Source organism: Pantherophis guttatus, chromosome 2, assembly GCF_059756535.1.
Source record: "Pantherophis guttatus breed Tessera chromosome 2, ASM5975653v1, whole genome shotgun sequence".
NCBI classification, from domain to species: domain Eukaryota; kingdom Metazoa; phylum Chordata; class Lepidosauria; order Squamata; family Colubridae; genus Pantherophis; species Pantherophis guttatus.
In genome coordinates this window covers 144,920,772-145,209,129 of record NC_142064.1, presented here as the reverse complement: position 1 = coordinate 145,209,129, position 288,358 = coordinate 144,920,772, and the positions used below count along the sequence as shown (strand labels likewise).

The following is a 288,358-nucleotide window of genomic DNA, read 5'->3' as shown; positions in this document are numbered from 1 at the left end:
GGAAATACATAGGTCTTGGATTTCCATAAAGTTTTACGAACACAAGCAAGCCTCCTTCCCTGATATTGGAGCAGCCTGTATTATGATTTTGAGAGGATAATATGTTTAATGATCTAACGTAATAACACAGAAAGGTCAATTCATAAATATGCAATAATAAGTGAGAGTGTTAACAGCCCGAGGAAGCTTAGAGGACTGAGCCCAAACAGAAATATTAATTTCCTTATTGAAAGAGATTCAAGTGAGCTTTCTCTTTATCTTAAGACATGTTCCTCTTTTTTTTTCCCTTGGATATCTAGTTGTCTTTTTATTTTCAAATAAAAAAATACAATCTGCACAGGTAGCAGTTCTTCACTGATTTGTGTTGGTTCTACAGAGTAGGGTCAGACTAAGAAACCAATGATGTGTAGGTCAGGATTACTTTTATTGTGTCAGAATCTTGCAAGTCTTCCCCTCCCTCAGTTTATCTTCATGTGAGTTGAGGAGGGGCTTGTCAGAGACATCTCCTGAAATTCTTTTCTTGGTGGGCTCCAGCCCTCCTTACCTGGCCTGGCCTTGCCAGCAACTCTTCCTCCTGATTTCATTCCCTCTGCCTTCTACATCTTGTTAGTATTTAGAGAGGACTTGTCTAGGGCTATAGCTTAGAAAGATATGGAAACAAAAAAGATAGCTTAGAAGAAGCCAATGGCCAACCATTTCTAGACTGTGCCATGGAAATTATAGGGATTTGGCCATGAAGTCAAAAGGATCATTCAAGGGAGCAGTTTACCTCTTACTGAAGCAAAAGCTACAGTAAGTGGAAGGAACCAGCAGTGACTTCTACAAAAGAAAACACGCAGCACCCTCGTTGTAGAAAGAACCACTTACGGATAAAAGGGCTTTATTTCTTACTCAGCTTGCATGTTTGTATGTGTGTGCGTGTGTGCGTTTCTTTGCAAAATGTCTTTTCTTCTTTCTCGCCCATAACATTCATGAGGAAGAACTCAATTCTATTTGTTTAGAAAGAGGACAAGCTACCATAGGAAAAACACAATGAAGATATACAGAATTGTGTATTGTATGCAGAAATGGTGAACAGAAAAAGATGTTTTTTCTTTCTTTCACAATATTAGAACTTAGCGGAGGGAGATTGGTTCATTTCTATGAAGTGCAGAAACATTCAAGATTGACAAAAAGGAATTACTTCTGTATACAACACCTTGTTAATCTATTAAAGCACTTGGTATGAGATGGGGTCATGGCTACCAATTTAGGTGTTTTTAAAATGGGATCAGACAGATTCATAGAGGATCCAGTTTTACATTTACCTTACCTGTAGACCACCCTAATCACCAAAGTTAAGACTTTGGCTAATGAAATACAAAGCAAAAATTATAGAGAAAAAAATAACAATGTCAAATTAATTTTAAAAAATACCATTTGCACGCATACATAGTATCTAGGACAAACACACATAATCCTAGCAAAATGTCAATGGAAATGTACTGACAAAATAGCTTGCAAAATGCAAAAAGAGATGGAATCAGTGTAAGAGCTTGGGCATCTCCATGAAAAAGGCCAGCTATTTAGCTCATACAGGAAAAAATCACTTTGGCCAAAGAGGTGCCAGATGTATACTGCTGCTGCACAGTAGACAGCTTTATAGGCAATGCTTTGAATTAAGCCTGAAAGCCTACAGATCACTAGACTGTCAACTTTAAAACTGGTGTTATTCTGCAGTGGTGGGATTGTCTTGCCTGCAGCATGAGGCACCACATTGTGTACCAGTTGCAGCTTCCCAAGGCAGCCCCCCACCTTGCAGCCCCTGCTGTACATTACTATAGTCCAGCTGCCTGGTGAAACAAATGCGAATTCCCATTTGTAGGCATCATGACCTGGATATGCTTGGAGGCTGGTGCATCAGCTGAACATGAGCAAAGGCTCTCCGACAGCTTCCACCTGCAGTTTGAGCAGAAGCCACCAGTACAGGTTGACTTGAAAACCCTATCCAGAGCAGCAACTACAGGGACTGATTACTGGGTTATCCAGATGTTTTATTGACTGAGTTTTCCATATCTAATCCTTAAAAGCCTCAAGACACCAATTCAGGCTTTCCAGCTCAGCCTAAGTGGCATAAGGTGTATTTAAATATCAAACACTTCTTCACTCCAAGCCAACAGGTGACCTCTACCAACAGCTTCATATAGAGATTAAACAACCGGGGAGAGCCTTGAGCCCTGTATTATTTATACCAGAGTAGACCAATTAAGGATTCAACTCCCTCTGTCCCCAGCTACTGACTGAACCCACACACTCAGATTGGAGAAAATCTTTGTGTACTGTAGCCAGGGGTGGATGGGTGTGTGTGTGTGGGGGGGGGGGGTATTGTTTTTATTTTTTATTTTTATTTTTTTGTATTTTGTGCTTTTACTGTTTGTAAGCCGCCTAGAGTCACTGTGAGCAAGTAGGCAGCTATATAAATTGGATGGATGGATGGATGGATGGATGGATGGATGGATGGATGGATGGATGGATTTCACATAATTTTACCACTGGTTTGCTGTGCACCGAAAACGCAAGCTTACGGCAGATCAGGGAAATTGATGGAAGAGCCATGTCTCCGCGGAAGGTGCGGAGGTCGGGGGCTGTCCGGAGCTCAGTGGGCAACCCATTCCAGAGGGTCGGTGCGGCCACAGAGAACGCCCTCATCCTGGGGACCGCCAGCCGACACTGTCTAGCTGAGGGGACCCGGAGGAGGGCAGCTCTATGTGAGCGCACTGGGTGGTGGGAGGCCGGTAGGAGGTGATCCTGCAAATACCCTGGGCCCGTACCATGAAGGGCTTTATAGGTGAGTACCAGCACCTGGATAGATAGATAGATAGATAGATAGATAGATAGATAGATAGATAGATAGAAATAAATTGTATAAACAAACAAACAAACAAACAAATAAAATACACCAGATTCACCTCCCTTCTAAATTGTTTAGAAGGATATAGTTGTTGGTGATAACAATCATCACTGGGAAGTCTAGTAGAACTAAAAGGGGCATATTCATCCCATTTAAGTTGTGACAAAAGTCATCCATCCATCAGAGTGATCAATGTCATTTTCATGCCGTGATGGGGGCTGAATCCTAACAGAGGAAGTCTAGAAAACAGGATCTGTTTCCTTGTAGCTAATCTCCTGCAGCGGATTCCTTACCCCTTTTTTAGATACGCCCCCCCCTTTAAAAAAATGAAAATCAGTTAAAAGTTATCTGAAATGATTAGATCAAAGGTAACTTTCTTCAGCAGAGCTATTTCCTCCAGAGCAGATGGCTTTACCCCCTCCTAGGAAGCAATGACTGAGTCTCAGATCAAAGACTGATATTCAATCCCAGGAAGCAAAGAGAAGGATCTATCTAGCTCTAGGGTCTCAAAGACAAAGTTCTTACAACAGAAAATCTGTTAGCTCCACTAGGTAAACCAGACCAGGAAATCAACTCCACAAAAAGACTAATATCACTTTTACTGAGATCGAGTGTAGTAGCATAACTCTGCGGGTCTCACTGTGCTACATCTCCTCCTCCTTTTTATACTACGGTGACTCAAGATGGCATCTATATGAATTACTTCCAGATATTATCTTGTTTCTTAGGGCTTAAAAACGTTTAAGCCCCCTTTGCCTGGATCATGGTTTTCATCATCTTTCCATCAAGCGTATCTTCTTATTATCTACTGAACCCTACCCACTTCCTTGAATTGTACAAGCTTAAGGAAATCCCAAATAGTAGCACAAGATGCCACAACAGCATTTTGCCTAACTGGCATCCAGACCTGTATAGGTTTGACTTTATCTTCTACCCACCCACCCCAAATTCATCTAATGGCATTGCATGCAAATTGTTCCACTCATCTTTCCAGAAAAGACAGGAGTCTTCAGATGCAATCAACCATATCAACGCAAAGAACGGATGCCCTCATTGTCCTTACCATCACCGTGCCAACTCAAATATGAACTCCTACCAGTTTTGGTCACCTCCATTCTGTTTTTTCCATAAATGTTGTTTTGGATGTTATTTTGGTTCCTTCATTTCTCACAGTTCTTCTCCATACCTTATGTCAGATTGTTCAGGAAGATCCAATTTCAATCTCTGGGGAGAGACTTTATGAAAGATCTTCTAGATGTCGAAGACCACTGCCATTCAGAGGGAGCAGAGAGAAAAGGCTGATCTAATCCAGCCCTTGCCCTGGTCACCAATAAACATCAAGGGTAAGGAGACATGTGGAAGGATTTGGGAGAATAATTGTAGAATTAATTAGAGTCAAGTGGGAAGCATTTAATTTATCAAATTTCTATGCTGCCCAACTCCCAAGGGACTCTGGGAGGCTTACAGCACTGTTCTTTTACCTAGTCAGACTCCAAAATACTGAAGATTGAAAAGATGATACCATGAGTAGGATGAGACAAATTCAGGTTACTTCTGGATCCATGCTGAGCTATGTTTGCTCAGACATTCACCCTTGCAGCAATTGACTCATGAATACTCATGATAGTAAGCTCCAACGAGGAAGCACTTCCATTAGTGAATCCTAAAGGGGATAATTCCCCATTTCCCTCTGCAGCTTCTGTTATATCTCGCCAAATTCTGCTCTAGGAATTCTCTTGATCTTCTAAGCCTACATTTTGTTCTTTTTTTTTTTTTTTTTTGGTCAAAGGTCTCTCTAGCACTCCAGTCTGGCTTGTTGAGTCTTTTTTCGCAAAGTAAGCTTTACCTTCACTTCTTGACTACAAACTTTGACCATAGGTTACCCAGCACCCTTTTTGGCTCTTTGGCCTCCCAAGGAAATAAGATGTGGGTTCTCTTCACATTCAGAATGCTAACGTTCTTCACCAGCTTTTTTTAAGACATCTCCATAGTTAAGTGTCCTCCTTTGTAGATACAGAACTGCCAAGAATCCATTCTGTCTCTGGGCTGAAAAGACCTCCGAACTGTGGGATACTTTTCTCTACCTTTCGATCCTTCCGTTCTTCATTATTTATACAGCTCTGAAACAAACATTCTTTTCTTACTTTTGAAAACTTATCTGTTGGTGGTTTGGGACTTTTGGAGGGAGGTTTGCCGTAAACCATGCTTCTGACAAACCAAACACCATTCTCTCCCCTGGATCGGTCTTCCCGCATGCCCAGATGATGAGCATTTTCAGATTAAGAACTGTCCAAAAGGAATCGGAAAGTAGTTAGTAGTTCTAACACAGCTCAGTGCTGCCATAGCTTGTCCACCTATTCTCAAGGGACAAAGTCACTACATGAAGAACATGAGCACAAATGAAAAGGCTGCTCTTTGATTTTCAGTATCAACTATCCCTCCTAAAGGGTCTTATATTCAGGTAGTCCTCGACTTACAATCATTCAGTGATCGTCTGAAGTTATAACGGGACTGAAAAAAGTGAGTGATGACTGTTTTTCACACTTATAACTGTTGCAACTTCCCCATGGTTACTTGATCAAAATTCAGACGCTTGGCAACTGACTCGTATTTATGACTGTTGCAGTGTCCCAAGGGTCATGTGATCACCTTTTATGACCTTCTGACAAGCAAAGTCAAGGGGGAGGCCAGATTTGCTTAACAACCTTGTTACCAATTTAACAATTTCAGTGATTCACTTAACAAATGTGGCAAGAAAAGTCGTAAAATGGGGCAAAATTCATTTAACAAATATCTCACTTAGCAATAGAAATGTTGGGCACAATTGTGGTCGTAAGTCGAGGACTACCTGTACATGAATATACAGCCACAAAAACCCTAGCTTCATGGGAGTTAATTCAAGCAAAGATGCTGTTCTTACAATATTGTATGATCTCTTAAATTCTCCATACTGTGGTTTTGCCAAGGGAGTATTATACACTAACGTATTCCAACTACTCACTTTTACCAGGGATTTTCTGATATCTCAGATTGTATCAGCAAGGAAAGGTGATCTCACTGGCCCGTCCCAGTTGATCAGGCAGAAATAGATGCTGCCTGTCCACTGCAGTCAGTCTGTGTTTTGGGGATATATGTTCTGTGTATCCAGATTTTGCTAGTTAAGTATTATAAATGGAAATACTTGCTTTTTTTAGCTGTTCTATAGCTCTTCCCTTCAGGGGCTTTTGATGAGATTTTGATGCCCTCGCTGCAAACTAGCTACACTGAATCGTCTTTAAATTACAATTAACTTGTTGAGAGTTAATTGAATTGGGTCAGCTGAGCCCTTCCTGATATTCTAACCACCCTCACCACTCACCATTGACCCAGCTAACTAAGCATGTTATAAGAGCAGAAGCGAGCATGGCTCTTACATAAGCCCAATTCATATGACAACCTTATACGCCAGAAGATTTTGCCCTGCAGAGAACCAAGGATTAAGAAAGAGAATAGTGTTATATAGCCAAGGTAGAGAGCACCGGGAAATCTGTTCTACAGAGATGATTGGGAGATGGTCATTCAAAGGGCCTAGAACAGGGGTGAAATCCAGCAGGTTCTGACAGGTTCTGGAGAACCAGTAGCGGAAATTTTGAGCAGTTCAGAGAACTGGCAAATACCACCTCTGGCTGGTTCCAGAGTGGAGAGGGAATGGAGATTTTGCAGTATCCTTCCCTGCCACACCCACGAAGCCACGCTCACCAAGCCACACCACGCCCATCAAGCCACGCCCACAGAATCGGTAGTAAAAAAATTTGGATTTAACCACTGGCCTAGAATAGACAATACTTAGGAGCTATGGATCAGGGGTTTAAAATCCAAAATCCAAAAGGATTTTGTTCGTTTTCCACCTCTACTCCCTGAATCCGAGCCTTTGAACAAAACAGGCAACCCAGATTCTATGCTCTCATTTTCTAACATTTCCTTCTCCTCTCCAAGAGAGGGCATAACCTGGGTGGACATGCCATTGGGGCAGCGGCTTCTTTCTGCCTAATAGCAGGCACCAAGCATGAGCTTGATCCGTTCTGATTTGCAGTAAAGTTCAGGGCTCCCATATTTTGGAATCACTGCAAAAGGGAGACAGATGCAAGGAGACTCAATTGCACACTGTGACATCTTTGAGGTCGGGGAGAATGGGTAGACTTCATACCAATTCCCTGCCCTCTTGAAATGGACCTCACCACATGAACATTTAGCTGGATATGGTGTGGTTTGTTAAGATAGTTTTAAATCCTGGAATAATATACCGTACTTTAGAAAAGAATATTTGCAGCTCAGGGTCGAACTGTGGAGTCCTTGGTGCTCCCTGAGCTTGGCTGTTTTCTTGCAAACATTTCATTATCCTGTCAGGGAACATCATCCTGATGATGTTACCTAGTCGAGTAATGAAACTTCTGCAAGAAAACAACCAAGCTCAGGGAGCACCAAAGAGCCTCTTTAAAATGCTTTGGGAGGCAATTCCTTTAACAGTATTATGCATTTTGTCATGGATTTCCCCAGGCAGGAAGCCAACTTTGATAACGTTGAATCCCGCTGAGAAGAGCCTTGACTTCTAATTGGTGCATGAAAGACAGAGTTATTCTCCTTGAAGTATTTTTTTTTTCTCCAACATGTTCGTGCGAAAGACATGGCACCAAATCTTTTTGTTCAGTGCGGCAGAGGGAAAGTACAAGACAGCATTCTCAGGAGTACTGGCTGCCCATGCCCACATAGATACACGCCTAGGCTTTCTTACGACATGCCTGAAGCAAACAACAGTACTATGTCTTAGCTTGTTTTTGGTATATATTTGATGTTCTTCTGAGAAACGTGCATCACAGTTATGAAAAACAGAGACAGGCCACCACAGCAAGCTTTCAGGAAGGTGTTCCTTTTCATATTTTGAATTCTAGGATGCATTACCTCAGTGTTTCCCAAACTTTTGACATATGTGTACCCCTTCTATAATTTTCGTAACGCTGAGTACCCCTCATAAAAAACATATGGTACCCCTGGGGGTACGCGTACCACACTTTGGGAAACACTTAGATAACACTGCAATTCTCTGGCGTTTAAACAGCTCCGTGGCTCGTCAACTGTTAATGTTCCCGCAGTTTAAAAATGGCCGAACCTGAGCTGCGCGAAGGATGCGCAGAAGTTCCCGCCATAATGAGTTGCGATATGATGTACGATGGCCCCAGTTCCCGTGTAAAAACTGCGATACGCGCCTATTTCTTTCCTTGTTCTGTGGGCGCAGCTAAGCATGGTGCAGTGGATATTCCCACGTGATCCCCACCAAACTCCGGTGCAACGCGTACCCCCACCAAACTCTTCCCCTACCCCTGGGGGTACGCGTACCACACTTTGGAAAACACTGCATTACCTAATTGGACTTGTTTTACTTCCTCAGCAAAATGTGTGACATTTATTTGTAATAACGCTTTGTTTTGCTTATGGAATAGATGGAAATACTGCTAGAGAAATGTCAATATTCAGTTTGTGTTAATTTTGCTCGTTTCGGAGGGAATTCTAAATGTTCTTATATTTTGAGCTATGCCATCATACATCATATACATCACCTATCAGGCAGAAATGAAAGAAAGATATTTTGGTAGCTCCGATAACTCAGGGAAGATTCTGGGAGGAAAGACGAGAAGACTAAATAAACAGCAAGGCAAGTAGCATCTACCTTTAAATATTATGTCCCAGGATGCATAGGTTCAAAGAATATTATTTTAGCAGCAAGCGTCTCTGTTGTCTTCTCCCATCAGTGCAATTAATATCATTCTTGCTTGCTCCTTTCAGATTTCCTGAGAAATTCCCAGCAACGTCAGCAGAATCACCTCTGCTCTTTACATTTGAGGTTCTTTTTAAAGAGGTACAACTTTCAAATTGTTGAAAGTTAGATCAGAGGAGACACAGCCTATGCATTCAATTTCCTCTTTGTAGGAATATTTTCCAATCCTTTTTTGTTCTGATTGAGAAAGAGGGCTATGAAGCAATAATCAGTAATGTTGAATCTGGTTTGCTAAGAGAACACCAGTCCTCAAATCCATTCTTTTTTTCTTTCTTTCTTTCTTTCTTTCTCTTTCTTTCTTTCTTTCTTTCTCTTTCTTTTCTTTCTTTCTTTTCTTTTTTTCTTTCTCTCTTTTTTCTCTTTCCTTTCTTTCCTTTCTTGCTTTTACTTTCTTTCTTTCTTTCCTTTTCTCTTTCTTTTTCTCTCTCTTTCTTTCTCTTCCTTCCTTTTTCTCCCTCCCTCCCTCCCTCCCTCCCTCCCTCCCTGACTCCTTAATGACCCATGACCCTGAGTGGCTTACAAATAAAGAACAGCCTATAGAGATATGAATAATAAGTGACTCTGGCTGCCTGGAACAACAATACTCCCACCCATTCAGCCCACATAACAAAACACGGCCCCTCGACTACCCTATCATAAGGCCTACGACAACAATCACATTTTTAATATTTTCCTAAGTATCACATAAATGGAAGCTGCATGAATCTTTGGGGAAATGTGATTTCAGAGGGCAGGTGGCAAAACAGAGAAAGCTCATAAAACAGCACTGTTTAATCAATAGGACCCAGAGTGTACCCACTCAGCTCACCAGATGGGACAAAAATAACTGGAGAGAGGCAGTCTCACAGATAGCCAGGCCCTATGTCATGAAGAGGTTATTTAAAGGTGATAACTAGCCCTTAAATTGCTGATAACCTTTGCAGCTTGCAGAACAGTGGGGTCCCATAAGCACATGACACTGTCTGCACCGTTGGATCCTGGAACAACAATAGCTTCCAGATGGCCTTCAAGGCCAGCATCATGTAGCAAGCTTTACAGTAATCCAATAGAGTAAGGCATGAGTGGCCATCTGAACCACAGTCTGAAGCCCATTCTGAGCTCATCTACTTCATGATGCAAACATTTTATGCATCCCTTGCAATGGATGACTCGGTCCTGTGCCAGTTCAGAGGGATGCCTAACTTTGAGAGCCCTTGCTGAGGAAAACCAATGAGGGCACCTCCCATTAGCACAGAACAATTCCCATTGACATAATGTGGGTTTGGAGGCCATGCTGGTTCCTCTCTCGCCATTGGCCTCTTTAGTCATTATTTGCCTTTCTGAGGCCAGGATTTATCTCACTACCTTGGCATTTCCGGCTGCGTCATGGACATAAGAGATTTGTCAACATGGACAGTCATCAGTTTTCATGAGGATAGTTCATGAAGCTCTCATAAAAACCTGCTATTGCCTCATCAGCTATGTGGCAGAGAGGGAAGGCGTCACATAATGGAACACAACTTTTCCAACCAGATGTCCTCCAGGTGTATTAGGATTACAACATGGCTGGGGATCCTAAGAATTGTCAGGCCCACCAACATATCTATTAGGGTAAACTTATGTAGCGTTTGTGAAGACCAGCACCATTTCCCAATCTGTGTACATATGGCAACTTCAAACATCTACTCTGATCACATTCAAATCAACAAAGTCTAAGCTAATTACTGCATGAGGACACCTGCAGTGAAGGGATATTCTAAGGGGATTTGTTGGGATTTACGGTAGTTCTGGATCTGAGGTATTTATTTGTGCGTGAAGGTGCAATACTGACAGATACTTATTACATATGAGAAAATTTGGATATCATAGGGGTTGCCCTCATTAGCGTCCTTCAGGGAATCCTGACTCCTGGTGACCACAAAGTGAAATCCAAATAGTTTTCTCAAGGGCACTTTCCAGAAGTGGCTTGCCAGGACCTTCTTAAGGCTGAGAGAGAGTGATCAGCTACCCAGCTGGCATTCATGCCTAAGGCATAAATCTGCTCCTCCTGGTTTGTTAGCCTGGTGTTTTTAACTCTTAGACTACACCGGCTGTTTCTTCAAGGCTTGGGTTATGTTGAATTCTGAAAGGGAATTTGGAGGAACACCCCCTACCCCGAAATCAAGGATCCTCCAGTAGATAACATAAATACCACCAAAGCATCTTCTCTCCCACATATCCATTTGAGAACTGTTTGCAGCATTAAATAAACGTAAACAGCCCTCACGTAATGGAGAAATTAGCCACTGTGTCTTGCTGTTTATGAGTGGCTGGAAGTCACACACACACACAGAGGAGCCTCCAAGGCGAATCCTATAACCAAAGGAACAATTGATCTGGAATTCTTTTGCCTGCACAAAGGAATGACAAGCAGAACAATGAGCTAGCCAGGGTCAAGTATTTCAGAAGGGCTTGGAGACAAGAATGATTAACCGGATGGCCACAGAGGTCAGCAGAAGTAATGGATGTTCATGAGAGAACATGGGCAGCCAAACCAGGAGAGCAAGAAACCACGTTCATTTCTCTTTCTGTGTTTTTTCTCTGGCAAGCAATGGGAAATAATTAAGAGTGATGTGAGAAGGGCTCTGACTTGGGAGTACTTGAATACACAGCCCCGCCATCTCTGCTGAATCCTAATTTGTTTTTTACTTTTTCAAGACTAGGGAACATCTAGCGTCAGCAAATGCTAACCAAGAAGTTGGCTGCAGATGGGAATTCCCTCAATTTTATTTATTCTGGAATGCCACAAATTCAGGCAACCCTCCCCCAACCCCCCAAAGCAAAACTAATCTATTGTATTTGCATAAAAGTGGCAACAGAACAAGAGCTCAGGGTAAAGGATGTTTCCCTAATAAAAACAGTCTGGGCAAATGTTTGTCATGATGGCTTACAGCACAGGAGAGCATCTCAAAAACTGAAGGACTACGCTCGACTCACCAAGCTGCAGAGCAGCAAAAACAGCAAAGAAAAAGAACTATTTCTTTGTCTCAGCTTCAGCTTCCACCTGAACTGTTGCCAATAGTTTTCATAAGAGCTTTTTCATTTTCTCATTTTTTTTTCTCCCTTCCCTTCCCTTCATCCTTGAAATAGATTTGAAAGCCTAAGAGAGATGGCTTCACTATTGATGATTGTTCCTTTTCACTCCAGCACATTGGTCTAATCCAGTTTTATTCACCAAGCAATCCACCAGCCTTTATGGTTCAGGGAGGTCAGATTGCTTTGTGCAGGCCTAACTGGGATAGTAGCACCATCTGGCCTCTCTTTGCCAAGCAGTGAGCAAGCCAGCACCTTCTGCTCCACTCCAAGATTGTTGTCCTCAAGGACTTCATCGTAGAGAAAAGTTCATGTTGTAGACAGCGGCTGGGGAAAAGCAATTCCTTCATACCAAAGTTTCATTTGCTAATCTTTGCAAATCCAACTGCTGTTCAAAACAGAGGGGTAAACCTATTCTGTAAAGAATAGCAGATTCTTTCCTGAAAGCAGATTCTCCAGAAAAAAAAATATTTCTCCTAATATTGAAAACGATTTCGAACGTTTGTTCTTATGTAGACAATTCTTACCCTCCTAGTTCATTTGGCACATTAGAATTGCTTCTGTTCCAAAACGTGCTATTTGATTAGCTCCATCTGATCTTGGTTTTGAGTTGTGATCCACCTGCAGGTTGGACATTAGGAAAAGAGGAAAAAGTATGACAAAAAGGATAGTCTGCAATAGGTTTAAGATGGCCTGCTGACTTGCTTGGTTGGAGGCAGCCCACTGCAAAAAGAGAAAACAAATAATAGACTATACCAAATTACTCTGGGATGAAGGAACAAATTATGGTCTCTTAATAAAACAATAAAGACCTGTATTATTGGGGTCCCTAGAAACTGAGATGAACTAAGTCCACATGAGGCAAATAATGGAATTGTAGAAAGATACTAATAAAGCAGGAACATCGGTCTGAGATGATGCTAGCCAGCTATTTATGTATATATTGATCAAACCTGAAGCACGTTTGGACTATTCATTTATTGAATCTGTAGCAAGTTTCAGTTATTGATTGAATATGCAGATAGTCCTTAATGATTTATTTAGCAACCATTTGAAGTTACAACTGCACTGAACACTGATCGGTTACTTTAAGTATCTTGCACTTAATGACTGTTGCAGCATCCCGTGTCACAAAATCAAAACTCGGGCGCTTGACACTAGCACATATTTATAATAGTTGCAGCATCCTGGAGTCATGTGATCACAATTTACCACCTTCCCAGCCAGTTTCTGGCAAGCAGTCCATGGGGCAAGCCAGATTTGCTTAATGCCCACCCTATGCACTTACCTGCATCAATTCACTTAGTAACCCTGACAAAAAAAGGTCATAAAATTTGGCATGTATTTTCGGAGCCCTCCAGTCTTGTGGAAGGACCTTTTTATTGCTTTCTGTGATGGGAAATATGCAATTTGGTTTGGGGTGGGTGGTGTTTCAAATCTTTACAATTTCTTTTTTTACTTTCTGGATCAAGTGAGCTGTCTGTCAAAAAAAGAAAAAAGATTCCTGAAAGGTAATCTGGAATTCAGCATTCCTAATAGTAAAGGGCCTTGAATCGGACAGTCCTCCTTTAGCCTCACTCATTCGTTCCAGGAAATTGACAGAAATTGCAGCTGTTTTGGGACAGAGCAATTCTCAATGCTCCAAGTATGTCCATTGGCCCCAAAGTTTTGGGGATCCTTGCTCTAACTTAAGTGAGCTGGCAAAATCCTCGATCTTCTGTTTCATCTTCAGAATGATCCATACTGAAAAAACTGGTTATTTCCACTTTTTCTTCCTTTTATTATTTGTGTCACATCATGGTGAAAAGCAAAAAAAAAAAAAAAAGAAAGAAAAAAAAGAAAGAAAAAAAACCACAAAACTGTTTGATTTTAGGCTATTTTAGTAGACCCTGCCTAGTATTGCATGAGACGCAGATCTTGACTGACTTTCTTTCCTTTTGTTCCTAATGAACCCGTGGAATGATTAGTTTGTCAGTCGCCTTTTCTCCTTGTGAAGGGCAACTTGTTATTAAGAACTGTCTTCCTTTGCTCACTCACTGTTTCTATTACATTTCAAAACCTATTTCCCATTATCAACCCCCTCTCCTCCTCCATAACCTCATTAATTGCAAAAGCAGCTGCAAAAATGGAGGGGGAAAAACTGATGCAGCACAACCAAAAAGAAAAAAGAAACAGCAACCAACGATCTAATGCAGCATGAGATTAATACTTTAATACTGTTCTGCCCACGGATTGGTAGGATGTGAATGAGGATGTCACAACGGATTGCTTTAGTCAAAGACCCTCCCTCCCTTCTGCAGCAATTTAAATGTAGCAGAATAAGCTGTCGATCCGAACATTAGGACCTTGGTGCCTGTTGCAGGTTTTCTGTTCCATTAGAACTGAACATTTGTTAAGAGCTAAGAAAATGCCAGCATGTAACAATCAGGGAAGAAAAAAAAAAAAAGCAGAATTGGTAGAGTCCCAATTTAGGACACACTGTAATGGAGATTTCAGCCATTACATGATTGGATATATTCAAAAACAATCTGTAAATAGATTCACATAAATATTTAAATAGTCAGTCATGCACTTGCACTGAATTGTGCATACAGGTAACTTGACACTCTTGCAAAAATCATATAAAAAAAAATAATCAGCAGTGCATCCATTCTCTGTGTGCTCTGAATAGACCTAACAGAAAAAAAGCAAGACGGAAGAAGGCAGGAATGGCTCATGAGTGACATTTAAGTTCAAGCTGTGATGCAATCGGGCCAGTGTATTCCAAGGAGATGAACTTTGGACCAGGATGGGGAACAAATTAGAGGTTCAATGCTGCTTTGTGCAATCAAAGACTGTTCAGAAACAAGCAAATCACCATCTTCTACAATGTCCACCTTTATGCCCTTGATACAAGAGTGGCTCTTAAATTAGCAACATGAAAGGAGAAACAAGTAGGCAGAAACTGAAAGCAACAATGAGGCTTTTGAAACCAGGCTGCCCTCAGCTGGCAGCTGGTTGCTACTACATTTCTTTTCTTTTCTTAAAAACTGCTGGCAACCTTCCTTTTCAAGCTGGCTGTCGTGGGCGCCTGTCAGTGGCGATCAAAGAAGTGTCGTTTTTCTAGTCAGCTATGGGCTTGAATATTCTCAACTTTGACTAGAAGCCAGGGGATGTGTATCCTCTCCTCTTGCCTGCCAAAGAAGGATTGGTTATATGTGACAGAACACATAAAAACATTTTCTCCATCTGCTTCTCTCACAGTAACCATAAATATTTAGCTAATTGCAGAGTTGGGGTAAGAGAGTGCTGGTTGGCTGGGATTTCTGCCCCAGTATTCCCAGCTAGCACAGCCAGAAATGTATGTAAGAGTCCTAGTCCAAAGCATCTGGAGACATTCAATTGATTACCCATTTCTTTATTTTTAAAACAGAACAACTCTGGGTGGCTCACAACAAATTTGAAACTAGAAAACCATAAAAATCCATAAAACAAAAACAAAACAACCAGGGCTTCAGTTGTCCTTCTAGGATGTCTCAACAAGTATCCACAGGCTATCACTCTATGCAGTGTCTGGGCAAAGAGCCAGAATCTTGATATTCTGGGGAAGAGATGATGGAGAAGATGTGTCAATTATGCAGCAACTCCTCAGAATATAGTTATTTATATAGACATAAAGCTATGACATAGCTGTTTCTAATCCTAGCTGTGTAACATCAATCCCAAGCAGAATGTCTCATAATTCCTGTCCACAAATGTAACAAACAGTTGTTCCCTCAATGAAAGGGAGTATGGCAGCTCTCTGAATTTGGCAGACAAAATAAGAGAAAGAGAAAATTCTTCTTAACGATTAAAGGCCATGCTTATAGAGAAAGAGAGATGATGTTCTAGAACAGTTGAGGTCCACCTAATACATCAAAAGCACATCTCTTGGGCCTATAAGGTGTGCAACCAGTGCAAGTTAGGTCACTTTTTCCCATCATCATAACTAAATTTACTCAATTGCTATTAAGAGAAGCTTTATGAAGGCAACAGCACAACAATCTAACCCAATTCGACAAACTGAAGCAGAAATAAGGGCTCAAAATGCTAACTGGAGTCTAGCCCACAATACAGTAGCCAATAGGATTTGGGCACCTGGGGAAGATATATCCCTGTCTACTTTCTCAGCAAGTACAGTAACAGGACATGAATCATGGGGCACTTTCCCCAACTTTATCCAGATAACTTTTTGTTGGAATGTGTGAACAAACAACTTGTATTTAGAGCTACGGGTAATTACCCAATGGGATATAGCAATCTAGTTGGGATAGAAGACAAGATATTAAAATCTTAAGTCCCTTAAGATTACAGTAAATGATACATATAACAACAGGATATCTGTAAACATTAAATGTGGTTCTTTAGGAAAAGTGAGTTTGTCCCTCATGGTGGGAGTCAAACTCTTTGAAATTGATGGGACTGGAGATACAACAAGTTGATGGGACAAGACATGAGATATTATTTAAGATCTGTCTTTTTGTGTAGTTCAAATTCTGGTCCATCCATTTTCCATTTTGGTCCTTTAATTTTCCAGATTTTGAATGTCAAATCAATCAAGGAAGATTCTGCAGAGCTCCAGCAGATCTGACCTTTGAATATCAATGTTATCTCATAGGAGAAAATAGAAGTATCTTTATTACATTTCAACCAATGTCTTCATACTTTCCTTCTTAAGTACTGATCAGCTACTACATACCCATCTGCCAGTGCCAGATTTAGCAATCCGTCGTTTGGAAAAAGCTATTTTCATATATTACCATGGCAATATCTACATCCTTTCTTATTTCTTGCTGAGAGTGAAATCAGGTAGCATACGGGATAGTAGAAATGTGTTAAGCAGAGAGGCAGGATGATAGCTGGTTTTTTAAAAGAAGAAATAGAAAATGAGATTGGAAAAGGGCTCACATCTCTCTATAGACCAGTGTCCTTCTCCCAGGTTTCCAAAAAAGATATTTAGCAAGGTTTCCTAAACCAAGCCTCCACTTTTGAATTGTCTCATTATTTGGGGCAATGTCCAATATTCTTCTCTTGTCTGTTTCATGGACAAACATACATATTACAGAATATTTCCATGGAAACAGTGATGTAATGCAGGAGGCAGATAGCCTCTAAGTATAGGAAGAAAGGGGACCAAGAGAGATGGTTCTAATGCCCGTTTTCCATTAACGAAACAGCTTCTGATTTTCTGAAGCTTAAATATTGAAGGGTGGGAGACGTTACGGAGCCAAGTGAAATGGAGGAAGGAAAAGAGAAAGACAACATTAAATTATGCAAGTAGAAGCCTAGTTGCACAATACTGGATTTTGCCCTTTGTAACATAGCAACTGAGGCGAATATAGAAGCATTCTGTGAAAAAAAAAATCAGTAAAATCCTCAAAGAACATAATACATGTAGCAGGTTTACTAGGGAATTGAATGACCCTCGCCCCAAATTTTATTTGAGCTTGAGATGTTCAGTTGATCAATAAATAAATGCCACCCAATACTAAACACCGTCTTCAGTATCTCACATTAAAAAACACAGGTGGAAAAATGAAGATCAGACTGCTACCACAAAGACAACAATGATACCTGCTATCATCCGTGAAGTAGACAATAGTTGGCTAGATGTTGGAAGAAAACACTTGTTAACACAGAAACACACAGAGTAAGAAACAGAACTTTATAGATTTAACTTGTTTTATGCCCTTTTCCCCCTGTATCTTTGTATTCTTGCCTACGGGACATAGTCAGTAGTTTTCCTTACTCTTCTTCATTTCAGCAGGTCCTTCTTTGTATCTATGTCATGGAAGGCTACCGTAGGACCCAGAATGCTGATGACCTGATTCAATAGGGTTCTTCTTATGTTCTAAATGTCATACAATGCTAATCGCTCACTCTGCTCTTATAACTCTATTTCCCAATTGACACAGTGGGACCAAAATGTCATCTTTAGTTTGTGTAGTTTCTTCAGTAGGAATTCTGTAAGTAAACTTTGTTGTTTATCCTACCTTGTCAAAGTACCTCTCCTCCTCCTCCTCCCTTTTGGGAATTTAAAAAAAAAACTTCCCCTTTTAAGCTGATATCCATTGAAGTATGGAAAGTGGCTAGCTAAGGCCTTTCACCGCCCTGAGTCCTTTGGGAGAAGGGTGGTATAGAAATTTAATAAAATAAAAAATAAATAAATAAAATAAAGGCTCTCCTATTGACATTAATAACTGAGCAGAAATCTAAATCAAGAGGCAAAACAGTTATAGGCTGGGAATCAAGGACAAATACAGATCAATACTACAAGAACAAGCATTGGAAACACAGCACGGTACAGTTATTTATTGAAATACCAGAAAAGGCCATTGATGGGGAAAATAGGTTGGACAGGAGGAACTTCCATTTAGTAAACCTTCTTGGTAGATTTAAAAATGCCACCTACAGGTCACTCCAGCCAAATACAAGATGCAGTACAAACCATGCAATTCATTTATGACCAAGAAGGATAAAGTACAGGGTGTTTCTACTTCAGTTCCACCCCCGCACAGAGCTTGTCAGATAATGACTTTCCAAACTTGAGGGAATGAAACACAGACTTCTGGTGAATTATAAACAATTATAATACATTGCCCATGGGACTGGAAAAGGCTATAAAACGTCAAGTGGAAGATGAGAGATGCGCAGAATGGCACATGGTATCAGATGATGATGCGTTTCATTGATGATACTTCATTTTCATTTAACCAAGGGAATACCGTCTTTCTCTCTCTTTCCTTGAACTGAGGCACAATTAGCTGCACAAGGAATAATCAGCTCAAGCCCAATCAAATCTGCCACAGAAGAACACTCCTGTAACATATGAGCAGTGGCTACAGGAAAAGTTGAGTTATTAAAGGGATTTTTTTTTAAAAAAAAAAAAACTCAGTCCTAAAATCTGGTATATCCAGCAAGAACTTTTGATACCAGTGAAATAAATAAACACATTTCTGAATTCTGATTCTGAAATTATACTGCCGAAAACAAATCCTACTTGCAATTGTTTCACTCTATTTGAAACATTTACGAATGGAATTTCTAATAACCTCTGGGGACATTAGGCCTCCCTGCCTGAATATATATATATATGTATATATATACAAATTATTTTACAATAATTCCCTTTTGGCTTTTACAAGTGTACCCAAGAGTAGCCACTGTAATGCAAATCCTCTTTTCCACACCCTATGCAATACTGCAAGTTTAGAACTATTATTTAAAATAATCTTATCCATGAATTACAAATAATAAAGTACTTTGCATATATAAATATTTCTAGCAGATTTTAGAATGTACATAAAAGATTCCCCCCTCACTTTGAATAAGCCCCTCCCCCCAAAAAAACCATGCTTTCCTCCAGATCACCGCTGTTTTAATAATGCTCTGTACATGGCGAAGCCCAAAACAGCAAAGACTGTAGCACCAAAACTTGCTCGAAGCCAAAAGGTAGAGCTCTTCAGGTCTGCCTGTGTCACGTGCCTGAAATACAAAGAATATTTTTTTAAAAAAAAATTAAAAAATATTGAGATATATACAAGCATCAAAATGTGTAAGCTCGCTTTCAGAGAATTACTATGTACTCTTTTAAGGCATTTGCGAACTAAATGTTTTTGATGCAATGTAGGGAAGTGAATGTTCTGCTCTGTCTATTCAGAAAAGAAGGGTTATATTTCAATTCAGCTAACAGGTCAATTTGACCGATCTATAATTCCATTAACTTTTCACAGCAAGGTAAAGTAAATAGATCACATTTAGGCTTATCCTGCAATATTAAGCCAATTGCTTTTATGCTGTTCTGAAGACTTGGGAATTGGGCAGTGCATAGCTTGTTAACTTGTAGTTGTAAAAAGACTAACAATCTAATCAAGGAATGACTGTTCTAGAACAGGGGTCCCCAACCCCTGGTCTGTGGACCAGTACCGGTCCATGGCATGCCAGCAACCGGGCCACGCAAACAAGCGAAGCCCCATCCATGGGATGCAGGCAGCATGCAAAACCGCACCCTCTCTGGTCTGCGGAAATACCTTTCTCCACAGAACCAGTTTCTGATGCCCAAAAAGTTGGGGACCGCTGTTCTAGAATCATCTAAATATAGATGACTTAAAAAGGAAATGCTAATATACGCTGTCTTGCTTACTAGTCAGCATTTTCAGCAAAGTTGTCCCTTCAGATTAACTACCCAAGTGATTGTATGTACTAACTTCTTTGCTGTGGTGTTTCTAACCAAAGGCAGAGTGCTTAACCACAGAAAATAATCTTGAACACTAGCACACAATAAAACTGTTAGGCACACCAAATAGTTAATGAAACACAGATATTAAACAGGTGAAACCAAAATGCAACAGAACAGTATGGAGGATGAAAGGAAACTATAAATTTAAGATCAAAGTAGCAAAAATTAACCAAAACCAATGATCCAAGCCTGCCAGCATGCCAGTTTGTGAGCATGCTCAGTTAGCTTTCATGAAAAACACAGCCGACCATAATGCAACAGATAAAAAGCTATCAGCAAGGAGTTTTTGCAATGACCTTAGTTCAAGGCACAGTGATTCTCAATTGAGTATTACAGAATTGATATAGGACTGCATTACAGAATAGAACACGAGAAAGAATTCCCTGCCCTAGGCACTTTTAAAACTAAATCAGAAATAATGGGAAACCTACAAAAGTATACACCATTACCTTCAGAAGAGCAGATTCCAAAGTATAATTTAAAGAACTACTGTAATATATTATTACCAAAGATCGTGAAAATATCTACCGTACACTTAAGAGGGCTGAAAATTACTGAATCAGCCATTCACAAAATGGCAGCACATATAGGAAGAACCAGAATTATTGTTTCTTGTCACTCCAGCACATTGGTCTAATCCAGTTTTATTCACCAAGCAGTCCCCCAGCCTTTATGGTTCAGGGAGGTCAGTCTGCTTTGTGCAGGCCTAACTGGGCTAGTAGCACCATCTGGCCTCTCTTTGCCAAGCAGTGAGCAAGCCAGAACCTTCTGCTCCACTCCAAGATTGTTTTCCTCAAGGACTTCTTCATCGTAGAGAAAAGTTCATGTTGTAGACAGCGGCTGGGGAAAAGCAATTCCTTTATACCAAAGTTTCATTTGCTAATCTTTGCAGATTATTTGCCTCTAGTTCTTAACCTATCATCTGAACTGGGTATTCAGGGGGCAACATGAATTCTTTTGGGCTTCAAACAAGACTGGGACAAAACCATAATGGGAGAAAATCTGGAACAAATGGCATAGTCCAGTTTATCAGACCAAAATGGGTGTTCCTTTTCAAACATCCAGGCAACACAGTTTGCATTTTGCATATTCAACGGCCTTGCTTGTTTATTGCTAGCAATCAGCAAAGCTGGCAGGTACAAAACTATCTGCAGTTAATTTCAAAGTTTGGTTCTTAAGGGATGTGATCTGAAACAGATCATCAGGCAATAGATGCTGATAGGTTAGTTCTTTTCAATCTCTCACAGCAAGGCATTTACTGGATTTCTTCTCTATAAAGAGTTACCTGTCTTCCAACAACTGTGGATCAAGGGACGACTCCATGAAGATGGAATCCTCTATTGAGCTGACGGCATGTACTTGGTGAACAATACTGCTCTCCTCGTCTGACAACAGCAAGGCACCCAACTCATCTATGTGGGCTCTCAACCTTTTTACACACATGCACACAGATGGCAAGTTCACAGCATGGCTCAGAACAGGAAGCTACATATCAACATGGCTTACAATCAGTTTCAATATCCGTTTTTAATCAGAAAGTCTTGGCCGTAAGGTTCAGGTTAATAAAGTAGCATGGAAATTAGTGACAAGTCCCAAGGAAATGTAAATCGCTCATCAAAGTTTCTCCTTTTTTTATCCCACGTGAGAGAAACCCCCTTCTTTCCAAAATTCTTCTTCTCCTACTTTGCTTTGTTTTTGAATTACACGTTTGTAGACATGCAATTTTGAAGAACAGGTCTATCGCAACACTGGATAGTGGCAAGTAGAATGTTATATTAGTAGCAAATTCTTGCACAACAGCTGATTAATGCAAAAGTTTATGGGAAAGGGGTATTCTGATTGGAGTGTTTGACCATTCCTGGATCCAAAACAAGGCAATTCCTCACAAAAACAATCTGGGGTCTGGCTAGGGGTTAACAAAGTTCTCGCCTCACATTACTAAAGAAGCAGAGGTATTTCTCTCCAATATCCCATGCTGGGAGTAGGAGGAGAATCCTAACTACTTTTTATAGTCAAATTCACAGACTAAAGTAAAAAATGACTATGTGTGCCCTATAAATTAATTATGTTCAGGGTTGCTATTAGCTGGGAAGTAATCATTTCAAGCTCAAAAAGATATTCGCATACTTGTGATTTAGAGACACCAAAAAGCTACCCCACTTCCAGATCCTATTGTTCTCATTTTTTTTCTCTTCCTGCAAGAGGTTGAAAGGTTGCCCTCCACTCATAACTGTAACTCCACTTTAACTGTAATTTACCAAACTGTCAGAACTCCAAAACTGTAGTTAAAATAAACAATGACCCATTTTGAACAAGCCCTTTAAAAAAAAAAAAAAAAGCAAGCCACAACTTAATATTTTTTTTGCTTGCAATTAAACTCTGTTTGTCAGCCTGGATGATCAATCAAAACAGAAACTGGCATTTCTAAGCTCTTCTTCTTTAACATGCAGAAGAAAGGGTACCCCAGGAGAAGACCAGTCCTTTCATATTTGCCTCAACCAGAGCTCAGCACGATGTCCAAATTCTGTGGATCTCTTCACACTTTGGATAGTCATCTTCACATATTTATATATGAAGTACAGAAAATAAATTAAAATTCACTATGGGCCAATAAATACCCTTTCATAAATAAAGTTCTTTATTTCAAAACCATTTTTCAAAATTAATGTGTGAAGAGATTGCTGGGAATGCAATTCATCTAGAGAGAACAATGGTGTGTGTGTGTGTGTGTGCGTGCTAAAGCATAAAACACACACCCACAATCAAGAAGAAAACCTTGTTTGAATTGGCTCCACAAGCAAAAATTGTATTTGCTGCCTCTCTTTCATCACATTAATTTTTAGCCATCTATTATTTCAACATTATAGTCACTGGGCTCAAAAGCAGAAAGTGTCAAGATATAAACCAATTCCATATTGGTTCAAAAAATTAACAGAGAAGAACTATTAAATTTGCTCCTAGAGAAAAAAAAAAGACCACGTAGGAGCAAGACAACTATTTGTTTGGTATAGTGTTGAATTCTTATTCCATTGTCACAAATTTGAAATTAGCAAAAGTTGAAACTGGACTCCTGAATCCCTGCCCTGGAGAATTCTAAATATTAAGAGATCTGCCATCAAATGTCAAAATCAGTGTCACCCTCCTCCCAGTATAATAAGCTGCAGTGGAATGATAGTCCTAGATTTTATTTTTCATTCACTTAAAATGAAAATATGTTGGCATCTTATCTGATAGTACCAACCATAAAGTAATGTGTTTTAATTACTGGCTAATCAGTGCTGAAACTGTATTTAGGCAATGATTTAAAAAAAAAATGTCTCTGCATTTGCAACCTTTACCTGTTGAATTAACAGGAACTTATACATACTGGTAGATCCTTTTTGGCCAAAACCCACCCCCTATGACGACTGGGTACATGTTGGCTTACATATGCTATTTGCAAATACAGGTAGAATAGTCTTATTGCCTCCGACTCATTTGCTTTTGGCTTCCCTTACAAACAGGAAGATACACCCAATCTGGAGCCCAGCAGAGTAAGTAGCACATAAAGGCTAATTCCATGATTAAGGGGACATCAAAGAAACATCAGGAACATGGTGGGAAAGATATGCTAAAATACACAACAATGACAAGGCACTTGTGGATCAAGAAGCCAAAGGACTGGAATGCCCCTGATGCTGGAGGAATTCTCTACAAAACTACACAGGACAAATGGGAAAAATCCAGTACGGATAAAGCTCTTTTCCAGCATAGTGTCTCTGTATGTGTATGTGTGTGTGTGTAATCCCAATATTATGTAATTAGCTTTTTCTCCCTCTCAATTATTTATAGTAAGCCTCTTTCAATTATTTATCAGATTCATTTCCATGAACTCAAATTAAATCCTCTCACCAAAACTTGTATTTTGTTTACAAAAAATGTATTTTGAATAAGACAATTTCAGATGCTCAGGATACTTTCCAATGGAGATTCCCTTTTTCAAACTGATCCAACAACATAACTCACTAAGGTCTGGGTTCCTAACCTTGCAGGATGATGTTAACCCAAAGACCTCTCAGACTCTTTTCCCATGACTGTATCTTAGGTTTTAAATATTATTTTATTTTTTTTTAAATTAAATGGAAGCAAGCATACTCCAACAAGCCTCCAATTTCAGCCGCCATTTTTATTTCCAAGAGAGAAACGCTGGGTTTCATACAGGCACCAAAATAATTCATAGAAGTTAAAAATTGTGGATGGCTGCACCCACCATTTATTTACTTTTTTTGGAAGAGGGTCAGACTGCCTAGAAAAAATTAATGGGTGCTGTGGACCTCATTATGCCCTCTAGGGCAGCTAGGAGACTTAATGTTGGTGCAATAGTATTGGGCTGTCATTAGCAAGACCCAGATTTAAATCTACCTTCACTCATGAAAATTCACCTTGCTACTTTGGGGGACTGCTCTATTTCAATGTGGAAAAATAGGAAAAGATTATATATGCCCCTTGACACACACACACACACCCAAAGCCAAGATAACAAATAATGACTTTGTGAGCATGCCCATGACATGTTCTCAAACTCTTGACTCCAGCTGGCTCAAATATTTGGGGACTTCACCATTAACGTATATGCATTAAATGTCTAATGGGAGATTCTCAGTCATCCAGGTCATGGTTGTCCCAAAGGTGCTTTTTCAAAAGGCAACTGGACTTCCTTGGTTTTTCCTGGAAGACATTTCGCTTCTCATGCAAGAACTGAAGAAGCTTTTTGGATGAGAAGCGAAACATCTTCAAGGAAAAACGAAGAAAGTCCAGTTGCCCTTTCAAAAAGCACCTTTGGGATATTCTCATTAAATTTTTGAAAACTCTATGAGAGGTACGACCTTTCTTCCTTTCTTTTTGTTTTTTAAGATGATGAGGCAGAGGCAGAAATAGTAAATCAGTCTTTACCATTCATGGCACATGCAAATAGAAAAAAGCAAACGCCAAGACAATGGTTTGAAAGCACACAATGAATTAGAAAATATACTTAGAAATGTAATAATTTTAAAAAGATGCACAGGAATGCAGCAAGAGGAGTGTAAGTGCCAGCCAGAGAAATGAAAACGAAGACCTAGAGGAAAAAACAAATTAAATCAAAATAATCCAGCATGGTCAAATGTTTTCTTTTCCTAAACTATATGCGGTATATATTGCTTTATATACAACCCCACTTCTTTTGAAGCCTGTAGAGGAAGAAATCCTGGGCAGTTCAAATCAACAATTTGTGTCTCTCAATGGAGTCACTTTCACAATAAATGAAATCCTAACTTTATAATGATAGATCTCCCTGCCTCAACTGGAAGAGCTGTGGAGCTAAAGACATTGTTAAAAGTTCTATTTTTTATCTTTAATTTTCTCACAATGACAGGAAATTTACTAATACTCTCTTATCATTTTCTGTTTCTAGTGAGTGTAACATTGGATTACATTTCTAGACTAAAGGTCAATAAATCCCTTTTTAAAATAAGGCTACAACTAGTAGAATGCATTTTCTTCATCTGAATACATTTTTGAAATATAAATGATTCTCACTCATTTAAGCTTTAATTCTATGGATTTCAAAATAAAAGCGGGCTCTCCTATTCTTATTGGGACTTCTGAGAAGAGATGTATATAACTAGATTGTGTTAGTGAAATTAACACAACCCTCCAGCCTCCATCACAGCTGTGCAAAAAATGCCTAATAAGAATCATGCTACCCACTGAAATGTGGGCAATCTGGAAGGTAATGTGTCAAAAGAAATTCAGGTTGTGGCTAGTTCAGTTCCTAAGCGATTGATAACATACTGTATTTTTGACTGTGTGACCTCCTCCATCCATCCATAATCCATTCAGTTGTGTGCAAAAGTAGGATATCGCATGTGGAAAAAATAGGGGCTACATCTTCCAAGCAGTATAAAGTTGTTCTAATGGATCAAGATTGAATATGCCCTACTGAGACGGCTAACAATTTTGTTTTTCTTAATTGCTGGTAGTTAACCTGGAAAAAAAGCATTCCTCTAAGCTTGATTAGGTAAATGTCTCAGGGAAGAGAAGAAATAATTTCTTTCTCCGTCTCCATACAAGAGAACTTACAAAGCTCTCTGCTAACAATCATCTTCAAACTAAATGAGATGCAGCATTCAGCAACATTTCTGATGAAATATTATTTTTAAAATCAAAATAATCTTAAAATTATTTTTAAAAATTCTGAGAACTCAGGGTTAAGGGGAAAGAAAGAAAGAGAGAGATCAATCATATGACAGGATAATGCCAATGGATGGGGAGAAAAATGGAATAGATCTCATCCTTCCTTTGATGGAATATTACAGATCATATGACCAAGTGCCATCATAACAGGTGAACATAAATGTCTTCCTTCTAAATCAGAAATTCATAAGTTAGCACGAACTTTCATTTGCTTTTAAAAGGACCAGGCAGCAAATATTTTAGAGATAGCAGAGGAAAGAAATGCTTCTGTGACCCAACAGAATAGGCTGATGGCTAACCATGATATTATTTCACCTATAGCTGCAGACTTCTGCAAGACATTTTGGATAAAGATAATTTCTACCACTACAAGGGAACCCAAAGCTAAGAATCAGGTGGCTTTTTCCAGTCAGCCCTCAAGTCTAAGCCTCAGGTCTATTGTGAATTAATCTTTAAAAACTTCAAACAATATAGACAGATCTAATATTTCTTCAGTGTGTACCAGTTTACTGGATTTCATATTTTTGGAAGGCAATGCTCCCCCAAAAAGGGCATCTGAAAGGCTGGTCAAGAGTAAGATCTCCCAGTGACTTCTTTTATTTGGTTGGTTGAGTGCCTTACACTATTACATCAGCCCTTTGTATCTATTCTATTTGGTTTAGAGACAATTGAAATAGATATTTGGATATTTCACTTAATCTGATTTGACACTGAGGAGATGAAAGTGATCTCTCTTCCCCCAAATATTGTTGGCCCTAAATTCAATTGAAAGACGAGGAGCTTAGGGCTAAACTGTCTGATTTATCTCAGAAGACTTTGTAAGAGTTTATTTAACATAAAAAAAAATCACTTAAACAATTTGGACAGGTACTATTGCAGCTTCTCAAAATTGGATCAGAAAAAGAAACTGTTTGAAGTGATTGAATGGTCAATTAAATGGAAAACACAGGGCAACTTTAAGTAAGTGAAAAGAAATGCGTATGGCAACACAACACTGATGGGCTTTAATATATTAGGAAGAAGAACTGAAGGTTATAAAGGATATTTCAAAGAAGTTGCTGACTTAATATGTTTCAGCTATGAAAAATGCGAAGTCCATGTGAGAGATCATTAAGAAAGGGAATGAAAATAAAACCATCAACACTGAGTCCTAAGATAAATCTAAGGCACGTTAACATCTGGTAAACTCTGAATGCTTCTGCTTGCCATATTTTAAAGAGGATATAAACGTGGGGGGGGGGGGAATGCAAAAGAAGGAAACCAAAATGATCAGCAAGCTACACTACTTTCTTTATGAAAAAAGAGTAAAATATTTGGAGTTCTTTCAGCTTATAAAAATGATAACCAAGTATGTGATCAAGGTGTATAAAATCATATATAGCATAAAGACAGATGACTGTACTTTTTCTCCTTCTTAGGACACCAAGATCAGAGGTCATCTGCAAAACTGACTGGAATATTTAGGAGAGACATAAAGAAGTATTCCTTCCCACAGCCCATAGTGATGAATGCTCACTAACTTGGATGGCTTTAAAAGAGAATGAATAGATTAATGGAGGATGGAGTTCCTGAGGGCTAACATCAGATTATGGGGAGCATGCCTACAAACACCAGCTGCAGGGGACCAATTATGGAAGATATTGTTACTCTATGATGCTTGCAAGCATTCCAGAAGTAGCTGGTTGGCTACTAAGAGATATAAATGTTTGAATAAGGTGAACTTTTGTCTGACCCAGATGCTGTAAAATAGATATTAAATTATTATTTTAGGTCACATTCAAAATAATGAGTGGGATATCATCTTCAAGGGCAGATAGTTTTTAAAACACTCTTCTTTTTAACCATAATTCTATTCCAGTGAAGATGGGTAGAAATGGATTTTTAGCAGTATGGTATAATTCCTTTCAGCCATTTTACCTATGATTATATATTTTCTTGCATTTTTCTTATTTCAGGGGTATATTAGGACTACAGATTCTTTTTTTTAAAAAAAGGGGGGGGGAGATTCAGAATAGTGGGAAAGGACCAAACAGCCTCTTCATACTTAATTAAAGCAGCTGCATCTTTCTCTAGGGCTATACAGCTGTGCTGAAAACTATTCCCAGCTGTGTGCATGCAGATGCTTTGCTGGGGGGGAAATGGAAGATAAATGTTTTCCTAATAGCCACCTCTCTCTCAGCATGAAGGCAGAAAGTTGAGAGGAGATTGATGGGCAGCAGCTTTTCTTCAAAGTTCAGTTTCTACTTATCTGGCTCTGGATCCATCTTTCCTGACTTTCTGTTCTTGTGGATCTTCTGAGCGCCTACCATAAAGAATGGTAGGATGGCCAAGATCTGAGGACTTCTTTCTATCATAATATAATGCTATGTCTACCCTTCTGTTAAGCACAGTATAGGGATCAATGTGATCTCCTTATCAGTCTCCCTAATTTATAGGGGAGACTAAATGATTGGCCCTTGCCCTTAAAACAAACAAATAGAATCTCTTAATATAATTCCCAAATTGCCAGCCACTGGTGGAATGAACAAACCGCACAGTGGAAGCTTACTTGAATGCTTTTCTATTCCACCACACATTGAAATAGTGGAGTGGGCATTCATGTATTCCACCTTTATATTTCAAAATGCATAATCAAAGGACATAAAATAATAATGCTGGCATAGAAGGAACTGCAGTATCACTGAAAAGGAATCTGATTTGAACTCTCATTCATTTCCTGGGCCAATTTGCCTCAAATGCGACCATGCATTTAATAGAGTCTGTTAGATCCATTTTTGTTTGTATGAAAACATTTAAATAATTTGCAATGTGGTATTAGTGAGATGCAGTACTGTTTGCGACAAGGAACATTTTTTACTAGATATTTCTTTATCTTTCCAATACAGTGGAATATCCTGAGCAGAGAATCATTTGTGCATTCTTATAATGAAAAAAATATAAGTAGCATTTTGTTAAAAAGGGTTGATTTAGTTGTTAAAATGCCACAGATCTTATCACACCATATCCATTTATAAGGACCAAATGTATATATTCTGAAAGCTGGAAGTAAATGTAACTAATATCCAGGATGTTTGTGCCATTGTGCGCATGTGTGTATCTTCCCCCCAAAAAATCAACTAATCTTTTTTATTGTCTAGTTAAAGGCAAAACCATGGTTTCAGAGATAAGTGTTGACTCACTGACAAGTTGATTTTAAGGAAGGAGAAATGAGGTTTGACTCCTTTCTCAGAGTCAGTAAGAAAACTATAAGTTGATGAAGACTCTCCTGCCAATTGCTTCTCAATGACTAGAAAGAGTTTTGCATTCACAAGCCAACTCAACTCAACTACTTAACTAATGCCAAGTAGTCAGACTGATGTGCTTCAAGATTTGCTACCTTGAAGAGAACAGAAAAAATATTATTTACAAAGGGAGTGTCTTCTTCCAGCCATCTCTGTCCATGCAGTAGTTTCTAGTAAGGAAGACCCCCTTGAAGTCCTTGAGGGCCAGGGACCCACTTTTTCTGTTTGTGCCCATCTGCTTTGGAAGATGTTCCAACCAAGCCCAAGCCAGCACCAACATTGTTGGTGGTCAGAGAAGTGGACCTGGTTATTTTGGAAAGCCTTTAGGGCTGGATGATATAGCAGTTCTTCCCTGTAGTAGGCAACTATTAGTGCTAGGATATTTTCCTTGCTGTGTTAATAGCTACTATTACTGAGGTTTGATTATTTTTTTTCTTTTCTTTTTTTTTTTTTATTCATTTTTTTGTGCTATCCATAAGTCACACAGCATCTGTAGCAAATAAATCAATAACTGGCAGGACATTTGGCTGCTTAATGGATATGGTATGGCAGGTCTGTCGGTTTATAAGGTTCAGCAATGGGTTTCATTCATGTAATTTCCAAGCACAGCTGGTACCTAGTAAATAAAATCAAAGACCTGTTAAGAACTGCGGTGAAGAGTTTGTTCTTTACAGATTGCAGCAAGTCTGAGTTGAGGAGGTTCTGACAGATGCAAAATGTACACCTGTTGCAGGTGCACATACAGCGTAACCGGGCATGGCTGCGAAAACACACAGAAGGACAGGAGTTGAGACCTTGGGCAGAAACCATGAGAAATCTGAGCCAAAACCAAGAGAAATAGGAACTGGGAACATTTGGGGGGGGGTGGGTCAGGAAGCGAGGCAAGGGTAGAGTCAAGCTGGGCAGATTTCCAGGAGGAGCGTACTGTATTTTAAGGGACACTGCTTATACACCGGTGTCCCCTTAAGGAAAAAAACCAATCCGTTTTCCACCCACATTGGGTTTAGAAACGGGAGCCTAACAGGATATGCCTAGCAGAAAGCAGCTCCTCCTTAATCCCCAGCAAAATTGGAATTCAGTTTCCTTCTTTAACGGAAAGTCGTTAAGCAACAGCTACCCTTACCTCTGGCATCCCAACTGACACACACATGCTTAAGAGAATCAAGGGAAGAAAGTCAAATACGCTATTGCTTAGATTTCTCCAAATATTTAAATATCCCAGGTTGCCAAACAGAAATTAAGAAGAGCAGAATTTCCTGAATTTAGATGTCTTTCCCCCCCCCCTCCAAAACTAGACTCTCCAAGGAATAGAAGAAGCAACTTTACCTTCACTGAACAACTGAAAGCCTCCCACCCAGCAGCACTGATCCTTGCACCTTCAAGATGCTTCCCTGCAGTCTAATTGGGTACAGAAAGATGGCGGTGTTTTTTTTTTTTTAAAAAAGGAGAATTTAGGTCAATAGCTATTTATGAGAGCTACAAATAGAAAGCCAATATTCAAAGGCAGCGTATTTCCAATTCCTGGCTACAAGAGCAAACTCTTGCCATGTGGATTTTTTTGGGGGGGGGGCGGGGGGAGGCCTGGAATAGAGGTTGCCATGCATAGACATTGCCTTTGCAGAAACAACTAGGAAGCCTATATTCCAGCAGAGCCATAGATACCGGGGATATATACACTGTGGAGCCTTAGGATGCACTTAATATCAGCTACGGCACCGTTCTGAACCTGCCATCTGAAGGACATCTAAATTGAATCCTGCAGGAAAGATTTGTCCTGTCAAATGCAGAGACTGCAGAGTGGCCTTGCTTGGCAACAGAGTGAGATGCTCAGTGAATAATAGCAACCTTTTCAGATCATACGTCTCAAGCTTGACAATTCTCTACAATGCGCGAAACACCGACTGTTCAAAATTTTACCAGCAGCCATGTATTTTTGAGAGAGCGAAATAAGCAAGAGACTATCGTCTAGCGGTTCTTCTCTGTGTGACTAGAAAGAAAGGAGAGGTACACATTTCAAAGGAAAATGAAAGCTTTCCATTTTAGCATTGATACATGTCAGTTTGCTTTAAGATAATGGCGGCTTCGGGAAAAAAGGATCTTCCCCTCCCCTGCTTTTTTAGTAAATTATGAGATACCTTTAAACACATAGACTGTAACGTAAATGTCCTTATTTTATACAGCTTTTCGTAACTAAGTGCACTGAAAGGTATCTGTAAAGTTGATTGCTAAAAATCTCTAATGAAGTAACACATAGTTTACCTATTCTACCTTGTTCTGAAGCTCAAGGCAGCAAGTCTTTTAATTAGAATATTTGTACCTTTCAACAATTTTAAAAGAATGCTAAATTCACATGCACTTTGGAGGAGTTAGGGCCTGAAGTTCAGAAAAGCAAACGGAATCATTCAAAGCGGAAGCAATCCTTGCTATAACTCCCTGAGATGAAAGAGAATGCTGATTAATTGTCTCCAGGGGAAATTAATCCATTTACAATTCAAATAAGATTTGTCCCCTGCTATTGATCATCATCCCTATTATAAAACGTAACCAGCTGATGGATAATTTTTTGGATTTTATTTTTGTTTTTTTGCTTAGAATAGCAAACCATAATGCCACATTTCCAAAACAACAGCAAACAATGTTATATATGGAAGCGCTTTGCCACTAGGATCTGCAAAATGTTCCATCATGCAATGTTCCAACATTTAAACAAGTTCTTCCACAAGTAATCCAGATGTGGTCTATTTCCATCATGGGCCTGTTCTTAGGTCAGAACACTCTGAGATGAAACATCTTGCACATTCCCCTACTTCGACATCTGAGGAGAGAGCGACTCCTCAAACTAAAGACCTAGTGGGCATACAGAACTAATTTCATGATCCTTTGGATCCTGCATCTTATGTAAAACAGGTTTACAAGGAAATGGGCACAGATCGAATAATAAAGCATGCTGAGAAATAAGCTGATGAGAACAAAATGATCCTAATTTATACTGTACATATACCTGAAAATTCATTTCTTATCCATTTAGGAAGATAAAACATTTTAGTGCTGATGCCTTTTTTTAAAAAAAAGACTAGACAAAACTGTATGTATATTTTGTTTCAGCATATGAGGAGCCAATCTTTGTGGGACAGACTCACAATTCTGCATTAATGGATGAGTAATGGTAACGAGCAATGCAATACATGCATATATGGAGAGAATCGAACCCCATGTTCTTTAAATTAAATCTAAGTCTTCAAAGATTCTCTGTCAAAAGATTATGTGCCAAATCTTGTGCATAAGAATTAAAAAAAAAATTAAACAGGTATTTATACTTCTCTGCCAATTTGGGGTCATTTCCCTTCATTTATATTTATTTATATCCATCACTAACATCTCCCTCTGTTGCTAAACACAATTTCACTGGGGCACAGAGTTCCCTCCTTATGGCAACCACAGCATGCAACACTGTCATGATCCATGCAGTATGAATAGAAGGGTGTTTTGGATACATACGGATACATGGCCATTGTTGTCAGTTTAACAAAGATATCTTTACTTGGTGCATCCACGGTGTTACAAGTAAAGGCTTGGGGTGGAGGCATTTTGTGTTTTTTGCAGAAGTCAGCTGGAGAAGTGCTGTATTCCTGCCGAACTTCATGTAGGTCTGACTTGGCAGCTATCACCAAGCAAGGTATCCTGCTGTCCATGAAGTGTTGCTAGGCATTTAAAATAAAAAGGAAATAAAAGTTAACTACCAGCTTGAATAAAATACATAGGTTTAAAATCTGCAGAGCTGTGATTAGTGAATTCAGCAGTCTGCCATAACCTTCAGAGGGCAGGGTGCAATCTAGATTTTTTAAAATGTACATGCCATCCTTCTTTCATAAAGTTCACATATACCCCGTATGGTTATCATGTTTTTTTCCTACTATAGATTGACAGCCATTTTGTAAAGTAAGTAACCCAGAGTGTGAAAAAGATTTGGCTTGGTGTTAAGTTAGCTCGATATGGAATTTAACACTCCCATGGTTTAATGATGAACATTTTAAGTACCAGGATCCAATCTGGGTCAATTATTGGGGCCAGAGGTTTTGTCTTCCAAGTTTTTGGACTCGTGATAGAACCTATCCTCTGGGAACTTCTCTCTAGCAGAGTAGGTTAGAAATGGAATCCTAATAGAACATGCATAGCAGAAAGTAGCTCCTCCTTAATCCATAGCAAAATTGAAATTAAGTTTCCTTCTTTAACTGAAAGTCATTAAGCAAAAGCTAATGCAGCTAACACACTCTGCTAGAGAGAAGTTCCCTGAGGATGGGCTCCAGCACAAATCCGAAAACTCGGAAGACAAAACCTCTGGTTTCGGTGACTGACCCAGATTGGATCCTGAAATATTATCCTGGGACATGCATATTCACCTTCATTCGTTTTAAGTACCATCCCATGTGGACTAAAACTTCTTGTGAGATGGGCAGCCAGGTACATTTGATTAATAAATAAAAATAATATTAATATTAAAATTCTGAGCAAATAGAAATAGCCATGTCCTAATAAAGTCAACCATCTTAAAGCCAAATGGAGTTAAGTAAGTTGCTGGTTTTCTCTGCAGTTATATCCATTTTTTTTCAGATGTTTAAAAGATCTACACAACTTTCACCATCAGAATTAATTTCTCAGAAAGATAAGTTGCCTTTCAAAGATCCTTGGATCTAATAAATAAATCCACTTGTCATGGATGCCTTAATGTAATTTAATGTGAATTCTCATACTGACTGGGGTGAATTCAATAGCCTATACAGCCCCCCCTGAAATCAATGATTCTATGACACAATTATTTTCTATGTGGATACAAACCTTGAATATTCTGGCACAATATTCAAATGATTTGGGATTGCTGATATCATATACTAGGCAGACTACATCACACATGATTTCAGCATCACATAAGAAATCAGATTCACAAACATTATGTAACTGAAAAGAGAAAGAAAGGCAATGTCAAACACTGTACAGTTACAAACACTGTAACAAATTTACTTTTTTGTACTCACTGCAGCCTGTTAAGTTTTTCCAATTTATTCTGTTGGACATAATAGGTGCTTTATTAAAAAATCTAAAGACCCAAACTGGTACTGAATTTTTTTTTCATTGGATTATATCTGTGTCTACCATAATGCAGAATATTGCACAGATACAGGCTTCTCAATGTTTTATTGCCAGTACATACACTGTTCAAGCAATGTACTGTTCATTTAATAGTCTCCAAAGACATACTATTAACTCAAACAAAAAGAGCAAGGATGTGCCAGTTCCAACCTCGAGTTACAGCAGGCAGAAATGATCTTGCAAGCACAAAAATGAGTTCAGATGGTATGTGTATAATAAGCCCCCAATCTAATATTTCAAATTATGTATCTTCTTTATTACAATACAGATCCATTTTTATGAATATTTACTACCCTGCTCTACATTTTTAATATTTACATATTGTATTTCAGTGATTTTTTTTAAAAAAATTAAAGCTTAGCCTTAGACTGTTATGAACTGCCCTAGGAAAATCTTGTCATGAACAGGATGTGTATTTTTACAGTAAATAATACTAGAAATCTGCTAAGCTCTTCATTAAACAAAGAAGACACCTTACTATGAGAGACAGCTGTTTGTAATAATCTCAGATTGTAACAAGGTTCACAATATTTAATTGTGCATCCCAAACATGCTTTTAAAGATTAACAACGGAAAACTGGGGAAGGGGGCCATGTATACCATTAAAATACAATGTCAATAGTCCTCATAAAAGGAAAAAAGTCAAATTTAAATGTTATTATAAGGGTAACTTACCAATAAATATTTCTCTTGCCCATACACATAAACGGTATTAATTGCATAGTAGGATTTGTGCTCTGGATGTATATGTTTCTGCCTCTGAAAGCACAAAGGAAGAAAAATGTAAGAAAACATACAATTTTCTAATAAAGTGTATTTCATACTCTATTTAGACTATTTCCCAGGCTATAATACTGAGTTAGGCAATGCTGTGCCTCTCAAATGTTTTGGATCAAAACAATCACAATCTCTTTCCTGATTGACCATGTTGGTTGTTCAAAGTATAGTATAAGGGTTGGCAAACTATGGCCTGCAGACTAAATCCAACCTGCCACCTGTTTTTACAGTATACAGCCCACAAGCTAAGAATGAATGGGTAGATGATTTCCAGGCCTGAACTTCTACTGAGATGGGGCATCAGTGGTCTTTTAGCAAGCTCCTTGCTTACAGATTGGGGCTGTCCACTATACTGCTTGACCTGCAAACTTGCCAACTGTGCTCACGGAGGCGCACTGTACTACATTAAAAAAGAACAAATACAAATGTGCTGGTATTTTGGCATATACCAATATAATATATTGTCAGCTAGGGCTCTCAACAGTGCCAAGAGCGAGCGCTGAAGCACTGTGGGAGCTCATAACTATTCTTGGAGGTCCATAGCACCAGAGTGACTGGAGGGATCCCTAGTCAGGAGAGCCAGCAGGTTGAAGTTGGAGGGGGAATGACTTTGGGGAGCTTGGGGCAGACTAAGTCATTCAGGTAAGTGGTGGGCATTTTGATGGGAGACAGAGAGCAAGCTGCTCCCGAAAAAGATGTCCCTGGTGTTTGGTACCGCTGTTGTGTTCTGACTCCTGTGTACTCAAACCCAGGCCCAGACAGACAGAGCAACAGACAGACAGAGGGCCGGGCTTTTGGCTGTTGTTATTTAATGCCATGTCAAGTAATAACAAAACTCCTCTAATTTGTGATCTCATCAGTGAGGAGCAGGTCGACCTGGCATGTATTACTGAGACCTGGCTAGGCCCAGGGAGGGTGGAGCGGTTTCCTTCTCTGAAATGTGCCTGGCCAGGTTTAGGGTATGGCACCAGCCAAGACCCTAGGGCAGGAGAGGGGCAATAACGGTTGTCTTCCGGAAATCCTATTGATCTTCAGGAGCGCTGCTTCACAAGTTGCTGGTTGTGAGGCCTGTTTCTGAAGATAGCCGGGCAGAATCAGGTGGTACAGACTGTGGTGGCACAAGCATACTGGGGCATCCCGGGAGGGGGTGCATGTAGCACCTCTGCTATGTAAGCTGCTTTGGGTATTGGTTTGCTTCCTGGTCTATTCAGAATGTTGGTTATCACCTTTAAAGCCTGTCATGGCATGAGACCGAGCCACCTGAGAAAACATCCTATCCCTATTTCATCAATCTGTCCTTCTCAATCAATCAGGGAGAGGTTGTTGTAGACCTCGTCAACTAAAGAATTTTGTGGTCTAGGAACAGGGTCTTTTCTGCTGTTGCCCTGTCCCATGAAACATCTTTCCCCCAGAGGTGAGATAGGCTCTCACTATATCCCAGCCTTCTGGAAAACCATCAATGCCTGGTTTTGCCAACTGGTATGGGGGTCTAAGTGTAGCATACAACCTTGGATGTGACTGATGGCTTGAGGGCACTCCCTCTACCTTTAAAAAAATTTTTAACCTCTGTTAACTCTTAACTTTTAAACTTTGTTTTTACCAGAGTATGTCACTTTTCAGGGTTTTCATTTGTAAACTGCCCAGAGCCACTTAGGTGAGATGAGCAGTGTAGAAATATGATAAGCAAATACTGCACTCTGGATCTGTATAGCAAAGCAGTATTGCCAGAATATTAAATGCTGATACATGATTAACTTAGCAATACATTTCCTTTGGGCCCCAAGGGACCCATAACTAATTGGTTGTGCAGCTGTCCTGCCTCAAAGTTACTGGATCACAAATAAAAATAAACAGTGGATGAAAAGAACCATTTTAAGAATATATTGTAAAAGCTGTAACCAAGTGCTGTCAACAGGCAATTCCATCCCAATTCTTAACACATCGTTTTAGAGAAAAACAGAAGAAGAGTCTTACCAGGAGATTTCTTCCAAGCAGGGCATGGAGAACTCCAGTTTTCCCACAACCGTTCAACCCAATTAGATTACATCTGAACACATTCCTCTGAGTCTGCCTTTTTTGAAGGTCAATCTTTTTGTCTCTGGTTACTTTAAAACAAAGATGGACACATAGTGAGACATGTTCCCTAAAATTATATTTTGTGTTTTTACCTTTGGCTTTTCACCGCCCTGAGTCTTTCGGGAGAAGGGCGGTATATAAATTTAAAAATAAATAAATAAATAAATAAATAAATAAATAAATAAATAAATATCCTAATTCTTTACTTTAAGAAAAGTATTTTCAATTACTTTACCCTGCAAGTATCCAAATTCTTCCCAGGATAAGTTGGGAAAAGTAAAAGCCAATACCTGTAATTGCTGAGGCCTGGGATTCCTGTTCAGTCAATATTGAATATCCTAAATAGCCCAGATATTCGAGGCAGCGCTGTACATCCAAGTATGTAGTTAGTCTATAAGAGAAAACAACTATGTTTCCCAAGTTCTCGGCATTTGTTGTAGCTTTAAGGCAGTGGTCCCCAACCTTTCCAGCTTGGCACACTGGGTGGGGTATGTGGTAGGGGAGGGGAGGGGATGGTTCCAGGGCAAGCAGCAGGCATGCACGTAAACAATTCCATTTGTACAAGCGGTAGGCGCACATGCCTGCCGCTTGCACAAATGGAGCTTTGTGCTGAGTGTACACGCCTGCAGAAATGCAGTTTCATGCATAAGCACCTCCCGCTTGTGCAAGTGGAACTGTACACACACGCACACTTGCCCACTGCTTCCATGGCACAGTTCCGCACGGGCTGCAACCTGGTAGTGGGCCAAAGCCTGGGAGTTGGGGACCCCTGCCTTAAGGGCACTTTACAGTACAAATCTATCAGTAAAATCCAGGACTATTTTATGTATGTACTCATGCATTGGAATTCACATCTTCCCTTTTTGGAAACCCTGAAAAAGATTTTTAAGCTATTGAAGGCAGCAGGAAGCAAAATTAGTAATATTTGTATCAATGCTTATATACTACTTCTCACATACCACATAAATAATTAGTATGCAGTTAAACAATATTGGATTACAGCTCAAGATTTGATAACGTTAAGGTATGTTTTACATTTATCAGTTTGCATGTCATGTATTAAAAAGGCAAGATAGTGGAATGGATAGTAGAAAGAAAGACCATGTAGTCTATTTCTAGTCATAGTAATAGTTCTCTTGGGCAACCTGCTTGTGTGAAACAAGTATGGCAATCTTTATTAAGCAGGTCTTAATGAAATTTCAGAGAGAGCAATTGGCTTTTAATTCAATGCAGAATTAACTTGTGAAACCTGCCTGGGTTACAATCATATGATTATTGCACTTCCTGATTAAATCATAGTATATGAGAAAGAGCATTTTGGCTTCATTTCTTTTTCAAACGTGTTTGTTCTTAAGAGCGCTGGGAGTTTTCAATAATATAATAATGTATTTGCAACTAGAAATAGCCATATCCAAAGAAACAACCACATAGTACCAATCACATAAACTGTCTTTGAAAGCAGTTCATTTTTCACTTTCTACCATTAAAAGAATAGCTGTTTCTAAACAAGTTGTGGGCAATCTCTAATTTATATGCTACACTTACGTCCACTGAGAAAGAAATCCCTGATATGTTATCCAACCCCTTTCATTTGTACAAACAGTGCTGTTGACATCTGGTCCCCATGGCATGTAAGGGAAGATTTTGAACAAATCCTTGAGTTCTTCAGGAGACAAAGCACAGTCTCGGTCCTGAAAACAGATTTATATTTATTTATAGCCAGTTAGCTTTGTTTAGTAAGTCAACTGACATAGCTTGTTTTTCTATGCTTCATTTAGTCATGCCTCAGATGGCTTTGATTAAGAACTTCTGGGAAAGAGAACGATAAACAGAGAGCAAATCCCACTCCCTTCTAGCACTGATGATGTTAGCTAGCTAGGTAATGAAACATCTGCAAGAAAATAACCAGGCTGAGAGAGAATCAAGGACCCCACAAAACCTGTATTTTTAATGTAACAGAGTCACTTGATTGGCAAATCCTAAAATACACTACGCAACAAAACAAGTTAAATGTTTAACATATTTTAATCATTTCCAGTGCCTTCAATAGCAAAGATAATGTTTGAAAAATGTATTCAGAAAGTAACTGGGGTGGGGACTAGATGGCAAGCCTCTCCTAGTATGGCCTCCATATTTTGGAATTCAAAGCACTGTTTCTCCAGGTGTTTCATAAAGCAGTTAAAACTATATTCCACCGGTGCTTTCAACTCTATTTCATTGTTTATGGGCATTCATTTTGAGAGTGTGTTGAATAGTTGTAATATTTTATTTTTTTAGTGCTTGTTTTGTTGTATATTGCCAGGAATGTTCAGTCTGAGGCTGGTTACAAAAAAACTATCCAATCACTCAATCAATCATGTGTTCATTTTAAAACAATCCCAAAATCAGATTAAAAGCTTACCAAATCATGCTTATCAAACATGCTTTGAAGGAACAAGTATGCATGATGGTTTAACTCTGTCGTGCAGTCAGAAGGTATTTTTAACCTGATTGGAGAGAAAGTAATATCTTTGAAAAAGAAGTATGCTTACCGAACATAAAAAGAAGAGAGTGAGTCTTGCAACTGGGGGCGCGTCATTCTGGAAGTGGTTAATGGACTAAGGTAAAAACCCCACCTCCCATTGTGCATCTTGCTTTCTTTCTCCCCTTTGTCAATTTTAAACTAATTTAATGTTACTATTTACTGCATTAATGTTTTAACATGTGGGGTTTTTTTAATGACTGTAGGCCACCTGGAGTCACCTCCAGGTAATAAGGGTAGGATATATTGAATAAATAAATACATGCATACAAACCGACAGACCGACCGGAGACTTATTAAGCCCACTATTCCCTATCTCCAATGGCTAATCAGATGACCCTACGAAGCCCGTAAGCAAGAGATGAGCACAGCTACTCTTTCTGCAGCTGTTCTCTAAGAGTTAATATTGAGAAGTCCGATATTCAAATTCTGAATGTAGTATAGGTAGTCCTGAACTTACAACCACAACTGGGAGCAGAATTTCTGCTGCTGCTAAGTAAGGCAGAGTTGCACCCGATTTTACAATCTTTTTTTGCCAAGGTTGTTAAGTGAATCACACAGAAATTCAGTAAATCACAGTTGTTACATGAATCCAGCTTCCCCCACTGACTTTGCTTGTTGAAAGCCAGCTGGGAAGGCCTTAATTGGCAGTCACATGACCCCAGGATACTGCAACTGTTGCAAATGTATGCCGTTTGTCAACACCCAAATTTTGATCACATGCCTGTGGGAATGTTATGATAATCGTAAGTGTGAGAATCTGTTGTAACTTTTTTCAGTGCCATTGTAATCTCGAAAAGTCAGTAAACGAATGGTGATAAATTAGGAACTACCCATATGTCCCACATAATAAGCTGCACTCATCATTGGAGGCTTATTCTATAATGCTGGGTGCTGGGTACATATACGGAAGGTAGCTAGAAAAATCCAAACAGTTTGAAATCCAGTTTGCTTCAATGACAAAAATTAAGCCCAAAGAGTCTCATGACTGAAAAGGCATCTAATGATCATACCTTGCAAGAATTTTGCTATCATAGTTTCTTTAAAATCCAGTGCTATGCAGGTGTTCAAATTTACTTCCAATTCTCCGGAACTACCATAATTGCCCAATAACCTTCTAATCATCACATACTGGTTTCAAAATGTTAGACGCCAACTAACTAAAGGTTTCCTCTTGATGAGCTAGATTGGAATAATTTCATGCTATGAGCAATATTCTTAAAAATAGATCCAGTTCAGCATTATATGTGTCACTATATTGGGTAGAAACAGTCCAAAACTACTTGGTTGGACACAATGGAAAACAACAGTTACTGTTGTATTACTTGGTCAAGTCCAGTAGTGGGTTGCTACCGGTTTGCCCCGGATCGGGCAAACCAGTAGTGGTGGCAGGAAGTTCCACCCACCCACCTGGATGTCTCTGCACATGCGCAGAAGCTTCTGTGCATGTGCAGAAGTGGTGCGCACGTGCACAAGCGCACATCCACGAGCGAACCGTAGCGATGGGATTTGAAACCCACTACTGGTCAAGTCAACAGACCTTCATGTTCTAGAAAGTACTTGATTTTCTGCAGTGAAACACAGATTTTACATTTTATAGGTCAGTAATACCAACACAATTTAAACCAAGTTTTAAAAATCAATTGATACATACAGGGGAAATAAATACTCTGGTGTGAGCTCTAGGTCATCATCATATCCAAAGCACCGCAATACTGTCCAAGTTGTTTCATGCCTCCCTCGCTGGATGAATAGTGTGTGGAGAAAAAGAAAGCCTGAAAAGACAGTTGTTTAATTGGCAATCTAGAACACAGGCCAGGGAGAGAGAATAGAATTGAAAACACAACAAAGATGCTCCAGGTACGCAAATGTGTATTTTAAATAAGAGCCTACCAAATGCTATGAAAGCATCATGCTTCCTTAAAACTGGCTGACCACTGTCAGGAGGGCTGAGCAGCCCTCTGGATAAAAGATGATTCAAAGCATGTGGGCCCAGCTATCATTTCTGAAAACATCTCCTTAAGAATCTGGATATGAACCCAAGAAAATGTGTTTTTAAGAGATACTAACAAGTATTACTGATGGCAGACATAAGCACACTCCACATCATTTTTTTCCTTGTGAAACTGGAATACTGCACATTCCAGATTATATTTTCAGTGCGAAAGTATCAGCAGCCCTCTCTCTCGTGGAAAAGGAATTACCACTACCCCTCCAGCCCGCTTCCAGATGCAGGCAAATCAACAGACCCAATTGTTTCGAGCTTAAGAAATATCCATTTAGAACTTACGTACTCCAATTTACACATAAAATGAGTTAATAAGTTGCCTAACCAATTCCATACCCAAACTATTGGTCTACACAGAAAGGCCAAAGTACAAGCATAGCACATTTAAATCCATGCAGTTCTGTCGGCTTCCAAATTCATAAATAGAGATCAAGTCGTGGCTTTTGCTAGTTTCCAGATTTATCAGATCCCCTTCCCATATTTCATATAATAATGAAAAAGAATGTAGTCCTCACCCTTCAATGTTAATCCATTGTCAACAACTCCATCACTTAGATTTTTCCTTACTACATTCTTTACATCTTCCAATGCTTGAGATGCCAGTGGTGTGTTAAAGCAAATTCTCTAAAGAGAGTAGAAATATTTGAAATCAATATTCATTGACAAAGGTTCAGTGTGCTGTAAACAGCTTCCATGTCTCATGTTAGACTCCCAGTTTCATACAAGTAGCAGAGTAAGCTACTAGCCCTGTGGTTAGATGTGCAGAAGAAGCATGTTGCAGCTTCTTAGCCAGCCATGTGGTCACGCATAAGCCAGTTGCATCTGTATCAGAAGATACATCACCACTTTTTTGCATGAGAGTTCTGAATACAGAATCCACAGCACTGTTGGTAATATAGAGTGTCTATATTCTGGCATCTTATTCTTTTATCTTTCTGCACAAAAAATGGAGATGGTGGAGTGACTCTTTAGAGCAGTGCTATTTTCCCCTGCTTTTCTTTAGGAAGAACTGAAAAAAGAAGTCCAGCCATAAATGTCCCCGCCCTTTGGTATATTCTCCCACTGGAGGTGAGGTCAGCCCCCATCCTCCTGGATTTCTGGAAGAGCCTTAAAAATTGGTTCAGCTGTTTCTGCAGCGCCTCCCTCCCACTTTACCACTACAGTTAAAGTCCTCTACAGTGAGCATAGTAACCCTTCATGGCCAAAACATTAAAATATCAGCAGTTATTTCAACTGAGGTATTTCTTTTGAGATTTAATGAACAGTTCAGGATGAAACACAACAGAAAATGAAGAAATACCTGAAAGAAGTTGAGTTCTGCATCATTCAGGGTGCCATCATTATCTTGATCAGAAATTCGGAAGATCCGAGTTAAGGCTTTTATACAGGCAGGTTTCATCTACGGATTTAGGTGAACCAAGGAATGGGGATTACTGCATTTTATTTCCCTGCCATATTTTGTTTCAATCTAAAAACTTTACAGTTTTCACAAGACACAATCAACCAATATTCTCACACATGCTACCTTCCCATCTCTTCCAAAACACCCATAGACGTTTTTGCTTACATGTTGTAGATCAGTCCTCCTAAATCTGATTATTTTTTCATAGTGTTGACAAATGATTCCCACAATTGCAGACAGATCTGCTGAGTGTGATGTGGTAAAAACAATATTATGTAATCTACCGACAAGTTTTAAAGGGAGAAAAAAAGTATAAAGCAAACCTGATCTGATTCTTAATCTTTACTCCTAGAAGTTTGTATACTGGTCATGGCTGGGACAATGAAACCTGTGATTGAAATAAATAGCTAAGATATCTTAGGGGCCAATCTGGCATTGTATTTGATAGATATATCCAAGCAAACACAGAGGATCTTATAATCCAATCTGGGGTCAAGCATGGTAATAATTTTGCTGAATGGATCACTTATGGGTTCAATCTGCTAATGTACTGGATTGGTTAACAAGGTCACAATACAGACGAACACAGAAAAGGTCGGGTTAATGGTATTCCATAGTACTGGGTGGCTGACAAAGTCCCAATCCAGATTCGCAAGAAGCTGTGTGAGTGGAAAGAAAGGGAAGTATGCATGTACAATAAAAATAAGTTTCAATAATAGTAACAGCTCAGTTTTCACAACCCAAAATTCTGTGCTTGTAATATTTAAAACCGTACAAGGCTTTGGATTTCAATTCTGAAATGAGTCCTCCCTACCCCATTGTCCCTGTAATATTTTACCTATCCTGAAATAAAAATTTAAAAGTCACATTTTGTAGGTTACATTCAGTTTAAGGTGGTTTTGATTGTTTTTTTGTTTGGAGGTTTTTCCAAACTGGCCTCATAATGTCACTCATAATTTAGCATGCAGGAATAAGAGACATGAATTTAGCCTCTTTTGCAAATCACATTTCTTAGCTAATTATGAGAGCTACACTTCATTCATTGAGTCTTTAAAACATGAGAATCAATATTAATGCATCCCTCAGGTCTGCAAGCTCAAAGTATCACAACACAAGAGGTAACCATTATGTGAGAGATCTATTAAGCATTAAGTTCCAAATTAGCCCATTGCTTTCATTTAAGATTATTCTTAATTCACAGTCGACATAAACAGAAAAGAATTCATTTAAGCTGTCAAATTATACAGGAACACTCTGTGGCCCAGAGTGTCAGGTTAATAAATATTGACATAGGTTTGACAGATGTACATTTTGTTTTGACATTTGCATAACTTTTATTTATTCAAAATGATCTTCCTAAAATACAAAAAAAGGAAAGAAAAAGAAAACATGAGTTAAAAAAAAATCCTGCCCAAAAAAATAAATAACAGGGAGAAAATAAAAGCACAATGGATTGAAAAAAATGCCTGAGCCCTAAATGCTTGTTAAATCAGATAATTCCTCCTCCTTAAATGGGAAGTGGACTTTTGGAGCCTAAATGCAATTGTCAGAATGCCTCACACTCGTTTTATTCTTAGACACAGTGCAAATTCTCTACACCCGAGCAAATGACTGATTTGTGAGGGAAGGAAACTCACATAGAAAACCAGTGAAGGTTTAAAAATTGATCTGAAATGGGCCAGGAAGCAAATGTAGAGGTAATTCAACCGATACAATATTGATGTTACAAATTCCAACGGTAGGCTTTAGTTAAAATTCCTCACTTCCATAGATTGCAAAAAAAAATGGAAGTTTCCAGTTTTCATAAAACAGCTGTACCTACAGTGTGTTATAATAGCCAACTTGGATTCTAGTAAACTATGCTGACATATATCCCAATGACATTTTATTAATTGTATTAATTGGCAGCACGGTGGCTCAGTGGTTAAGACACTGGGCTTATTGGCTAGAAATCCGGCAGCCAATGTTCGAGTCCTCAGTGCCATGTTCAAGTCCTCACCCCAGTTTCTGCCAACCTAGCAGTTCAAAAACATGCAAATGTGAGTAGATTGATAGATACCACATGGGTGGGAAGGTAAAGTACTTCATGATGTCATGCTGGCCACATGACCATGAAAATGTCTTTGGACAGCACTGGCTCAATGGCCTTGAAATGGAGATGAGCACTACCCCTATAGTTGGCAATGACTAGTGGAGTAAAATTCACAGGAACTTTTTACCCCCTCCCTTTTTTTTAAATCAACACCAGAGTATGAAAACTACTCTTAATCATCTTTGTTACAGCAGATCTGAATCCTGGAGCATTCTCAAATCATAATATAATTCCTTCTACATGCCTTTTGAAGTCAAACATTTAAATCCAAATGAAGCTCAGACATAAACACACTGAATCCTCCCAAATTAAACTTGAATGTTAGCCAACATTTAGTTCTTCATTATTCCCAAGTACTAATTTCAGTGAATAAAATTGGGCATTAGCCTCCAAAATATAAAGCCAATACAAAAAGGCATCTTTTCAGGTAGCATCTGAGCAGAACACAAGAGCACTAAATCTGCAAAAAAAAAACAAAAAAAACCCCAACCCACACCAAATAGGCATATGATCCTGATAAACTGCTATACGTCAAACACTGCAGCAACAATTTCAGTCAAAAACAAGACCAAAAATCTGGAAGAATGGAAGCTGCATCAATTAGATTCAGAATCACCTGGAATTGATCACTCAGAAATTATGATCTAAGACTGAGAATAATTGAAATGATTGTTACTGAAATGTGCAAGCATCATCAACTTCTTCTTTCTGACTACAGGTATCCTATCGTCCCAAAGATGATTTGAGAATCATCTTCTCAAATGTCCAGTGAGCAAGCAGTAGGCCTCACTCTTCCTAAACACTCTGCCAATGTAATATACTTAGGCTGCACAAGCTGAAAAGTATCTACATTGGCAGGAAAAAAGTGGAGTTGTAGGAATGTTCATTACAATACTGTATCTATAATCAGTGTAGAATCCAGGACACAATCAATTCTTCAACTTTTTATCCACAATTATTTGTAAAGTGATCATGTTGGAATATTGGATGTTTTCCACTTCTGTCTTCACAAGGAGCCTGTATGTCTTTGCCACCCAGAAAGGCAATGCATATTGCTACTGTGTGGTCACAATGCTAGCAAATCTCTTTCTTCAGTAGACCCTAAAACAACTTCTAACTCATGCTCAAGCTTGTCATAATTTGTTCTCTATTACAGTAAAAGCCATCAATCCTATCACTTCATTATTCCCATTTTGTAGAAAATCAGAAAGTTAGGTAAGCTTTTACAAGTTAGAGGGACAGAAATCTTTGTCAACGTGCTAAATTATAATTCAATAAACCACAATTAGCTAAGTATGTGCATTGTGCTAAACCAGCACCAAATTTATAATGGCTCGGTATGATGCACCAACTCAGCTACTGTGTCAATCTTTTGGATCTTTTCCTTATTTTAGGGAACAATCACTATTGCTAGATAAGACCAAAGAGAACTAGTCAAAAGCTATCAGGAAATCATGTATCTTACGTGATCTTTCATTTGTGAAGCGACAGGGATGCCCGCTTAACATTAAACTCTATAAAGTGAATTGATTCTTGTGCTTATGCTTGATTTTCAGAACAAACTTAACTGATCAAGAGATTGACTTGTTATGCAATCCTTAGGAACAGTAAAGAAGAGAGGCTCAACATCATAATGAAGGCTTGTAGAATATCAGTTTGTAATTTTCAATAACATTTTGGTCTACTTGGGAAAGGAGACTACCAGAGAGTAGAAGAAATTATTAAAAATAGGAAGATAGGTGACACATCAATTTGGAATGTTCTGACTTGGAGAAGAAGAATGGAAAGGTGAAGATATTTCTATCTTCTTAAAATGGTATATCTTATTCCAACCACTATACCTCTCTACCTTAAACAGCATTCACGTTTCCACCTTGGATTTTTTTTCTTCAAAAAAATCTGCAGATAATAAAGCAGAAAATCGCAAAACACTGAGAACCATATGCTGAAAGATCACTCCCAAATATACTGAGTGTCTCTTTTTTTAAGACTGGGAGTTATTGACAGAGATGGATTTTATAGCAGAAAAGTATCAATATACCTCTTTCTCCTCTGGACAATAGAGTGGCCCTGTGGGGTGTAAAACTGCTTTCTGTGCATAATAAAACAATTCAGATATGTTCTTCAAATTCTTTGCTGAGCACTAGAAAAAACAATTGAGAACAGTTTTGAAACCTTTACCACAAAATGGAAGAAAAAGGCTTAATATGTAGCTATTGATTTGAAAATCTATTCATCCAAGCATTTGCATATTCTGCTTATGGAATAGTGATTTTTTGTACAATATCAAATCACAATTTTTTATCTCATTTAGTGCTTAAAGTTTTAGTTCTGAAGCCTACTGTTATCTTGACCTCATTTTGCCATATGCAAAGTTGTATTTTTATTTTTAGCTGCTTCAATTTTATTTTTAGATGCAAATCCTTGAAATTAATTAAAATGGAAAATGATTTCAGAATACCTGGGCAGTAAAACCAGTTACATTACTATTTCTTTTAATTATATTTTAATCTAAATTCCAAACAAATACTCTTCCCCAAAGCAGTTTACGTTTTAAAAAAACCTCCTGATTTAAAATCTAGAAAGACATTAAAAAAAAGAGGAATGGTCAGTAAAAATGGTATTTGTATTCAGTTGTGAACAGATTTCTTTTTTTGCTCTTGCTAGTGATAAAAAAGTAAAACTCAGTTCAACTGATTTGTACAGAAAACAGAATGTACTTCTACACAATTCAATATTCCATGAAAAAACTACTAGCCAAAGCAGTTCTCATTCTGGGAAAAAGGAGCTCCCTGTATCTGCCCCTTTTTCTGATCAATACAGGTAGTCCTCGACTTACGGTCACAACTGAGCCCAAAATTTCTGTAGTTAAGCGAGACATTTGTTAAGTGAGTGTTGCCCTATTTTAAAACCTTTCTTAACACACTTGTTAAGTGAATCACTGCAGTTGATTAGTTGTGAAGTGAATCTGGCTTCCCCCATTGACTTTACTTGTCAGAAGGTTGCAAAAGGGGATCCCCTGACTTGGGACACTGTAACTAACATAAATATGAACCAGTTGCCAAGCATCTGAATTTTGATCATATGATCATCAGGATGCTGCAAAGGTCATAACTGTGAAAAATGGTCATAAGTCACTTTTTTCAGTTGTCATCGTAAATTTGCACTGTCACTAAATGAACTGTTGTAAGTCGAGGACTACCTGTAGCCAAAGCCAAGCTGTTCTCTTGGTATTTTCTAGGACAGGAGTGACACAACCTCCCAACAATCCCTTATTCCCCCAGCTGGTACAGCAGGTGCTTCCCTCTACTACTGCAATCCTAGATTTATTTAAAACTAGAATTCTGATTTCCATGAAATAACTATGAATAGCCACAAACATGGTTTTTTTAATACCTCTACACAAGTTTCAATCTCTGTGTACTGGTTCATGATGGGAAGGATGGTTTCCATGCTACTGTACTCAACCAGGTCTGACTTGTTTCCAACCAATATAAGCGGAAGCCTGAAGAAAAAATTAGAAGTTCTCACACTGAAAAATATTAGATAGCTCATAAGCATACAGCAAGAAAAACTATTATTTGCTGTTCAAATTGGTATTCAAATTCTAGCCCCAATATTATACCATAGTAAGGGGAGATAATTTCTGAAGTGATAGGAACATCTCTCAAATCAACCACATGCAGTTTTATCCCTTTAATACCGTAAGATGGCCAGAGTTAACCTGTGATAAGATGGACAGCCAATAAATAAATAAATATGTGAAATTGAAAATTCTGGTTTCTTTGGCCATAAAACACAATAGTTTTAACTAACAAATTGGTTATATGGCTGGTTTGAATCTTTCACTACCACAGCAAGGAATACATTTCGAAAAACAAACATGGCTAGGATAAAAATTATGTTAATCTAAGTTAATTATGCACAATACATTTGTTCATTAAAATATGAGGAGTGGTTTTCCCTTACATGAAAATCACAGTTCAATACAATAATGAATTCTGGCTTCCTTGAAGGGCTAGGGAGTGTCTATGAATGTAAATACCTTATACCGTATAAAAAAATGCCACACAGCATTTCAATTATGTTTCAAATGTAACTTTAGCATCTAATACTGGTAGTTTAAATTTATTTAAATTTAAGATTATCACCTGGATTAGACTACACACACACACACACACACACACACACACATATATATTCACTGAATTACCCAAATTCCCATACTGTTTTCAAACCATGTGCAAACTATCACAGCCAGTGGAGCATAATGATTATTAGTGCTGTTGGACTTGACTGGAGAGCTGAATTAAAGTCCTCCCATAACCATGGAAGCTCACTGGATAACTCTGGGTCATTCTTTGTCAGCCCAATCAACTTCACAGTTTTATGGTTGTGAGGAAAATTACAGGAGAATGCTAGGTACACTACTTAAAACTCCTGGATGAAAAGCTAGATATAAATCTAACATAAAATAAATACAATTATTTTTTAAACTTCAGTTCCAGAAATCTAAGCAATTCCCAATAGTGCAGTAGCAAGCAAGCTAATGAAAAGCTCAGGAAATGTACTTTGAGCTTATCAATAATCTTCCTCTAAAATGTAATTATAATTGGAGTCTCAATCTCAATATTTAATATGCCAACTGGCGACTCCCAGGGGGAGGGCCTTCTCTGTGGGGGCTCCAACCCTTTGGAATGAACTGCCCCCGGAGATACGGAATATCCCTGATCTCTGTGCTTTCCGCCGTGCCCTCAAGACCCTGATGTTTCAACAGGCAGGGCTAAACATATGAACATGTGAATGATTTTTTTTTTTTAAAATGTTATCTAATTCTGGGTTTTATTTAATTGACCAAACTAAGTAATAATTTTAATTAGGAATTTTATGATGTTTGTGTATCTATATTTTTCTTGACTGTACACCGCCTTGAGTCCTACGGGAGAAAGGCGGTATAGAAATATAATAAATAAATAAAAATAAATAAAATAAAATATTTAACTATTTGAGCTTAAAACAGATCTTAATGTGCACCTGCTGTCTTTGTCTGTTCTTTCATTGATGAGAGGGATCCATCGGCTTGTTACCTAAAGCAATAAATCAATATTCACTTTTAAAAGTTAAGCTACACTGTTCATTCAAGTATATATTTCTATTTTGCTAATAGTTTTCTGAATGCTTAAATTCATTTGAAGAAGAGTGAAAGTGCAACGGGTTTGAACAAATAGGCACTACAAGGTAATCCTTATGCAGTTACAAAAATTAAGTTTGCTTTCCTTCACTAATAATTGTGAAGTGATAAATTCTAGTGTTAAATGAAGTGGGTAAAAATAAAACAAAAATCCCATTCGGCATAACTATATGCCCAGAAAATACATAATCTGCTATGTAGGAACTGCACATTGTCCTCACTGATATCCACTAATAGTACAATCATTTTCCCCAGATTCTAACACAATTACCTCATGCAACATCCACTGAATGAAAACTACTTTTTAATTCCATGCCTAAATATTAATGTATCCACACTAATAATATAGATAAGTTATTCTAAAAGAAATATCAGAAGATTGCATCAAAGAAACTAAAAACACTCTGGAATTCTTGGTGCTCTCTTAAGATTCACTGTTTGCTGCAGATGTTTCATTATCCAACTAGATAACATCATCATGCTAATGAGTGTGGGATTTGCTCCCTGTTTATATACATTAGCTTGCTCTGCCAGTATTGGTGGAAATGTAGTTTTCTCCTTAGTAGTTCCTTCAATGTTTTTCTTGTTTCTCAGGTTTGCTTGGTGTTCAGCCAAATTCAAAAATGCTAGGGAATTCAGACAATCAGCCATTAATAGACACATAGAAATAAACCATATTTGCACACCATTTAAAAGAGACAACAAAAAGCTAAGGAGACCAAAAAAACCCAGGACATATTACTCTCCAACAGCCAATATCCAGATAAGCAGGGATTAATCAAGACATTCAGACAATCAAGCAGAAAACAATGTCTAATTAAGGAACTATGTCACCATCAACACTGGCAGGGCAAATTACTGTGTGTATAAAGGGACCAAACCTCACACTGGTCTTGATGTTAGCATTGATGATGTTACCTAATAGGGTAATGAAACATCTGGAAACAAATAACCAAATTCAGAGAGCATCAAGGACTCCACAATTCAATCATAAGCTACATACGATATAGTCTGTTCTACTCAAACTGAAAAAATTGTATTCCATGGCATTTAAACTTTATTTAAATTCTTTTAAAGATGTGATCCCTAGGTTTTTCATTTGGATCATTCAATATGTTAAATTTAAAAAACAGCAAAGTATGCCTTTTCATTAGACGATTGCAAGTGAAAGGGCCACACTTCGTCTATTAAGAAAACAAAGCAATTCTGCCACACCTTTTAGAACTAAATAAGAAAAGATCCATTTGGATTGATAGAAAATTAAGACAAATTCATCATATTTTTCAAAATGGCAAAGCAAACATATTCAAGGTCAAGAAATATGTTATAATATCTGGACAAAATAAAAAGTGCTTTCCTCATACCTTATCAATTGAATTCTTGTTGTTAACTGCATATACTATGCAAATTACATTTGCCTAGGACAAAGAAGAAGCAAATGGTTTATAACTGTAAGGTTTTCCTAGCAAATATCTTAAAAGACATTATGAAAAGCCATTTGATAGTTTCTTCTGATATTCAATAAATATGAGATGTTATAATTGTGAACCAGCAATTTGCTGGTAGGTTTTGTACTGTGGGCATAAAGAATACAAATACAAATACATACATCTATTTCTAAAAATTGAAACTTGAATGTAATTTGGTGAATCTAGTTTGGTGTTTGTTTGGTGAAGATTAGAAAAATCATAAATGGATTTGCGAGGATGTGGAATCATATGCTTCAAAGAGAACTATATTCACAAACAAATTCACCAACTTTCCCATCAAAATTTATCAGTAAAAGTTTCAGCATCTGAAAAAAGCAGCCTATTATTTCAACATAAACTCTTCTGCTTGTGCAAAAGGCATTTCTTCTCCATCTTTTCCCTATCTTATTCTTTCGTTGTTCCATGAGATGAGTGTTTGGAGGTTAGATTGAAAAATTTCAGTCCATAAGAGGAAGTCTGCTCATTATTCATCAAATCAAGACAAAGATCCATTCGTTTATTTTTAAATCATCTTGTACCCCCATTCTAGTCCAAGAAAGGCTGCCAGTGATCACTCATGCCTTAGTCACTTCCCAATTGGATTACTGCAATATTTTCTACAGTTATATCCTTGAAAAATGTCCAGAAGCTTCAACTGATCCATATGCAGCAGCATATCCAATTCTGAGTGCATTGGATGCAGTTTGTATTATTCCTGTATTTCCCTGCTATTGTGGGTGCTACACTGGGCCCTGGTACAATTCTGGATATAATTCACTGTACCATACTTTTTGGAGTATAAGACACACTTTTTTCCCTCCTAAAAGACGGTGGAAATGTTGATGCGTCTTATACACTGAATACAGCCATTTTCGGCCTCCCGAAGCCCCGCCCCGCACGTCCTGTTTTTGCGAAAAACTGTCCCGTTTTTCACAAAAATGGGGCGTGCAAAGGCTTTGGGAGGCCTGCAGAGTGCTCCTGTGGGCTGGGGAGGGCAAAAATGCAGTTTTTGCAAAAAACAGGTGAATAATGGGCCCATTTTTCACAAAAGTGGGGCGCATAGAGGGTTTGGGAGGCCTGCAGAGTGCTCCTGGGGGCTAGGGAGGGCAAAAACTTTTTTTTTCTTCCTTACCTCTTCGAAATCTTGGTGCGTCTTATACACCGGTGTGTCTTATAGTCCGAAAAATAAGGTAGTTATTTCCTTCAAAGCCTTGCATGGCACAGAATTAAAGGACTTGTGGAACTGCACCTCCCCAAAGGTTTCAGTTTTCCAACCCGATCTGATAAAGTGGCCATGCTCCACGTCCCACCTATTAAACGTCATCTGATGGGACGTAGGAGACGTGCCCATTCTGTTGTAGTGCCTGTCATGCATAATAATTTCCTCAAGATCAGAAATATCCCAACATTCCAGGTGTTCTGGAAGGACCTGGGTCTTCCCTCAGTTGCTGGGATGTTAGTTGTGCCCATCGTAGATATACAGCTGCATTGTGAGTTTCTTCAGGCTATGATATTACGGTTATTTTTAACTTAGTTTGTATTTGTGTTTTGAGGTTTTATTGTATATTTTTGGTGAATTGTTGTTAGAAACCTAGGTTTAGGTATTTAAAATTTATGGCCGTGTAAAAATTTCTAAACAAATTTATAGAAAATGTTTTTGCTTAAGTTTTTCCCCCTCACCATTTTGGCATGCAGGACTTTGAAAACCTGGGCCTGTTCTTGACAACCACACAGCTGCAAGGATATACTTTACTAAACATCCATTTCAGTTAAGACATTTCAACTGACAGTCTAATGGGAAGAATGGAGAGTGAGGATGTTTTATAGCCCGAGGATAAATTTATAATGGTACAGGCTTTCCTCATTCCTACATCAGGACTCAGATAAATCATGTCTTTTAAATGATGATTTGCCAGGTGTCGAAAACCTGGCTCCTTTAAAGCAACCAAAGCACTTTGAAGCTGCAACATAAATGTATTAAGCCTGCAAACAAACAAAAAATCCTGTGTACACTGGGCTTCCAGCACAACACTTGCAGCTTACAAAGTAGCCTTGGGCAAAAACAGAATCAGAGCTTATATATCTTTGACCTATTATATTTCAAAGACAAGACAAAGAAAAAGGCAGACCCAGTGTAAATTACAGCATGATACTGGAATGCTTTTGAAAATCCCATCTGGAAGGCCTTCTCTTTATTTATCCTGTATTACTAGGTAGCATGTCAGCTATACTAAAGTTGAGATGAGATAAATATAAACCATATGGTTTACTGGGCCTCTGGCTCCTGTCTGATTTTTTCCTGTCAGCATTCAGGGTCAATCCTGCTTGTTGGGAATATTTCACTATAAGGGTACTTTAATTAGTTCATATATAAGGGTGAATGAGGTGGGCAATGGGTAGGTTTGGTAGTGAACCCAGCTCACATGTGTAAGGAGAGGTGGTACTTTTTATCACACAATCATTTCATAATAATCAGAATGATTCTGGCTTTTCTTGTGGAAAGAAATTCACCCAAGAACCAAGTTACACAAAACAGGTAAATCACAACTATTTCAGGACAGAAGACACATTCCACTCACCTGAGATATTTCATGATGGAGCTGTTCATCGCTTTGCTCATATTCTGCATTGAATAGAATGTCACAATTATTATTGAACTAAATGATCAAAGAAAGGCCAGTAAGTACACTTAAATAGTAAGAGACAAAACGTTTGCCACTCTTAATCAGACTTTTGGTTGAAAAGGCATTACCTTAAGCGCAAATTCTTTTTTATTTTGCACTTTGTAGCATTTGCAAAGAAGTAAAACAAGAATACAACAGAATTTGTTCACTACAGCATTAAAATGTGCCTTTTCTCTCTTTAAACATATATTTTAATGTTTTTAGCTATTTCTGCACCTTCATTTGCTAAAAATACCTAATTCTACAGGTTATAGTGTACTGTATCAACTGTAAGTAGATGCTCCCCAGGACTGCAAAGCAAAGTGTTTGGTCACTCACTTGGCAATTGCTTTTGAAAATAACTCTGAATATACATAAAACCACAGACATGTTGCTATAGATTAAAATCACATTAAATCTGCAATAAAATATTGCACTTTGGAATGCTATATTCATCGTTAACTATTGATTTTCAAGATGCTCCATTACACATTGCCCTAAGCATTTGCACACAAGTTGGGATATAAAATAAATAAATTTCCACATACTATTCTAACTTTCTGTCACCAAGCACATTCCCAAGCCATATGATCTGCTATTCTACTTGTACTTTCTATCAACCTATTTAAAAGCCAGCTAGGAAGTTCTTGTCTTTGGCGGATCTCATTTTGACTATACAAACACTAGCATTCTAGAACCAAAGAATTTAAAGATGAAGGTTCAATGTATTGGAAAAATAATGTCACAAATTATTCTTTTGATTGTGCAACATAAGACAGTCCTTGATCAATTCTGATTCTTGGATTTTATTATTTATTTGTCCCTGTTTTAATTGGTTTTTAATTAGGATTTTCCTTTATTATTGTATGTTTTTTAACCTGTGTTCGCCGCCCTGAGTCCTTTGGGAGAAGGGCAGCATATAAATATTTGTAAATAAATAAATAAGTAAATAAATAAATTATTTTCCAGTCTCCCAAGTAAAATTAGATAAAATGGGAAATAAAAAAAAGAGAATGGGGAATACAGTAAAAGCTTGAGGAGGAGGTAATATTTGTTAAATGTGAATGTCCTTTATATTTCAATGTGTATCACTTGCACAACGTAACATAACATAACATGACATAACAAGCAAAATTATGTAATAAAGTAAATTATATCTGCACTGAATTCAGATCTAGGAGACTTATCCACTAAATGAGGTTAGACTGTCTGCTAAATTGGGGTGAAGTCTGGATTAAAATGCTAAATGTAAAATCTGCTAAATGTAGGGTTGGTGATGCGTGGTGTCATGGCGTGGTGAGAGTGCTTGCTCTCTCCCACTGCCACCTAACGCAACGTTTTGGGGACCGTTCGAGGCGTGGAAGCTCGGAGGGCTTCGCGGACTATAGTGGGGCTTCGGTGAGTCGAGTGGCGGTGTGCAAACCCACCCGGCGCGACCGATTCCCGCTGTCAAACCAACGGGGCGCGTCTGCCTCTTAATGGCAGACCCGAAGCCACGATAGCCAACGAGAGGGGAAGCAAAGATTCCGGGAAGAGAGAGAAGAGCATCAGTAACCACTCACCCCAGAGCGCGATCGGTATCGGAAGAGCGAATAAAGCACTGCTGGCTGGATCGGAGTGGAAGGGCTCAAAGAGGGAAAAAAGCGGCGATTGAAAGAGAGGAGGAGGAGTGACAGCGAGATCGCAGACAGGCCGGCAAGAAGAAAGGAGGGGAGATCGGCAAGCGGACCAGCAGCACTAGCCCTTTCTCCATTGAGAGTGGAGACAGCAGCCAGCGTGGGTAGTGCCCATCCAATCAGCTTGAAGGACTGAGCCTGCCAATTATTCTTAGTCCCGCCCCTGTTGCCGGGCAGGCCAGCTTTTGGCTCAGTCCTTCAGCGCTGGCTGGTGTGTGGGACTGCTCTCTGATAAAAATCCTTTTTTATCTCTTTCGTGTTGGAATTTTCGGTTTTTCTTGACTTGGACTGCTTGACTTCTCTCTTGTGATTCGATTTGGGTTTTTTTCCTGCATTTTCGGCTGACCTGGACTGTTCTGACATCGAGTTTGAAGGTTTCGTGAGTACGACGAGAGGCCTCGTTAAGGCCTCGTTTACATCGGCCTCCCCTGGCCCTGCCAGGGGCGTGGGATTCCTCTCCCTCTATTCCCTCATAAGAGATCCTTTCTCCAGTAAATCGATCTGCGTGGGACAGTCTCCCTTCGGGATCTCCTCATTCCCTCCGTTAATTCCTTTGCTGGCCTCCTATTACAATCGGCTGTTTCGGCGGGCTTTCAATCAGTGGCGCCCGCCATTTTGGAGAACTTATTTCAAACGGTGGGGGGGGAGAGCAGCACTTTAGCGTTTTATTTGCCTCTTTCCTGCCGGAACGCTCTTTCTGTGGCCAAATTAAATTTAATATTGAAGAGTGGCGAGCCTAATTGTTCTACTGAGGAGCCTCGCGCCCCCAACTCTGCGCTACTGCGGTTAGCATTTACGGCGATTGTGAAATTACCTCGTGGCCACTTCGCTTAGTTGATCGGATCGCTGGCTGCCTTCTGCAGTTGAGGGGTTTCGCGCCCCCCTTCCCCCCCCTCATTATTTCAGAGGCTTTGACCGGTGGACTTCAATTCTGCCCAGTGGAGCTTCACGCCCCCTTCTTTATTCAGCCTTTGTGCTTTGGGGCGCTGTCTGTCACTTCAGTTTGGTGGAGCTTCGCGCCCCCGCTTGTTGTCACATTTTATAACGGTCACAGGACTGTGGCCTTGATTTGTCCATTGACTGGAGTGATTAATTTTCGCCCTCTTGAGACACTCCTACAGGCCCATCCCCTCCCACACTTTTTCCTGGTTGTGGAGTTGCTACGCTCCCCATTTGATTCTCTGGCCTGGTTGATATCAGTTTGTGTCAGTTTACTCGGGGCCTTCTAGTGTGGAGTTTCTCTCGCTCCCTCTTATCTATTCAGTGTTGATAAGTGAGACACGTCGGTGTGTGAGGGGTTCATTCCTGTTTGTGGATTACCATGCCTAAGGCCCTTTCCAAGTCTAAGCACGGCCGTAAGGCCAGTGCAGGTAAAGTTGGCCAATCAGACTCTACGTCTGTTACCCAGCATTCTGCCATAGAAGATTCTAGATCTCATTCTAGAACTTCTCCATCTTCACGTTCTCATCACAAGTCTGCCACTCGTGACGTGTCATCCTCTGCTTCCAAAGTGGAACAACGCAGAGACAAGGTCTTAACCAGGTTATGTGACAAAGCATGTGCCCAGTTGTCTCCATCCACCCTTCAACCTCCTGCCTCTTCTAATCAACCTCCAGTTACCGCTCATTCGCCTTCTCCTGATCAGCTTTCGCTGCAAGATTGTCCAGTGACTATTTCCGAGGAAAATTTGTGGGGTCCTGACTCAGTTTCTCATCATCCGGTGACTGATTCAACAATAGCACAGGAGGCTCCTTCATCTGACCCTGTTCCTGCTCCCTCCTTGGATCCTTCCATTCGTCCAGATCAATTGCAACAAATGATCGAGGCGGCGGTTCAACGGTCCTTGGCCGCCCGTTCGGGCCTATCCAGTCGACACGGTTCGGTGAGAGAGACTTCCCCCTGTTCGGCTGGTCGCAGTGACGAGGGAGGTTCACATTCTGTTCGCTCAGCTTCTCCTACTTCTTCCCATTACAGCCACCCTTCAGTCTTCATTGATGAGGGGGATCCTGATTCTGACCTGTCGGAGGATGAGAACCTTCCCCCGGATCAACCTGCCTTCACAGGTCTCTTTCCTCAAGCCTTGTTCAAATCGTTACTCTTCAAGGCTGTCAATACGGCCCGTTTATCATCTCCGAATGCGGATCCGGTACCCACCTCATCTTCCTCTGGGCCTCTGGACCCTATGTTCGCGGAACCAGCTAGGCCTATAACATCCGTTCCTACCCCCCCTCTCTTTCTGGATGTTGTTAAACGACAGTGGGAATCTCCGGCTTCTGCTCCCCTTCCTTCGGCTAATGACAAGAGAAACTTCCAAGTTTCCTCGGATTTGGAGGCTCTTCTTCAAATTCCTTCAGTGGATGCCCCGGTTGCAGCTCTCCTCCCTAATTCCAATGTTCCAGGCGAGCCGGACGAAGGTCTCCGTCCGGATGAACACAGATCTGATCAGGTTCTTCAAAAGGCCTTTCAAAGCTCCTCCTGGGCGATTAAAGCTACCACTACAGCATCCTTCTTTAATAGAACAACGTTGCTTTGGCTACGTCAGTTACAGGATAAACTTGCCCCTGTGGATCCTCGTATCAGACAGGACCTGAATAAAATCGTGGCCGCCGTACAGTTTTCAGCCGATTCTACTCTCAACGCTGCAAAGTTTTCAGCGAAATCTCTAGCTTCAACAGTCTCTGCTAGGCGTTTGTTGTATCTACATCACTATCAAGCAGATGCCAGACATAAGTGGCGTTTGGCCTCGGTTCCCTTTAAAGGCTCTAAGCTTTTTGGGGACGCTTTAGATCCCTTCCTCACAGAAACCAGGGACAAAAAGAAGGTTTTAGCGGCTGTTTTCCGGAGAGGAGCTCCCCGTTTCTCACCCTACCCTTCTCGTGCTTACTCCAGAGGTGCGGACGCGGGGTCCTCCTCTTCTTTTTCTCCCTTTCCCACCTTTAGAAGAGATGGGTCTTTCAGCAGGCAGAGGGGTTCCTCCGATAGATCCTTTAGAGGTCGTCCCTTTAACTTTAAACGGCCCTTTCGAGGGGGAGGAGGTCGCTTCGCCCGTCGCCGTCGCTGATTGCTCTTTGAATCCTCCCATTGGAGGTAGGTTGGGTCTCTTTGCCTCTGTCTGGGAAGAGTCCACCTCGGACAAGTGGGTCCACGCCACCTTAAGATCCGGTTTGGCCATTGAATTTGTTGCCCCACCCCCTCTCACCTTTGTCCGCTGTCCGATCTCTCGTAATCCACGTAAGAAGTCCCTTATGGATTCATCGGTTCAGCATCTCCTGACCATCAGGGCTATCCAACCTGTGCCTCCCGGTCAAGAGGGTTTGGGTTTCTATTCACGGGTGTTTCTCGTCCCCAAATCATCGGGGGGGTGGCGTCCCATTTTGGACCTCAAACGTTTAAACAGATACGTTGTGTATAGAAAATTTAAAATGCAATCATTGAAATCAATTTTGGATGGTGTTCGGAGGGGCGATCTCCTCTCCTCCATTGACCTAACCGAGGCCTACCTTCATATCCCTATCCTCCCTTCCCATAGACATTTTTTACGGTTTTACTATGACGGTGTTCACTACCAATATAGGGCTCTCCCGTTTGGCCTCTCTTCGGCCCCCCGCACCTTTACAAAGGTGTTGGCTGCCTTGGCGGCTCAACTCCGTATCCGTTCAGTCCGTCTCCTGTGTTACTTAGATGATATTCTTTTATTGTCCCCCTCCATGCAGCAAGCTGTTTTAGATATTCGTCTGACGGTGGAAACACTAGCGGCTCACGGATTTTCTGTTAATTTGGAAAAGAGCCATCTCTCTCCCTCCACTAGATTAGTGCATTTGGGTGCCCTGATTGACTCGGTTCAGGGCAAAGTTTTCCTTTCTCCAGATAGACAAGCTAGTCTGAGGCAGTTGGTGTCCCGGGTTGAAGGGAGTCGGGTGGTTTCCCCATATGTTTTGTCTCAACTCTTAGGTAAGATGATATCGGCGATAGCCATCGTTCCCTGGGCTCAGCTGCACGCCAGGGAACTCCAATGGTTTCTCTTACCCTTGCAGAAGGCCGGCAGAGGCACTTCATCGAAGCCGATCCCCCTCCCTCCTGCAGTACGAAGATCTCTTCGGTGGTGGCGTTCTCCCGCTCTCTCGACAGGTTGTTTCTTCCTCGAGTCCGCGAGGGTGGTGGTGACGACAGATGCCAGTCTCCTGGGCTGGGGAGCCCATTGCCAAGGTCTCCTGGCCCAAGGAACATGGAATCCCTCGGAAGCTCGACATCCCATCAATTGGCTGGAACTGAAAGCTGTCTTCTTGGCTCTAAAGTCGTTCCGCAGTCTGGTTTCCGGTGCTCATGTCCTCGTCCTCACGGACAATGTCGCCGCAAAGGCTCATTTGAACAAATTGGGGGGCACCAGATCGAAGTCCCTTCTGACCCTGGCAGTCGCGTTGGGGATCTGGGCAGAGCGTCATCTCTGCTCCCTTCGGGCGGAACACATTTCCGGGGTTCAGAATGTTCAAGCGGACTGGTTGAGTCGTCGTCAAATAGACAATGCGGAATGGCGGCTCCTCCCGCTACTCTTCCAGGAGCTGTCTCTCCGCTTCGGCCATCCTGTGATCGACCTGTTCGCGACTTACGAGAACTCCCAACTTCCTCTGTTCTTCTCGCGATACCCTCATCCTCAAGCAGCCGGCGTCGACGCTCTTCGAACTCCTTGGCCGTCGGGCCTTCTGTACGCATTTCCCCCGACGGCTCTCCTTCCCAGGGTCATTCGCAAGATTCTATCCGAGCGGGCGGAAGTGATCCTTGTGGCTCCTCATTGGCCTCGGAGACCCTGGTTTGCGGACCTCGTGTCCCTCTCGGTGACCCCATCATGGCGCATTCCTCTCTCGGACAACATACTTTCACAAGGCGTTCTGAGGCACCCAGACCCGGCTTGGCTCAATCTAACCGCCTGGAGGTTGAGCGGCGCTCTTTGAGAGAGGTTTGAATTCCGGCAGATGTTGTGCACACCTTGCTATCCTCCCGACGGCCTTCTACGGAATGCATTTACTCTGCCACCTGGCGGAGTTTCTTCAGCTGGTGTAATCAGGTCGGTGTCTCGCCCTTACAACCGTCTATTATACATATTCTGATGTTTTTGCAGAAGGGCCTCTCCCAAGGTCTCTCCCCCAACACTCTCCGCCGTCACATTGCGGCTTTATCTTCAGTACTTACCTGCGGTTCCTTGCCGTCTCTGGCTCACCATCCTTTGGTCCGGCGTTTCCTCCGGGGAGCAAAGAACATACGTCCTCCTGTTCTACATCGCTACCCGACCTGGGATCTCCCCCTGGTCTTACAATCTCTTACGAGCCCGCCGTACGAGCCACTTCGAACTACCAGTCTCAGACTTCTCACCTGCAAGGTTGCCTTCCTAGTGGCCATCACTTCGGCTCGCCGCATATCCGAGCTCGCCGCTCTGTCCACCCGTTCGGACCTTTGTGTTTTCCACGCAGACCGAGTGGTGCTCCGTTTGGACCCTACATTTGTGCCGAAGGTGAATTCCATCTTCCATCGTGCTCAGGAGCTGGTTCTGCCAAATTTCTGTCCCCGGCTTTCTCATCCTTGGGAACGTCGTTGGCACTACCTAGATGTTCGTCGGGCTCTGCGAATTTATCTAAAGAGGACAGCCCCTTTCCGTCGTTCGGAGTCGCTGTTTGTCTCCTTTTTACCTACATCTCAAGGCAGTAAGGTCTCGTCTTCAACTATCGGTCGCTGGATTCGCCAGACGATTGCCACAGCATATGGCGTTAGATCTCTTCCACGGCCTTCAGGTTTGACAGCTCACTCCACCAGAAGCGCGGCTACGACGGCAGCTTGGGCAACACAGGCTCCCTTGCTAGAAATTTGTAGAGCAGCCACATGGACTTCTCCTAGCCCTTTCATCCGGCACTACAAACTCGACCAGTTTGCGTCGGCCGAAGCCTCCTTCGGTCGTCGGGTTCTACAACGGGTTGTTGCCGGAGAGGACAATGCGGTCCAGCGTGATCCCCCCCTGACATCGGGACAGTGAACTTGGGTATGTCCCATGCTGGCTGCTGTCTCCACTCTCAATGGAGAAGGATCGTTGGTCTTACCTGATACGTTCCTTCTCGTTGAGTGGAGACAGCAGCCAGACCCTCCCTTTTTCTTTTTCTTGAGCTGGACTCGGCATTTTTCTGTCTTTCTATCTTGCCTTTCTTCTTTGTCCCACACACCGAGTCTGTCTTCCAGTCTTCGCCAAAGCTGGCCTGCCCGGCAACAGGGGCGGGACTAAGAATAATTGGCAGGCTCAGTCCTTCAAGCTGATTGGATGGACACTACCCACGCTGGCTGCTGTCTCCACTCAACGAGAAGGAACGTATCAGGTAAGACCAACGATCCTTTTGGATTTAATTTGCTGTACAGATTGAGCTTGGAGGACGTGGAGAAGAGATTTTGCTGACTGAGGAGATCGACCGGAAATTTAGGACCAGAAGTGCAACCATACTTAATACCAACGAGAAGAACAGCGAAAAGCTAGAGAGGAAGGAAGAAGCACCAGGAAGAGGATTAACAGAACAATTAAATTAACTTTTACAAGGAGTTGAAGTTTTTGAAGAAGCGAGAAGCAGAAGGGTGCAGTAATTAATATACTTTCCAATAATAAACTTCAATAAGGGTGGCACTTGAAGGGACTAAGAGGATTAGAATTTAAACTTATATTAATGCATTTTGTTATTATCTTAAAAATAGTCTAAAATCACAATATATATATATTTGTTCCTTTTTTTTTCCTCTCTCTCTTTACACATTTAAAGTATTTATAATATTTATATAAGTATTTAAAGTATTTAAAGCCTATAGATATTTAGGGTATTAAAAGTAGTAATATAATAAAATGAATTAATCAATATATATAATACATTCTATTAATATATATAAATATTAGCATAGATATACTAGAACGTACTATTTTTTATCTTTTATTTTTTTTACTTATCTATCTATTGACCCATTTATATATATACCTATCTAACTATTTAACTATTTACCTATTTACCTATTTATATATCTATTATTTAGTTATTAGCTATTTTGTTCTTTTTCTCTGATTTTTGATTGATTATTCTGTCTAAGATTATTAATATGCTTAAGGATGAATTTTTATAAAACAGTGATTTAATCTATAACACTAATTAATTAAGTGCTTAATGACTGGATATTGAGTATTATTCTAACGATCATTTGTATTGGTATTGAAAGGTCTCTAAGATTCGAGAACCCAATTAATTGTTAATTAAGAATTGAGCCAAACCAGAAACGCTGCTTCCAAATAAGGAATAGTTAACAAAGCCAAGTTGTGGGTAGCATAGCGGAGGGAAGGTCAAAAACCTTATTTCTACCTGTCTGGTGAATTGGGAATAGTTTTAAAAACACTCTTTTCTTCAGTATTGTTAACCAAGCAAGGGAAGGTAACTAGTGGATGACAGTGTGGAGGAACATAGAAAGGATAGTCAAAGAACAGGCGAAAGTGCTTAGGGAGATGACAAGTCTTACATCCACTGTGGCAAAAACAGGAAAGAAAATAACCCCTAGCGTTCCAAGTCCCACAATTACAATGTCGTCCCCTGCAACTCTGAAATCGACGGAAGGGCTACCAAAAGCTGAGAAGGCATCAGTGATTCCAACAATGCAAGCGATGCAGGCATCACTAGTAATGATTCAAGAGACAATGCTCTTAATGCAAGAAAAAATGACCAATAACCACCAGGAAATCAAAACAGATATACAAGGCATTGACCAGAAAATAGGTGATATACAACAAGCTATTGCAAATAACGAACGGAGAATAGGCAAAATAGAATCTAAAGTGGAACAACAAGAGAAAGACTTAGAAACAGTAGATCAAAAATTAATGCCCAGAATAGGGATCTGGAGGAAGCGATAGTACAATTGGAAATGGACAAGGCCTCTTTCTACTTGCGCTTCCAAAACGTTATAGAGGACAAGGACGAAAATTTAGGCCAAGTAATGGCCGAAATAATAGCGGAGGTGCTCCAACAGGACTCAAATGACATAATAAAAGAACTGGATGAGGTCTATAGAATACAGACTAACTACGCCAGACGGAACAATCTACCCAGAGAGGTACACATAAGGTTCGCACGCAAGAAAGTCAAAGATCTCTTTTATAAAATGGTAAAAGAAGAACCGATCAATTACAAGGAAAAGGAGGTGATTGTCCTGAAGCAAGTGCCGAGGCGGGTGAGAGAACAAAGAAGAGACTACAGATTCCTGGCCTCTCAGCTAAATAAAAGGAATATACTTTTTAGATGGACCTTGCCAGAGGGTATGCTGATCACCTGGCAAGGAAGGAGGATTAAAATAAATAGTCTGGTGGAGGCACAAGAATTCCTTGACCACTTGAGAGGGTCAGAAGACGAGCAAAGTAGTAAAGAGGAATTGGAAGCTGGTACTACAGAAGAAGAACCCATTCAGAGAAGCTCCCAGGAGGAGGTTTTGACGGGAAAAGAGAGCTTAGGCGAGAAAGAAAAGGAAGAGAAAGAAAGAAGAGAAGCAGGAAAAAAACAAAGGCCTCAAAGAGCAGTTCGAGCTAACACTAATATCAAATTTAAGTAAAGCAACAGAAGGCAAAAAGGATGGAGGACTGGAAAATCTTATCAATTAATGTAAATGGACTTAACAATCATAAAAAAAGAAAAATTTTCTTTAACAAATTAGTTACCCAAAAGGTAGATATAGTATGCCTTCAGGAGGTACATATTAAACAAGACCACATAAAATATTTGGAACATAAAAAATTGGGGAATTTGTATACCTCTCTAGCTACGAAAAAAAAAAGAGGAGTGGCACTATATATTAGAAAAGAGATGAAGACAGAACTGAAGTATGCAGACCCTAAAGGGAGATTACTAATTGTCGAAACTGAGAGGGGTAACTCGACAATCTTAATAGCAGCAATCTATGCCCCAAATAAAAATCTGAAAGAGTTCTATAGTAAAACAAGAGATATAATAAGACGACTGGACAATAACAATATCTGCATTATTGGGGACTTCAACGGAGTGGTCGATGCGTATAAAGATCACAAAAGACCCAGAGGTCAAAAGAAAATGAGAAAAAACTTACCAAAAACCTTCTTCGACTTAGTTGATGAATTAAATCTCGTGGATATGTGGCGAACACTACACCCCAACAAGAGACAGTATACCTTCTATTCTAATCCCAACAAATCATGGTCCAGAATAGACATGATGTGGGCAAGCAGGAACTTGGGTATGGACATTGAGTCAGTGGAAATATTACCTAATACCTGGGCAGATCACAATCCACTGGAAATTAGATGGAAGGGTACATATAAGAGGAAAAACACAAGATGGAGAATGAATACACAATTTCTACGAGACAAGAAAAATATCGACAGAGTCAAGAGGGAATTAGGAATTTTTTTTGAAGAAAATGAAAAAGAATCAACGAACCGGGGGATAATCTGGGACACGATGAAGGCCTATTTAAGAGGCCTAATGATATCTTATGGAGCATTCAGAAATAAAGAGAGGAGAGAATCCCTAAGAATATTGTTAGAAGAACTGGCGAAGGCAGAGAAAGAGGCCCAATTAAACCCTGACAACGAAACAACAAAAGTAAATTGGATGAACATTCGTCATAAATTAAATATAATGGACCAAGAAAAACTTGCATTTAATATTAAGAGAACAAAACAATATTACTTTGAGAATGCCAACAAGCCAGGAAGGTGGTTATCCTATAGAATTAAAAAGGAGAGAGAGAAAGGAATTATTCTTCAACTTGTAGACACTGAAGGTCATACCACAACTAAGGAAGAAAAGAAACAGGAGATAGCATACGACTTCTACGCATCTTTATATAAGGAAGAGGATATATCCAAAGAGAGAGTAAAACAATATTTATTGGAGGAGGGAATGCCACAGATTGGAGAGGAGGAAAAAGAGTTGTTAAACAAAGAGATTACATTGACAGAGGTAAAGACTGCAATTGCCAAATTGAAAAAGAACAAATCTCCAGGCCCGGACGGATTCCCAGGGGAACTATATAAAAATTCAGAATTAGAAGATATCCTACTCCCAAGATTGCTCCAAATTTTTAATGAGGCCCTAATGAAAAACAAAATACCAGAATCCTGGAGAGAGGCCCACATTATACTTTTACCAAAAGAGGGATCGGACACCAAATTGATACAGAATTATAGGCCAATCTCACTTCTTAACACGGATTACAAAATATACATGAACATATTAGCGGAAAGATTAAAAAGAATTCTAAACAAGATAATACACAGTGACCAGAACGGGTTCCTCCCAGGGAGGCAAATAAGGAACAACACTAGGACGATTCTGGATGTGCTAGAATATTATGAGGAGCATCCGGAAAAAGAGGTAGCATTAGTCTTTTTAGATGCACAGAAGGCCTTCGATAATCTGAATTGGGAGTTTATAAAGCAACAACTGAACATAATGGGATTTGGACAAAATTTCACAAATACAATAAACACGATTTATGAGAAGCAAAGGGCCAATATTTTAGTAAATGGTGAACTCACCAAAACATTTCAGATTAGCAAAGGAGTAAGACAGGGATGCCCAATGTCACCACTTTTGTACATACTGGCACTGGAAGTGCTACTGAAGAAGATCAGAGAGAGCGATCAAATTAAAGGGCTCAAAATAAGGAAGGAAACATATAAAGTTCAAGCGTTTGCGGACGACGTTGTCCTAATTATGGAAGAACCGGTCGAAACTGGTATACAAATATTGGAAATACTTGACAAATATGGAGAAGTAGCAGGACTAAAATTAAACAAATCTAAAACTAAAATGCTCACTAAAAATATGACGGAAAACCAAAAAGAAATCCTGGAGGAATCTATGGGAATTCAAATTGTGAAAAAAGTTAAATATCTGGGAGTATGGATTTCAACAAAGTACCTGGCTCTCAAAGAAGACAATTATATCCCCCTGGTAAAAAGCATAAAACAAGATCTAGAGAAGTGGGGGAAGTTGCAAATCTCCTTTCTCGGGAGGATAGCGACAATAAAAATGAGCATTTTACCCAAATTACTGTTTTTATTCCAAACAGCACCAATCAAATTAGATAAAAATTTTTTTAGTGAACTCAATGCCATTATTAGGAAGTTTATATGGGGAGGGAAAAAACCAAGAATAGCAATTAGGAGCTTACAAGATAAAAAAAATAGGGGAGGGCTAGGATTACCAATATGGGAAACATACCATAAGGCAGCAATCCTTGTATGGCTAAAAGAATGGGCGACGCTAGCGAACAAAAGAATTCTAACATTAGAAGGGCACGATCTTCAGGTGGGTTGGCATGCCTATTTATGGGAAACCGGGAAAAAAAAAACCAAAACATATTTCAATAAACATAAATTGAGGGATACACTGAAATCAACATGGGATGAAATAAGACGGAAACATTACACTAAAATCCCCAGCTGGCTTTCAACCATGGAGGCGATAATTTACCCAAACGTTTTGGACTATGGTAAAACTGTAAAATACAAAGAAATACTAGATGAGGCAGGGAATCTCAAAACACTAGAACAATTAAAAGAACAAGGCATTTGTATTGAATGGTGGACATATGCACAGATAAAATCAAGACACAAACAAGATAAAGTACAATATGGTATAGAAATGGGAAGCAAAGATTTTGATAAAATTTGGATGGGTACAGATAATAAATTATTAGCCAAAACATATAACTACTTAGTAGAATATGATCTGATGGAAGAAGTAGTTAAAGGCCCAATGCTAGCATGGGCAAAAAATATCGGGAAAAATATAAATCTGGAAGAATGGGATCAATTATGGAACATCAACATAAAGCTCACCAAGGCAACCACCTATAAAGAAAACCAGTATAAGATGATTTATAGGTGGCATCTAGCACCTGCTAGAATTGCTAAGATTTTCCCGAACTCAAACCCAAAGTGTTGGAAGTGCACACACCAGCAAGGTACCTTTTACCATTGCTGGTGGACGTGCCCGCAAGCAAAAAAGTACTGGAAGAGGATAGGTAATTGGCTTTCAGAAATAATAGGTGAAACCTTTGAATTAGATCCTAAAATACTTCTCCTGGGAATTCTTAAGAAGGAAATGACAAAAACGAAGAAACATTTGGCATTGCATATAATAACAGCAGCAAGAATCGCCTTCGCTCAACAGTGGAAAGAGAAAATAATCCCGACTGAGGAACAAGTAATTGGCAAAATAATGGATTGTGCCGAGATGAACAAACTAACATTAGAAATTAATGACAGAGCTGATTCGGACTATTACAGCGTATGGGACAAGTGGTACCGGTGGCTAGAGAAGAGGAAATCGAAATAAAAGGGAAAAGAGACCAGAACAAATACCAAGAAAAGACGTAGGGGGGATGGTAGGAAGAATAAGATGGCAAGGAGAGGGTACATGGAAAAGCAGGAGACAAAACTTATGTATTCACTAATTTAAAGCAGAAGATTATTAAAGATATATATATATACGTTGTAAATGATATAAGATGACAAGTCTCTTCCTTTGCTTATTGCTATGTTTTACTATGTATCTGGTCTGCAAAAACTATCTACAAATATTTAATATGTAATTATGTAAATGTAATATGCATTTATTTCTTTTTCCATACTATGTAACCGGATGGATAAGAATTGTATCATTATAACTTTTTACAATAAAACACTAATAAAAAAAAATAAAAAAATCTGCTAAATGTAAAATCTGTTAAATCAAGTGCCGTAAAACCAAGGTTTTATGACAAAATGTCGCAATAAAGAATTATCAGAGCGAGGATAACAAATGAACTTCCACCAAGTTATTTTCTTGCCACTAATCTTAAAAATAATTTGACAAATAGGGACGTTCTGCATTTACTACATCTTATAAATGAATTTAATAGAAAAAAAAATACAAGGTCACTTCTAAGAAAGTGATGTTTGGTAAAGTAGTGCTTCCCCCATTGACTTTTCCAGCTTCTCTCATTGACTTTGCTTGTCGGAAGCCGGCTGGGATGGTTACAAATGGTGATCACATGACTCCAGGACACTTCAACTGTCAAAAATACATGCTAGTTGCCAAGTGCCTGAATTTTGATCACATGACAATGGGGATGCTGCAACAGCCATAAGTATGAAAACCAGTCATAAGTCACTTTTTCAATGGCACTGTAACTTCAAATGGCCATTAAACAAATGGTTGTTAAGTCAAGGACAACCTTTATACTTTCCAATTTTCAATTCAGTATCTCAATTTTCAAGAAAAATTCTGAAGTGCACTGATATGCTGTATGGCAATGCACATATGTAAGATTAAAGAAACAAGCTGGGATTTCTCTTCATGCCAAGTAGTATCCTAAATGGATATATTGATATTAATTTGGATGTTTCTCCAGACTAAAAAGTAGAGAATATTTATCAATATTGAACAAAATGTATGAAGCACCACTTTCATCATATGGATGCAGATTATTATAATAGGCAATTCTAGGTTTGCTTTACATTGGGTGGACTCTAAATTCCCTATATTAGAATCCTAAATACCTAGTGCTTAATAGTTACAAACAGATGACAGATTGACACCTGGCCATTTTATAGTTATTTCATAATTCAGCTGCCATGCATCTTCTCCATGATCTTCCTATCTAAATATATATATATATCCCCATTTCATCTGCTTCATGACACCTAGAATGCTGCCAGAAAATACTGGCTCTGTTGGGAAAATGTCAGAGGAAATGGGTCCATTTAACAGAAGTAGACCTTATAACCCTGGCCTGTCAAAAACAGATCATGCCAAATTAATCTTATTGCATTCTTTGACAAAGTGACAAAATTAGTGGACTAGAAGAATGCTGTCGATATAATTTACTTGGACTTTAATAAGACATTTGACAAAGTAGTCCATAACCTACTACCATATAAAGTAGAAAAATGTGGGTTAAACAGTATCACCACCAGATGGATTTGTAACTGGCTGACCAACCGCACTCAACGTGTAGTCATCAATGGAACTGCATCTACATGGAGGGAAGTATGCAGTGGAGTACCCCAGGGCTCTGTTTTAGGCCCAATGCTCTTCAACATCTTCATCAATGATTTGGATGAGGAGATAGATGGGGAACTCATCAAATTTGCAGATGACACCAAGCTGGCAGGAATAGCCAAAACTCCAGAAGATAGGCTTAAGATACAGAAGGATCTTGACCAGGGGTGAAATGCTTCGGACTGGATCGCCCAATTCAGTAGCGATGGCGGTGGGTGGTTCGGAGAACCAGAAGCAAAAATCCCTGTGCCCCCCCGCATCCCATGCCCAGCTGAGCCGCACGATCATCAGAGGCTTTTTTTTTTTTTTTTTACTTTTCAAAGCATTTCTTCTACAATTTCTTCCGCCGAAAAAATGCTTTTTAAATTAAAAAAAAACTTCTGATGATCGCGCGGCTCAGCTGGGATCGTCAGAGGCTTTTCAAAGCATTTTTTTAACCACCTCTTCCCCAGAAGAGGTTGCAGAAAAAAATGCTTTAAAAGTCTCTCTGACAATCCCAGCTGAGTTGCCTGATCGTCAGAAAGACTTTTCAAAGCATTTTTTAAAACAATCAGGCAACTCAGCTGGGATCATCAAAGAGACTTTTAAAGCATTTTTTTCTGCAACCTCTTCAGGGGAAGAGGTGGTTAAAAAAATGCTTTGAAAAGGCTCTGAAGATCCCAGCTGTGTTCCTGATCGGCAGAGGCTTTTCAAAGCATTTTTTTGCATTTGCAGAAAAAATGCTTTGAAAAGTTAAAAAAAAAAAAAAAGTTGGCCACGCCCACCCAGTCACATTACCCTACCACCACCAAGCCACGCTCACAGAACCGGTAGTAACAAATTTTACATTTCACCCCTGATCTTGACAGACTTGAACATTGGGCGCTATCTAACAAAATGAAATTCAAGGGTGAAAAAAGTAAGATTCTACATTTAGGCAAGAAAAACAAAATGCACAGGTACAGTTATGTGGTACCTTGCTCAATAGTAGTAACTGTGAGAGGGATCTTGGAGTCCTAGAGGACAATCATTTAAATATGTGTCAGCAGTGGGCAGCAGCTGCCAAAAAAGCCAACACAGTTCTAGGCTGCATAAACAGAGGGATAGAATCAAGTTCACATGAATGTTAATACCACTACATAATGCCTTGGAATACTGCATCCAGTTTTGATCACCACAATGTAAAAAAGATGATGAGGCTCTAGAAAGAGTGCAGAGAAGAGCAACAAAGATGATTAGGGGACTGGAGGCTAAAACATATGCAAAACAGTTGCAGGAACTGGGTATGTTTAGTTTAATGAAAAGGACTAGGGGAGACATGATAGCAGTGTTCCAATATCTCAGAGGCTGCCACAAAGAAGAGGGAGTCAAGCTAGTCTCCAAAGCACCTGAGGGCAGGACAGGAAGCAATGGGTGGAAACTAATCAAGAGAAGCAACCTTGAATTAAGATGAAATTTCCTGTCAGTTAGAACAATTAATCAGTGGAACAACTTGCGTCCAGAAGTTGTGAATGCTCCAACACTGGAAGTTTTTAAGAAGATGTTGGATAACCATTTGTCTGAAGTGGTGTAGGGTTTCCTGCCTAAGCAGGGAATTGTTCTTCGATGCCTCCATTCCCAGAGCAGCCAAACCATAATGTATGTCTCTTTTTTAATTTATAAAAACAGAGGCATTACCTGAATAATCCACTATATGGGTTGGCACTCTTTCTGGGGTAACATCAGCTGGGATAGTGATTTCTTCAGCTCGTGGAGGAACCTTGGTGTATGAAAAGCAGAAATCTTAGTTAAATGCTCAATTATTACATAAATTGCAATGTTTGTAACATGTAATAGCAGAAACTGACCAATTATCTATGATGCACCCCCCCCCCCTTTAAGCAAGAAACTACAAACCCAGTTTAGTAATACAAGCTTTTACCATTTGCCACCTTATTTGATTTTGCCAGTCTCCATTACGGAAATTCAACATTGCGCATTTCTTACCATAAAAAAATCTAGTTCGTTCCAAAGTCATTTCATGACTGCTACATAAATTGCTATTTCTAACAATTCCAAGTACTTCTGCTACACAACTTTCTAATCAATGAATCCCATGACTAATGTGGTTTGATATGAAATGATAGCAAACAGCTAGAACACTATATTCCTTATTATTGATTTTTTTTCACAGAACATAATGGATAACAATGGAACTCTTACAGCTCTCCATTCCATTCTCAGATGTTCAATGATTTTTATCAAGTCATTCATCACAGTAGTCAGTCTCATATACTGGCATATTTTAGCCTAATGGAAATTATGGCAATAACATTTTGCATACTAATGATCAGAAATATATTGTTATACTGTGGGAAACTTTGTTATTCATAATATCAACTACAAATAGAAATGGCAGCAATATATTCTAGTGGTTAAACTGTTAAATAACTTGTACATATTAAACTTGCAAATTTCTTTACATAATTTCATAAATTTTTGAAAGCTTATAAAGAAATCACTCTTTTGTGTATCTAGAAAAAAGAGCATAAAATACATACTTTTAGAAGCAAATACTTATATTAGACTCTAAGCTTATGCTTTTGGAGTTTTTGTATTTCTATTAAGGGCTTTAAAAGTATAGTGAAACATGAATAGATTAACCAGGGGACACATATTGACAAGTATGCAATTATTGTGATTTTATATAATTTACAATTATATACTATACAATTTATGTAAAGATATCCTTTACAGATGATGGCAATGATGTACTGTAATTTGCATCAAACATCATTAGCAAATGTAACTCACAGCAGAATGCTGTCCACTGTATGTGTAATCTGTTACGTCAAAGTCCAGTAAATTGAAATTTAATTTCACAAGGATTTTTTTAAAATCAAGTGTCATGAAAACTTACCTCTTCAGGAAATTCTTCACTGACAAGAGACATGATAAGTGATGTCTTCCCAACTCTGGCTGTGAAATTGAGAAGATGAACATTCCTGAAGGATTTCCATAGGTAATTCGTGGCCAGGGTGGGGGTGGTGGGGTGAGGGATGGTGTCAGAGTTAGTACCAGCAATAGTACTGCTAACCAGTAATACAGCAATAAAACTGTAGGCAAACCCTTCTAAAAAAAGAGAGCTATTGAAATGACAAATATAAAAGTAAGGCAAGTACAATCAATAGGTGAGTTCTACAAACTTTCTCACTTTTTAAAAAGAAAATCTTAATATAGGTCAGCTAATAGGACAAAAATATATTTGCATGAATATACAGCAGCGGTCCCCAACCTTTTTGGTACCAGGGACCGGTTCTGTGGAAAACAATTTTTCACTGACTGGAGGGGGAAGGAGAGATGGATTTGCACACTACCTAGATCCCACACATACGTTGACGAAGCTTCACTCACTTGTGCAGCTCAGTTCCTAACAGGACACAGACTGGTACTGGTCCATGGTCCAGAGGGTTGGGGACTCCTGATATACAACAACTCCTTTCCAAACAAGATTAAAACTACAACATCCTCATAATAAAGAATTCTGGGGTTCAATTTAATAAACAAGACTTCGTCAAATTACTGCACTGATCAACGCTTTTGAAGACTACTGGATTGCTACATACCAGGATAGCAATTGATTGTGACTTTCTTTCTACAATACGGTTAACTAGGTCAGTTGTGGATTGGTTAGAATATCTGGGAAATTGATCATAACCAGATCAACTGATCTACTCAACTAAATTCCAGGTGGTCAAACATAGCCGGAAATCATACCTAGTGTTGCACCGAGTCAAATTAATTACATCTAATCAGTTGTGATATAAATACACACAAATGAATAATATTAGCTTGCTGTAGTAGCCCAACAATGCTTGCTGCTGGCAGCTCCATCAGGAAAAAGCCATGAGCTTCAAGGCTCATGGAATTGATGGAAAAGGGGTCCGGGTCACATGTAATTCCAAAATGGAAACTTTTGGCCCACTTTTTGTGATTATTCTCTACTTTCATTTCTAATGAAATCTGATTAGTTTAGTAGCTGGATAGGTTACGTGTGCTGCGGAAACAGGGCTTAGAGTTATACCAATATTATTTTTGAATGAAAAGTAAATTGTATTTGCTATATAACTCAGACTGAGAATAAATTAAGAAGTGTCGGAAGAAACACCACAAATAATGGCCCAGAATTCTCACTACAAGTAGTCCCTGATTTACAACCATTCATTTAATGACTGTTTGAAGTTACAACGGCATTGAAAAAAGTGACTTATCATTTTTCACACTTATGACCATTGCAGCATCCCCATAGTCACATGATCAAAATTCAGATGCTTGGCAACTGACTCATTTTTATGGTGACTGCAGTGTCCCAGAGTCATGTGATCACCTTTTGCGAACTTCCAACAAGCAGAACCAATGGGGAAACTAGATTCACTTAACAATTACTAACTTAACAACTGCAATGATTCACTTAACAATTGTGTCAAGGAAAGTTGTAAAATGGGGCAAAACTCACTTAACAAATGTTTCACTTAGCAACAGAAATTTTGAGCTCAATTGCAGTTGTAAGTCAAGGACTATCTGTATTTAACTATAAAACAACTAGTGGATATCATGTGACATTGTCATTTAAACCAAAAACTGTCATTTCAATGGAACAGAATGACATACATATTCTATGTCAATTAAGTAAGAAAGAATAGGAGAAAGCTAGCTAACTTCTTTCTGACCCAAGAAAACTTTTGATGCTGCAGCTTTCGAAGATTTCTTTTAAAAAGCCTTTTAAAGTCTTTGTCTGACAGGAAGAACTGAATGAGCATAATGACTTCATGCAAAATGACTGTTGGCCAAACAGGATATTCAAATGACTGTGAGTTTCCTAAAGTTAGGTCTTGTTGAATCTTGCTATCAGAAATAAAAGTGCTATTAATACTCTTAAAACTGGTAGAGCACTGAATCTTCTTGCAGATGGGCATATAGTTCCCTAGGAGATATGGACATCTTTTTTCATGTTTGATTTGTATATAACTAGCATAAAAAATTAATAATGATAATATCTTGACTGAGCTTGGCAATGCAAGCTTACTTTTTATTATCCAAAATCACAAAGAAAAGGAGCATGTCTTTTTGCCTGTGAAGACTGGATTAGAATAATTTTCCTTTCTTTTTAAAAATTTCCTTTACTTTCTGTTCATATATCAGCCTGGATAAAATCAACCAATAAAAACCCAGTAAGTAGACATTTCTATTGTAATGTTCAGGTTATTAATGACTTTTTGTGGCATAAGACAAAAACATTATGGAAACTGCTTTGTGGAAAAGCAGAATTTTAGTTCCTATTTACTGCATATAAAGACACATCTTTATGTGGTGTATATGTAAGCCCATACGTGAAAACAATCCCAAATTTGAGGCAACTGCAGAAGGAGTAGTCAATCTTCCATTAACATTTGTTCCGCTATCACCAGACACATCATTCTTTTGCTTTAAATTTACCCAGTAATTTGTAATCAACAAACATAAATGGGCACAACCTTGCTATGTTTTAAAAATTATGGATTTGTAATGTTCTGTTGAGAATTTTCACCAAATGAAAATTGTACAATTGCTTTAGAAATGTAAATTTAGAGACACATTAATGTATACATCTGTAGACATGGGTGCAACTACCACCACATATCAATCCAAAGGACTTTGATATCATCAAACAGTATTTTTCTATGGTAGTAAGGCACTTGTTCAGATTCAAGCCAAGTACACAGAAAGGGTGTGATTTAGCGTTCCACACTTCACAGCTTTAATAAAAATTATTAAAAATTGTCCAAAGGCTCTGTTATGCAAAGGTTTACAGTGACATGTTTTAGCTTTCCAAAATGTTAAACTGGCTGTAATGTTGCTGAAATTGAAGCATGGTATTTGCAGAAAGTAGCTCATGTCCTAATTCTGTTTTCAAAAAACGTGAGTTGCCCACACAAGTAAACTTCAAATGCGTCATAGCACACAACTAAAAATATAGTTTAACAATTGGTATATTTCTAATATCTTTTCATGCCTGAATCTTAAAACATTGATAATTACAGGTAGTCCTCAGTCTATGACCACAATTGAGTCCCACATTTCTGTTGTTAAGTGAGATATTTGTTAAGTGAGTTTTATCCCATTTTACGACCTTTCCTGCCACACTTATTATTGTTCTTGCCACATTTGTTAAGTGACTCACTGCAGTTGATAAATTAGAAACATGGTTGTTAAGTAAATCTGGCTTCCCCATTGATTTTGCTTGTCAAAAGGTTGCAAAAGTTGATCACATGACCTTGGGACACAGCAACAGTCATAAATATGAGTCAGTTGCCAAGCGCCTGAGTTTTGATCACGTGACCATGGGGATGCTGCAACAGTCATAAGTGTGAAAAATGGTCATAAGTCACTTTTTTCAGTGTCGTTGTAACTTTGAACGGTCACTAAATGAACTGTTGTAAATCAAGGACTACCTGTATATTAGCAGACTACGCTCTGTATCTCTCAATGTGTGATCCTTCACTGTTATGTTTCAATTTTATACTGAACTTATGGAATATGGCAAGGAATGCACTCAGGAACATTTAAATTAGTGGTGTGCAAAGTATTTCAAATAAAAAAGATCCTCTACATTCCAATACAGTTCTCATCATTCTGGAAACATTCCAAAACAATTTCAGCTCAAAATATTTCCAGAATTGTCAGTCTCCTAAATAAAAAACTGATGTTGATATGAAAGGACTTGGGAAGAGAGGAATTATGCACTACATATTATGGGAATCATAAAAAAAAATTACATCAACATTTATACCTGTCAATTGCAGTGAGACAAACCAGTTTTTCTAGAATCAAACTATGCTATGGAAAGTTATGAAACTAATTTGGCTCTAACAGGACACAGTTCTATAACAATGTCAGAATGCAAGTTTTAAAAAAGTATTTTTTTCAGACTATATGGTAAAAATTAAATAATACAATCTAAAGATAAGTATGTATGACCCTATTCCTGTCAAATAATGCCTTAGATTTTTTTCCCCCTGGCAAACATCATTTCCCTAAATAAGAATTCTATTTTCTAAATTTAGGCTCCCAATTTCAACAGTCACTAGATAAATCACAGCACAGCTAAAGGACAGCTTGAAAATTTTGGTCTCAGACCAATCTTCTGAGCAGCAACAGTCTTGTCACATGTATGAACCACATGTACTAACATGAAGCATTTCTGACAGTACTGTTCCCAGCAGCTAAAACTCCCTCTGAGAGAGCCAATTTGGTGTTGTGGTTAAGTCACTGGGACAGAACCCAGGAGAACATGAATTCTAATCCCGATTTAGATACAAAATCAGCTGGGTGGTCTTGGGCCAGTCATTCTATTTCAGCCCTAGGAAGAAAGCAATAGCAAACTATTTCTGCAATCTTGCCAAGAAAACTGCAGGAATCTGTCCAGACAATCACCAGGAGTCAACACTGACTCCAAGGCAAGCACATACAAACACAAACACACCCACAGAGTCCTTGAGAATTCCACTTGCAGCCTACATTCAGATGGTTTTAAATTTAGGTTCTTCATGCTTAGTCAGATAGCAATGTCTGATCTATTGTCTAATCAACAGAATTGTAGGAGAAGATATGCATTTGGATTTGATTTGAGGACAACACACTTTGTCTCAAATTGTACTTTATTGTCAGCAGGCTGCCCATGACCAGCTTTTCTGATTTTAAAAGTTGTTTGCAATCTGCATAAAATGAATAGTCAAGTAGTTCAAAATGCCACCCTATCTATGGCTTTTACAATGAAAATCCCAATCCTTGCTTTTAGGAAACATTTTTCAAGATCCCACAACCAACCAACAAGACAGGAGACAGGATAATAATCTCTTAAACAAATCATTCTTTATTTAAATCTTCCAAGAAGATAAAACACACTCTCTGTGGCTGAATTCTCAGAGATTATTTTTAACACCGTTGACCTGGAAATTCAAACTACACACAAATGAACTAATAGCTAAATATGTGTAAATTCTCAGTGCAAGACTATGTCACCCTGCATACCCAAATAAATGACCTAATGCCCTCTGGAGGTTTTGGACTTTATCTCCCATTAGTCTCCCTATAGTGGCTAGTAGCAAAAAATATAATTGTACAAGATCAAAATCTCTGGATTGCATCAGGTTGCTATCCTGAGAAAAAAACATTGGTTTGGAGAACAGGAACTCCTTCTGATTTATAAATATTTCACAGTATCTGGCAGGTACATATGCAACAGTCTTCTAAGTAATTTAAAAGAAAAAATGATGGGGTCAAACGAGAAAATAAGCACAACAGAATTATTCTCAATTCCCACCCAAAATCTCATCTATGCCACTAACAGAGCTTTAAGGAAAAGTCCAAATTCTCAATTCTTGAACTATTCTAAATATAGCAAATCAATCAAAACTATTTTAATTAATTAATCCCTCAATCAAATTTCAACAATAATTCATAATTGCCCTGATTCACAAGACATCAGTCATTAACATTCAGAGCAATCTTGGTAACTTTACACAGTATTACGGTAGCAGCCAGTCATCTATTTTCTGACACTATTCACACATCATTCTTCGTTAACATACAACCCAAAAAAGCACATTTAATGACACACTCATCAGAAAATAAATCTTCCCCAAGTTGTTACGCAAATTAGGTTGCTGCTCATTCTGTAATGAATATGCATTCACAAAGACTTCAGCCTATAAGTAGCATGCCACATATTTAAATTACAGACCTAATAGTCTGTATTCCATATACAGTACAGAACACTTAATAAGCCAAGCATAATGTGCATGCCAGAGGACAGATTATCAAAGAGATGGAGTAGTTAAATAAGTAGCTAGATCTGAATTAACTGTAGCCATGTGAATGCCAGATATTTTGCACTATAACATCGATAAGCCCCAAACAGAATGACCAGTAGTCAGGGATTGAACAATTTATAAGTCAAAAAATCTGGAATCGAATATATTTCTGAGGTGCCCTGTCAGTTTACTTACGTAGGAGCATACTTTCAGGAAATATATTTTCTCAGTTGAAAATAGAACTCTGTGTATAATCATTTTGCTGTAAAATACATTATTAGGACATCTGCTGAGGGAGCATACAGTAGTTTGGACATACCTGTCCAAAACCCTGTTTTGAAATCCATATTTAGAACCAAGATGAGTCAAAAAGCCTTAGGCCCAGATCTCCAGTAAGGTTATGTTTAAATAATCAATGAAAAACTAGCAAGAGCAAGAGCAGCTGGGTTTTTTTTTTGGGGGGTGGTGGTGGTGAGGAAACTTTATGAGTCTTATTTTGAGGAAGGACAGCTGGTGCCCTTGTGACAGCAACTTGCTACTGTATAAAAAAAACCAACAGCTTTGATCCAAAATATAAAAGCAGAAGATGAGCTGGCCCTGACAAAAGATGGAAAGGAAAGAAAAGCACCTTTTCCAGGTGAAAAGATTAAATTAACTTGCACATATCTGTCCTCCAAGGAATGGGCAAGCCCAAAAATTAAAATAAACCAGTTTCTGAGTGCCCACCAAAATAGAGTTTGGATGAGATTACCTAGCCTATGCCCTCCTCGGCAGGTGTCCTAATAAGTGTATTTTAGAGCAAACTTATACCCAAAGAGTTCCGTTTCCCACTGAGATAAAAATACATTTACAGAATATACCTTTATCCCTTCAGTTTTGCTCTGAAATTTCAAATCTCAAATTTCTGCATCTCCTAAAACTAGTTCCCCCCTCTTCTTCAGCCTGTTTCTCTCCCCCCCACCCCAAGGTCCTATAAAATCCCATTACTGCATCCCTTAATCCTCTGTTTTCTTCTTGCTTTCTAATACCCGGCTGTCCTTTCCCTCTCCTACTTTCGCCTAAATCCCCGCACCTGGTTCTCCGCCCCGACACTTTTCTCCTTCTCCCCAGCCACCTTTCGGCCAAGTCCACCCGAAACCCCCGCACACACCTCCGTCCGTCCCAGTAAAAAAGGAAGGCAAGACACACGCGTGATCTTGCCTTTCGCAAACATCGACTCTTCCTGTCCTCCGCCCCTTGAAGCTCAAAGCCAGCCAAACACGCTCTTGCCCTCACCTGGCTCATTCAGCGGGGCGAGCCGGCTTCCCGTCTCCCCGGCCCAGTCCCCTTCCCCCCCGTCCCCTCTACAAGGCTGACCTTCCCAGCCGCTCCTTCCCTTTCCCTTTCCCTTCCCTTCCCTTCCCTCACTCACGTTCTCCCACCAGCAGGATCCTCACGTCCTTCTTCATCGTGCTCTGCCTCCGCCTTCTGGGTCCGGCGATCCGGCGATCCGGCTCACATCAGGGCTTCGGCCCCAAGGCGGTGTGTGTGGGGAGGGGGAGGGAGGGAGAGGGAGGAGGGAAGAGCCACGGCCTACTACGCTCGACCCGCTCGTGCCGTCCCGCCTCCAACAGCCGGCGCGCGCTTGCTTGCTCCCTCGCGCGGCCGCCCCCCCCCCCCCCGCAAGCGCCCGTTCGCAACCTTTCCCTCCGCCGACCATAGACGGGAGGCTAGAAAGGACGGGCAGCTTTGAACTTCCGGAGCTAAGTTCGCAGCCCTTCAACGGCACGGAAAGCGCGCTCTCTCTTTCTTCCTTTCTCTCTCTCCCTCCCTCCCTCCCTCTCTCTCTTCCAGGTTGCCCTATGAGCGCTCGGCAGGAGCCCATCGGCGTTTCCTGATCGTACGAATGGGGAGCAAACCGGAAGTGTAACCCATGCGCATGCTAGAGTTTAATTCTTTTTTTAAAAAAAAAAACATGCGTTCAGGAGCACAGAAGCGCCTTGGGGTTTTTTTTTCTCCTCCTTCTTCTTCTGTAAATTGTAATTTAATTTAATTTGGAAAATAATACGAAAGTAACATGCAAGTATTTAGGGCTACAATATACACCTGGTATATTCAACTGATTGGGAGAAATGGGTTGCTGGAGAGCTGGCGATAGATTTATACTTTGTATCTCTAGAGGTATTTGTTGCATGGTGTAAGAGATGTGTGTTGAACGTTCATTTTAATTTCATCTGGCTTTGAAATGTCTATGCTGTCCTACAGAATCCAATTTTCTAGTGTGATTATTTATTTATTTATTTATTTATTTATTTATTTATTTATTTATTATATTTCTATACCGCCTTTCTCCGGTAGGACTCAAGGCGGTGTACAGTCAAGAAAAATATAGACACACAAAGAAAATACTGCAATGTGCAGAAATGAATAAGATTGACACTTGCAATTAGAGGGAAAGAATCTGATTATTATAATATATGGGATTTATTTTATCAATTATTAGAGAATAAATATGAAAGTAATGGATAGTAAAGTTTAAATAAATTAAGAAGAGAAATGTTATGATAATAGATATGTTAAGTATTAAGTATTAATATTAAACTAAGAGTAGATATAAATAATGAATATGGTGGTAAGCTTTAACTGTTATGACACAAAAAAATTGTACCCAGATGACACACTGTTTAATGAATGATGGAATGTTTTGTATTAAAATAAAATAAAATATATATATATATAAAAAAGAATCAAATTTTCTAAGAGTTACAACTACTGCGATTATTGTACAACATAAACCCCGAGGAAGAGCATCTCTGGCTTTTGTTAACTTCACTAGTGTTAAAATCTTGTGTCCAAAAAGTTTTTATCTACCGCAGATGTAATTTATTGGCTTGATATCTTTGTTGTGATTATGGCATGGGTACATAAAAGTCAACCAGGTAACTGTCAATCATTGACTGAAAGTCCTAACCTCTTTGATGGAGGAAAATTAGCACAAAGCCACCGAAATAAGCAGACATAAATCCATTGGCGCATGAAACTCACTGGTGCAAAAAAAGAGAACAAGAACCTGGGTACTATTTATTTTAGCTTCCACGATAGGGAGTTTTCCTGTAAAATCCATTACAGCTTTCAAGTAAGGTTCTCTAAATCACTTCGATTTCTCAAAGTATCTAAATAGCCTTGTTCTTTCAATTATATATCTCAAAACAAGATGTTGAAAGATGGAAATATGTATTTGCCTAGTACATTATCCCAAAACTAATTTGGAAAAAATCTCAACTTATAACTGCAAAATTATGTGTTTAAGCAGATGATGCTCTTTCTTCTTTTGGTCTGCCTTTGATCATATCAATCATATTGCAATCCTGATGGCAGATCTGTAAGACTTGAATGAGTTCTTGTTAAAAGTCACGTCATTTAATGGAAGAATGTCCATTATAAATAACATCCCCTAAATTTACCAATCTGGACTTACCTATTTACAGTATTTTGAAATTTGGTTATATGGAGAGGATAAACTCAAATTTTTAGGAGCTCATGAGGAGATCGTGGAAATTATATGCCTGTAATCCTTAACTTCTGTTAAGATGTGAAGTGCTATTAAAGATAAAATGTCAGAGGCGTTGTTGAAGGATATTCAACATAGTTTCAGTAAGTGTAGGTGTTTTGAGAATGTTAATAAAAATGTGGATGGCAATAGACATCATCTACTTAGATTTTCAAAAGGCCTTTGATAAAGTCCCTCATCAAAGACTTCTCAGTAAGTTCAACAGTCATAGAATAAAATGACACATGATCTTGTGGAAAAACAATTTTTTTACTAAAAAATAAACAGTAGGTGTAAATAGACATTTCTCACAATGGATGTAACTACTGTGATTCCCTGGGGGTTCTATTCTCACTTTAAGTATTTATAAATTATCTGGCATTAGGTATGACTAGTGGAATAGCCAAGTGAATCTCAGAAATTTACTTTCAGTTTTCAGCAAAATTGGTGCATTTAACAACTGTGGCATTTGTTTAACAAAATACTGCAAAAAAGTTTGCAAAATTGGGTCAGTCAAATGATGACCCACTGTATGACCATTATGATTTACAACTATAATGGGCAGGCTCCAGTATGATCATAAATTGGGAACTTCCTGTAATTCAGTTTTGGGATTCAGTACCACAAGCTCTGGTGCTGGCTACCGATTTGGCTGATTTCAAAGCCAATTGGGCCAATTCATGTTTTGGGTCAATTCATGAAAATTGTGGAAATCAATTGCTATTAGCTTGGATAGTAGTCAAATGGCCACTAAAGGTCATCCGCTGAAGAAGCTACTTGGATAAACAGCAAAATGTTTCAAGCCAACAGGCGGTTGATGGGATCTTATCTATCTCCTGAAGGGATTTTCTTCTTGGCTTTTGTCCTGCTTATTAAGTGCCTGCTTAATTTTTAGGTATGGCAGCTTCATCCTAGTCTCAAACTATCAGGATGCCAAAACATGGCCAGTTCTCAGGATTAAGATCAACACAGATTAGCCAGCATACTGAACACCAAGTCGTGTTCAGTTTCAAGTTTAGCAAAAAAAAAAAAAAATAAATAAAAAATCAGCAATAACTTTTTATAGATAGATTATTGTCCATTTCAGATAAAATTTAAAGCAGGGAGCAATATATTGTCCATAGAGACATATCCTCTGGCCTGCTGGGAATCCCATCCAAGTTGACTTTAATTTATAAAAAGTTTTAGTTAAAAAAAAAAAAATCAAAGGAGACTGATGGATGCCCCAAAAAGGGGGGAATCAGCTTCTAGGACAGAAGAGCATTAAAACCAAGTTACTTAAGAAGCCCTTTCACTGATTATTAGGTGTCTTGCTCTCAAAATAGCTATCAAAGAATAGAAGAGCAGGTTTTTTTCATTTCTTCTGTTATAGAACTCCTTTGTTTTTTTTTAAATTTTGCTTATGCTTGTTAATAACTCTTTTAAGTAGGGAGCATCCCTGAGTGAGTTCATATTTTGTTGCAGGCATCAAAATGTTTTTTTAAAATTCTCTTAAACCATTAAATCATTTTAAGCCATTAAAACAATTAAGATTAAATGCAAAAATACCAGAGATCTTGCAAGATTGGGTTTTGGGATGTTAGCCTAAGCCTCAGCTGGGTTCTGTTTTCCCATCATTAATGACCAATAAGTCATGCTGAAGCAAGGAAGGCAACTTTCAACAGAATATTTCTGCAGAAATAGAGACCCTCATACTTGGGACAGGAGTCTAAATCAAGCCAAGCTCCAAGAAAAACCTAGCTCAGATCTTTATACAAAATGTTTCTCTGTTGTTTTACAATGTGTCATTATATGTTATTTCTTTCACAAGGTTAGTGTTTATATTTGGTTGATTACATTTGTTTTGTTTGGTATAAGATTACATTTGCTGTAGTGTAAAAGATAGTGAAATTTTCCCAATCCTATTATTGTCAAGAGTTTTCTGCTGCATGTCTGTAGTTTCTCAGTTTCGCAAGGAAGCTGACAAAGAGAAGGGGAACTTAAGACAGTCTGGTGGGTAATTTAATCAGTTCTAATGTTTCTACATAATTTTATCAATGCCTGGATGAATTGGTGTTGAAAACATTATTTGAGACATTTTCTTATGAATGGGATTTCTTTCTCATAAAAGTGATAACTTCTATCAAGGATTTAAAGGGGACTTTCTCTATTTGAAGGATTCCATTATTTTTATATTCTTCATCATTTTATGTTCTTAAGCTGCCATCAAGCTATTAAGGGCAACTTTTTAAAATCCCTGATATTTTATATTTTGAACTTAACTTCCATTTAGGGGCATAGTGGACCCCAACCAACCAATGACCACCTCATATCTTCAGTGCAGGCCTTTAAAAATGAATCATTTAAACTTGCTTTTCCCAAATAGGTAATTAATAGCTGTCACATTCATCACATATGACATCTGGTTGAATTTCCAAATCATACATACTGGTATTGCTAAGCCCGGTTTGTTGAATAAGCCCCCAAGGGTTGGTTTCACAAAACGCAGTAGAATATTAAACTATGATTTACAAACCACAGTAAATTCATGCAACTTAACTAAGCCAAAATAAAACAAACCACATTATCACACAGTGCAGTATAAAGAACCCACGTTTTATTGCTGGAAAGTGGTTATTAAACATATATTTGTAAAAACATATACAAATAAATTGTAACTAAATAATTTTACTGATCAAGCAAAAATATGTTTGTAAGCTGGCTACTTTGAAATATACTATGCAGAGAAAACAGGATGAAATTAAATAAAACAAGGGACATAATATTGTTTTATTTATTCACATCGGTGGGTTGCTACCGGTTCACCCTGTATTGGGTGAACCGGTAGTGGCGTCGGCGGGAGGCTCCGCCCACCTGCTCGGACGCTTCTGCGCATGTGCAGGAGACCACGTATGTCTACGAGCAAACCGGTAGTGACAGGTTTTGAAACCCGCCCCCGATTCACATCCATCTCTATTCCCTTAAAAGTTCTTACTGAATTTCTTGATCTATGAGTTACAGGACTGAACAAAGTACCCCATGTGAGGGTTCTTCCAGAAATTTGTTATTTTTACTTTTCTAATTTTTCCTTTTGTCATTGTTATCAAGTTGTGGGTCCGTTTATTCTAAAAGTACTTTATTAACTCTTCCTATACGCTGAAATAATTGACTTTGAAGCAGGGTGGATTTGATTTAAATCGAGTCGATTTAAATCATGATTTAAATCACTAGTAAAAAGACTTGATTTAAATCAACTCGATTTAAATCATAATTTTTAAAGAGCAACTGTCATCTCTGCTACTCCTTTGACCCACTGTTGACTCACCGATAGTCCCAGTGTTGCAGAATATACAGTCTTGTGCTACATAACTAACCTCCATTTCATGCTGAATAAATTAAATTATTTATGTATCTTAAATAGAAAACTATCTTACGATAGATTTTTACCCCAAAAGTTTTTTATTAAAATAAATTCAATAAAAATAAAAAAATCTGATTTAAATAAAAAAAATCCGATTTTTTTGATTTTTTTTAAAAAAAATCATTGATTTTTATCCACCCTGCTCTGAAGTATATTCATTTGCAAATATATAGTGCTACATCTGCTCAATATCCCCAACATTGTTTTTTATCATAATGCTTCTATTCTGATTTTCATCAGATGGCACACGTAGAACCCCTCTCAATCCTAAACAGTACCTTGGTTGAATGTAAATAATAGGAAAAATTAGTCTCTGAACTTCATGATTAGAGGAGATCCTTAGTCTCTCTAATATTTTATTACCTTCAAAACTATGTTTTATGGATTCTCAAGTAAGTTGTGATTAAAAACTAGAACTGATAGCTGGAGAACTTTAATTATTGAATTACCTGCTGACCCCTTACCTGAGGTTATTGTTCTTACAAAAGGACAGGAAACTCTAGTGAATACAGCACTGAAAGTAATTTGAGAAAATTGGTGACATTTCATAAATTACTGGAAGTGTAAGATTGTAAAGTATTAAAATCTAGACTATACTGCATACTACATAGTACAGATCTAGTAGTAATACCACATACATATTAGGTGTAAAATTTAAGTGACATCGAACTGCCTGATTTTTCCACCCATTTTCATAGATAACTGTTTACCAAGTAAGCCACATGATACTAGTACTACAAGGATAAAGTCATTTGAATGTACAATAGGAAGTCCTCCACTTATGATAACAATTGGGATCTGAATTTTCATCACTAAGCAATGCAGTCATAAAGGCAACAGCATCCCTGTAGTCCTGGTTGCTGTTGTCAACTGTACCCCACGATTGTTAGGTGAGGCAACTTCTTGCTGGCTTCCTACAACCAAAGTCAGTAGGGAATTCAACAGGAAGTTGCAAGTCCCAGGCCAGCAGGAAAATAAGTGGGTTTTTTTCTGGATGAGGGAAGGAGGGAGCGTGTGAGGGGTGCTGTGCAGGTTGGAGAGGGTGTGTGGGGGTATGCCAGCTTGGAAAAGGTGTGTGGGGACATGGGGTACTGAATAAGAGCATGCAGGGGTACAGTGAGAGTCAGCTGAGCAGGGATGTATGAGGCACTATGGGGAACGTTCATGGAGGTGTGATACTGGTTGGGAAGAATGTGAGGGTGCTTATCAGGTAGGATGTGTGGGCTTGCAATATGCCTCAAGGATGTACAGAGTGTTTCAAAAGTGCAGGATAGGCGAGAGAGGATGTATGGGGTGCAATATAGGATGGGTAGGTACACAAGAGGCAGGTAGATTGGGGAGTGGTGCATGGTGGTGAGGGTCAGAAAGGATATAGAATGCAATGTCAGTCAGGAAGGGTGTGCAGGTTGTGTAGGTTGGGGAAGGTGCATAGCAGGGGTGAAATCCAGCAGGTTTTGACAGGTTCTGGAGAACCGGTAGCGGAAATTTTGAGTAGTTCGGAGAACTGGTAGCGGAAATTTTGAGTAGTTCGGAGAACTGGCAAAGACCACTTCTGGCTGGCCCCAGAGTGGGCTGGGGATTTTGCAGTATCCTTCCCCAGGAGTGGGGTGACAATGGAGATTTTGCAGTATCCTTCCCCTGCCACGCCCACCAAGCCACACCATGCCCACCAAGCCACGCCCACAGAACTGGTAGTAAAAAAATTTGAATTTCACCATTGATGCATAGTAGTGCGACATGGGTTGGGAAGGATGCACGGGTGTGTAAGACAGCTTGGGATGGATGTGCAAGAAGTGCCATATGGGTCAAAGAGAGTGCATGGAGGTGGAGCGTAGGTCAGGAAGGGTTCATGGAGATGTGCAAGTGGCCCAAATGGCACAAGCACAGCCAGGGTGGAGAAGAAGCATGGATGGGGAGACTTGCCCCAATGACTTCTAACATTCCCTGCTGGTTTCCCCATTGACTTTGTGGGGAAGCTGGCAGGGAACGTTGCATATAGCAAACACATGATCACTGGATGTTTGGCAAGTGGTCATTAGCTCAAATGGATTGCCAAATGCCCAGATCATGATCACATGACCATAGGGGTGCTGCTATGGCCATAACTTTAGGCACTAGTCATAAATCCTCTGCTCAGCACTGCCATAACTTCGAATGGATGCTGAACAAACTATTGTATGTCAAGGGCAATCTGTAACTGGCTATGCAGGGATTATGATAGATGACAATATTTATGCATGGCAAACCTTCTTTTGAAACTGTGCATCTTCTAACCTCCATCCAATGACAGTGCAAGCTTCCAACATGCTCACCCTGTGTAAGACTTATTTCCATTCAGAAAGCAGGAAAAGATGACGCACTTCATAATTCAAACAGCAGAACATCAGAATCTTAAAGAGTCTTTAGAGGGCAAACGCTTATTAAGACAATATACAATTGTGGCATAAAGTTAATTCCTATTAATATCATTTATAGTTAAACTCTCACCAACCTTTAAACCATAAATCCAAAAAGCAGGGTAAACTGGATTTGTTGCATTGATTTCAAACTTGTGTAAGCATGTTTCTTTATCAGTAAGAGAATAAAAAGACAAACTTTTTGTTGGAAAGTCAAGGAAAACTCCAACCCGCAAAGGCCTATCTTCGTCAATGTTGGTTTCTTGACTGTTGTGCCATGCTGAGATACGTTGCCCATTGCATTCTATGCACCAGGATAATTCATTTCTCCCTAGTCGGTCGCTTCTGCCAATGTCCCCACTGGCAACACCAATGGCCCATTGAGAAGATTCTTTGGTGTTTATTTCCCAGTAATGGTACCCTTCAGAGAAACCTGGAGAACCCAGCACCTGACTGTTGCGGAATCTCTTCGTGGAACGTTCATATTCTTTGCGACCACAAGACACTCTCACTTTCCTTTTATTGCCTGTGAGTTCAAGACTGCAACCAACTCTTTCATCATCAAATGTAACGATGGACATCCCTAAGTGAAGTAAAATTAAAAACATACAGATCTCTAGGAGCCTTAAATCAAGGAGATATGTTCACAGTTCAAAACCCATCTTCTCTACCTGCAACCTTTTTGTCTTAATTGCCAATGAGTCTGGATAATGCAGCTTACTTTGACCAGTGAGTTGAAATTTATTCATTTATTGGTTGATTGATTCATTCACCTAATTGGGCCAAGTACATACTGTAAATTAATAACCCAACATACATTCAACTAGTTTATAGGAGATTAAAACTGCCTGATCATATTGGATATATAAACATGCTGGTGAAGCATGACTGTTATATCCAACACAAGTTTTGTGAATAGCTTGGTATATATTTAATTATCCCTGTTGGCGCATTTGCATTTTTTATTTTTTTCTTGAGAAAATAACATAGCACTTAGTCTCATATACCACTTCACAGTACTTTACAGCCTTCTCTAAGCAGTTTACAAAGTCAGCATATGGCCCCTAACAATCTCGATCCTCATTTTACCAACCTTGGAAGGATGGAAGGCTGAGTCAACCTTGAGCTTGGTGAGATTTGAACTGCCAAATTGCAGTCAGCTGGCAGTCAGCAGAAGTAGTGTGCAATACTGCATTCTAACCACTGCGCCACCACGACTCTTATGGGCATTAGAAGATGTGAATGGTACTTAACAAACATTCTAGTCTTTCCTAACTCGGGGTCTTTCAAAATGTGTGGACTTCAGCTTCCCAAATTACCCAGTCTCCATGGGCGTTGTGTAGGGTGCCATGGGGATGACCCTGAAGGAATAATCCAGACGTCATTAAAACTCTAGAAGTCAGGTGCAAGTCTTGCTTGTGTTTTCCCATCCTTCTCTCATATCCCCAGGGAGTCAGGAAGAACCAGTCTCAGTCTAATACTCCCCACTTCCCTAGGACTGATGTCAGCCATATAGGGAAGACCAAATCAGGAAACTGACTCCATAGGAAGACTACAGGTAGTCCTTGATTTACAGCAGTTCATTTAGTGACCAAGTTACAACAGCACTGAAAAAAATGACTTATGACCACACTTACAATCATTGCAGCATGCCCATCATCATATGATCAAAATTCAGACCCTTGGGCAATTGACTCATATTTATGACATTTGCAGTGTCCCAGAGTCACGTGATCCCCTTTTGAGACCTTCTGACAAGCAAAGTCAATGGGAAAAGCCAGATTCACTTAACAACTGTGTTACTAACTTAACTAACAGCAGTGATTCACTTAACAACTGGCAAGAAATGTCATAAAATGGGGAAAAATTACTGCTATCTTACTTAGTAACAGAAATTTTGGACTCAATTGTGGCCGTAAATTGAGGACTACCTGTAGTGCTTCCTGACTCCCTGGGTGCAACACTTGCTTCTGGATCTGCTGTTTTAGTGACTTCTGAATAGTTTTTCTAAGATCATCTCCATGGCTCCTCACACCACTAAGTTGAATATTTTGCTGGGGGTGGGGGCATTGCCTAGGTCTTCTTTGGTAATTCATTAAGGTTTAAGTTTTCCCTTTTGAGGGAGAGGGTGGGGGAGAGATATGCTTTTGGATTACAATTAGGATTATTAAAGGATGTAGCAGACAAAGCATTCATTTGTGTCAGTATATTAAAAGAAACAGAGCGTTAGTCAGAATACTGTGTTGACCAGTGTTTAACATACACGGACTTGAACTCATGCTGGTTGCAGAATTCTGGGAGTTGAAGTCCACATATCTTAAAGTTGCTAAGGGAGAGAAATATTGCCATGGACTATGGAATAACGGATAAGGGATGCCATTTACGGGTGTCAGTTTCATGGGAAAAAGTGGAGGTTGAACCAATACATTTGTCCAAGTCTATAGGGTGATTAGATTAGATTAGAAAAGGGTACGTTCTCAAGATACCCATCTGATATTTCTCCAGCACAGAAAAAAAATTGTTATAAAAGTCCACACAATTTTGAAAAACCGGCCACTGCCATGTGCTACATAACCAAATAAATTATTGCCCAAGAGCTCTGAAAGCTAACCTCATTTTGTTTCATTAACACTAGTACATTTATTTAATAGATACTATATAGCGTTATTTCTAAAGAAAGCAAAAAAAATAAAAATAAAAAATAAATGCTGCGCTCTTCAAGGGAATATAAATTACCTTATTCCAGAAAAAAAAAATAGTTTGAAATATCAATTCAACAGCTGGTTTTCAAATTATTTTTGAAAGGGAAAGTTTGTGTGTTTCATCTATAGATCTCAATATCACTCTTGTCTGTGCAGCAATGAACATACTTACACTGAGAAAATCTACTTGAAATCATCTGCAATTCTCTGTCCCTAGGAGATGGTGCTGATGATGAAGAGCTGCTTGCTTCCTGGATGGAATCATTCCTTGGGACTGTAAAAAATATTCAATTTTTTTTTTGCAATATTTTGCGACTCATATTAACTTAAATAGAAGCAGACAACATGCTAGCCATAATCACTGCCCTTGGCATAGGTGACAATTCTCTATTTTAATTACAATAAAATTAAATGAGAAACTGGCATCCTGCTAAGTGTCAGTCTCTAGTATCATTTAAATTTCCAAGAACAGCACTCAATATCACATGGATCCCACAGGCAGCCTTAGAAAATTAAAACAACAATTGTTTGCCTTTTCATGAGCAGGAATAATCTAGATCAGTGATGGTGAACCTTTTAGATTTGGTGTATCCAAAAATTCAGAAAATGCCTACCTTGACTCTTGTAGCATGTCATACACACACACACACACACACACACACACACACACACACACACACACACACACCATCCTGGACAAAAGAGGCCTCTCTGGACTTCCTCTACTCTAGACTCTCTGGAACACATGCATTTTCTGGAGCCTCCAAAAATTTTGCGAGAATGATTGTGCAATTTTCAGATGCCTCAGGGGCTGCGCAAGAGTAAGGTCTTCTAGTGCAACTTTCAGAGGGTCCAGAGCACAGGTGTCAAACTCACTACATCACGTTGAAGTTACATGATGTATTGTGACATTTTTTGCCTTCATGGAGCTGGGGTGGGCATGGCCTGCGTGTAACACATCTGGCCCACGGGCCGCCAGTTTGACACCCCTTGACTATAGAGGTCTGACTTGTTACCATAAATGACATGGCATGTCATCTGTGACATCAGTGTCATAAGTTTGACATCGCTGATCTAAATGATGGTTTTTTTTTCTTTTTTTAATTTTTTTATTGAAATTTATTATAATACAATACAGTACAATCAGTCAGACAGTGTTATTTTTCTACACAGGTTAGATTGATTCTTCTTTTACTTTTCATCATAATATTTACATATGCATCTTAAGATTTATATTAACTTTTATCTATTCTTTATTCTATTATCAATCCACCTGTACCAATCATCCCACACCGTATAATATTCTGAGTCTTCTTTCTCATTTGGTCCAGATGCAGCCACGTGAGCTTCACTGGCTTCCGGTGGTCTTCTGGGTGCGATTCAAGGTGCTGGTTACTACCTTTAGAGCACTCCATGGCTTAGGACCCGGGTATCTTCGAGACCGCCTTCTGCCACCAAGAGCCTCCCGCCGGCCAGTACACTCCCACAGAGAGGGGCTCCTCGGGGTGCCGTCAGTCAAACAGTGTCGCTGGCAGCCCCCAGGGGGAGAGCCTTCTCTGTGGGGGCACCTGCCCTATGGAACGAATTGCCCCCGGAGATAAGGAGGATTCCAGATGTACGCACCTTCCACCGTGCCCTCAAGACCTTTCTATTCCAACAAGCTGGGCTGGCCTAACTCTTTTAATTGAGTAATTTAGTTCTTAATTTGATTTTAAATTGGGGGTGTTTTAATTGTCGTGGGCCAATACTATTTAATTTGTTTTAAACTATTTTTAAATTTTGTATTCTATGTATTTTTATCTTCGGCTGTTCACCGCCCTGAGTCCTTCAGGAGAAGGGCGGTATATAAATTTGAACAATAAATAAATAAATAAATTTAATTCTAATGTTAATTTGTTCATTTCGGCACATTCTAGAACCTTCTGAATAATATGTTCCTCTAAATGATGTTTTTTCATCCATGCCAATTGGGAGGCCAGTTGTGCATGTCCCAACCAGGGAACCCGGTGATAGATTCCAGGGTATCATAACTGGAGAAATCCCTAAAGGATTGTTTAGAGTGATTAGTGACAGAGCCAATCAAACAGATATGGTAAGAGCCCTGGATCAGTAGAAGCATGATGCTCCCAGACCAGCCATGAGTACTCACAATATTTCTCCATCTCATATAAACCATGTAGCGATCAGGAGATGACCAGACAAATAAGTGATTAAGACTACTCTTATTATTTTTGTTCCACAATACTGATAAGCATTTTGATTCCTGTATATTAATCCCATATTATTCCTGTAATTGTGATTTGAGCTAAGTAATGTGCAAAACTACACAAATTTGCTTTAATCTGTAACAATTTGTACCCTTAAAAAAAGATTCCATCTAGCAAGTGTTTTTGTTTTGCTCAATCAAACCAGTAATATCACTGTGGGAGCCCTCACAAGGTCGATGGTTCGTTGAGGCGCTTCCAAGAAAGAGGCAGCACGCAGGGATGCCATCAGTTGAAGCTTTATTTAAGGATAAAGCAGAGAAAATGAGTTCCCTGGCATGGAGGCATCCATGCCTGGACTGAGCCCTTGGATTAGTCCCGAAGGGAGCTAGAACAAAAGCTAGAGGGCAGCCCCTGCGCAGGGGTTCTTATGGGGGCCCCTGACCCCTCCCTTACCAATGGGTGTGAGGGGGATGGAGGGACATTAACTCTCCCCAATGGGGCTGCAGGGACCGGAGCCCCCTGACCCACCAGTGGGATCAAAGGTGACTCTTTGCTCCCATTTGGTGGCCTTTTAAGAAACTGCCATGGCTGGTGCAAAAACATCTAACAGTCACAACATCAGAACAACATGGATAAACAGCGGAATGTGGAAAATGATTCCCTAATGGAATAATGACTATGATCTCCCCAAAAATCAGTTAAAGTTAATAAACTACCTACAGGAATCACTGGAAAGGAACATTTCTTCTGCTCCATCAGCTGCAGCTTCACTATTGTTGCTGGTTCCTGGAGAAGGCTCTACAGTAAACAAACAAACAAAAAAAAAAAAATCCAGGCTGTTAAGCCACTGAAACTAGAAATTGCATGGCAGAACACAAGTAGCTGCTTTTAAAAGCCGCGGTGGCACAGTGGTTAGAGTGCAGTACTGCAGGCTACTTCTGCTGACTGCCAACTAACTGCAATTTGGCAGATTGAATCTTACCAGGCTCAAGGTTGACTCAGCCTTCCATCCTTCCGAAGTCAGTAAAATGAGCACACAGATTGTTGGGGGCAATAGGCTGACTCTATAAACTGCTTAGAGAGGGCTGTAAAGCACTGTAAAGCGGTATATAAGTCTAAGTGCTATTGCTGTTATGTTTCAGCTTCAATCTCAGCTTAAGAAATTCTCCCTGATCCATTTTAGGAGGTTCCCATATCACTTTGATCAGCACTTCATTTCAGAGAAAGGCCATTTTCACAGGAAATGGGACCACCCATATGTTTTCGATTCAAACTGAATGAGGGAGCTAATGGCTGTCCACAGATTGCATAAGAACAACACCTGTTATCCACAGCCAATGGCAAGGAATGAAGGGACTTGTGGTTCAATAGCATCCGCAGCTACTTATTCTACCTAAAAAAAGAAAGTTTTGGAGATATGGCTACTATTGCTTAAGAAGACAAATTCACGTCTAAACTTGACAGCTGCTAATTCCTATTGCAAGGATAAGATATTGAAAAGCATTCAGCAAAAAAGAAGGCATCATGCAATGATGATTTGTCTCACTGGAATTCCTCAAACTGAGTATACTATATAGGCCAGGACCTCCATATGCTGAATATAAAGTCTACAGCTGGCAATCGGATCAAACCTGTGCTGACCTCTCACTGACCAATTGAAATTTAAATACATTTTTCTTATAGGATGTATTTCTTTAAAATATAAGATTTTTTAAAAAGCTTGTGTATCATAATAGACATTGCTAAACAGCAAAGTTCTTTTATTTATAAAGTTTCTAGTACCTACAGTAATAATGTCCCAAAGGTGCTTTTTTAAGAGGCAACTGGACTTTCTGATTTTTCTTTGAAGCCATTTCTGACCTTAACGACTCGCTAAAAGGATGCAAATGACCAGCTGTCTGTAAGAAGTATAAATCCTTCCATTCCCCACCATCCAGTCAGAGCTGAAGAAGCTTCTTGGATGAGAAGCGAAATGTCTTCAAAGAAAAAGAAAGTCCAGTTGCCTTTTGAAAAAGCACCTTTGGGACAACCATGACCTGGATGACTGAGATTCTCCATAGACATCTACTGTAATAATCAACTTGACCGTAAAGAGAAGCAAAACTCTATCAAAGAGATTCCATATCCATATTGCCAGTGAGTTCAACATACTGACAAAGCTAGAAAAAGAGCCTGCCAAACAACAAAGAACACGCTTTAGGGATGCTAATGGGTGAGGTCTGCTAAAACGTAATAACCATGGATATAAAGGATCAGAGGAAGGAACAAAATAAGATTCAATAACCAAAAGCAAAGACCTCCAAGGATCCCTTCCAGCCCTATGATTTTATTTCCTTCACACCCTACTTATTCACTACCCAGGAGAATTTGGTAGCTACAGAACACCGGTGATGGTAAGATCTGATCCAATGATGCCATCTTTCTCATGTTTATCATCAGATTAGAATAACTATGCCAGACCATAGTGTTTTTATTTCCCTAGTGATATTCAAAGCTTTGTAATAAGTCAGCACATGTTTACTCTTAATGTAAGAGGGGAATGAAAATTCCACCAACTCTGAGATGGCTGCGCTGGGAAATTCCTCAAAACTGCTGCTTCCAGTTGTCTCCTTAACTCTTCAACAGCACTGGCAATATTGCTGATCTTCTGAATGGGATCGCCAATATAAGCTTCTTGTCCTGATGAAGTTTTCTAACAATTAAAAAATAAATCGAGAATTAAACAAGGCACCAGCAAGATTTCAGTAAGCATTTCTCTCAATTCTGTAATTAGAATCTGAATAATAGAACCATTTTTCTTCCTAGTGTTTCCCTGCAAGAAGTCTGCTGGTTGGGTTTTTGTTTTTGTTTTTTTTGGATCAAGTGTTGATCGATTGGTTGCAACAGGAACCGACCGACTGGCTTGTCACCAGAATCCAACATTGTGGGCTGAGTGAGAGTGACTGGCCCAAGTCACACAGTCAACGTTGAACCCAAAACTCAGTTTCCTGGTTTCTAGCCTGATGCTTTAACCACTAGACTAACCAACTAATAATAGAGCAGATGAGGGAGAAAAAATGAAATTATTTCCCGAGAAGATGGAGGTTCTGTAGACAAGGAAAGGGTTGGATTTTGAGTTTCAAGTTAACCATGTTTTAGATGGAGTTGCCACTCCTCTAGTGAGAGCAGCTTTGCAGTTTGGGAGTACTCCTGGAACATCACATCTGCTAGTTGGGTTTGCAGATTATGAGAGCTGTAAACCTTTGACAAGTAATGTACCAACTCCCTCAGTTAGTTGGACTTAGTGAAAGTTCGAATTGATCTTGATCACTTCTGTGGGCTTTATTATTTATTATTATTTACTATCCCTAAAAATGTCTGCTAAAGTAGTCAGAATAAAGTAGAACTAGATCACCTGATCATACTTCTTTTTCTGATCTATCTGGAAAGGCTGACATCAGTCTTGAAGTGTAATAGTACAAATCTCCCAAGGTCATTCTCACGTACCAGCAATTTGGGCCTTGGCAACTGCTAGCAATTATGATGTTGCAGCATCCTTCAATCACCTAATTGTCATTTCTAACCTTCATTGCTGGCTTCTAACAAGTCAATGGGGAAGCCAGCAGGTCGTCAAAAATGTGATCGCATAACATCACACCTAATGACCACATAGGATTCACCTAAAAACAGCAATTGGGACTGCCTGAATTGCCGTAAGTCAATACTTGCAGCATGGAGAAAAGGAGATTTTAATACTGTATTTGTTGCATATATTCCGAAGTCAGCAAAAAAAGAAAAGAAAAGAGGAGAAGCAGCACTGGTAACAGTCTGTGATCTATAGTACAGAGTATTCAGAACTCTGGGTAGGGCTGGAGGGAAAAAACACCCCTAGAATACTATACTGAGGAGTCAATCCAATACCATAGTATAACTATATACTTCTATAGATACCAGGTGTGAAATGCTCCCGGTTCGGACCGGATCACCCGATCCGGTAGCGATGACGGCGGGTGGTTTGGAGAACCAGTAGCAAAAATCCCTGCCCACCCCCCATGCCCAGCTGAGCCACGCGATCATCAGAGGGTTTTTTTTTTACTTTTAAAAGCATTTTTTCTTCAGCTGAAAAAATGTTTTTAAAAGTAAAAAAAAAAAGCCTCTGATGATTGCGCAGCTCAGCTGGGATCATCAAAGGCTTTTAAAAGCATTTTTTCTACAACCTCTTTGAAGTAGTTGTAGAAAAAATGCTTTTAAAAGTAAAAAAAAAAAAGTTGGTCACGTCCACCCAGTCACATTACCCCCCTCACCAAGCCACGCCCACAGAACTGGTAGTAACAAATTTTACATTTCACCACTGATACATACAGGTATCTATTGTTTGAAATCATGACATGTCTGTCCATTAATAGCAGTCAGAATGCCTTCCAAATTATATTTTTGGGATCATCAAATTTAATAACTAAAAATCAATCTATTCTGCAATGGAAGGTTCACCAAAGCATATTAGCACCCCACTCCTACTCTTGTTCGTTCAGAAATAGTTCTAGGATTTTCAGTGTTTTAAATATGTTTACACAGTTTTGTAAGATGAGCGGCCATGTAAATAGGGTACATTTAATAAATAAAATAGATCTTTATGGTACCATTAATGCAATGATTTACCATCATCACTTCTTCAAATTTATTCTGCAAATCCAAAATGTTGTGAATTTTTCCATTGAGCTGCTTGTCAGTGGAGTCTCTTATTTGTCGAGCCACTTTCCATTCTTCTTCAATGATCCTTAGCACCATTTCCTCTTGATCACAAATGCATTTTTTCATAAAACTGAAGGCTTCTGAAATAGAGCTTCTGGTTTGAAACATATACTCCTAAAATCAGAAAAGAGACTATTGCTGATGAAAGACCTCTATGCAGAAATCTGAACGTTTTCAACATTTAATTTTTTCCCTTTACAATTCCAACAAAGAGTTTCAACAGTTTGAGAGCTAAACCAACTCCTCTCACAATCCAGCATTCCCATTACTGCTTAAAAATAAGTAGTACTTTTTTTGGATCAAACTCCCAAGTTTGACTCAAACTCAGCTCTTGCTGACTTCACAATCACATCTATGTAGTTTCTGGGCACACTCTTCCTCCAGAAATGGTTTCAATTCCTAGTCTGTTGCGACAGTTTCCTACCCATATACTAACTAGGCCCAGCCCCTGCTGAGTTTTCTGAGATCCGCCAAGAGCAAGTAGGTTGCTTCAGCTGGCATCTCTGTCTCTTTCTATGTTGCTTCTGAAAAGTGAAACTAGTCAGCTCATAACTGTCTCTCTTCTTTTAATGACTGTTCTTCTAGGAAATGCAGAAAAAGCATTTCAGGGAATGCCAAAAGGAAGAAACTAGTAACAGAAAGAGAAACAGAAATAAATACTGGGCAATGTCCAGCCAGAGTGTCTGCATTCTTTCAACTACTAGCCCGAGTCTCTCTGGGTCCATTTCAGAGGTGGGTTTCAGCAGGTTCTGACCAGTTCTGGAGAACCAGTAGCGGAAATTTTGAGTAGTTCGGAGAACCGGTAAATAGCACTTCTGACTGGCCCCGCCCCCATCTATTCTCTGCCTCCCAAGTCCCAGCTGATTGGTAGGAAATGGGGATTTTGCAGTAACCTTCCCCTGGAGTGGGGTGGAATGGAGATTTTACAGTATCCTTCCCCTGCCACGCCCACCTAGTCATGCCCACCAAGCCATGCCACACCCACCCACCAAGCCACACCCACAGAACCGGTAGTAACACATTTTGAAACCCACTGGTCCATTTCTCAAGCATCTCCTGAATAGTGAGGGGAATGCCTTGTCTAGTGCCACATTGATCTCACTGCTCTGCAGGAGAAGCCTCCAGCTTGTGATGAAACACAGGATCTGGGTAACTCCTCAGTGCCATCAGGGCTGTTTTTCTGGAGGGCAACCTTTAGTGTCAGCTGGAACTTGACTCCTCTGAGCGCCTGCATTTCTTCTGTGAATTTCTGGCAGATCTGGGAATACACACCTTTCAAGTAAACTAACTGTTCTTGGGTTCCCAACCTTTTTTTTGGCCATGCCCCACCTAAGCATCTCTAAAATCCTGATTCCCCCACCCCCGTGACAGTACCAATTTCTTCAATGGGGCTTACTCCTGAGAAAATGTAGGATTGTAGGATTAAGTTAATGAGATCCTTGTGCGTGATACCTGCTGCAGAGAGATTTTATATTGGGCTCCAATTTAGTCAGCTTTGTCATGAATGGAAGGGGGATTGTAACCTATGACCCCCCCTACTTGCCCACTCGGTTTGAACCTGCAGCTTAGTGGGGAAATGCTTTGGTAGTTCAGTAGGTGGAGGTGAATCACACAGGCCTGGCGAGGCCTACACATGCGTGGCCCACCCCCAGATTGCTCTGAGAGGAAAAGTCTTGTAAAACACGGCCTGGAAAAACACAGACTAAAAATAATTGTAAATCTAACAATTTCTTATTTAAACTTGGGTCCTGGTTCTGTATCCTCACTGCTGGGCTTCCCCCAGCAGCCATCCACTCTGTCTTCCCACAGAGCAGCTCTCCCTGCAACCACCCAGCAGCAAAGCCCAAAGGAAAGAGAGAGAGAGACTCTGCCAGTTCCATGATCCTTAGTGGGAACACATGTGATTGGCTGGCAGTTGCTCCCTCCTGCCCCCAGTTGGGATATCTTTTTCAAACCAGGCCCTAGGAAATGCACTTTAACAAAGACAACAATAGGTAAATGAAACAACTGTTTCATCACAAATATATAAGAACAACTAGCGGGCTTTCAAAAATGCAGTTAATAGCTCATTTTTGAATTTCCCCATTAAAAATCAAATTGCCCCTCTGTAGGACGTGGGCCCCACGTTGGGAACCACTGGTCTACATTGAACGGGTGGCCTTGATAGACATCCATCTGCCAACCCCACAGGTAGTTCCCTATTACCCATTGCATATGCCTGAAGACAAACTTGCTTGTCTTCTTTTGTTTTTGTTCCAGATTGAACAGATCTAGGATCTCCTTCCGATACACCTGGGTTTGGGGAGTGGGGGTTGTGAGTCAAACACATCTTGAATGGCCTTCCTTCTCCTCTCCTTCTTCATACATGGAGGAGCAGAAGGCCAGTATTTCCTCAGAAGCAGTGGCTTGATGAGGTATGATGCTAGTTTGCCTCCTCGTGGTGCACCCTGGATAGCATGGTAGTGTGAACCAAATGACTAGTAACAACCGGCAGCCAGACTACATTGAAGAATAGGCAGTTAACGACAGTTGGCAGCCAGACATCTTTGTAGAATTCCTGGCTCTCTAAATACATGGCAATGGATAAACAAAACTGATAAAAGGGCATATTGAGGCTGGTTTCCAGTAAGGCTTAATAACCACAGCTGTGTTCATCGACGAAGTGGGGTTTTGTCTCTACCCCTCAGTGTGACTGTGGTGCTTTTCGACAAAATATCCACCACATTGTGTCCAATTGTCCATCAAGAGCTTACACCGGCCAATGTCTGATATTAACATTTGAACTACTAAATGTCCATGTATTTGCCATATGCTAAATAAATAAATAGTGGCTTGATTGCTCCTGGAAGTGGGGGGGCTCATCCAAGATGTCTCATGTTATCATTTCAGCCAACAGCTGGTCAATGTAGTCATCCATATTCACCATGCTGCAGATGGATATACCTAATCCTAAAATGTCTCTAATTGGAAAGTTCAGAGTGGATCAATTGCAACCAGATGGTGGAACTCAACCTGAAAAATCCTTTGTTTTTTTGCCAGGCCTTAACCATCTCGTTTACATACCTACAGCCCTGACACAGTGAGAAACCGTTTATCACACCTACTCCACACCTGATGTAGGGCTTTGTGCCACTGACCCTCTGCTACTAACCCTAACTCTTGGTTATAACACATCATGTGGTGATCCACTGTCTCATAAAGAATAATTTGCATGCTATTATAGTACAAACACTGCAGAAATGATTGCACAAATGTTGCAGAATGTAAGGACTTATGGCAAAAATGCTGAAAATGTTCTACTGATTCTGGGTCCTTAGATCAAATACAACTTTTAAGAAAACACGGCACACAATTTTCACACATATATCCAGCTAAAGTATTTGAATTCCTCAGAGCTAAATACTTTATTGCATCATAAATAAATCTCTTTAAAAGGGCCCAAATCAAATACAGTTTTGACAGCTGATACTTCAAAGCCATGAAAGAAGACATACACGATTGGAAAAAAGCTGGAAGCAAGTAGCTGGTTGGTGAGCAGAAGACAGATGGGAGAAACCAGTTATTTGCTTTTTGATTATTTGTTTACCATGGAAGAAGGCTTTCAAACATACTTCAGAGGTCATCGATGCAGAAGATCCCTGGTTCAAATTTAAGCCCTGAATGGGATATCCAGAGCAATCCCTGGGGAGTTGTACTGTATGTTTGCCTCTAGATCACACCTAAGAAACTGACTCTTTCCAGAAGTAGGATAGCTGGAGAGGATGGAAGCAGTTTTCCATCCTGAAAGATAAAGGCTAGGAAAGGCTAGTTACACATAGCTTTAAGCTTTAGAGTTTAGACAGTACTAAGGTTCCAAGGCTCACACTGGCTAATGCAACAAACCTATTAGAGCAGGGGTCTCTAAAACTTGGCAAATTTAAGACTTGAGGACTTCAACTCCCAGAATTCCTCAACCAGCAAAGCTGGCTGAGGAATTCTGGGAGTTGAAGTCCACAAGTCTTAAAGTTGCCAAGTTAGGAGACCCCTGTATTAGAGTATCGGAGTTACCCTTCCTTTATCCAAAAATGCCCATCCTATCAACGGCAAGCTGTTTCCTTAGAGTGCATCTGTGTATACTTATACATATACACGCCTATACATCCACCGAGAAATGTAAAATGTGTCGCAGACGAAATAACTCTTTCCCAACCAATCTAAATCTGCATTTCATACTGCAGATAGAAGGGAGAGACTGGCTTGTCTAGAAGCTCAGAATAACACTGACAGGCCAGAAAACGAAAGCCACCCAGCTGGTCAACCCCCTGAAGAATCACGGCTAGACCCCGATTTTAGACACGCCAAGAGACCTTTCCTTCTCACCTGAAAACCTTGCCTGGCAAGGGAGAAGTCCCGCTTGCGTCTCGCCCCGTCTGGGAAGCCCGGTTCCGCCAGACGCGAGGTTCCCGTGGGAAGCGGGTCGCTGGAAGCTAGGCAGTTATACTTTTCCAAGATCAAGTTCAGCAAGACGGTGCGCTTGGGCAACTTCTGGTCCACATGGCGCTTGCAGTTGGGACATTCGTGCTGGCCCTTCAGCCATTTTCGGATGCAGCCCAGGCAGAAGCTGTGGCCGCACTCCACCGTGGCCGGGTTGCTGAGCAGATCCAGGCAGATGGAGCACTGCAGTTCGTCCGCCGTCAGCCACACGGGCATCGTCGGCTCCTGGACAGCAGAAGCCATGGCTATATCCTTCGCCGACGGCGCCCCGGGGCCACGGAGTTTACTCATCCCGTGTTGGCCACGCCCGCTGGGCCGCTTTTCCCGGAGGGCGGAGCGGTGCGAGAAACAAAACAAAAACCGGCAGCTCAGGCTGAAGTCACGCCGGCTGGCTCCAAACAGAACCGAAAGGATTATACTTCCCGGGTTATACTTCTCCCTCCCGCCATGCTGTTTTGCGTGTCCATTTAATACCGCGTAAAACTATGGTTGTCGCCGAGATAGAAGACAAGGACCTTCCGTGCATGCCTGCCTGCCTTCTTTCTTTCTTTCTGGCCAGTTTTTGACTCCTGGTCTGATGATCCCTGCAATTTTCCTGGCAAGTCCCAAAGGTGGTTTTTCAAGAGGAAACTGGACTTTCTGGTTTTCCTTTCTTTGAAGACATTTCCCTTCTCATCCAAGAAGCTTCTGCTAAGAGTACACGAGTCCCGGTCCTCAGAAACATGAGATAAAGTGTGGAAGGACCCAAGAACACGTCCTCTTGTTACATTGTCCAAGGAACCGTGTCTTTAGCCAGGCTTCTCAAGTTACTCCGGGCCGTCTCGCCTCCTTGTTTCCTAGCGATTTAACGACTGGAGGAAGGGGGGGGGGTGAAGGAAGAGTTGCTTTCCTTAGAGCCTTTGCTCCGAAGTCCCTCTTTCGAGAGATTTGCGTTGCCCCTTCCTCATAACAATCTGGCAGAGAGATTGCAAAACCTCCGGGCACGCAGAGGAGCCTTTTCTCACTGGGGCCGGAACTATCCACGTGAACTTTCAGTGCAGCCGGTACTTTGCTTTTGGGGAACCGGGCAAACAGGATACGGGGGAGAGGAGGAAAAAACGCGTGGCGCCGGTTAGAAGAAGGCGAGGATGAGTCTGAAGCGCCTTCCCGGGCTCTTCTGGGGCGGTAAGGAGGCGGCATTGGGGAAGCGGCTGCCCTCCGAGCGGCCGCTTTTGCAGGCGTTGCTGGCGGAGGGACAAGGGAGTTTGCAGAGGGTTTGGCCTTTGAAAGCGGGAAAGCGAGTGTCGCCGAGCTAGAGCGATCGGGAAAATAACATTTTGTCCCTTTGCTGCAACCCTGGAATTCTAAGTAATCTTGGTTAGATGGACAAGAGCGGTGGTGACACGGGTCATGCATTTGCGTGCAGGAAACGAGGTTAGCACCTGCCCTGTTAATTGCACGCTTGTAAGATATTACAGCGATCCCAGGAAACAAATGAAGATCTGCCAGGTTGTTGGGTTTTTTTTTTTTTTTCAATTTACCGCGTGGGGCAATTTGTAATCCAGCACAACTGGTGGACATCTTTGGAGAAAGCTCCATCAACGTATTTGGTCTAGTGGCTGAGGCACCAGGCTAGAAAGTTGGGAGGGCTGGTCTCTTTAGGCGTGAAAGCCCTGCTGGGTGGCCTTGGGCCAGTTTCATCTCTCAACCCTACTCACTTCACAGGGTGATTGTTGTGGGGGGAAAAATAGGAGTATCAGGTATGTTTGCTGCATTGAGTTATTTCTAAAAAGAATAAAGGCGGGAAAAAATAAATACTCTTTGATGCTAAAGGGAGGCAAGAAATGCATATTTATTCTGTTAGATTATGTAGTGTATACTGGAGGTGGTAACCCTTTGAGAGCTGTGTGCAACGAAATTTCACTTTAATGTATGCCGAATAGTGTATATTCAAAGTGACAATAAACTATTCCTATTCCATTCTACTCTACTCTAGTCCTAGTCCTATTCTATTCATGTAGTTGGTGGGGCCTGCGGGTATATTGGCAGCATGGCTTCATGGACTATCTCCAACCAGATGTTAGGTAGTAGGTCAGGATTTTTTAAAATTTAGCAATGAGAATGGAGCAAATTGCTTGAGTACAGTTTTCTCTGGTAAATTCACTCTGCTGTGAAGAAGCTAGGGGCTTGTTCCTTCATAGGATCAGTAATGATGGATAAACGGTCCCCCAAAATCAGCTAGATCACTTACACTGTTCACTTTTACTATTGCATGCATTTTGAAGTGTTTGAGTATAGAGCTGGGCAGAGATCTAGATCAAAGGGCAAAATATGATTTGGAGCACATGTGCACATAGCATGTTTTGCGAATCTCTCAAACCAAATTCATTACCTGGGAGCATATATCAGCTGCAAAGGGCAGTTTTAAGAGCCCAGGAAAAAGATGCACCTATTTTAAGCTGTTTCTGACAATCATGTTTTAATTTTCAATCCAGAAATTTGCACAGATATAATTAGTATTTTTTTGCATGTGGTGTTGAGATTTACCTAGGTTTGGACAATGCTCAGTATGAACAGAGATGAGGCAAACCTTGACTCATTTTGTAAAATATCCCTTTTTTCATTTTTTAAATTGGCACCTTTTAAGATTTAGTTGACCAGATTAAATTGCTTTCTGTTATCACAGCTTTACCTTTTGAATAAAATTAAGCTGAACTATGCAAGCAAATGAGTAACTGTTGTCATCTGTTGATCTAGAAGCATTTACTAAATATCTGGGGTAAGAGACAAAGTATCTGGTAGCCACACGTTTTACATTAAGTGATTTGTTGAACTGTAGTTATTCAATAAATTATTTTTCGTTGCGTTTGCCTGATGTGATCTACTAAAAAGCATGGTAAATGTACTAAACATATCTCAACATTTTCTGTTTGCACTTTGTAATTTATCGAGTCCCTCAATTGCAAAATGATTCTGCAATTGAGGTTTGCAACCAAAATTGGGTAACTAGAAACCTTAAATAAGGCCTGTTTTGAGTTCACACAGCATTGTGAGTTAAAAAAATGGGGACATATAACACCGACATATACAGCTTAAAGAAACAACAGCTGGACTCATACAACAGGTAGGTTAACATTTTACCCTATTTAACTAGGGATTTTTAATTTAAAGATTTCCAAATCTTGAATTTCCTCTTGCTGATATTTTTCTTTCTGTTTTACAGAGCATCCATTCAAGTAAATAATAAGTCAAACTGATAATTTTAAGGAATGTTTATTCAATTTACATGCCACCTGTCTCACTGAGTGAGTGGGTGGCTTAGTGGCATAAAAGCATAAATACAAAAGCCTTAAAAGCATTAACAAGGTTAACACCCAAAATTTGCTATCATTAATCCAAATCCAACTGATTTCAATGGATTTGAAAATTGTTAATTTGCTCCGTTGAATATTAGAGGCTAATCTTCAGGCAAAAAACTAGGCTTTTTACTAATAGGAAATCAATTTCTGAATCCTGTTTATTTAGTATTTTATATGAATCCAGATAATTGTGGATTATTAATAAAGCATGTCTACAGTAGATCAATTTCAGTGGTAGTGTATAAAAGCTTTCTTGATTGTAGAAAGCCGATCATTTTCCCTTCCCCCATGCTCCCAAGGAAATAACATTTGGGGTTGTTATAGTAAAAGAGAGGATGAGTAAGGACTTAGTAGAGCTCTAAATACAATAGTGCTGAAAAAATGCAAATCTGTTCTCATAAAGCTAATTGAAGAAAAAAATTGGTTTAGCTTTGGTAGAATCTTTAGAATGTGTGAGTAATACTTTGAAGTATTCACATATGAACTGAGAAAAGTGTCTTAGCATTTCTAGTAGCTCTAACTAGGAACCTGGCTTCATCAGTAAATGCTTGAACTAATGTTGTTACTGATGCTAGTGGAATGATTGAAATCTACCTTTCATTTTCAGGAAGGAGATGCTTACTTCAGGTTCTGCTTCCTTCATCTCAAGGTCTTTGGTATTGTAAGAAATCTACATGTGCCAAGAAACAGATTTCTCCATCAAGAACTGAAGCAAAAGATGCAATAGACACCTTGTTTTCTTCTGAACAGCAATCTGTTATTTTGCAGTTCCTCAATTCAGCGTCCGAAGAAGAACTTTCTGCAGTTAAACTATTGCAAGGGAAAAAGTCTCTTAATGTAATGGAGTATAGAAACAACCATGGGCCATTTCAGGAATTACAAAGTTTACTGCAAGTGCCTTCTTTTCGGTATAAAACAGCGGTTAAAGTATGCAACTTTATTCTCAACCCTCTAGAAAAAGAAGAGAAAAAAACATGCAATCCTATGTCTGCCAGGAAATGCATCAGTCCTCCAATTAAAAAAAACAGGTTGAAGGTAGGATTTTCAGCAGGTCTCAGTGTTTTCCCCCACATCCTAATGTAGAATTTATCTTTGTGTAATTGAGAGCTGCTCTTCCAATGTAGCTGGCTTTCCAAAGTTTAATAATTGAATATTAAACTTTGTAGTAGCGTGACTTATTTCCATGGGGAGAGAACAGGAGACTCAAACAGACTTGACTGTTAGAAAAATCACTTGTGAATTATTTTGCATTTTGAGATAGGTTGGTAACCGAGAAGGGTTTGGGCAAGATAAGAAAAGCTCTGTAATTCACAATGGTGAGTAAGCAGCCTTAAAAAAATGCCAGGGTAGAAGTGCTTATTAAGAAAGCTTTAAATTCCTTGACAGATGCTGAAAACTGAAAGCAATTCTTTTGCAAGCAGGATTCTCAGGTGTTCTTTTTAGCAAGTTCTGCTTAACACTTCCAGTTTTCCTTGCCTGCTTGTAAAATAACTCCTAACCTTCCTAAATACTTGAGATTGTAAGTCAATAATCACCAGGATGCATACCAGATTTACAGTAGTCTTCAATTAAGAGTATGAGGCTTAAGAAAAAAAATCTAGGTTAGAAGTTCCTCTGCCATCCTTACCTGAATATGGCTTTTTGCATCTTGCGAGTGTTTGGCAAAATTATATGAAATGATAGGAACACAAAGAGCCATTCTAGAAGAATTGAGATTATTTTAATAATTTTTTTTATTTTTATTTTTTTATTTATTTAGAGAATTTTTATGGCTGCCACTCGCTCTCAGTGACTCTGGATGGCTTACAGAAATATGACTGCTGTTTTTAGGCCTTTTCAGTAGATCCTTCTGCCTTAACAAGTATTTAAATTTCAGTTCCAGAAATAGCTTATTCGATATATAGGCCAGCTATTAGCAAACGTTCCTCAAATGCACAGTACAGAATCTTAGATCCTGTGTCCTGATTCACAGCTAGTCCTTCAGGTTGGGAATTGTAGGAGTGATACTTGCAGTTCGGGAGTGTAGAGGGTTAGTGGGTGCTACATCAAAAGTGGTGTGCCAAGTAGTATGGCTAAATAAATACACTTTATTTTAATGCATGGAAGTTCTCAACCACCTAAGTTTAGGTACAAAATTCTTGGAACAGCATACATTTATTTGGATTTATTCTGTCTTTCCTTTTATTTTAAAAAAATCCAAGTAAATGTATGCTGTTCCAAGAATTTTGTACCTATGTTCTGTAGCAATTCCATGTTCTCTAGTAAGTGGAGGAAAACAAATACAGGTAGTCCTTGACTTACAACCTTTCCTTTAATGACTGTTCAAAGTTACAGTGGCAGCTAAAAGGGGCGTACGAATGTTTTTCACGTTTATGACCGTTGCAACATCCCCATGGTCATGTGATCAAAAGTTGGACACTTGGCATGTATTTATGACGGCTGCAGTGTCCTGGGATCACGTGATCACCTTATGCGACCTTTTGACAAGCAAAGACAATGGGGTAGCCAGACTCACTTTATAGCTGTGTTACTAACTTAACAACTGCAGTGATTCACTTAACACCTGTGGCAAAAAGGGTTGTAAAATGGGACAAATCTTGCTTAACCAACTGTCTTGCTTAGCAACAGAAATTTTGGGCTCAATTGTGGTCGTACGCCGAGGACTACTTGTATTTTTACTTGCACCAGAAACCTGGTGGCTATAAATATTTAAATGCTGATAACTCTTTTTTTTCCATTTTCCCTTTCAGACTGCTAACAGTATTGTATCTATTGTTTTTGGTGTGCATAAAATTTCATGGGCTCATGTTAACAGAGATTTGGTTGTGCAGAACTGGCATTTGGAAAACTACAGACATAAGGACGAAACGTTCACACCAGCAATGTACCTTGATACAGTAAGCCATCTTATCTTGCCTTGGTGGGATACCCTTTTTCATTCTTGAAGTGTTACATTTTTACAGCAGCTGGAAGGTTCGTATGTCACACATGCGAACTCATGATGTTAATTATAGCCACCCACAGTCTTATAGAATTGGCCTCCAATAAATAAACTGTATCATGGGGGAAGGACTTTTGTGAAGCGCTATATCATGATATTAGTCAGCTACCGTATGCAAGAAATACTGGAAAGATTCTAAAAATGAAGAAGAGTCTGGAAACACGATTGAAAACTGCAGGATATATTGGGGGAGAAGCACTCCCATGTTTGTCCAGGGTGAGGTTGGAAAGGCTGATTCCCTTGCGGTTTCATTTTACAGGGAGAAGAATAATCTGTTGAGGGTTGAAGGGGGATTAACCTGCCCATCTCACCTTGTGCTAATCAGCCTCAGGCACCATTGGGTTTTCAAGAATTGGGAGAAAACACAGTGCCGCCAAGACCGAGTGGGTGGGCAGCCTTCCAGCTCAAGCACTTGGTAGCATGGCCCTCAATTGAGATAAGATTCAGAACAGAACAGGCAGGTGGAATATGTCACTGGAGTTAATTTATTGTATTGTGTGGCAGGACGGGAAAGGGGCTGTTAGTTTTGTTTGATTTATGTTGCTTCTGAAATGGTTTTAGTCCAGACTGTCTCTGTTTTATTTTTTTATGGATTTTTAAAAATGTTGTACTGAAAATTTATTGGGAGTTGGGCAGCTATAACAAATAAAATGTTTTTTATTTTATTTCTCATAAACATATTATAAATGTAGTCTCTTATCCATTATTAATCAAACATATACTCTCTACACTTTCATATTAATTCATTCTTCATCCTAAGAAAAAATTTAAATATATTCGGGGTTGCTCTTCTACCATTTCTTCTCCCTTGTTTTACAACAATCCTCCTTCTCCAGCTATAACAAATGTTAAATAGATAGTAGACAGGCAGATAAAGCTTTAGTTGAGGCCCTGGGATTTGGATAGCCTAATCTGGTTACCTAGAGCTTCCCAGACTATTTCCTAGCTAGTGAATAACTTTTAGAGTAGACAGCCTCTTTGCCTTGAGGGAAGTTTTGTAATTTATAGATCATAGTTGTCCAATCTTTTGGCATGGCTGGGCCACATTGAGTGAAGAGGAATTGTCTTGGGAAGCATATACATTGTATAGCTAATTTATATAAATAATAAACTTTATTATATTATCTTGTAGAGCTACATTACTAGCTGTCCAGGGCCACATGTGGCCCATCTGCAGGGGCTGAATATGCCTGAAATAGATAAAAGGGTTTCATGGTTATGATTGAGAAGTGCAGGGAACTCAAAAGATGTTTGAGTGTCAATCTTCAAACTCAAATGATTCAAACCATTTTGTTTCAGCACTTGAGTTAGCATCATAGGTGTTTCACTGTTGCTCTACAGGTACTCCTCAATAACCGCAACTGAATCCAGAATCTGCATTGTTAAGCAAGGTGGTTGTGGAGTTATCCTTAATTTTACAACTTTTTGCCATGGTTAAATGAATCCCTGCAGTTGTTAAGTGAATCGTAGTTGTTAAGCAAATCTGGCTTCCTCACTGACTTTGCTTGTGAAAGCAGGTTGGGAAGGCCGGAAATGGTGATCACATGACCCTGGGATGCTCCAGCTGTCATTAATACATGCTGGTTGCCAAGCACCCAAATTTTGATCTTGTGACCAGGGGGATCTGTGATGATTGTAAGTGCAAGGACTGGTCATAAGGCCTTGCACTTAGAACCATCACAGCATCATGCCCTTTTTTCAATGCTGTTATAACCTTGGTCACTAAATGAATACTTGTAAGTTGAGGACTATCTGTACCAGATATTTTCTTGGAAATAATATCTTCCAGATTATTTTCTTGGAAAAATATCAAAAAATATCAAAGAGAAACCCATAATAGGGAAAAAAATCCGAAAGAGATTCATAAGGATTAAACAAAAAATGTAACATTTATAACTTTGCTTTGCGAAGGAAAATTTAAGAGCAAAATCAATAAAATAAATCAATAAAGTCTAAAGGCCAGCTTTCTGGAAGACTGTCCTGTATAATAAAGCATAGTTACTTAGCTATATACTTCATCCCTTGATTTCAATGTAAACGCTAATAAAACAGGAAAAGACGGAGTTAATACCAAACACAGGTAATCCTCAATGTACAACCATCCATTTATTGACCATTCAAGGTTAATATGGCACTGAAAAGTTATGACCATTTTTCATACTTATGACCATTACAGCATCCCCATGGTCACATGATCAAAATTCAAATGCATGGCAACTGGCATGGATTAATGATGTTCGCCTAGTAATGTGATCACCTTTTGCAACTTTCTGACAGTGTCAGAGGGGAAGCCAGATTCATTTAGCAACTGTTACTAACTTAATTGCAACGATTCACTTAACAACTGTGGCAAGAAAGGTTGGAAAATGGAGCAAAACTCACTTAACAATAATCTTGCTTAGCAACAAAAAAATTGGGCTCCATTGTGGTTGCAGCGGTCCCCAACCTTTCTGGCTCCACAGACCGGCAGTGACAGTGGCGGGGAGAGGGGACGATTTTGCACACACACCTGCTGCTTGTGCAAATGAAGTTTGTGTGCTTGCGTACTTGCCCACTTGCCTGCCACATGCACAGCCCGGTACCGGGGCGCGGCCTAGGGGTTGAGAACCCCTTCTAGAGTGCACCTTCCCTTTTTGCAGGGACATGCACAAAAATAGCATCCAGTGTGTTCAGCTAGCATAAATCTGCCAGATTTGTAGCCCACTTTTGAGTAGAATATTCCCATCTGGATATCTATGGAGATTCTCAGTCATCCAGGTCATGGTTGTCCCAGTGGTACTTTTTCAAGAGGCAACTGGACTTTCTGGTTTTTCTTTCTTTGAAGATATTTCGCTTCCCATCAAAGAAGCTTCTTCAGCTCTTGGACTAGGAAGTTTCCTCTCTGAACTGAAGAAGTTTTTTGGATGAGAAGCGAAATGTCTTCCAAGAAAAACCAGAAAGTCCAGTTACTTCTTGATTCCCATCTAGAGCAGGGGTATCAAACTTGTGGCGTCACGTGATGTATCGCAATGTTCCCCCTTCACTAAACCAGGCATGGGTGTGGCCAGCGCGTGACGCATCCGGCCCGTGGGTCACGAGTTTGACACCCCTGATCTAGAGGAAGTTTTTGATGGACCCAATCCATTCTGTACCAAATTAAATCATGAGTTTGTATACTTACTCATTCAAAACTGCTTTTAAGGTACAGTTCAAAATAATTTCATTGTAGTATATACATTTCTAGTAGATTAATGTAACCAATGCATGCTTTAGGATTTGTGATGCTGCATTCTTCGAGTTTGATAAAACTGACTTATACTTGTTTGTTTCAGGTATCTACTATAATATCCAAGGTTCCAGAAGTAGACTTTTATGTTTTGGAAAAAGTTGGACTTCCTCCCACAAATGCTGCCTTGTTTCCAGTAACATTGCATCTTCGTATAATGGAAGCTGTACTTTATGCATTATTGCAAAAAAGTTTTGGAAAGGATGGACAACCCCAAGTGCTGAGCATCGCCCGGAATGCTGTAGGCAGATATTTTGGGTTGATGTTGGGAGAGGCACGAATTAGTGGAGTGGACCTTGTAAAACAGTTTCTGTTGGACTCTGCTACACAAGCATCCCGTGTGAGCTTTGCAAACAATGTAGTTGCCAGGCATATGCATATAGTGTCAGGTAATACATGGAAAAGAGAGGAGGAACTATGTGATTCATTATTGCAGGCAATAGCTTTTTATGAGCTTCTGGTATTGGACACTGATGAAATGTCTTAAGAATCAAATAAATTCATGATTGTGCGACTTCTGGATTGTACAATAGATCTGTGACATTTGATGTAACATTACAAAAGTTGAAATAATCTTCAGGCGTTAGTATCAAAATTATTTCCTGTTCTCAGGAATCTATCTTAACACTCTCTAACGTTAGATAACAATTGAACACATTCAAAATGAAAGAATTATATAACTAACATGTTTTGGATCAGTGACAAGTAATAAATAAGCAACCTGTCAAATGTTTCAAAGCCATATTGTATGTCTGGTAGAAGATGCTAAGTGCTTAACTGCATGTTACCAAGAGGTTTTTTTTTAAAAAACATAAGAATGGTTTTAATGATTATTTTTCCACTTGGCCAACTGACATGCAATAGACTTCAGGAATTACCAAGTATGGAAATACTTTCTTTTATTCTAATCTAAACAACCTTCATTATTAGGGTTGAAAGTAGTACAAGGAACATGGGAATTGTTTAGGGAGAAATGAGTAGGGGAATCCAAAATTTGTGAATTTGTGATTTTTATATCACAAAATCACTGTATAAAAAGTTACGCCTTTCCTTTCAGATATTTTACTTTATTGCAGGGATAGAAACTTAAAAAAAAAAGTGTTGGTACAATAATAAAATAGTATAAAAAGATGTACAGAAATGCAGTTAAACAGCCGCAAAGAGCTGTTAATGTAACAAAGGGATTTACAAAATTTATTGTTTTCCCTTATAGACTTTGCCTGCTAGGGACAAATGTACAGGTCTGCATGTTTGCAGATGCATGCAACATACCAACAACTTCAATCTAAAGTAGGGTAATTGCTGAGTGTCACTTCTTAACATTTGGTTAATCTGGATCTATTGTTAAATCAATTCAAATAGATGCTTTTTTAAGTTTATCACTATATTAACTGATTGACTTGAAAAAGATGTGGCTTTCTGGTGTTAAGATGTTTACTAACATTAGAAAGCCACATCTTTTTCAAGTCAATCACCTGATTGTATTGATAAACTTAAAGCTGTTTTTTTAAAAGCAACTATTTGAATTGATCTATTGTTATACAAATTAAAAGCTGACCTGGAAGTAACTAGTTGGTATATCTGCATCCTTTATAAATAAAGATTAAAAATATAATTGTCTTTTGAATATACAATTCTATTTACAATGTTATTCTTGGCCACTGTTTTAAGGAAAGTCAGCTTCCAGGCTGTTCAAAATTTCTTTGGGAAGATGAATGCCTTCCAGATAGTGGAGAAACCTGTTTGTGGGGAGGAAAGAAATAATAGTTTAGATTCAGTATTAAGATGAAAACATCTTGATCATTTTGAACCAGATTACTTTATAATTTTGTCTGTAACTCAGATACACGCATACATGGTATTCCAACACACCAGAAAGTAAATCCTTTTGAATTCAATGATCTACTTCTATAGAAGTCTGTCCAGAATTGTGCAACTTTAGATAACTTACCTCCTCTTTGTCTTCCCCTGTTGTTTCTGTTTTTCTGATTTACAAATGTTGCGAAGAATCGGCAGATATTCCATTACACTGGCTTGCCTGCTATTAAGATTTAAATGTGTACTGGAAAACACATTTTTAATTAATTCTATCCTCTTCTGTGCATTATAATGAACACTGTAAAAAAGAAAGAACATAATATATTTTTAGAAGTGAATATTTACAGCAGATTGCTGAATTAACATCTTGTTTCCTAATCTTTTCCTTGTACTCTATAAGAAAGCTGAAGTATCCTTTTTAAAAAATGAAAGTCTCAGGAATCATGTAATAAGCAGAGATTAAGACTGGATATTAAATGTAAAAGACATACAAATGAATAACGCTAAAACTTCCATTCTCATTTTACTACTTCTAAACCCCTAAGTTAGATGAGACATAGTATAAAGAGCAGCAGCTTGGATAAGTGTAAAATTTTTCTCACCATATTAAAGAAGTTTACTTCTAAAATAATTCTGTTGATAAAACTGTTCTCTTCCACCTTATAAATTAATGTGACGATGTGATGGTCTCTGTCTTTGTTGTCTTCAGTTTCAAAGTCAGCAAGAGAAATTAATATCCAGGCCTTAATCAAAATAATATATCGTATTTTTCAGAGTAATAAGATGCACCTTTCCCCCCCCCCCAAAAAAGAGGGTGAAAATCTGGGTGCGTCTTATACTCCGAATGTAGCCCTGCCCAGCTTTTCAAACAACTTCCAGAAGCTGAAAAAAGCATCAGAAACAAAGCTTCAGAAAAGAAGCCCCCAAACAGAGCTTCAGAGGCTTTTTTTCTGAAGCTCTGTTTTAGAGGCTTTCAGAGGCAGGAAAAAAAGTTTTTTCTGAAAAAAGAGTTTCAGAAGTTTCAGAGGCAGAAAAAAAAAAGCCAAAAAAAAAAAGCCAAAAAAAAAAAAAAAAAAAAAACCAAGTCACAGAGCTCACAATCAAGGAACCTGTTGCTAAAATTCACTTCTGGGGACAGCTGATTAGGGGTATTCTGGGAGGCCGATCCACCTGCCAATCAGCTTTTTTCTTAATTTCTCCCCCAAAAACTAAGGTGCGTCTTATACTCCAAAAAATACGGTAAGCTCTTTGTTCTCTTTAGGGCGTCTGCTTTACATTACAGCTAAGGACACTCTTTTTCCCATTTCATACTGTAAAACCTAAGAAAAAGTTTTGATTTACCTGGAATTAGCTGCTGACCGGCCGAAGTATAAATCAGCTTGTTCTTTTGAAACACAGAGAGTGAGTTCTTCAAGTTCATTCTCCCTGAGAGTTTTATTACAGTTCAAGCAACTTTCCATGATTTTTGAAATGCTCTTAGAGCATTTGTTAAAACTTAATGCCTCCATTGTTGCTTTTAGTTCACTAGAGCTTTGAGAACTCCACCAGTCAGTATGCTCCACACTAAATTCGTCAGAGAGACCATTCTTTATCTTCCCCTTAGTCCAAATAAAATCTCCATATTTACCGGCCTGTTTTGATGCCTGGGTGGGTTCAGTGAAACAACAATCCAAGAAAGACATATTGTCCAGGTATTCAGTTAGGGAACTTAAACACTGGGATACCAATACAGAATCTTTTGCACTGACAGATGTCCCATCCTTCAGTGCCACTGTGCCAACATTCATAGGTTCCGCTGGGCCTGTTTCTTCTAAGCATGAAGTGCTTGTGTCAGGTGACAGTGTAACAAAGCCAGAGTAATTTAATCCACGTTCAAATAAATCGCTATCGTCCAATACAGCCATTTTTTTCTGACATTTTGATCGTTTAGCCTTTTTCACAGGAGGGGCTCCCTCTAAGTAGTCAATCTCAATGCACGTACTACTTGAAGCCTTTTCTGCAATAAAGCTACATACAGGACTGGGTATTTCAATTGTTTCTGGAATTATATTAAGAGGCAACGATGAGATGATTTCAAGGTTGCTATAAGTAAAGTCTGTATTCCTCATCTGGAATTCTGTGAGCAGATGTATCAGTCTATTCCAATCTTCCTTTGTTCCGATTTCATGCTGTAGAGAAATCATTAGTTCATTATCATTAACAAAAAGGAGATTTGGAGCCTACTTGATTTTAAAGGCTGTCCTTAATCACGCCAGAAATAGTTAATAAAATTAGATACATGAAATCTGTCGGAAAAGGACATTTTGTGTTTTTTGAAAGTAATTTTCAAATGTGGTTACTTAACTCTATAGAATTAAGTTTGTTATAATTTCTGTCTTTTAAATTACCTTTTTATTCATACAGGTAGCCATGGACTTACATCCATTCATTTAAACATCTTTGAAGTTACAACCGTGCTGAAAAATGACTTACAACCAGTCCTCACATTTATGATGGTTGCAGTGTCCCAGGGTCGTGTGATTATTATTTGTGACCTTCCTGGGGGGCTCCCACCAACAAAAGTCAATGGAGGAAGCCAGATTTGTTTGGTAACTGTTATGTTCACTTAATGACTATAGCAAAAGGTCGTAAAATCAGGTGTGACTCAATGACTGTATCACTTAGCGATGGCAATTCCAGTCTTAATTGCGGTTGTTAATTCAAGGACTACTTGTACAAATGTTCTACTACTATCTATTTTGTCTACTTTGATTATAACTAATTCTGAAAAGTCCAATGGTTTGAAAAAGGGACATTGTTCTAGATTTGATTTAAGACTGTAACCGTTCATCGCACACATTTTTTTAACCTTCAAGTTTCTGCAAGAGTGTTTTGTTAAAGGTATAATTTTTACCGAAGAAGTTATGTCATCCTGCATCAAATCCTGTAAATGCATAAAAATGCTGGTTTGGATTTGTGAGGTTGGGTGGGGATGGAAGAAAGGCAATGAATTAGAATAGGAACTGCCTTTTACAAGTGAAGCCCTGACTCAAACCACTCTCCCCTGTAAGCGGAAGGAGCTTATTAGCAGACCAGCAAAAGAACAAGCATTCGTCATCTTACAACTATTTGGTGACTGTTCGAAGTTACAACTGCGCTGAAAAAAGTGACTTATGACCACACTTAACAACCATTGTTGCAGGATCTCCATGGTCATGTGATCAAAATTCGGACCCTTGGCAATTGACTCACATTTATGACGGTTGCAGTGTCCTGGGGTAATGTAATCCACTTTTGTGACCTTCTGACAAGCAAAGTCAATGGAGAAGCCAGATTTACTTAAGAATTGTTTTACTAACTTAACAACTGCAGCGACTCACTTAACAATGGTGGCAAGAAAGGTTGTAAGATGGGGCAAAAAACTGACTTAGCAACTGTCCTCCTTAGCAATGGAAATTTTGGGTTCAATTGTAGTCGTAAGTTGAGGACTACTTGTACTAAAGCCTGGGTGGATATATAGCACTTTTTTTTTAACCTAAATCCAGTGAGGCTCTCTTGTTCACTGACCATGTAATACAGCTGAGGGAAAATAAATCCAAGGACAAGGGAGACCAAATGGATGGGCCTAGCAACATCGATGTTGCAACATTTGGTTGAAGGTTCATTTCTTGTTAAACATTTTAGTAAATGTACCTTAAGAAATGAGAACAAATCTTCTGAAGGCAAAAATATGTTCTTAAGTCCAAGAAGATTCTCAGTGCAGCCAGTACTACATTTTGGAATAGTCTCAAGAATAGGTTGCTTTGAATTCGAGCTCGTTGATTCTTCGATGGAAACATTCTGTTGTACATTGATCTCTATCCTGGTCCCTGTACAAAAGAGTTTTGTACCTCAATATTGAGCACAGCAAAAGACCATCAATTTAGTTCAAATTCTAGACAGACTGGTATATCTGACCTCACTTAACTATGGCATCGTATATCAGTATATCAGAGTATATCAAATAAAAGATGTGCCACAGTTTTGACCTCCTGATTTTGGAAAACTTTCTGGGAACAGATCCTGAAGGAATTACTTCAAAGTAACTGGAGGGGGCTGGATGGTTTGCAGGCTTTATGAGATGACAACAAATACAGTTCTATCTATACTACCAAATTACTACTAGACCTGTTATCACATAGTCAGGTACATTCAACTGACTATTTACACAAGGAATAATCTGGCCCTCAGATTCATTGCTGTCAATAACGTTGGCTAGAATTCTACCCTTCCACTTTGGTAATATATCAGTAATTCCATCTCATATTCACACTGTCACATTTCTGCAAACCTCATTCTATTCCCTGATCTTTGCTTTTTCTCTTCTCATAATCTATTTAGAGGCCAACACAGTAACTTGTCTTACATATAGCAATAGCATTTAGACTTATATACTGCTTCACAGTGCTTTTATAGCCCTCTAAGTGGTTTACAGAGTCAGCATATTGCCCCCCAATAACCTGGATCCTCATTTTACCCATCTCGGAAGAATGGAAGGCTGAGTCAACCTTGAGCCAATCAGGATCGAACTGCTGGCAGTCAGCAGAATTAGCCTGCAGTACTGCATTCTAACCACTGCACCACCACTTTGTATTGGCATTTGGTACTATAAACATGTTTAAACCTAAAAGCCTAAACCAGGAGCATCCATCCCATGGCCCAAGGGCTGCATGAGACCCTGGACAGCTAGTATTGTGGCCCCCACAAGATAATAAATCATATAATAATGTTAAAAGCTTATGCACTTTAACTATAGTATATATTTCATATGAAGCACAAGACAATTCCTCTTCACTTAATCTGGCCCAGGCAAAGCAAAAGACTTACTTAAGTTTCATTCAGTTTTAAATGAGTTGTAATTATGATAGACTGCCATACCTTTTTCTTTCAAGTAACCACCACCGCTCTGGACCCAAAACTGTAAGTATAGAATACTCTGCCTGATGTCACAGTTATTCACAGTTAACAAGGCAGCAAAGTCTCTGATATCCGTTCTTAAATTCTCGGCCAAGCACAGAACTTGGAGATAGCTAGCCACATTCATCTAAATACAAACAGATGAAAAAATTGACAACACTTGCCTTTAGTAAACATATCAAAGAATGCTCTATATTGCAAGACTATAAATTATATTTATTTGCTAGTGTTGTTAAAAATAGGTAGTAAGCCAATTAGAAAGTGTGATGTTAGAATCTTGTCCTTATTATGCAATAGCATATACTGTACATTATAATGAAAGGTTGGAACATTTATGATATGTAGAGTGCTGAACATTACAATACAGATCAATAAAAACTAATTTCATAGCACAAAAGCTGCCTTTCATGTGGAAAACCAACCCAAAAAGACTTTTAAAGCAGTGGAGTATTAGGGCTTTTTGCCTTGAAGGCCATAAAAGTTACCAGTAAATTGAGGGCCACCTATAAATATCTTCTGTAATGTAACCTCTGCCTTTATTTTATATCTATTGGATTAGATTATTGTGCAATTCTGTAGTACCAACTTTAAAAATAAACCCTAGCAGTGTGGAAAGCTGGAAGATAGAGCTCTCTGTCCCAAAAATGAAGAAACATCAGAGGAAAATAAAACAGAAAATATATATGATGTGAGAAAGCCAATGCACAATAAAGAGAGAAATCTTGTGAGGAAAATATAATTGGCGCCAATCATATAGCGATGGGAAGAGTCTTGTGGGGTGTGGCACAGGAAAGGACAGAGGAGTTGATAACTGCACCTTTGACTTTCCTATTTTAAAGCTATTATTCTACCCTACTTTGGAGAATTTAGATTCTCCAAAGTAGGAATAATACAGAGTAGGAGTATTACAAAGTAATAACAGAAATTCTTATACGGGTAGTCCTCAACTGATAACCATTTGTTTAGTGACCAATTGAAGTTAATAATAGCACTGAAAGTGCCGTTTTTTATACCTACGACTGTTGCAACCACCCTGTAGTCATGTGACCAAAATTTGCACTCTTGGCAACTGGCATATATTCATGACGGTTGCAGTGTCCCGGGGTCATGTGATCACCTTTTGTGACCTTCCGACAAGCAAAGTCAATGGGGAGACCAGATTCACTTAACAATCAAGTCAGTAACTGAAAACTGCAGTGATTCATTTAATAACTGTGGCAAAAAAGGTCATAAAATGGGACAAAACTGTCTTGCTTAAAAATAGAAATTTTGGGGTCAATTGTCGTAAATCAAGGACTATTTGCGAAAATAATCTATAATGTCTTTCTGCACATTAATTGAATAGATGACATTTTCTGGGTACTGTCATAAAGTGATTATGTTAAATTGTAATTACAGTTTTACCTGATACAAGTTTATCATGCTAGGAAACTATAATCAACATTTTTAGAATTCCAGAATTGAAAAACTTACCAAAGAAGGTACTCTGAAAGTGATTTGCTCAAAGCAGCCATCAAATGTTTCACTGAACAATGGATCTATGCAAAAGATTCATAATAAAGGCTTTTACCATTTTGTCATACAGAATTATTTTTGTTTTTATAAGACGAATAGGAAAAAATTTGAAAGCTAGTATTAAAATATCCCCTTTACAGTGGTTAAGTAGAAATATTCAGCACATCTGAGAGTACTGAACTTTATAACTAATAAGAATACAGGCACCCAGTAAATGGAAAAAGCATAAGACTCATTGCCATAACTGGTTAATAACATAATAGCTATTTGTCTATGTCATGTGAGCCGTGATCTTGATTAGCTCAAGGTTGACTCAGCCTTCTATCCTTCCGAGGTCGTTAAAATGAGGACCCAGATTGTTGGGGGCAATATGCTGACTCTGTAAACTGCTTAGAGAGGGCTGGAAAGCACTGCGAAGCGGTATATAAGCCTAAGTGCTATTGGTTATCCTACAGTAAAATAGGATACATAGAAATCTCAGGCCTTTTGAGCGCACACTTACCAGAATAAATGTTTTCTATATACAATCTTTTCACTCAAATTTTCCTTACTTGGACTATATGGCCATACAATACCATTTAGGGTACAGTACCATTTAGACTCATGATACAGGGGAGGAAATCAGTTTGCTGATAAAGTTAAAATGGATTAGAAAATATTGAACAATAAATTTACCCTACAGCAAACTGCTTATTTCCCTGAACTAAACTTCAAGAACATTGAAAATTCTGTTTTGGTCCTGATTTTAGTCCCCTAGAACTGTACCTAGTAATGCACTCTCAGAATGTTGTACTATTTTTGAGGGGGAAATTCTTGATAATCAATACCATTTGGGGGACTGAAGACCCTTCAACAAAGAGCACAGGATGTTTGTCACTGGTTCTCACACAATCCCTGTGAATACACTATTAGGGTCAACACAGGGATATATTCAGGGCAAATATCTGGTCTCCCTAAGTCTGCAATGACTTTTATTTTTAAAAATGGCACTTATAAACTATTTCTCTGGACAACAAACAATATATTAAAAAGTTAAATTTCATTTTGCAATTGCAAAACATTTGTGTCACAGTGACAAGTCTTACTTCCAACAACTCTTGATTTTTCTTAGGCCAAATTATGTGAGAAGATATCCGGTTGATTAATAAAGGTTCACTTTGCTAGGATGAAGCTAGCGGAGTCCTAAATAAATAAGGGAAGTGAATTAATTCTTTAACTTAGAAGTTAATGTCCATAAAAACTATGGTGCCTAACCGGAAATCTGTTCTTCAAAGATTCTTTGGAGCCCAAATAAAAATAGACAAAGGAAAAAAAAAAACTAAACAGATAAATGGGCAAAAGCTGCAAAGATCATCCAATCTGATGGGATTCTGGCACTCTTGTCCAAAATCTCAAAACATCTCATGAGGAAAGTCCAACAAGAGGTAACATTTTGCAAATGCTATAGTTATTTTTTAAACTTAATTTTGGGACCCTGAAAACTGCTATGGGAGAAAGACAAGTTTATGCTCTGGCACCCACAGTCACCTCATGATTACTTAATTTATGCACTAGGCCTCAAAATGTATTGATGAAAGAAACTGTTGCCCTAAGGAACCATAATATTCTTTCAATGCACAAAACAGTAACTAGGCAGTTTATTTTTGGAACTGTCCTGAAGTTAAAAGATTTCAAACAATAATATTAATTAAATCTTATAACAGTGTCTTCAAAATGGATATTTAATGTAAGATTAAAGCAGCTGAAGAATTACAGTAATAACATGTGCCTACCATTCGTGGTCAGAATGACAGGTCTCTTGGTAGTGCTCATGAAGGTCTTTACTGCATTTAGAAATCCAATATCTTCATCAAATATTATATCAACCTAGGAGAAGTGAAACATGTTTCTAATTGTTGTATACAGGCAGTCCTCAACTTACAACAGTTTATTAAGTTTATTAACTTAATAGTTAATAATTTATTAAGAGTTTATTAACTTTGAACGGTCCGTTCAAAGTTACAACGGCACTGAAAAAAGTGATTTATGACCATTTTCACACTTATGACCATTTTATCATCCCCATGGTCATGTGATCAAAATTCAGATGCTTGGCAACTGACTCATATTTATAACAGTTGCAGTGTCCTGGGGTCATGTGATCACCTTTTGTAACCTTGAAACAAACGTCATTAGGGAAGCCAGATTCACTTAATAACCAGGTTATTAATTTAGTAACTGCAGTGGTTCGCTTAACAACTGTGGCAAGAAAGGTGGTAAAATGGGCCAAAATTCGCTTAACAAATGTCTCACTTAGCAACATAAATTTTGGGCTCAGTTGTGGTCGTAACTGAAGTACTACCTGTGTAATCTTAGTTTTATACAAGATTTTATGGATCTGGGTTGATTTGAAAAGTAGAAAAGTGCCTACTATAATTTGGGAGTAAACAAAATTAGTATTTTCAATTAAATATAGGACCTGAAAAGTAACTTAAGTGCAATGGTAAATCAAACAGCATATTATTTAGAATCACTAGGATTCTATTTATTGGAAATAACAAAAGTTGAGTTGAATCTACATTCTGGATTAATAAATATAAAATTATATTAATCATTATATTAATAACTAAATATGTTGTAAGCCACCCAAAGTCACCATGCGAGAGTTGGGCAGCCTTATATTTAGCAATTAATTAATTAATTTTTAAAAATTGAGACAGACTTTGTCCTTTTCCCTTTATTCCGGATAGTAGCAGAGAGAATAGGATTTGCATTACCTCTTCAAACAGAATAAGAGAAGTTGCACATTTATTACTGGATTCTTCTTCCTTGTTTCTCCTTTCTCCTGATTTTAACTCTGGCTTTTTTTCAGTTTTTAAGCTTTTCCTATTTTCTGTGTGAAGAAAAAAGTACAATCAGGTTTGTATCAGAAAGGAAAAAAAGTATTGCAATACTGGGATGTAAAACTTCCTTAAAATTAAATGCAGGCTCCCCTGCATTTAAAGCTTAATTTTACAATGACATATAATACAATTATAAATAGTTAAATTAGCTGCAAATAAAATGCAGGTAGTCCTTGATTTACAACAATTTGTTTAGTGACCATTCAACGTTACAATAGAGAAAGGTGACTTAGGACCGTTTTTCACACTTATGACCATTGCAGCATCTCCATGGTTATATGATCAAAATTCTGAAACTTGGCAATTGACTCATATTTATGACATTTGCAGTGTCCCAGGGTCATGTGATCAACCTCTGGCAACATTCTGACAAGCAAAGTCAATGGGGAAGCTAGATTCACTTAACAACCATCTTACTAACTTAACAACTGCACCAATTCACTTAACGCCTGTGTTAAGAAAAGTGGTAAAATGGGACAAAACTCATTTAAAATATGTTCCATTTAGCCACAGAAATTTTGGGCTTAATTGTGGTCATACGTTGAGGACTATCTATACAGAAACTGATGACATATAGCAGCTGAAGAAAACAAATGGCAGCAGGGATATTTGGCATGTTGCACCTCATACAGGTCAACAGCAGGAAATGTAACTCGTAAGGCAACACAAATGTTTATTCATTTAATTACTATATTTTTCGGAGTATACTTTTTACCCCCTAAAAGTGAGTGAAAATTTTGGTGCATGTTATACAGCAAATGTTGTGGTGGGGGTGGGAGGGGAGTTGGGCTGTGGCAGTGGCAAATGGGCACCGAGTGGGCCGCGGTGGCACCAAACAGGCTGTGGCGATGAATGGACGGCGGCGCATGGGTGGCGGCAAACTGGCCAGATGAATACTGCATGGATGCTGGGAGGCAGATTTTTTTTTCTTGTTTTCCTCTCAAAAAAAGGTAGGTGTGTCTTATAGTCTGGAGCGTCTTATACTATGAAAAATACGGTAGTTTCAGGGGCAGGCTTGACTCCAGCCTGACTCTGAGCGGCTTACAATTAAAAATGGAACAGCAATACAAAAAAAAAAATAATCTGTGTATCCAGACAGCTATCAACATTCTACAAATATACTATCCCAAAGATTATAACTTCCAGAACACTATGGGGATATGATCAAATGGATCTCTGGGGAGTATTGTTCCAGAAGACAGGGACTGTGACAGAGAGAGTCTGCTTTCTGGATCCCTTTAAGTGGAATTCTTCAATCAAAGAGAGGAGGCAGACACAGCAGTAAGAAATCTTGCACGGACACTGGCATTGAGTTAAAAAAGAAGGTTGGGATTTCACCTGAGATATGAAGGCTGCCAGATCTTGCACTCTCACTGAGATCTTGCTATATCAGGTGAGAATACTGGAATCACCTACGATTTTAGCCATAATTTTTTAAAAAAATATTTGTAAGTTCAGTGTGGATGCTTTTTGTGCACCAAGTAGGGATGTCAGGAATTTTCTGTTGCCAACCTAAGAGAAGTAGAGCAGTTTCTTGGCTGATTTTTAAGTGCAGCCCCCTACACAGCAAATTATACACAACATCTACAAGGCTTCAAAATATAGGTTTTGATTCTGTTTTAAAAAAAAAGGACAAAGAGCTCATATTTCCCTCATTCCCAAAGATCACATGCTACAAGCTCTCAACATCTATAGCAGCTAACAGATCACTCATTGTACCTAATCACACCATGGATTCAATTTTTACAAGACAAATTAGCACTCTCAGTACTTTATTTCTAAAGAATATACGTGTTTTATCATATGGTAAAGTTTACCTTTATTGCTCCTTGGTACTTTTTCTTCTTGGTTCTTCAGTTTGGAAGTTAATTTAAAATAGTTGTCTAGCGTTTTGGGCATTAAGCCTTGTTTTAATCCAACTTTCCTGGGTGAAACTGAAAATTTCCTTGGGGACCACTCTTTTCTGGGAGACTGTTTCTCTACAAAAGCAAATTTATACATAAATTTACAACAGGAAAACATTAGCTTTTATATTACAAGGAGAACTCTTTTCCTTAATATAAATCTGCTATTTCCAAAGGAATTAAACAGGCTCAAAACAGGCTGCATTTGGCCTTTGGGAAACATGTTGAGAGCCACATCCTAAGAGGTTCATGGGGCTAAGATGAATTAGTTGTAATTATTGTTAAAATTAAATGTAGCTCAGGGATGGTGTTGTTAGGGGTTTTTTTTGTTTGGGGTGTGGGGGAGAAGGGAGGTTGTGCTTTCAAGTCAGGGTTGATTCCTGACAACTGCCTGCAGGTTTTTTGGCAAGATTTTCAGAACTATTTTGCCAGTGCCTTCTCCTTCCTAAGACTAAGAATCACTCAGCTGGTTCCATCATTAAAACAGAATTAGAACTCCTGGTTTCTAATTGACATTAGTGCCTGTAACCACCACACCAAACTGGCTCTCTGTTCACTTTAATGATATTTAGCATGACTCTACATGTGTTGATAGCAGAGTGATCTAGTGATTAAGGCATCGGGCTAGAAACCAGGAGATTGTAAATTCTAGTCTTGCCTTAAGCATGAAAGCAAGCTGGGTGATTTGAGGCAGTCCCTCTCTCTCACCTCACCTCACCGGGTTGTTGTTGTTGTTGGAGGAAGGGGTATAGGTATGTTTACTGCCTTGAGTTATTGATAAATAATAATAACCAGAAATTCTCTATCCTCTTCTGCCATTAACTTGTGGCTAAATCAGTGTTTCTCAACCTTAGTAACTTTAGGAGATGTGGATTTCAGCTCTTGGAATTCTGGGAGTTAAGTCCACGCCTCTCAAAGTTGTTAAGGTTGGGAAACATTGAGCTAAATGATGTTGGGAAAGATATTTTATAATCCCTGTCAGCGGTATTACTGTTACTGTAGACACAATATAGATCAAGCCCAAGCAGGTAAAGGAAACACCCTTACTGTCAACCATAAAGTGCTGATAGATTATGATTACAAGGAAAGTTTAGGCAGTGCTCTTTAGATGCTGATAGACTGTGTAGTGCAACAGAGATATAAATGGTAATTGATCAGGTAAGACGGAAATTGTCCCTCTGTAAATATACAGCTATAATAAAGTTATTTTATGTCAAATAACTATTGTAATTGCTCCATCCTTTCTTTTTTATGACTGGGCAAAAAAATAAAAATAAAAAGAAGGAGAAATATCTTACTTGGTGACTTAGTGCCGCTGTAATGGTTAAAGAAGCATGGCTTATGAGCATGTACACCTTGTTTGTTCACCTGGTGAGACTGAGTAGCTTCTTTTAATTGTGAGAGAATCTGCCTTCCGCTGCGCTGGCAAGAAGCATTCACTTCAAATACCTGCAAGGTAATTGTAAAGAACAGATAAGTTCATAACACAACGACTTCACCTCCACTCTATTTACCACTAGCACACACCTTGAAGCCAAGCTCCTGTGCACAAGCGTAGACGGCTGCCGTCTTCCCTATCCCCGGGGGTCCAATAAGCAACATGGTGTTGCACAAAACGTTCTCTTCATCGCTGACTGATGTGTCGTCTATGAAGTCCAAATGCTCTGAGGAATCTGTTCAGTTACAGAACGGCACAGATAATAAAATCAGCCTTTAACTTGAGCACGTAAACCTGGACCGATTTTTAATTCTTGGATTCATTATCCATATTCAAAATGAAATGAATATGGATAATGGCGTTCCATGAGAATAACAAAAGATAGGAGAAACCCCCCCGATCAAATTAATCATTAATCTTTTACACAAACTGTTTACCCCTACTAGGCTCTTGATATAGCTCACATTAACAATTATAGTAAGCCTGATACATTTTATTTTAAAGAAGGGGGAAAGAGTCCAATATATACCATCTTTGCTGCCGTTCTTCTTCTCTTTTTGTGTTCTGTTTTCTTCCCAACTGGCTTTTCTTTTCCATTCACACAGCCACCTAATAAAAATAAAGAGAATGCCACATTATCACCAGCAGCAATACAGGTAGTCCTCGACGTACGACAGTTCGTTTAGTAACCATTCAAAATTACAATGGCACTGAAAAAAGTTCACACTTATGACTATTGCAGCATCCCCGTGTTCAAGTGATCAAAATTTAGACCCTTGGGCAACTGACTCCTATTGGTGACGGTTGCAGCGTCCTGGGGTCATGTGATCTCCTTCTGACAAGCAAAGTCAATGGGGAAACCAGATTCACTTAACAACCGTGTTATTAATTTAACAACTGCAGTGTTAACAAAAATGGCAAGAAAAATCGTAAAATGGAGCAAAACTCAGTTCACAAATTTTTCACTTAGCAAATAGCAATGGCATTTAGACTTATATACCGCTTCATAGTGCTTTTACAGCCCTTTCTAAGCGGCTTACAGAGTCAGTCTATTGCCCCCAACAATCTGGGTCCTCATTTTGCCCACCTCAGAAGGATGGAAGGCTGAGTCAACCTTGAGCCGGTGAGACTCAATCTGCTGAACTGCAGCTAGCAGTCAGCTGAAGTAGCCTGCAGTACTGCACTCTAACCTATGCGGCACCATGGCTCTTCTAATTAGCAACATACATTTTGGACTCAATTGTGGTCATAAGTCGAGGACAACATATATATTCATGTCAAACCCTCTAGCAGTGGTGAAATATAAAATGTTACTACCGGTTCTGTGGGCGTGGCTTGGGGGGTGTAATGTGACTGAGTGGTGTGGCCAACTATTTTTTTTACTTTTAAAACCATTTTTTCTACCACCTCTTCGGCTGAAGAGGTTGTAAAAAAAATGTTTTTAAAAGCCTCTGACGATCCCAGCTGAGCTGCGTGATCATCAGAGGCTTTTTTTTCACTTTTAAAAAGCATTTTTTCAGCTGAAGAGGTTGTAGAAAAAATGCTTTTAAAAATTAAAAAAAAAAAAGCCTCTGATGATCCCGTGGCTCAGCTGGGCATAGGGGTGGGGGCAGAGATTTTTGGTACCGGTTCTCCGAACCACCCGCGCCATCACTACTGGATCGGGCGATCTGGTTCAAACCGGGAGCATTTCACCTCTGCCATCTACGTTTCTAAAAGAGTGTATGGGTGGATGGATATTGATAGATAGATAATACAGTGAGAGAACCAGGTATAACTACTATTGTAATTGCTTGGAGGAATATCCTTGAGGCAGGAGGAGAAAGAACCATAGCCAGAACAATGCTCTGAATAGCAACTTCTGTCAAGAGAAGGAATGGAAGAGTGGCAAACCTCTCAAGAAGGACCGCCCCCCGAAAACAAAAGGCAAGTGGGGAGAGATGGGCTGTCAGACTTGCAAGAGTCTGTTATGGCAAACAAAAAGTAAAGCTAGTGTTAGTACTCATGGTATTGGTTTCTTGTCTGGACCACCTCGAAGGGCCGACAATCATTTATATTTTTTTAAAAAGTTATTTCTGACCTATGTAGCTTTTTAATTGCTTCGATGTTGCCTATAAGTTCACTCGAGTTTTGTGGCTGGTATTTTTCGGTCCAAAGCGTATCTTCACTTGCAAAATCTGTAGGTGTGAAAATAAAGTTATTTGTTTTAAGATGCCTCATGTGTTTATTACATTAAAACCGAGCAGTTATCTAGCTCAAATAAAGGTTTGAATTCTAATAATTAAAGCTAATATATCGTTGCTCTAACAAGCGCACTGCATTCTGACATTATACCAAGTGACACTGCTTGAAGTTTCATTCTGTCTTCAATTAATCGAAGTTTAATATCTGAATCCAAAACTGTTAATTTTAGTTATCATTTTAAATAAACCAGATTCATGATATGGATAGCAATTCGTTTTTTTCAATAAAAAATAGTGAAAATTAGCAAGAGCTTTTCAGAGAAAAGTACAAGTTTGATTAATCTAAATTCATAAATTATTGAAAGTATAGATTAACTGAGATACCACAATTTAAAATTGGTTAAGATTTATAACTAAATAAAATAATTAAAATGGCAGCAGCAGCATGGATTCAACATTATACTGCTGTAGCAGAAGGAATGTCTGGGAATTGATTGTTAATTATTTTCCTAGTTTGCTGTTCAATTTATACTTTCCCATTACAATTCTCTGGAGCATGCAGTGCATTAGCCAATTTAGGTCTCATCAATCTGTTCAATAATGAAGCTTTCTATACTGGTAGTCCTCGACTTACAACCATTTGTTTAGTGGCCATTCAAAGTTACAAAAGCACTGAAAAAAGTGACTTATGACTGTTTTTTACCCTTATGACCACTGCAGTGACGTGATCAAAATTCAGACGCTTGGCAACTGGCATGTATTTACGATGGTTGCAGTGTCCCAGGGTCACATGATCACCTCTGACAAAGTCAATGTGGAAGCTAGATTCACTTAACAATCGTGTTACTAACTTCACAACTACAGTGATTTACTTAACAACTGTGGCAAGAAAGGTCATAAAAAGGGGCAACATTCACTTAAAAGCTATCTTGTTCAGCAATGGAAATTTTGGGCTCAATTATGGCCCTAAATCAAAGACTACCTGTAATATTCTCCTTGCTGAAAAAAACAAGTTCTAGCTTTATAACTATCTTCTAAAGCAGGGGTGTCAAACTTGATTTCTTTGAAGGCCGAATCAGGGTTGTGTTTTACCTCAGGGGGGCCAGGAGGGCATGGCCAGCTCAACATCACTCGTCTGGGGGGCACCTGTAATGGCCAAGTGCTAAATCAGGACTTCCCTCAGACCCTCCCTCTCATTATAATCTCCTCCCTCCCTCCCTCCCTCCCTCCCTCTTCCCTTCCATTTTTTTTCCTTCCCTTTTCATTTTCCTTTCTTCTTTCCTTCTTTTTCTTTGTCTTTCCTCTTTCCCTGTCCTTTCTTGGGTGCTCAAATGCAAAAGGGGAAACATTTTTCCTTCTGTTTTGTTTTGCTTTTAGTTTGTTTTGCTAGCCCTCTGGCATCCCGGGGCCTCGTTTTCGGCCACAATGGCTTTCTGCAGCCCTCTGCCAGCGAAAATGTAGCTAGGGAGGCTGCGGCTGAAAATGGAACCTGGGGGGGCCGTGCGCTCCATTTTTGCTGGCAGAGGCACCGTGGGCTGGTCCTTCGCTGTTTCCAGGGCAGCCCTGCGGGCCAGATCTAAGCAACCTGCAGGCTGAATGCAGCCCGCAGGCCTTGAGTTTGACACCTCTGTTCTAAAACATTCAGAATAAAGAGTTACCAGAAAGACAGGTGATTTTTGATCCAGACTGAGAATCTTCTGTTATCTTCATCTCAGATTCTTTCGCCTTATCCATATCTATTAGGAGGCTATTTTCTGCTCCAATTGGTTTCGCACTTGGTATCTGGGAAGGGCTTTTTGATAATTCAAGCTCTGATTTTTCCTTCCGGTTCTTTCTTTTGCATTTACGATCTTCAGTTTTTCGTTTCCTTTTGCCTTCTTTCTGCACTTCAACTGTGATTGTTTCAGAATTAACGGATTCACATTTATTTACTGGTTTTAGGGAGAAAAAAGCAAGATGTCATATCTCTGTGCATTTCTAAGCATCAATATTTAATATATCCAAAAGATAATAGGAATGTAGTCTTAAATATTGTATAGTTCTGTTCATATTTTAGCATTCTTTAGCATTCTCTTTCAGCTACCTGTGGTCTCAAAAGGAATCTATTCAGAATTAGGTGAATCCTCCAGGACAGACTAATATCAATTTTTCTGGAGAATATATTTCCCTCAATTAAAGATTTTACTTCTAAGTAAATCCATATATTTTGCATTATCTACACAATAACTTTAGTTACACATACTGCTAACCTTGTTTACTGTTTTCAGGAGGAGCTTGTTTTTTCAAAAGTAGATCAAAAAATAGTTTCACTGGAAACTGAGCATTGAAAGATTGAATCTCTTCCAACAAAACATCCCTCTGCATTTTGGAAAATATTGGTCGCCACCCAGATGGCTGCAAATAAAAGAAAACATATTGCTTGCATATAGAATATTTCTGGTAATTAACAATTGTTTGATAAGGACACAATATTCTCTAGAGACTATGTAGTTAAAATATGTTGTAATAAAAGTCACTTCAATAATTAAAATTGCCACATAAAATTTGTTCACATTCATTATTCATATACAATTTTAAGTCATGATTCCTGTGAGTTTTGATTCATCATTCTTGGATAAATGTAATCCTTTGGAGGGAATGACAATATTTTCCTTCCTTCCTTCCCTCCCTCCGTATTTTCTTTTCATATCTTTGATCTTATGCTGTTTTTGTCTTTTTTTATACTGTTCTTTGTTTTTAAATGTTTTAGCAATTGTAAGCTGCCCAACAGTCATTAAGAGTTAGGCAACATATACATTTAATTTTTGGTGCTGCTGCTGTTATAATATTATAGTTGGTATCCTTGGGATGGTGACATTGTTCAATGGGTGGCGTTCCTTCTTTCGAGAGTGGGGCATTTGGAATTTCATATTAATGTGTGCTGTTGTGTATACAGATAAATGACAACGAAGGTTATTTCACCTTAATTAAATAAATTAGTATACCATTCCATATAATATTCTTGTCAGTAAAATCACATATATAATGCTACCAAAACTCCCCTACACCATAATAAGACATTTCTAAAATGTAAAATCCACAATAATTTATATCAAGTAAGAATCTAAAGACAGGGACTAACTCAAGCTTATAATTCCTGGCTTATAAGAAAAGGTAAATCAAAAGTCATTAAACTTTCTTGCTGAATTCCTATGGTTATGAAAAGTGTTCTCACTACTGGGAGAAACGAAGCAGGAGCAATCAGGCAGTTGCACTAGCATGTAATTTGCAAACAATAGTGAGAATTCTGGTTCTCTATTTTGTGTTTAAGTGTCACAATGTTTATTCAAAATGGTCATAAAAATGATTATAAAATACTAACCACCACAACTATAGAATCATTGCTATTAAGTTGTGTAGTTAAAACTGAGAGTTCACCCAGTGAAAGAGTAAGTTTTGCAACATCAGTTACTTCAGAATTCACATCCTTAGTTAAGAAGGAACAAGACGGTGGTGCCAATCTCCACATCAAGCATTCTACAAAAAAATAAAAATTCAATTAACAATTTTTAGAAAGCTATTCTTGAATAGAAATTATAGGAAAATCAAATGACAGGACAATATTCATTCATCTGCAATACACTTGTTGATAATTAACAAGTGTCTTGGGAGAAAGCTAGACAAAGTACAGCAGAAATCAATATTGTATAAAAAGACTCACTCTAATGAAATGAACTTAAGCACAAGATAAACACCTGACTATTAAGTTCTCTAAGCGAAAACTGATTGGTTGGTTTGCCCAATAACACAGATGCAACATTACTACACATTTAGTAGTTTTCACTCCTATACAACCTATTTTTATATTTCTAGTCTCTTCGTTGGCTATCTTTCTTTAATATCTGGTGTCTTATTCCTCCAAAGTACTAAGATTCTGATGTAAAAACTTCCATAAACACAAAATAGCTACCTAATCAAATAAGAACATTTAATGTACTAAATGTGCCAATAAACCACCCTTAAAGTGAAAACATTTAATAACTTAATATTTATTACAGAAACTTCAAAAGATCAGCACTCACCATCGTTCTTCTGCTGAACATGGATCACTTTTTGAAAACAGGAATTAACTGCAGAATATGCTTCCAACACCACTGCTTTTTTTGCAATCTTTTTCTTTAAAGATTCTGGCAAACCGCTCATTAAAAATTCACGTTTTGCTTTGAACTCTGTGTCATCTTGCGAGTTTTCAGACTCATCTTCACTAATGAAAATGACAACCAAAAATAACTTCAGTATACAGCAACTGGTTACAGCAATGCTTTTTGAAAAGATTACAGGCTGTTTAGGACTTTCAGAGATGAATGGGGGTAGGCAATTTACTGTGTACCTTATTCAATTCTTTAATATACAGAGTACAAAGATTTTGAATAAGATTGCCTGAATGGCATCTCAGTAATAGTTGCTCCCAAGGGGCATCTTGGTTTACTAAGGACCTCTGGATGATGAGAGAACAAAAGAAATAAGAGAATATATGTAACTTGGGGTTGAACCATGGAGTTCTTTGTTCACTCTGAACTTGGTTGTTTGCTTGCAGATGTTTCATTACCCAACTAAGTAACACCATCAGTGTATACATACATACCAACACATCCTTTTTCCAAGTTAAACATGATTTGCAAACACGCTTCTATCAAATGTCTGTCTGAGCAGTAACTGAAGCTACAAAATTTGAATCAAGAGGCATCTGGCTCAAAAACCAAATACTAGCAAAATGCAATTTTCAATTTAATTTAGAGATAGAGTAACTCCCATAGTTATATCATTATTCCATGTAGTGATAATGGACTGACCTGGATTTGATAAAAACTGCTTCATCTGTAGACTTTTTATTTTTTTTCCTAATTGCCAAAGACATTTTCTCCTTCCCTTTAAAGAAAACATATTGCTAAATTAGTATTCAATTATATATAGGCAGCACTTTAGTCTTCCTCAAGTAATGAAACAACATAAGAGAAATAAAAATCTCTTCATGAATCATTCATTTTTATGAATCTTTCCAGGCACTATTACACAATCTTACACAATGACAAAGTCTCCTCTAATTTTTCTCTTTTTCAATATGGCCCAATTTTTTTTTAAGATTTTAGTGATTCATTACCGCCTTTATATTTTCTTTTCACCACAATTTTTGACAAGTTAACTTCCATGTTTAAAAGTGAGAAATATTAGTGATAAAGAGGTCGTTTATTATGTATTAGCTTCCATTGGATCAGGCTAAATTGACAAAACATTGTTTATCAAAAGCTCTTTCCTGCCTGTCATGGTTGTTGTTCCTATCCTAGCCAGAAAATGTATGGCTGTTATTTACACAATTACAAAGGGACAGGGTTTATGATCCCAAATCTCAGTTTGTTTCTATTGTAGCCACTGAACATATTGTAAATAAGTAACATTTATTACCATTTGACTTCTTAGTTGCCTTCACAAATTTGGTCTTTTTCCCCAATACATCATTTACACTTTGGAGTTTTTTGGGATTTTCTATGTGGTCTGAAACAGTGCCTGAATCCAGAGCCCGGGAGTTCTGCATAAAAACAAATAAATATTAACAAATTATTATTACTACTCAAAGACTGGAGGAATCTTTGATTGCCTGTTGGTGATGTGTAGGTGCATACTTCATCCTTTTGCTCCCTTGTTTTCCCCCCAATAATGTCGAAATTTCTTAATCTTTAATGTATAAATTTTCTGGTAAATTAATATGCCTTTATATTTCATGCAATGTTAGTAAGTCCATGGAGCTCAGGGCACATAATAGCTCCATGGCCAATATACTGCTTCACAGTTCTTTACAGCAGTCTCTAAGTGGTTTACAGAGTCAGAATATTTCCCCCAACAATCTGGATCCTCATTTTACCAATCTTGGAAGGATGGAAGGCTGAGTCAACTTTGAGCCCCGCCAGGATCCAACCCCTGGCACTGAACTGAATTAACCTGCAATACTGCATTCTAACCACTGTGCCACCCTGGCATATATAAATAAATGTGGCAAATCATTACAAGCATGGTTTATCATGAACATATCAGCATACATCCTTCCTTCCTTAATGTGGCTCAGTTTTACATTGTCCTCTTCAAGCAGTTCTAGACGTAAGTAACAGATGCTATCCCCATAACAAATCTACAATAAATGAAAGGGAATGCTCTCTGGTTAGAAGAAAAAAGAAGACCCCTGCAGATGACACAGTAAGCCCAAAACAAACAATGGACAGCTGGTTTCTAACTGCCACTTAGGGAAAGAAGCTACTAAGTAAGAGCAAACATCCAAGAATAAGCTTAAAACCGAAACCTTTCTTACAGAGCAAATATCTTAAAGTGTGCTCTTCCTTCTTCTCCTTATTTCCAATATTATATTTAATTTTGAATGAGAAAGCTAAATAATCATAATGCTGGTAACATTAATGTCCTAAGCTGTAACTAATATTGATAGGATATCTAGTTTTTCTTTCTTCTTCTCTATGTTCAATACTCTAAGATACTTAAATAATAGAATATTAGGAATGTAAGAATACTGCATTGAAATAATAATTTGTATCAGGATTTACAGTAACACAATAATAAAGAAAAAAAGAATATATGGTCTACTTTCATGTTATTGTGCTGTCCAAATTTACCCATTATAACCTGGCCTGGTTGTAAAGTTTCTATTGCATTTTTTGCTATAATTAAACTTTAAATGAATGTAAAACAAAACATGTAAAACAAAGCAAGTTTATTAAGTTATTTCAAACTCAACAGGAAACATTTCAGTTAATTTCAACAGCAAAATTATGATTAAATAAATCAATGATCTCAACATACTTACTTCTATTTTTTCTAAATGTTTCTTTTCAGCAAGAGCCCGTTGTCTAGAAGAGCGTCTTAAAGATACATGGAACGCTTCTTCCACGGTTCTTGATATTCGATTATGCTGTACAGCCTTTGCTTTCTCAACCAATTTCTTTGCTTTGAAAATATTTCTAGAAGTTGAATTCATCTACCACAAAAATGAAAAATAATTAATAGCTGTGAGCTGAAATACATGCACCCTTTCCAAACTGTGTTTTTCCTTCCTATAAGATACCTCTGAATATAATGAACAGTATTAATGCCACATATTAAGTAGACCTCTGATATGGTGTAAAACGGGAAAATAATTAGACAGTTATAACAAATATATACATTGTACATATATACACATACAAATTCCCAAGCATTCTACTGAAGGTGCCAGTATGAGCCAGTATACTTATTTGCAAAATCTTTGAGTGCAGCAAGATCAGCAAATGCCTCAAATTTGCTTTCATTACCCTGCCCATTCATTCTCTAAATATATTATTTGACTACAAGATAATGCAGGTAACTGAAAATTTACCCGTAAGTTACATGATCATAAGAATGGCAACCCTAGCTTCAGTGTAAATACTTTCCATGAAGCGTGAAAATAGGCCTGTGCAAACCTTATATTTTTCATGGCTTTAAGAGGCTTAATTTTCATACATCATTCAAAGATCATTTTCACACTTTAAATCCAGCTATCTAACCTTAATTTTTTACAATGATGCCTCAAGGGTTACTTTCATTCAGATTTATCATACCTTTACATTCTGCTGCGTAAATCTGTCTGAGGTATTAATAATTCGGGTGAACTTCATCCTGTATAAACAAAAACAAAAAAACCCACTCCATAATATTAAACTTTTTAAAAAATGCAACTTCAGTATGTTTTGATACTGATAAGTTTCTATTTCCAGACAAAATTATGTAACAATCATTACTTTTACTCCCAAAATATGTCAAAATAACATTACCTTATTGGGCTGTTTGAATCAAAGGGCTCAGTTATCACTTCAGCCGTATACAAATCATTTTTAAAAGATCGGTTTGTTTTAGGAGTAGAGGTCTGCAGAGGGCAAGCATCTGGTGGATTTTCAGTAACAGCCTGTGGAACCAAGGCTTTTTCCGGTGTACTCTGGTGTCCCTTTTGCTGACAATGTCTTCTCAATCTCTTACTTTTTTGAGAAAATTCTCTTTCTTTCTCAGTTGGTGTTGTCCTATTAATTGGACTGTGAGCATCATTGTTCTGGTTATCATTAATATTGAAATCATTCTCTTTTGCTTCCACTATACCCTTCCGCTTTTTGGATTTATTTCTTACTCTGGTGCTATCACATTTTTTGGTAATGTCATGGGCAGTGCCACTACCATAAGCTATCAATGCATTGTTTGCAGTTTTTTGGTTAGAGTCATCCTCGCATTCTTCCCCTTCTAGCTCGTGACTTGATGGTTTTTCTTCAACTTCTTTCTGCTTATTAGGTCCTCTTTTAGCATTTTTTACTACATCTGCTCCTGGCTGTCTAAAAGCTTTCATAAATTGGTATCGTTCTTCAGCAGTGCATTTCGATTTCACAGTCTCTGAACCTGCACTTTCTAATACTGCCAGTTCTAACTCCTCTTCCGCAATCACCACGTTTGACTTTCTTTTTTGAGTCACCTTTTCAAGATACTCCATTTCTGAGGAAGCTGGACTCTTTTTTACTTTGGCTTTGCTTTTTTGGTTTACAAAAATAGAGGCGATTTTCTGGGACCGGAGAGATTTTGGAGGGATAGAATGAATTTGGGCGAGGACAGTCACTTTCTTAAGTGGTAAATCTTGAGTATCTTGATCAATATCTGTTTTATCAGAGGCAACAAAATCTTCAGGTGTTTGTTTTCTTGGAATCTGTTCGAAGTCTTCTCCTTGGCTTTTTAAGAAGTCTTCAAATGATACAGTGACAGTATTGTATGGTGTTATCTGTGCTCTAGCCTCAGGATCCAGAGTAAGCACTACAGTTTTATTTTCTGATTCAGTGACAGACGCAATTTGTTTATTAGTTTCTTTACGTGAATCCTTTGTCTGTGTCTCAGTGGTAGAATTTTCAAACAAATCCATGTCATTCTTAGGCTTCCTTCTTTTTAATTTTTTGGCATTGCTTTTTACTACATTTCCTTCTATTTTAGTTTTTCTTTCCTCATTCTTATAGCTAACTTTATTGATATAGCCTTCACTACAAACATTTAATGTCTGTTCCCCATTTGTGGGGCTAATCAATGCAATATCATTGTGATTCATGAAATTAGCCTTACAGTTCTCTTCTTGTGGATTGGCTGTCTCTTTATCATTATCCTTATTCACTTCTACCAAAGGCTCAGGCTCAAGTGTTTTATCAGTTTTTAATTTATTATTTAAGTTATTCCGCTTTCCTCTCCACTTAGGTTTTGATGGAGGCTTTGAAGAATTTTCCAGTGATATTGAGTTTGCTTTGCTTTCTTGCTCCAGTAGAGGTGAAGGAGCATTCTCATTTATAGGAGGTTTTCTTAAATAATCCATTATATTATTAGACTTTGGTGGTGACAATGCGCTCTCAACATTTTTCCCCAATGGAGAAAAATAGCTGGTAATTGCTTTAATAGAAAGATTGCCTTCCTTCCGTTTAGTACATGACTGTGAAGAAAGAGCATAGAAATAAATACAATAAAATGCAAACGCAATATCTTATCAAGGTGATATTCACTTTGGAATTATTTTTAAAGATTTTCAGCATACCACTCACAGACGCATAGCATTATTTTTAAGTGTTGTGTAGTGGTTTGGATTCACTACCCAAAATATGTTTTAAAACATTTGGGGATTGCAAACATAACATCTTTCTGCAACTTAAAGCACACTTTATTTCAGACATGTCTTCTTGTTAACAGGCAACAAATTCAGGCTTTAATTTAGAGAACCTAGACCAACTTCCAGCTGAATTATTAATGCCAGTACACAAAAATGAAAAAAAAGCTGAACAGACATATAGTATAGGTAATCCCTGACTTCTGTTTAGCAACCCAAAGTTACAGCAGCACTGAAAAAAGTGACTTACAACTGATCCTCACAGCATTGACCACAACATAGTCCCCTACTGTCACAGCATCCCCACAGTCATGTGATCAAAATTTGGGTATTTGGCACTTGGCATGTGTTTACACCGGTTGCAGCATCCCTGGCTCATGTGGTCATCATTTGTGACCTTCCCAGCTGGTGTCCAACAAGCAAAGCCAGTGGGAGAAGCCAGATTCCTGTAACAACTACAGGGATTCATTCAACAACCATGGCAAAAAAGGTCATAAAATCGAGCACGAGTCACTTAACAACTGCCTTGTTTAGCAATGGGAAACCTGATACCAATTGTCATTGTAAGTCAAGGACTACCTGTACTTATCTTTTGTATTACAGCAGATTGCTTTCCTAATTTCTTTTTCACGAGTGAAGCAGAACAAAATAGCCATGCCTATTCAAACAAAAATATGTTTGTGAGAGCGATCTGACAGCTACATCTGTCACCACATCGATGGCCAGGGTTGACTTAAACAAAATAATATCAATCAAACAGGCCAAAGATAAGAAAATGCCCTTAAATAGGAAATACAAGGTTCTACTAGAATCGTTACCAGGCATTGGATTAATGCAACTTCTATACTTCATGAAGAAATCTTGACAACCGTAATTAGTTTAACTTTCAATCTAGGGTATTTTTGTCTAATACTAAACTCCTAAAAAGAGGGACTACAATCTTTGAATTCCACAGAGCCACCACCGATGGCCTTTCTTGAGTCCTCCTGGTTGGGAATGACAGTATGCAGAAAGACCAGAAAGTCCAGTTGCCTCTTGAAAAAAAGCACCTTTGGGACAACCATGACCTGGATGACTGAGAATCTCCATGGACAGTAGGCAGAAAGAGATCCTTAGAAAGCTAGTAAAAAAAACAGCAGAGTTTGACACCTCCTTTCCAACCTTGGACTTTGCAGTCCACGGATCAGCTGCCAAGGATCCTCGGTTTTGGGAGGGATCGCAAAACCAAGAGTGCAAGGAGACACACGAAATCAACAGGCTAATGCAGGCAAAAAGACAATTTCATTCCCCGCTTAAAATCCAGATTAATATAAAGATGTTGCATGTATATATTAAGGAGGGAGGCAAGAAGGTGTCAAAAGATTAAACCCGGTTACCGTCGCCTATACAAAGAGATCTTCGCATCCCAACCGCTTTCCCCTCCGCGCTCGGGCGAGCAAAAGCAGGGAGATCGAAGAGTGTCCTCCTCTTCTTCTTAACGCTTACCTGAGCAGCCCCGTCAGTCGGCGAAGCAGTAGCGGCCGCGAACACGGCCATCTTCCCTCCAAGATAGCCGTCCCCGCCGGCTCCTATCCGCCATTCAGCGGGAAGAGGAACCGAATCGGAAATTCCCGCGCGAGAAATACAATCGGGCAAACCAGAAAAGACCGCGCGAGAGGCGGGGCAAGTGGGAGGGATTTGGAGCGCCGCGACACTGGGAGGGAGGAGCGTGCCCTCTCGGGAAGCACGTGACAGGAGAGCTGGGCCAAGACCCGCTCATTGCCGTGTTCTATGTCACGTGAACCGCTAAGCCAATTAGAGGAAGGCTCCTCGTGGCGAGGCGCGGGGCGGAGGGAGGAGGTTTTGCTTTGTTTTCAAGGCACAAAGTGGTTAAAAGGCTGTTTTGAGCTGAATTCGGCTCCTGGTGGCCGTCTGGTTCATTCTTTCAACTAACAATATTGGAAATGGGTGCGTTGCACTGTGTTCTTCTGGGATGTTGCTTTTAATTCATAGTTTTATTTCATTTAATTCAAACATAAATCATACTAGGATACTAAGTAAATTTACGTAGTTTACTTAGTATCCTAGTATGATTTATGTTGATTGCTTGTTTAATATCCATGACTATCACTAAGTGTAGTATCTAATGTTTTATGGATATATTTTTACAATGACTATGATAATGATCTATTGTATGTACACTGAGACCTAATGATCTATTGTATGTACATTCTCCCTCCAGGGGGAGGGCCTTCTCTGTGGGGGCACCTACCCTCTGGAATCAGCTGCCCCCAGAGATAAGGAGAATCCAAGACCTCAGTGCCTTCCGCCATGCCCTTAAAACCTTCCTTTTCCAGCAAGCTGGGCTGGCCTAATTTTTTAACTGTTTTTAAGTGTTTTGTTTATTGTTTTTAATTAACGGGGCCAAATTTATATATGTATATTTTTAACTGTATTTTAATATTTGTACTTGATGTTTTTACTTGGCTGTTCACCGCCCTGAGTCCTCAGGGAGAAGGGCGGTATACAAATTCAAAATAAAAATAAAAATAAATTATGCACAGAAATGACAAATTCCTTGTGTCTAATCGCGGTTGGCCAATAAAGAATTCTAATAAAGAATTCTAATTCATTGTTTCAATTAGGACAAATGTCTAGAGAGAAAGCCATGTTTATATTATGTAGAAAACTAATGTAAAATCTTGTAGATGTGCCTGTAAAGCTTCCAGAGCCTTGGGTATGGCCCTCAGAAATTTGTAGTGAAATTGTATTATTTCACTGAATTTAATACAGGCATGCATTAAAACCAGCATACCGTAATAGGATTGGAGACAGGTTCAAGTTCACCCTCAGCCATAGAAACCAGGTGACTTCAGACCATAATATATCAGTTATGTAGAAGAATCGGAGGAGGGACCATTATTATGGTTCATTGGACAGTCAGCCAGATGTTCAGATTGGATTTTTTTTTATCCACCTATCCAATCTTTCCCAAAGACCTGGGATAGGCAGAAATGGATGTTTGATGGTGTTAGGAGTATCATTGCAGGACATAAGCTGTTCCAAGTAAAGCTGCCTTTTGCAATTGACTGATGTTGAATTTGTTTCAATTATTATATACACAACAATGTCGAATCACAGCTGCCTGTTCTGTACCTGGTATTGGTCTTCATACACGTCAAATTATTCCCAGGAAGTTAGGGTTTAGTATCGGCATAGTACATACATAGATTCAACTTGTATAGCCTTTTGTAATTGACAGATGGAAAGCCCCTTCATTACATCACCCAGCAAGATTCAACCAAGCCTGGGACTTAAAACAGCCTACAAAATTACCCCTGCATGGTCCCATGGGAGTCTGACAACCAACCAGAATACATTTCTTACACAGGAACAGGAAGCTCCAAGACAGAGCCCAAGAGAGGATATAAATATAAGCAGCCTCCATGTTTCCAGTGTCTTCCTCCTCACTTGGAACTGAACCCAGATGAACATTTCTTCCAACAGAACTGAACCAGATGGATTTTCTTTCCAACAGTATCATTGTTGCTACTATGTTATGCCATTGTTTGTAATCTGTGCCATCTTCTTGTAACAACTAACTTGTTGGTCCACTGTTTCTTCAGTGTTTTGCAGAGATGGCATTTGCTGGTTGTTGCTGTCTTCTCAATGAATATATATGCATTTGTTCTTAAGGCTTAGTCTTGTGCAACCAGAATTAGCCCTTCTGTCTCTTTCTTCAACTTTCCTGCACTTAGCCTTTGACATTTCTCTTTTCTATTCTTCATCTGGCGGCCCCCAGGGGGAGAGCCTTCTCTGTGGGGGCACCTACCATCTGGAATGAGCTCCCCCCAGAGATACGGAAGATCCCGGACCTGCGCACGTTTCGCCGTGCTCTCAAAACTTTTCTATTTCAGCAAGCTGGCCTGGCCTAACTCCCCTCTTTTAAATTTTTTAATTTTTTAATTTTTTTAATTCGTGATTTTATAAATTGGGTGTTTTAATCTGTGTTTCGGCCAAAATATTTAATAATTTTAAGGGATTTTTAATATTTGTATTATCTGTATTTTATCCTGGCTGTTCACCGCCCTGAGTCCTTCGGGAGTAGGGCGGTATAGAAATTTGATTAATAATAAATAAATAAATCTACACAGCAATATTGACAGATTCTACTTACCAAGGAACATAGGTGGGCATGGAATGTTACAAGTACACCAGATAGTGGAAGAAGAAAAAAGGGCATCGGAAGAATATCTGAAGGATAGTGAAGTAGATACAGTGAAGTTAGTATATGATGAAGGTTTTCTGTAGGCCAGTTTATTAGATTCACTGCATCTACTGCCCTATCCTTCATATATTCTTTCATTTGGAATGGCTGCAGTTCAATAGAAACAAAACCTGAAATGTTTTGGTTGTTTTGGGACACATGTCTCTTCTCCCGTCAGGGCAGAGGTGGGTTTCAGCAGGTTCTGACCAGTTCTGGAGAACCGGCAGTAGAAATTTTGAGTAGTTCGGAGAACTGGTAGTAAAAATTCTGACTGGCCTCGCCCCCATCTATTCTCTGCCTCCCGAGTCCCAGCTGATTGGGAAGAAATGGGGATTTTGCAGTAACTTTCCCCTGGAGTGGGGTGGGAATGGAGATTTTATAGTATCCTTCCTCTGCCATGCCCACCAAGCCACACCCACCAAGCCATGCCATGCCCACCATGCCACACCCACAGAACAGGTAGTAAAAAATTTTGAAACCCACCACTGCGTCAGGATCATGGTTTGTTTGCTTTTTATTTCGGTGCTCATTAACCTTTCTCAAACAGGATCCTGGAATAATTTTTAGGGGTTGAGTAGTACAAGGCTGGATCATGTCACCCATTTCTGCCCTCTTCCTCGTGGCTTGTGTACCAACCTGTCCTAGTACTAGAACCAAGTTCCTAGTACTTTTCCTTACCTCCCTTCCCTTAGTTACCTGCTTTATTCCAGATAAAAACCACATCATCAACTGATCTTACAGGAGTGGGAATCAGATAATATTCTGACAAAAGCTTGTGGTTGAATATGGCACATTAACATAGAAATAAAAATGTCATATTAAGTGAAATTTCCTTACCCATACATATGCAGAGCCCCATCGAAGCATGTAATTTTAGATACCCTAGTTCTAGAATACTGAAATGTGTGTTGCAGCATTCCAACCCAAACTCTTTCCTTACATACCTGCATACTGGTAGTCCTTGACTTACAACAGTTTGTTTAGTGACTGTTCAAAGTTACAACAACACTGAAAAAAGTGACTTATGATAGCTTTTCACACTTACGACTGTTGCCGCATCCCCATGGTCATGATCAAAATTTGGATGCTTCACAACTGACTTATTTATGATGGTTGTAGTGTCCCAGGATCATGTGATTATCTTTTGCAACCCTCTGGCAAGCAAAGTCAATGGGAAAGCCAGATTCACTTAACAACTGTTTTCTTAACCTAAAAGCTGCAGTGATTCACTTAACGACTGTGGCAAGGAAGATCATAAAATGGGGCAAACTTCACTTAACAAATATCTCACTTAACAATAGAAATTTTGGGCTCCATTGTGGTTGTAAGTCAAGGACTACCTCTGGGCATGTCGATTTTTTCACCTTTCAATTTCCAAACATTTGGGGTGCTCAAAAGTTGTGACATGCCTTGAGGATTGTAAACATATTTTGGTTGCTTTAATGTAATTTAGATGTGGTTTGTAACTACCAGTAACTACATACATATCATAACTTTTTAACATTGTTTCATTTGTACAACAGCATGTAACACAAGTATGAAACAGCATAATTTAGATTATGACCTCACATCACACAGTCGTTTTGGAATCATCTTGCTAGCTGAAAAAGCTATTCATAGATTTGTATTTATACTAATTACTTTGCAGTAATTATTGAAAGCTAGTGATTTATATTGTCCCTAGCATCCTTCTTTATGGGTTGATGGATGGTGCAAGTCCCCAGTGAGAAAGAACTATCAAGTTAAATAACTGACTCATGAAATATACTGCTCAAAAAAATAAAGGGAACACAAGCAGAAGACATCGGAGATCTGAATGAATGAAATAGCCTTATTAAATACTTTGTTCGTTATATACAGTAGTTTATACACTGCTCAAACACCTAAAGGGACCACAAAACTACTGTATGTAACGAACAAAGTATTTAATAAGGCTATTTCATTCATTCAGATCTCCGATGTCTTCTGCTTGTGTTCCCTTTATGTTTTTTGAGCAGTGTAACTTCTGGGAATGACGACTTTATTCTTTTTAACACTATCTGCCCGTCTACCATAATTTGGGTGGGTTTTTTTTAAAAAAAAGGCCTTTTTGATGTAATTAACTAGGTCGCTTCGGTTAAAATCAGTCAAGAAAACAGCTCCAGATTAATAATCTTCATTCATTCTTCAGAGTCAGGCAATTGGAACCGGTGATAATTCCGAAAATAAAAGCATTAAAACACAGGATCCACAGCAAGAGCGGAGAACTTCGGAGACTCCGCCCCTGTTCCTGTCTCTGCACGATTGAAATGCCCGGATGTTCTTCGCTTCCGGTTGTGAAGCTACTGCCCATAGTGGGCTTGGCTCAGCGGAGGGCCTGCCGCTCTCGCTGCCGACTGGCGGTGGGTTATCTATCATCGGGGGGGGAAATGGAGACGGAGACGTTGTTGCAGGAAGCGCACGAGAGCATCGAGGCGGCGCGTACCTACCGCCGTGAGCTGCAGCAACGCCTCAAAGGGCTGCACCTGGCTCGCCAGCAGGTAACGATGCCGGGGCGTGATGCAGCCGGCGCCCGCCTGGAGAGCTTTGTGTTGCGGCGATGGGTGTGTGGAGGGAGAGCGGATGTGCGGGGGAACGTGAGGAATGTACGCTCTTCGTTGCAATGCATTGGTCTCCTCTAACCTGGAAATAAGCGGGCTCCCTGGTTTGAGTTTTGCAAAGCGCTGCGGCATTTTAGTCCATGCGAGGGGGCAGCTTTAGACTCCCTCTGCAAAAAGGTTGCCAGAATGACACGGCGTTCACCCCCTTTTAACGAAATATATAAAGCGTCGATTGCCTTGCCCCTTCCGTTCTGCTTCTTACGGGCTACTTTGCAGGGAGAACTTTCCTTGGGAGCCTAAGCGTTGTTTCTTTTCGCCGTGTACGGTTAGTAGTGGCTGCTTCCAGCCCGAAGGGAAATTCAGTATAATTCCAGAAAGTTGGAGTGCCGTCTGTTATAATTTGAAGCATGCTTGGATCCAAAGGAAGGGGGCTGGGAATGCAGAAGGGTTAGAGCCTTGGTAGTGCAGCGGACTAAGTGCTGTTATGTAGCACTTAGCTGCAATTAGTGCGAGTTCAAATCTCACCAGGCTTAAGGTTGACTCAGCCTTCCATCCTTCCGAGGTAGGTAAATTGAGGACCCGGATTGTGGGGGCAATAAGATGACTTTGTAGAAACACCGCTTATGAGGGGCCAAAAGCCCTAATAAATAGGTATATACAAAAGAATGAAGGCTATTACTATAAGTGCATTATAAGCTGCCCTGAGTCTTCGGAGGAGGGCGGCATATAAATTGAACTAATAAATAAATAAATCTCATAATAGATGAAGTATTGCTATGATGCTGGCAAGAAATAACAGCACCAAAAGGAACTCTTAACTCCTATTTCCGTGGCCTCATCTCTAAAATGGCAATATATCCTTGGTTTTTATTTGTGGGTTGAGACTTGCAAGGACTGCAAGCCTTTTAAGTACGTTTGTGGGAAGGAGCATTGCAGAATGAATGATGGAGAAGGATAATATTAAATGAAGTAAAAAGCTCCAGTACTCCAGTATTGTTCTCTCTAGTTAGATTAGATTTGTTTTTATATTTTGAAATAAATTACTTATACAGGTAGCCCTCGACTTAAAACCATTCGTTTAGTGACTGTTTAGTTAACGACACTGAAAAAGTGACTTATGATAGTTTTTCCCACTTACTACAGTTACAGCATCTCCGGTCACATGATCCAAATTTGGACTCTTGGCAACTGGCTCATTTTTATGAAGGTTATAGTGTCCTGGGATCATATGATCACTTAATGCAATCTTCTGACAAGCAAAGTCAATGAAGAAGCCAGATTCACTTAACAACCATGTTACTAATTTAACTGCACTAATTCACTTAACTGTGGCAAGAAAGAAAGAAAGGTTGTAAAATGGGGTAACCCTCACTTAACAATTGACTTGAACGGAACTTTTGGGCTCAATTGTGTAGTATTAAGTCTACCTGTATATTGATTTTTATTGCAATGTTATTTCCAGGTATGTTTGATGCAGTTTATGAAGAGAAAAATGCAACTTGATTAAAATTTCTATAGTTTGTATTAAGATGATTTCTTTATTAAGATTAACTTGTATTACAAAATACTGTATGAATGCTTTCACTTCATGTATAGGTAGACAAACATCAGACAACATATTTTCAAAGTTTTTGAAAGTGCTCACATTAGTCGAAAGTTTCTCAGTCTCTCCCTTACTCACAAGTTTTCATTTCCTTTATATATTTGTCTTACAATTCGATTTTCATTCCTTTTGCTAATGAAACATCTTAAGGTGCTTTTTCATGTGGTATTCAATCTACATTCATTCAGCACCCTATCATTCAGTCTTACCCCTACTTCTTGTTTTAGGGCAGACGTGTTAAGAAAGCCATCCCCACTGCTTCCAATTTACTTTTATGTTTATCCTGATAACCAATTCTCCCTGCCATAAAACAGAACTTAGAGAAACATATAAAAGCCACTTTTGCTTCTTTAACATTTATGCCATAGAACAGACCACATACATACCACTGCCTTTCTACCAAAATTTCCATGTTTCCATATAGAAATCTGGACTGATTTTTGACTTCGTATGTTTTTGTATATTTTTGAGTGTATTTTATAACACTGTCGATAACTTGCAGTAGTTCATTCTGTTTTCACCGTCAAACACAAACATCTTCAGTCTTCCGTATTATTGCTGAGATTCATATATTACAGATCTGACTCTATGACCCATGAATTTAACATTTGCTGTAATCATTCAAGTTCTCAGTCAATAATAATATGGCATAGTCATGTTCAGAGCTACATACATATTCATACTCCTAGCCAAGATAGCTTTAATCACAAAACATTCCTTACATGTTATTTAAGACATTCATTAAACAATCAAGGGGTATCCTATATTCTTATGTTACTCTATGTTTGGTTTTGAACCATGAAAATTTATAAAGTCTGTTTACTCCATTCTTTGATCAAACATCCATATAAGATGCCAGTCTCCATATTTTGATAATACCAACTAAACAACATTAAAAATTATATGCGGAGGTGGGAGGGAAACATCATGCCCAGACACCCATATTTACAGTTCTTACAGTTCTTATGAAGATCAGGTTGATGGGTTACTTACAGTTCTTATGAAGACCAGGTAGATGGGTTCTTATGAAGACCAGGTAGATGGGTTATTTCATATAGCACAATGGATGTCTGCCTATTTGGAGAGGGAAGAGAAGTAGCTAAAAGGTGGCTGGTATCTCAAGAGAAATGAGCATTTTCTTCTCTCCTGCTCTGCATGATGGAGTTGGAAGAGCCTCAAAATTAGTCTAGTCCAAAATTCTGCTACCTAAAGTATCTCCAATGTGACTGATGCTTCTGAGTATCCTTGTCAGTCTGTTCAGTTTCATCTTAATTCTCTCCAATGAAACAGAGTTTATTAACTCTTTGGGTAATCTGTTCTGCCTAAGGTTCTTACTGTTAGGTTTTATTCCCTCTAAAGAATTTATAATGGAATAGGAAATAGGGAAAAGGAAGAAGATAGAATAGACCACGGAGGGTTTCAGAGTTGGAAGGGACCAGGTTGGACCTCTCTTTGATTACTTTCCATCTGTTGTTTCTTCTCTTCCTTTGGGTGCTTTGGAAAATAGGTTGACCTCTTCTTTGAGAGAACTGATATCTGCTTTCCTATAATTTTTTTTGACTCTGCTCTGTCTTCTGTGATGTCCTTCAGATATTTATAAATTGCTACAACATTCCCCCATCATCTTCTCATTTTATGAAATAAATATATTTAGCTATTTCCATTGTTTCCCTTAGAGCTTTTCCAGACACTCAGCATCCTGATGGCTTTACTTTGAATGCATTCCAGCTCTTGCTGTCCTTAAATGTTGTGCCCAGTGTTCTAAATGCAGCCTAATTAACATGGAATACAGTGGAATTATTATTTCCTCAACCAGTGCTTCTAGGACTACTAAATGCTTTTTTAAAAAATAGCTGCATCATATTGCTGACTCATATTTAGTTTGTATATTCAATTAAAAGCCCAAATTGCATATCAGTTGTCTGGGAATCTCTCTCTCTCTCTCACACCCACACCCACACATACATTTTTAATGTCTAAAGTGCAAGATCTACATTTCTTTCAATTACATGTCGTTTTAATTTAATTTATTGATATGCTATAAATATTATTTTGTTAGATCTGTATCCTGCCCATTTCTCCAGAAACTCAGATAGTGTGTATGGGTATGTTCCTTATCCCTTAGTAGGTAGCCTATAACAACCAATAAGGTTGGTGTAAGAGACAAGATTGGAGCAAAAATTTCCATAGCTTGGGTGGACTTGAATCTGAGTTTCCCCATCCCAGTTCAGGTTGTAACCATAACAGTAAGTAAATATGTGAACCAGATGGGTTTTTTCTCTTTCTCTGTCTGCCTGGTTTTTCTGTGTGCAAAACAGAGGTTAACAAGTGGAATATTTCTGGTTGGCTGCACCATTTCCAACAGCAACCATTTTATGATTAGTTGTGCCCCACTTCTCCACTACCCTCATTTTGTGGTTGTACCATCATACTTTTTCAAAATTCAAAATGCAGTGATTGAACCCACCCAGTTTATCAACAGGGCTTCTCGTATTCTGTGTAGTAAGTAGTGTTGTAACATGAACTTCAGTGCAGATTGCACTTCTGATAGCCTTTGTGATCTGCACGGTGAGTAAAACAGAAAGTTTGTGTTCAGTGATATATAAAGATGTTCTGAACTAGAAGAGGGCAGTGATATGATCCGTTTTTCATATAATTTCATTATTGCTATGTGCTTCCATGGTGATTTTTCTAAAGGGGAAGGAAGACAGTGTCAGCTTCTTAGTAAAAAAAAAAATTGGCTTAATTTTGCCTTAATTTTTAGAGAAGAGATTGGCCATGCTTGCTGACAGTTGTAGCCGCAGTACATATTGAGGATGCCAGACCGAGGAAATCTGATTCAATAAATGAATTTCAATGTCTCATCCCTGGCTAATGAGCCCATTCTGTTTTGTGCTATAGAACATTATAGAAGGACAGTTACTTTTATTTCAACATCAGTATCAGAATGCATACTATGCCTGCAGATAGCCTTAACCTTTCTGGCATCCCCCATCTACTTCCAGTCACTGTAAAAGTTTCTTATAATCATTTACAAATAGTCCTTGACTTACAACAGCTCATTTACTCCATTCGAAGTTACAAGGACACTGAAAAAAGTTACATCTGCTTTTCACTTACAAACATTGCAGCATCCCCATGGTCATGTGATCAAAATTCAGATGCTTGGCAACTGAGTCATATTTATGATGGTTGCAATGTCCCAGGGTCATATGATCACCTTTTGCGACCTTCTGCGAGCAATGTCAATGAGGAAGCCAGATTCACTTAACAACTGTGTTACTAGCTGAATAACAGCAGCGATTCACTTAACAACTGTGGCAAAAAAGGTTGTAATATGGGGCAAAACTCACTTAACAACTGTCTTGCATAGCAACAGAAATTTTGGGCTCAGTTGTGGTCATAAATTGACAACTACCTACATATCCATGTCTACATTTCAATAATAAGGCTCTGTTTGCATTTTGAAGTATGGTGTGAACATATCCTTCCAATTTGAGTAAATCAGTCTACAGAAAAAAACTAGAGTACAATATTTTCTATCAGACTGGTTTATACTTGGATGGAAAACCACTGAGGAATTTCAAGGCTACAGATAGGCCAGAAGGTTAAATAAAATCAGAGAGGATATTGGAAACAAATAATTTCTGTACTGCTGCCAGAAAATTAGATGGATGAGTTTATGAAATCGCCAGGAGTCAGTCTTGAGTCATAGGACTTTTATCTTCAATAATTTTACCAACTGATTGATCAAGGTTGGGGTTAAGGGCAGTTGAAATTCTGGATTTTCAGTTTAAAGACTGCACATATATTTTGTCTTAGCATTAAATGCAAAAACACAGAAAACCCACTGGTACTTCACGTTTAGCTTCCATTATTAATTAAGAATAGTTTTAATCAATTGTGTGACATGTCAGGACACTTTTTAAAATTTTGTAATTAAGTGCCAATCACTTGCAGTAAGCAGAAGGTGAAAAATCTGAGTCAATTTGAGGATGTTAGAATGTTTATAAATGTGACCTGTCTCAATTCTGGCTACTTACAAAGAGTTTCTCCCATGATGCCAATTGGCATCCTGTTCTTAATCATTAACTTGCCATCTGTGAAGAGTAGTGGTAAATGTAAAGGTTTCCCTGGTCCAGTTATGTCTGGCTCTAGGGGGCGGTACTCACCTTTGTTTCCTAGCCAAGAGAAACGACATTGTCCAAAAATGTTTCCGTGGTCATGTGGCTGACATGACTACATGCCAAGGCACATGGGATGCTGTTACCTTCCCACTGAAATGGTATCTATTCATCTACTTACACTTGCATGCTTTCGAACTGCTAGGTTGGCAAGAGTAGCGGCAAGTAACGGCAGTTCATCCTGTTGCACGGCTCTCAGGTCTCGAACTGCTGACCTTCTGGTCGACAAGACCAGTGTCTTAACCTACAGGCCACCATGCCCCCTATGAAGAATATGTACCTGAATACATACATGTGTTTTCAGATGATAATGTTGAGTAGATCAATAAGATCCTAATCAGTTACTAGCATAATTTTGGTTGTTCTTCCTCCATCAACTTTAGCCCTATCACTGCATTGTAGTCTAGGTCATTGCAAGTACCATATTTTTCAGACTATAAGACATACCTAAATTTAGAAGAGGAAATCAAAAAAAAAAAATCTTTGGCCTCTGCGCGCCCCATTTTTGGGCCTTTTCCAGCCTTTTTTCTGCCCATTTTTTAGCCTTTTTTTTTATTTAAAAAGTTTTTTTATTTTATAAACAAACAAATAAACAATACATAATCAATCATTCAGTGTATCATCTGAATACATCTTTTGTGTCTTCTTCTTACTCCTCCAATATTTATCATATCTTAATATTATCATTTCATTTATTATGACATTTCCCCCACATTTCTTACTTCTCTATTAATACATTTATCTATCTTTTTATTTTATTAAAAATTATACAACAATTTTATCCCCACACAACCTTCAACCCCCCCCTCCCCACACACACACCCCGACTTCCCAGAGCAAAAACAGGGTATAACATTTAACAAACATAAGCTAAAATACGCTAACTTACTACAAGATTCAAAACTCCCTCACGCCCATTTTCTAGGGGTTTTTTTGGCCTGTTTTCAAGGCTTTTTTCGGCCCATTTTCTAGGGTTTTTTTGGCCTGTTTTCAAGGCTTTTTTCAGCCCATTTTCTAGGGTTTTTTTGGCCTGTTTTTGAGGCTTTTTACAGTCCATTTTCTAGGGGTTTTTTTGGCCTGTTTTTGAGGCTTTTTACAGTCCGTTTTTTTCAGGCCATTTTTTCTGAAAAAATTGCCCAAAAAAAACGGGCCTAAAGAAACCTTGAAATTGGGCTAAAAAAAGCCTTGAAAACGGGCAAAAAAAAAAAAAAGCCAAAAAAAGGGCCAAAAAAGCCTAGAAAATGGGCTGAAAAAGCCTGAAAAATGGTCCGAAAAAGGCCTGAAAAAGGCCAAAAAAAAAAAAAAAAAAAGGCCTGAAAATGGGGTGTGCAGAGGCAAAAAAATGGCTAGTGGGTGGGCAGGGCTTCAGCAATATTTGGCCTATAAGATGCAAAGACATTTTCACCCCCTTTTGGGAGACAAAAAAGTGCATCTTATAGTCTGAAAAATACGGTAATTCCTGCATCCTCATACTTGCTCCAATCACAACTTGCTCCTACTCTAATGTCTTCTGCTGATGTTTTGCAGCAATGGGACAGGGATTGATACCAGTTTGAGAGAAAGGAAACCTAGCTGTACTTTTCCCTCCTCCTCCTACAGAATGCTGTTGTCATGCATGGCCATACCACTATAGCTTTTGTTATGTGATGCTCTATTTATCCACCACAGTATGAAGAATCACATTTATGTAATCCAGATCTAAGTCACCAATGAGCCTTCCAAGGTTCTAATGTCCACCCTTCCCAGCATCCATTTCATAGACTCACGTTCAAGACTTAAAAGAACTTTTTTTTTAAAAAAAATGAGAACATAATTATTTCATCTTTCCTGCCACTTCTGTGGGCTTGGGTTTTTTTTAAACGTACAGAGGCATATACTTCCTTCTTTGAGTCATGGAGATTTGAAATAATAAAACTAACTGCAGAGGGACTACAAAATCCTACAAGTGTGACATAAAGAGGAAGTCAGTTTTGCATAACCTGACCAATGTAATGTATCCTGGGTTGTTTGTTAGTACTTAAAGAGATCAAGAAGCTACTTCTGGCTGGTTTTGCTCAGCTTTTCATTACGATAAGCCTTTTCCTCCTTGTAACTGTTCATGACTATTTCCTTCCTAAACAGAATTTTAAAAATTGGACTAAACCTTATGGTGCCGACACACCCTGCCTTTGCACTTCTGTACACTCTCTGATTTTGTTTTAGGTTCTTTCAACTAAAAAAAAATAGATACATGAAAACTTTTCAGTTTGCAGGACACTTAAGTACACTCCAGTATGCTTATTTTTTCTTTGATCCAGAGCCCCACATAGATCCTCTTAGGCCAGGGGTGTCCCCAACCTTGGCTACTTTAAGACCTATGGACTTCAAATCCCAGAATTTCCCAGCCACAATAGGAGAACTGGCTGGAGAATTCTGGGAGTTGAAGTCCACAAGTTTTAAAGTTGCCAAGGTTGGATACTCCTACTCTAGGCATTCTTTGAGTTTGGGGGCAATGATGAATGACTGCTCAGATAAAATGACAACTATAAATTGAGATGCCGTAGATGTAGAACATTCTAGTTAATGTATCCAGAACAGTCAATGGGGACAATACTTTGCAGTTGCAATCATCCATCCTTGCAGGCATTTTGTGATAGCAACACAGCATGCTGCTGAAGTTCCAAATGGTAAGAAAAGCAGCTTAATCTGTATTCTTTCTGCATTAAGACCTTTTCGCATTAAGTTATATCAGGTCCATAGATAAACGGCTGAAAAAAAAAGGAATTAAAACTGACTCATTTTCAGATACACGTGTTATTGTTACACGTACTCCTAGTTTTGGTTTATGGTCACTCACTCACACATTCACAGGGTCAGCAGCCACACTCAAATCACTTTCAACCTAACCCTGAGGCATAACCCATTTTTTTGGAATACAAGGAGATCTAGTGAATTTAAAATAACATCAAAACTTTACTGGTTGCAATGTACATTTCCTCTTTCTGAGATGCACACATACACACTTACCTGTGTCCTTCTCAACTAGGTATTAGCCAGAAGGATGGAAGCCACCAAGCTGGGATCCAAAGATGACTCAAAGAGTGGGCTGGCTTCAGGATGCCTTTTATCCCCCCAAATTCTCACATTGTTGATTCTCAAGATCGGCAACTCCACTTGCCTTGATTTTCAAGTCTGGTAGCTGTTGATAGGATTTGGGGAGGGGGTTTCCCATCATGCTGAGGCCCAATTTCTTTTGTCTGGTTCAGGTGATATTTTTCCTTTGTTTCCTTAATGGATTTGTTCCTTCGTATCTGCTTCTTACCTACTTCTTGATTCCTGGCGTACACTCTGCTTATATGTCTGCACATGGCAGTCTCACACTGTGAACTCTTTTTCTTTACTTTTAGATTGTTTTGGCATCAGATGCTACACCACAGAAAAGAGTGAAGGCCGATACATGGGCCACCATCTTTCCCTCCCCTTTCCCAGCCAAGTGTGGTCCATTAATTAGACTTGGAGGTTAACATGACTTTTAAAATGACTCCTTTTTTGGATTTGCAGAAGTTGGACTTTGGAGCATTGCTTTCTTGGAGATTTCAGTTCTGATTTCATTTGAAATTGCAGCTGTACTGAGTTCAAGGCTAACTGGTCAATGAGATATGCATAATAATTCGTTCCTGTGGTTTATATGTCATGAGAACATGGCCTTGCTAGACTGGATATAAAGAAGCATGTGAGAACCTGGAACTGACTCCAGAGTATTCTTTCTGGAAGATGTTTTCCAAACAACAGTGAAAAATTGCTTCAAAATACCTGCTTTGAAATTAAAGTATTCTTCTTGGAATTCATTTCCTGCTGTTTCTTAATCTGCATTATCTGTTTTCTTCTTGAGTTAATATTGAGACAAGAAACATCTGGAATCGGGCATCATGCCAAGCTAAAATGTGATTTATTTGGAAGAGGTTTTGCGATGCAAGTAACAACTGTCATGATTTATAAACCATGATTTATAGCTTAAAGCTGAGATCTCCAAACTTGGCAATTTTAAAACTTGCTGGCTGGGGAATTCTGGGAGTTGAAGTTCCTAAGTCTTGAAATTGCCATGTTTGGAGACTCTTGGCTTAAAGCATGGCACTGCAGAAGTTGTTAAACTGCATCTTAGAACAACCCTAGCCAGTAGTGAGGAATGTTGGGAGTTGCAATTCAACAACATCTGGAATGCTAAAATTGCCTAATTCCAGACCTAGATTGTATAAGTTCTGTGACTTGTTTCAGTAAACCATGGCCTGACACGACGTGTGACTCTAGCAGAGAAAATTTTGGGGGTGGAATTGGTCCTTTGTGGAATGGATGAGAATGTATCGTGCCCAACTATTTCTTCCTTTGTGTTTATTCCGTTTCAAATTTGAGAGATTTTATTTATTAATTTTTTATGCTGCCCATCTCCCCTATAAGGCAACTCTGGGTGGTTTACAGATATAAAAAGATAAAAAGTTACTAAAATATTAAAACTATGCAGATTAAAATTTTGCATACTTGGCAGTCCTAAATATATTTTGGCTAGAGCAAGTTGCACACATTCAAAGGACCTTAATTTTATGGCTGAATTCACACATCATGCAAACCCCAAAAGTGGTTCATTTGGCTCTAGCTTAAAATGTGAATCCGACCTTTATTACTTGAAAATGGTGGCTTACAGCAAGGCTGTTAGAGATTTCCTGTGAAAAGTTTACTGCTATCATCGTGAATATTTTTAAGTGATAAACAAGGAGGCAGTTGGAGGAAACCACAAAAAGAATTCAGACTTTTGTGGGGTTGCTGAATTTTTGGAAGAATCTGATTTTCTTCAGTTACTTTATGGGGCTATGGTTTGGTGAAGCAAATTCATTCAGTCCAAGATATGTTTTAATTCACCTGACATGCAGTGGTATGCATGATAAGACCAAGCAGGCTGATCAACCTTCTTGCTAGCAAATTCAGTGTGGTAAGAGTCTTCTTTGAGCCATTCTCCTTCAAGGCCTTACAGATTTCTTTGTTTCCCTTCAGATCAAAAACAGTGCTGCACAAACCCGGGAAGTGCTGGAACAACATTTCAGTGACTTAAAAGGGACCTTGAAGAAGTTGCTGGATGAAAGATTGGCCTCCTTGCTCCAGGAAGTAGACAACATAGAACAGGAAAGTATCAAGCCCTTGGATGAGTGCCAGAAGCTCATAGAACAAGGAGTTGGGACAGCCAATGAACTTGTCCAGGAAGGTAGGAGAATCTGCTTTTAAAACATTTTTTGGGGGGGACCATAGAGGATTTCTATCAACCTAACGGTCATTGGAACTATTGTATTTAATAGTTCCACCTATCTGCCAAAGTTATTTAGTGTGTGTCTAGAGGTCTTACTTAATCCTTTCTGCATAATGCTTCTACATGTGAAGAGGTATGGTTAAGACTTGCTTGGACAACAAGATAGCTTATACTTTAAACAAATAAGATATTAGACAGGGCTGAGAAGACCCAGGTTCAGGTCCACCCTTGAGGTGTAAAAGCTTGCTTGGTAAAATTGGTCCAGCTGGTATAATTTAACTGATCCTTCCTCATTATTGTTGTGGGGGGGAAAAGAATCAAGCATAGAATACTGTGTTTGCCAGTTTAAGCTTCTGTAGGAAAAACAGGGCATAAATCAAACAACTGATAATTATGCATGGAATGAACATGCATATAAAGCACATTTGTGAACCATTAAACAGAAATAAATTGCAGATGATATGTCTATTGTTGATCAAGAGGAAGGAGCTCTTGATGCATCTCCCTGTCTTTTCTTTTCCCATCTATATACACATTGGCTGGTCTACATACTGTGGTTTGTTGTAAAAATGTAATGTCTGAGAATATGTATACACATCAAGAGGTTTTACAGGCCATAGTATCTTGGTTTACATAAATAAAATCTCAATAAAGCATGTTACTGAACTGTGTTGGTGCAGTGGTTAGAATGCAGTATTGCAAGCTAACTCTGCCCACAGACAGGAGTTCAATCCTGATGGGGCTCAAGGTTGACTGAGCCTTTCATCCTTCCAAGGTCAGTAAAATGAGGACCCAGATTGTTGGGGGCAATATGCTGACATTGTAAACTGCTCAGAGAGTGCTGTAAAGCACTATGAAGCAATATATAAGTCTAGATGCTATTGCTATTATAGCTTCACATAATGGGTGAACCCTACTCTTCTACCAATATGTTCATTTTAATTCAGTGAGATAAGTTTCAGAACAATTTGCTAGATGTGCAGGAAATTATCACAGCTATCAATATACTTAGAATTCGGAGCTGGGATATCTTAATCCAAAAAACAAATTAAAGATGTCTGTTGAATTGTTTTGGCTGTTGAATAAGATTGCAAGAACTTCAATTGATAGAACTGGGACAAGGATGGAATATGTAACTCAGAGCTGTTAGCAGCCTTGCAACTGCTTGTCATAGCTGCTCCTGGGCCGCCTTCTGCAAGACCATAATAATACTTAATTAAGCAAGTTGTGATGTCATCCTAGTCAGCATTTTCTTGTTCATTTCTTCCTTCATGCAACCTCAGGGATGAAGGGTGGGGAATACTGAGCGTAAGGAGATTGTGTCAAATATCTTGCATAGCCATGCTATTGCAGAGATGAGAACCAGCATGTTGCTTTTCCTTCAATCTTGCAATTTGGTAGTGGTGAAATTATTTGCTTGATGATATTTAGAATTAGAACTACAATATCAAACCTGCTAAACATTTGCTTCTTTCTGTAAGTAGAATCTCCTTGTCTAAGAATGAACTCAGTGAAGCTTAGCAGTTGCTCTCTGGTCCTAGATGATCAAATAAACACTGGAAGTTATCATTTGGCAAAAAAGACTGATTTTGTGAAGTCATTGGTGCTCTCAGGACTCCACAGTTCCAAGGACTCCATAGTTCAACCTTGAATTTCATATATTATTTTCTATTAGAAAACATATTTTACCCATTGTGTTTGTTTATTGACTTATGCCTCACCTCTCTTTTTGTCTGAATACTTCAGCTGATTTGCAGCAATTAAACCATTACGAAATCTAAAACATAACCACTGCCCTACACCATTCTGGACAAATGGCTGTCCAGTGGCTTCTTAAAAGCCTCCAGTGCACCCACTTCTAAAGGCAAGGTGTTCCACTAGTTCAGGGGCGTCAAACTCAAGGCCCGTGGGCCAGATCCAACCCGCGGGGTGCTTAGATCTGGCCCGCGCGGCTGCCCTAGAAACAGCGAAGGACCTGCCCACAGTACCTCTGTCAGCGAAAGAGGAGCTCCATTTTTGCTGGCAGAGGGTTGCAGGAGGCCCAGCCGAAAATGGAGATTGGAAGCCCGTTTTCCCTGGCAGAATGTTCAGGCCACCACAGACACCCCCCGACACAAGTGATGTCAAGCTGACCACGCCCACTCCAATCCCCTGAGGTCAAACAAAACCCTGATGCGGCCCTCAATGAAATCGAGTTTGACACACCTGCACTAGTTGATTGTTCTGTCAGGAAATTTCTCCACTGTGGTCAGAATTTAATGATCCATTGCATTTGGACCTCACGTACTGTTAACATGGCCATAAATATACACATTGGATGAATGTCTGCAAAGATGAAGTGAATGCCACAGAAACCTGTGGAACAGTTGTCCTTGGCTGTGACTCCGTTCTTAGTAATAATCTCCTGCTATTGCATTACAGGTGAAAATGCCATTTGTGGAATTACAAGGGACAACAGTGACAAGCTGTGCAGTTTTACAAAAAAGGCTTTGCATATTCAGCTGGACAGGTAACAGCCACAAATTGGGGCTGGATTTTCAGAGTCGGTGGCTGACAGAAGTATCCTTGGGTTGTAGAGGCCCTTTTTCCAATTAGGGTAGTTTATGTGAATGACGCAGAATTGCCGTTTCTAAGGTACAGTTTAGACTACTTGATCTATTCAGATAGAAGGATTGATGCTTATAATAGCAACGTCTAACCTTCAGATAGCATTATTTGACAACTGTTCAAAAGGCGATTGACTTACATTGAACAGCTTTCCTTTGAAAAGGGTAGCCAAGTTACAAATATAAAGGTATGATAGAAATATGATATGAAAATGATGGAGGAGGGAGTAGAAGACACAAAATATGCACTGAAAAGCTGAAAAGAATGTACAGTCAAGTAGTCCTTGACTTATGACTATAATTGAGCCTGGTATTATGGTCATAAATCGAGGCATCACCTAACCAGACCTGTTTGGGGTTTTATTTACATTTTTTGTGGTGCTTGTTAAGGGAATTTATCCTCAATGGGCATTTGTTTTGCCTGCAAAACAATTGCAAATTGCAGTCACAGGATGGTGCAAATGGCTGTAAATATGAACTGATTTCCAAGCACTCCAAATGCTATCACATGACCATGGGGTTGTGTGCCTAGTGTAACTATAAGCTTTTGTGTGCGTGTGTGGGGGTGTATTGTAACTTCAAATGTTCATTAAGTCAGCGGTTGTAAATGAAGGACTACCTGTGTAAATTTGAGAATTTCAAAATTATTATTTTAAGGGAGAAAATTGTCTTCAGAGTGGGATAGACATTAATTAAACCAGCCCAATGAATTTTCGGAATATTTCCTTGGCGAGAAACTTAAACAATCCAGAGTTTCTTTCATTCCATCTTCACCACCTTTCAAATTTATATTTTTCTATTTGGGAAACACCATGGGTACAAAGGAGGTGATGCTAGAACCCTGCCTTCAAATTTACGGAGGTAGGGTTGGTGAATAGAAATCTGTAGCCTAACATTTTATACCTGTTTTGATGTGCTTCTTTTTATGATAAAAATAAAGAACATAAGATATAGATTGGAGTGGCTAGAGAAATTAATCGAAGACATTTTTCTTAAAAATATCAAATCAAGAGTTTCAAACATCGCTAAAGATTCTGAATGAAAACAGTTCCTTACCTGCTATGTATATTGATTATGTTTTCTCTCTTTAGTTTACCTGAAGTGCCATCGCTGGTTGATGTGGCTAGCTTATCTGCTCAATGGGATGACTCCTTTTTTACAATAATGAAAAGCTACATCTTCAGCCATGGAACAGTAGCATCTCGACCTCCGATACAAATAGAAGAACTGATCGAGAAGCCTGGAGGCATCTTAGTACGATGGTGCAAAGTGAGTTAACAACCTTTTCAGGATCAGATACCACCTAGGCTTTTTCTTTTGTGTTATGCCTTTAACCCAACAGCCTAGTGATGATTTTGCGATGGGCAGAAACACATTACAGGTAGTCCTCTACTTACGACCACATTTCAGCCCAAAATTTCTGTTGTTAAGCGAGACAGTGAGTTTTGCCCCATTTTACTACCTTTCTTGCCACAGGTATTTTAAGTGAATCACTGCAGTTGTTAAATCAGCAACATGGTTGTTAAGTGAATCTGGCTTCCCCATAGACTTTGCTTGTCAGAAGGTCGCAAAATGTGATCACATGACCCCGGGACACTGCAGCCGTCATAAATATGAACCAATTGCCAAGCATTTGAATTTTGATCACATGACAGTGGTGGCTGGTGCAACCATTGTAAGTGTGCAAATGGTCATAAGTCACTTTTTTCAGCGCCGTTGTAACCTCGAACTGTCACTAAATGAACTGTTGTAAGTTGAGGACTAACTATATGTGGTAGAGATTTGGGATATTCCCCATCACATGAACATCTCTTCCTTGAGAATAGCATGTGGATAGTGGTTAATACAACAAATAGTGGTTATTATGTGGGTTATTGATTTCTATTTGAGATAGCATTCTTTTTAAATTGTAACTAATTTAATAGCTGTCTGATAACTGGCACATTGTGAAATGGATTCCATGTGATTGTTCCTGCCTCTTAACATTTATATCCCGGATTGTGGGGGCAATAAGCTAACTTTGTATAGAACAACACCGCTGGGGGGAGTGGGGAGAAAGCCCTAATAAGCAGATATATACAAAAAAGTATGCAGGCTATTGCTATAATGCATTGTAAACTGCCCTGAGTCTACGGAGAAGGGCGGCATATAAATTGGACTAATAAATAAATAAATAAATATCACTTTTCCTGATACGATGGGACTGGAATTCTCAGGATTCCGGCCTATCTGGCTGGCATGAGACTGAGAAATATATTTTGTGTCTAACCACTCACCCCACAATAGTAATTCTGCAATTGTGTCCATTACACTTCCTGATAATGCCCATTGTGCTTCTAATCCCAAAACACCGAGGAGCTTCAAGCCCTCGCCTTTCAGAAAACATGTTAGTTAAAACAAATGTTTAAAGAAGGAAGAGTTTTAAGATATAAGGTAAAAGTAAAGGTTCCCCTCACACATATGTGCTAGTCGTTCCCGACTCTAGAGGGCGGTGCTCATCTCTGTTTCAAAGCCGAAGAGCCAGCGCTGTCCAAAGACGTCTCCGTGGTCATGTGGCCGGCATGACTAAATGCCAAAGGCACACAGAACACTGTTACCTTCCCACCAAAAGTGGTCCCTATTTTTATACTTGCCTTTTTTACGTGCTTTCGAACAGTTAGGTTGGCAGAAGCTGGGACAAGTAACGGGAGCTCACCCTGTTACGCGGCACTAGGGATTCAAACCGCTGAACTGCCGACCTTTCAATCAACAAGCTCAGTGTCTATGCCATAATGTAATTTATCTTTGCTTAGGTTGATGAGGACTTCATCCCACAAGACTACAGACTTCAGTATCGCAAGAGTACCACTTGCCATTTTGAAGATGTGTACGTTGGTTCTGACACAGAATTCACGGTGTTGCACATCGATCCCAACGTCGATTATCAGTTCAAGGTTTGTGCGCGGGGAGATGGCCGTCAGGAATGGAGCCCGTGGAGTGTTTCTCAGACCGGGTGTTCCACATTGGTGCCTCATGGTATGCATTTCGTCATTTTACTCTGCAATAAAAAAATATTTTGGTCTTGCTTCATCTTCTTTCCCTGACCTGTAAATCTAGCCTATTGCTATCATATAGTTTGCTCTGTATGATAACTTTTCATATTCAGGTACCCTTGTTTGATGCTAAGGCCGTTTATTACACAAACATTTAACTGTATGGAATATTGCTGCATTTTCAAATGCAGATCACATGAAATCAATTAAATTGGTTTTTAAGCAACATTGTAACCCTGAGTTCTCCTTTGAAAACTTAAGTGTCTTGATCCTAACAAGGCTTGTCTTTTATGCGGTAGGTTTGTATGGGATCAGACTGTTTGTGAATTACAGTTAGTCCTCAAACTTATGACCACAGTTGAGGCCAAAATTTCAATTGCTATGCAAGGTAGTTAATATGCCCCATTTTACGACCTTTCTTGCCACAGCTGTTAAGTGAATATCTGCAGTTGTTAAGTGAACCATCCAGTCATTAAACAAATCTGGCTTGCCCCATTGACTTTGCTTGTTGGAAGCTGGCTGGGAAGGTGATGATCACATGACCCCGGGATAATGAAACCATCATAAATACATGCCTCCTGTCAAGTGTCCGAATTTTGATCATGTGACCATGGGGATGCTGCAATCCTCATAAGTGTGAAAAATGGTCATAAGTCACATTTTTCAGTGCCCTTGTAACTTTGGTCACTAAACGAATAGTTGTAAGTCAAGGACTACTGTGTACAGTAGTCCTCAACTATCGCAATTGAGGCCAAAATGTATGTTGTTAAGTGAGAAATTTGTTAAGCTAGTTTGCTCCATATAACGACTTTTCTCACCTCGTTTGTGAAGTGAATCACTGCAGTTCTTCAATTAGTAACACGGTTGTTAAGTGAATCTGCCTTCCCCCATTGACTTCCCCCATTGACCTGCTTGTCAGAAGGTTACAAAAAGAGATCACACATGACTCTGGGAAACTGCAACCCTCATAAATGTGAGTCAGTTGTCAATCATCTGAATGTAAATCACATAACAACAGGGATGCTGCAAAAGTCATAGTGTGAAAAATGGTTATAAGTCACTTTTTTCAGGCCCCTTCTAACTCTGAGTGGTCACTAAATGAATGGTTGTAAGTCGAGGACTACTTGTACATTTTTCTTTGTGCGCTTTCCTATCTTGGAATGTGTACAAAGCCATAACTAAAAACTGAAGCAAAGCACAAAATATTTTCTGAAAAGGCTGGGCCTGTGGTGCTAGCGAACTAAGAATACTACATTACGTTTCATAGTTTGTCCAAACTAGGATTGGGCCCCTGCATTTACTGTTGGTTCTTCTTTCCTTAGAATGGACTCCAGGTATTGAGGGCTACAGTTTGAGCAGCCGAAGGAACATAGCCCTTCGAAACGATTCGCAAGCAGGTGGAGTGCTGTATTCCAAGGCTCCAACTTATTGTTGTGGTCAGACACTGACATTCAGGTAAGAAAAGGTGGATCAATCAATCATCTGGTTGTATCTTCCCAAACTGAACTTTGATGGCATTGATAGCAGTAGCGCTTAGACTTATATATATATATACCACTTCACAGTGCTTTACAGCCCTCTCTAAGCGGTTTACAGAGTTAGCCTATTGCCCCCAACAATCTGGGTCCTCATTTTACCCACCTCGGAAGGATGGAAGGCTGAGTCAACCTTGAGCCGGTGAGACTTGAACTGCTGAAATCCTGGCAGCTGGCAGTCAGCGAACTAAGTAGCCTGCAGCACTGCATTCTAACCACTGCACCACTGCAGCAGCACCTTTCATTTCTTCCTTTGTTGAGCTAGGCTGTGTTCTAGTTACCCAGGGTTGACTCACTAGGTGTCACTTCTGGTTTTTATGCTCAAAACAAATGATACCTAGACTTTAATTTGAAGAAGATTGAAGAATTATGTACAGGTAGCCCTGTTCGAAGGCTGTTCATCCCACAGCGCATAGCTAAATGGTGCAGGAGTATGAAAGGATTTCCAGAAACCAAAATTGCAAACTATAGGATTCAGGACCCAGAATTATTTGTACCTGAGGTACAAATGAAGTTCCAAGTGGCCTCAATGACTCGGAATTTTTTGAAATGACCATCAGAGCATTAGTATTTCCTATATTATGATTAACACATCCTGATGCTAAGGAGTTAGATGTTCTACTCCCCCTCTCCACCTGAAAAGAACTCTGTTCCAACTGCTGCCTGGGCATGGGCGTGGCCAACACGTGACTCATCCGGCCTGCGGGTTGGGAGTTTGGAGAGGATCAATAGGGCCAGCCTGAGGGAGAGAAGGGGATAGATAGGAGAGGCCTCTGTGGGACAAGCCTGAGGGAGAGAAGGGAAGAGGAGAGGCTTCTGTGGGGCAAGCCTGAGGGAGAGAAGGGGAGAGGAGAGGTCGATTGTAACTACTTATTAATGTTCAAGCTTTAACTGTCAATTTATCAAGCTCGATCAACATAGTTCTGTAGCGAAGCACGGTTATCCAATTGACTAGTTATGAATATGCCTCAGCTGCACTCTTTGAGTTAATTGTTTGATCACTCAGATGCAGTAAAGCTTTCTCTTTCTTTGGAGAAAGTGAGCTGGCTTTCTGAATCATGCCTCTGAATTGGTCTCCAATCATTCAAAGTAGAGTGGGAAACCGGAGCATTTCCAGCTTTGGATGAATGACAAGTCTAGCAGCCACCCAGCAGTCACTGGGAGTCCAGCAACATCTGGAAGGTGACCAGTTTCTCCCTTCCTAGGTGGGCTCTTCTACCGTTGGGGAGCCTTTTAATCAACTTGAAATCAAAACAGTCCTAGTTCAAATAAAGTGCATTTCCTGTTTCTTTGTGGAAGAAAGATAGGCTTTGGTTACTGGACATTTAGGTTTAGGGAGCCAGATTGTTCCAAGCTGATCCATCCTTTGGTCTTCAATTTTGGCTTTCTCTATTACTTGGCCTTGGGCTTGCACCCACCCCAAACTTTGTTTTCCAGCGAAGAGGAATGTCTGTCCTTGAATTCGCTAAATTTCCTTGGCCAGGCTTTTTCCTCCTCCTCCTCCTTGTCCCTGTGGACTTGATTATCTTTCTCCTCAAGGGCTGCTCTGCTCTTCTTTTGTGCTGGGGTTGACAGGATGCGTGTATGAAAAGGAGGGAAGCAATGCCAAACTGCAGAGAAACAATGAGGTCAATACTCAACTGAAGGAGGAAAGTCTCTAGAGAAACCAGCGGGATCAGATTTCGTTTCCAAATTGAAGGGGGGGGGGATTATCAAAGGGAAATGCGAGAGAGTTGTGGAAAATGGCAAGAGAGATTTTGTCACAACCTAAGCATGTAGCAGGAATAGAGACAGACATTTTGGTCTTTTGTGGGTCTTAGTGGAAGAGAACGATCAATGAATTGGACCTCCTTTGTAATGATATAATTGGTTTTGGAAGCTGGGAAACATTTTAACCAGGCCTCCTCCCAACCTTTTAGCCTAAGGTTTTGTCTTTCAAAGCTTGGGTTAGGATTAGAAGGGTTGTGTTTAGCTATTGAGTTTACTAGTATTGGATTATTTGCTTTTGATTGGTTTCTATACTTCGTTTCTGCAAGAGATCAACAAGCTTTTCTGGATAGATGTTGGAAAATGCCCAGCCAAGCAAAAGGAGGAGGAATCAAGTGGGGAGTTAGCCTTGAATCATTTTGCAGCCACAAGAGGTCCAGGACTGTCCTATTCCAAGCTCTATTAAACCTTACTGTATCTATCTGTTCCCAAGAGAAGGCAATCTCTGGGGAGATTCCTGTATTACAGGCAGAATACAATAGAATAGTCTGCTTGAATTCTGCATGTGTAGGTGTGATTATTTTTATTGCACAATAGATGTGGGGGTGTGTAAGAGATTTTATGTAATTTTTTGAAGTACATCATGGATATCCTATAAATGCAGATTATCAAAAGAAAGATGTACAAGCTTGATGGAGTCTGATATATGTTTTTTTTTAATTTCTAGTAATATAATTTCTTTTTTTGATTAAGAAAGTTCACACAAATCATTGAAAATAATTCTAAACTTTGAAAAGAGGAGGAATATTCTGTAGCACTGCTCAGTAAATAAGCAAAACGATGAAGCAACTTGTAACTGCTTTGACATTTCAATAAGAAAGAAATGTTTAATGGCTGATTTAGTGGGCCACAACTGCCCGTAGCTGTTGCCACATATGCTGTGAAGGAGTTGATGGGTAAGTGGAGGTTGCAGACGGCTGTGTGTTGTGTGGAGGTCATGCTTTGCTTGCTGATTGGCTCTGACTTCCTGCTGGGAGGCGGGAGGGAGGCAAGGCACACTCAAGCGGGAAATATTAACAGTTGCTGATGTATAAAAGGAATGGCTACTCAACTGTCCCCAAATGACAGCTGCATACCTTCTGTGCAGTGATGTGCAGCTGGTCTAGTCCAACTTTTATAATGTACTTGATCAGCCCAATAGGAGTTGGCATTTTAGTGTCTTCATGCCCCCCTAAAAAAGGCTGTGATAGTTCTTGCCTGCATATCTGGGCAGCATCGAACAGAGGATTGTGACAGTCCCAGCCTATGTGTCCTGTTTAAACTCAGTCTCGTATAGGGTGTTCTATTCCGTATTGCAGAGAGTGCATTCAGTCATGGTTCAACTTCACACAGGTCTGGAGTTCCCTTCCTCCTCCTGAATACTGTATAAGCTACCCGGGTTACTGGGAATCAAGCAATATCTAACTTCAATAAATAAATACACATATACATACAAGTATATGGTTTACTTTTAGGTTGCTGTTTTATCCAGGGTTTGTGCTTTCTTGTAAACTTGCAAAACATTCTATTTTGAGCTTCTGTATCTGCAAGAAATTGCTGGATCGGAGCATAAGTTAATTCATATAACCAAATGGCATTTCCAAGAACTGCAGTCATCCATCTAATAAAGATGCCAGGGTCACAGTTGGTAAGCATTAGTTTCATGCTCTGCTTGGATACCTCCCAGAGACATCTAATCAGCTCCTTTTGGACATGAAACACTAGCCTAGAGGTTTTTTTTCCTCACAATGGACTTCTTATGTTCTTACCAGCTAGAGTTGTAATAAGAACTAAATGTAGCATCAAAGGGGAACATGTCAAGCTTAATGCAAAATTTCCACACCAAAATATATTGAAGTCCATGGTTAAAAGAGCTAAACTTAAAAACAGCCTTTTTGAAAAATGTATCAGCTAGCAACGTATAATTAAGGATGAAACAACTGGAGATTGTAAAAATCTCAGCTTTTGCTTTTTTTTTTTTTTTTTTTTTTACAAGTAACCTTCTCTTATGGATTGCTTCCAGATGTAAAAGATTCCTCCTCCCTCTCCCCCATTTTGTAACATTAGCCTTCAGCTGAGTCTCTTCCTGAAGAAAAGGAAGACTGGCTAAAATATTAGCAGGACAATATGGTTCCTGTTTTGAGGTCTACTCAAAATCGAGGGGAAGAATTAACTCATTGCTGCCCGACCTGTACTCCTTAAAAACATGGGGATTTTTTTAAACATTTCCCTATTTCTGAAATAATTGTGCTTAAATTTTTGCTGGCACATGTACTGTGTCTGCTTCGTTTTAAACCCAAACTGTTATATAAATGCAATGGCTTCTAAAATAAACCTAGATTCCCCCCCCCTCCCTTATGTTGGAAGAAACATCTGGTCCGGGAGAAAGACACTGGAAATTATATGGGGGCAGGCTGCAAAAAAGGTGTTTGTTTATTTGGTAGCCAGAAACTTCAGTGACAGCAGCATGTTTCTGGGGTGACTGACAAAATGTGCTTGAGAGTAGGTACGTTCTTTGGGGCCTTCTGATTGAGATGCTTGTTCCTGTGCAAGAAGATATCCTTCAGTATTTTAATGGCTGTTGCCAGATTCCTGTGGGGTCATGTAGGGGTCATGGCTGGCTCTACAGGCAAAAGGGAAATGCAAATCCTAGGTGTTCGTCTGAGCTAATCTTGTCTACTTTGGCTTGCCTAATTGTGTTGCTTATTTGGAGTCTCTTTGCTTATCAACAGATTGGCCGAGTCTTTCTGAATGGATGCAAAATCTCAATTCCTAAAGATTAACCTCTTCTGCTTGAGGCTGTTTTCCTATGGCAAGAAGACTGGGGCTGCTTTCTGCCTTTGTTAAGATTTTTCTCCTCTTCTCCTTTAGGGGAAATATTCTATCCTGCCTCTTTTAAATATTAAGAATAAAGAATATTTTAATCTGGGGAGATTAAAATATTTTAATCTTCCTACCCTTGTACAAATATATTGGCCAGAAGAAGCAGGCCACTTAAAGGTTCATTACTTTTAGGTTCTTATCTCCTACAGGGACATTACTTTGTAACTTGAAAAAGAGGGAATAAATTTCTAGCTCTTGCTCCTTTTTCCATTTTACTTCCTTTTCTTAGCAAACAGGATTATCTCACATTTTATGATTGCTACTTAACACAGGTAGTCCTTGACTTACAACAATTCATTTAGTGACCATTTGAAGTTACAGTGCCACTTATGACTGTTTTTCACACATGAAGTCATTTAAGGTGTCCTTAAAGTCATGTGATCAAAATTTGGATGCTAGGTAACTGACATGTATTTATGACGGTTGCAGAGTCCTGGGGTTATGTGATCACCTTTTGCAACCTTCTGATAAGCAAAGTCAATGGGGAAGCCAAATTCACTAAACAACCATGTTACTAACTTAACAACGGTGCAGTGATTCACTTAACAACGGTGACAAGAAAGATTGTAAAATGGGGCAACTTAACAACTCTCTTGCTCAGCAGTAGAAATTTTAGGCTCAGTTGTGACCATAAATCAAGGACGATGTCTCAGAGTTTCCTCAGAGTCATAACCATAGATTCCAAATGGTTAAATGAAACTTGGAAGATAACTTTTATTTCCCTTGTGTTAAGGTGTTGCTGTTCAGGCCATGCCATGCCATCAGCTTGTTTTAAATTTCTTCTCACATAGCAGGTTTCTGCACAATATGGTACTTCTGACTGCTACCATTATTAATATAGCATTTGAACACATTATCTGTTCCGGAGATTCTGACAATAAATGCTTATTTGGTTGCTAATGAAAGCTACTTTGAGCTTGTTTAAATAATGAAAAAGTGGGACATCTGTTCATAAATAAATAAATGGAGGAGTGTTTAGTCTGAAAGTGGTACCCTGTAGAGAAAACAGAACAATTTCCCAAAGGAATGGTTTAAAGATAAATAATTAGTTCTATTGAGAAGGAAAAGCAACAAACTGTGACATGATAGCAAACCAGTGGTGAAATTCAATTTTTTTTTTACTACCGGTTCTGTGGGCGTGGCTTGGTGGGCGTGGTGTGGCTTGGTGGGTGTGGCAGGGGAAGTGTCTCCATTCCCACCACACTCTTGAGCCAGCCAGAGGTGTTATTTGCCGGTTCTCTGAACTACTCAACATTTCCACTACTGGTTCTCCAGAACCTGTCAGAACCTGCTGGATTTCACCCCTGTAGCAAACATCTTATTCATTAATGCTGGCAGGCAGAATGTTACTTCTCCCAATATGGTAGGAAGAAGTAACTGTATGGCAAATAGCTACATAATAGGTTAGAACGTTCATCTAGCTATATTGTTCAGAGCATCAGGCATGGTTCTCCAACATAACCGGCAGAGATTTCCATTATCATTTGCTATTGTACCATTTTAGCTAAAGAGGCTTTTGTTCCAATGAAGGCCTTCCCTTATGCAAAACATGAGGGTGGTTGGTTTTCCCAATCCTAGAAATTTTCCATCTTTAAGAAAGATGAATTGAGGCAAATTGAAACTATCTCATCTACTAGAGTAGCTTTCCCAAAGCTGGTAAGTGTTGTGAGCGTTGAATACCGACATATGTTGGGATGGTAGGATTTGGATTTCAGTATATGTGAGGAACACCAGATGGGAGAGAGCTGAATTTGCAGATTCCTAGACTCTGAGATTTAAAGGAGGGTGCATTAAATCAAGGACGTGGTTTATATTAACATTTTTTCTAAATATAGCTGCTTTTTCCTTCTCCTTTCTCTTCACAGAATTGAAACAGTTGGCCAGCCAGACAGGAAAGATAGTATTGGAGTTTGTGTTGAGCAGCTGAATGGCTATGATTCTTTGCAACGGGATAGAGCTGTGTGCATTAGTACCAATGGTGAGTTGCAAAAAGATCTGATTTGGCCAACCTTCTGACCTGCAATCTCCACGGTGTCCTGATGTATTGTTGTTTTAAGACCTACTGTATATAGAATGACTGTATTATGATATGGAGGAATCCTAAATAGGTGATAGAAAATAATAAATGTGGTGGTTTTCCAAGATTGCCAAGGAAGGTGTGCAAAAAAGCAGTATCTTGGGAAAGAGGCATGTCAAGACATAGATGTCCATTGTCCTAGCAGGCTCCTAATTTTCAAAACGACTACACGACTAACCCCTTCAATACTTATCATAATGATGACGACGATGTTATCCATTCAGTCATGTCTGACTCTTCGCAAGTATCTCCATATCTTCCGACCTTGCACTATTTATTGGGAGTTTTTCTATGCTTTGGCTGGTGTCAGCTTTGATGGTGTCCAGCCATTGGGTTCTTTGATGGCCTGGTTTCCTCTTAACATCACCATAACACACCCTCCTTTTCATTTGGCAGGGGGGAAAATACATGAAGATCAGTAAATCCTAAATTTTATGTCATTAAGCTTCTGTACGGAGAATGCAGCCCTTGACCCCAAACAATTAGGCAACCCTTTACAACAATATTTTTTAAGATTTGCCATACCACTTGTAAATAAGAATTGTGAACTGAGAAAATAATTTTTCCTCTTTTCTTGCTGCCAGTATGGTAAATGAGTACTACTGATGTGTGTGTCAGACACTATGTGGAATAGTGTGGGAGTCCTAACCAGTGGTGGGATTCAAATAATTTTAACAACCTTAGGGTTCTCTGCCCTAATGATTTCTTCCAACAACCAGTTCACCAAACTGTTCAGAAAGTTAACAACTGGTTCTCCCGAAGTAGTGTGAACTGGCTGAATCCCACCACTGGTCCTAACTATTTTGGGGGCAATGGCACTCTTATAAAATGGTCTTTCTTGGGAGGTTTAATTATTAATAACTGTATTGGTCAGGAGACCAACTAATGAGAATGTTCTGCTACTGTATTTAGTTCCCCGGGATGGTTTTCACCATTCACTTTTGATTTGGGGAGTTGGATATGAAAGAGAAGAGGCATATTTGGGAATAATGAAATTGGAATACCACTTTTGTTTTGCAAGCAAGCCAACTTACTGTCTTTAGTGACAAGAATGTAATTTAACAAGGTGTCCATGAAGTGTGTTGCAAATCATTACAGAAGGGTGAATTCTGAAAGCTCAAAAGTTACTTGATTTCCATGGGAAATTGAAAACTCTGTTATGTGACCGGGTTGGCTCACCAGCATTTCTTATCTATTACAGGAGCTGTTTTTGTCAATGGAAAAGAGATGACCAACCAGTTGCCTGCAGTGACTTCAGGGTCAGCTGTAACCTTCGACATGGAAACTGTGAATTTAGGCCCTTGCAATAATAATAATGGGGGGAACTTCAAACTCAGAGTGACAATTAGTTCCAACAACAGGGAAGTGGTCTTTGACTGGGTACTTGATGAATGCTGTGGCTCTCTGTATTTTGGATGCTCCTTCTCCTATCCTGGCTGGAAAGTTTTAGTATTCTAACTCTTAGACTGAGAAGTAGTAGTTGTCTTTCGGTGGTGTCATTCAAAGGGTTTGGACTCCAATGACACAATTATTTGCTCATCCAGGCTGTTAGATCTGTGTGTCTTTGGTATACTGCTCTTGGTTCAGTGAGCTGCTTGATGCCACTTTTCTGAGAGATAAACTTTACTTGAACTCTGTCTTCTCTACTGGATTCACCTGAAATATTGGTGAAACGCTGAGTAACCTGGAAAAGTTATGTAAGCTGTTGTGTTTGTTATCGACATCATGCATTTTGAGTATTCTTTTTTTTTTTTTTTTTTTTTTTTTTTAGAACAGCTCTCTCTGTTTGGATGTTCTCCAGAGGGCCTGGACATGATCTTCCACAATCCCTAGTCAAGGACTTAGTGAAAGGGGGATTATAGGAGTTGTAGTCCACCTCTGGAGATCACCAAGAGAGAGTGTGGTCTTGGAAGAAAAAGATAGAGATGATTCTGTTACTGTGGTCCTGCTATCAATGCTTGGTTATGCTTTACTAAGTTTGCCTAGTGTTATTCTTTGGCTCAGGGTTAATGGACCAAAACTCTATGTATGTTTTCCTATTCATCAGAGTTCGGTACTGAAATGCTGTACCTCAACCTGCTCTTGCCAAAAGCTTTCTGTCCATTGGGCAATAAGACCTTTTGGCCTCTACATTATCCTTTTCCTTCAGTGCCTTGCTATTTACTGCAGAAGAAATCTGAGCCGAAACATTTTTTTTTTTTTTTTGGCGAGCGTATGATACCGACGTGCCTTAGTTTGATGCTCCTGTTGAACAATATTGCACACGTGAAAGAGAAAATTTCATTCATGGCATTTGTCACTTAAGCGGCATTTTCCCCGCTCCTCTGTGCTCATTGCAGTGCTTTCTACAGCTTGTGCCTTTTTCAAGATGATAACAACACAGTCCCAGGAAATATTTAAGGCGCAAATGTTTTAGACCTTTCCTGAACAACTTGTACGGAGCCTAGAGTTTTGTGTAGCAAGTAAGTTATGTTTGCCACACCCGTCTTTACCTAGACTTGCGTTCAGATAAATTTTATAGAAACGGGGGTCAGGCCAACAGTATGCAAGCCAACTTGCAAACGAGGAGGTACCATATAGTAAAGAACACATTGTAGAGCTCTCTTATCATGCTTTTTAGACTTTGGTTGACGTAACCAAGTTAGCAGACGAGCCAGGTACTAACTTTAAGCAGAGGCTAACAGCTAAAGCATTCTTGCTCTCAGCCTCTGCAGTTAATCACCATTTTGCTGTTTTGACATGGGCAAGTGAATTCCCTCTTTTTGGGATCTCCTTTGTATGATTAAATTGCTGGCATGCCCATCTCCCAAAATGGGGGAACCCTGTTTTGGCAGCTGTTTCCTTGCAATAAGGGTATCCCATTAAGTAAGATTGGCAACCAGTTTCTTTCTTAAACTTTAAGTCTTCGATCCCAGGCTGCAGTCCTTAGCTACTACCCCATCTGATAAGTAAGCAAAGAAAAAAACTGTTGATAAAAAGAAGAGCAAAATTCCTCCCTTCCCTTCTTATATGATGGGATTCCCAGCTAGGAGTTACTCCGGTTTCAGCACTAAGTAAAAGTTGTCACATTAATATCTGATTAATGGGTAGTAGGTCTTTTGGTTCAGGAATATGTAACACAAGGAATATGTAACCTTATCTCATCTACTGCAATCTGATGTTTCTAGATATATTTCACTTCATTTCCTGTTGGTTATTAAAATTATGGGGTTGAAGTCCCAATATATCTGGAGGCAGAATTTTGGGGAAGGCTAACGGAATACTCTGGAGCAGAATCTAAATAAAAATGGTTAGCACCTCCTCCCCATCTCAAGATATCCTGTAAGAAGCTGGGATTTAAAGATGTTAGAATCCTACCTCTGCCCTTCCCCAGTTTAAAATCAAGCCAAACCAAAATTCTTCTCTTGTACTCAGATAAATCACCACCTTGCCTTATGTTCATGAGAATATAGACTGGGAAAGAATATTAATGTATTAACGTTCGTTTTTTTAGGAACGTCAAATACAAACCAGATCATCCATATACTTTTTCTCTCTTATTATTGATCTCTGTGAAAATTTATCTGAGCATAAAACAAAACTACTCTCCTCCCCCCAAAAAAGAATGAGATACTTTAGTTCACCTTTAGCTTTGTATGTTCATTATATGATGGTAGGTTGGAAGTTTTAGAATGCTACACATAAATCGGGATTTGCAAAGGTATTCATACACATATGTATGCAGTTTCCTCTTCTTGAAGGATTGCCACAGGACATTTGCAATCTCATGTACTGTATACCATACAAAATGCCTTTACAATGTTCTAAAATAAGTAACTTTTTTTTTACATCTAGTGACAGACGGAATGGAGGACATAATCCAAATGTTCTACTTTTAGAAGACCAAAAAATGTAAATCAAAATTTAAAACAGCTGGATACTATCCAGATGTCTGGGTCGTAGTTCTTATCTTTTCCTTGGATAGAGTAAGATCTTCATTTTTGAATACACCACAGACCTCTGTCTTGTATGAGGAAGGCATGTAGATGCTGAGCTAATAAGGAATTTTTTTCCCATTTCTTAAACTTTTGTAAAAGCTTTTTTGCTATAGCAATAGAAATTTGTTCCCCCAGCAAAGGCTGACTTTCTGCAGCTGGAGATGGAAGAGAAAGAGGAAATAGAGAGATTTTATCTCTTGAGAGGGTAAAGGCTGGTTTTGAAAAAAAAAAAAAGCTATGAAACAGGAAAGCTACCTTGAACTTGATACGAGCAGCAAAAATGTTCAAAAGAAATCGAATCAGTATTTTAGAGCCATAAGAATTCTGAAAAATTGGATTCTTTGTTCAGACAGTATTCATATGAGCTGGCAATACTTGGAGGCAAAGTTAGCATGGAATTATGTTTTGTATGCACTTGTATGTATTTACCTCAAGATACTTTGTATCATGACTTTTTAATAAAGATTTGACTATTGTACCGAATCCAGTCGTGGTGAAATCTTTTCTCTGAATGTTCTCATTTATGCAGGTCATGGTTGCTCCAAAAGTGCTTTTATTTTAAAGGCAACAGCTGCTTTTAAAATAAAAAAGACCTTTGGGTTTTTTCTCTGTTGATCTTCAGAGATATATCAGGAGATGAAGGCAATACAATTGCTTAAAATTATGCTGTAGAAAGCTAAGGAAAGGAGGGTTTTTTTGCAAGAAAAAAATTATTTAAATTTAAATTAAATTTATTTTTGAAAGCCTACATTCCTTTAGAAGTAGTGATGGTGTCATTGCCCTCATATCCAGGAATTTTCAAGTAGTTGTACACATGAATAGAGGCGAGATTCAAAAGTTGTAAGATGGGATACAGAGTAAATCAGCGATGTTTTTAACATTTTTGGTAATTACAGCAACAGAAAAAAAATGAGCCTTTTGTTTCTGTTATACTAGGACCTAAATTCTTTGAAAGTGTCCGATTGAAACTTCAGGTACAGAAAATTGGGAGCCATTTTTCAAAACTATTAGTCTTGCTTTCAGTGGAAGCTAGGTAGACATCCTACTAAAAGTTTAAAAATAGCAAAGAAATTTAAATAATCAGAATTATTTACTTATTTTATTCAAAGTTTGAATACAGAAGAAGTTGCTTTTGGAAAGTAACTTAGCTCAGTTTTGAAAATGTTCATTACCTTTAGTACCAAAACAAGATATCAGAGTAACAATACACAGAATATGCCTTGAGGGTTTAGCAGTTTTATTCCCCAGAAACTTTGTGCTGAATTGCATCAGCTCATAACAGAACATAAAGAGTTTAGTAAAGGTATGAACAGAGTGTATACCTATATCTGCCAATTTATATCTAAGACAGAAAAATTGCTCTTGGAAATAGCTGATCACCCCTCCTTAAAGTAGGGCAGTGTCGTGGTTCAGCGGTTAAGATGCTGATCTTGTCGGCTGGAAAGCCGGCAGCTCAAGTTCGAGACCTGAGCACCACACAATGGGGCTGAGCTCCCATCCTCACTCCGGCTCCTGCCAACATTATCACTGCAATTGATTTTCACTATGAACAACTTAATAGGTAAATGATGAAAGGGCATTATCTCTATGTAGCAGACCAATATCAAGAAGTTTGTAAGCAATTACATTTTATGCTTTGAATTCAGCACATTACTAATAGCAGCTGAACTAAAGTGCTAGAACCATTTGCTGAATTCCCAGTAGAAAAAATTGCGAAACAGGTGGTCCTCGACTTAAAACCATTTAACAACTGTTCAAAAGTAAAATGGTGCTGGAAAAAAGTGACTTGTGACGGTCCTCACATTTAAAACTACTGCAGTGTCCCTATGGTCACCTGATCAAAATTTGGGCATTTGTCAACCAATATATATATTGGTATATACACACACACATACACAATGGTTGCAGTGACCCAGTCACATGATTGCCATTTGAATCTTCCCAGGGACGCCTGACAAAGTCAATGGAGGAAGCTGGATTCACTTAATGATCTTGGTAAAAAAAAATGTCAAAAAAAAAAGTGATTCAATGACTGCATTGCTTAGCAAGGGAAGTTTGGGTCCCTGTTGTGCCCTAAGTTGAAGACTACCTATTACTCTGATTTCAGAAAGGCTGCACTTATGGCCCTGGTTGAATTTGGGTAGATCAGAGACATACATTTGGAAGTATGTTTTTACCATCTTAATTTTCCAAAACATTTCTACTTGATGTTAATGTTGCAAAAAATAATTTTGCTTTTGTGTTTTACTGATTGGCAGACAGGAAAAGAAAAAAAAATCTTTGTTATCTATCTGAACATTGACCATTTCTGATTCCTTCACGGACAATCATGGCATCAGACTTTATCTTTGAGATACTATTGGTATGTTTTATCTTGATTACACTTATTTTAACTACAAGTCTTTAAAAAAAAGGGGGGGGGGCTTTTAAAAAAAGTATTATATTCAGAATGCAGGCAGGCAGAAAAAGCCCATCCATTTCAAGCCCTATCACAGATCACAATTAGTCCAAATGCAAATACTGCATCTCCCCCCCCCCCCCCAACTAAATTTGCCTGGTTCTGAATTCACTTTGGCATATATATGAAAAGATTCAACATGACACACTGGCAGATTTTACATATTGAACTTTATGTACAAAATTCAATTTCAAATAAACATTTAATGTAAAAACAAAAGGTTCATTAAACAATTGTCTTTATCTACTGTACCATTCAAATGTTCATCCAGTTTACATGATTTCTTCAAAGTCTCATTAAGAGTACATATAGAAAATCCATCTTTATTATAAATAGAAACAAAGGGATTCTCAGCTTTTATTATAAATGGACATGACATACAAAGTTTACTTGACAGAAGTAATTTGATTACTATTTTTGGGGGTCATCAACTTTTTGTGCAAAGAATGCTAGCCTCCTTTTAAGCATTGAGAGCGCGACTGCTTAAGTGACATAAGCAATAACTCTACATCTATGTCTCTCCTAAAATATTTCTTTACATATGTGCACAGCTTTAGCAAATTAAAGCCCAAGAGAAATGCTTGCCGGCTATTCAAAGGTGTAATTAGAGTTTGCTACAACTCAGAGCAGACAAAAGACATCTAATGAAAACTGTAGTCTCCCTCTTTGCTATTGACACAAATCTGTGACTAAGAACTTAATACTGGATGACAAATCACATCCACACCATTAGTTAAATAGTCTCACAGTTAAACACACCTTTAGGGACCAAAGTCAGTATTTACAGTTTTTATAAAGTTTTGAAAATCTCCATTAGGAAGCTTCTTCCCCACCCATTCCAAAGCCAAAATTCAAAACAGGGAACTGCCTCCTTACGATGATGGAATGAAATAAAAACAAATGTAAATTGTATTTACATAACCGATCCTTTATAAATAAGGAATATGAAAAATGAACTATTTAAGAATTTTTTTAAAAAAAATGAGGTGATGTCACTCAACCACAGTGCTTGCTGGAACAAACCCTTGGTGCTGATACTGTACCAGTAGTGAAGCTACTTTCCATTGGAAAAAAAGAAAATCTGTAAACATATGCTTTAATGTGTTAAGAGCAGTGCAAGACTGCACCAGACTTTTAGTTAGCATCTGTATTGAATGCAATACATCACAGAATACTTGCAAAAGAAGTGCAACACATTTTCTGGACCAATTTTACAGTGTATTTTCCCCCTTAAAAGTAGCATCTAAAAGTCCCAGGTTAACTGTGCTTTGATTCTGCAGTCTGTTTACATGCAAATATAGGCAGAAATGCCCACCATCACCTGAAGGTGTTAAAGCAGCATATCGTCATCTTCATCCACCCTAAACAGTCTGATCTCATATACCAGATGATATCAACAAATTCTTTTAGGCTACTGGCACAATTAATATAGCATATCCCTGTGTTTGCAATAGATAAAGCAATTTTCCCCCTAAATGGACATTATAGAAGTGCAATATTACACTTGAATGTTTAAAAATGTATTTAAAAACTGCAGTCTTCTAATTTGATAGAATAAAAACAAAGGATCAAATTTAAATGATACATTATTTTCTACAAAAAGGAAACAGAATTTTTAAGTACAAATTATAAACTGTTCCGATCTCTTCTCATTTTTAACTCCGTAGTAGGAAAGTCAACCATTACTGATGCAAAAATCTTTATATAAAAACTGGTTTACATATACTTAAGTTATGTAAATTCAGTACATCTCATAATTAAAATTTCCAAAAATTGTATTGCTCTTCATGCTCAAACTTTGAGTATTGTCATTACATCACTAGAACTGATATACATGTTGCACTTGCGTAATTATTTCAATAGGAACCATATCAACACTATCTGTGATGAAATCCTTTGTTTCCAGCAGTGCCTGTTAAAAATCTGTGTATCTTATTAAATTCCTTATAGAGTTCATGCATCTTAGAATATCACTTCATTTTTTTTTGTCGGCTGGTCTTTTCAGATCTTCTGTTTTCTATTCTGTTTTGTCATACAAGATGTATTATCTATTTCTGAAGATCGTTCCCTAGAATTAGCATCGCTATAGCCATTAGTTGCACCCGTCTGTTCTTCTGTAAACTCCTCAGATGATGTGGCTGTAATGGACTCTCCTTTTTCTAATTTCTGTTGCATTTCTCGGAGCTTAGTAACGGCTTTGTCTATTGACATAATGCTTATAAGATTAAAGTCGTGCATGCTGACTAGATGAAGCATAAAATTCCGACACAAGTTCTTCTTAATAATTTTGTGTCCATAATTTTCTACGAACAGCATACAGGCATGATTCATTTGATTGTCAGCAATAAATCTGTTAACATTAAAATATAAAACAAATTATTACTATTTAGTTGGGCTCACAGTCACTGCTGAAAAAACAAAATTTGGACTGATTGCTCGGAATTCTCAAAAGATGCAAGTTTTAAAAGAATCTTGCTTAGAAATACCATTCTTGCCCATATTGCCACAATTTCCAATTTTTAAAAATTCTCAGTACATTAAGGACAGCAAAATATTTAATATTTTTTAAAAATTTGAATGGAAAATCTGAATAATTTTCAGCCATATTTCTGTTGTTCTTGCCCATTTTAGATTAAAAATAGAACACATACCCATGTTTCATAACATGTAGATTCCATAATTTCATGACTTCTTTTTCTCCTTCATTAACATCAGAAAACTCTTCAATTTGCTGCAATGAGACAACCGTTGGAAGTTAGTTAAAGCAAAGGAAATAATTATAAGGATGACACAACACTTGGTTGGATGGGCAATATTGGGGTCTAAGTACTAAGAACTCTAGCATCTCTGGAAACAAATACATCAGAAAGTTATAGAATGTAATATCTAATAAAAAATACCCTTTTCCTCATGCTAAATTGATTTTATGGGGAAACCCAACTTTAAAAATTGGGGGAAAAGATGTAATATAGAAAAAATTGGATGGAAGTGAAGATATTTTGACTCTGGACCAATTGACAGATGATAATGTGATCCAGTAGCAATATTTACAGTTACAACATTTTTAACAATACTAAAATAAAATAAAATAAAATAAAATAAAAAATAATAAAATAAAATAAAAAAATAATAAAATAAAATAAAATAAATAAAATAAAATAAAATAAAAAAATAAAATAATAAAATAAAATAAAATAAAATAAAAAAATAAAACAATAAAATAAAATAATAAAATAAAAATAAAATAAAATAAAATACTACTACTGGTATTGGTTTTTATAGGTATTTGTTATCAATAAATCAGTGAGTTATGCAGATGCTAAGAAACAAGTGGAATAAATAATTATTGGGTTCCTATATTGCCTAGACAAATGAAGGAGTGTCTTAACTTCTATAGCAAGAGTGTCAGTGGACCTCAAATTATGATTTAAGGCAGCAGCCTTTTGGGATTCAAGGACCAGTTCCGTGGAGAGGTTTTTCTGTGGACTGGAGACCGATTTTGTGTGCTGCCTGCATCCCACGAATGGGGTTAACTTGTTTACATGGACCTGTTTCTGGCATGCCGCAGACTGGTGTTAGTCCACGGACTGGGTGTTGGGGACCCGACTCATGCAACAAAAAATATTTAGAATTTATTGGACTCCCATTTACGTTTGTACAAAAAAGAATGGTTTAAGACAGCATTTGGTTGGAGATGTAATAAAAATGTTTCTTTAAAACACATGCTTTTACAGTGTCCTACACATAACAGGTTTTGGGAGAAAATAGTGGACTACATAAACATGACAATGCGACAAAAGCTAAACATTTCAAAGGATAACATTCTCTTGAAATATACACCTATATATTTGGACAATTGGACAATATAAATGGATATAAATTGGACAATATAAATGGATTCTCTGGGCACTTGCTATGGCAAAAAACCCTGATATTGCAACATTGGAAAAATAAATGTATGGCCTCATTTTGTGTCAAATACCTGATTATATTTGCCATCTATGAGCCTCTAGTTGTAAAATATGGAAATCTTATGACCAACATCCGATCTAAATGTGAAAGGTTTTCTTCCCTACATATTTTTTTCATTCCATAGTAATTAAATTAATATAGAAGAAACATTTCAAAATCTGACTGACAATAATAATTTCCTGTTCTGTACATAATCCAGCTCCTTGCTATTTACACCAGCAATTGTACCACTTCCACCTACTAATAATATTAGCAGATTAAGAGAAGGTATCACAGTCTGCTGTGATACAGTCAAAGTTACCGTTATAGTTTTCTCCCGTAGCCATTCGGGATCTTTTTCATCTTCACTATCAACTTCCATTTCTTGTGGGCGTAGAGGTAGACAAGTATCACTGTGAAAGTATAATCGATTATGGCCACTGCTATATGTTCTTTGCTGTTCTACTTCTCCATCTTCAGATTCAAGAAATTCCGACATGCTGGCTTTTGTACGCTTTGGTCTAAAAAATGAAGTGTTAATGTTTTTCAACAGGTATTTAAACATTTGAACAGCACTGCAAACCTACAAAGACCACTTAAGGACTGAAGCCTAGAAACCTACCGGTAGTTGTTTCCTGGCAGCAATATATCCAGATTATCAATTATTCTTGTAAACTTCATTTAAAAACACCAACATATCAAAACAGTAAGCTCTCATAATATCACAGTTACTTTCTCTAATGTGACGAGAGCATTACAGATGTGATTTTTACTCATATACATCTGCAGACGAACTCCATTTTCTACTGACCTGCATACAAGGATATGTGTTATTGGAGTTCGCTTGACTGGTCCGTTACGACTGAAGGCAAACCCAGGCTGACGATGAATATCCTGAGGGTTTCCTGCATAGGAGCCATCATAACACTCATTGATAGAAACATCTATCCTAGCACCTTTTGGATGATACTGCAATAAATAAAAGAATGAGTTTTCTAAATCTTGCTGCACAAAGATTCCAAACCAACTTTTAGCCACTATTTGTTTATTCTGAGTTACTGGGTACATTAAGAAGGATGACAGCACTTAATGTAGATTTTTCACTGATGTAGCTACTATTACTGAGTAGTATTGAATAAAAAGTATTAAATTTGTTCACTTACCTTCTGGGCTCCATCTAGAAATTTACAATGTAGCTTTCTATAATAGAATACTCTTCCACTAAGACAACACCAGTGGAAATAAAATATTAAACTCAAAGTGATTTTACTAGAATACTTACCACATAATTGAAAATAAATCGGCTGTGACAAAGCTTGAGATGTTTAAGTAAGCTGTAAAGCTTGCGACAGTTCAATGTGCACCATGGGCAATGCAAGTCATCTCTAGCTTCAGTCTGTTGCCTTGTGTTGTTATTATAAAGAAACTAAAAAAAGAGATTATGTTACCATGAGTTTGTTTAGGAAAAAACCTACATTGCAATTCATTTTCTTTCTAGAATGCATTTTTTGAATCAATGAATATTTCTACTGAAAACCAAGAAGTGATAGCTAGCTCCTTCTTTAATAAAAAACAGGGGGAAATAATTAAAAAACCAGTTTTGCCTAGTGGTTAAAGCACCAAGCTTTAACTTTATACTTATAAAGTACTTGTAAGTACTTTATAAGTATAGAGTCACTTATAAAGTAGCAAAGGTAGAATGAAACTCTAACAGACAGATAGATAAAATAAAACAATGACCCACAACAAACAGAAATATTAGATAGTCAATACCTGATAAAATATTCTCAGTTTCTGGCGAGGCTCATTTGTAACATCTCTCTCTTTTCTTGTTTGTAGATCTGATGGCAAAGATTCCTTCACAGCTGAAATAGAACGTGAATAGTCAATGACTATATAAATAGTCTTAATACAATGTACAAGACTGAAGTCTTTTGAAGGCCATTTTTGCTACATATGCCAATTACAGCAATCAGTAACTGAGCAATTTAAATTTTTATTTCACAAAGAGATGCTTTAACTAAGACAACAAATATCAGCACCTGGGTGATTTTCTTTAGGCTACGAATCTAAGGAGGGTTCATCCTGCTCAATATTTTAGTGGCATGATTCAAGCTAGACTGTAAAGTAAAAAAAATCTGGAATACCTACAATGGAGGAATGGTTGGTGAATTTGATAGAATGATATACGATAAGAGTTTGTAGAGATGGCAAAATTGACTTGTTTATTAGGGAAAAGTCTACATTTGATAATGATTGGAAACTCTGTATGGACTTTTTGCTGAAAACGAACAAATAAAGATAAACTTGTGTGATTTCTGAGTTTTATGGTTAGAAAGGGTAAAATGTGGAAGGGAGTCATTACGTAACCTTACAGAGAGGGATAACATAAATGTACTATATTTAAAACTGCTGTAAAGATCAGAAACCATTTCTTTACATTTTTCTTTTTAATTTATTTTCTATTTACTTATCACTTTTCTTTTAGTTTAATCTCAATATGACTCATGTAATATTTTAATTTTCTTGAAATAAAAGACAGTTTTAAAAATTACTCCAGCAAGTAAGCAGCACAACTTAACTAGTATTTCTGTTTCAAAGATTCACCTACCTATAGTTTGTGTAGGTTTAACAGAACTTGACTTATTTTCTTGAGGGAGACTCTCTGAATTCCGTGTTGAAAGGGGCTTAGCTATAGGAGTGGCAGGTTTATCATTTGTTTCTCCTGTCCATCGAAGCGTAAACTGAAGTGTTGGTCCCTGAGAAAATGTTTCAAATGGTGGAAGCCTCTGAAATAAAACAAAAAGAATATTTTTAAAGAATTTTCCAAAGGAGGGTTTCATAAGGTGAAATGGAACAAATCATCCATAAAAAATAATATTGAGAAAAGATCATTGTTAAACTGTTGTTAAGAGCCAAATAACCTTCACCGCAATAGTGGGACGGTGGAATGGCTTGTGTACTGCAAAGATTTATAGTGAGAATACCATACTTTACATCTAATTATATTCTCATGTAAAAATTTGCAAATTTTATTTCCCCTTTAACTGTTCAGTCTCAGCCATCAAGACATTTCAAATGTGATCCCAACACATCAGTAATGGTCAGTCATCTGAACAACAAGCCTGATGTAGGATAATCCTTTAAAGAAGAAGTATTTATTTCAAAATATTTCATTTGGAGCATTGCTGTATTACAGAACTAAACTGTTCTTTTCCCTACTAGTCACTTGCCCTATTAATAAAATTTCAAGTCATTAACATCAGGAGCTAAGGAATTCATCAATTTCGTGCAACTTTTGAGAGGAGTTCTGATGGCACTAGTGGTTCTTACCTTCCCATCAAGTATTGTTTCCCATGTTGCTCTTTTCTTGCTGATGGGACATTCTTCCATTTCTTGCATGGCTACTTCATATTCTCCATCAAGAAGCTGCAACCTTCTGTTACAAAAAATGTTATTATTCAATATTTAATTATGGTCACATAGCTTGATTTAATATTCATGAAGTTTATGGGTTTTCTTCATTATCTCTAAATTACCCAAGTTAATGTTGTCAAATAAATACAAATTTCTTAATGTGGAAAGGTAATAAACAATATAATTGGAACAAGAAAAGGATAAGAAAAGTAAAATGTCAAAACATACATATTAGGGTAAAGGATTAAAGACTATTTCCAAAACTAAAACCTGTTAAAGGAATTCATAGATTATAATACATTATATTTTAATTCAACTGTTAATCATGTTTCTATGTTATTTGGAAGAAATATAATATACTGAAATGTTAGTTGGCCTATTGTTACTTTTCATATCGAAGTGTTTGGTCTTTTTCAGACTGGCAGAATTCCTGTATCAGAAATATCATAATCATTTTTTTAAAGATTTAGTGCTAGAAATGTTAACTGTAGCTATATGCCCTTTGTCTGTGAAGGTGATTTATATAAAATAACCTATTTTAGAAGGAAAAAATGCTGATTCTTTAGTACACTGATCTCTGCTGTGTTAACTATGTATTCTGGACTGACTTATCACTTGACTTAATAAAAAGAGGCTGGATCCCAATAGTGTAGGATCCCAATCTTAAAACAGGATTGGGAAATAGGATCCCAATCCTATTTTAGGATTGGCAAATACAGATAGTCTTCAACTTATGACCACAACTGAGGCCAGGACAGTTGTTAAGTGAGTTTTGGCCCATTTTACAACATTTTTGCCACAGTTGTTAAGCGAATCACTGCAGTTAAGTGAACCATACAGTCATTAAGCGAATCTGGCTTGCCCCATTTACTTCGCTTTGTTGGAAGCTCAGTCAATGGGGAATTTTTTTCAGTACCGTTGTAACTTAGAACAGTCACTAAATGGTTGTAAGTTGATGACCATCTGTATATAATATTATTGCTTCTATTATCTCTTCTATCAAGCTTTGTCTGCTCTTTAAATTTGCTCCCAGATGGTTGACATACACAGCCACCCACCCATGTTCAGCCTTTTCTTGCTTGTTCCCACCCTTATAACCGTAGATTTTCTTCTCATGTTTGGTCCATTTGGATGAATTATATTGTTTAAAAAACAGAAAAAATGTGGCATTTCAAAATATATTGTACAAATACTTTGTGTGGTCCTATAATAACACACACTGTTTAACATATCTTTCGCAGATATAACTACTTTTCAGTCTATTTAGTTGCCATAGCTACCATTGTTAATTGTGGTTAACAGAATTCTGGCAAAAAGATAACCCTTGAAGTCCAATAAAGGACCCTATTTTAAAGGTATTAAAATTAAATTTCATAGGGAACCCTCAGGCTAAAATAAAACCCACATTTAAAAGGCTAATAGAAACATATGCCAGGGAAAAAACTCCTTTTTAAGAACACATTACCTATTTTTATCAAATACAGTCATTTGTGCTACAAAAGTCTTTTCCCCATCTTCACGGTTGGAAGAATTTCGTTTTCTTCGAGCTGGAAGCTCTTCATTAACATCTGTAATTAAATACAGTTACTATATAAACATACACATTAACTAATATAATTCACTACTTGTGCAGTTGAGGTTTATTATTTGAGTTTGCTCATAAACAGCTGTTTACAGATAAATAGTAAAAATAGAAAGCAATTAAAAAAAGCTAAAACCATAGCCCTTCTTTGGTATAGAAATCCTTTCTAGGCAGCAAAGTTTTAATACGAACAAGATTTTATTAAAACAATTCACTGTTCTAAATTGCATGTGCTCTAGATAAAGAGTGCTAAAGTACCATAAAAGTAAATTCAATTTGCATTCTGCTAACATAGGCTCTTTGGATGATGCTGACAGGAAATCCAACTTCAAACTATGTTAAAAGAGAATGGAACTTGTAAATTTGTAGTCTTGTTCAGGGCTGATCTTTCTTTTATTCAAGGTGTATCATTTCTCAAATACTAGCCAGAGTACTTTCATTACTCCTGTTTCAAAATGTCTGACTTACATATGCTATATGTAATCATTTTCTAGGGCAAAACAGATTCTAATCAATATGGAAACACCAAACTACTTAACTGATTTGTATTTATTATAGCAATATGTTAAACTTTCTCAAACTACCTGCAATAAAATGATTGCATCAAGAACTGAAAACCTTGCCCTCAGGAAGTGGATTATTCTCCATTTATGTCTTTTTCCAAGTTGCTGTTCTCTCCTGTTTAGATTTATAATACACAAGGCCAAGGCCAAAAAGCAGAGTTATGTAAGTATTAGGTTTTTAAAAATATGTTAATATTCTATTGGACAGCTATAGCAATGAATTTAGGCTCCTTTGGAGAATAAAAGGTAGGAATAAATAGTGATATGAGAATCTTTTACAATCCTTCCTGAAAAAGAAAACCTTACTCAAGGACACATGGGGCTGAGCCAAAATTGAACCTAGACAGATAAAAGGTATGCATGAAATCTTATGCAATGAATGCCTACACATTCAAGAACTGGCTATATCTTTTTTTTCCAAGTGAAAACAAAATAGACTATATTCTTACCAATATTTTCATTTGTTTCACCATTTATCATCCCATTAAATTCTCTTCTTCCTGGACGAGTTACTCTGAATAATAATGAATAAGACTTCACCATGTGGCTGTTACTGGGTTCAAACTCATTGCTGGAAACGGCCAATGATGGAAAGTTGCCTGGCTTTATTTGGTTGGTGTCTGGATTCAAAGGTACCTGCTTTTTCCCTGTAGGTACTTGTCTTATGGGACAGCTAACATCCTGCAAACAAAGATAAGATGATTTGCTGAACACAACAGAGCAAAACCCAAGGCTACCCATTTTTTTATTTTATAAGATTTTATATATTGCCTCAATACATAATCTGAGTGGTACACAGCACCTCCAACCCACATTAAAACAAAGCAATAACTATATGGTGTTTTAGAACAACCCACTATGGGCCAAAGAAAGATGGTTTTTCAGGACCCTCCAAAAGGAAAGAAGGATAGGGGGTACTGGACAGTACCTCCAGTGGCAGCGAATTCCAGAGAGTGGAGGCTATTATCAAAAAGGCTTACATTTTCCTTCTCTTCTGTCTCTAAACGTTTGAACCAGACAGGAAGAATCTGTCTGGTTCAGAAATTTGGATAATATTTTTTGTGGTTAACATTGCTCAGGTCAATTACAAAAATGAAAATATTTTTACAGACTCTAAAAATCATTATTTTTACATCACCTAATTTGAGCTAGCTCATGTTTGCAACTTTTCCAACAGATTCAGAAGATTAATATCTTTTACACTATCAGAAAATATATTTCCATTTTAGCTAAAAACAGACTCCTGCCATCTAGATTTTTTTTTTTGCATTCTGACCTTGAACTATATTAACATTTCATGTTTCTAAGCAGAACAAGGACAAAATAACACACCAGCAGCGTATTCACAATATTCAAGATAAAAAGGAGAAAGAAAGAAGAAAAGAAACTGCTGATTTGTAAAACAGCACCTGAAGCTGAGCTATGATCCATTGACAGGTTTTGCATCATTTACAAAATATCAATGACCAAAATAAAGTTATTAAGTTTGCACATTTTATAATTTAGCTTTAACTAAAATTTTTAATAAAACATTTTCCTAACTTAATTATACCTTTCATTTTAAATCTAAAGTTGTAACGCTATGCCTGAAATTCTGCTACATAATAATCTTGCTGAAATTTTAATTAAGTTTAAAAAGTAGAATACCATGTTCTTTCAGATTAGTCAAAATGTTGTCTTTTTCACATTCCTTCCAAGCCCAAAGGTAGAGAATCTGGTGAAGATCATCACTTATTTGCTCATCAAGTCTTATCATTCTTCCAGTGTTAAAAATTAGGTGGCAGTTTTTAACAACCCTTTTCTAATGTGTCAAGGGGTCTAAAGAGCCACAAGGACTAACAAGGAGGTTTTGGCCTTTCTCTCGTTCTTGGTCTTTTGTTCAAACAACTTTTTTTAAAATGTTAAATCATTGGCACATTTTAAGATTCATCATTCAGCTTGCAAAGCAAGCAATTTTTAAAAAAATTGTAAAAACTCTTAAGCTACATTTTTAAAAAATCAACAAAGAGAAAAGGCTATCCATCGAAAAGATTAAGCTCAAAGTTTTTAAATTAAGTCTTTATATTGTATATTAAACTCAAGAGTTTGAGGCAAAATGCTCTCTTTCCTTAGAATTCAAGTAAACAAACTGAAGAAAGTAAGACCTAATTAGAACGTACTATTTCATCTGCAGTAAAACATGAGAAAACCCAGTCTTTAAATGAGAGATGCGAATAAAAAAACAATGAAAGAGAAACTTGACAAAGCAAACAAATGGCTTATTTGGATAATTTACAGCTTCTCATAAGAAACAGCCTAGTGTTAATAACACACTCTTCCTTTACCAACTATAACTTTTGCACATATCTTTTCTATTTTTTCTGTTATTTTAACATTTGTTTTCTAGTACTTACTTTTCGTTTTTTGTGGCAAACTTTTACGAGCAATACTTCCAGAGTTACAGAACTTTGTTCATTTTCTGAATTTTGCAATGGCTTATCTAGACAGTCAATATAGAAAGAGAAAGATTTAAAATCCTGAAAAGATTAATTGCATGGCCAAGATATATTTACAATAAGATATTTTGCTGGATGCCTTAGAAATGCCCACTCATCCCTAATAGAAGGCTCTCATGTTAGTAGGAATTGCCTAGTGTAACTGCAATTTTTTTGCAGAGGAATTTCTCAAGACACATTGTTAAAAAAATGCAGAATTAGGCAGAAAAGCAGTTGTCTAGTGATGTCCATTGGAATACATTCTATATTTAAGCTTGATAAAAAAGCATATTATTTTTAACCGCCTTAGTTGCAAAGCCAGACCTTTCTCAAATTCAAAAATGTCCATTACCCGTAAATAGAGCTGCAGTTATTTTCCATCACTCAGAAATGATATAAAAATGTATATTTTAAAATAGTGAAACAAAGTCCAATGAAATCTACAATATTCACCAACTAAATACAATTGAAATACAAAGGCCCAGGAGCTTTGGATTTAGGGGAATACCCATAGCACACAACATTCTTCTTGAAGCTCAATTTCAATCCTGGGTACAGGTAGGCCTTAACATAATAGGGCCCAAAATTCCCATTGCTAAACAAGACAGTAAATGAGTTGTGCCGCATTTTATAACCTTTTTTGCCACAGTTGTTAAATGAATCACTTTAGTTGTTAAGCAACTCATGTGTTTGTTAAGTGAATTTCGCTTCCCTCCCTTGACTTTGTCGGAAGCCAGCTGGGAAGGTTACAAATGGTGATCACACGACTCCAGATGCTGCAACTGTCATAAATACATGCCAGTTGTCAAGCGCCTGAATTTTGATCATGTGACCATGGGGATGTTGCAATAGTTGTAAGTGTAAAAATAGGTCATAAGTCACCTTTCACAGTGCCGTTGTAACTCCAAATGGTCACTAAATGGATGGTTGTAAGACGAAGACTATAACAAATGTTTAGTACTCCACACTAATATATAGAAATAAAATAATTAAGATTGCCATTAACCTTCAAGCTTTAAAGCCAATTAATTTGTCTGACAGACTGGATATAACCCATATTTTGCAGAACACAATAGTGTTGTATTAGTAAATTTTTAAAAGTATTTTTTATTGTCTTAGTTTTATTCCCCCATTCTATAACAAATGACATTTGTCAATTGAGAGAAAAGCACCACAAGGGGAAAAGAGAAAAACTACTTACCATTTTTATGGAAAAAACCGGTAAAGGTGAGATGTAGATGAGCAGACAAGCTAAATTAAGAAAATAAAAATTTACTGATTTGAAGATGTGACATTTTTAAAGTCTTTATTTAAATAGTTTATGCAAACAATTTTTTTTTACATTTTATCCATTAAAACACCGCATTTATAACACATGCACCACTATACAATTACTTATATGAAACACAACAAGTGTTGTAAGTAATAATTTCGGCTCCTTTGCTAATATAACACATATATTATTCACTGGGCATTTCAAGTAGTTGACATTAGATGTACAGATAATTCTGAATGAGACTGCACTTTTCCTCTAGAATCTAGTTTTAATTACTGTTTCAGGTATGCTTGGTTAGCTGCAGTTGGCACTTCCTTACATTACACAAACTGACCTAGCATTAATTCCCTAATTGCCTGGATTAATATTGTATTCTATATTAGAATGCTTAAATTAAGAATTTCTCATGCTTGAAAGTGTACTTTACTAATTATGACCTATATTTACTTCATATGTGCCAAAAGTATTCTGGGTCCAATTCAAAGTGCTTGTTTTAATATTTAAAGGCCTCTACCAGACAAGACAAAACCTGGAAGATTCACTCACCATGCTGGCAATATAATAATAGGATGGGGATGACTGGAGTTACAATGCAATATATCTGAAGTCATTAGTTGAGCAGGCTGCTCCAAAAAATTTAAGCCAAAATTTCTGAACCTCTTGTTCCCTTCATTATCTGCCTAAATCATTTAGATTTTGAATAGAGTCAATTTGAAGGAACAATGTCATAAATTTATTTTGTTAAAATATTTATAAACAATTCTAGTTATGTGAATTACCACTGAAGGTATCCCACAATGTTTTAAAATTCAGTTTTGTAAAGGCCATACAATAGTAAAGTTGCTGAATAAGGAGACAGAATCAACAGTATCCTAGTCAAAACATTAGCTTCAACAGCCTGCTGAAATCAAATGACCCTTAACAAGTACAAAACCACCGGAGGGGAGTCAACTTCAAGGCATTCCATGAGATGGTACACCTTGTAAAAACAGGTGACGAGTTGAGCAGTAATTAGATGAAAGTTATATGGTGGAAGTAATCTTACCCTAGCATAAAAATGACTATGCTGTATACTAATAAGAATGTACTGCAAATAAATTTTAATAATGCAGAGTTTTAAATTGGCTGGTAATTATATTATTTATTAGGTTTGCTTTGATTTCTTTCTAAAAGCGGTATGCTATAACACTTCCTAGATATGAAGTATTAATGATTGAAAGTCTTGTTTACTGAATTAAGATAAACTGGGAGAAAAGCATTGTCAGCATTTACTACACAATGATTAGTTTTTCTTTCTTTACATTACTCATCAAAGCTTGACCCTTTCACGTGTACTATAACACCAATGTTGGTGATCTCAGGATAATCCACTGTCAAGAACCATTTTAACAAATCTGATAAATATCTTGTTCAATGAAATTTAATCACTGCATCTAAAACTTACAAATTTAACATCTTAGTAGTTTAATATTTTAAAGTATGTTTACACTTTAAAACATATAACTATCTGTAATTTTCTATCAAGGAATATTAACATCAGTTCCTAAAAGCAAATAAACTCATCAAGAAAAGCCATTAGAATCATAAGTTATTTAAGCAATTCTTCACTTGAAAGATTTTATTTTACATTATTATGTGTAGGTTATGAGCCTAGGTCACCCAAGAAAACTGAACTGGCAGCGGATTCATTGAAATTGGAAAATAAAATTGAGTATTTCATTAGAAAAACAATTTACAGCCCTAAGAAAAGATGTATTTGACTTGAGAAATTAAAGACACGTCTATGTTTGTACCTCTGCATACAATGGAGTATCTTTTTGTCTTAGAATTCAAAACTCTACTGCTGAGCTTCAATGTAATCTAATCTGCATATAAGCAAAGTTTGAAAACATATTCTGTGTGTAAAAGTAGTGATCATTCCCGCATTTTTTGTACTCCATAAAAAGCAGTGATTTAAGCATTCTTGGGAAAGAAATTTCCCAGAATAGAAGCAATTTTCATCATTATTATAGTTTTGAACATCCCTGATAGCCTAATTTTCATTTGCCATATTTTTTCATTACATAAAAAAATGATAAGTTCTTTTGAATTAAATTCACATTTCTAAAAACAATTCAATAAAAGCTAATAAAAATGTATACAACAGGTTGTGTTTCTTTCACAATCACTTCTTCAGTAACCATTTTGCTGCAAAGTAAATGGGGAAGCCGGCAGGAAGTCAGAGGCTGCAGTTACATGAGGTCCTTGCTTAACAATGGCAAATGGGGCTGCTAGAACTGCCCTAGCTAAGCAGCACAGTCAAATAATTTTTTTGATTTATGACAATATTGCTGAATAACAGACTTTCCAATCCCATTAGCATCATTAAGCAAGAACTACCTTTATCTGCTTTTCCCCCCTAAAAAAGCTGAGATACCCAAGTTAAAAAATGTATGAAGACATTATTGAAGGAAATAAAATTCCTTAAAAGAAACAGCAAACTTCATAGCAGTGTATACCTATCAATCTCAATCACAAAAATATATTGCCTTCCTAAAAAAATAATTCATGCTGTGCCAAAAACCCAAAGAGAAGGCAGACCAATTTCTGAAAGATAAATAGGTTATTCAATAGATTCCTTCTCCAGTTCCAATAAACTGAATTTCTAATTATATAAGAGCTTTTCAAATACTATATTATTTCAGCAGATCACATCCAAAACCTTTTTGAAATATGGAAGTCCAAAACTATGTCAATGTACTGAGGATAATAAAGTAGCACTTTGAACTGGCCCCAGGTCAGCTAATATAGCTATTTCAGTACAATGTAATAAGCTGCTGAACATTTTATCTGCAATGTCACAATATTTTTGAACATGTAAAGGCAGCCAAAGAGTGCATAGCAGACATGCAGGTGTGATGTAATTGAGACTTGTTATTATCATTCACAGGTTTGTCTTTTTTGAGGAACAGATACAAATAGTGTGAGATAAGTTAAACAAAAGTGACTATAGCTATAATTGTTATCACCTGGGCATCTATGGACAATATTAGTTTTAGCAGGAGAGTTCCATTTCCTTGAAAGGTATGATTAAAATACACATTTTTAGAAAAACAATGTAGCCTCCATAAATGGGTCTAATAATCAAGAGCAGACACAATCGATTTACTTTTTGATTTAGCAGCCTTCTCACAAATTAACTCACAATTTAAGGATAATGCAGAAAGAATAGTAATAGTTGGAATTAAAGTTTAAGTGAGTTTGGGGCGTTACATTAAGTTTAACAATCAGCCTACATAAAAAGAAAACCGATTTGCCACAAAACCATATTCTAGCCAATGTATGGTCAATTTCAGAAAACTTTCTAGTATTTTGGCCTATTTATTGGCCCCAGTAACTCTTCCATAAGGTGTTGTAGCAATTGATCTGCAGCAAAAAAATGGAGAAGTGCATCCTCATTTGCAATATAACATACGTAACACTGATCCCAATCCATACTGCAGTGCAGAGTAAATGGAAATTGGACTACATAATGGAAATCAATGAAATTTCAAAAAAATAAATAAGTGGATCCAGCCTATAACTACCCAAAAATAAATGTCTACAGAAGTCTCCTTCTGCAGATGCAATGTTATATAACATTTAATGTTAACTGGGACAATACACTATCAAAGTACAAAACACATCTCTTTAACAGAATTAATTTATGAATATTTCATTATGGGAGAAGCCGATGCAAATTATCTTCATCTACATCACATTTCACTTCCATTTCTGCATAAATTTTATTGATACATTATTTAATCTATCATGTATTCATCGCAGTTGAAACATTGCTACTGAAACACATTGGTTGATAAAACAAATGTTACCTTTGCAAGTCGTGTTCTCCCTTTGTTTTCTCTACTTTCGTCAGCATTCCGTCTACTCTGAAAGTTTTCCTGCAATAAAAGTTGCCTTTTGAAATTGCACTGATTTCCATTATGTAGTACAATTTTGTTGCATAAAAAAATTCTTCCAAAAAACCACTATCCTTCAGGAACCAAGTCTCGGGCATTTTTTCCCCAAAATCATACTGAATTTATGAGGAGCATCCCAGCAATTCCTGTTATTTTAGATTTTTTATATATTATTTGTTGAATGCAATTAAAATATCACTACGAGTACAAAACATTTACAAGGTTTTAATCCAAAGTTAGAGAGATCTCTGAACATAGCTAAAGCTACAACTGAAATTCAATTTTGCATTGATGTCTTTACATCATTTTACATCATTAAGTTACCTACCAATCCCCCCATTTTGGATATATCCAACAGCCCCCCCCTCATTTTTTTGAAGTAGCTATGAATAACTGCAGATAACTATATTTCCTTAAGTAAGCAAAGTCATCCATTAATTTTAGCATTAATTACTACAGGAAAAACTTGGAAACCATGCTACATTATTTGGGAGACTGATGCCAATGGCGAGTCACCAAAAACTGAAAAACATTGGCTCATCTATAAAACAAAGAACCAAATAGAAAGCAACGCTGTAACTTCCTTTCAGGTTTTACTATTTCTATTATCTTTGTTCTATAAATGATATAATCAAGCTGAATTTGAAAACCGATAAAAAGAAATATTTGAGTTTGAAAACACTCACACAAGACAATACTGAAAAGGAGTAGAAAATGCTCCAAACAGCCTCCTTATATTCAGGAAATCCCCAGCAACAAAGTGGCAATATTTTATATCTTTATCAGAATGGATGACATTAAATCAAGGATTTTTCACCCTTCTAAAATATTTTTCATTATCATGCACAGGATATTAAAAAAAACTAATATATCATACTGTGGCCACTGTTTTGAGAGGCAGTTGTGAAAAATTATTTGCCCTTTAAAGGTTTATATAGCTTTGCTGCTGAATGTTATCAGAGTTTCACATAGAGCCACTGTTACGTTATTGCTTAAATCTTTTTTAAAATACTTATATATTACTTGATATTTATAAAATTATATCTGAGTTTACTGGCATTTTTTAAACACTTGGGAAATTTTAGCCTTTCTTAGTCACTGTCTTTTTATGCTATAGATCTGTAAACTGCTTCTTGGTTGCTAGTTCTGAATATGTTTCATGAAGAGAGATGATAGGTCATTATTATCTAAGAAAATGGAGAATAGGCTTTATTGTTGAAAAACAGCAACTGCCTTTTCATGATATAAAGCCCTCACAACACAGCTTGCAATTCTTTTAACACACATAAAAATAGAAATCATAGATTACAAAATGAAGAGAAAAGCCAAGTAAGATTAATCATCCTTCTTCTCTTCTGGCTCATGGAGGTCAATCTACCTTACTTTGTCTTGAGGAATTTGAATGACGCATGTCAGAAGTTGCTGAAGAATTCATCGCTACAATTATTTGTACAGGATAGTTAAACCTGGCTTTATGTTCTGGGTAGAAAGAGTTTGATTTAGAAATGCTAGAATTAAGTAGTGGTTCCTTTGACAATCCCTTCAAGCAACTGTCCTGCATAGTGTGAAAACTAGCAATAGAGTCTTGCCTCTGAACTGCAGAAATCCTCTGAGAAATTTACTCAAGAACATGATTAATTTTTGGGAATCTTAGCATGGGAAGAGCTTTCAGCTTTCTATAGCATGTAGAAACAATCCTATCAGTAGCCAAACTTAGCTACCAAGCTTAGTTACCTTAGTTAGCTTTGTATAATCAACTGGTGGGAGACTGCCTGAATCAGACTACTGACAAATTATGATTTCCGATCAGTGTCCTGATCAAGATCTAGGAATTACCATGTTTTCCCGAAAATAAGGCCTTGTCTTATATTTTTTTGAACCCTGAAATAAGTGCCTGGCCTTATTGCCATACGCTCAAAAGCCCGATTGGGTTTATTATCAGGGGATGTTTTATTTTGGGGGAAATAGAGTAGTTTTACTTTGATCACATTCTAGCTATTTAAAGGCTGCTTACAGCCTAGCCAAAAGGAAAATAAATTGGATAGAGGATTCTCAGTGTCTAGTTCATTAGTACAATTGTTCACATCCACTTTGATCAATAGCACACATTTTACAGCTGGTCTTGAGTAACACTAACGTTTTGTTTTTTCCTCTACATCTAAACATTTAAAAAGATGAAAGATTTATATTATCTGAAGAGAACCCAGAGTAAACATGTACAATCTAACAATGAGTGTACAGTTTTGTGGCAGAATATCACATATACTTCTTTTTGCATACTGGATTATAAAACCACTCAAATTAAGTTACAGTGGAAAATTGTATTTGAGACTGATTGATATTCTGATAGCATTAAAACTGTTGGAAACATCTTTCGAAAACATCTTACTCAATTTTGTTCATATCAAAAATGGTATGACTTGGAAAAACACCAAACCTGCTATTATCTGGGTCCAAGGTAGATGTAGAATGTACTACTTTGCAACAGATGTAGTATCTTTTTAAAGGTAGGCTTTGACATATGTGATGCAATTTGGCCTCCCATACTGTTAATAACTAAGAACAAATTCCTGGATGAGATAATTCTAACAGCTAGATCAGGTACCACAATTATTTGAATACCTGAATATATTTCATGTACCATTCTTTGATCCCAGCACAATAGTGGAAGGCAAAACTAATGCTTGGGAATAACTGAAAATAAATTAAGGTATATTTTACATAAGGTAGAATTTTGGTCAAGGAATCTGGAAATAATTTATTCTGCATGTGAATATATTTCAGCTAAACATTTATAGCCTGAAAATGGGCTCTAGATCAAGCACTTGGGAAAAAGCAGAGGTAAGGATTCTTTCACATATATAATGGTAAGCGAGCTATGGTACAAGTCATACAGTCACCTGACATATTTTGATCATGATCAGGTTAGGTCACTATAATAGGCTATTGTGCAATCACAATAGTTCCAAAAACTAGAATGGTACGTTCCAGCAGAAGCCAAGAGATCATCTCTTTTTCATCTGTTATACAGTATTGCCAATTTTTAGGTTGAAAGGTGCTGACTTAAATCCTAAAATGTAGAACCAAAAAGCACTGAAATCTTATCAAAACCCATTCTATGAGTCAAGGCCTTCCATTTCTCTGCTATTTAAGGTAAGTTGAATTGATCTTCTAACCACACTGTTCACATTTATAATACTTCCCTTATAGGAATATATAGGGATAGTTCATTTCCAATTTGTCATTTATAAAGGAAGCTTTATTTCAGTGAAGGTCTTCTAATTTTATTTTGGTAAGAACTACCTTGTATTAATTCATTAATTATGAAGTAACATCTTACACTTACTTGACAGAATAAAAATAATTTACAGAATAAAAATCATTTATGAATATTTTATTTTAAAAGAATATAGCTAGTTAAACTAATCATTTTCAATACAGATGTTTATTGCATTATTTTGTGTTATATCTCCCATAACTATTTAAAAACACTTGAAAAGTATGTCAAAAAATAGCTTTCAAAAATTCAGCAGGGTACCTATGGTATCGATTTTTCTGATTTATGAAACAAGACATTTTATTGGGACTTATGGACAATGAATTAGAAAAGACTTAAGGTAACCGATTTTATATATGATAACTGTAGCAAGATTATTATATGAAGAACAATGGAAAAATAATGAAATCCTCAAAGTAGAGAAAGACATTGTGAAAATGTCAGAATTCACAGAAATGGCAAAGCTGATTTGTTTGATCAGAGGGAAAAAACTTTTTTGAAAGACTGGAAATCTTATATGGACTTTTTGCTGAAAGAAGAAGAAATGAAATGATGATTCATGGATTTCAAGATTAAAGTGGACTTGGATAAAATGAAGAGCTGAAGAGATTTGTATATCATCTAAAAGTGGGGAAAGACAATATTGTAACTATCTTTTGAAAAGAAGATTTATAGAAGTTTATATAAAGAAGTTTATATATTCCTCTATTTATTTTCCTTCTTTTGTTCCTGCACTTCTTTTTGTTTTCATTGTCTTTTATTCTGTTAAAAATAATTTAATAAAAAATTATTAAATTTATAATAGCTTCACTATCTAGCACCTTTGCTTTGATTGCTTGTAAGACAAATAATTACTTAAAAATATATTTTAAACCAGAGTAGAGACCCTTGGATTGAAATAATTTATGATTCTCCCTAACAAATACTTTCAGAGTATACCACACAATAGAAGAAGTATATTAATCATGATGCACTTTTGAAGCAGAGTGAAATAATTGTGTTACAGCAGTACAAGCTGGATAATACTTTATATATATCAACACTCATTAATCATGTTCTTAAAAATACCTTCAAAACTTTCAAGAGTGATTATTATATTAATCTATACATCACATATGACACAAATCCAAAACAAAAAAATTAAATTATGGCTCAATAAAATAAATGGACTGTCTCAATATTGGGAAAAATATTCCAAAATATTAATCTCCAAGTATGAAAACAAAGATTCAGAAAAAAAAATTAAAGTCACATATTTTCCTTCGATTACAATCCAACAGCAGTAGTCACTAACAACGTTTCAGTTACACTGAATATTAGAAATTAATCCAAAAAATAGCTCAGAATTAATCAGTTAAAACTTCATGTGCTACCTTGCACCTGCAGCCATTAAGTCATGCCTGAATGTGTCTACATAATTTTGTCCAGTCACAAGTGTGAAAGTCTTAATTTTGAATTGCCAGAAAGTTTTAATCACTGACACCTGTCTATTACATGTTTGAAGAATTCACACTGTAGCTTTTTCCCTACTAAATATAGATCCCTATGATGAACATAGATCCCAATCTTCATCATTGCCTAACATGTTACCTTATTTATTTAAATGGAACTGCATCATTAATCCCATGTAAGTTACAAAATATCTATAGCTTCTTACTAATACCATACTGCAAAGAATCTAAAGAAAATTAAACCCACTAAAATACATTAAACCCACTAAAAATAGTTAGAAATGCTTACTTTAAAATAGCCAGATAAACTTTAAGATGTTTAAAAATCAGCCACAATAAAACAGAAAACTACTGTTATAAATATGCAAAAAATAATTAATGCACATCATTTTTGTTATTCAGCAAGCACTTTGAATTACCTGTCTTGATTACTGGAATTGTATTAATTTATAAATAAATCACTGAGACAAAATTCCCAAAACTATCACATAAAATATGGCACATCAAACAAGCAATAAATGTCAAATTTCCTCTGGATAAATGCCTGTATCAAGTCCATCTCATTATGTAGATCAGAAAAAATTTAGTTTCAGCTTCAATGACAGTTATTGACAAGACACATACTATTTTGTGACTTTTTGGAAAACAAAGCCCTTGTTTTAATTACTGCTTAAGTTACCTTTTAATATTTGTTCGGGAGTTTCTGTGAGACATATAAGTGAGAGTTCTATGCAAGAATATTGGCTGCAACAGAAAACGGAAAAAAAAAATCAATTCAATGCTGACATGAGAGAATCTACAAAGTTAGATAAAGATGAATAGTTACTCACAGCTATAAGATTGCGGGTACGTAGAAATCTATATATTTGTGTTGGTTCTGTGAGGAAAAAAATGAAATATTCTTTACTCAAAGCTGCTAATCTGAGACTTCACTAGCTTTTGTATAAGCACTACAAAGTCATACATAAAACATTCTCACTCATATCAAACCTGTGTTCAGATATACTTCAAATATGAGATGAATAAGTGTTTTCAAATGGTAACCCAATAAATATCAATATCACTTTGTTGCAGAGATCACAGAAAGTCTGTGGAGATTCTCAATCATCCAGTGTCATGGTTGTCCCAAAGGTGTTTTTTTCCCCAAGAGGCAACTGGATTTCCTTGGATTTTTTTTTTTTTAAAGTTTCGCTTCACATCCAAGAAGTTTCTTCAATTCTAAGTTCTCGGATGAGAAGTGAAATATTTTAAAAAAAAACCCATCCCACCAAGAAAGTCCAGTTGGCCTTTTGAACAGGTCACAGAAAGGTACCGCAGTTGGTAACTATCCTACTGTACAGCAGACAATCAGGGACCTTAACATACACTAGTAACATTTATATGGAAATAAGAGCGTACACCATCTTGTGTATTGGAACCTGTGGTACAACAGCTAGAGGAGCCAAGTAATGAGCATAAGGAAGAAAACAAAGATTCTGACAACAATTTTAAATATTTTAAACTTTTCAAAACCCAAGCTGGGTTTATAGATCACATTATGCATAGCAGCCTGGTAGCCTAGTTTGCACAAATCACCTAATATATTATTTACAAACTAATCAAAGCTGTTAATTGTTCTATTAAATAGTTGGAATTATTTAGATCTAAAAACTAGTCAACTAAAAAAACCAATCTTCCTATATTTTGGCTACTATATGTCAGTGTTATAAGGTATCATACACTGGATACTCACCCATCTATTTAACATGCTACAATACTCTTTTAACAAGTTACTCTTTTTTTGTTTAGCTCAGGAGTGTGGATCAACCTCTGCAATCCACTTCTCATGCACCGGACTATAACCTTAATTATAACACCTTACAAACGAACGGTTAAGGCTGCATTTAGTACATTAAATCGCTTTACTGTACAAAAAACACCTATATTTCTATTTCTTAAGGAATTCTCGAGGGTAGGAAGACGATACTGGAAACAACACAAGTATCGCCCATACAACACCCCCCCCCCTGCTCCATCCCTTGGAGAGAGAAAGAGGGGGACCCCAAGCGCAACTCTACACCGCGGTGCGGAATCCCACGGCTCCCGGAGTGGGCGTGCTTGCGTGCCGCTGGCTCATTAACGAAAATGATTAGCAAGGCACGAGTTTCCCCTAAAGAGTCTTCCCGGACTGACAAACCAGACACAGAAGCCGCAGCAGCTTTTTCCTCCAGCAACCACCTCCCGCCCAAAGGTCCGCGGAGAGTCTCCAAACATCCAGATCGCCGTTGTCCTCCAAGGTGCTTCTCCAAAAGGCAAGAAAGTCCACTTTGCCTCTTTTGGAAAAGCACCTCGGGGGCCTCCCGCCCGATTGGTCGCGGGGGAGCCAAACGCCGTGGCTGCCATCAAGCTCGCCTTGCCCCCGCTCCTCCGGCGCGACTTGGGGCGGCGGGGGTAGGGGAGAAAGCGGCGGTTGCCGTGGTCCTTCATTCCCTCCCTCCCTCCCACTCACCCACCCGTCCCCCACCAGAGCCCACGCTCACTCTCGAAGGCCTGAAGGAAGAGCTCGTGGTCAGCCTGGATCTGCTCCATCTTCGGTTTTTTCACCGGGGGCAGGGCCGCCGCCGAACCGGCCGCCGCGGAAGATGCCGACGAACCCCCGCCGCCGCCGGAATAACTGCCGCCGCCGCCTCCTCCTCCTCCTCCACCGCCGCCGCCGCCTCCAACAGCACCCCCGGATTTGCCGCCCGGCGCTGCGGCTGAGGTAAAGCCGCCGAAGCTCCCGCCGGCGCCTCCGCCCGTGGCGGTGGCAGCAGCGGCGGCGCCTCCCCCTCCGCTCGGAGCACCTGAGCTGGGCCCCGCGTTGCCCCCGCCGCCGCCTCCTCCTCCTCCTCCTCCGCCGTGCTTTTGAGGAGCCATGAGGCCTTTTTCCTGCGGGGCGGGAGCCGGACGGCAGGTGCGGACCGACCGCGAGAGGGGAAAAGGGCGCAGGAGCGCTCGCGAAGGTGAGGTGGCGAGGAGGAAGTGGAAGCGCTTCAACTCTTTCGGAATAGCCCCGCTCGGTTTCTCCTCAAGCGCCCTCTCCGCCCAGCCAAACCCGACGGCGCCGCCACCGCCGCTCCCGCCCCCTCCGCCGCCTTCCTACTGGCTCCCGCGATGGCGCCGTCCCGCTTTATTGGCCGACGGAGATCCCGCCCAGCCATGACGGCAGAATGATTCTGCAAGAGTTTGGTTGGACCGCGCGCTTCACCGCCGGGAGCTTCCCTTTTCCCCTCCCCCTCGCTCTTCCTTTGAACTGAATTCGCGGGAAAACGAAGCTGTTGCTGCTTCGTCTCTTCCTTCCTCCTCCACCCCCCCACCACCCCGGAGTGCATGATGGGAAAGAACGCGACTTGGAGGTCTGGGTTTGCTCTTCTTCGAACCAGCGACGCGTGTCGGATTGCTAAGAGAAGCGGCGGCAAACGGCGGCGTGAAAATTCCGTCCGTGTCTTCGCGGAACGGTTTTGAAAATCTGAGCGCGCGGAAAAGCGATCACGCGCTAGTAGAGCTGGTCCTACACGTGCTGCGGGAGGGTAGTTTGGGGTGCCATCTTTGAGATCTTATCTCTTGGTCAAATTCTACCAGTAGAAATTAATGTCTCGTTGGGAACGATCGATGATCGTCTTTTTTTCCCCCTCCACTCCCTGTTGCGAAGATATTCTAGTTGCAGGATAGCGTTTAACGCGTCTTTCCTTCCATTGTCTGGTGAAAACAAAAATACGCTGAGCGGGGAAAAAATCATCTTTTGAGCCCTTTCTAACCTTCAAAAGTGATGGACATTATATGTAAAGGTTATTCCTTAGAATTGATGCTACGAAGCTTGGAAGGTGCAAAATGTTTCTCCTCACAAGATCTCCGAGACACAACCCAAATGCAAATTTAAGTGTAATTTAAATGTAATTTAAACAACTACATATCACAAAATTGTTAAAAGGATGTAATTTCTATCTTGTGCAGGTGAACTATTGATAATGATCAAACTACCATAACGTCGGCTGTTCTTTTTAGAGTATGAAACAAACACATTGGAAGAATAAATAAAAATAAATAAAAAACAAATGCAGGCTATGCTTTGAGTTTGTCCTAGTTAAATTCTATGGAAGCGATGTGATTGCTCACTATGTTTATGAAATTAAATTGTCAACAGGGTTGAGCTTTTGGACACCCGCATAATAAACATTCAGATGTTTTTACTGTGCTCCTTAATAAATTTGTTGTGTTCAATGGACCTCTTACCTAGAGTGACTGCAGCTAATTAATACATGATAAGAAATAAAAGCAGCAAACAGTTTTGATCAAGCTTGTAATACAATAAATGTCACCTATCATTGTCTAGTTTTTAAGAGGCTGGACTACAGTCCATACTTGCCTGAGGGAATCGCTGAGTCTTCAGACAATTTGTTTCAGCCTAATTTACCTCATTGACTTGTAAAGAAAATTAGTGTAGGAGGTGCAGTGTGTGTCACTTAGAGCTCTTTGAGGAAGGTGGGATAGATTTCCAAGAAATAAATATGCCATCTGCCTGATTCGGGACCTTTTTACCATCCATTTTAGAAACCAATGAGGTTTTTTTTCTTTTTTAATGTGTGTTCCTTTGAGACAGTTTTTAATTCCTGGACTAGTTTTCATGCCAAGATTTTTCAGACATGGGTAGTCCTTATCTGCTTCCCAGGGCCGAGAGAGAACTGCTCAAGGTCATCCAGCTGGCTTTGTATGCTTGTTTTTATCCTGTTGTCTTAACCCCCACAGTACAGCAAACCAGCTGTCTTGACTTGATATGAGAATATAACTCAAAAATTTCCATTTTCTCCAATGTAAAAAAACAGTGTAATCAACTAATTTATGTATTGATAGTAAAAATTTGTTTTCCATGGAAATTCCCAGACATTGGGATAGTTCCAAACATTCATTATTTCGATTACATAACAGGTCTTTTATTGGCATTGGAATTGGAAGATTAATTTTAGATACTTAAGTGGGAATTACAGTGAAAAGTATAGGATTGGCAACTTAATATTTAAGTTAAAGGTTTAGAAGCAAGAGGGAAAAATTACTGTTTCCATGTAGATTAACAGAACATGAAATTTTCTAATATAAATTAATATTAATGAATAGATAAAATAACAGGTCTCTGGCTTAATTCATTTGTAGCTAATATGAGAGAGAAAATCTTACAAGTACATTTTACTGAATTCAGTGAAAACTGCACTCATTTAAATAGCTATAAGATTGCATCCTGTATTTCAGCAGTTAATACATGAATGATATTTGATTGGTATTTAAGGGAAAATTGACGTCATAACCTATAGAAAATGATTCGCCTACATAGTTGTCCTCCAGATGGAACCAAGGCACAGTTAATTTTGGGTCTGAATGAATAATAAGAAAGATGACTCATAAAAATTCATGCTCAAGTTGTTAATATATAGTAGTATATTATGTAAGATCTCCTGAAATCTAGTCTCTTCAAAAGGAGAAAAATCCCACAATTTTTGGACCTAGCTATTTGTCAGGATAAAAATTCAAAAACTTGTGTTACAGATTGCTGCTGATATAAACACAAAGCTTGCTAGTTTAACTAAATAAGACACATCATTTTCTAGAATATTTTTTTCCATACATTTACTGCTTTAGAGTATTTTAGTGTTGCCTCTTTGAAACTGCTGTTGGTAGAGAAGCATGTTTTGACTAGAGATTACCTGATGTTTCTTCTTGAAGCACAAGGAGATTTTATAAAGAAGATACTGGGCAATAACAGAACTCTGTTTATGTGATTATTTAAGGATATTGGGCCACTAATTCTTGTACAGGAAAAATAGTTAAATTTTTATTTCTCTTAATATAAAATGTGATGTCTTGAAATAGTTTATATTACATTCAATTGGGTTAAAGTGATCATTCTGATGCAGATTAATACAGATTATTCATATTTATTTGACTATGGACCCATATTTTGGTAGAAGCTTAGAGCAGTAGACAGATGTACTTTACAAGAATTTGTACTGTAAATATCATAAAGGTCTTGATACATTTGCCCAAGATAGAAAAACTATTCTAAAATTAATATGTGGTTAAAACATTGTAATAACAATAACGAATGAAGAACAGCTACTGCCATCTAGTCATTATTCCTTTGTCTAAGACCTTAGTCTCTGCTACTTTAAAAAAGAGGATCCTTCACCTATTAATTTTTTGTTATATGTTCAAATGGTGAACTTAGGGGCACATGGGAAACATTTACAGGAGATTTTCTGAAGGAGGCAGGAACAAAAGACATGTCAAGTTGCATTTTAGTTTGCATTCCAAATCTACTGAGCAGGGTTCTTACAAATCAAGTTCTTTCTTGCCTGCTACATACACTGCATTTGTTACTCAGGTCTGAATACTTTTGACAGTCCATAATGTTAATTGTGTTAAGATAACTAGAAGCAGAATATTCTTCCCAGTTCTCAGGTGCTATATATTTAGATATATAACATCCATATATTTGTCCCAGCATTTTCAACTTCTTGGTTGTTGCTCATTGTCTCTGTTTCAGCAATTTGCTTTTATGAACTTCGAGAATGGAACACTTTTAAGATTATATTGTTCTGCCTGTATTGCTTTCTTTCTAACAATTATGGATCATATAGAATGGTTTCAACTTTGCTATGATGAAAACTATGCCCCAGTTATGGAATTGTTAAAATTCTGAGAAGTATTCACACATAGTTTTAGTGGCCAGTTGGCCGGCATTGCAGTGTATTGTAATACAGAAAACATATGAATATAAACCATTAAACAAATTTAGTGAAGCATGTTGCATAATATTACATAGAAAACATATACCGGTACATATCTGGCATTACAAAAATTTATGAGTAAATAAATAATGGAAAAAATGTTTATTGAATTGGGATATTTGTTAATCATATTAATTATGGATAATTTATTATTGTGGAAATAATATGGCCACTTGAATCAGTGAAACAACCGTAGCAGGGAAAATATGTAGATAGTCCTTGACCTCTAAATCATTCATTTAGTGACTGTTTGAAGTTACAACAGCACTGAAAAAAGTGACCTATGACTTTTTCCACACTCACAACTGTTGCAGCATCCCTGTGATCAAAATTCAGGTGCTGAATTTTCAGCTGTGTTACTAACTTAACAATTGCAGTGATCCACTTAACAACTGTGGCAAGAAAGGTCATAAAATGAGGCAAAACTCACTTGACAATTGACTGGCTTAGCAATGGAAATTTTGGATTCAATTGTGGTATAAATCGCTGGCTACCTGTATTAAAATTCTGTGGCTATTGGTTTGTCCAAGTACTTTCTCAAATCTGTGTTTTATATGATCAGAAAGCCTCTTGCTTATCTTCCTCAAGCAGGTCCAGACAACCAACATGGATTTTATTCTGCTTTACCTGGCATGGGTTCCTTCTGATTCTCTCTATCGTGAGATAAATTGACTACAATGGATGCGACGTTTGCTCCTAGCCTACAACTGCAGCAGTGCATAAACCAAACAGGGTTTTGACACTCAGAAACACAAAGCTGGAAGTGGAAAACTTCTCACTGGTATGCCATTTTCTTCCTGTTAAGAAAGCGAGTTTTCTAAGCAAAGCATTAACGATCGATTCCCTCACACTCTCTCAATTCTGTTAATAGTACAGGGAAAGTCCCAAATTCAAGCGCTGGTGGGACCGCGAAAATTTCCTCCATCCCAAACAGATAATTACCCTGGATGGTAGAGCTGGGTTGTTCCCATTTCGAATTTTACTGCCATTCTTTGGAACAAGTATTTTTCTTTTTCCTAATAACTTATAGCCAACATGCAGCACAGACGGCGTATCCCTGTTATTTTTCCCCCCCTGTCCGAAACCAGAAAGGCTGCAATTATTCCAGGAGCCGCAAGGTGGAAGCATCGGGAATCCCGCGCCGCTTTAGTCGGAAAGGAAAGGAGCGGCCCAGCCCTTCGAGATAGCTGGCTGGTCGCTACAGGAAGCGGAGGGCGAGCGCTCCACGTGGGTTTCGGTCCGGCTTAGAGCTACGCTTCTCGCTTTTTGCTGGTTATGGCTGAGAGGATCGAAGAACGCATCGAGGACCGAATTCCGGAGCTAGAGCAGTTGGAGAGAGTCGGGCTGTTCACTCGTAAGGAAGTCAGGTAAAAAACGGAGGTCTGGAAGCGGGGCGTTCACAATAACTAGGGAAGGGTGGGAAGAAAGCATGATTTGGGGGGAGTGGGGGGAAGGTGGAAGGAGACCCTAGACCAGGGACCTCTAAACTTGGCAATTTTAAGACTTGTGGACTTCAACTCCCAGAATTCCCCAGCCAGCATGGCTGGCTGGGGAATTCTGGGAGTTGAAGTCCACAAGTCTTAAAGTCGCTAAGTTTGGGGACCTCTTCCCTAGACGCTTCTACTTGCGGCATTATCTTTCTGATTAAGAATAGAATATAAACTTTATTACGGTCATCGACCAGCAATAGACATACAATAAATTAAAAATAATACTGACATTAATTGTGAATAATAACATCCCTGTTATGAAAATACATGATCTCAAGCCATTAGGGTCACTCCCTAATTTACATGAGTGGAGAGCCGATAAGTATGTGAGTAAATGTATTTTTCCAAAAGTCGTTATAGATAATCTCCAAAAAATTGGCACCAGTAGACATCTATAATTCTGTAACCATTTTTTTTTGTGGACATTGCAGTAACACCTTTCTGATTAAGAATAAACCATCACAAGGGTGGCTTTATACCCCCTTCTCCAATCTTGTGTCTTCCAGGTGGATTGGCATTTCTTTTAGTCCCAATACAAATGCATAAGACCACTTTAAGGGAGGCTTCTTAAAGGCTTCTTGATGGACATCCTAAAAGTCCTATATATACAGGTGGTCCTCGACTTATGCCGCAATTGAGCCTCAAATGTCTGTTGCTAAGTGAGACACTTAAGGGAGTTTTGCCCCATTTTATGACCTTGCTTGCCAGAGTTGTTAATGGAGTCACGGCAGTTGTTAAGTTAGTAACACAGTTGTTAAGTGAATCTGGCTTGCCCAGGAACTTAGCTTGTCAGAAGGTCACAAAAGATCAACACAGCCCCCCCGCCCCCCCCGACACTGAAACTATCATAAATGTGAACCAGTTGCCAAGCACTTGAATCACATGACTATGGGGATGGTGCAATGGTTGTAAGTGTGAACAGTCATGTCATTTTTTTCAGTGCTATTGTAACTTTGAACGGTCACAAAATGAACTGTTATAAGTCGAGGACAACCTGTATTTATATGTGGGTACCCTTCCATCTTCCACCTATGTTACGCCACAACTTGTCCAGGGGAATTAGCTGCATAAAAAAAATTCCATCAGCTCCAACAATTGAAAGAAGCTATGCTTGACAGGGTAGCATGGACAGCATTTGCCTATAAAGTTGCCAAAAATTCAGACACGACAGAACAGTTAAAACTACTATTAATATGAATCAGAATTTACAAAAGAATTCTGCCTTCATTTTTGCAGGGCTGTCATTAAGAAGGTCTCAGCTCTTGAATATAAGATCCAGCGGAGAGCACTTCATAAGAAGGACTTCATTAGTTATATACAGGTAGTTTTCTCACACAGATCTTTTTTTGTGTATTTTTATCTGTTGATATGAATACATCTATGATACATTGTTTATTCTGCCTCTAACTACTTCAAATTCTTTCTTTCTTCAAATGAACCTGCAATGGGATGCGATAAAATGTTACTTAGGGGAAAGGTAAACAGTCTTTCCATTAGCTCTGATGATGTCACAGGAACCTCCCAAAGCATTTACATTTTGGAAAATAGAAAACATAATTGAAATCAATTATATTTCATGAGATTTTAGGAAAATTGGAAACTATTGTAAATTCAGGCTATTTTGCATGACTTTTTTATTTAAAGTTTTAGAAATTTGGAGATCAGTAGGGAGAATGCATACAGGTAGTCCTCAATTTATGACCACAATTGAGCCCAACATTTCTTTTTCTAAGGAAGGCAGTTGTTAAGTAAGTTGTGCCTCATTTTACAACTTTTTTTGTCACAGTTGTTAAGCAAATCACTGCAGTTGTTAAGAGAATCATGCGGTCATTAAGCAAATCTGGCTTTCCCCAATTTTGCTTGTTGGAAGCTGGCTGGGAAGAATAATGTTGATCACATGACCTGTGCAACTATTATAAATACATGCCAGTTGCCAGGCACCTGAATTTTGATCACGTGAACATGGGAATGCTGCAACAGTTGTAAGTGTAAAAATTGCACTTTTTGCACTGTCATTGTAACTTTGGCCATTAAACAAATGGTTGTAAGTTGAGGACTACCTATATTGATAACAGAATAATCGAGATGGGAGGGACTTTGGAGCTCTTCTAGTCCAACCACCTGCTCAAGGTATCCTATGTCAGAGGTTTTCAAACTTGGCAGCTTTAAGACTTGTGGACTTCAACTCCCAGAATTCTGGGAGTTGAAGTCCACAAGTCTTAAAGCTATGCTTAAGCTATACTAACTGGAGAATTCTGGGAGTTGAAGTCCACAAGTCTTAAAGCTGCCAAGTTTGAAGATCTCTGTCCTATGTTGTCAGCTCTAGATTTAGATGGGTGTTTTTTTGCATAATCTGCAATATCTGTAGGTTCTGACCTATTTCAGAACTCTATTACATCCTGTCTTTAGGATGTTAAGGCAAATGACTCCAATCTCAAATTTTGTGGTATTCATAACTTTGCTGATCTTTGCTGCAACAAAGTTCTATATCTTCAGTGCAGGTTTAGAGCAATAAAATAATTTCCCAAACCTCCCCTCCCACCCAAATGTTTTGAACTTTATTCTCATAATATTCATCACCACCAGCTTTGTTCCCTCCAAGGTGTGCATGCATGTGCATGCATACTAAGGAAACACATATACATTGTAAAAGTGGAGGGCACACAACATTACATTTGAAGAATGATAATAATTAGGCATGTAAAACTCTGAACTTGCAACGAGTCCTGTACAAACTTATTGCCTCATCTTAAGACATCTGTGTGGGTTGTTTGGTACTGCCAGGGACTGAGCAAGGATTCAGTCTGTGCTGCAGTAGCACCAAGCAAGCATCACTGCTGAGTTAAGCCAAAGCAGCTAATTTATGCCTGGGAGAGTTTGGGACAGAAGGCAGGCAGCAATACTTCCTTACCTTTGAAGTGGTAGCTGACCGGCCCTGGTCCTCAGAGCCTCCAGCACAGGAAGGAGCACTCCCCTGCCAAGGTTTAATTTCCCTCCTTCCTCCAAAACAGGTTTAATAAATTGAATTAAATTCAGAATGCATCTAGAAAAGGAAAGGAAACATGAGAAAAAATGAGACAAAGGTCTATCTCAATGCTTTTTTACATAACACTTTTCTTTATTTTTTCTTCCATCATAATTTCAAATTGCAAAAAAAAAAAAAAGAAAAGAAAAGAAAAGAAGAAGAATTTAAAATGCTTACAGAATATTGATTGCAAGTATCAGTGGCTAGCAGGTTTATAGTATAATCAGTAAGCATATGGATCTACTTTGGTGCAGTGGTTAAAGCATCAGGTTAGAAACTAGGAGGTCTAGTCCTTCCTTAGCCACAAAGCCATCGGGTGACTTTGGGCCAGTCACTTCTCATGTTAAAAAGAAGGAACTGACAGGTCACTTTTGAAAAATTCTGCCAAGAAAAGTGCAGGGAGCAGGTTGTATGGGTTCAGCAGTCTAAAATGACTTGAAGGCACAACTTTCAAGTGTGTATATGACATACTGATCCATTTTCCAGCTTCTGTATTTTAACTAAGAAGTATGTAAACATTTCAACATTTTTCTATTGCCTATATTTGCAGTTTGTTCATAGATTTGTGCACAAATGCTTGATTTGTCATAAATTTAAGAGAATGTTGCCTCCTGTCACTCTAAAAGCAAATTTTGTGAATAATTGATGAAGGGTCTATACAGGTAGTTCTTGACTTACAGCAGTTCACTTAGTGACCATTTGAAGATGCAATGGCACTGAAAAAAGTGACTTAGCAATAGCACTTAGACTTATATACTGCTTCACAGTGGTTTATAGCCTGCTCTAAGCAAACTGCCAAATTGCAGTCAGACAGCAGAAGTAGCCTGCAGTACTGCATTCTAACCACTGCGTCACCAGGGCTCATAATCACTTATGACCATTTTTCACACTTATGACCCTTGCAGCATCCCCATGGTCATGTGATCAAAGCTCAGATGCTTGGCAACTGGTTCCTGCTTAAGTCTGTTGCTGTGTCCCAAGGTCACGTGATCACCTTTTGCAACCTACTGACAAACAAAGTCAATGGGGCAGCCAGATTCACTTAACAACCGTGTTGCTAACTTAGCAACTGTAGTGTGTCACTTAACAATTGTGGCAAGAAAGATTGTAAAATGGGGCCAAACTCACTTAACAAATATGTCACAACATTAATTTTTGGCTCAGTTGTGGTCGTGAGGACTATCTGTACATACATGAAAATAGGAGGTAGGAGAAAGCAGCTATATTGGAGTGGGTAATGTGTGACTCATCAGATTGTTGTTGAATTTGGTTCTGATTCCATGTTTGCTAGGACTGTTTGGAATTCAGCAAGATCTGAAGGTGTGTTAACAATGTAAGAAACCTGCACCGAGCCAAGCCGTTGACCCACTTTGCTGAATATTGCTTAGCGTTACTATTCTCCAGGCTTTCAGTCCTACCTAGAGGTATTTCACTGGGAGCTTATGAAGGGATTACTTGTCACTCAGCTATGATCCTTCCCTATAAAAAATAGATTATTTGAGATGTGGCAGGCCTAATAGATTATTAATTGGAAAAAATGATATTACATTAAATGTGCTTATTAGGAGAGGAATACAGAAAATGTACATTCGTTCATACAAATGAGCCACGCTGCAGAGTGATGGAAGTAGATTGAGGAAAGCGGAGGAAAGCTTCCCTGCAAGGGAATGATGGGTAGACCTTCTTATCTTCTCCCCTCCCTCCCCTTTGGGGAAGCAGTTAAGTAGAGAATCTCTTGGGGACATGGACAATATATACATTTAGTAAAACAAACAAAGCATGGGGATCTAAGCAGGTGAGTAACCTGAACAATACATTCTGTTTACAAACAGATACTTTGTTCTGTTTCAGAACAAAGCTGAATTGATAACATTTCTTTATTTTAGAATGCCAAATGATTATAAATTTATTTATTTATTTATTTATTTATTTATTATATTTCTATACCGCCTTTCTCCCGTAGGACTCAAGGCGGTGTACAGTCAAGAAAAATATAGACACACAAACATCATAAAATTGCTAATTAAAATTGTTACTTAGTTTGGTCAATTAAATAAAACCCAGAATTAGATAACATTTAAAAAATCATTTGAATGTTTGTATGTTTAGCCCTGCCTGTTGGAACATCAGGGTCTTGAGGGCACGGCGGAAAGCACGGAGATCAGGGATATTCCGTATCTCTGGGGGCAGTTCATTCCAAAGGGTTGGAGCCCCCACAGAGAAGGCCCTCCCCCTGGGAGTCGCCAGTCGACATAATTTGACTGACGGTACCCTGAGTAGTCCCTCCCTGTGAGAACGAACTGGTCGGTGGGAGGCTATTGGTGGCAAAAGACGGTCTCGTAGGTACCCAGGTCCTAAGCCATGGAGCGCTTTAAAGGTGATAACTAACACCTTGAATCGCACCCGGAAGACCACCGGGAGCCAGTGCAGCTCGCGTAGGAGAGGTGTTACATGGGCGTAATGAGCTGCGCCCATAATCACCCGCGCGGCTACGTTCTGGACCAGTTGGAGCTTCCGGGTGCTTTTCAAGGGGAGCCCCATGTAGAGAGCATTACAGTAGTCCATACGGGAGATAACTAGGGCATGAGTGACCGTGCGCAAGGCATCCCGATCCAGAAAGGGACGCAACTGGCGGATCAGGCGAACCTGATAAAAGGCACCCCTGGCCACGGCCGTCAAATGATCTTCTAAAGATAACCATGGATCCAGGAGGACACCCAAGTTGCGGGCCCTCTCTGTGGGGAGCAAGATCTCATCCCCTATTGTCAGTGATGGTACCAGCTGACTATACCGGGACGCCGGAAGCCACAGCCACTCAGTCTTGGAGGGGTTGAGTCTGAGCTTGTTTCTCCCCATCCAGATCCGTACGGCCTCCAGGCAACGGAACATCACAGCAAGGGCATCATTGGGATGTTCTGGGGTGGAGATGTATAGCTGTGTGTCATCAGCATACTGATGAACACTCACCCCAAAACCACGGATGATCTCACCTAGCGGTTTTACATAAATGTTGAACAGAAGGGGTGAGAGGACTGACCCTTGCGGCACCCCACAAATAAGGTGCCTCGAGGTCGACCTCTGCCCCCCTGCCAACACAAACTGCGAACGGTCAGAGAGGAAGGAGGAGAACCACCGAAGAACGGTGCCCCCTATTCCTAACCCCTCCAGCCGGTGCAGTAAGATACCATGGTCGATGGTATCAAAAGCCGCTGAGAGATCTAATAGGAACAGGATAGAGGAGCAACCTCTGTCCCGAGCCCTCCAGAGATCATCCACCAATGCGACCAATGCCGTTTCTGTGCTGTATCGTGACCTGAAGCCCGACTGGAACGGATCCAGATAGACAACTTCATCCAGGTATCAGGGTAGTTGTTGCGCCACCACACTCTCAACAACCTTCGCAACAAAGCGAAGATTGGAGACTGGACGATAATTTGATAATATAGCCGGGTCCAGGGAAGGCTTCTTGAGGAGGGGCTTCACAACCGCCTCTTTCAAGGCGGCGGGAAAGACACCCTCACTCAGAGAAGCATTTATAATCCCCTGGAGCCAGCCTCGTGTAACCTCCCGGGAGGCCAGTACCAACCAGGAGGGACACGGGTCCAATAAACATGTGGCAGTGTTAAGCTTGCCCAGAATCCTGTCCACGTCCTCAGGAGCCACAGAGTCAAACTCTTCCCAGATAACGCTCTCAAGACCTGCCCCCATCTCCTCCCCTGGATCTACCCAATCGGAGTCCAGGCCTTCCCGAATCTGAGCGACTTTATCATGCAGGAATTGTACAAAATCCTCAGCTCGACCCCTTAAGGGATCTTCCCGTACCCCCACCTGAAGTAGGGAGCGGGTCACCCTAAACAGCGCAGCTGGGCGGTTCTCTGCAGATGCAATAAGAGCGGAGAAGTAGCTAGACTTCGCCGCTTTTATCGCCACTAGGTAGATCTTAATATAAGATCTCACCTGTGTTCGGTCAGATTCAGATCGGCTTGTCCTCCAATCACTCTCCAGGCGTCTTTTCCGACGCTTCATCTCTCTCAGCTCCTCAGAAAACCAAGGAGCTAGACGAGATCGGCATCGGGTCAGAGGCCGCAAAGGCACGACGCGGTCCAAGGCCCCAGTAGCCGCCCTGTCCCAGGCGACCACAGGTCCTCAGTCGAGTCGTGAGCCAGAGTCTCAGGAAATGGCCCAAGCTCCATCAGGAACCTTTCGGGGTCCATCAGGCGCCTGGGACGGTACCATTTGGTTGGTTCCGTCTCCCTGCGGTGGGTGGAAGTGACTTGAAAGTCCATGTGAAGGAGAGAATGATCAGACCATGACAAGGGCTTGATGTCTATATCCCCTATTCTTAGATCATTCAGCCACTGATCAGAGATAAAAATCAAGTCCAGAGTGTGATTCCCCAAGTGGGTGGGGCCTTGAACTACCTGGGTCAGGCCCATGGCCGTCATGGAAGCCATGAACTCCCGAGCCGTCTCCGACATCTCACCAGCAGATGGCAGGTTAAAATCCCCCATAACAATAAGTCTGGGGGTTTCCACCGCCACCCCGGCTATAATGTCGAGCAGCTCAGGCAGGACCGCTGTTACGTGGCAGGGAGCCAGGTACGCAATCAGTAGGCCCATCTGAATCCCCTGACCCCACTTCACAAGGAGGGACTCACATCCGGCTATCTGAGGAACAGAGGCCTCCCTCGGGCAAAGACTTTCTCTAATGATTGCTGCCACTCCCCCACCCCTTCCCTGAGTCCTTGGCTGATGGAATGCACGGAAACCTGGCGGGCACATTTCCACAAGGGGAACTCCTCCCTCCTGGCCTAACCAGGTCTCCGTAATCCCTGCCAGATCAGCACCCCCCTCTGAAATAAGATCATGAATGAGGGGGGCTTTATTTACCACTGACCTGGCATTACACAACATCAGCCGTAGACCCAGGGTCTGAGACTCTGAACAACCCGGGAAACGAGCAGTGCTTTGGGGGTCGGAGTGGGCAATCGCTTGTAAACATCGATTGCGCACTCCCGAAACATAATATGGCCCCCTGCAGCCGTCATATCTGCCCCTCCCACTTACTATACTAATGCCCATCCCTTCATCCCCCTGCATCCTTGTCAGATTTCTGTCCCCATCCTCCCCACCATGATTATCAGACCCATTACCCCTTTCAGTGGATTTATGGATCCCCCCAGATCCATTCCCACAATCCCTCCCAGAACCCCTTAAAATAGAACTTAAACATTTATCTAAAAACCCCCAAAGCCGTCGGTTTTTTGCAAACCACCTCTCAGGGTTCCAAAACCCGTCCTCAAGGGCGGCCCTTGATAACTGAGAGGGCCAGACATGCGAGAGGGGGGAATCTCGCAGTGCAAGGAGCTCCGCAGTTGAATACATCAAAGATAGGAGCGAGTTGAAGGAGATGAAGGATCATTTTCTTCTAAGAGTGTTAGAGATGGTTAAGACAGGTAATTTAAAATAAGGGAGGAAATAGATGTAAAAGGGAGACCAGTAAGTTACAAATGTCAATACATCGGAACATCATCGCCCTCTCACAACGATGGGAAGTCTTGTGGTTGTAGTAAGTCCATCCAAAGGAGGTGGGGGTAGAGGTCTCAAAAGGTCGTCCTCTCACAGCGACCAAACCATTTGAAACAAACAAAGAGAAGGTGGTCTATCTCCCCATAATCCAAGACTCTCGATGTCTGTATCTCCTCCAGTCCTGATACCAGCGATGGCCGAGGATTAGATCAAAAAAGTAAGGCAGAGCCACTGGACAAAGTATTTTGGGTTAAATAATCAGGGTAATCTTGGGGAATAGGTGGTAAATAAAGCTGCAGATCGATCTAAGATTGCAAGTTAACGCTGAGTGGTCGTAATACATCTAGATCTGATAAAGGAGAGAGGGACAGTTGAGGGGGAGAGTAAGTCATCATCTCCAGTTTGTAATCCTCAGTCCCTATCCATCACCTTGCTCAGGCTACTTAGTTCAATTAGTTTAATAAGTCCTCAGAGTTTCGAGAGGAGTGCAACAGATCCCTAGAGGTTGAAGGGATCCTAACATTTATAGCCTTTGCAGTATTGTCCTCTCCTCTATTAACAACAAGGGCTTCCTTGCAGCCTCCTGGTGTTGTCGTCGCCGTCACTGCCATTAGCGCCATTCCCCTCGCCATTGTGGTAACCCCCCTTGCCATAGACATCATCGCCGCCATGTTGCTACATGCAGTGCCTATTAGCCCAGGCATCATTATCAACACCCTATCCGGAGTCGCTGTTGCCACCATCTCGCCAACCATTTCATCAGCTGTATTAGACTCAGTGGTTGACCCGGTCATGGCAGCCAGGCTTTGATGTTGACATCCTCTGCACTGCCATCAGTCTTTTACTGACAAACAGCTGATCTTCAGGCTCGGCTCGTGTTTTATCCTTGGGCTCCATCCACAGCTCTATTGAGCCGAAAATACCTCAGCTTGCTGGGAGGGGGGTCTGTGGATGGTTAATTGACCCCCACACTCTTGAAAATGTCAAAACATCTCCCTCCTAGCCTCGGAGTTTCAGCTCTGAGCTGCCATTTTGTTTGCAACTGTCAACGGAACCATAAATGGGGATAACAACTACATCTTACAGTGTGAATTGCAGGTGGTCCTCAACTTATGACCACAATTGAGCCCAAAATTTATGTTGTCAAGTGAGAAATTTGTTAAGTGAGCTTTGCCCCATTTTACAACTTTTCTTGCCACATTTGTTAAGTGAATCACTGCAGTTGTTAAATTAGTACCGTAACATGGTTAAGTGAATCTGGCTTCCCCATTGTCTCTGCTTGTCAGAAAGTTGCAAAAAGTGTTCACATGACCCCAGGACACTGCGACCGTCATAAATATGAACCAGTTGACAAGCATCCCAGTGTAAATCATGTGACCATGGGGAATGCTGCAACGGTCATAAGTGTGAAAAATTGTCATAAGTCACTTGTTTCAGTGCTGTTGTAACTTTGAATGGTCACTAAATGAACTGTTGTAAGTTGAGGACTACCTGTATTTTTGATCAGGCTGTTGATCACATAGTATCTTTTGAGACTGCTGGTTGATCCCCTAATTCCATTTACTTCTTAGCCTTCTGCAAACTTTGGGGTTTCCCAAATGGTATTAATACTTGCCAGGAAAGACCAGGACAGTAAATCTTGGGCTTCTATCTTGCAAATACCTTCATTAGTGTGGATAGTACTTGGCTGCCTAAGAATCAGCATTCAAAAATGACTGCTATTAATTTATTGGATTGGGGGATTAGAGTAATTCTTGATTAATCACTTGTGTTATTGGCAGCGTGCTTCACTTGTAACTGTTATACGTTCTAGAAATGCTAAAAATGTAAAGCTTGACAGTGACAATCTATTCAGCATGGTAATCCTTGAATTATTGTTGATCTTTTTTCTCGCAGTATGAAATCAACCTCTTGGAACTGATTAAAACACGAAGACTGGTAAGTTACCCAGGGATTGATCATTTGAAAAAGCATATGGAGATTTTAAAATCTGTACCAGTGACAGATCTGTTCTTTTCCTTTAGCGCATAGGATATTCATTTAAGAAAGAAGAGATTGAATATTCCATTGTGCAAAGAATCCATGGCGTTTTCAAGCGTGCTACAACAAAATGGAAGGTAAACCTATTGTTATTACAGAAATTGCTTTTTCTAATTTTTGGATACTATTAAAAATAAACAAATAGAATCATCTTTATGTGTGAATCAGATACCTACATCAAAAATTAGCATATGCACTCTCTCCATGTTTATTTAGATAAAGTTTTCTTGTACAGCTCACCAGTGTGTGTTATTGGCAGGCACATGACATTTGGCTAGGTAGTAAGTAAGCTCATTGGCCAGAAAAATGATTATTTTTTATTATTACCATTGTAGTTTTGAACAATTGCTAAACAACGTAGCTGCTAAATGAGGAGTGGCTGTATCTAGTTTTTAGTACTGAATTTCATTATAAAATATATGACACGGGATTATACAGGTATATAGGTAGTCCTTGCTTACAAGTCACTTATTCAATGACTGTTTAAAGCTGTGAATGAACAAATGGTACTTGCAACTGGTCCTCAGAGTTCTGGCCATTGCAGCATCCCTGCAGTCACATGATCATGATTCAGGTGTTTTCAATTAAATTGTGTTTACAATAGTTGCAGTGTCCTGTAGTCACATAATCACCATTTGCAACCTTCCCTGCCAGCTTCCCACAAGCAAAATCAATGGGGAAGTGGACAGGAGAAATTTGCAAGTCGCTCTGGTAATTCCGCCTTTGCTTTCCTGTGCATTCTGCTATGCCCTCTTTCCCTTGGCCTCCCTGCACTAGTGCAGATCTCACATGTCTTCCCTTGGCCTTCTTGTGTTTCGCAGCACTATAGCATACCCTCCCCCAATTTACATGAGACCAACACAGGACCTCCCCTACCTGGGAGGGGGCATTCCCATGCTCCTTACCTGGGACTCCCACTGCTTTCCACTTAACACCTTTATGTCTTGGGGTTACGATGGCAACTGGGACTTCCTGGATTACATCACTTAGTATTGTCAGTCCCGGTCCCAATTGCCGTCATAACCCAAGGACTACCTGTAAATACCCTCCCTCCCCAGAATGACAGGAGCGATGGGAATTGCAGTTTAATTTCATTTAGTTGTTTTGTGGAGTGTTACATGGCATTGATTGCCTTCCAGCAAGACCTGGGTGAAGCATGGAAGGGAAGCCTTAAAGTACAGCAACTTCTATATAGATTCTAAACATTGTTAGATATTTTCCATGAGCAGCGTAGTGGCCTAATGGCGAAGTCTCTCACCTCCCATTTGGAAGGTTAAGAGTTCAATCCTAGGTAGGGGCAAATGTTTCTCTCCTAGGGTGCAAAGAAAAAAAGTGGCAGGAGTCCCAGGTAAGAATTGCGGGAAGGTGGAGTGAGTTTGGGAGGCCTAGCACAGGCAACACATGAGTCAAGGGATATTGGAGAAGGACTGGAGAAGCCCAGCATAGGTTGCCTGTGAGTTAAGGGAGGCTGGGGAAGGGTTTGGGAGATCCACTGCAGGTCACACAGGAAGGAGTGACTTACCAGAGCGATTTGTGACCTTTCCTGTTGGCTTCCCCAATGACTTTGCTTATCAGAAGTTGGCAGGGAAGGTTGCAAATGGTGATCACACAGTTCCCTGTGAAGTTATAATCACAAGCAGGGCGCTATAATGCCCGGATCGTGATTGTGTGATAGCAGGGACTGGAGCTTTTGAATATTGATCCTGCATTCATTTTTTCAGCACCACTGTAATTTTGAATAGTCACTGAACGAATGTAGGTAAGCTGAGGACTACTTGTATCTGTATAGGCATCTCCAATTTCAAAATGCTTGCTTTATTTGTCTCTTTTCCTCCCTCTTTCTTTTCCTCCCAATTCCTGATGATCTAGAGAGCATTGGAATGAATGAGTGGTCATGAGTTCTCAGCTGATTCCTTTTCCCTTTGTCTCACTTCAACAGGATGACCTTCAGCTGTGGCTGTCTCATATTGCATTTTGCAAGGAATGGGTGAGTGGATATAATTTTCTTGTAAACAATTTGTACTTTATTATTTGAACTGAGCTTCCTCCTTTTAATTTTTATACAGCAGTGCACTGTTCCATTTATTGGAATAGGCATCCTGAATGTAGCATTTGCAGTAAAAAATGCTTTGGGTCTCCAAAGGAATTAGTTAAGGGCAGGAAGCAAAACCATCAGTTGTGAGCCAAATAGACATTCAGGACAAGATACTTAATTTTGATACTCCGTTTGTGGGACTTACGCTGTTAGTAAAGTATTCCTTTTTCTCTTCTGGAAATTACATCAAAAGTATTGCTGGAGAGTCTTTGCTATATGAAAATTGTAGAGTCAAAATTGGTTTGTTTGTTAATTAAGCTAAGTCAATTAACTCATACAATCTGCCAAGAAGTAAGAGAATATGTACATTTCTGGATGATTAGGGATATTGTTTCTTTTACTTCTCCTTTCCAAATTTAGTGCTATTTAATTGTTCCCAATCATTCCCAATTTTAATTATGGGAAATATAGATACAATGAGTTCAATTCTTGCTTCAATTCATTGAAGGCTTGCATCTGTCTCTACTCCTGATAGATCAAGAAAATTCATATCCTCTGCAGTGAAAATGATTTGGTTTCATATTGAAATGCTTAACTACAATCATGTTTTCTGTTTCCTTACAGAACAAGAAAATACAGCTGAGCAAGGTGTTTTCTTCCATGTTAGCCCTTCATCCCAACAAACCAGGTACATGGGTTATCTCCATGTCCATAATTCTTCCTGCAAGAAGCACAAACCTTTTTAATTGCTAGTCCTAGGACATATAAACAGAATTTGGCTGATGAAGTTGAGGATATCTGGGGGGTGAGGTTTTTCTGATATGTTTTTAATTACAGGTAGGCCTCAACTTGTGACTATAATGAAGCCTACCTATTATGGTTGTGATGGTCATAAAGCAGATTATGGAACTAGACCCAATGTTATAATGTATAATGTTTGGTGGTTCTGTTAAATGAACGCTGTGGTCATTAAGCAAAATGTATTGTTCACCATGGGGCTTTTTTTGCTGCAAACTGGAAGTAAACGCTAGCTTTTGACAAATCTGTGGTAGATTATAGCCATGTGATCACGGGATGCTGCAAACTTTGGAACTGGATTGTAAGTATCTTTTGGGGTGGTCCGTTGTAACTTTTAATGGTTGCTAAGTGGCCAGCCATAAGTCAAGGACTACCTGTATTGTTTTAAATGTGATTTAATTTCACATTTTTTACACACACACACATGATGGGAATTTTTGATAATTCTGGCTTTTGCAGAAGTGGTTTGACACAAATGTATTTCAAGAAGGATTCTGTCCCTCTGCATAAACAGAGGGATAGAATCAAGATCACGTGAAGTGTTAATACCACTTTATAATGCCTTGGTAAGGCCACACGTGGGATACTGCATCCAGTTTTGGTTGCCACGATGTAAAAACAACGTTGAGACTCTAGAAAGAGTGCAGAGAAGAGCAACAAAGATGATTAGGGGACTGGAGACTAAAACATATGAAGAACGGTTGCAGGAACTGGGTATGTCTAGTTTGATGAAAAGAAGGACTAGGGGAGACATGATAGCAGTGTTCCAATATCTCAGGGGCTGCCACAAAGAAGAGGGAGCGAAGCTATTCTCCAAAGCACCTGAGGGTAGGACAAGAAGCAATGGGTAGAAACTAATCAAGGAGAGAAAGAACCTAGAGCTAAGGAGGAATTTCCTGTCAGTTAGAACAATTAATCGGTGGAACAACTTTCCTCCAGAAGTTGTGAATGCTCCAACACTGGAAGTTTTTAAGAAGAGCTTGGATAACCATTTGTCTGAAGTGGTGTACGGTTTCCTGCCTAAGCAGGGGGTTGGACTAGAAGACCTCCGAGGTCCCTTCCAACTCTGTTATTCTATTCTAAAAGTGTTACAGAAATGAAACATACATGACCCATGCTGAAATATGAAATTGGGTATACAATGCATCATTTTGTCTAGGAATCATAGTAACGTTATCTAGCATGGAATAGGAACCTCTGACTTTCCCACATTGCTGAGTTACAACTTCCCTCTTCCTTGGCCATGCTTGCTTGGCTGTTGTAAACAGCAAAGATTAAGCATTTCTTTTTGGGTTGACCTCTAGTTTGATGCCCCATTCTGTATTGGCTGTCTTAAATAACCTTTTCTGTGTCTTTAATCAGCTTTGTGGATCATGGCTGCAAAATGGGAGATGGAAGACCGCCTGTCATCAGAAAGTGCTCGGCAGTTGTTCCTTCGTGCATTGCGTTTCCATCCTGAATCTCCTAAACTTTATCAAGAGGTAGGCAGCTGATTCTCCCTCCCTCCTCTCTCTGCAGTAGCATATAGGACAAACACAGATGATCTGTTCCTGGTCACGAAGAATAAAATATCATCGGGGTTGTTCATCTTTGCTTGGAAATTTTATCTTTGAGTTATAGATTATAAGGTATTCTTGGGTGTACAGGTAGACCTTGCTTAACTGCCTTATTTAGCAACTGTTCAAAGTTACCACAGCACTGAAAAAGCAACTTTATGGCCTCACATTCATGACCGTTGCAGTGTAATCAAGACAAAAGTGTTGTTGGGGTGCATATATAATTTTGAGTCCGTGCAATCATTCTTAAAGGATGTGACTATTTGAGTTAACATTAAGTACAGTATTAACAAGGACCTCTTTTTAACCAGGAAGCTATGATAATGTTCTTTGTAATTGTTGAATGCCTTGATACATTATTAATTCTCTTCCCCTTCCTTTTCCTTTTCCTTTCCTAGTATTTTAGAATGGAGCTGATGCATGCAGAAAAGCAAAGGAAAGAGAAGAAAGAATTTGAGCAAGCAAAGATAGATTTAGTAAGAAATCATTATGTTTGTTATCAAAAATATTTCTCTCTCTCTCCATGGTACTTATTTAATTTAAATTGTCAAGTGGAAACATTTGAACTGTCAGTTTTGGTGAGAATAATTATTGCATATTTGTGCGGTGCTTTCCTGCACTTGCTATAGTTTAATAAATGAATCCAACAATGCCTATCTGTCGTGCACACCTGGGCTTCAACACTGATTGCCTGACTAAGAAGAAACTCTCTCACATTCTTCTCTTACCTAATTTTGATGTACTTTCATTGCTAAATCAGGAATGTGAAAACACAGCAGATAAACAGTGGAAGGATTTTATTAGTAGGCAGTGGTTGTTATCAAAGGTGGGATGCAAATTAGATCACATTTCATTGCTTCCATTTGCATGTCTAGAGGTCATAACTTGTATAAACATGTACCAGGTGTTTTTTTTAAAAAAAAATCTATTTTAGATTCTTCTTTCATTGAATTAGAACCCATCCAATTCCAAGATTTTGTAGCAGGTAAACAATATGGCCTTCCCAATATCTAAGCACCAAAAACTGACGAGGAAAAAATGTTTTACATTGTTAACAAGTTACTGGAGTTTGACAGGTCTTTGTTTTTAAAACCTTTCTTCTACCCTTCAGTTGCTCATTGAAAGCAGCTGCACCAGAAAGGTAAACCATGACTTACAATTAGATGTGGTAATGCTGTTGTTGGGCCATGTTAGAGATATTGTTTAAAGAAGAGATACTTGTTTTTCTTAACAATGCCCCACCAATCAATTGCAATTGATTCCACATGGAAACATTGTAATCCCCCCATAATGCCAGGCATGATTTTTGAGGTCTATATGGCAATGCTAATTAATATTAGGGAAAGAAGAATATGATGCCTTGATTTGAATCTCACTGAAAGATGGAATTGATTAGGAGGTACTTGAATATTAGAGTTCAAGATTCTGTACCATCATTTGCTTTATATTAGGAATGATAGATCAAGTTTGACAGAATATGATAGAAAGATCAGAATGCCATACGGCTTTCTTTTAAAAATTATTCCTTTGGTGGATTATGACGTATGGTTTAATTCTGCCAAATCACCTTTATTTAAAAAAAAAAGACGAAAGAAAATGGCTGTGCTGGTTTTCAACAAATGTAGTCAGTTTGAAATATTCTCTTCAGTTCTGAGCTCAGTTAATTGTTTTCTATGATGGCCTTCTCCACAGAGAGAGAGAGAGAGAGAGAGAGAGAGAGAAAGAGAGGGAGAGAGAGCGGGAGAGCATGCGGTTCTCTGTTCTGTGTAGAGCTCCGTTCCAGAGGGGACTGTTATCTTTTCCACAGCAGAGAACGTTCGGTATGAAAATAACTACTCAAAAGCCATAGCTGGTACAGAATGCAATCGCTGGCCTGCTGATAGATAAGAGCAGTTCCTCCCAAATTCCACTGCAGGAATTGTCACTAGGGTTATATAGGCATCATCCAAAATGTTGGGTTTGACACTTACAGAACCCTAAATGGCTTGGCCTTGAGATCCATTCAAGATTGCTTTCTGGCCTCATTCCAGAAGATAGCTGAGGGTTTTTGAAACCTGAAGTTGCCTTACATTTGTGAGTTACCTATAGGACAATTGTGTTCATGTTTACAGACAATGGTGGGGTGGTTTTTTTTTTTTTTTTTTGGTCACTTCTTTTATTTGTATGGGTTTTGTGGTGGTAAAGCTCACAAAGTCTTTGAATACTGGAAGCATAGAAATAACATGCACATGCGATGTTATCCTGATATTGGGAGATATCTGGCCTCCCTGTTTTATGCAAACATTACAGCCCTCCAGAGTGTTGCTGCTGAAGCCTTGGCCAGATGCTGTAAAAATCCAAGAAATAAAACGTTAATCATAAAAGAGCCGTTTTCTCTTGATTTGTAGGGTGAGTTCAGTTTTTCTGAGGACATCCTTAATGCCGAACTGGCTAGAATTGTCTACAGAAATGCAATTGAGAAAATCAAAGGTAACCTATTACTCTTTAACTTGTAATCATACCCACTTGTACATTGTTTTGTTGTTCTTTTACTTTTGAAAATGAGTATAGTTCATCTCAATTTTTTAAATATTTGGTCGCTTCAAGTCATTTTCAACTTTCTGGATTGATCCCTGCAGTTTCCTTAGTAAGATTTCAGAAGTGGTTTGCCATTGCCTTCTCCCTAAGGCTGAGAGGGAGTGACTGGCCCAAGATTACCCAGCTGGTTTTCTGTCTAAGGCGGGATTGGAACTCAGTCTCCCAGTTTTTAACCCGGTGCCTTAACCACTACACCAAACAGCTCAATGGTGCCTTCTTGATGCATCGAAATCTGGTCAGAATGGTTGGTTAGATGAATTAGCTAGTCAGTCCTAAAAATGCAGAATTCATAAATGAGCAAATACAGATAGTCTTCGACTTGCAACAGTTCATTTAGTGACTGTTCAAAGTTACAAACATCACTGAAAAAAGTGACTTATGACCATTTTTCACACTTGCAGCATCCCCACGGTCATGATTAAAATTCAGACGCTTGGCAATGGACTCATATTTATGACAATAGCAAATGTCCCAGGGTCATGTGAATACCTTTTACGACCTTCTGACAAGCAAAGGCAATGGGGCAGGCAGATTCATTTAACAACTGGATTGCTAACTTAACAACTGCAGTGATTCACTTAACAACTGAGGCAAGAAAAGCCATAAAATGGGGCAAAGCTCATTTAACATCTGTCTCACTTAGCAACAGACATTTTGGGCTCAATTGTGGTCATAACTCGAGGACTACCTGTATTTTCTTCAAACATTGGGGAGATACCTTTTCTCTATGCAATATTCGTCAAGGGTAAAAATGCTCTTACTTCCTTTTGTGGATTTGGGGTAGACATGCTTCAATTTTTTAAAACGTTGATGTTCTTTGGGTCAATAAGCATATCTGGAATTTTAAGCGTGTGTCATTGGTTGATTAACAAAGTAGCTAATGCTGATGAGACTTGGAAACAAGTAATTGGCTAAGAAAATGAATAGGGGGAACAGACAGAGTCTGAGGATAATAATTTGCATATGTGATGTCACAAATTGCAACAGAATATTCATTTCAAAGAAAATCTAGTTACTGACACTTGATTTGCATATAAGTAAGAGAAAAATACCAAAGTACCCAGGCAAAATGTACACAGCAAATATACCCTAGATTAAAATCACAGGGCCTGAATATTTTCTTGACAGTACGGCACAGGGAGTTTATTTTGCAACATGCCAGCACCCCATTTATGTTAGATGGGGCAAGGAGCCTAGGAATGCCAAAGGAGGTAGGGGTACAATTAGGGGAGCTGCAATTCTGATTATGATGCTTAGAGTACCCTGATTAATATATCCTTCTTCATTATAGGTGCAGAGTTTGCACTATCGCTTCTGTCAATTGCAAAACGTTTTGATTTTACACAAGATCTTCAGAAAGAAATTCTTGAAAAGTAAGTTCTGGGTGTGGTTTGCACCCTCTTAGCATTCAGCAGCCATTATTCTATCATGTGTTAGTCTACTCCAAAAGACCCTGCATGTTTAAGGCTTAGAATGATTTCCCCATATTCCAGAAGTCAGGATTAGATTAATTGTATAACCTGGTCTCATTTTTGGTTTGGCTCTAGCAAAAACAAATCCTGTTTCTCTTCAACTAAGATGCTCCAGTGCAAAAATGCAAATGTTGTTATTATCTTGGCTCTGTTTTTAATGTATAAGATTTTAATATGCATTTAAAAAGTAAAATTTTTGAGTATTTGGCAGTGGCTTACAATTGGGCAGATTTTCATTTCTTAGGCTGTAGCCATTTTTCAAATTCCTTTTTTTCCTGGAAAGCTCAGCCAGGTGAGAACTGCAGCATCAGCCTTGCTCCCTTCTGGGGAAAACGGGTTAAAAGTGACTGTGCTTTGAAATATTCTGTTTCCAGTCATGGTGCTCAGTTGTTTTTAACTCTGATATTCTGGTGAATATATGTTGATATTGATTATTGTGAATGTTTTCTAATGCAGCTTTTTAAATGTAAGCTGCTTTCAAATCCTTGGAAAGGAAGACAGGTTTAGCATACTATAAAAAAGGGAAAATTTCTTCAAGTCTCGGCATTTATTAGCACAGCCTTGCTTTTAAACAGATATCTAACAGCTGATGTAATTTGTTTTATTTATTTTCGTACATACATATATATTGCCCATCTTACTATCCAAGATGGATAGCATCTGCCATTTATATCCACAAACAGCAGAATCTTCAGGCCACGATCAACTGTGCGAAAATATTTATTTGCCCATTTAATTGTCTGGATTTGCCTTATGTGCCTGCGTGAATTATGTGACTTAAAATAAAAATAATAGTAAGGAACAACATAATTTAGGAGCTGCGGTTCAGAAAAGAGCATGTCTCTCTCCCCCGCCCCCTTTTATCTATTTGTATTTATTTTTTATGGCATCCTGACTTTCACCTGGTAGCTCAACGTGCTGTAGCTCACTTTGTTTATTCTTACAACAGTACAATGGTGACATTTATTGTGCTGAGACAGAAAGTAGATAAAATTATCAAATGAGTTCTGTGGTCAGATGGGCCTCCCGAGTCATTTCATTCTGGGTCCATCATCTTAGCTGTGAGTACAATTGAGTATAAACAACTGATAAGCATAAATCTGTTTGGATTTATGGTATGTATCTCCCTTGCACTTAAAAAATGCCCTTGATCTTCATAACTATGTTGTGTCTGCAGGGGCTTTGGTTAGGAGATAACTGTTTTTTAGCACTGGTGTGTACAAATTCCTTTTAAGGCTTCTAGCATGGGAAAAGAAAATGTATTATCTAACCCATTTCTTGCTGTGCAAAGTTTCCCATTTTCTAGGACGGGTGGGCAGCTATGGCCCCTTTACGACCTGTGGATTTCAACTCCCAGAATTCCTGAGCCAGCCATCAATCCTCAGAGTTAAAGGGGCCATAGTTGTCCACCACCCTTGTTGTAGGAGGTATGTGCGTATTTAACACAATGAGCATGTCAGTGGGACTGCTACCGTCTGAAGGGATGTAATTCTAATGTAGAACACAGAAGCAGGAACACGTCCTTCCCAGATCACTCGGCTCGGCTTGTGTAGAGCTCGTAGTAGTTTGCCAGTCTTCGGAATATCCAAAGTACTTACAGCTGAAGATATATTCTTGTTTCTATGCACACTGTGTGAGTTCTGTTAGCATAAGCAAAACGTTCCCGCTTATGGTTGCTTACCTTTTATGGAACAAAAGCGCTCACAATTATGCCAGAGCTTTATAGGAAGGGAGTCACTCATAGCTAATAGCATAGTGCAACTTTTCTTTTAGCTTGCAGGCAACGTACGACAACGATCCTCTTGTGTGGGATTTCATGGCACGGCGGGAACTGGAGATGGAATCCCCGCCTCCTTCAGAACAACCTAAGTCGAAACAGTCCAAGGCTTTAGAGGTTGCCCGCAAAGAAGAACGGTGTTGCGTTGTATTTGAGGAGGCAATCACACACCTTCCCACTGGTTAGACTTTTTTTCCCCCCCTGGATATTTATAATAATAATACTGATTATTGCTTGTTTCCCCTTCCCCCACCCCTCCAATTCTTATAACTGAGTTTCTGACTTCATTCTGAAGCTATGGATTTGAGAACAGCAAATACAGGTAGTCCTTGATTTACAACGGTTCATTTAGTGACCGTTCAAAGATACAGTAGCACTAAAAAGTGACTTATGACCATTTTTCACACTTACGAGCGTTGCAGCATCCCCATGGTCACGTGATTTACATTCAAACACTTGGCAGCTGACTCACATTTATGACAGAGGCAGTGTCCTAGAGTCATGGGATTCCCTTTTGTAGCCTTCTGACAAGCAAAGTCAACGGGGGAAGCCAGATTCATTTAGCAACTGTTTTACTAACTTAACAACTGCAGCGATTCACATAACAACTATGACAAGGAAGGCCATACTGTATAGTGGGGCAAAACTCACTTAAGAACGGTCTCACTAAGCATTAGACGTTTTGGGCTCAATTGTGGTCGTAAGTCGAGGACTACCTGTAGTGCAAAATGATTTCATCCCACCTCCACTGTCTATATGGGAACTTAGTTGGAATTTCAGCAGATATTAACACCTGTTAGCACTTATCTAAGAAGGACTGTGGATAAGCACTTTCCACCCATGTCTTTATGTGTCCACAAAGTGTTTATCTGGATTTCCTTCTGTGAGTCCTTTGAGGTAGTCCAGAGAAGAAGCACAAACTATGAGTACAAACATCAGCTTTATTGTAAGGCTTAGGTTACAGAATCCTGCATGTCTGAAAACACCTCTCCTCTCCCCTCCCTTTATTTTTATTTTTCAGCAAACCAGGGAGCGTCCCTTCCTAAACATTTTCCACACCTCTTTTCCTCCTATGGGCTACTTTCTGCAGGCTGGCTCTTCCTGTCATTAAGCCTGCAAATTGCTTTATTTCAGTTTTGTACTAATAGAGCCTATCCAGCAAAGGCCCCCACCTTTTTTCTTCCTAAAGTCCACACATTCAAATCTTCTAGTTGCCATTTCTAATGTACTCTTGCAGTGAAATGAGAAGGAACATGAGAAGGATATGGTGGCACAGTGGTTAGAGTGCAATACTGCAGATTACTTCTGCTGATCACCGGCTGCCAGCAGTTCGGCAGATTGAATCTCACCAGGCTGAAGGTTGACTCAGCCTTCCATCCTTCCAAGGTCCGTAAAATGAGGACCCAGATTGTTGGGGGCAATATGCTGATTCTGTAAACCGCTTAGAGAGAGGGCTGCAAAGCACGATGAAGCGATATATAAGTCTAAGTGCTATTGCTATTGCTATATGGCAGTTTGCGCCCTTAACAGTTTCCTTGTCACACTTTGGTATTGTCTCTGTAAGTCAACTGCATGTGATTTCTACAGGGAAGCTAAGTGGGCTTTGTATGCTGATTTATGAGGAAGATGCAGAGCATCACAACGCTCTCTTGAGGCTTAATGTGGTAATGCCACATCTGCTGAAGGAGGAAAAGAGTCTTGTGATGAATTAGCAGAACTGATGCTGACTTGAAACTTATTCAGAAGTTAGACCGTGCTTCATAGATGCAAGTAAATTTGACTTGGGTTTTCAGAAGAAATAACAAGTATTTTGAATTCCACAGAGGAAATGTGGAAGTGTTATGTCGCTTTTACCTTGGAAAGATGTAACCGGAAGACCAACAGTGAAGAATTACGGCAAAAGGTAAATGCTTTGCCTTTGGATTAATACAAGTTTCTTCTGTTATTGATGCTACTATTTCTCCTGGAGGGACTTCATTGGGAAGTCACTCAGTTCCCAGCCTGAAAAAGCTTTTAGAAAATTGATTTATTAAATAGAATATTAAGACTTGATTAAGAGAGACAGACTTCAGTGAAGTAAACAATGATCTGGAATGTGTGTGGCTTCGATTTGTATAGTTTGCCTGTGCTTATCTGTTCTTATGATTTTAATGAGGCATGGTCAGAATTGCCATCCCATGTCTATACCATATGCCTACGCAGGATGGACCTACCTTCCCTATTTTGATTACTCAATAATGTAGTACTTCACTTAAACAAAGAGACACCTAGTCTCATCTTGAGAGCATCTGGTTGGCTCCTAATTTTTAAGGTTGGATTGCAAAATGGCTATTTTGCTCCAAAATCAAAAGCAAGTAAAAAATTTGATATATGACCTTAATGATGAATGGCTAGTTGGTGTTTTTTTTAAAAGGATGCATTTGTGAAGAATCTTGTGATATACAGTAATATTTATTATAATTAAGCTAAGCTAATGAGAGACAGTTTGGTCTAGTGGTTAAGGCAGCAGGTTAGAATGTGGGAGACTGAGTTCAAGTCCTGCCTTAGCCATGAAAGCCAGCTGACTGACTTTGGGCTAGTCACTCACTCTCAGCCCAATCAGCCTCAGGGGGTTGTTGTTATGGGGAAAATAAGAGGAGGAAGGAGTATTAGGTATGTTTGCCACGTAATTTGTAAAAATAAAGGCAGGATACAGATAAAACAAATCATATTTAAAGTTATTCATTATAACATTTTACAAGTGCTGTGAACTTTAAAAAATGATGCAAGAATATTAAAAATAGACTTGGATTTTCCTATTTTTAGTTCAGCTTTTGATGCGATCATAGATGTAACATCTAAGTATTCAGTTGTTGGCTGCTTTGCAGAAAGGCTGAACAGTCTTTTAGTCCTGAGGGCCGCATGTAATAATAAATACTGTAGATGGCTATTAATCTGGCCACAGATTCATGCCCAGTACTGCACCTCCACTTTTCAAGTTCAAGGGAGCATGGAGAGGAGGCAATGGCTGCGGTAGCGAGGAAGAGAATTTGCATTGAGAAGACCCAGCAGAGGGCTGCAAAAGAGCGCTTCTTGGCAAGTGAAAGATTGTGGGCTACGTGGCTCCTGCAGCAAAATCTTACGATGTGGTATGCTCTGTAGTGTTTGAGCAGCAGCCAGATAAGCCAGTTTTCAGGATCTTCAAATTTTCATCCTTTCTGTTTTCCCCTTCTCTTCCCATCAAGTCAGTTCAAGATTCATTGTTCCCTAAGGAACACTGATTTGATCGGCCTGGTGGGTGGAAGATTTTTTTCCCCTTAATTTTAAAAACTTTTTGTTGGTATTTGTCCAGTTCTTGAAATTCTCCCAAACCCGCCACTTTTTCTTTTGGTGCCATAAATAATATCATTTTGACTACACACGATTCTGAAAAATTTAGCCATGAGTACTCAGCATCATGACTTCAAAAGCTCTGTGATGTTTTATGAAGACTCATTTGTCCTGCAGTAAAAGTGTTTTTATTCCTTCCATCTTGTTTCAGAGACTGGAAAGGGTACAGAGTGTTTTCAGCCGAGCTCATGAATCACAATTGCTGCCAGCTTCTCTCTATAAACAGTGGGTAAGGAAGGATGTGGTCCTTGCCCTTGAATAGCTCCTACTCACATAAATCGGAAAGGGTGGATTTGGAGCTTAGAAATCCATTCCTGGAAGCAACCATTCGGTGCTTATTTTGGTGTGGCATCTTTTCAGATTCAGCTCCTGCTGGAACTCAGTCATGAAGACAAGGCCAGAGAGGTGGCTGCGGCAGCCACAAACCGTTTCAGCCAATTGGTGGATATGTGGGAAATGAGGCTGCAGTTACTGCTGAAATTGGAGAGCAATGAAGTGGCTGCCTGTGCCCAGGAGGCTTTCAAAGCGATTAAAGCGAAGGTAGGAGCTCTCTTCTGCACTTGAGTTGTATGAAGGAATACTTGGAGCCTGGGAGTTCTCTCTCACAAATGAGAGTCATCGGAAACTAGTCGTAACAGTAACATTTATTGAGTCATTGACCAGCAAAGTTTACCAAATATACAATGCAAAAGGCAAATCAAGTGGGTGAGATAGAATACCATCATAACAAGGAGTCTTATTAATAAAAGTGCAGCATAAGTTGCTAAAATAATGTGTGCAGTTCTAAAGCAGTGGTCACCAACTGATGGTCCATGGACCACTGGTGGTCCATGAGAAAATTTTGGTGGTCCGCAGAAAAAATATTTGCATTTTTAATATTGCACTAAATGCGGAGTCCTCAAACTACGGCCCCTTGGACAGATACGTGCAATGAACGTTTGTGTTACTGCAGAGAGTCTCCCCCTTCAAGGTCTTTTTGTGTGGGTCAGAGGGGGCAGAAATTCCAACTTGGGGTCTGCTTTGGCCTCCAGGTGTGGGGCTTTGGGCGAAGGCTGGAGGGAAGTGCTGCTGGTGGCGAAGAGCCGGAGGACCTTGTTCCAGTGGGACTGCATCATGGCCTGGAACTGACTGACCATATCAGCCTGCTGAGCCTCCAGGTGCTGGTACCTGGCCTTGCACTCCCACAGGTCTTCCCTCTACTTGGAAAGCCTATGCTCGTAGTCCTCAATGAGGTGCTTCTGCTGAGCCTCCTTATTGGTCAGATCCAATTTGAACTGAGCTGTTTTGCCAACTCTTTCTCGTGCTGGCTGCTTAGCTTCAACAACTGCTTCCTGTTGAGACCCTAAGGAGCCCGGGTGGGGAGGCAAGGAGTTGGCCACGCCCACCCAATCACATGCCCACCTAGCCATGCCCGTCCAGCTGGTCATTAGGCAGATCATATTAGTTGTCTGCAGGATTTAAAATTATAAAGTTAGTGGTCCCTGAGGTCCAAAAGGTTGGTGACCCCTGTTCTAAAATACTAGTCTCTATGAGGTAAAAATGCATGCAAATAGTCCTTGCTTATTGACTGCCTCATTTAGTGATTGTTCAAAGATATGGTAGTTGGGGGAAAAAAAAAATGTCAACTAATCTTTAGTATCCTGCTGTTACGTGATTGCCATTCAGCACTTCGCAACTGGCTTCCAACCAGAAAAATTAATGGAGAATGTGGAAGTGAAATTGCAAGTGGTGATGAAGTGATATCTCACTTAATGACCTGTGCGATTTGCATAAAAACCAAATGGGAAGTCAGGTCATAAGACATCGTGGTCATATGATTTCCTGTGCTTGGTGATAGAGTTGCCACTCCCAATTGTGGTCCGTAAACAAGGATTGTCTGTATTGTCTAAAACAGTGGTCACCAATTGGTGGTCCGTGGACCACTGGTGGTCCGTGAAAAAATTTTGGTGGTCCGCATAAAAATTATTTGCATTTTTTATATTGCATTAAGTACTATTTATCTTTTTAAAAAATATATATTAGTGGTCTACGGGATTTAAAATTATGAATTTAGTGGTCCCTGAGGTACGAAAGGTTGGTGACCCCGGTCTAAAATGAAGTAACTAGCACGATTGCAGAATCTGCTTAGTGATCTGAAATGCTCTCTCCATTCATAAGATTAACTTTTGACAGTGGCATTGTCAAAAAGTCACATTTTATCACCTTCTAGGGAAAGATGAATTGGCAGTGTTCCTGGTAGAGGCAATGAAAGACCTTTTTTGATTTGCTTCTTGCACTTAACAGTGGGTTGTCCCACTGTCCCTAGTGGGCCTGTATGGGTACCTGCTTATGCTTGTCCATAGGATGATGAGCACTTGTCATCAAGGCCATGGCATTCCATTGTGGTAACACCTTCCAGCACTATTACAATTGCATTCTCCACACCCCTTATCTATAAAGATCCAGAGACAAACCATGAAAATAAGCTAATAACATAGCTTATTTTCTGAGTTCCCCTATTGTTCCTTTGAAAGCGTTTTGCATAGCCTGTGTAATGGAGGACTTCACTTACTTAGTCCGGTCCCTTTCAATAGGAGAGGCTCCTTAATTTCATCAGTATATTTTTTGCTAGACTACAGGTAGCCCTCAGCTTACAACAGTTCATTTTGTGATCTTTCAAAGTTACAACGGCACTGAAAAATGTGACTTATGACTGTTTTCCATGCTTACAACCATTGCAACACCTCCATGGTCACATGATCAAAATTCAGATGCTTGGCAACTCCCATATTTATGATGGTTGCAGTATCCCAGAGTCATGTTTTTTGTGACCTTCTGACAAGCAAAGTCAATTGGGAAGCCAGATTTACATAACAACCATATTACTAACTTATCAACTGCAATGATTCACTTAACAACTGTGGCAAGGAAAGTCATAAAATGGGTCAAAACTCACTTAACAAATGTTTCACTTAGAAACATAAATTTTGGGCTCAATTGTAGTCATAATTTAAGACTACCTATACTTCAGGAATTTCGGTGCCTTTTAATTTGCCTGCTACAAAATTTGCCAGCCATTCTCCAGTCACATTATTACAGGTATTTTATACAACTCATATCCAATATTTTCTTCTCCTGTTTTTTTATTATTCCTCCTTGTAGGACACCTTGCCACTATGGACTTTATGGCTAGAATGGAATGAAGGTGCAAGTAGCAAAGCAGAGACTGAAGCCCTCTATCAGGTATCATATTTTCCATTAAAAAATGAATCATACTGTGAGATTAATTTGGGAAAGAGAGTAAGAATGGTTCCACTATTATTTCAAAAATTAATTTTAGAACTATGTTGTCCTGCGCATTAAAAATAAATATATTGCGGGATATAAAGCCATCATATCTGTAGTTAATGAGACTGTTGTAATTCTGAAAATGTTTTGCTGAAAATATATACAGGTAGGCCTTAACTTACAACCATTTGTTTAGTGACCATTAGAAGTCACAACAGCACTGAAAAAAAATGACTGACCATATTTTTCGGAGTATAAGACGCACCTTTTCCCCACTAAAAGGGGGTGAAAATTTAGGTGCGTCTTATATACCGAATGTAGCCCCGCCCACCCATTGGCCCCCACCGTTTGGCCTCTGCCTCGCAGCAGTTACCTCCTTGCAAGCAAACAGCAAGAAAAAACAGCTCCTTTCAGCTTCATCACAGCCTAATTAGCACAAGTTGATTGGATCAGCCTCCCGACTCTCAGCTGATTTGCTCTCAGCTGTTTTGCGCATGGTTCTGCTGCTTGCTGCAAAGAGGTAAATTGCTGGAGCAAAATTTTTTTTCCCTTGTGCTAATCAAGCTATGCTGAAAACGAAAATGAAAGTAAAGCAGGCTGTTTGCTGAAACGAGGCAAAATTGGTCAGAGGCAGAGGGAGATTTCTTTTTCTTTTCCTCACCAAAAAAGGTAGGTGCGTCTTATACTCCGGTGCGTCTTATACTCTGAAAAATACGGTATGATTGTTCTTCAACCTTACGACCCTTGCAGCATGCTCATGGTGATCAAATTTCAGACACTGGGCAACTGGTATGTATTTATGAGGGTTGCAGTGTCCTGGGGTCATATGATCACTTTTTGCAACCTTCTGACAAGCAAAGTCAATGGGGAAGCCAGATTCACTTAACAACTCTGTTACTAACTTAGCAGTGATTCACTTAACAACTGTGGCAACAAAGGTTGTAAAATGGGCCAATTAACAATTGTCACTTAACAATTGGCTTGCTTAACAACGGATATTTTGGGCTCAATTCTGGTTGTAAGTCAAGGACTATCTGTATGTAGTTCAGAAATAGAAACACAGGCTTCATTAATGAAGTAGAAATTTAGGAAGAATATGAAATACACCAGTTCGGTGTAGCATTTAAGGCATCAGGCTAGAAACCAGGAGACTGTGAGTTCTAGTCTCACCTTAGGCACGAGAAGTGGCTGAGTGACTTTGGGCTGTCTCACATGATTTTTGTAGTAGTAGTTGTGGAGAAACTAGGAGGATGAAGGAGTATTAGGAATAGTTGTATGCCTTGAGTTACCGTATTTTTCAGACTATAAGATGCACTCCCCCTCCCCCCCCCAAAGTGGGTGGAAATGTCTGTGCATCTTAGAGCAAATATTGCGGTGGGGGGAAGGAGGTTGGTGCGGTGCTGATCAGCTGTTCTAGGCGGCCGGGATTGCTGCCTATCGCCGCCTGTATGTGGTGGTGGCAAATGGGCTGCGGCGGTGGTGATCAGGCCATGGAGGCAGAGGCAGATTTTTTTCCCTTGTTTTCCTCCTCTAAAGCTAATGTGCCTCTTATAGTCCGGCGCGTCCTTTAGTCTGAAAAATATGGTATTTATCAAAAGTAACAAAAAGCTAATAAATAAATAAATTAATTTCACATAACCATACCATGCCGCGGTGATGCAGTGGTTAGAATGCAGTACTGCAGGCTATTTCTGCTGATTGCCAGCTGCCTGCAATTTGGCAGTTCGAATCTCACCAGGCTCAAGGTTGACTCATCCTTCCATCCTTCCGAGGTGGGTAAAATGAGGACCCAGATTGCTGGGGGCAATAGGTTGACTCTGTAAACCCGTTTAGAGAGGGTTGCAAAGCACTGTGAAGCGGTATATAAGTCTAAGTGCTATTGCTATAAGATCACAAATGGTGTCCTGAAATGGAGTAACATAAATATATCGAAGCACAGTCTTTAATTATAAATGAATTGTTTCAGAAATATTGTCTTCAGTTAACAAGGGTAATTAGGGCCAGAATTTCTATTGCTAAGTAACTCAATGGTAACGCATGTCACGTATGTCACATAACCATGCCACTTAGTGATGCAGTTCCATCATTTCCAGACACTGTTGTTAAATGAATCCCAAACCATTGTTTAAGTGTGATGTCTCATGATTGCCACTTGTGACCTGCTGGCTTCCCCATTGATTTTGTTTGTTGGAAACTGGTAGTGAAAGTTGCAAATAGCAATCACGTGACCATGGGATGGTGCAACATTGTAATTGCAATCTGATTGTCAAAGTACTGGGATCTCAATCATATGACCACAAGGATCTGAGACAACTGCAGCTACGAGGACCTATCTTAAATTCCCCTCATTTTGCACTATTATAACTTCAAAGAGCCTTGATAGTACAGTGGTTTAATGCACCCTGTTATTAACACAGCTGCCTGCAATTTCTGCTGGTTCGAATCTCTCCAAGGCTCAAGGTTGACTCAGCCTTCCATCCTTTCTAAGGTAGGTGAAATGAGGACCCAGTTTGTGGGGGCAATAAGCTGACTTTGTATAAAATATACAAAAGAATGAAGGCTATTGCTTAACGCATTGTAAGCTGCCCTGAGTCTCCGGAGAAGGGCGGCATATAAATCAATTTTTTTTTTAAAAAAAAAGGTCACTGAATGAGTGGTTGTTAAGCAAGGATTGGTTGTAGACTCTCCAGAGTAGGTTTACTAAACTACTGTATTTTCGGAGTATAAGATGCACCGGAGTATAAGACGCACCTACCTTTTTTGGTGAGGAAAAGAAGAAAAAGAAATCTCCCTCTGCCTCTGAGCAATTTTGCCGATGTATATCCTCTAGCCGAGTCAATTTGGTGTGGGTAATTATCACAAGGAACAAAGTAACTGATCTTCTTGACTTTAGTTTCAAAGTCCACCGTGGATGCTTAAAATCTTTGTGTCATTTAATGGACCTCACAATCATTTACATTTAACCTGCAGAGATCTTTCCTTGCCACACTTCCTGCTGACTCCATAGCCTTGAAAGAAAAGTACCTTGAATGGGCTCATAGGACCGGTGGCTATAAGAAAGCAAAGCAAGTCTTCACCAGGTTAGGACATCTCCTTTTGAAAGCATTATTCAATCACTTTTTTTCTATACTCCTTCACCCCCATTTGTTATTAAAATCAGGTGCCTTACCCCATTACTTCTCTCTTAGGCTGCAGGAATGCCGCCCATTTTCACTCCAGTTTTTCAAAAAAATGATTCAGATTGAAAAGGAACAAGTAAGTAAAGTATTATAAACGAGTGCAGGGATCCATTTCTTAGTAGTGTTAGTCATTATTAAATATATTGTTTTCTCAGGTAATATGTGTTTTAATTTTTATATGGTTGCATTTTTATTTTAAATTTGTTTACCACCCAGTCTCACTTGAGATGGGTACCTAAACAAATCAAATGAATGAATAATAGTGATATTTGTGAAATATTTACCAATTGTTTGATAGAACAAATAAATGAATAAATAGTGTGCAATATTTGTAGAGGTATTTACCAGTGTGAGGTTTCTAATGGAATTGGCATTTTTTATTTTGTAAAGCATGCTCTGCCAGGACTGGGCCGCAGTAAAATACTTGAACTGATTTTAAAAGCCACCTGGAAATAGTAATCCTTAATGTTACAGGCAGATTACTGGCACATGCCCAATTTCTTGAAAATCCTGGCCACTGTTGGTGTTCTTAAACTTATTAATGAAAATGGTGAGGTGAACTTCTGGATTCTCTAAATATTCCCAAACTGCAATTAAGAAGTCCAGTGCCAGCTGTTATTGCTAGGAATGGTAGATCAGCAACATTGGAAAGATCATCAGTTTCTCATCTTTGTTTTAAAGCATTAAATGTCTTAATGCTATAAAACAAAGACATTAAATGTCATATGTTTCATACACACTGGTTATAGTGGTTGTCTTGGATGAACAATTAATGTCTTTGCATTATGTAAGTGTCTTTTGAGGGAGGGAGCGCCCTGGAGCTTAATATAATACTCTCCTCAAATGAGAGAAGCTGAAACTCCTACCCTGACTGCAATAGTTGGGGGTGGGTGGGAAAAAAAGGAGAGGGAGGGTCCTTTTGGTCCTGATGCTGCAGCTATAGGCCTATCAGGTTCCAAAACCAAGAAAAACATGCAGAATTATTTATAAACAGTTGTTGTTGTTATTGTTCCTCTCCTATAGACAGAAATTGTGCCAAAGTCAGAACTGTTCATCTCTCACTTGCCAGGAGTCTGTTCTTGTGCCTGGATTGTTCGCATACAACCTACTCCAGGAAAGTGGGAAGGAATGCCCCCCAAAGATTTATGTATCAAAGCTGCCTAAAGTTTCAGAAGATGATTGAGATTGCATGACAAATGTGTTTTATTCCAGTCATTTTATCATTGTGTGTTAAGTTCAGCATGCTAACCACCCACCATTTTTTAAAGGAATCCAGTAAAATATTTAACATCCGAGAATATTATGAACGTGCCTTGAGAGAATTTGGTGCTACAGAACCTGGTAAGAATTTTTACTTGTTGGTTTCTGAGACTACTCTCAATTGCCTTTCTGTTATAACTGTGGCAATCACCTGATTCTTTCTGATACCAAGTCTCCCAATCGGTGGGTTGCTACTGATTCGCCCCGGATCGGGCGAACTGGTAGTGGCGATGGTGCGCAGAAGCGTCACGTGCAAGTGTGCGCGCCCACGAGCAAACTGGTAGCGACGGGTTTTGAAACCCACTACTGCTCCCAAATGTACCAAGCAAAGCTTATTGTGGCAGTTGCTGATTTTCCTTTCTGTCTGTCTTGGAATTCTACAGAATGCTGTGTAGTTGAAACATTCCATCATTTTTTAAATTTTATTCTATTCAAAATATTAAAATACAAATTCCAAAAAGAAAAAAAAGAAAAATACAAAAGCAAAGCAAAACAAGATTACACTAATGTGCATGAAAAAACAATACATATACATAAATTGTCCCCCCATTGAATAATGATAAATATATTTCAGATAAATATATACTCCTCCCCCTTTGTGAAGCAGACACATCATTTATAAATGTCTACAATTTACAACCCACTTGGCCTGGTATCTATCTACTATATGGAAACATAGTTAATAGATAAAACCAGCAGCCAAATTTCAAAACCCTCTATTAACAGTCTCTTATAGTAATTCATATGCAGAAAGTTCACATAAGTTTCTGATCTACCATAAGTCACCATAGTCATTTTCTCTGATCCATCCAGGATCATTCTACAGAATACAGTGTAGTTGCAACATTCCAATCAAATACATAGGCAATGTGTTTTTTGCATTGGGAAATCGCCTCTTTTGTAGCATTTCCATTATTACAATTGTAACTATGATTTCTTTTTATTGAAGATCTTTGGCTGGATTATATCAAAGAAGAGCTGAATCATTCTCAAGGCAAACCAGAGAATTGTGGCAGTATTCACTGGAGAGCTATGAAAATATTGCAGGGAGAACAAGTGGAAACATTTATTTCAAAGTATACATTGCTGCAAGCTGGGCACCTGTGAGAAATTATTTTTTATTCTAATGGCAAATTATCCTGTTTCTTAATCTAACAACTATGGAAACTCTTGGCTTTTAGTTGAGTCAAGTGTATAATAAATGTTCCCTGGATAAATTATTTGCTACTAAATAATTGCCTAACATCCATATTCCCTCCACATTACTGGAGTTAACAGAAATGTAAGTTTTAGATTTTAATTAATATACATATAAATATACTTTCAAGGAAAGTGGAAGAACAAACTTAATTTTGAGTTTATTTTGCTACTGTTTTGTGATAGGACCTGTTTATATTTTATATTATTGTGATAGAACTGGATTTCATTCTGGCTAGTGAATAGAAATTAGTTGTCTGCCAAACAAATGTAAATGAACATATATAGATTGTTCCAGGAACAGCTAGTTTTGGGTGGTTTGTATAGAAAACAAAACATGCATGTGTGGTCCAGATGCAAACTGGAATATAGTTGTTCTAGACAAAAATATTTTGGTGCATTTGGGAGGGAGGGAGATAGAACAACAACAAAAAAAGTCTTACTGAAGTTAGGCACATTTCTTTGTTTTAAAAAAATGAATGCATATTCATTATGTACAGATTCAAAATAAAAATTTGAATATCTCAAGTGTAAAAGTGTGGACATCATCTCTTCTTCTAGGTTGGACATTTCGGCCATACAACAATCTGAAACTTTTCCAAAACAAACAGCAAAGCCTTATAGAAAATAAATATAAAGGTTCTGGAATCGTCTTCCATGCTTGCCAGACTTAACTATTATTTCAAGACTGAAGGGAGGTCTCAAAGGCATGCAAGGAGACGTATGAAGGATTCTGCAAGAGAGAATGGGAAAAAATTGCCTAAGCAAGAGTAGCTATCTGTAGAAAATTCTTAGTAAGGAGATGCTATAAAGCAGGGATGTCAAACTTGCGGCCCATGGGCTGAATGCGTCACGTACTGGCTCCCCTTCCCCGGTTTAGCAAAGGGGGAAAAAGTACCGATACATCATGTGACACCGCCGTCACATACGTGTTTGACACCCCTGCTATAAAGGATGACTAAAAAGTGGGTCTCCTGGATATCTCTCAGAAGTTTTTTTAAATATTCAGAATCTACTTAGAACTAAAAGAGATAATCATCTGAACGCAGTCCAATTGCTGTGACTAAGATCTGGAGTGAATTTAGTAGATAGTAACCTGAAAGAAATATGGAGAAGTGGTAACCAGTTAAAGGCATCCATTTAAACATCCATTTCATATAATGTGAACCCTCAGATATTCCTTCTGGCTGACATTAGAAATGTGAAATTTGAGAGATGTCCTCTTTCAACTGATAACATAAAGAACAAGCTGGGTCCAATGTTTTCTTTTTCCTTTACAGCAGAATCAAAATGATTTAAGCTCTTTTTTAAAAAAATGAATGAACAATCTTTACAAGTTGTTGTCATCAGGCAATTGGTGAATGATCAGTACTAGAAAACACATGCCCCATTGCATCCTTGTTTCAGAGATATTTCCTTAACCAAACAGAAACAGAATGACACAAGAGTAGGCAAAAAAGCAATGGGAGCCAGTGTGACTTCCTCACCAAATTTCTTTGTGGGAATCAGGAATCTTTCTTTACCTTCCCAGCAGGCAGGTAAAGTGGCTGCTCTGGGTGGGGGAGGGAGCGAGGGATCGCACGACTGGCTGGGAAACTATTAACGGAAAATGGAGATCAAGTGATCACAGCAGCAGTGCAGCAACAGTCAGTAGCATTGAAGCAGTCATAGCTTCCCCAAATTTCATTCTCTTAAGATGACTCTTAAGAGAATGTATCTCAGATTTTGGACACATTCTGTAAATTAGCCCATTTGAGGTACTTTTGTTCAAAAATTGTTGTCTTATGATGCACTGTTTCATCCAGTTAAAGGTCATGACAAGAACTTGAGTAGTATATAGATCAGGGGTGTCAAACTCGCGGCATCATGTAATGTATCGGGACTTTTTTTCTCTTCGCTAAACCAGGCGGGGCGGAGCCAGCATGTGACGCATCCGGCCCACAGCCCGTGAGTTTGACACCCCTGATATAGATTATCAAACCTACAGAATTTTATTTAACTGGATTCACATATCAGAAAGCAAGAATCAAATCCATTGTGGCTTAATCCAGTTTGTAATTTAGTGGCTGAGTTCATACTTTGGCTAATCTTGAAGTGTAAAATCCCCCCAAAATAACTAAATTCTGAAATAACACCAAAAATCACCTTTTACTTTAGCATGATGGATGAATTCAAGTTATATTGTAATCCCTTTTGTGCATTTGAAAGAGCTGCAGGTAGTTTCTTTTTGGGATAGACTTATAGTAGTATATAACCTTGATTGAGAAGTCAAATGGCCCTTAGAAGCAGTTGGGTTTATACTCCGATATTTTGTGACCTGATTTATAAACTGTAATTGACTGAGGTCATATAACAATCTAGTCAAAGATACCTATATAAAAATATGCTTTATTACTAAGAAATAAAGGCAATTCTTGACTAAAATTTCTGAATCTCTTGATGTGTAGCTCATTGAATTATTTTCCCACTTTTGATTTCTACCCCCGATCAATTATTTGTGAAAAGATTTGAAATAAGTAATCAAGATTGTTAAACTGAGATGTCTGTTGGTGAGGTAAATGGCTAACAGAAAGAGGATTTGGGCCAGGAAGCTCTGAAAATGTAGATTTTTACATGGGGGGAAAACTTCAGAATGTTAACGTCAGAAACTTGTTTTCAATGTCAGGGTTCACCTTTGAAAAATGAGCATTTCTGAGTATTAAATAATTTATTCCCGGAACCTGTCAGAACCTGCTGGATTTCACCCCTGGTTGCAGTGTCCCAGAGTCATGTGACCACCTTTTGCGACCTTGACAAGCAAAGTCAATATGGGAAGCCAGATTCACTTAACAACCTATGTTACCAATTTAACAACTGGCAGCGGAAAATTGTAAAAAAAAAACGGGAGGAAACTCAAATTAAGCCAATTTCTCACTTAGCCCCATAAATGCTGGCCTCAATTGTGGTCGTAAAGTCGAGGAGTTCCTTTTATTGGTAGTGCGCTTTGGCCGTCTTTGTGTTGTGTATGAAAAAAGAAAAAAAAGGGCGGGATTAAAATAAATAAATAAGACCCTGCCGACGGACCTGGTGCAAAGAGCTTGGGTTGGCCACGTGAGCCGCGCCTTTGCCGAGTTTTCTCGTGGGAAGGGAGGAGGAGGCGGCGGAGGGTCCGTTTGGGCCGACTGACGGGGGTGGGAGTCTAGACAGCCCCGTCGGCCGGGCATGGAGACGGCCGCTCCTCAGGGGCGTAGCCTAGATTGCAGGGTGAGGCGAGAGCCCGCATGGCGGGGTGTGTGCGCATGTGGGACGGGACGGGACACGGCCAAGCGGGCCGAAGGATTTCTCGACGGCAGCCGATCAGCGGAGTTGCAAGCCTTGAGGGAACATTTAGCCGCCCATGGAGGAGGGGAGCGCTTTGCTTCCCAATAGTAGGAAACACGTTTTTAGAAACCGGTTCAATGAAATGCTTATTCTTCAATGGAGAACGGCGGGGCCGCTTATACGTGCCATTGACTGGGAAGCTGTGTAAGATAATGGAGATACCGGTAGATAGATTCTCGTGGGTAATGTCTGCATTATCAAACACTGGAATATGCGTTATATATTCTCGCTTTTTGCTAGGTAACGAAGTACAACGTTTGAAATTAAAATAGAGCGTTCCTGGGTGGGTGGGTCAGGCGACCGTTTAAAGCTATCCGTGACGGGTAGAGTTAATTAAATTGGAAGCACGCTAATTTCACTAGGAGGTTGTTGTTTTTTAAATGCAGTGGAAGTGCTGAGTGAACTTAATTGAATAAGATTAGGCAGCCATAATCTTTCTTGAGGTAAAAAAAAAAAAGTTAGAAAAGCTTTCCCCATTCCGGTACAGTAAATCTCTACCTATGTTTGACTACAACTCTTATAAGTCTGGAACCAGGAAGGCATCGGGCTGAAAAATATATGTTAAGGCAGGGGTCTCCAAACTCAGACAGCAAAGCTGTCTGAGGAATTCTGGGGGTTGAAGTCCACAGGTCTTAAAAGTTGCCAAGTTTGGAGACCCCTGCATTAAGGGATCAGATCATCCCATCTTCCAAGCAGTGGAAGAAACACTGCCATACCCTGTATGGCATCTTATTCTAATCATATGTCCATGAAGATCATCTGATCTTTGTATCAAATTAGTTTGAAGTTTAAGGATGGTTTTTCTTCATACTTTACTCTTTTACAGTTTCTTTAGATATATTTAAATCCATTCTAATTTGTTTTTTTGATCATATGGCTATAGTAACACATGAAACTGGCTATATAGTTAAGAATCAGTTTTAATTATTAGCAAGCACCAAGAAGGGATGTTTAAACATTTGTGCCTCAGAGTTGCCATATCTGGAAATTATCTCATGCATTCCAATTAGCTAAAAAGATCCCTGCCTCACTACTGTTAATTTAAAATTCTGACATATAAAACACACATGTTGATAGGCTTCCCAGTGACCTATTTACCATTGTATCTAACTTCCAGTTTGATATCTGTTTGAACAGTTTCGGCATTTATTTGGTGCATCACGTTTTTCTGCAGTGCAAAGAGTCCCTGTGTGATGAAGCATTAGACACAGATTGACTGAAGAACAATAATGGTAGGCAGTGTGTATAAGATTTAAAATTCTTGGAAAAGCAGAGTAGTCTTTCTTACTTACTTACTTACTGCCCAGATTTTTTTTTTAAAAAAATCATTTTGGTGTGTAATTAAATCTTTCATGGACCCAAGCAATAGAATTGGATTTATTGAAAGGACTGGGCAAGGTCATAGGTACAGAAAAAGAATCAAAAAGTTGGATGAGTGGAAGAAGGTTTAGTAATAGTATCTTGAGGGAGAAAGATGTGAGAATAGACAAGGAGATGTTTAAATAGCAGTTTCATTCATCTTTGAGGGAGAAGGATGGTTTAGAAATACGAAATATAAATAAATACATAAACTAAATGTTTCTAAAGAAGTAATACTAAGCTTAAGAATATATGCAAGGGAAGGTAAGAGATGAAAGTACAGGTAGTCCTTGACTTACAACCACAATTGATCCCCAAATGTCTTGCTAAGCGAAATATTTAAGTGAATTTTGTCCCATCTTATGACCTTTATTGCCATAGTTGTTAAGTGAATCACTGCAATTGTTTAGTTACACAGTTAAGTGAATTTGGCTTTCCCACTGACTTTGTCAGAAGATCACAAAAGGGGATCACATGATCCTTAGATACTGCAACCATCATAAATATGAATGTGTTGCCAAGCATCTGAATTTTCATCATATGACCATGAGGATACTGTAATGTTGTAAATGTGAAAAAGTCATGTCACTTTTTTCAGTGCCGTTGTAACTTCGAATAGTCACTGAATGAACTGTCTAGTCAAGGACTACCTGTAATAGGGTAGGGTAAAACTATGGTTCCCAGGAAATAACATGATGGTGATATGTTGAAAAAAAGATGTAAGGGGAAATAAAAGGAGTAACAGTTAACAGAATAATTGAATGTTACAGGTTTAAAAGATTCTGGGTTTTAAATCTAGATTTACAGACAATTTTGCTAATTGTCACTTCAATTGTTGTAGCACAATTAATTGGTAACAAATAAGGACAGCAAGGCCTAAGAAACAAGGAACATGCATTTTATACAGTAGTTTGAGTTGATATAACCAGCTTTTTCCTAGGCTGTAAGCTTCCTGCTGGTATTGCTCCTTTAAGAACTTCTCTAAACTGCTTAGGCAAGCAGTTTTAAGATTTGCTGAAAATTCAAAAAACGTACAAAGGGTACTAGGTTGGAGTATATGGTGTTTGTAACAAACTACAATAATATCTTCATGACAGACAGTGCTATTGTAAAATATAATGTAGTTGCATTACAAACCCTGATAGGGTTGCTTAAGTCACGGCATTGTGTCATGTCATCATTCCCCCCACCCCATGCCCATAAAATGAAATACGAAAATGCAGTCAACTGAAATCTTATAGTGTGGAACCCAAGTATGTTTACAAGCAAATAATTCCTTTGAAAATTGCTAGGAAAAGAACCTTTACTGAAAATTGTCAGTAGTTTTTTAAAGAAATCAGATGGACATCAGGGATTATTACTGTCAATTTTTGAATTCTAGATGCTAGTGGGAGCAACCCAGTGAAAATCAAACTGCCATCCTTCAGAAATTATTTGAACATGCTATATAATTAAAATGTTTTTATTCCTGAGTACAGTTTTTATCCCTGGCAGCAATTTAATTAAATTCCGTTCTTCATGTTCTACAGGTTAGCTGTCTTATATTTAACAAAATATTTTTTAAATCGGTGCCTTCTGTTTAATGTTTTAGATTGTGTACATGAACACTCCAATGTGATAATACTTTTAGAGATAAAAATTCTGGTCTTATCATGATTCTTAACACATTAATGTTTTAGGAGATTGGATTTTGGAGAGCTATAGCCAACAAGTAGACACTATTGAATTAAACAGACACAGTTCCTTTATATGGGCATTCATATTTTGGGGAATAGTAGGAAATGGTACCTCCTTTAGCCATGCTCTCTTTTCTTAAGTTTATTTTTAATTTTAAATAAATACATGGGAGATACCCACATGGCAAAGACTTAATTTCCAGATCAAATTTGTTTGCATGAATGCTTGTGGACCATGTATCAGCACCTTGAGCACTTTTAGAAAGCCAGCATGGTGTAGCTCAGTGCTGTTTTATCTAGAAAAAAAAGAGAAGAGAAAGCTACTCTGAATTCATAGAGAGCATCCTTTGGCTATAGTATAACAGAAAAATCTCTGTTTTTCTTCTGATAGATATATTAGCTACATGTATGCGACAACTATTTTGTGAAGAGGCAAATCCATTGATGGCCACCATTTTGTAAATGGACATTATACTCTTTTAAAATTCTAAAACATGCCAGGCAGTCCAAAAAGTTGCCTATGCCTGATCTGGAGAAATCATCTATTTTCTGTATATATTTTTATTCCTTGAAAAAATATTTACATTTTAATCAGGGATTTCTCAGTGTTATTCCTAAAAATTAGACAGCATTGTCACTTGGTCAGTTTCAAACTATCTGGGTAGAAAAGTGTTTTATTTTTTTCTTACTTTAGGTCAGTGCTTCCCAACCATTTTCTTCATTATCCAAAATTACTTATCAGAAGGTATTTAAATATATCTGTTGTGATTGTGTAGTGCAGGGCTGTCAAACTCAAGGGCCGGGGGATGGATCTGGCTCACAGGATGCTTAGATCTGGCCCACGGTCTGTCCTGGAAACATTGAAGGACTGGCCCACAGTGCTTCTGCCAACGAAAACAGAGCTAGCAGAGGACTGCAGGAGGCCGTCGTAGTCAAAAATGGAGCTCAGCAGCCCGTTTTCGTTGGCAGAGCACTCAGGCCACCACAGGCAGCCCCAACACGAGTGATGTCAAGCTGGCCATGCCCACTCTGGCCACACACCCCACCCCTCAGGTCAAAGACAACCCTGATGTGGCCCTCAATTAAATCGAGTTTGACATCCCTGATGTAGTGGTTTTGTGGGTTATTATCCAAAAAACCTTCACTTTTACCCACTATTAAGTTATTTATCCAGGTTTGGCGAGCATACATTATACATTAAAAGCAGAATTTCTGTTTCAGAATTCATGATTACATTATTTGCAATTCGGAACTGAGGAAACAGTATTCTTATGGCAACTGCCCCTGCTTCTTTATGACAAATAAAATGATTGATCTTACAAGCTTCACAAGATTTATTTTTCAAGAAGATATTTGAAGTCATCATTAACCAACAAGTTAAAAGTTTAATATTCTCACTATGAAATTAACATTAAAATACATTTACAATTCCATATTTTAATAACAGGAACTTAAGGCCAACCTTTCTCACAAAGATTGATTTAATTCAACTTTCAAGAGCTATATTTGTTATCCAGCAATTTCGGGAGCATTTATATGAAAACAATAGGAGATAGGGATCATATTTTTAAAAATAAGCATTTCTGCCTTGCAGATTGAAGTTAATGGATCCTTCATTACTGAACAGGAGGAAGTTGAAGTAAAGAAGGCAAAGGCATTCATTTGGAGACCTGGGAAAGGTACTTAGAGAAAAGTAACTGCATTTCTAGAAGAGGAAACAATAGCTTGGTTGTAGAATACATATACTACATGAGTGGATTTGCATGTTGGAGTAAATCATAGACCTTGTTCAGCTGTTGTGCAGTGCAATGCATGAAGAAAATGAGGACCTAGATTGTTGGGGACAATGTGTTGATTCTGTAAACCGCTTAGGGCTGTAAAGCACTATGAACCTGTATATAAGTTTAAATGCTATTGCTATTAGTAACTGAGTTGTTACTGAACAAGTTGGTGAGAGATGGTCTACATAAATATCGTGTGACTGACTGTTGCTGGCAGTCTTTTTAGGCATGTCTAAGCTCCCATGTGAAATGCAATCTGGCATTATGGTTTAATTCAATGAGTAAAAATCCAGCAACATTTTTTATTTTATTTTTTTTATTTTATTTTGAATTTGTATACCACCCTTCTCCCTGAGGACTCAGGGCGGTGAACAGCCAAGAAAAAACATCAAGTACAAATATTAAAATACAATTAATATATATATATATATAAATTTGGCCCCATTAATTAAAAATGATAAACAAAACAATTAAAAACACTTAAAAAATTAGGCCAGCCTGGCTTGCTGGAAAAGGAAGGTTTTAAGGGCACGGCGGAAGGCACTGAGGTATTGGATTCTCCTTATCTCTGGGGGCAATTGATTCCAGAGGGTAGGTGCCCCCACAGAGAAGGTCCTCCCCCGGGGGTCACCAGCCTGCACTGTTTGGCTGATGGCACCCCGAGGAGGCCCTCTCTGTGGGAGCGCATGGGTCGATGGGAAGGTCGTCGGTGGCAGCAGGCGGTCTCGAAGATAGCTAGGCCCTATGCCATGGAGCGCTTTAAAGGTGATAACCAACACCTTGAAGCGCACCCGGAAGACCACCGGGAGCCAGTGCAGCTCACGCAGGAGCGGTGTTACATGGGAGCGCCATGCTGCTCCCGTCACTACCCGTGCTGCTGCGTTCTGGACCAGTTGGAGCCTCCGGGTGCTCTTCAAGGGGAGCCCCATGTAGAGAGCGTTGCAGTAGTCAAGGCGAGAGGTGATGAGGGCATGAGTGACTGTGCACAGGGAATCCCGATCAAGAAAGGGCCGCAACTGGCGAATCAGGCGAACCTGACAAAAGGTCCCCCTGGTTACAGCCGTCAGATGTTCCTCCAAGGACAGCTGCGTATCCAGGAGGACTTCCAGATTGCGAGCCCTCTCTGTGGGGGCCAACGACTCGCCCCCAATAGTCAGTGATGGAGTCAACTGACTATATCGGGATGCCGGGAGCCACAGCCACTCAGTCTTGGAAGGGTTGAGCTTGAGCCTGTTCCTCCCCATCCAGATCCGCACAGCCTCCAGGCACTGGGACATCACTTCAAGGGCATCGTTGGGGTGGCCTGGGGTGGAGATGTACAGCTGGGTGTCATCAGCGTACTGGTGGTATCTCACCCCAAAGCCACGGATGATCTCGCCCAGCGGCTTCACATAAATGTTGAATAGGAGGGGCGAGAGGACCGACCCCTGAGGCACTCCACGTATAAGAGGCCTCGAGGTCGACCTCTGCCCCCCTGCCAACACGAACTGCGACCAGTCGGAGAGAAAGGAGGAGAACCACTGTAACACAGTGCCCCCCATCCCCAACTCTTCCAACCGGTGCAGCATGATACCATGGTCGATGGTATCAAAAGCCGCTGAGAGGTCTAACAGGACCAGAACAGAGGAGCAACCCCTGTCCCGAGCCCTCCAGAGATCATCAACCAATGCGACCAATGCTGTTTCCGTGCTGTGCCCGGGCCTGAAACCCGACTGGAACGGATCTAGATAGGATGTTTCCTCCAGGAATTGCGGAAACTGTTGCGCGACCACACTCTCAACAACCTTCGCCAGGAAGCGAAGGTTGGAGACAGGACGATAGTTGGCCAATATTGCCGGATCCAGGGATGGCTTCTTGAGGAGAGGCCTCACCACCGCCTCTTTCAAGGCGGCGGGGAAGTGACCCTCACTCAACGAAGCGTTGATAACACCCTGGAGCCAGCCTCGTGTAACCTCCCGGGAGGCCAGTACCAACCAGGAGGGACACGGGTCCAGTAAACATGTGGCCGCACTAAGTCTCCCCAAAATCCTGTCCACATCATCGGGAGTCACAGCATCAAACTCCTCCCAGGTAACATTCTCAAGACTATTCCTCGTCACCCTGCCCTGATCTACCCAGTCAGAGTCCAAATCCCCCCGGATCTGAGCGATTTTGTCATACAGGTATTGTCCGAAATCCTCCGCCCTGCCTTCCAAGGGATCCTCCCGCGCTCCCGGATGGAGCAGGGAGCGGGTTACCCTGAATAGGGTGGCTGGACGATTCCCTGATGACGCAATAGAGGCGGAAAAGTAATTAAACTTTGCCGTCTTTATCGCCACTAGGTAGGTCTTAATATGCGACCTTACCAGTGTTCGGTCAGATTCAGCGAGACTGGCCCTCCAACCGCTCTCTAGGCGTCTTTTCCGGCGTTTCATCTCCCTCAGCTCCTCGGTGAACCAAGGAGCCGTGAGGGATCGACACTGGGTCAGAGGCCGCAAAGGCACGACTCGATCCAAGGCCCCACCAGCCGCCCGATCCCAGGCAGCTACCAGGTCCTCAGCCGAGTCGTGTGCCAGATCTTCAGGAATTGGCCCAAGCTCCGTCTGGAGCCTATCAGGATCCATCAGGCGCCTGAGGCGGATCCATCTAATTGGGTCCGCCTCCCTGCGGCGGGGTGTAGCGTTTCGAAGGTCCAGATGAAGGAGTGAGTGATCTGACCATGACAAGGGTTTCATGTCTATATCCCCTATAATAAGACCACTCAACCACTGGCCAGAGACAAAAATCAGGTCCAGCGTGTGTCCCCCCCCCCCGTGAGTGGAGCCATGAACTAACTGGGTCAGGTCCATGGCCGTCATGGAAGCCATGAACTCCCGAGCCATCTCCGACGTTTCACCAACGGACGGCAGGTTGAAATCACCCATGACCATAAGCCTGGGTGTATCAATTGCCACCGTGGCTATCACGTCGAGTAGCTCGGGCAGGGCCGTTGCCACGCGGCAGGGAGCCAGGTACATAAGCAGCAAGCCCATCTGAACCCCATGACCCCATCTCACAAAGAGGGACTCATATCCGGCAATCTGTGGCACAGTGGTTTCCCTCGGACCAAGACCTTCTTTAATAATAACCGCCACCCCCCTTGCCCCTCCCCTGGGCCCTCGTCTGATGGAATGCTCTGAAGCCTGGTGGGCACATCTCAACCAAAGGGACCCCTCCCTCCGGGCCCAACTAGGTCTCCGTAATACCCGCCAGGTCCGCTCCCCCCTCTTGAATAAGATCATAAATGAGGGGGGCCTTATTTACCACGGACCTGGCGTTGCACAGCATCAGCCGGAGGCCCAGGTCCTGAGTATCTGAGCCACCTAGTATCCGAGGGGAGCCTTGAGGACCAGGGCGCGCAATCGCTCTCAAGTAGCGAGTGCGCACCCCCGGCACAAGATAAGGTCCTCTGCTCCCGCCATATCTGCCCCTCCCATCCACCGTGCTGATGATATCCCCAATCCCTCGTCCTGCGCCCTCCAAACCGTTACCCTGTGCCGGGCTGGGCCCTGACCTAGGTGGATTACCCCCCCATCCCCTTTGGTCGCCCTCCCAGTTCCCCTTAAAAGATTATTAAAAACCCTAATTAACATGGCTTATTTTAACAAACTATTTAGGCTTACTGTTGGATTTTCTAAATTTTATTCTTAATTTAAGCCTTTTACTGGCAAGATGAAGCACAGAAGAAATAACCACACATAAAATAGAAGCAGTGAATTAGTCACAAGAGACTTAAAAAATTGGAATTAAAAAGAAACCTTAAATAAGATAAACTGAAATAGAATAGAACATAGCAAATAAAAATAGAACAGGAAAAATATTCAAAATGTCTCTGCTTCAATATTAGGATAAATAGAAAAAGAAAACAAGAATATAGTTTAAGGAAGCCACGTCTGATTTTCTTCACATCAGATATAAACATGGTGGCGCAGTGGTTAGAGTGCAGTAAACATGGAGCCGAGGTGGCGCAGTGGTTAGAGTGCAATACTGCAGCTACTTCAGCTGACTGCTAGTTCAACACATCAGCAGATCAAATCTCAACGGCTCAAGGTTGACTCAGCCTTCTATCCTTCCGAGGTGCGTAAAATGAGGACCCAGATTGTTGGGGGCAATGTGCTAATGCTAATGCAATATGCTAATATGCAATATGCTATATGCTAACTTTGTAAACCGCTTAGAGAGGGCTGTAAAGCACTATGAAGCGGTATAGAAGTCTAAATAAAATAAAAATAAATAAATAAATAAAAATAAAAAACATATTTAAAACCATTTTCCCATTCATAATTATATAACATGGTTCTCCTCTTAATATTCTGCCCTTATTAATCAGTAAATCCAGATATCATCATTATTGTGAATTAAATGGTACTTAAAGGCATTTGATCGTTGTAGGCACATACCTGTGGACTAGACAAGTTATAAAATATAGTTTTAGCTTTTAAAAGCTTGATGGTAGCAATTATTGAACTACTCTCTTTAGAATGGAAAAAGCCCAGAATTGCCTTGGCACTGTTGTTAGCTTTGGCAGCAATGGATCTAATTTGTTCCCTTCAACTTCTGGAAGCTTAAAAAATTATGCCAAGGTATTTAAAATCTGGAACATGTTCAGTTTTATTATTTCCTATTTGCCATAGATATCTGAAGGGACTTTCTTTCCCAGGAAAATTAAATCTTGGTTTTGGAAATAGTTGCTTATAAGACTTCCCTTTTTACAATATTTATTTATTTTATAACCTGCCGTTATTATTTTGCTAAAGCCCTAAGCTTTTCTTAAGGGCCACCTAGGAAGCAAAAGAATAGTTGGTTCATTGGCATATAGCGGCATTATCAAATGTCTATCACTGAATTTAGATAGAATTTAGGATGTTTGGAGCAACTACCACTGAGGTCCACATAAATATTGAACCACAGGGTGCTGGAATGCAACCCTATTTTGTGCCTCAATGGATTGGAATATCTGCAGCAAGATAGCCAGCTCTATTCTCATCCGATGTGGTGATTGTGTGTTCATACTATATCGTTATTAGAGTGAGTGGCCACTGGTCAATGAATGGGAGGGACATTTTTCATCAGAGTCTGTCCCTTGAAATAAAACTGAAGAATTGTTTTAAATAAAGACTATGTATAAAGGGTGACTTTGCTCACATTTATATTTTTCTTTTAGAAATTGTAAATTGGCACACTAACTCACTACCTTCCTTACATTCTGCTAGAAATTTATCGTGATATACTCAATCCAAAAATTTATAATGAGGAAATGGACATATCGTGTTTTAAGCTCATTTTGTAGGCTAACTGAAGAATTTCCATTTTTGCCATTTTAGAGAAGGAGAATGGTTACAGAACTCCAGTCATCAAATGTTTGAAGTGTTTTATTGATGTATTTAAACAATTAAAGGGACCTATAAAGCAGCATTTCCCTTTAGCAGCTTAGGTGATATTAGATCACTGCTGGGGGCTCTCCTGCTTTACAATTGGTCAATTTGTTTAAGAATCTGAATGAAAAAATAGTAGTAGAGGTGAAGTGAAGAAATATGTGGTATTTAGAAGAGAAAAGGCTAAATAGCTTACTACAATCTCTTTCCATCTAGCATCTGAAATCCTAACTTTCAAATATTGGTTCCCCTTATATATCAAGCAAACAATTAGCTTCCAAAATAGGGAAGTATTCTTTTCCACAGCCTGAAAAAAAAATCACATTTGTTGGGCAAAGGCTTGTTTTTTTTTCCTTTCAGTTAATTTTTTCTAAAGCTTTTTCTGAGCAGTTAATTGATTAACATGAGTAATTGCTCACTGTAGATTTTAAAAACTGTTACTAAATCTGCATTATCATATACAGTATATCATACATGGGTTTCTGAGCGGTGCAGGCAAATGTTCTCCTAGCATGTTGCATTAGCATTAATTAATAGTGGCTGAAAGATAAGATGTTTATACATGGCTTGGGCCTTTGCTGGGTTTGAAATTGTTAGCAATTTGTTATCAAGTTGTTAAATTGTTCCTGAAACTGATCCAGCAAATCTGAGGGTAATGCAAAATGTATTCGTTGTGCGTGCTTTGCAGTTCATATAGCTAATTCAGGCTCCGTAACTGCCATCCTTTCTCCTGATGTTGGTTGGTGAAATGGGCAAGGGGTAATAAATGGAGGTAGTTGCTGTCTTGTCAAAACCCAGCTATAAATGCAACTGTCATTAAATAAATTGCATGGAGCCAGACTAACATTGATTGTACTTTATCTCTGCCCACCCACCCCCAATACCGGTATATAAGATCATCCTTATGATTGTTTATTTTTTTTATATATTTTAAATACTGGCTACTTTCTTTGTAGGGCTAACAGAAAAAGTGGAGGCAAAAATAAGTAATCTTGGGGACTCTGATGATTTTGAAGACTTCCAATCAGAAAATGAAGACTTCCAATCAGATGATGAAGATTACGATGTAGCTACCCAAACTGTTTTTCCTGAAATGACAACAGTTACCCAGTATGAAGAAGAGGACTGGGATAAGGAGATGGAAGACTCTGAAAACAATAAAAACTCTTATGGTAAGGGAATGCTTATTTATGATTTTTTTCAAACACGTTAGGAAACGTAATGACTGGGAAAAATGCATCATGTATTTGTCAGACTCCTCACTGGACAAATTAAAGCACTGATACATGAATTTCTTGGTACTTCGTATAAGAAAATGGAGAACACAGTTGTATCTGTCATGTTTCAGGAGTGTGGTTCTAGGCTGTATCTAAATACTAGAATGTTACTAATCTCTGATACAAATAAGGCTTATAGCTTTATTCAAGCTGGTTCTTTGGCTGTGAGTCAGAGATGAGCACTGCTCCCTAGAGTCAGATACGGCTGATAGGGAAACTTTACCTTTTATATATATATATATTTAAGTTAAATGTGCATAGAGTTATATATTGAAGAAATCTAATTGTATGTAAGTGTGGCTCCCTGCAAGATATCCAGGTTACCTTTCTGGTCCTAAATAATTGTCATGTTATAGCGGGGACAATTCTGAGGTGCAGTAGACTATCCAGGAGCTTGTGAAGAGAGAAGAGAGAATTGCAACTAAGCACTTCCACTATCATTAATTTGACAGAAGCTGTATTATCAGAATATAAATATATTAATTCTTAAAATTGTACTCTGGCCTGGGATTAAATAATAGAAACTCCTAAGTAGAAAGGCCTAGCTATTTGCTAGTAAATAACTGGAATAGCAGCTACATCTCCTTTTTTTTTTTTAATTCATTACCTTTGAGATTTTTCATAAATTGTGAAGGATTTTTTCCAATATTTATACTGCTTCCTTAGTTTCTTTCCTTTGCATATTTTACAAATATTTGTCCCCCTGATAGTTTAATTTCATTGCCATTTTAATTATTGATAATGGTTCCATAGTAATCCTTCAGTATTTTTTTCTTAAATATACACAGTTGGCTAAGTTTAGAATAGTTGTGTGAACACAGTTAACACAATGACGAACACAGTTCTCTGCAAAACCCTATTTGAAAACACAAGTTCTTTCTAACCAGAGCTGTAACCTTAGTTTTATAATTGTTTTGAATTAAAAAATCATTTAGTCAAGATACAAACCATCCTTCTTTCTGTTAATCAAGTAATATAAATACAATACCTACAATAATGTTAGGATAATAATATACTAACTTATTCTTTGAAGTGGAAGAATAGCATTTGATAGTGAAAAATATACAGGGTTTCTAAAGATACGCTCTTAGTGTTTGTGTTTCTGATCTAGCTTTATAAAAAGATAACATCAAGTGTTAAAATTGATATCCAATAATCTGCTAAATTTAGGATCCCAATATTTCTGTAATACAGTTATCATTGGGCTATATCCTAGTGGATGCTGATTCTTATTCTTTACTGTCTTGTCATGATAGAAACAAAAGGTCCCACTTTTCCAAATAGGAATGTGTGGTAGGCATTCTATTTTAAGTTATTTAGGTGGCTCAGTGGCTAAGACACTGAGATTGTCGATCTGAAAGGTCGGTGGTTCAAATCCCTAGTACAGGTCTCCTGCGTGAGCAGGGGGTTGGAGTAGATGACCTCTAAAGTCCCTTTCAACTCTGTTACTGTTAAATGTTAAATTAAGGAAAATAGGTGATCCAATATTTGTTTAAAAGGATATGTTCAAAAATATAACACTTTCAATAACTTATTCTGTGTTCTACCCCTGATAAGAAATATAGAGTAATGACTCTGCCTCTCTTTTGAAGACAACTATAATAGTTCATTAACCATCTATTCTGTCTATTATTTAATGGTTATGTCAACTAATTAAAGACATGTAAAACTATGGTATTATAGACTAATTAATTAATTTAATATATTTATAGGGCTACCTGTCTTGCAATAGTGATTCCTGGCAGCTAACATACAATTCAAAAATTTGCAATACAAAAAGCCAACAATATAAAAATCATAATAACAATAGTTCTGTGTATTATTTTAAAAGTGTCTGTGGTGACATCACATATTTATTTTCTGTAGATATGAGATAGTTTATACATTTATTCAGTTTATAGGTCTACCTATTTGTCTGGTTGACTCAAAAACATAAAAAATGCAACTGCCATTAAAAAAAGAAAGGTCCTCTGGGATTCATGGGATGCTGTTCTACTGGACTGTTCAGTAATTTAAAAAAAACATATATCAAATAGAAAAAGTGGGCTGGAGAGTTCACCTGCAAGAAAATTGCATTTTCAACCATTTTGCTTTACTTATTGACATGCATGACTGCCACTTGCTGCCATCTTCCAGCTTTCCAATGCTCTTGGGAAAAGCCCTTGATTCTGTGATCAGAGAGGGAGCCATTCTAAACATTGCACATCGATAGGCATAATGCACATATTATTTCAAACCAGTTGTCAAATACTTAGATTGCGATCACATGACCCTGGGAGTGGTGAGATGGCTTTAGCTTTGAGGACCTGTTGTTAGTACCACTTGTTTAGCACCATCATTTACTTTGAATGGTCAATGAACAAGTGGTTCATTGGCACGTGTAGTGCCATTTTTATCCTTTGGCTCAATTAGCAAAAGAACAAACTGTCTCAGATACTTTTATTATTATTATTGTGTTCCTTTGATCTTGATTTGTCTTATTTCTTAGTGTTTTAAAGAACAAGCCTCTGTTTTCAATAATTCTGTAGACATCTGAAATTTAATCAGAATTTAATGTAATTATCAGAAGGTAATGTAACAAGGATGAAATACATATTTTTTCTAAATGGTAAAGTTTTTCCTTCTTTTAATGTGAAGAAATGTTTTTATTCATTTCTGTAAAATGTTAAACTACTGGTGTGATGTGGAGAAGAGTTGCATATTACCATTTAAGGATTCCACATTTTTCTTGTTTCTAGCATTATTTTTCTTATGCTAGCAAACATAGATCCTTTTTTTTCTTACGAGAACTTGCTGAAATTTTTTAGCAGCAAGTATGAATTGGAGAAGGAAAGGAAATGAGTTACTGAGTATTGCAAGATTTCACAGTGTGTCGATTAGTAGTCCTTCATAAAATATGGCCTATAAATTAAAAGCATGTGTAGCATTTATATTGAAATTGAAAACAATTTTTTTGTAAAGTTAATTTAGTTACATTTTTCTGTAACATGAAGATTTTATGACTTCTGTTCCTGGTTTAACTGGATGAAGTGGATAATTGAATCCTAGAATAATAAGTTGTGTTTATAGCTGCTGTAATATTTACTTCTGTATGTTAACTGAGCTTTCTAATCATATTGGTGGAAGAACACATTTTTGTTTACTCTTTCTTTTAACAAAGAAGAAAATAGCATGTTCCCAGTGCCATTAGCTTAAGCTCCTTAGAGGAAGGACTGAATATAAATGAGCATAGTAATATTTATAATAAAGCATTTCTTCAGAAGTTAATAGAACCTTAGCTTGGATAATTTTGCAATCTACATATATATTAACTTCAGCATTGTACAACAATATATATATAGTGTATTTTTACATTGTTCCCAAATTGCCTCTTTAGATTTAGACGATATTATCTACTGTGGAAGTTTCTGGAATGGCAATGGACAGGCATCCTATTCCGTTCAAGAAGAACCTCTGTATGACCCAAGCTTACATCACGTAGCACCGTTGACTTTGATTCACTTAAAAGCTGTGACAGAGGATGGCCAATTTGAAGATGCTGTTGACTGAAACATTCCCAGCAATGGGACAAAAACACTAAGTTCTAAATCAGATTTCTCCGTTCAACTGCACAAAATGGAAATGACTGAATGCCTTATAAGAATCTAGAGTACTGAAATATTAGGGACTGGATGGATGCAACTTTGTATCACCTTTTGGTTTAAACAAACTTGAAATGATTTAGGTTTAATTTGTGAAGTGGCTATTGTTGTTAAAGTGCTGTTAACTATTTTGTGTTATCTCAGTTTTAATTTTGGGTTTGTCTTGTAAGCCTTCACTGAAATGACAGTACACTTTATTTCCATCTCTTGACACTCAATAGGAGTTTCTGAATCTATAGTTCTACGTTTTGGTATGTTGGAGGTCATTGGGATGCTGGTGGGATGGATAGTAACACAATTATTCTTCAGGAATACAGGCTATTTCATTTTGTACAGCATATGTATGTGTTTTATTTAACATAATAAACATGCGCTGATAGAATATACTGTTTGGCTAGGGCCTGGATAATTATGTCCACATCTGCTGATTTATTTTAAAAAAATATTGCTTGTAAAATAATAACAAAAAGGAAAAAGAATAAACACAAAAAGAAATCAAAAATACATTATCCTCCTTAAAAATAAGTGAAATAAGATACAAGAGAGAAAAAAGATTTTAATATGTTGTTAGAACAATATGCAGTTACAATTCTATATATAATTATTTAATGCAAACGGTATTGAAGTGTGTGTGTGTTTCTAATACACTTATATGACTATCATGCTTTTTTTTTTAACATTCTGTACTTTGTATAAATGAATCTCATATTTCCTTATATTTGTCCATATGAAGTCTATATCTGTAGGCAGTCCTCTCATAGGTAGCAAGTGTAATCATGTCTTCAATCCATTGAGTGAATGGGGCTATACATTTATCTTCCCAATGTTGCAATATCAGTCTTTTAGGTATAATAGGGGCACAGAGAATACATTTTCACTGTATAATCCATTTTCACTGTATAATTTTACTGTATAAATTCATATATGATTTATTTAAGCAAACTTAATAGAAATTTAATTGATAGTGGCTATATGGATACATAAATAAAGACTGGCATCCATCCTAAATCCAATGAAATTTTCTACACTATCCTAATAAAGTGAGGACAGTTTAGAACTATAATTGTTTAGACTGTCTTCACTGTAGAAAATTTCATTGGATTTGGATGGATAGGTAGGTAGGAGGTAGGTAGGTAGATAGATAGATAGATAGATAGATAGATAGATAGATAGATAGATACTCTGAATATGCAAGATACATGTATGATAAAATTCCAGAAATGCTATAAGCTTAATCTTTTAGATCCTAGAATAGCATCTAGGGACTAGATTATTTGGTTCTACTCTACAAGTCCACAAGGCGTCAGTTGGGAACTTGGGGAGGGCAAGGGATCTCCCTCCTGCCTCTATGTCAGTGATGGCGAACCTTTTCGGCACCAAGTGCCCAAACCGGAACGTGTATGTATGTGCGTGCAAATGCGTGGGCTGGAGTGTCAGAAACCCAAAGACCAGTTGGCCGATGCGCATGTGAGCACCGGCCAGCTGGTCTTTGGATTTCTGGCACACATAAGCACACTGGCCAGCTGGTCTTTGCATGTGCCGGAGCACCGGAAACGCGAAGACCAGCTAGCCAGCGTGCATGTGCGCACCAAAAACCAAAAGAGCAGTTGGCAACTGCGTGCGTGCCAACGGGGCTCTGCGTGCCACCTCTGGCATGCGTGCCATAGATTTGCCATCACAGCTCTATGTCAACCACCCAGGTTGGTGCTTCCCAAGATAGGAAGTTCTCTTTTTTGGAAGAGGGTGTGCCAAAGTATATAGTGAGATGGGTGGGGTTGATGAGCTACAAGATTTACTGCCCCTGCAGCATTCCTGCCATGCCTCATGATCTCAAAGTTGAGGGAATGTAGACATGCCTTTCAGCTGCTCTGAAGAAATTTTCTTGTTGCTTGCAAAGGCAGAGAAATATTTTGTTTTATAAAAAGCCCCAGAAGAGACCAGTAAAAGGTTGGATTTTTTTGGAATGCTATGAAGAGAGCTTTGAATTGCTCTTTATGATTACGGTTAGTTATAATTTTATACTTCAAAAATGGTATGTTTTGGCATAAGAAATTACCAAACCAAAATATTCAGATAAACCCAAGTATTGTTTACTTGATTTTGTGAGATGGGGTAAATAATGCACCTACTCCCTCCTAGCCATGACACACTTAAACAGAGTCCATCTACTTTTCCCTACTAAGAGTGTAGACTATGGGTTTGTCCTCATGTCCTATGGATTGCTATCCAAAGATACCTTGCTAACATGTCCACCTGGTAATCTAAAGCAGTTTGAAATCATCCATTGTTAAAATTGTGTGTTTTTTTCCCCTGGCCCAAGTCTTGCTATAAAACCCATTTACAATGGACATGGGAATGAGAATAATAGAATCAGAGGTCTGTCCAGCTCTAATTGGCCACCTAATTCTGCTGTCTCTGTCTCTTTTGCTGATGGCTAGGCTCTGTCTTATGGCTATTTTGTCTTGGCTGACAGAGACCACACTCAGGGCTTTTAGTTCCCCCCCCCTTTGTTCTTTTTCAATAGCAGTATTGACAGAGGACTGACACCTTTGAAATGAGGTTAACATACTTGTCAAAGTTCCGACCTTACCCTGCTAGCTGATGTTTGAGTTAAGAGATTCTGATTGAAGTGTGAAGTAAATTTGTGTATTTACTCTGAATTTTACACGGATTACTGTACATATTTATAAGGTTTTTGGTTATTTTTACAGTAATGGCTCCACCAATGTCCTAATACTAATATAAAATATTATTCTAAAAATCTAGAAAAAAAATAGTAACTAGTATGTTATACTAGTACCATGTTTCCCTGTCTTATATTTTTTTGAACCCTGAAATAAGCCCTTGGCGTTATTGCCATGCGCTCAAAAGCCCAATTGGGCTTATCAGGGGATGTCTTATTTTGGAGGAAACAGGATATTAATTTTTCCTTTATTTGGAACATATTTGCCCACCCCATGTTTTATGCAACTGTGCTGTTTTGGATGGGGAATATGATATCTATTGTGTAAGATTCCTCTCTGTCCAACAGGTCATAAAATTGGGCACGACTTACTTAACTGCTTTGCTTAGCAATGAAAATTCTGGTCCCAATTGTGCTTGTAAGTCAAGGACTACCTGTATACACATTTAGGTACCAATTTAGGCTACTGAATGCTTCCCTCTACTATGTGTTTAGCAATCTGCATCCATCCATAAAAGTTTTGGTATTTGTTATTCAATCTTTCAAAACATATATGGTATATGTGCATGCATAGGCAGACTTCAACTTTTTGTATTATTTTAGATTTTCACTGTTGCAGTCTATGCAGTAAGACCTATAGAGGGCAGTAGTCATCCAGGCCATAGTAAGTTTGTGCCTTATTTTTCCAAAATGTGGCTGTGCAAAAGTGAAGCACTCTACTCAAACGGCAAAAGCTTCTGCTAAAATGTTGAGATGAAATGAGGCCTTGTTCAGCTAAATATATACAATATATGCTTTTGAAAGATGTATGTTTTGTCCACCTCCAAGGATTAAAAGTAAAAATTTTAAGGTCTGTTTGCATTAGCTTCGAAATAAATGTTGAATTTCCTTGTTTGCACAATCCCATGGGCCCAGGTGCAGGTTATATCTTGATTCTTCTAATACCTCAAAATTAACTAGTTGGAAATTAAGAAACAGACTGAACCTTGTACCTCAGTTTCTCTTTCTTTATTTTATTATATTCTAATTGCACCTGCTATACTATACAAAAACCTGCATAATTTTCTGCTTCTCTTGGATAACGGTAAAGGCTTACCTTGTATAGTATTTTTTCAAAGTGGTCCAATAAAGCCAGTACACAAGATGTAGGATAACGTGCACACCAGTGGTGAAATCTAAAATTTGTTACTACCGGTTCTGTGGGGGAGGGGGTTAATGTGACTGGGTGGACGTGGCCATTTTTATTTTTTTTTAACTTTTAAAACCATTTTTTCTACAACCTCTTCGGCGAAAAAAATGCTTTCAAAAGGCTCTGATGATCCCAGATGAGTTGCCTGATTGGCAGAGGCTTTTTTTCTTTTAAATTCCTCTGACAATCAGGCAACTCAGCTTGGATTGTCAGAGGCTTTTAAAAGAAAAAAAGCCTCTGGCGATCAGGCAACTCAGCTTGGATCATCAGAGGCATTTAAAAGAAAAAAACCCTTTTTTTCTTTTAAATGCCTCTAACGATCGAAGCTGAATTGCCTGATCAGCAGAGGCTTTTTTTCTTTTAAAAGCCTTTGACAATCCCAGCTGAGCTGCACGATCATCAGAAGCTTTTTTTTTTACTTTTAAAAGCATCTTTTTGGCCGAAGAGGTTGTAGAAAAAATGCTTTTAAAAGTTAAAAAAAAAAAAAGCCTCTGATGATTGTGCGGCTCAGCTGGGCATGGGGGGGGGGCAGGGATTTTTGCTACCAGTTCTCCAAGCCACCCGCTTCCATCGCTACTGGATCAGGCGATCTGGTCCGAACCGGGAGCATTTCACCCCTGGTGCACACATACATATTTTCTCAATAATTAGAGACAGGTAAGTTTCTGATATTGGAAGTAGGCATTAGGAGTAATGAAAATGATTGCCTTATCCTCCATGAATTTTAAAGTTGGTGGTAGTAATAAAATCAATGTTTAATACTAAATTACACATTTGTGGGGAATTTATTTAAAATATTTATGAGACCCCCTTTCAACTTGAAACAAAAAACAACTTTTAAAAAACAAGATGATAAACACATAATGCAGAAATCTTCACAATTAACATAATTATATAGAGAAAAGCAATACTTAACAATGTAATGGTTGAAATATTGGACTTTGGAGAAACTCAGTGGGTGACTGAGAATGAATCAATCAGTTCTTTCAAGCTTATCTTTCTTCATAAAGTTCTGTATAAAAGTCAAGTGTGTATGTATATCTGTGTATGTATGTGTATCATAATTTATATGTGTATGTGTATATTATAATTTATAATTTTAAGCAATCTATATGTGTATATACACATAAATACAATATACACATACACACATGTACACAGTATTTATTTTTTATCCTGGCATTCAGCCTCTTTGTCCTGGTGTGGAGTTGCTTTTCAAAGGATGCCAAAGGATGTGTCCTCACAACGTTGCTTCTGTCTCATCTTCAGCCTGCTACCAAGGCCGTGCAAAGGTGACTTTAGTTTCAGAGTGAATATCTTGGCACAGGACATTCCAAGCAGATTGTGTACCACAAAGGAAGAGATGGTTTGATTTCTTTTAATAGTAATTTTATTTAAAAATACAGCTACAACAATAAAAAGTAATACTTAAAATATGCATTGGTATGAAAAATAGGAAAAAAACTCCTGATAACTAAACTCTTCAGCACTTTACCCAGCAGCTGCACAAGTGATCACTAGATGGCAGTAAAGTGATGCAAACACCAATGTTTTGGTGCCATCTTGTGGTCAACAAGTCAACTAATAAAAAATTTGAAAAATTTTGTGGATATACAAGAACCCTCCACAGACTCACATCGCTTCTCATATTAGGTCGAAGTCAAAATATGGAAACCCTTTCTGGCCATCTAATGTTCATTAGGTCAATAGGTTGGGGAAGGGGGAATATAAAAAAGGATATTGAATAGAGTGCCCAGACAATACAAATAGCTCTGACATATTCAGTGTGGCAGTTGGTAGTGGCTTTTCCAGCAGTTGGTGATATCTGAATTTCAGCCAGGGGAATGCGACAATGTTGTTCTTTCAGCATTGTGTGGTACAATTGAAGGAACAATGGCACAACAGAGTCCCACTTGAGATGGATGGCAAAAGCATGCTATATAGGGACAGCAAGATTTAGAGTGACAGGAATCCTTGGCTCTGAAACAAGCAGCTATATTTTTTCAAATGACATAGTAAGATTTTTTATTTTCATTTTTGGGAAGGAGAACTTTTTAAAAATATAAAGAGTAGAGCTGGCACTTTTAAATTGCAATTGGAAATGGGTTGGAAGCTAGGGCATGGGTAAAAATATAATATTTTGCATGGATGTTTTCTAATTAACGGTAGCATGTTCCATTCAGTATAAAAGTGTTTCCCAATTTTTGGATAGTAATTGTCTGCAGCCAACATGCCTATCCTGCTAGCTATGAATAATGGGAATCATAATCCAAGCTTCTGAATGGGGAATATAGTATGTTATATAGTATTATTCAGTTTCCAAGCATAGATCTTTACATAGCCAATATTACATATTCAGCAGGCCAAAAGGTTATAGAAAATATTTCCTAAATTTTATATGATGAACATACCAAAGAAGAACAGTTCATGTTGCATCATTTCAACGCAAGACCAATCACTGTATTTTTTGGAGTATAAGACACACTTTTTTCCCTCCTAAAAGGGGCTGAAAATTTAGGTGCATCTTTTACTCCGAATGTAACCCCGCGCGCGGTGCCCAAAATGGCTACCCGAAACAGCTGCTGCCTTCTCTTACCCTTTCCGTGCTTAGCCTACTTTAGTCACTGGAGCTCCCTCCGAAGATCAGCTGTGCTTTAGAAGCTGTTTTTTTAGCCTCAAGCAGCCCCAACCTCATAACCAGCGAGCGAACTAGTGTGCTGAAGCTGACCAGGCTAAGGACTAGCCAGATGAATACCTGGTAGGCAGAATTTTTTTTCCCCTATTTTCCTCCCCAAAAACTAAGGTACATCTTATGCTCTGAAAAATACAGTAGTTTTGAATTAATTTTTGTTTGCAAACCATTTTGAAAGGCAGCCCTACATAGACCACTGAAATAGTCTAATATCAAGACTGTGAAACAAGGTTAGCAAGATGAAAAATGGAGCTTTGGTGCACCACTAAGTCTAGAAGCCCCTCTAAGGTGGCTAAGATTAGAGGATAAGAGGGAGCTCGCCTTGTGAGGCAATTTACCCATTCCTCAATAAAGAAAAGTGTCTACTCCAGTCCAACATCTGGAGGATCACACTGGGTTGTTTTAATTTCTTTGCCCTTATTTATTCACCATTATTACAAGAGATCATTTCCTCGGTAATGATTTATAGTGTAGTGTCACCTAGCCATGCTGTGATGATATAAAGCCTGTCTTCATTAGTGATTTGTTGCCACAGCAATGGCAGGGTAATGCTATAAGTCACAGTAAATCTCTAGCAAGGAAATATTCGGAATTGTGTAGGATTTTTGCTACTTTACTCGCCCCACTTTACACTTACTTGCTTGCTTGTTTCTAGATTGCCCATTTTTCTCAAGAAGGGGCTGATCATCTATAGAGAACAAAAAAAGGGGTTGCCTGAATACTTGCAAGTCTTTTTAAAAAAGCTTTATTACATTTCAAAAAATATATAAAATACCAAATAACAAAAGGGAAAAATTGGGAAGGAGGAAAAAAAGCAAGAAGTGAAAAAAATGACAAGAAAAAAGACTTTCAGACTTTCCTCAATGCAGGTAGAAACATATACAGTAAACTAGCCTCTTGCTCTTAAGTTAAAACAAAAACATGTAAAAATATACACATTAAACAATCAAGATAACATTAAAACCATGCAACGAAAATCCTTGAATGGTTGCAACACTTGATCCTGCAAAGGTCCCTTCCCTTCAGCCATCAACCTTTTTATAGAAGCTACCTGGTAGTTGAATGTAGAATGTAAGGATGTCAGCATTCATGATGTCTAGCTTGCCAGGTGTAGAATATAATATCTCCTGCCCTCATTCCAAGTTTTAAATCTTCAAAAATACACAACAACTTTTCCCCCTCCCTTCACAGTGTCCAGCATCCTCTCTCCTTCATGTACATTACTCATGAATTTATCACTTTGTGTTCATGAGTATATTAGGCTGGTAATTGGCAAAAAGCACCTCCTGAGGTGAAAATGGTTTTTTAAAGCAATCAAGAAAATCCATGGAAGAGCCCGGAAAGCCTTCTTTATGTAATGCCACATCAGATCTGTTGGTGGGCTACATTACAAATTGTAACCAACCCAGGAAGAGTTTCATGCTAGAAAAGCAGTTTTTCCAGGACCAAGTCAAGCATGGTGGTTCACTGCCGAGAGGCCAGGAAAATAAATGGCATTTTCTCTGGTGGGAACATCCATATCTTTGGAAACAGGAGCTAATGAAATGTTGCCATCTATTCCTGAAGTGGGGTGAAGGGAGGGGAAAAGCCTTATTTTTGCAAGGAGGAGGAGGAGGAGGAAGCAGATAATTTGAAAGTTTGCCAGAGGTTAGCTGGTAATGTCTTGAGCCATGAAAGTTACATATTCAAAATACACGAAAAACTCATTGTATGGCAGGGCTCCATGTTGAAGAGATAAATATGAGTCAACACCCACAGAGCTGAAGTCCCTAAGGCATCCTTTTCTAGAACCTGTTATGCAGATAAGAATTTGTGGGGAAAGGATGCTTTCATTCCTGTCCCTAAAATCCTGGTCCTGAAGGATGTAAAACTAACTGGGAAGTCCAGGAAGATCAGTGAGATTCAGTTCCTTTGTCCGCATCCCACAGAAGGTCATCAAAGGGATATTCTTTATGGGAAACTGGGACTGAAGCCAGACTGATAAGCTTTATACATAATCATTGATGTGCAATAGTTTTTTTTAAAAAAACTATCCTGCTGGCACATGTTTCCTCACCTTTCCCCAGACTAGTAATGTGTGGAGAGCATGGAATCATTCTTCAGCCTTGGCTTTTCCTCTACTGGTTTTTAAACTCACAACCTTTCAGTCAATGTGCTATTTGTTAATAAGATTAAATGCTTAGAGTGCTTCTAAGTAAGGTGTTTATTGCACTATTGCCCTGCCTGATTCACTGAATTTTATGAGGGGCCTTGGAGGCCAACACCCACTACTTGAAACCCTTCCATTTTTTTTTATTCTTAATTTTCCATTTATTACAGAATAAAGAAATCTGAATTGCTGCACCATGTCTTTTGACCAGTTAAGGTTAGCAGTCATCCATCTAAAAATGCCCTTAATGATCAGAGATAATTACGCTAGGCATCTGTTTCAATTTAATTTCCTCCCCCTCCAAAGAAGCAGAAGTAGTAGTTTTGTTGTTGTCTGCTGTTAGTTACATCATGAGTCTGCTTAACTTGCAAATGTCTCAGTGGCTATCTGCATCTCTAGCTGTAAAATAGGGCATGTCAATAATTTCAGAGACGGAAGAAAATGCTGAGCACAGCAGCTCTCTGAACCATCTGCTGTGCCTGGAGTTTCCAGGCTAAATCCCAGAGTCTCAGAGGTCACTAGATTGAGGAGGATGATAAGTTCCAGCACTCTGTGTGTCTAAGAAAAAATACTGTTTGCAAGATACTCTGGGGAGCCTGAACGAAAAATGTATAGTTGGCAGCCTGGAGTTAGCTGGGAAACTAGCTGTGTTTGCACGTGTTCAAGTCCCAACCCTTTTTTCAGATGCAGGATGGAATGCTGGCCCCAAAAAATCAGCCTCTGTGATTTGTAGACAGTATAAAGCCTCAGGATTGGCTAGGACTGGTACAGATACTGGAAGCCAGGTTGAGAAAGTATTATTGACTGTCCTTCAGGTTCCAACTTTCAGCATCTAAATAGCCTCCAGCTCTTAACAAGATTGATTAATTGATTGATTATGTGCCATCAAGTCCTGGGTGAGTCTTAGTGATCGCATAGATTTTCTCCATGACAATTTGCCCAAATCTGATATTTCTGGTCTTCCAAAGGTGCACTTATCACCACTGCAAATGAGTTCGTGTACCTTGCTGTTGGTCATCCTCTTGTCTTTCCTTCCACCTTTCCCAACATTAGAGCCTTCTCCAGATATAATGGCTGTAAATCATCCAATAATATAGTCTGAATTCTAACGTCATCCTCCCATTCTTTATTGTGTAGATTCATCGAGACAAAAATATATGTTTGTCATAGATTTGGAAAGGGATATTTAGGCCCATAAGGAAAAGTTTGTGCCAAGTGCCGATATCCAGAATAAAGCATTATGATGACTCAGTTTGTTCTTAATTACATTCAGCGAAGAGGTTAACCAAGGGATTTATACAGTAAATGTGAATGTACGTCATGGGGACCTGTCTATGAAAAATAAATTACACTTTTTGAAAAGGTCAGGTTTATATGTCTGTTTAGTCTAGCTTTCCTAAGGTTGAAAATTGCAACTTTCAGAATTCCTAGGCAGCAGGAAAGTTGGCTAAATTTGTCAAAGTTGCTGTAGCTCTTTATCATCCAGTTATTTTCCCATTGAAGATTTCTGTCAGCGTAAATATGCAATTAAAGAAATCTACATGGGTTTAAGAAGGCTGGCAGAGGCAGAGAGAGGGTTAAGCACTCAGATAGTTCATCCTTCAGAGGGCTTCTTTCATTAGTATAGGTAGATAAAAGGTTATTTGATCAATGGGTTCATTCAGAAGGTGAGAGCATGTTGTAGGTTCTGTGGAGGTAGAGTTGATCCATTCCCAAAATCACGTTCTCCTAGGGTGGTCTGGCTAGTCTCATGCCAGAAGGGATCTGAATTATAAAGTGGCAAAATAGATATCTTCAGGCACATAGTTGCTTCATGTGCCCCACATTGAGGATTTCTGATGTAGGGCCTCATATCACACAGTTGCTCTTTTGTCAGTAAAAGGAATCCTACCACAGGCATGGAATCCACACAAAAACACTGTACGTAGCATTTGTGAATCAAGTCAGTTTACAGCTTAAAGTTGCTTAAAGTAAGACCATTGCAGCTTTGATTAAGTAGCTCCTTGTGCAACTTGAGGATGCTGTTGCAAGCTAAACCGTGCCATTGCTTGCAGCTAACACTAACATTTGGCAACTTGCTGCTTGAGGTTTTATTTTAATGAACAACAGTTCCCACCTCTCCAATAATCCCAGTGATCTTTCTGGAGAAAAGCCCAGTAGTAAATTTAGCCTGATCTTTGTTATTTTCCTCGTCTCTCCCATCTTTTCCTCCCTTCCAGAAATGATTTGTTTCTTATTTTGTGTCCTGTAGACATAGAAATGTATCAGAAAATCACAGTAGACTAGGTGCTGAGTGGGAGAAATTGAATTGTTTGCAGCAGGCTCTCCTTTCGGTTTAAAAGAGGCCCCGGTACAGAGCCCACTTCAACAGAGGTTGGCTACTGTGCAGTTGGAATAGAAAAACCGTGGAAGTGATAGTTGGAGTGGGTTCATCTCATATGAAGGAGAGAGTCTAGAGAGGGAGAATTGTAGGAGTTTGCATACTGCATGTGCAGGAATTTTCCTATCTCGGAAGGCAAACCTCAGATAAGGAAGGTTACATGCATGTAGGCGCCAGGAAATGGTATTAGAAAATAAGACCCTAAATCTGTAAATAAGAAGAGCAAGAGAGGAGGAAATGGGATATGTTATACTTTAACTATAGCTAAACATTATAAGTGCTTAAGCAAGCAGTAATGGTTAACCAAAGATTTAAGTTACCTGTGAGCCAATGATATGCTGCCAAATATGCTGTAACTTGTAGTAACAAACTATATAATGTCACTCTGTAAAGCAATAAATTACCACATATTTCCTCAACCTCTCTCTGTGTGTGGTCATTTACAACAGAGAATGGGTAAGATGTGTGCAAGGTCTGGGAATAGATTAAGTGGGAACCTATGGGAACCTATGAAATGTGGGCAATGCCTTCTGTTAAAATCAAAGCAGCACCAAAGCCCTATTTCTTAAGTCCATGTTTCTTAAGTCATTCAGCTGGATGGCATGACATAGCATAGCATAGCATATCATAGAAGTGAGGTGAAGTGAAGTGAAGCTTTGAAGAGATGCTTTTGTTCAATCAAGTTTCAGTCAAATCACTGCACTGAAGCATTCATAAATGGCAGCAGATACGTACTTTAACACAGTAGATTCAATTTGATGACAGCAAAGCACTTTGCAGAATTCCCAACTTTTTGGGTTTTTTTCCTGGAACTGTGCAATATCAGAAGACTTGTTTGGGGGTTAAGAGGAGTGATAGACTCTCAGACCACTGAGATTTGTCACCTCTAGAAGAGCATTTAACAGGTATTTAGAAATAGCCTGACCAACAGGTCACACTCACAGAGAAGTGCTGCATGAGTGACAGGAAGCATCCCTGTTGCACCAGGATAATTCCTCCTGGTTCATCTTCCATCTCTCCCCATGCCTACGGCCTGTCACTCCGCAACTTGAAAGGTGCCTTAAGCTGCCGTTTCAAGCATTAAGCACTGCTGGAATCCCCTAATCTCTTTCCAGAACTCGGCCCACATTAAATTTGGCAGGATTGCTGCCCTCGTTACTGAGGGCAGAATGAAACACAAGATAATTTATGTTGGCCAACTTGAGAACTGGTAGAATGCACATGAGGGAAAGCCCATAGAGTATTGTCATTAAGCCTTAACTCTGTCATAGTCACATCCTGCATCAAATATACCAAGCTTTGCTAAGGTGTCCTACTCAGACTGCACACCCCACCAAAACTACTAATGAGGTTAGATAAGATAGATAAGATAACCTTTATTGTCATTTTTTTTAATATGGGCACACTGGTACACATTAAAAATGAAATTCTGTTGCCTGCTCTCAAAAGTGTACACATATATAACACATATATAGAAGTGCTATATACATACATATCCTATATAACTAAACCCTAACCTATAAATACATATAAATATTAATCACTGTCTAACTTGACTACATAGCGGAAAGAGGAGTCTTGAAAATTCACAAGGTTGATATTGTATGGAACAAAACTGTGACTGTTCCTTCTGAAAATGGGCCAGACTTCTTATTTGTTTATTTATTTATTTATTTAATTTGTATACCGCCCTTCTCCAACAGGACTCAGGGTGGTGAACAGCCACGGTAAAAACACAACATATAAAATTTAAAAACAATTTAAAAAACATTAAATACTTTTGGCCATCAATTTAAAATAACCCAATTAAAACCAATTATAAATTTAAAACCGTAAGGATGGGGTCAAGCCAGCCCGGCTAGATGGAATAGATGTGTTTTCAGGGCCCGACGAAAAGTCTGGAAGTCTGGTATCGTGCGTATCTCTGGGGGTAGGTTGTTCCAGAGGGCAGGGTGCCACCACAGAGAAGGCTCTCCCCCTGGGGGTCGCCAGCCGACATTGTCTGGCCGACAGCACCCTGAGGAGGCCCTCTCTGTGTGAGCGAACTGGCCGGTGGGAGGCTATTGGCGGCAGGAGGCGGTCTTGTAAATACCCCGGCCCTAAGCCATGGAGCGCTTTAAAGGTGGTCACCAACACCTTGAAGCGCACCCGGAAGACTACAGGAAGCCAGTGCAGCTCGCACGGGAGCGCCCTGTCGCTCCCATAATCCCCCACGCAGCCACATTCTGGACCAACTGGAGCCTCTGGGTGCACCCCAAGGGGAGCCCCATGTAGAGAGCATTGCAATAGTCCAGGCGGGAAGTGACGAGTGCCTGAGTGACCGTGTGTAGGGAGTCCCGATCTAGAAAGGGACGCAACTGGCGTATCAGGCGGACCTGATAAAAAGCCCCCCTGGCCACAGCTGTCATATGCTCTTCTAAAGACAGCCGTGTATCCAGGAGGACGCCCAAGTTGCGAGCCCTTTCCGTGGGGGCCAATGATTCGTCCCCAATAACCAGCGATGGCGCCAGCTGGCTATATCGGGACGTGTTGTGGCTCCGACCCCCGAGCCCATTTTATCGGAGGGAGAAGGCTCCGAACATGAAGGAGAGGAGCCGGCCAGGCCTCCCTCTCCAGGCCCCTCGTCTCTGGCTATGCTTCAGGTGTCTGCCGAGGGAGAGGAGATTGGCCAGGAGCCAGGTGTCTCCGATGACAGCAATGACTGTGATACGTCGTTCTTGGATCCACGCCAACGAAGGCGAGATAAACGTTTGCAGCAGATGAGGAGGCATGCCAGGGATTAAGCTGAGTCACTGGACCACACCCCACAGGCTATATAAGAGAGTGTGGTGGCCATTTAGACTCTGTGATGGACAAAGCTAACTTCTGGCTAGTCACTTTGTACAACGCCTGAATCTGCTGAAGGTTTCTGTTTGAGCTGGACTGTTTTTGAAAACTGTGTGTATTTGTTGGTGTTTATCTGGTGGAGGAAAACTCCCTCTTCTTGAAGTAAAGCACTTGGCAGACGGTTATCATATTGCTGCCAAGTTCCTGATAACGAACCTTGTGTGTGCCAAGTAATTCTTTAACCCCCGGCTGGCTGTTTGTGTGTGTGGGGGGACAGGGATAGAACAGGACGCCGGAAGCCACAGCCACTCAGTCTTGGAAGGGTTGAGTCGGAGCCTGTTTCTCCCCATCCAGGCCCACACGGCCTCCAGGCACCGGGACATCACTTCAAGGGCATCGTTGGGGTGGCCTGGGGTGGAGATGTACAGCTGAGTGTCATCAGCGTACTGATGGAACGCCACCCCAAAGCCATGGATGATCTCACCCAGCGGCTTTACATAAATGTTGAACAGAAGGGGCGAGAGGACCGACTCTTGCGGCACCCCACAAACAAGGCGCCTCAGGATCAACCGCTGCCCCCCTGCCAACACAGATTGTGACTGGTCAGAGAGGTAGGAGGAGAACCACTGCAAAACGGTGCCCCCCACCCCCAACCCCTCCAACCGGTGCAACATGATACCATGGTTGATGGTATCAAAAGCCGCTGAGAAATCTAACAGGACCAGGATAGAGGAGCATCCCCTATCCCGAGCCCTCCAGAGATCATCCGCCAACGCGACCAATGCTGTTTCTGTGCTGTTCCCAGGCCTGAAGCTGGACTGGAGCGGATCTAGATAGACAGCTTCATCCAGGTACTGTGGAAGCTGCCACCACACTTTCAACAACCTTCGCAATAAAACGAAGGTTGGAGACTGGACGATAGTTAGCCAAAACAGCCGGATCCAGAGAGGGCTTCTTGAGGAGGGGCCTCACCACTGCTTCTTTCAAGGCGGCCGGTAGGACACCCTCACTCAAAGAAGCATTAATGATCCTCTGGAGCCAGCCTCGTGTAACCTCCCGGGAGGCCAGCACCAACCAGGAGGGACACGGGTCCAATAAACATGTGGTTGCGTTCAGCTATCCCAGAATCCTGTCCACGTCCTCGGGAGCCACAGGATCAAACTCCTCCCAGATAACACTCTCAAGACCTGCCTCAGTCATCTCGTCTGGACTTACTCAGTCAGAGGCCAGGCCTTCCCGAATCTGAGCGATCTTGTCATGCAGATACTGCACAAAATCCTCAGCTCGACCCTGCAAGGGATCATCCCGCACTCCCAGATGGAGGAGGGAGCGGGTCACCCTAAACAGGGCGGCTGGGCGATTATCTGATGATGCAATAAGAGCGGCAAAATAGCTAGATTTTGCCGCTTTTATCGTCACTAGGTAGGTCTTAATATGAGACCTCACTAGTGTTCGGTCGGATTTAGAACGGCTGGTCCTCCAACTGCTCTCCAACTGCTCTCTTATGTGCTCCATCTGTGTATGCCTATTATCTGAATGTAGTAGCCAAATGCTATCTTTTACTTATTCTGATAATTTAGTTCTTGTAATCTTTCTGTCATTAATATTATTATTGATCATCGCACAGTCAGCCAGATGTTCAGACTGGGTTTGGCATTTTTATCTACCTATTGACTCCTTATTAAGGACCTGGGATAGGCAGATCTGGATGTTTGATGGTGTTACAGACATCGTCGCAGGATGGAAGCTGTCCCCAGTAAAGCCGCCTTTTGCAATTGACGGCGAATTTGTCAATGCCAATGGCGTTCAAGTGGTGCTCCAGTTGTTTTGGGATTGCACCCAAGGTGCCTATTACTGTTGGTAGTATCCTTGCTTGCTTTTGCCACAGTCGTTCTATTTCAATTTGTAGGTCTTTGTATTTTGTTTCTTCTCCAATTCTTTCTCTTCTATTATTATTAAAGATTTAATCTTCAATTCAATTCACAGTCTGGGACTGGTAAAAATGTAACAGTTCAAGTCCTAACAATGATGATGATTATGCTGCTGCTGATGAAGTGTTTAGATCAGATTCCTTCTCAGGAATGCTTACATATACAGAGAATACCTCAACTTCCATTACAAGCCCTTCAAAATACAATAATCAAAGCAACAAAGCAAGTTTTAAGTCTTTCCTCAACTGAGACCTGGTGCTGGAGCAGAGAGGATGTTGTCATCCATTACTCTTTGAAGGCTTTTGGAGGTTCTGCTCCACAGGTAACTGGATGTGAGATACTCTGGTCGAAGTTGTGTTTGCTACAGAAGTATTGCCCTCTGTGCTACCCAGTGACTTCTCTGCCTGATCTGGGCTGATGTTGGAATACCCTAAAGCTGCTGGCGTGTGGAGATGTAAATTTGTCACCTTGTGCTATTATATCTGGAGTAGCTTGGACATTTGTGGCTCTCATAGCAACCAAGAACTTGTCTCAGATATCACTGGCCTGACACATATCAAAGGCCAGCAGCCAAAGAAGGCTTTTGCACAATTCCATCTAGTAGGCCAGTTGTGACTTTTCCTGGATCAGGAGGCCCTTCCGATCATACCCTAATCATCTTACGTCTCAGCTTTGCAAGGTGCACTACACATGGCTGCCTTTGAAAACTCCTTCAAGTGTCAAATAGCCCATAATGCAGCATCCTGGGGAGTTATGGATGGGTCTTAGTATCCCCCCCCCCCGCCCCCAGTGACCTTCCTGCTTTGCAAGCCGTACTAGCTGCCAGTATGCTTCAAAGTGCAATTCAAGGTACTGGTCATCACCTGTAAAAAGCCTTACATGGCACAGAGCCAGGTTATCCGAGGGACTGGTTATTTCCAAAGATGTCTGCCCAGCCAGTATAAACCAGCAGGGTTGGCAGGTTCCAAATCTCTTCAAAGCAACAGTGTCATCTATTGAACCTCAGGAAGTGTGCCTCCTCTGTGGCAGTACCTGCCTTCTGGGATGAAGTTCCCCCGATATCCATCTGACTCCCACCCTGTTGACATTCTGGAAAGCCTAAAAGACTTGGCTGTTTTCCCAAGCTGTAGGGTATGGTAGGTTGGGGCTCTTGCTTGGTATGTTTGCATGTGTGGGTATTTTTGGCCAGACTCTTCATCTTGTTCTTTATTATTACTCTATTTTATACGGTATATTCTACCTTGTTTGGCTTCATCGTGAGCCACTTAGAGTCAGCCTGGAATCGGTTGGTATCTAAATTGAACAAATTAAATTAAATTAAGCTGAACTAAACTACATGAAATTAAATTAAGCCCCACACATAGGAAGTGAATAGGCATTCATTCTTACCAAGCCTCTAAATGGGAAAATAAGTGTTTATCTATTTATATAAATAATATTTATACCTCCTAATCTAAAAATTCCAGATGATAGAAGATAGGAATAGGAATAACTATACCTCATAATTATAACAACATTTAAATATAGCTAGCTAGCATAACTCTAGTTTTTAAGAGCTATCTATTTTTATATTGTATACTTTCTGCGCTGTCTTGCTAAAAATAACTTGGTCTCTTTGCTGAATAATTTTGAAGTTTCTCTGAGATCCTCCTGTCTTTATATTAAGAGAAGTGACACATTATTATAATGAAAATTTTGTAGTATCTGACTAAAAAAAACCAGTTTAATGTTCGCTAAAAAATCTATCCTCCCTGCTAGTTTCCTTCCATTCTGTCTAAAAATAAAGCATCTGCAGATGTTTTCTTTTGTACCTTCGCATACATCTTTTTTTTCCCTAGTCAAATCTTTAACTGGTTCAAATCTCATTGGATTGCTTTGAATGTGGAAGTATAAACTCAAATGGAAATGAACCTTATCCTGTGTGAATATTACATCTCCATTTCAAATTGAATCAGGGCTGGTTCTGATTGGTCTGGGAAAAAAATGATCACGTATGAAATGTGGGGCTGTACTAGTGAGATAATCAAAAACTTGTTGGATGTTCATGCAGCATGTTATGTGAACGAATATCCTGTTTTTAATTATTCAGTCAAGGCTCCTATGGTCTTCCTAGTCTTCCTGTGTTTCCATTAGACTGAAAGTGAAGACGTAGGGAAAGAACTTCCCACAGGCCTCAGGGGGCTTCCTCAGTTCATGAAGCAAGTTGTGTATCCTTCAAGATTGCGGAGGACAGATAGATAACAGATCCAAACAGCACCAGCAGCATTTCTTTTAAAGAGTAAAGTGCGTTCAATATCATCACAAAGAGATTCCAAGGAGCCTTGAGAAAAGTTCTTTTGTTCAGAAATAAAGCCTTCAGGGAGTTAGATTTGGGTGCAGTGCCTATTAAAACTTACCCTGATGAGAGAATATTGGATTGAGTAATGGCTCCCTTTCCCTGATTCTTATTAACAGTCTTATTAAATGTCCAAATAACAGATGCATTAATTATTTATTTGATTTTATTGATTTGATTTGATTTGTATACCGCCCTTCTCCAGCAGGACTCAGGGCGGTGAACAGCCGAGATAAAACAGAGCATACAAAATTTAAAAAACAATTTAAAAGGTAATTAAATAATTTCGGCCCACAATTTAAAACAACCCAATTAAAATCAATTTCAAATTAAAACTGAAACGGATGGGATCAAGCCAGCCCGGCTAGGTGAAATAAATGAGTTTTCAGGGCCCGACAAAAAGTCCGGAGGTCTAGTATCGTGCGTATCTCTAGGGGGAGGTCGTTCCAGAGGGTGGGTGCTGCCACAGAGAAGGCTCTCCCCCTGGGGGTCGCCAGCCGACATTGTCTGGCGGACGGCACCCTGAGGAGGCCCTCTCTGTGCAAGCGTACTGGCCGGTGGGAGGCTATTTGCGGCAGAAGGCGGTCTCGTAGATACCCCGGCCCTAAGCCATGGAGCGCTTTAAAGGTGGTCACCAACACCTTGAAGCGCACCTGGAAGACCACCGGGAGCCAGTGCAGCTCGCGCAGGAGAGCTGTCACATGGGAGCGCCCCGTTGCTCCCATAATCCCCCGCGTGGCCGCATTCTGGACCAGCTGGAGCCTCCGGGTGCACCCCAAGGGGAACCCCATGTAGAGAGCATTGCAGTAGTCCAGGCAGGAAGTGATGAGTGCCTGAGTGACCGTGCGTAGGGTCCAGAAAGGGACGCAACTGGCGAATCAGGCGGACCTGATAAAAAGCCCCCCTGACCACGGCCGTCATATGCTCTTCTAAAGACAGCCGTGCATCCAGGAGGACGCCCAGATTGCGAGCCCTCTCTGTGGGGACCAGTGATTCGCCCCCAATAACCAGCGATGGAACCAGCTGGCTATATCGGGACGCCGGAAGCCACAGCCACTCAGTCTTGGAAGGGTTGAGTCGGAGCCTGTTTCTCTCCATCCAGGCCCGCACGGCCTCCAGGCACTGGGACATCACTTCAAGGGCATCGTTGGGGTGGCCTGGGGTGGAGATGTACAGCTGGGTGTTATCAGCGTACTGATGGAACTCCACCCAAAGTTACGGATGATCTCACCCAGCGGCTTTACATAAATGTTGAACAGAAGGGGCGAGAGGACCAACCCTTGCAGTACCCCACAAACAAGGCGCCTCGGGGTTGACCGCTGACCCCTGTCAACACAGATTGCGACCGGTCAGAGAAGTAGGAGGAGAACCACCGCAAAACGGTGCCCCCCACCCCCAACCCCTCCAATCGGCGCAACATGATACCATGGTCAATGGTATCAAAAGCCACTGAGAGATCTAATAGGACCAGGATAGAGGAGCAACCCCTATCCCGAGCCCTCCAGAGATCATCCACCAACACGACCAACACCATTTCTATGCTGTGCCCAGGCCTGAAGCCGGACTGGAGCGGATCTAGATAGACAGCTTCATCCAGATATTAATAATATTTACATACATCAGATAAAAACTGTTAATTGTGAAAACCCACTTAAAATTCAAGATATAGTTGAATAGCTATTGTAGTTTTTTTTAAATTGGTTTCACAGTTGATTATTCTTAAATCTGTTTTATTTCTGCATTAATTCATAATTTGTCAAAATATCTACTGAAAATTAACACAAGTACTTTCTATAGTTTATTTTCAGTGTATTTCCTCATTAAATGCAAATGTCTATACATATTGCATATTCTAAATACATATCCTCGTTTGCAGAGCTTACTGTACATTTATATATTGGGCATAGAACTGAGCACTATAGCACAAAATTGGGGGAAGTGCAAAATCTGATGATTAACTTCTTTCTGGGTACAGATTGGGTCCATTGATATGAGAACTGGCAGAACATCAAGCTTCTCTGATTCTGCTGGTTTTTATTTTTTAAACTCTTGGTGCTTATATTCTTATGTTTTTCTGTTTCTCTCTCTCTCTCTCTTTTACACAGGCAAACACACAAACACATATGAACACATAAAGTGTACATACTGTATAGCAGGGGTCTCCAAGCTTGGCAACTTTAAGCTGAGAGGACTTCAACTTTGCTTTGCTGGCTGGGGAATTCTGGGAGTTGAAGTCCGCCAGGCTTAAAGTTGCCAAGCTTGGAGACCCCTGCTCTATAGGTTTGCTATGTAAAACTGAATATGACCAGTATCAGTATTTTTGAGGCTATTGGAGGAAGTGTTATTTCAGTGAAGAACAACATACATTTTTTTTGATCTTCAGAAGGAAAGCCCTTTTAGAAGAATATAGTTCTTCAGTAAGACCCATATTTGCCAGTAGGGGGCGATGTTTAGCAATAACTTGCACAATTCTCAGGAACACTGAATATATCTTTACAGGAACAGCTAGTATTATCTTGGTGCAATGATCCTGTAGAACAGGCAAATTGAGTTAAAGGAAAATGACAGACAACCCCCTCCCCCTTCCCTAGTTGTACAGGGCAGGGATGAAACAGAAAAAAATGGTTGCATCTATAACTGTTGTTATCAGTAGTGTGCCAACCTAAATTTTCTCCCGGGTAAGCAGAGTGAATGCTAACCCAGAATGAATATAGAAAAAAGCTACTTAACATCCCTTCCTCCAATATATTAGATTTGCTATATGAAGCTAATCTTCCTCTTGCTCCAGAGCAATTGCTTGTGCTCAGAACTATATCTAGACGTGTCCAAAAGCATCTTACCCAAATCATCCTTTTGGGGAATCCTGGGCCTTTCAGCAATCTGTCCCTCAAAATGGAGCCCAGTAAGGATTTGAAGGAGAAAAGTGACAGCTTCAGTGGTGAAATCCTCCCTGGTTTGCTGCCAGCGCATGCACAGTGTGCGCCAAATGCATGCTGTGCACACGCATGCGCAGTACGCACCAAATGCGCTTCATGCAGAAAAAGGCTTGGGAAGGTAAGTAGAATAGCGAGGGGCGGAGAACAGCTGTGCTGCGCATTTTTTAATTTTATTTATTTATTTATTTTGTCGAGTACATATTAGATAATATATATAAGTATAAGCATGAATTGAATACATAAAATGAATACAATTAAAGGGAACATTAGACAGGGACGGTAGACACGCTGGTGCTCTTATGCATGCCCCTTACAGACCTCTTAGATTCACTAGAAAGCAGGGTTTCCTGCTTTCTAGCTATTTTAAATCACATGGCACAGCTGATCGTCAGAAATACCGGTTCAGATGAACCGGCAACTTTTTTTTACTACCGGTTTGCCTGAACTGGTGCGAACTGATAGCATTTCACTACTGGACAGCTTCCATCATAGTTGGTCTTCAAAGCTAGTGGGAATGCCACCTTCACTGGTCGGAACTCATTTTGTTTAATTAAAATCTGTCCACTTCTATTTTAGATTAAATCTTCCATGACAATTGATTTTAGACTTTATCAGTGATGTAAGAAGGGGGACATTTAGATCTGTTGGACTATAATTTCTCTGCAAATCTTGGCCTTGCTATGTGAGACTTACAACTCAACACATACCTGGTGTACACCATAGTGGAGGAGGGACGATGGAAATAAGGACATTTAGTATTGCCCTTATTCATGGTCAACTATTTACTATTTCTCCATGTGAAATCTGCATGTAATCTGCTGTAGAATATGAATATGGAAGTGGAGACCAAGGTAGACCCATACTAGTATTTTAGCCAAGTGTACTGGCATCTGTCTCACTCTTAATTCACATGTTGCACTCTGCAACCTGTCATCCTGAAACTATTTCTCTCCTTAGTTATACCAGTGTACTTACATACTTGAGTTATAATCACAGTTTCTGTTTTGAAACCAGGGATATTATAACATCTTGGTATGTATGGCTTCTGTCACAGAGATAGATAGATGGAGATTGCATATGTCGCTGAGACTGGGGAATTCGCATCTCCTTTGAGTGTCGTATTGCTAAGAGGGAATTAAAAAAAGCTTGATCAGGGCAATCAAAGATATAATTGCTTTGACTCCAGCAGTGAGGAAATGACTGGGGAAGGAACAAAGGGTTGAAAGTGCACAAGCACATAATAATTATTCACTTTTTAAGGTTTCATTATTTATAATTGCCAAAAAAATATTGGATTGGACTTAAGCAGTGTTATGGATCATAAAACGTTTGACATTTCCAAACCTCCTACGTCTCCTGTAGCTATAACATTTTGCTTTGGTTGTGCTTCAGGCTCATGTCTTAAACTCAGTGGATGCTGCCTTTTATTTGTCATGTTCCTACTGAAGAGCACTTTTGGAAAGCCACAGCATCATGTGTCTTGAAGCCCAACATATCTGAAATGCATCGGCTTGGGGAAACTGGATAAATATTTTTGTTATGTAAAGCTTCACAATGGGGATGGGGGAACCTAGCACTCCTGCCGAATTACAGTTCACAGCATTCATTACTGATGTCCATACTGGCTGGAATTTGGCAATTGAAGGATCAACATGTTTTATGATTCGGATTATCTCTTTTTAATTACTTGATATTAAGCATGTTGGCAAAGTGTTGGTAAGAGTCAGTGTGTGCCTGTGTTTGAATCCAAAGAAGTGGTGGTGGACACATTCCTAGATAGCAGAGCTGAAGACAGAAGTGCCAAGCCTGCAGGAATGGGAGCCGAAGCCAAACGAGAATAAAGAGAGTTTCTCTGTTAATATTATTAGCTCACTATCGATATTTGAGAAGGATGGGAGGAAGGTGGCCCCAGCGGTTCATGCAGCTTTAAAATAGCACTGGATAAGCTTCAGGAAGAAGATCTAGAAATACCCATCTGAACAAGCATTAGCATAGCTTTGCAAGCAGGTGCATAGCTACAAATCAAGATATTTTTTTCTCCCTAAGATATTGCAGATCAGATGGGCCTAAACCCCTTGGATTATGGACTTGAGTTGATGTTATAAAAGTGGACATTATAACTCTGAAGCAGGGAACACAAACGACTAGGTCATGCCTTGAAAGTATGCCTACTGAGCATACCACCCTTCTCATTCCAGATTGCCCAAAGCCCCAGCCCTGAAAGGAATATAGCATGAGCCATATTTTGCATTTGTCCCAGATCGAACTTTGGATTTCTGCATGCAGAGCATATGTTCCATTGCTGATCTACAGCTGTTCTATACCAAGTTGTTGTTGGCTGGTAACTGTTCTTCTTTATTTCTTGTTGCTTCTGCCCCGACCAATCTTCTCTAACATTTCAGAAGGAAAATTGCAAACCACATCAAAAAGAGAAAGCAGGAGGAAAAAAAAAATCCTGGCAAGTCTTTTCTTCTTTCGGACTAGAAGCTTCTTTTGTTATGGATGAGTGATACAGCTGAAGTTCTTTCTTCTTCTCCTTGGCTGTAATTTATTTATTTAAGCAGCCTCGGAGATGGCCAAAAGGGCATAGATGGGGAGGGGGGATATAAGTAGGTGGAGGGAGTTGAAATGCCCTTGCGGTTGCCCCAGAATTTTGATCATGTGACCGCAGGGGTGCTGCATTGGTCATAATTTCAGACACGGGCCATCGCTCCATTTTTTTCAGCACTATCATCATTTCAAATCATGGGTGGGTTCTACCTACCTTTACTACCGGTTCGCAACGGGGCCGTGCACATGCTCTTCTGAGCATGCGCAGAAGCGTTCTGATGATGTTGGGGTTGGTGTGTGGAGACTCCAGCCGATTTTACTACCGGTTCTATAGAACCGGTCCAAACCAGGGGTAACCCACCACTGCTTTAAATGGTCACTGAACAAATAGTCATAAGTTGAGGACTACCTATAACAATCAGCATTGCAAAACAAAGATACCCATGGTTTATGTAACCATTTACTCAGTTACTCCAGTGCTTGGACTCATATGATACATGAAGCCATAAAGTTTAGACTTGTGAGATAGTTCAGACAAGAAGCATAGCCTACTAGCTATATCTTTATTGCAAGGTTACATTAACAGAATCTTGCAAGACTGAAACTATTTCTCTCCTTTCCTTTTACTCTCTGGAAAACTAGGGAGGATCCCTTTTGAAATGTTTCTTATGCTATTCTCCCTTCTGTGGAGCTGAGAGATCTTTTACATACAGGTTGTATAGACTGCAGCTCTTCCTCCTGTCTCCCAAAATCTTTCCCATACACTATAGGAGCCATGGTGGTGCAGTGGCTTGAAAGCAGTATTGCAGGCTAATCCTGCTAACTCACGATTGCCAGCAGTTCAGCTGTTCAAATCTCACCAACTCAAGCCTTCCATCCTTCTGAGGACAGTAAAGTGAGGACCCAGATTATTGCAGGCAATATCCTGACTCTGTAAACTGTTTAGAGAGAGCTGTGAAGCGGTATATAAGTCTAAGTGCTATTGCTATTATGCTATTATTATAGGCTGGGCTTGCACATCATGCTAGATGAGAATATGATTGGCTTATTTCTCAATCAACTTTATTGTGAATATAGCAGCTACGTCTAAGGGCAGCTACTGGGGAGGAGCTTGGGAGACTTAATAAGCCAATTCAAGGACTAGAAGCAATTTTATATAGCATGTACAGGGTTTTTCAAAGTGTTAATGTTGGAGACAATGTTTCCTCCTGTAGTATAATTCAGAAGAAAATTCCCTCTTCTGTTGCTGGTGTTTGATTTGGAGGAAGAAATTGTTGGTGTTAGTAGAGAATTTATTTCCTGATACAGATATAGCAATATCTAAGAAGGGGTTGTTTTCAGGATTGTAATGGAGGGGAAAAAAATATCATTCCACTATTCTCCAGGTTACAGTAGGAGGCATAAATAGAAGAAAAAAGACGAGGATGATAGAATATTGCCAGTAAATATTCCTCTTAAGAGAAAACATGGAGTGACTCTGGAACTATTCCTGTTTGTAGCTCTCTGAGTTATGACTGTTTTTGTATTTTGCACATTGCTTTCAGACATAGTTTTTAACAATGGTTTTATTGAATAAACCCCAATTGGCTGAATTTGCAGAATATACGAAACCACAGTCAAATAAGCAACATTGTGACTTAGTGGGATGTTTGAACCCAATCATAATTTAACACAGTAATCCAATGCAGATTTCTTCTGTAGTAATTTAACTTTAATCCAGTAGGACCTATTCCAAGTAAGCATGTGTGGGATTGAGCCCTCCTTTATTTTGTTTAAAATCTGTTTTAAAACTCTTGCTGTGCCATGCAACTCTTTTGACGAATCATGCAGTATAATTAGAAAGGATCATGAACAAATTATTTTTCCTCTCTCCTCCTCCTCCTCCCCCCACCCCCCCAGGGGTCAGGACAACTAGATGTTTCCATTATTTTTTTAACTTTATGACTTGGAAATTAACTATACCAACTGTTGTTGGCAGCTCTTGCTGCCATAGGTTCCTGCCAATTTGTATCTCTTGCATAAAGCAAACATATCAAAACACTTTTTCTGTTAAAACATTGTGAAGAGCGCTGATGGCAGAAGTGGGAACCATTTAGCAATTTTTCTTTGTCAAAGTTGATAGGAAAATTATATTTGCAGAGCAGCTTCGTGCTGGAGAGTTTCAGAAGTTACAGGCTTCAGCAGGCACAAACAACTCCCTGTAAAAAAAAAAAACTGACATTGAACCTCACTTCTGTGGTTGACAACTAGCAGAATTCCTATTCAAATTCACCATTTTGCCTCCCTTGTGGTTATAATTTGATATTCGTTACCATTGTTGCTATGCTAACTCCAGAGATTAAGACCACACATATGAAAACAAACTTATTCAGAAGCAGAGTCTCACTAAGCAACATGGAAATGTCAAACTACAATAAGTATTGCAGTGTCAGGTAACCAAGTGGTAAACTCTCTCTGAGTTCAGTTACTATACCAAACCTTTATTTCTTTCAACCATGGCTTGTCGAAGAAGTGATGGTAGGCTTAGTTCAAATCTTTCTGCCATTGTGAGCTGTTTGGCTTTTTAAATATTCCAAATTGCCTCCTGTTTGCCTGCTTAGCTGTCACATGTGTAAATAGTTAAGTTTTTTAAAAGTCTTTAGATCTAAAGTATAAAGTTGCTGTAATGTATGCAGGAGTACGGATGGAGTCTCTATCTACAACTCCTTAAATCTGTTCCTGGGATTGGGTGGCTGTCCTCTGCAGTTGCTACATGATCATGGGACAAATTGTACAAGGTTTCAGGAGTTGCAAATAGGTGCTGTGTTTGTACCCAGAAGCAATCTGAATATTTTTTTAAAAATCCCTGAATCTGAAATATTGCATTTTCCTTAGGGTTGTGTGCTCCTTATAGGATCCATACTGCCAGTCTTAGGGCCTTTCCTAAATTTGAGAGGTGAGGGAGTGCAGATCCAACCACAGATTGAAATGGCCCCTTATCATCCCACAGGGCTATTGCTGTTCATGTGTTGGCAGCAAGATGCAGGATCAGTGTCTGCTTATCCAATAGAATAGAATAGAATAGAATAGAATAGAATAGAATAGAATAGAATAGAATAGAATAGAATAGAATAGAATAGAATAGAATAGAATAGAATAGAATAGAATAGAACTGGAAGGGACCTTGGAGGTCTTCTAGTCCAGCCCCTTGCTTCAAGCAGGAGAACCTTTACAATTTCAGATAAGTGGCTGTCTAGTCTCTTCTTAAAAACTTCCAATGATGGAGCAGCCACAATTTCTGAAAGCAAACTGTTCCACTGGTTAATTGTCCTCACTGTTAGGAAGTTTCTCCTTAATTCCAGGTTGCTTCTCTCTTTGGTTAGTTTCCAACTGTTGTTTCTTGTCTTGCCCTCTGGTGCTTTGTAGAATAATTTGACTCCCTCTTCTTTGTGGCAGCCCCTCAAATACTGGAATACTGCTACCATGTTGTCCCTAATTCTTCTTTTCTTTAGACTAGCCAAACCCAAATCCTGCAGCCGTTCTTCATATGTTTTAGTCTCCAGGCCTTTGATCATCTTAGTTGCTCTTCTCTGAACTTTTTCCAAGGTCTCAACATCTTTTTTGTAGTATGGTGACCAGGTGTGGTCTTACTAGGGTTTTATAAAGCGGTACTAATACTTCACGTAATCTTGATTCTATGCCTCAGTTTATACAATCCAGGATTGTATTAGCTATCAAGTGATCATCCACTAGGATTCCAAAGTCCCTCTCACAGTTACTGTTTTTGAGCCAGGTCTCGCCTAATCTGTACTTGTAACTTTGATTTTTTTCCCTGCCTAAATGTAAAACTTTGTTTTTCTCCACATTAAAATTCATTTTGTTGGATAGGGCCCATTCTTCAAGTTTGTCAAGATCTTTTGTAAATGAGAGGAAAATCAGTTTGTAGCAATCGATGTTGTTATGCAGGCGGAAACATTTTGCTGCTTTGAGTGATTTGGGTGAGACACCTTGCTTGCTTCATTTCCATGCTGTCATTTCACCTTAGCGTGTGGTGGATTGAAAAAGAGTCCGAATTCTACTTTTGTGACATGAAATGAAAATACCATAACACCAGGGTAAATATATCCTTTTTTATTTTTTTACTATGCAAGGAAATAAATGTAAAACAAGGCAAGGCAATCTGTTTCTAGCCAACAACCCAGAACACCGTTTAACTGCCATGTGTCCATGCTCAGCTATCGACCAAAAAGGCCAAATGCTGATTGTTTCCAGCATGTAAGCCTGTCTTTCTCTGGTGTCTGAAGAACTCTGGGACAATATTGTGTAGACATTAAATTGGAATTGGAAGGGTTTGGGAATGGGAACCTTTTCTGAAAGAGTTCTTAGCTAGAACTAAATGGTGGACAATGAATATGAAGTTAAAATGGGCTTTGCTTGCCCAAGGGCTGGGAAATGCTAAGATGATCTCTCCTATTCTCTGCCAGTGGTTTTACACTGAATGCTATCTCTCCTCCAGAAATCTTCCTTTTGCTCTCTCACATCTGTATGACACACACATTTGGTCATTTCTCCATTGGCTCTTTGCATACGGTTGATTTTCTAAGAATAATCTAAGGCAGTGAGGTTCAGTACGTCTCAAGGTTATTAATTCACCAGCCTTTATTATTTATTATTATTATTGTTTAGACTTCTATACCGCTTCATAGTGCTTTACAGCCCTCTCTAAGCGGTTTACAAAGTTAGCATATAGCATATTGCATATTAGCATATTGCATTAGCATTAGCATATTGCCCCCAACAATCTGGGTCCACATTTTACCCACCTCGGAAGGATGGAAGGCTGAGTCAACCTTGAGCCGGTGAGATTTGATCTGCTGATGTGCTGAACTAGCAGTCAGCTGAAGTAGCTGCAGTACTGTACTCTAACCACTGCACCACCTCGGCTCATAAACTTTATGAGCCGAGGTGCCACACTTTACATTCGTGTGTTCTGTGTTTATTTGTAGCCCTTCTCTTATTTTCTTACACACACAAAAAAGATACACATTTTAATCCATTTTGGAAGATACAGCAGATGATGGCATCCATTACCTCTTGGCAGATCAGCAAAAAGGTAATGTGTGAATCAGAACTAACACTTCTTAATCATGTTGGATTTATATGTGCAACTGGACAAGGGAAACTAAGTGTATCATTTCTCATCTCCCAATACATTCTTTTGTACCCAATGATTCATCTATATATGTAAACACTTTCACTCCGCTGATACCTAACGCTGAGGTATTACACAGCAGCATACTTGTAAGCACACACCATTGCTATCAGTTCCATCCCTCTCTAATCCAGGTGCAACTTTCCTAGGCAAAATCTAGCATCATAACAATACTTCATGCTTATTCTGCTGTATTTTCACCAGTATTTTCATTATTTCTAGTTCTTCTTGGGCTTTCTGTGCTGACTTTTTTTTTAAGACTTCAGAAACATGAGAAAATAGACCAAACATTGCACAATACCTCAGTAGCTGAGCTTAAAATTCAGAAAATGGTCTCAAAGAATTGAAGCCAGAACTCTTTTAAGCAAGGGCTGCAAAAGTTTTTTAAAATGCATCCCATCCCACCCCTGGATCAGAATATCTGTGGGCAAAAACACTCTTTCTCTTAGGCGAAGGTACAGATTTTGTTCTTTCATATGGTATGGCTCTGGCCATAATAATCGCCCTAAAATATTATCCACAGCTGCCTGTGACTTGGCAAAGAGATAAATAAGTGCTGAAGTGCACAGAATTGATTGTGGATGAGAACCATATGTGCTTGATTCACACAATTTTTAACGTTAGGCACAGGCGAAAGTTAACTCCCTCATCTGCCCCACCTAGAAAAAAAGTAACACCTAGAAGAAAGTAGGATT

The 288,358-nt window shown here is 39.1% G+C and overlaps 8 protein-coding genes and 1 long non-coding RNA gene across 19 annotated transcripts; 5 read left to right on the top strand and 4 right to left on the bottom strand.

The window, feature by feature from the left end:
• Positions 1–18,068: 18,068 nt before the first annotated feature.
• Positions 18,069–81,341, bottom strand: RHOT1 (ras homolog family member T1). Of its 3 annotated transcripts, XM_034412518.3 has the most exons (21): positions 80,836–81,341; positions 73,493–73,551; positions 72,271–72,352; positions 54,768–54,811; positions 52,084–52,137; positions 50,563–50,615; positions 48,925–49,033; positions 47,570–47,671; positions 43,335–43,433; positions 42,550–42,658; positions 41,681–41,801; positions 39,907–39,991; positions 39,051–39,196; positions 37,796–37,896; positions 37,404–37,534; positions 35,328–35,411; positions 34,341–34,460; positions 33,003–33,205; positions 30,142–30,264; positions 21,296–21,439; positions 18,654–19,256 (listed from the first exon to the last, which is right to left on the bottom strand). In XM_034412518.3, the coding sequence occupies exons 1-21, from the start codon at positions 80,870–80,872 to the stop codon at positions 19,139–19,141; spliced, it is 2,124 nt and encodes a 707-aa protein (XP_034268409.2). In that variant the 5' UTR covers positions 80,873–81,341; the 3' UTR covers positions 18,654–19,138. The 3 variants fall into 3 exon arrangements, with proteins under 3 accessions (XP_034268411.2, XP_034268413.2, XP_034268409.2); XM_034412520.3 differs by lacking the exon at positions 21,296–21,439 and having other exon boundaries at positions 18,069–19,256; XM_034412522.3 differs by lacking the exons at positions 21,296–21,439; positions 30,142–30,264 and having other exon boundaries at positions 18,069–19,256.
• Positions 81,342–88,738: 7,397 nt separating this feature from the next.
• RNF135 (ring finger protein 135) lies at positions 88,739–103,864 on the bottom strand. 2 transcript variants are annotated; one of them, XM_034412516.3, is made up of 6 exons: positions 102,749–103,864; positions 98,297–98,503; positions 96,215–96,350; positions 94,379–94,456; positions 91,624–91,725; positions 88,739–89,332 (listed from the first exon to the last, which is right to left on the bottom strand). In XM_034412516.3, the coding sequence occupies exons 1-6, from the start codon at positions 103,151–103,153 to the stop codon at positions 88,803–88,805; spliced, it is 1,458 nt and encodes a 485-aa protein (XP_034268407.2). In that variant the 5' UTR covers positions 103,154–103,864; the 3' UTR covers positions 88,739–88,802. The 2 variants fall into 2 exon arrangements, with proteins under 2 accessions (XP_034268407.2, XP_087743079.1); XM_087886953.1 differs by lacking the exon at positions 98,297–98,503 and having other exon boundaries at positions 102,749–103,153.
• A 23-nt stretch (positions 103,865–103,887) lies between these two features.
• TEFM (transcription elongation factor, mitochondrial) lies at positions 103,888–113,195 on the top strand. The gene is made up of 4 exons (XM_034412517.3): positions 103,888–104,026; positions 106,808–107,235; positions 108,951–109,097; positions 112,513–113,195. Exons 1-4 carry the CDS (start codon positions 103,990–103,992, stop codon positions 112,951–112,953), a joined length of 1,053 nt encoding a protein of 350 aa, XP_034268408.2. The 5' UTR covers positions 103,888–103,989; the 3' UTR covers positions 112,954–113,195.
• Positions 113,196–113,517: 322 nt separating this feature from the next.
• ATAD5 (ATPase family AAA domain containing 5) lies at positions 113,518–140,611 on the bottom strand. 4 transcript variants are annotated; one of them, XM_034412511.3, is made up of 23 exons: positions 140,303–140,611; positions 136,974–138,646; positions 136,761–136,818; positions 135,989–136,159; positions 134,584–134,707; positions 133,974–134,049; positions 133,203–133,384; positions 132,503–132,657; positions 131,391–131,535; positions 130,800–131,072; positions 129,039–129,135; positions 127,488–127,567; positions 127,048–127,193; positions 126,819–126,969; positions 125,434–125,595; positions 123,491–123,606; positions 122,507–122,600; positions 120,693–120,757; positions 119,181–119,346; positions 117,957–118,132; positions 115,626–116,452; positions 114,418–114,582; positions 113,518–114,205 (listed from the first exon to the last, which is right to left on the bottom strand). In XM_034412511.3, exons 1-23 carry the CDS (start codon positions 140,351–140,353, stop codon positions 114,133–114,135), a joined length of 5,226 nt encoding a protein of 1,741 aa, XP_034268402.2. In that variant the 5' UTR covers positions 140,354–140,611; the 3' UTR covers positions 113,518–114,132. The 4 variants fall into 4 exon arrangements, with proteins under 4 accessions (XP_034268402.2, XP_060544830.2, XP_060544829.2 ...); XM_060688847.2 differs by having other exon boundaries at positions 130,917–131,072; XM_060688846.2 differs by having other exon boundaries at positions 130,800–131,033.
• Positions 140,612–140,638: 27 nt separating this feature from the next.
• On the top strand, positions 140,639–142,491 carry LOC148115367 (uncharacterized). Its single transcript, XR_015732449.1, has 2 exons — positions 140,639–140,764; positions 142,059–142,491. It is a non-coding gene; the product is annotated as an uncharacterized LOC148115367 (long non-coding RNA).
• Positions 142,492–145,334: 2,843 nt separating this feature from the next.
• CRLF3 (cytokine receptor like factor 3) lies at positions 145,335–175,040 on the top strand. The gene is made up of 8 exons (XM_034412510.3): positions 145,335–145,582; positions 156,455–156,662; positions 159,126–159,213; positions 160,402–160,579; positions 162,103–162,325; positions 163,665–163,797; positions 170,372–170,484; positions 171,785–175,040. Exons 1-8 carry the CDS (start codon positions 145,352–145,354, stop codon positions 172,039–172,041), a joined length of 1,431 nt encoding a protein of 476 aa, XP_034268401.2. The 5' UTR covers positions 145,335–145,351; the 3' UTR covers positions 172,042–175,040.
• Positions 175,041–177,169: 2,129 nt separating this feature from the next.
• SUZ12 (SUZ12 polycomb repressive complex 2 subunit) lies at positions 177,170–202,044 on the bottom strand. Of its 2 annotated transcripts, none has more exons than XM_034412508.3 (16): positions 201,467–202,044; positions 199,778–199,824; positions 199,627–199,691; positions 194,133–194,201; positions 190,207–190,256; positions 188,925–189,010; positions 186,981–187,212; positions 185,852–185,954; positions 184,303–184,408; positions 183,581–183,758; positions 182,743–182,834; positions 182,252–182,395; positions 181,781–181,938; positions 181,292–181,490; positions 179,670–179,749; positions 177,170–179,368 (listed from the first exon to the last, which is right to left on the bottom strand). In XM_034412508.3, the coding sequence occupies exons 1-16, from the start codon at positions 201,840–201,842 to the stop codon at positions 179,020–179,022; spliced, it is 2,334 nt and encodes a 777-aa protein (XP_034268399.2). In that variant the 5' UTR covers positions 201,843–202,044; the 3' UTR covers positions 177,170–179,019. The 2 variants fall into 2 exon arrangements, with proteins under 2 accessions (XP_034268399.2, XP_087743077.1); XM_087886951.1 differs by lacking the exon at positions 194,133–194,201 and having other exon boundaries at positions 201,467–201,625; positions 201,656–201,986.
• A 4,843-nt stretch (positions 202,045–206,887) lies between these two features.
• Positions 206,888–240,850, top strand: UTP6 (UTP6 small subunit processome component). Its single transcript, XM_034412504.3, has 19 exons — positions 206,888–207,111; positions 208,471–208,555; positions 217,684–217,725; positions 217,812–217,904; positions 219,767–219,814; positions 220,487–220,550; positions 222,023–222,141; positions 222,615–222,692; positions 224,604–224,685; positions 226,085–226,166; positions 228,039–228,223; positions 229,866–229,945; positions 231,563–231,640; positions 231,772–231,951; positions 234,553–234,633; positions 237,649–237,758; positions 237,867–237,933; positions 239,126–239,198; positions 240,067–240,850. The coding sequence occupies exons 1-19, from the start codon at positions 207,020–207,022 to the stop codon at positions 240,222–240,224; spliced, it is 1,797 nt and encodes a 598-aa protein (XP_034268395.2). The 5' UTR covers positions 206,888–207,019; the 3' UTR covers positions 240,225–240,850.
• A 2,561-nt stretch (positions 240,851–243,411) lies between these two features.
• COPRS (coordinator of PRMT5 and differentiation stimulator) lies at positions 243,412–259,187 on the top strand. Of its 4 annotated transcripts, none has more exons than XM_034412505.2 (4): positions 243,412–243,557; positions 248,304–248,388; positions 254,840–255,055; positions 258,537–259,187. In XM_034412505.2, the coding sequence occupies exons 1-4, from the start codon at positions 243,516–243,518 to the stop codon at positions 258,707–258,709; spliced, it is 516 nt and encodes a 171-aa protein (XP_034268396.2). In that variant the 5' UTR covers positions 243,412–243,515; the 3' UTR covers positions 258,710–259,187. The 4 variants fall into 4 exon arrangements, with proteins under 4 accessions (XP_034268396.2, XP_087743076.1, XP_034268398.1 ...); XM_087886950.1 differs by lacking the exon at positions 243,412–243,557 and adding an exon at positions 243,577–243,721; XM_034412506.3 differs by lacking the exon at positions 243,412–243,557 and adding an exon at positions 244,841–244,906.
• Positions 259,188–288,358: the final 29,171 nt, after the last annotated feature.

Coding starts and splice junctions, on each gene's coding strand:
- UTP6 (XM_034412504.3), top strand. CDS start 207,020: ATGGCTGAGAGGATCGAAGAACGCATCGAGGACCGAATTCCGGAGCTA. Junction 226,167..228,038: donor CAGAAAGAAATTCTTGAAAA/GTAAGTTCTGGG, acceptor CTTTTCTTTTAG/CTTGCAGGCAACGTACGACA. Junction 231,641..231,771: donor CTTCTCTCTATAAACAGTGG/GTAAGGAAGGAT, acceptor GCATCTTTTCAG/ATTCAGCTCCTGCTGGAACT.
- ATAD5 (XM_034412511.3), bottom strand. CDS start 140,353: ATGGCCGTGTTCGCGGCCGCTACTGCTTCGCCGACTGACGGGGCTGCT. Junction 134,050..134,583: donor GGCAACTAAGAAGTCAAATG/GTAATAAATGTT, acceptor TTTTCTTTAAAG/GGAAGGAGAAAATGTCTTTG. Junction 119,347..120,692: donor CTTTCAGAGTACCTTCTTTG/GTAAGTTTTTCA, acceptor GTTTGTATTTAG/ATGAATGTGGCTAGCTATCT.
- RHOT1 (XM_034412518.3), bottom strand. CDS start 80,872: ATGAAGAAGGACGTGAGGATCCTGCTGGTGGGAGAAC. Junction 54,812..72,270: donor CCATATAGTGGATTATTCAG/GTAATGCCTCTG, acceptor TATTCAATGCAG/AATATGAGCAAAGCGATGAA. Junction 52,138..54,767: donor TCCATCATGAAATATCTCAG/GTGAGTGGAATG, acceptor TCTTTGTCCTAG/GCAAATGTAATTTGCATAGT.
- SUZ12 (XM_034412508.3), bottom strand. CDS start 201,842: ATGGCTCCTCAAAAGCACGGCGGAGGAGGAGGAGGAGGAGGCGGCGGC. Junction 182,835..183,580: donor TAAACCTACACAAACTATAG/GTAGGTGAATCT, acceptor GTTCTATTTCAG/CTGTGAAGGAATCTTTGCCA. Junction 179,750..181,291: donor TACGGGAGAAAACTATAACG/GTAACTTTGACT, acceptor GTCTCATTGCAG/CAAATTGAAGAGTTTTCTGA.
- COPRS (XM_087886950.1), top strand. CDS start 243,593: ATGTGGGACGGGACGGGACACGGCCAAGCGGGCCGAAGGATTTCTCGA. Junction 243,722..248,303: donor GAGCGCTTTGCTTCCCAATA/GTAGGAAACACG, acceptor TCTGCCTTGCAG/ATTGAAGTTAATGGATCCTT. Junction 248,389..254,839: donor CATTTGGAGACCTGGGAAAG/GTACTTAGAGAA, acceptor CTTTCTTTGTAG/GGCTAACAGAAAAAGTGGAG.
- TEFM (XM_034412517.3), top strand. CDS start 103,990: ATGAGTCTGAAGCGCCTTCCCGGGCTCTTCTGGGGCG. Junction 104,027..106,807: donor TCCCGGGCTCTTCTGGGGCG/GTAAGGAGGCGG, acceptor TTTCATTTTCAG/GAAGGAGATGCTTACTTCAG. Junction 109,098..112,512: donor CAGCAATGTACCTTGATACA/GTAAGCCATCTT, acceptor TGTTTGTTTCAG/GTATCTACTATAATATCCAA.
- CRLF3 (XM_034412510.3), top strand. CDS start 145,352: ATGCCCGGATGTTCTTCGCTTCCGGTTGTGAAGCTACTGCCCATAGTG. Junction 160,580..162,102: donor TCTTAGTACGATGGTGCAAA/GTGAGTTAACAA, acceptor ATCTTTGCTTAG/GTTGATGAGGACTTCATCCC. Junction 162,326..163,664: donor TTCCACATTGGTGCCTCATG/GTATGCATTTCG, acceptor TTCTTTCCTTAG/AATGGACTCCAGGTATTGAG.
- RNF135 (XM_034412516.3), bottom strand. CDS start 103,153: ATGAGTAAACTCCGTGGCCCCGGGGCGCCGTCGGCGAAGGATATAGCC. Junction 98,504..102,748: donor TTGCCAGGCAAGGTTTTCAG/GTGAGAAGGAAA, acceptor TTCTGATTTTAG/GAGTATATGTTTCAAACCAG. Junction 94,457..96,214: donor CCCAGCGCAGCCATCTCAGA/GTTGGTGGAATT, acceptor TGTTTACTGTAG/AGCCTTCTCCAGGAACCAGC.